Genomic DNA, 288,358 nt, shown 5'->3' on the forward strand with positions numbered 1-288,358 from the left:
ACATTTGTCTATATCTGGGAATTGAAAGCCAATCTAATGTAACTTTGGAATATTCTATGAATATTCAGATTCCGTTTATAATGATCTGCCTGATCATGTTTCTTTAACTATCAGCTAATACAGTGGGGAAAATAAGTATTTGACACACTGCCGATTTTGCAAGTTTTCCCACCTATAAAGAATGGAGAGGTCTGTAGTTTTTATCGTTGGTACACTTCACCTGTAAGAGACAGAATCTAAAAAAAAAAATCCAGAAAATCACATTGTATGATTTTTACATAATTAATTTGCATTTTATTGCATGAAATAAGTATCTGATACAATATAAAAACATAACTTAATATTTGGTACAGAAACCTTTGTTTGCAATTACAGAGGTCAGATGTTTCCTGTAGTTCTTGACCAAGTTTGCACACACTGCTGCAGGGATTTTGGCCCACTCCTCCATACATGTCTTGTCCAGATCTTTCAAGCTGTCGCTGGGCAATATTGAGTTTCAGCTCCCTCCAAAGATTTTCTATTGGGTTCAGGTCTGGAGACCGGCTAGGCCACACCAGGACCTTGAAATGCTTCTTATGGAGCCACTCTTTAGTTGCCCTGGCTGTATGTTTTGGGTCATTGTCATGCTGGAAGACCCAGCCGCGACCCATCTGCAATGCTCTTACTGAGGGAAGGTTGTTGTCCAAAATCTTACGATTCATCCTACCTTCAATACTGTGCAGTCCCCTTTGCAGAAAAGCACCTCCATGATCTTACATGGAGCCCCAGACTGAGGAAGATTGACTGTCATCTTGTGTTTCTTCCATTTTCTAATAATTGTGCCAGCAGTTGTTGCCTTCTCACCAAGTTGCTTGCCTATTGTCCTGTAGCTTATCCCAGCCTTGTGCAGGTCTACAATTTTGTCCCTGGTGTCCTTAGATAGCTCTTTGGTCTTGGCCATGGTGGAGAGATTGGAGTGTGATTGATTGAGTGTGTGGACAGGTGTCTTTTATACAGGTAATGAGTGCAGAGTAGGAGGGCTTCTTAAAGAAAAACTAACAGGTCTGTGAGAGACAGAATTCTTGATGGTTGGTAGGTGATCAAATACCTATTTCATGCAATAAAAGGCAATTTAATTCTTTAAAAATCATACTATGTGATTTTCTGTTTTTTTATTTTTAGATTCTGTCTCTCACCGCTGAAGTGTACCCAAGATAAAAAAAAATACAGAACTCTCCTTTCTTTGTAGGTGGGAAAACTTGCAAAATCGGCAGTGTATCAAATACTTATTTTCCCCACTGTAGGTTTGTTTTATTAACATTATGTATAGAAAGGTAATGTTCAGCAGCATTTCCTCAAGATCTGGAAATGTGTTCACGTTGGCTTTGGTTAGGTAAAGTATGCGTATGTTCATTCATTATTTACTTGGTCTCACTATTCAAACACAATATATTTATTTTTATATTGGGTTTCATTCCTACTTGCATTAATTATGTTCTGGTGCAATGTACACCATACGCGTTTCCAATTAAGATCTAAACATAATAGTGACTCACTCAATAATTTATTGTCATGCCAAAATCCATGTGAGATCAAGCATATCTTCAAGGAAATGACAATTGAAATAACAAACCTGTGGCAAGTGGGTAAAGCAACACCCAAATGTTAACTAGGGTTTCACACTCATATAAATTCTTTAGCAGAATTTGCTCACATGTTTTGTCTGTTTAAAAAGAAAATAATATTAATACTAATAAATGGAACTGCTATGGGGTCTTTGCCAGCACCAGGCTAAAAAGTACTGTCAATTCAGCATACTGCTATATGCCTTATGTTTTGCATCCATTTGTAAAATGCCACCTGAAATGTATTGTAAGATGATAGAACATGTTTGCTTTGTAACTGTAACTTTACTATGATCAGTATTCTGTAGGCCTCTGCATTTAGTTTCAGCTCTACATGTAAGACACGACAGACGCCACTGAGTAACCTGTAGTTAGGAAGAAACTTTCCTATTAAACATTGACGAACACTGCTCAAGAAATCTGCAGACCGTATATGGAATGTTATACTCAATGTGACATGTTTAGGAAGAGTGGAAGCATAACAATAATAGTATATGCCTAAGGACCACAAGGAGGAGAGAGAAAAGCTCACGCAATTGGCAGCACACCAACTTTAAATGCCTGGTGTAGAAAAAAAGAAGTATTGTAATTATACCTTCAGCTCAAAATGGGTTTCCACAGTCAAACTTGGCACACGACTTTCTGTTTGGCAGCATCTTAGGAATTCTCAGGTATGCATTCTTGATCACATAAACTGGGATTTGGACACTTTGTAGCTGGGGCTCCTAAGGTGTTTTTGCAGACTAGTGGGGCAGATTGAGAGGGGTAACCAAACAAATCAGGCGCAAAGACAGAAAAACACTGGATCGGGACAGAACGTGAACCACAAGGCAAGGTGAGAGAAAACTCAGGTCAGTATCCAGGAGAGACAGAAATTGTATTCAGGAAAATGAAGGATGAACAGGCCGAGATCAGTACAAGAGTAGACAAATATAGAAAAGTAGTCTGTGAAAGAATATTTAAAAACCAGAGAATATATACTAGGTGGTACACAAATTCTGATGCCCAAGCTGGATTCTGTAAGGGTAGAGTGCCCCATGATCACACTGTAAACCTGAAATGGATCATGGAAAAGACAAAGGAGTATCAGAAAGAGCTCTACCTGTGCTTCAATAATTATACCAAGGCTTTTACTGTGTTGAACATGAAAACTTTTGAAAAGCACTGAATAAGGTAGTAGTAGACCAAAATTATGACTTCCACCAACGAGAAAGTCCATAGAAATATCAACAATGAAGAAATAGAAGTGCTCGACAGCTTAGGTGTTCTTGGGCCCCTCATTAATCACAGTGGCAGTGATCAAGTGTTGAATAGCACTGGGGCATGTATCCATGCTGAGCATGGACCAAATATGGAATTGCTGATATACAGCTCTGCCTTAATGGAAAGGAGCTTAAAGAGGTGGTCCACTATATTGTATAATGCCCCCATCAATTTTAAGCTTGTAAATAAGTCTTTTTGTAAATACCATCTGCTGCCATATGCGCATGTGAGTGGCGCTATTACTGACCGCTCAGTCCTCATCACATGACCCCAGCTGCAGCCACTGCTGACATTCACTATTTCATGCCAACTTTTGGATTTACGAATTTCCTAGATTCTCCCAGGCGTGACCCAGTCGCCCACACTCCCTCTGATTAACTGGGGTGTGGGTGGCATTTAACCGTACGTCACAGCCCAGTATCCAGCGCACGCTTGCGGCCCATGAAAGCAGTGGAGAGAGGGAAAGCGCACGCTGGTCACTGGGCTGTGACATGCAGTGAAACGCCACCCACAGCCCAGACAAATGGGGGGGGCCATGCGTGCGACTGGTGACTCGGTCACGCCTGGACGAATTCGGGAAATCCGGAAGTTGACGTGCTCCCGCTGAGATCTGCCGGCCAGTAACCGGCAACAGCAGATCATTTTTTCTATTGGTTCCTTTTGATCACTGTGATAGACCCTATCACAGTAATCAAAAGCCAGTAAATAGTTAATCACATCCACCTTTGTCATACCCATAATCATATAAAAAGTATAAAATAAAAAATATATATTTTTTCATTCTTTGGAGTTAGGGTTGGGGTTAGGGTTGTGTTAGGGTTAGGCTTAGAGTTGTGTTAGGGTTAGGCTTAGGGTTGTGTTAGGGTTAGGGTAGCGTTAGGGTTGTGTTGGTGTTACTGTTGGGGTTAGGGTTGTGTTAGGCTTAGGGGTAAGGTTAGGGGTTGGTGTTAGGGTTGTGCTAGAGTTACTGTTGGGGTTAGGGTTGTGCTAGGCTTAGGGGTAGGATTAGGGTTGTGTTAGGGTTAGGCTTAGGCATAGGGTTGCGGTTAGGATTGTTTTTTTTTCAAAAGTTTAAAAAAAATGATGACGATATGGCGACTAGTGTTGCGTTCAAGTGCTCACTACTCACATTTGCATTGGGTGCTCAGGTATCGTGGGTGCTTGAGTGAGATGCTCGATTCCCTGCCCTGCATGTTTTGCGGCTGTTAGACACAAATAATAAAACATACGGGGATTGCCTGCCATAGACGGGAAATCCCCGCATGTTTTTTTTGGGGTATCTAACAGCCACGAAACATGCATGTCACTCGAACACCTGCGATACTCGGTGCATACCTGAGCACCTGATGAAAACTAGAGGAGCGAGCACTTGCACTCAACACTAATGACAAAATATTCAATATGATGACCTAATGTTATCAAACGTGTAGTACCTTTGGGTTCAAAATTCTCATTATACCCATGGATAAAATCCTTGAGGAGTGTAGTTTCCAGAATGGGTTCAGTTGTGGGGGGTTTCTGCTGTTTAGGCAACTTAGGGGCCCTGCAAATGGGACATTGTGCCCGCTGTCTCTTTCGACCAAGTTTGTGTTCCAAAATTCAAATATTGCTACTTCCACTCCGAGCCTGGCCGTTTGTCCAAACAGAACTTTTGACTACATGTGAGGTATCGCTGCGTTCGTAAGAAAGTGGGTATCAAACTGTGGGGTCCACTTTTTGGTGTTACCTCTTGCAAAAGTGAGAAATTTGGGGCTAAAGTAAAATTTTTCTGAAAATAATGAAGTTTTTCAATATGATGACCTAATGTTATCAAATTCTGTGTTGTTCCTGTGGGTTAAAAATGCTCACTATACCCCTGGATAAAATCCTTGAGGGGCTTAGTTTCCAAAATGGTGTCACTTGTGGGGGTTTCCACTGTTTAGGCACATCCGGGGCTCTAAAACGTAGAGCCAATTTTGCGTTCAAACAGTCAAACAGTGCTCCTTACCTTCCAAGCCCTACTCTGCACACAAACAATGGTTTTTCGCCCACATATGGGGTATCGGCATGCTCAGGAAAAATTACACAACAAATTTTGGGGTCTATTTTCTCCCATTACCCTTGTGAAAAAAATTATTTGGGTCTAAAGTACAATTTTTTTCCTTCCACATTACTTCAGTTCCAGGAGGGGGCTGGAGACAGGCACAGCTAGTGGGAAGGCCCCCATGACCTGGATTGGCCGGGTGGTTTCCCTTTTTAAAGTTACGTTTGCGGGGATTGGATAATGGGAAGTTTGAGGGGGCGGGCAGTTGGGAGAGGCTGATATATAGTAAAAAGTGCGGGAAAACCGCCATTCCTGGTGGAGCAGCATCAAGATTGTACCTTAACATGGAGTCCGTGGAATCCCTGGTGGTCCGGCTTAGAGACATCGCCCGGTCACACAGCGGTTGATGGCTCGAGGCCCAGCTGTCAGCTCTGCTGGGAGCATCTGGGAACCAGGTTGTGCCATTAGGAGCGGGGAGAAGAAGCAGGAGGACCCGGCCCCCAGAGAGATTGTCACCGGAGGTAACTACTCCAGAATCCCTCCGGGAACCCTTTGGGAGGCGAGAGTGATAGTGCGGTCCCTTCCCGCCGTGCTCGCCCCGGCAGGAATCCATCCAGCCGGCCTGGGGGCGCAGCACAGCGGGGATCACGGCCCGCGCCGGAAGACAGGCCCACGCCGGAAGTGAGGGCCGCACCGCATATGCGGCCTGCAGGAGCAGCGCTGCCGGTGCCGGAGGTCCGGGCCCCGACCGACCGGCGTATGTGCACTGCAGCTGGGCCGTGCAGGCCAGCTGTTACTTGCGGTGGGAGCCATAATAGCAGACGAGGGACCAGGAGGACGGAGGGAGAAGCACCCCATGCGGCAGGCACCACTGGTGATGCTCTTGTCGGGGTGCCTGCTGGGAGGAGCACCAGGGGAACAGCACAGCAAGCTTCTGTGGGCAGGCAGCAGTCCAGGGAACCCCTGCTGCCTGGCTCATTTGGACGACGCGGAGCCAATGTAGAGGCGGGCAGCGACACTGCGTTGCCCGGCAGCTTTCGTCCCGTCTGCACGGATCAGGCCCGTGCGTCTGGGTCTGGTAGTCAGAAAAGGTTCAGAGCTGCATCTAGGAGCGCTAGGATCCTCTGTGAGAAGCCCATCTGCATCATCCGGGATGGTTCAGGTCCCCCCTGGTGATGTGGAGGCCAGGGACGCGGGCCTTGAGCAGCGACTGGATTCAGAGGGATCTGATTCCAGCAGCGACCGTGACGGAGGAAGAGATGGTCAGGACTCACGATTTCCAGCTGGAGGGGACACAGCACCTGTGCAGCTGCGTGAGTATGATTCTATGTCTGGTTTGTCGCCCGCAGGGGCTGTATTGCTAGGGGGAGGTAGTGGTCAGTTTGCAGGGTCAGGGGGGAGGAATTTTGGCGGTCCCAGTGGCGCAGAGGTATCGGGGATTAGGGATATCTTGCACAGTATGTCACAGATTTTGCTTACAATGGAGGGCGGGGCAGCGAGCGGGTCAAGGGCATCCCCCGTAGGAGCCTGGTTGCCAGGACAGGATGTTATGTCACAGTCTAGTTACGGTGTGGTTGGGTCTGCGGCGGGCACAGAGGTAGCATGTACGGGTGTTTCAGTGTCGGTTCAGACGGAAAAGACAAAGGAGATACGGTGAGGCTGGATGACAGGGCAAAGGGTGAGGTGTATGTGTGCTTCGAGGGGCCACTGGGGGCACATTTAAAGAAAGAGGTGAAAGAGAAAATTTGGCGCGATGAATATGTCGAAATTTTCTCCCTCCTTCCTTTGGAGTAGTTTAACCTAGACAAAGGGAAAAAGGAAGATAGCAAAAAGGAGGAGGAGGAGAAGCGCAGGTGGCGTTTGATCCCTCAGATATTTGTAAATTGGCTTCAAGCTTTTGCTATATTGTCCGGTGTCATTGGGGAGAAGTTTACCGAGAATTGCTTGGGTTTATTCTGTTATTTAGATTCTATTGGGGAAGCGCATCGTACTTACGGGGGTCAGACATGGCTGAAGTATGACGAGCAATTCAGGCAGAGGAAGGCGGTGTGGCCTGAGATTAAGTGGAATCAGAAAGATATTGGTCTTTGGTTGAAAGTGATGGCCCCGGCTAGGTACGAGCAATCCTTTCATGGGAGCGGCGGGAGCGGGAGTCAACCGTCAGGACAGGGGGGGGTAGTCAGGGAGCACAGGGAGGAAAAGAGAAGTCTGGAACGTGCTGGCAATTTAATGATGGCCAGTGCAAATACGGGAACAGCTGTAAGTTCAAACATGTTTGTTCCCATTGCAATAGGAGCTCCCATGGGGCCTCAAGATGCTTCAAAAAAGGAAAAGGAAAGCTGTCTGTGGGTACCGGTCAAGGGGGTGACTCCAGTGAATCTGCTAGGAATGGCCCCCTTTCAAAGTAGATATCCTGATCAATTGAAGGCTACAATTATTCGTAATGTTTTTTTGGAAGGTTTCAGGATCCCGCCACCTGATAATAAAGTTCCTATCTCTGTTAAGAATTTGAGGTCTGCTTTGTTGCATCCAGAGGTGGTCAGTGTTAAGTTGTCAAAGGAAGTGGAGTTAGGTCGTATGGCGGGGCCATTTTAGAGTCTGCCGGCTGAAGGGGTGATCATTTCTCCTTTGGGGGTAGTTCCTAAGAAGAAGCCGAATAAATTTCGCTTGATTCAGCATTTGTCGTATCCGAAAGGTTTTTGGGTCAATGACGGTATCGCACTAGAATTATGTTCCGTAGAATACACATCATTTGATGCGGCGGTGTCATGGGTGCGCAGGTACGGGCCTGTGTCATTGTTAGCAAAAACCGACATTAAAATCAGCTTTTAGGTTACTTCCAGTTCACCCGGCTAGCATTCCATTATTGGGTTGTTTTTGGAACAAAGGTTATTATCTAGATAGGTGTTTGCCTATGGGTTGCTCAATTTCATGTTCGTTGTTTAAGACTTTCAGTACTTTTCTGGAGTGGGTGGTTAGGGATGTTGCAGGCGTGCAGTCTGTTATTCATTACCTGGATGACTTTTTGTTCATAGGTCCTCCAGATTCGTTGGTTTGTGGTCATTTGTTAGCAGCCATGGTGTGGGTTGCAGAACGTTTTGGTGTTCCTTTGGCGAAAGAGAAAACTGAAGGTCCTTGTACCGTATTGAGTTTTTTGGGAATTCTGATTGATTAAAAAAAAATGGAATGTCGATTGCCCGAGGATAAATTGTCATTGCTCAGGCAGGAGGTTGAGCGAATCGGTAAATTGCGCAAGGTGACACTGAAGGAGCTGCAGTCACTGTTGCAAAATTTAACTTTGCGTGTAGGATTATGCCTATGGGCAGAATATTTTGTCGCAGGCTGTCAAGGGCAACAGCAGGTGTGCGGGCATCGCATAATTTTATTCGTTTGAATAGAGAGCACAGAGAGGATTTGTTGGTGTGGAAGCGTTTTTTGGTCAATTACAACGGCAGGTCATTGATTCAGCAGGAGTTTTTGAACAGCTTTGATTGCGAGATTTACACGGATGCTGCAGGCGGTGCTGGCTATGGGGCCTTTTGTAAGGCAAAGTGCAGCGTTGGTAAGTGGCCTGATTCGTGGAAGGAGAGGGGTCTTACAAAGAATCTTGCTCTGTTGGAATTATTCCCAATCGTAGTCACGGTATCAATTTGGGGTGAATTCTTCTTGAATCGGAGAGTCAGGTTCCACTGCGATAATATGGGTGTGGTGGCGGTGATTAACAGCTTGTCGGCCTCGTCTCCTCCGGTTATTAAGCTGGTCAGGGAACTGGTACTCCGGTGTTTGGAGTTGAATGCATGGATTTCGGCGGTACATGTGCCAGGTGTGCAAAATTCTATAGTGGATGCTTTGTCTTGTTTCCAGTTGGAGCGTTTTCGGGCACTGGCACCAGAGGCAGAAGTCGCAGGAGTGGAATGCCCTTCGCAGTTGTGGCAGCTGATTACGAACGAGCTGGAAGATTGATCCAGGAGTCAGTTGCGAGTTCAACCTGGGCTTCATACGAGGCATCGTGGTGAGTATGGCAAATCTGGGGGTCCCATTGGGGGGTGGTAGAGAGTGACGAGGATAGAACACTGGCGGTTTTGTTTTTAGTTGGTAAGGCTGCAGAGTTAGGGTGGTCGCCATCTAGAATCAGTAAATTTGTTGCCGGGCTTGCATTCGGTTTCAAATTGCAGGGAGTCTCTGATGTCACAAAATCCTTTTTAGTCAAGCAGGCACTTAGAGGTTTTAGAAAAGGAAGCAGGATTTTGGATAAGCATAGGCCAGTCACGTTTAGTATGTTGGAAAGGTTAGGTGTTGAATTGGAAAGGATTTGTTGTTCTACTTTCGAGGCGGCTCTATTTAAGTTAGCTTTTTCCTTAGCCTTTTTCGGGGCGATGAGAGTAGGTGAATTGGTTGCCCCCAGCAGGAATAGGGCGGGGGGGTTATTAGCCGAAGACATGAGTTGCTGGGCTGGTGGCATCGATTTTTGGATCAGGCGTGCAAAGACAGATCAGTTGCGTAGAGGTAATCGTGTTGTGTTAGGTAGAGTGGACAGAGCGTTGATATGTCCAAGAAGGTGCTTGGAGGGATATTGGCAAGTGTGGTTAGGGAGATCCGGCCCACTTTTATGTCACTGCGACGGGGCATTTCTGTCCCGATTTCAGTTTATAGCGGTCCTAAAAAAGGGGGTGCAGGAGTTGGGCCTTAGCTCAGATGTGTATGGTTCACATTCTTTTAGGATTGGCTCTGCGTCGGAGGCTGATAGGCAGGGTTTGGGGGCCGAGGTGATAAAGCGGATTGGCAGGTGGAGTTCTGACCGTTATTTGACGTATGTTCGGCGTTAAATACCACAGGAATTTTTATTATTTGCGAGTTGTTGAATATGCTTGTTATTATTCTTTTAGGTGGCGTTCCCTTGTTAGCCTGGATTTTTGGACATTCGTATGTGCATTGGGGGGCGCTGCATGCTGACGTAAGGCGTGACGGTAGGCAATTGGGTTTTCCGAGGGAACAAGTTGTTATCCGTTGGCTAGGTTTTAGGGGTATGGTATGGAGCCGGGTTATGTCGGAGTTTCACAAAGCGGCTACACCTGATATTCTGGTTGTACATATGGGAGGGAACGATTTTGGGGCTAGGCCCGTGAGAGAGTTAATTCGGGATATCTGTTTTGATTTTTTGAGGTTGTGGACTTCGTTTCCCGGGGTTCTGACGCTTTGGTCAGATATAGTGCCTAGGAAGAAATGACGGGCGGCCAGATCGGTAAAAGGGATAAATAGGGCAAGAGTGAAATTAAATAGGGCCATATCCAGCTTTGTGCCAAGGAATGGTGGCATAAGCGTTAGGCACTTTGAGTTGGAATCTGGTGTTGATAATTTCTGGTTAGAGGACGGTGTTCATCTTAACACAATCGGTATTGATCTTTGGGCCCTGGCAATACAGGAGGGGATTGAAAGGGCATTGGTGGTTTTGGGGCACTCACAAGCCTAAGGTTTCAGGGCTGTTTGTGGTTGGCGGGGGGCGGGGTTCTTGCAGTTGGTACCAAATTGTTGGTGGAAGGAATTGGGAAAATTCCAGGTTGTTTAAATTGAGTGGGGGGTGATCTGGCAGTCGGTTCTGGGCTCTGGACGGGGTTTTACCCCGGGAGCTTTTAGTTGGTTAGTCTTTCACGGACTGTGGAAGTTTGGTGCCCTTGAGCTGCTGGTGCACGGCTGAGGGTAACATGGCGGTTGAGTTCTTATAGTTTATTTCAAACCCAGATCTATTAGCTCCAAGAACCCTCCCTCCATATATATTTATTTCATTGATAATTTTGATTGTTATTGTTGTTTGTTAATAAAATGGCCGCTGTGGCCAAAAATTTATCCAACGAACAACAGGTTGTAGCGTTTTATTTTGGGGACGGGATCCTCGGGTAAGGCGGGGGGAAGGTAAGCCATCAGGTTAGAAACCATATTGGCCGTACCAGGTCATGTGAAGCACCTGAACGGTTAATAAACTTCTTGAATGTAGTTTTGAGCACCTTGAGGGGTGCAGTTTTTAGAATGGTGTCACTTTTGGGTATTTTCTGTCATATAGGCCCCTCAAAGTCACTTCAAATGTGATGTGGTTCCTAAAAAAATGGTTTTGTAAATTTTGTTGGAAAAATTAGAAATCGCTGGTCAACTTTAAACCCTTATATCTTCCTAACAAAATTTTTTTTTTAAATTGTGCTGATGTAAAGTATACATGTGAGAAATGTTACTTATTAACTATTTTGTGTGACATAACTCTGGTTTAAGAGCATAACAATGAAAAGTTTGAAAATTGCAAAATTTTCCAAATTTTCACCAACTTATATCGAACAAAATTTACCACTATAATGAAGTACAATATGTCACGAAAAAACAATCTCCGAATCAGTGGGATCCATTGAAGTGTTCCAGAGTTATTATCAGATAAAGTGACACAGGTCAGAATTGTAAAATTTGGCCTGGCCATTAAGGTAAAAATTGGCTTGGTCACTAAGAGGTTAAACAAATTCCAGACAGCGAGAAATGAGGAAATGGGTAGGCAGTCACTTTAAAGTGAAAATCATTTGGTTGATGCGGAAAACAAGACTATGGTTTTTGTTTTAATTAACAAGGCCTAATATCTTCCCATTTTTTCATACGCATTTTCTATGCAAATATTTCTTTATTTTTACGGTAAAGGTATTACACAATGTACCTGATTTTTCCCAGTTCAGAATGTGGTTGTGTTGTCCCTACAAAGTATATTGCGAACTTTGCTAAATCTCTCATTCCACGAGTGTTCTGTATTCTACCTTGTCTTCTTTAAAGCTATACGTGCACATAAATTTCTGCTACCAGTTTATTTTGATACAAGGAGCGGCAACAATAAAGATAAAGGAAAGCTTCCCTTTCCTCCCACGATACAGACATACCGAATTGTAGTAGGTGTGAGGATTAGGAAAGTTATTGCAGCGACCTTTGTATCTAAATGCCTACAGCATAAAACACACCAAACACCATCAACTTCTTGTTTATGCAGTTTTCCAATACATTTCTATCACACCTCAAAAATATTTCCATTTAAATGCTTCCTTTCAGTAAATAAAAAGGTTATATATTTAGTATGCTCTAAAACTTGGATTTTTATAAATACTCCACACATTAAAATATATCTTGATATGGAAACGGTGTAATGATCATTTCAGGGGAACTTACAGCAGAATGTCCCTGTCTACCTGTAACTCCTCCCTCCTTCTCTCCCTGCCCTCCTCCGTAGAATCGTATGAGTAGCAACTGTCATCTCCTATCTCAGTAATGGGAAAATCTGTGTTCACTGAATACAGATTTTAAAGATATTATCCAGAAATTGAAAATGAAAGATCAGTCCAGGAGGAAACAAAAGCAGATTTCTCTGATAAAGAAATATTACAAAGATGATCATTTTCATGTGTTTTATTGATTTATGAATTAAAAATTAAAACAATGGTTACTTTTTAAATACATTTAGGTTGCATTTATATTGGCTGGTTCATGTAGACCTGATCCAAGTTTGGGAATGTCTTGTTGTTAAGTGAAACAGCAACATAAAATAATAATAATAATAATTATTATTATTATTATCATCATCATCATCTTAATTAACGCATTAATGACTGGCCTATTTTTTTTCCTTTTTTTTGTCTCTCTTATTTTCATGAGCCATCATTTTTTTTATTCTTTCAATGACATGGCATTTGTGAGGCTCAGTTTTATGTGGAACAAATGCTATTATTTTTAGCACTGTTTTGGAGTACAGATAAATTACTGTATAATTTATATAGTTTTTTGTGAAGAAACTATACAAAATGCAATTTCTTTTTTCTTTGTTTATATTTTTTTACTTTCAGCTTTTCACAAAAAATGATCTGTTGATTGAATTCTACAGGATATTATAGTCTTCTAGTTACCGATATGTGTAAGCTTTTTTTGCTGTTATACATATATAGTTGTTTTTTTTATTGTTGGAGAGCCAGGTAGCCTAGAGATAAATCCTAGCACTAAAGGTTCTGATTAGGTGCACCTGGATAGCTATACTAGAACCAGGTCATGTGTTCACTGGTCAGTCAACTGGGAAATCTGAGCAGAGTGGGTGGTGTTTTGGAGAGAGACAAGCCAGAATCTCTCTGAGAAGAGACGGCACAGACTGTGCACCAAACTGCAAGCATCACTGGTTGCTATGGACGATAGCTGTATTGTGTGACCAAACTGAGACTATCTCAGCTGTGTCTGAATAGCCACCATCTATATTGTTTATGTTTAGTTAATGCCTGGACAAGGCTAGGGATTTTATGTTTATGGTTTTGTTTTGGTATGGTGCAACCAGTGGAAATGAATACTTTTCTGTGTATGCTATAAAAATCCTGTGGCTTTGTGTTCCAAGCGGCTACCTGAGAGAGTGAACCTCTACAATTGGTGTTTGAATACGGGTCATAAGTACAAAAGAGCACAAGTGATTATAGTTTAAAGACTGAGTGTCCAGGGTAAAGGCAGCTACAGCATTGCAAGCAAAGTCTGCAAGCATGGAGGAGCCTCATGGAAAGATACTAGGCTGTGGAGAACTCCCTGAGAAATCAAGGGAGCCTGAGGTCACTTTTTTGGGATATGAAAAAAAAGGGGCCCAAGACCACATCTGAGTGCCACCCAAAGACCCAGGAGGGCTCAGAGCCATGTTCAAGGGGTACATCTCGTACCATTGTCTATTGGAGGTGTCGTGCCCTGGGACATATATCAGCCTATTGTTCCTTGGTCTCAGAACCAATTGACATTTCTGTAGGCCAACAGGTCTCATTTTTGCACATCCTTCATGCAGAGCCGTACCTCACCCTAGTGAGGGTCCTCTGCTGCACCCGGTGACTATGAATGGTGTGACTGTGACTGGACTGGTAAGGGCCACACTTCCGCATGTGCTAGTCCCTGGGAAAAGGTGGAGGTAAGGTGTATCCATGGAGACGCCAAGAACTATCCCATGGCACAAGTCAACATACGCACAGACTGTGGTTCTGTGTCCCACTAAGTAGGAATTGTTGAGGACTTATTCCATGCTATAATTGCAGGACGTGACTTTTCGTTGTTCTGGGACTTGTGGGCTAAAGCTGTTAGCACCTAGTAGTCCAGTATATTGCCAGGAGTCAGCTATTGTAACAAGGTCACATGATGAGTTTCCTTTCACTGTACTGGCTAGAAAGTAGGATTAGGAAGCATCTCCTGAAGCCAATATCTCTGACTTGGAGAACTCCCAGGACAACTGAAAAATGTAAGTGTGTTAAATTGTGTTCTCAAGGAGTTGGGAGTCGATCGTTTTCCACAATTGGCCAGACATAATGATCTGTTGTGTCACGAGACCAAAGTGAGGGGCCAGGTAAAAGAGTGCCTCCTCAATGCCCAAGAGGCAAAATCCAGGGGGTATAATTGGTTGACTCAAATGAAGCAATTTAGGTCTGTGGATCGGATACTTGTGTTATTGCCCACAGTGGAGAGCCAATTCCTTACCAGGTGGCAGGGACCCTGTGAGGTGGTGGAAAAGGCAGAAGAGGTCAACTAGTAAGTTCACTTACCAGGGAAAAGGAAGCATTTCCCAATACATTATGTCAACCTACTAAAACCTTGGAAGGATAGGAACCCGCTCAAAACCCCTTGCTCGTTGACCCAATCAGAAGTCAATATTGGTGTTGCCACAGGGGCAAAAACAGCATGACCGGAGTTATTAGGTTACCAAAAAGAGCCAGCTCTTTTGGAACCTAAATGCATCCCTATTAAATATACGTTCACTAGTAGGGGTAATAATAATATTAGCAAATACCTCCAATTAGAAATGTAGTATAGTTCTTCAGATTTGCTATGCCTTTTTCCTCATGTGCAGGTATTGTAGGACCTTTTATATCCATGGTTATGACCACTAGCAACTAGCTAACTAACTGCCACTATATCAGTGGTCGTAACCATGGATACCTTAGGTCCTGCAATGCCTACACATGAGCAAAGAGACATAGAAAATCAGAAAAACTAATGTGATCACATTATTTCTTGGCCTGACTTTACCTGGTGGCATTTTCCCATATATGTTATCTCTTAACGATTACTATTAACCAATTTTTTTATGTTTAACTGAACACACAATGTAAAAGGAGCTGCAGAGAAGGATAAAACATTTTTTATTATTATTTTTCCTCTCTGTTGTGGAGATTTTAGCAATTAAAGTATTTGGCATTTAAACAGTTATTTTGTTTTAAACCCTTAAGGACCGGGCGATTTTTCGTTTTTGTGCTTTCATTTTTTCCCTTCCCTTATTTCAAGAGCCATACCTTTTTTATTGTTCTGTCTACATAGACATAAAAAGGCTTGTTTTTGCTCGATCAGTTGTAATTTTATCATGTGATGTACTGGAAAGTGGGTAAAAAAAATTCCAAATATCATGAAATAGCAAAAAACGTGCAATTACGCAATTGCTTTCTGAAGTTTTTTATTTATAGCGTTCATTTTACAGTAAAAATGACCTGGCAATATAATTCTCCAGGACAGTATGATTACACAGATAGCAAACAAGAATAGTTTTTGTTTTATTTAAGTGGTGGAAAAAAATTCAGAAATTTGTAAAAAAAAAAAAACAAATTTTTGCTTGTGACGCCATATTCCGAGAGCCGGAGTGTTTTCAACTTTCGTGATATGGAGCTGTCTTAGGGCTTATTTTTTGTACCCCAAGCCAATGTATTAGTATGTATTAAAGCACGTTTTGTCTTGCTTCCTAAGGGGGCGTGTCAGGGAGGGGGATGCCGTACCATTAAATATATTAGGGTGGCCAGTGATATAACAGGCATATATACATGTGATGCATAAGAAAATTGTATTGCCTGCTGCTATGATACACTGAGTGAGTAAGGCTTTTGATGCCTCCAGTCCACCCCAACATGTGACTTCCGGTTTCCAGTCAGTGACCCGCAAACAGGCAGCATCATCAGGGCAACACCCTGTAGAGACAGCGGTGTGTATCAGCCGACACAAGTGACGTGAGCTGCAGAAGTCCAGGGAGGGGGGTATGAAGAAGGCACATGCACACCACCAGCGAGGCAGGATAATTTGCGCAACGCAAGTAACTAGTATTTCAGCATAACTTGCATATTGAATTCTATAGTAGGATAGATGCAATAGGATGTCCTAGACAGGGTAAGTATTCTCAGTATAAGGGACAGAGAGGGTAAATGCAGTGGCTTGAGAAAGTATTCACCCCCCTTGGCATTTTTTGTGTTTTGCTACCTCACAACCCTTTCCCTGTTTTCTTTTAGGGTTTGAATCAGCTTGTGTAAGGAACATACCTACAACTGTGGACATTTGGTTTTCTTTTTATTGTGAACAATTAGGACAAAATAACTGAAAACTTCAGTGTGCATAACTATTCACTCCCCTAAAGTCAGTACTTTGTATAGCCTCCTTTTGCGGAAATTACAGCTGCAAGTTGCTTTGGATAAGTCTCCATGAGCTTTCCTCATCTTGCCACTGGGATATTTGTTTATTCCTCAAGGCAAAACTGCTCCATCTCCTTCAAGTTAGATGTTGTCCTCTGGTGAACAGCAATCTTCAAATCTGACCACATATTCTCAATGCGAATAAGGATTGGGCTTTGACTTGGCCACTCCAAAACATTTACACGTTTCCCCTTAAACCACTCGAATGTTGCTTTAGCAGTATGCTTTGGGTCATTGTCTTGTTGGAAGGTAAACGTTATGCTCAAGAATATCCCTGTATTTTGCATCATCCATCTTTCCCTCAACTCGGATCATATTCCCTGTCCCTGCTGCCGAAAAACAGTATTCTTGGGGTGATGAGCTGTGTTGGTTTGGTGCCAGACATAGTGTTTACCTTGGTGGCCAAAAAGTTCAATTTTGGTCTCATCTGACCACAGCACCTTCCTCCATACATTTGGAGAGTCTCCCACAAGTCTATTGGCAAACTCAAAACGAGCCTTACAATTTTCGTGTGTAAGTAAAGGCTTTTTTCTGCCCACTCTTCCATAAAGGCCATCTCTATGGAGTGTATGGCTTAATGTGGTCTTATGGACAGATACTCCAGTCTCTGCTTGGGAATTCTGCAGCTCCTTCTGGGTTACATGTGGTCTCTGTGCTGCCTTTCTGAATAATGGCTTCCTTGCCCGGGCTGAGAGTTTTGGTGGGCGGCCCTCTCTTGGCAGGTTTGTTGCGGTACCATGTTCGGCCCTCTCTTGGCAGGTTTGTTGTGGTACCATGTTCTTTCCTTTTGAGGATAATGGATTTGATGGTGCTCCGGGGCGATTCTCAAAGATTGGGATATTTTTTTTATAACCCAACACTGACTTGTACTTCTCAACAACGTTGTCCCTGACTTGTTTGGAGATCTCCTTGGTCTTCATGGTGTTGTTTGGTTAGTGGTGCCTCTTGCTTAATGGTGTTGCAGCCTCCGTGGTCTTTCAGAGAGGGTGTGTATATACTGACAGACCATGTGACATAGATTGTATACAGGTGGACTTCCTTTCACTAAGCATGTGACGTAAGAAGGTAATAGCTTGCACCAGAAATTTTTAGGGGCTTCATCGCAAAAGGGGTGAATAAACTGAATACATACGCACATGTAAATTTTTAGTTATTTCCTCCCATAAATTTAATTTATGCCTATATTTTTCTCACTTCACCAACTTAGACTATTTAGTGCTGATGCATCACACACAAATCGGATTACAAAAATATTTAAACACAGGTTGTAATGTAACAAAATAGGTAAAAAGCCAAGGGGGTGAATACTTTTGCAAGCCACTGTAGGTAAACTTATTTGGTCATGAAGAGTATTTCAAGTATTACCAATGATCTTATAGATATTTATGTTTGTCATGATCATTCATGTCATAAAAAGGCCGTCTTACATCTGGAGCATTCTAACAATTAGTAGAGCATTGCAGATCCTAGAAGGATACATTGATTTCTGGGCTATGTCACATTTATTTGCTTGGTAACTATGAGTAAGCTGATAAAACATACTGTAACTTATCACAAGAACTCGGCTATGTCCATATTGTGCAGGGTGACGTCAATGCTACAAAAAATTGAAGTCTGTGCCTTTAATTCTAGGAGATAATGTGTTATCCTGCTGAAAGTTTCAGGAAACATAGTTCAAAATAGCCGGGAAGAACAACATACCAGAGACGTGTTATGGGAATAGACAGGACATCAAGTCCATCCAGATTGTTCAACTATGTAGAGCTATACAGTAATCCAAGTATTGCATATAAACCTTTACATTAGAGTTCAGAGTCATCCTAATGTCAAAGCTATTTATGGTCTGATTTATCTTGTTAATATTATCCCCATAATTAATAATAATATTAATATTTATTACCATAAATATGAGAAAATTACTTAAATAGAACTACATATGTATACTGTATTTCTGATATTTTATTCTTAAAATATCACACAACATGCGGCATTCTTCTCGAATTAATATGCAGTGTAACAGCGAAATATCACAAATGAATGCATTGAAGAGATTTTGGCACCCCCTAGTGGCTTTAGTGAGTACCGTTTCAAAGTGGATATAGTTCAAATTAAAAAAAAGTTTTGGTGCCGTGTTAGCCAGTTGAAAAACGATTGATTGTTATTAGTGGGGGAAACAAAATAATAATCTTGTAGTTATGATGAATTTTAATGGCTAACAAAAATAAAATAAGCGATGTTACAAAGCAAGCTTCTGAGATTACTTAGGGCTCTTCATCAGGCATGGTATAACAAATTATCTGAAGAAGCACAAATATAATACAAAAAGAGCAGAGACATGGCATAATAAATGGACATTTAAACAAACAAACAAACAAACTGAGCTCAAAGAATGAATCCTTCATTGGCTTACATAAGTGATGTGAAAGTTTTATTGTCCTATACCTGATGCCCTCACTGTTTCTGGAGCAGATGCAGGTTCCTCAGTTTTTGTAGAAAGTCATAAACCCTTGTGATAGATTTAGTCCTGTGTGGAAGGTATCAAAGACTTCCATTCATTTTTGTTCACAGACCGTTCCGTGTTTTTGTGATTTAAAGTTGCCTTTTAATCTAAAATATTAAAATTTGAGAGTCCTCAGTGGTTGGTACCTTTTTTATGGCTAATTGAAAAGGTGGTAACAAAAAGCAAGCTTTGTAGACTACGCAGGTCTCTTCATCAGGCTATCCATTTTCTATCCACTGGCTAACACAGTACTAAGATATATATTTTGCCTTTTAATATAACAACTTTTATATTGTTTCTGTTGAGTCCTGGACCACAGAAATGTTTAGCCACAGGTTGATGGGTTCTTTCGTCTGTAATCATGTTGCGATCTTATCAAAGCTAAGCTACAGTAAATTTCCAAAACAAAGCAGTATTATCTAAAACATGACATACCAAAAGGGAACAAAAACCGCAGCATAAAACTGGATGTAAAAAATGCTATGAAAAATGGTAAGTAACCTAATTTTCCTAACAGGTGCAGAAATGCTACAGAAAATCTGCAACATCAAAAATGCATCAAATACTCACCGTGGGAATGTAGCCTTAAAATACTGAAAACTAAGTTTAGTTTGGTTTATTTTATTTCAGGTAATTTACTTTAGGCCTAAAGTCACAAACATATGGATCAGTCTATCTTTGGGTGATTGGATCATTTATGCTGACATGAAAGTCATTACTGTCTGCAGCATATTAAAATGTAGAAACAGAAGATGTGCTGCTTACAACATGCCACTGTGTGGGGACAGAGTGATTGTGATTGTATCAATCATTTTTGCACAAACTGTTTTTGTCAGCATGTGTGAATGGCCGAATAAACAAGTGCCGAGTGACTTGTATAAAGATGATCAACTGGCTGAACACTCGGACCATCTACATTGGTCTTTATTCACATTACAATATTTTGGTCTGTATTAAGCTTTACTATTTGTAGGCCGAAACCATAAGTGAAACCAAATAACAGACACTCATGGTTTTGGTTTACAAATACTGATGCAACATACTATCCAATATACTTTCTCATGATTGAAGCAATGTATTGCTGTCTAAAAATATGATGAAGCCCCTGATGCACACTCTGTGCAAAACGCGCCTTGGGCTGGCCAGGTGCTGTGAATTCCCCCTTGGTATCATGCATGTGATTGTAGGGGGCCAGCCCTTATTGGACATTGAATGACACTGTGGCTTTAAAGTACCATGCTCCCCTCTGGGTTTTGTTGTTGGACTAGTCGCCTCCTCCTCCAGTTGTTTTTGGTTTTTCTGCTGAGGGAGATGAACCAAGAAGCAGAGGGACCTGTGTGTCTGAGGGTCCTGCTGGTTCCCTGATAAGGAGAGGCTATATAAAGAAGCTGTTAATCTATGGAAAGATAAGAGTACTGACTTTAGCAAGATTTTTTAAAAGGATTGTGTCAAAGAGTAGAGGAATTCATCCCTTTTTGAAGAACAGTTACCCTGAAGACTGGTAACCTGAGGCAACAGACAGCACAGAGTGTCAGCCATTCCTCAACAGTAACAATATTTGCCTGCTTGCATAGGAAAGAGATTCGACATACAGGAGAAAGGACTCAAGTGAATTGATTCAGCACAGTTACATCAGGAACAAGCGGCGGCCGCCATCTGCTTCTGATCTGCGCAATTGTGAGTGACTCACTGGTGTTGAACTGTGTTAGGGTTAAGCGTAGTTTTCTTTAGTTAGGACGCTGTAGTAGCGTGGCCCGAATAGCGGAAAGCCAGATAGAGAATTAGCTTAGAGTAGTTTGTGAAAACTTTATGTGTACTGTTTATATTGAACTTTCATTGCCATAGCTGGAGCATAGCTTTGTGACTCACTTCAGCTATATCTTCCTATGTTCATGTTATTAATATTGTCATTGTAAATACTGATATTCTCATCTCCCAGCATATAATTCCTTTGTACATAATAAAGCCAGAGTTTTCTTTCAGCTTTCTCGTCTGCTGTGCCATACTTGAATCCTGCTTTGCGGTGTTCTTTGGACACCGCTACATGATCATGTTGCATTTAGATTTTTTGCTTTACTTTTGGTGTGTCTCTCTGCTGTGATTGACACCAGCTAGCACTTACATTTATTCTCATTGTCAGCACTTTTTCTATTCCAACTTAAAATTGTTTTCCAATCTAAAGCTACAAGTCTGCTCGCTGTGAGGATTCTCCTGTGTCAGTGGCGGGAATAGTGGGCTTACGACCGCCAGTATGCTATATGCTTACTCCGGTCACATTCTGACACTGGAGAATCCTCACAGCGTGCAGGATCTAAGTCTCCAGTCACATCGAGTGACTGCAGACATGTAGTTTTAGACTGGAAAAGAACTTTAATGCTTTGGATTTTTGGCTGATATTTTGCACGTTATTTTACATATTGTCATATTTGCTGGTGTCACTCACTGATGATCTTCACTGGTTAGTTTCTCATTTATTTTCACTTGCATTGTACTATACTTTGGGGTCCTCAGGTTGCCCAGCCCCTTGTTTTTCTTTTTTTCTGTTTCTTTACATTGCTTGGATCCTCCATATTCTATTTTAACATGTTTTTATTGCTAAATGTCTAATAAAGTGAATGATTTTTTCAACATATTGAATGGTTGTAGTCAAGCTTTTCATTGAGAGGTTATCTATGTTAGTTTGCATGTGACCTATACACCCCTTGGACTTTATTGGTGTCATCTACACCGCGTGCAGAATTATTAGGCAAATGCGTATTTTGATCACTTCGATACTTTTTATGCATGTTGTCCTACTCCAAGCTGCATAGGCTTGAGAGCCACCTACCAATTAAGTAAATCTGGTGATGTGCATCTCTGTAATGAGGAGGGGTGTTGTCTAATGGCATCAACACTCTATATAAGGTGTGCTTAATTATTAGGCAACTTCCTTTCCTTTGGCAAAATGGGTCAGAAGAGAGATTTGACGGGCTCTGAAAAGTCCAAAATTGTGAGATGTCTTGCAGAGGGATGCAGCAGTCTTGAAATTTCTAAACTTTTGAAGCGTGATCACCGAACAATCAAGCGTTTCATGGCAAATAGCCAACAGGGTCGCAAGAAGTGTGTGGGACCAAAAAAGGTGCAAAATAACTGCCCATGAATTGAGGAAAATCAAGCGTGAAGCTGCCAAGATGCCATTCGCCACCAGTTTTGCCATATTTCAGAGCTGCAACATTACTGGAGTATCAAAAAGCACAAGGTGTGCGATACTCAGGGACATGGCCAAGGTAAGGAAGGCTGAAAAACGACCACCTTTGAACAAGAAACATAAGATAAAACGTCAAGAATGGGCCAAGAAATATCTTAAGACTGATTTTTCAAAGGTTTTATGGACTGATGAAATGAGAGTGGCTCTTGATGGGCCAGATGGATGGGCCAGAGGCTGGATCAATAAAGGGCAGAGAGCTCCACTCCGACTCAGACGCCAGCAAGGTGGAGGTGGGGTACTGGTATGGGCTGGTATCATCAAAGATGAACTTGTGTGACCTTTTTGGGTTGAGGATGGAGTGAAGCTCAACTCCCAGACCTACTGCCAGTTTCTGGAAGACAACTTCTTCAAGCAGTGGTACAGGAAGAAGTCAGTATCGTTCAAGAAAAACATGATTTTCATGCAGGACAATGCTCCATCACATGCATCCAACTACTCCACAGCGTGGCTGGCCAGTAAAGGTCTAAAAGAAGAAAAAATAATGACATGGCCCCCTTGTTCACCTGATCTGAACCCCATAGAGAACCTGTGGTCCATCATAAAATGTGAGATCTACAGGGAGGGAAAACAGTACACCTCTCGGAACAGTGTCTGGGAGGCTGTGGTGGCTGCTGCACACAATGGTGATCGAAAACAGATCAAGCAACTGACAGAATCTATGGATGAAAGGCTGTTGAGTGTGATCATAAAGAAAGGTGGCTATACTGATCACTAATTTTTTTGGTTTTTGTTTTTGCATCTCAGAAATGTTTACTTCTAAATTTTGTGCACTGATATTGGTTTACCTGGTGAAAATAAACAAATGAGATGGGATTATATTTGGTTTTTATTAAGTTGCCTAATAATTCTGCACAGTAATAGTTACCTGCACAAACAGATATCCTCCTAAGATAGCCAAATCTAAAAAAAAACCACTCCAACTTCCAAAAATATTACGCTTGGATATTTATGAGTCTTTTGGGTTGATTGAGAACATAGTTGTTGATCAATAATAAAAATAATCCTCTAAAATACAACTTGCCTAATAATTCTGCACACAGTGTATATAAAGCTACTAATAAAGTAAAATATATTGAATGTGTCTAGTGGGGTGAAAAACTGTTGCAACTGGGACAGAATGAAAAGTTCCATGTTATTTGCCTTGTCTATTTTCGTTATAAAATCCAGCAACTCTCCCAACTTTTGCTGTACTTACAGCTATGTACTTACTGTGGCACTAGTTGTAGACTTGGGTCCCCGTGAACTATTGAGTCTTGATAGATAGATGTTCTTTATGTGCGTGTTTCCAAGTAAATCGGCATTATTTTACCTCTCCCATCCAGAAAAATATATATTTAATTTTAAAATTTCACATACAAAAGGTCCTGTGAAATCAAAGAGTCAGATTTGTAAATCTTGTATTGTAATGTGTAGCAACTGGCAGCTACTAATCTACTTATATGAATTACAAAAAAAAAAAACTGAAGGTCTGAACTGAAACGTAAATTGATGTGCATTTCTTGTCTTTGGTTTCTCTCTTATATGAATTACAATATAATTGAATTCATTGGTACAATACATTTCCATTTTTAATGAGTACGTCCAAGCTCGCCTCCCACTGTTTGATGCGAGCTCCGGTGCTGAGCCCGCATCTTTTCCAGCACATGACAGCTGATCTGATCAGCTGTCAGGTGCCCCTAACAACCGGGGGTAGAATCGTGATCCACCCACGTCTGTTAACATGGTAAACGCCTCTGTCAATCTCCTCCAGCGGTATTTAACATGGCTGCGCCAAAAGCGCGTCATAAGATCCGTCCATCAGCGTGCCCGTCACATGATCGTGGGTCGCCGATGGGATGGCATGACAACCAGGGGTCTGCAGGAGACCCCTGTGGTTGTCATAGTCGATCTGCTATGACCGCCGCACAGTGGTCGGCGTTCATAGCAGATGACCACTTTTGTTACACAGGCGATCAGATGATCGCAGCTTCTAGTCTCCCATGGAGACTATTGAAGCCAGTGAAAAGTGAACAAAAAATGTTTTTAAAAATATTAAAAAATTTGAAAAAATATAAAAATTCCAATCGCCCCATTCAAAATAAAACAATTAAAAAAATAAATAAATACATACACATATTTGGTATCACCATGTTCAGAATCGCCCAATCTATCAATATATAAATAGAATTAATCAGATTAGTAAATAGCGTAAGGAGAAAAAAATCAAAACATTTAGTGAACACGGTAAAAAAAAAAAAAACAACTATTGTGGAATTGCACTTTTTTGCAATTTCACCACACTTGCAATTTTTTTTACAATTTTCACGTACACGATATGGTAAAACCAATGGTGTCGTTCAAAAGTACAACTCATCCTGCAAAAAGCAAGCCCTTATATGGTGATATTAACAGAAAAATAAAAAAAGTTATGGCTCTGGGAAGAAGAGGAGCAAAAAACTAAAATGCAAAAAAAGGAAAAACCCCAGGTGGTAAAGAGGTTAAAGGCAATCTGTCACCAGGTTTTTGCCACCCTTTCAGGAAGCAGCATGATGTAGTGATAATCTCTCTAGTGATGATCGCTTGAATGATAAAACTGTGATTTTCTCAAAACTACAGCAAGCAGCCCAGTCCACTGGAATAAGGGTCTCTGTCTCCACATTAGACTGCTCTCAGATTAGGTGGCATAAACCTGGTGACAGATTCCCATTAACCCCTTAACGACCACCGTAACTCATTTTCCTGGCGGCAGTTCGTCGCTGAGGAATAAAGCTGTAGTGCCCCCAGAGTCGGAAATTCTCCGGATAATATGATCAGGGCCAGTTTTTACGGTCCCCTGTCACAAAAAAAAAGTGGGCCCGCGGTTTACAATCATTTCTCTCTCCTCTGACATGATATACATGTCAGAGGAGAGAGAAATGAAGCCCCCCGAGCCACCAGTACCTCCGCCATCCTCTGATTACCTCCCGGATCTTCCTCAGCTCTCAGGCATCTTGCCGCAGAAAAAAAATGGCAGGCGCATGCACAGTGCGCCCGCCGAGATCTGCCGGCCGATGCCCGGCAACAACAGGGAATTTTCCCTATTGGTTAATTTTGATCACTGTGATAAACCCTATCACAGTGATAAAAATAAAAAAATAATAAAACAAATCCCGTTTGTCCCCCCCTTCGGTAAATAAAAATTATAAAATAAAAAAATATATATTTTTGGTTAGGGTTAGCCCAGGGTTAGGGTTAATATTAGGGTTAGCCCAGGGTTTGGGTTAGCCCAGGGTTTGGGTTAAGGTTATTCTAGGGTTTGGGTCAGGGTTAGCCCAGGGTTAGGGTTAGTTCAGGGTTAGGGTTAGCCCAGGGTTAGGGTTATGGTTGTGTTAGAGTTACGGTTAGGATTAGGGCTAGGGTTTTGTTACGGTTGTGTGTTGTGGTTGGGATTTTTTCAACAGTAAAGAAAAAAAATGATGACGTGACATGATCTGGTGACTAGCGTTGAGTGCAAGTGCTCGCTACTTGAGTTTGCATCGGGTACTTGGATATGCACCGAGTATCGCGGGTGCTTGAGTGACATGCTCAAGTCCTCGCCCCAGATGTTTTGCTGTTGTTATACAGCAAAAAAAAACACGCGGGGATTGCCTGCCATACACAAATGATCCCCATATGTTTTTTTTTGGGTGCCTAACAACTGTGAAACATGCGGAGTGGGAACTCGAGCATGTCACTCGAGCACCCATGATAAATGGTGCATACCTGAGTACCCGATGCAAACTCAAGTAGCGAGCACTTGCGCTTAAGACTAATGACAACTTATTCAATATAATGACCTAATGTTATCAAATTCTGTGTCGTACCTCTGGGTTCAAAATGTTCACTATACCCTTTGATAAAATCCTTGAGGGGTGTAGTTTCCAAAATGGGTTCACTTGTGGGGGATTTCCACTGTTTAGGCACATCAGGGGCTCTCCAAACGCGACATGGCGTCCACTAATTATTCAAGCAAATTTTACATTCAAAAAGTCAAATGGTGCTCCTTTCCTTACGAGCCGTGCCGTGTGCCCAAACAGTGGTTTTCCCCCACATATGGGATGTCGGCATGCTCAGGAGAAATTGCACAACACATTTTGTGGCCCATTTTCCCTTGTTACCCTTGAGAAAATTAAAAATTTGGGGTCTGAAGTAAAATTTGTGTGAAAAAAAGTTAAATGTTCATTTTTTCCTTCCACGTTGCTTCAGTTCCTATGAAGCACCTGAAGGGTTAATAAACTTCTTGAATGTGGTTTTGAGCACCTTTAGGGGTGTAGTTTTTAGAATGGTGTCACTTTTGGGTATATTCTGTCATGTAGACCCCTCAAAGTCACTTCAAATAAGATGTGGTCCCTAAAAAAAATGGTTTTGTAAATTTTGTTGGAAAAATGAGAAATCGCTGGTCAACTTTTAACTAGAGATGAGCGTTGTTCGACTCGAACTGTTCGCCAATCTCAAATTCGAGCTGTTTTGGGCGGTGTTCGAGCCGTTCGGCGAACACGAACGATTTGAGAAAAATTCGGCTGTTCGAGGTTATGTTCGATAACTGTTCGTGCACCAAAATCATAACTGGATTTTTTCTCAGTAATGATGAAAATTAATGTTAATACGCAGTTTGAGTGTACAGCGGGGCGGGGGGAGGGGCAGGGGATGGATCTCTGCAGGAATAATGAAGATCTCCATTTTTTTTTTCTCTTTCCCGCATTTACAGTGGGGAGGTGCAATCTGTCAGCCTATCAGCAGCGCACACACGGAGCGAAGTGCTTTTTTTCACACAAGCAAGGGCATGTGTCATTGGCAGTGTATGTCACATGTCCTTGCCCTATAAGACCCAGCCATTTTCCCCGTCGCCACCATTTTCTCACTGCTGCAGCTGCGTGTTAGACGGCACCGCTGTTGCTGTGTGCGCTATACCTTGTTAATTTCAAGCCAATTTTCGCACAAATCTACAGATAGCTTGGGAGTAGGGAATAGTTGTGATTGCAGTCCTTTTAAGGACTAGGTTACAGCATTTCCTACGACTTTTATCAGGCAGGTCTGTGCTCTTAAATAGATAGGTTGTGGGAGTAAAGACTAATTGTAATTGCAGTCCTTTTGAGGGCTAGGTTACATCAGTTCCTATCAGTTTTTGCCAGGCAGGTCTGTGCCAGTGCTGTGCAAGTTTTTTTCAAAGCATTTGGCTAAATCTAGCAAAGCTAATCCTTTTTGGCCTATTGCAGAGTGTGTTAGTCAGTGGAGTAGCCTATCTGTGTTGCAAGATACACCACCTGTGTATAGAATACCAATTTTTTTACTGCACCTAGTGAAGTAAAACCTTTTGGGCAAAAGGTTGCAAATTGAATATAATTTTTTTCTGCATCTAGCTCTGAAAAAATATTTGTCCTTCTAGCAGTGTGTGGGACTTGTTCTACTAGTTCATCTATACTGACCTCCATCAGGTTGCAAATTCAAAATAATTTTTTGTCTACATCTAGCTCTGAAAAAATATTTGGCCTTCTAGCAGTGTGTGGGACTTGTTCTATTAGTCCATCTATACTGACCTCCATCAGGTTGCAAATTAAAAATATTTTTTTGTCTGCATCTAGCTCTGAAAAAATTTTTGTCCTTCTAGCATTGTGTGGGACTTGTTCTACTAGTTCATCTATACTGACCTCCATCAGGTTGCAAATTCAAAATAATTTTTTGTCTACATCTAGCTCTGAAAAAATATTTGGCCTTATAGCAGTGTGTGGGACTTGTTCTATTAGTCCATCTATACTGACCTCCATCAGGTTGCAAATTAAAAATAATTTTTATCTGCATCTAGCTCTGAAAAAATATTTGGCCTTCTAGCAGTGTGTGGGACTTGTTCTATTAGTCCATCTATACTGACCTCCATCAGGTTGCAAATTGAATATAATTTTTTTCTGCATCTAGCTCTGAAAAAATATTTGTCCTTCTAGCAGTGTGTGGGACTTGTTCTACTAGTCCATCTATACTGACCTCCATCAGGTTGCAAATTCAAAATAATTTTTTGTCTGCATCTAGCTCTGAAAAAATATTTGGCCTTCTAGCAGTGTGTGGGACTTGTTCTATTAGTCCATCTATGCTGACCTCCATCAGGTTGCAAACTGAATATAATTTTTTTCTGCATCTACCTCTGAAAAAATATTTGGGCTTCTAGCAGTGTGTGGGACTTGTTTTATTAGTCCATCTATACTGACCTCCATCAGGTTGCAAACTGAATATAATTTTTTTCTGCATCTACCTCTGAAAAAATATTTGGGCTTCTAGCAGTGTGTGGGACTTGTTTTATTAGTCCATCTATACTGACCTCCATCAGGTTGCAAATTAAAAATAATTTTTATCTGCATCTAGCTCTGAAAAAATATTTGGCCTTCTAGCAGTGTGTGGGACTTGTTCTATTAGTCCATCTATACTGACCTCCATCAGGTTGCAAATTCAAAATAATTTTTTGTCTGCATCTAGCTCTGAAAAATTATTTGGCCTTCTAGCAGTGTGTGGGACTTGTTCTATTAGTCCATCTATACTGACCTCCATCAGGTTGCAAACTGAATATAATTTTTTTCTGCATCTACCTCTGAAAAAATATTTGGGCTTCTAGCTGTGTGTGGGACTTGTTCTATTAGTCCATCTATACTGACCTCCATCAGGTTGCAAATTAAAAATATTTTTTTGTTTGCATCTAGCTCTGAAAAAATATTTGGCCTTCTAGCAGTGTGTGGGACTTGGTCTATTAGTCCATCTATACTGACCTCCATCAGGTTGCAAATTGAATATAATTTTTTTCTGCATCTAGCTCTGAAAAAATATTTGTCCTTCTAGCAGTGTGTGGGACTTGTTCTACTAGTCCATCTATACTGACCTCCATCAGTTTGCAAATTCAAAATAATTTTTTGTCTGCATCTAGCTCTGAAAAAATATTTGGCCTTCTAGCAGTGTGTGGGACTTGTTCTATTAGTCCATCTATACTGACCTCCATCAGGTTGCAAACTGAATATAATTTTTTTCTGCATCTACCTCTGAAAAAGTATTTGGGCTTCTAGCTGTGTGTGGGACTTGTTCTGTTAGTCCATCTATACTGACCTCCATCAGGTTGCAAATTGAATATAATTTTTTTCTGCATCTACCTCTGAAAAAATATTTGGGCTTCTAGCAGTGTGTGGGACTTGGTCTATTAGTCCATCTATACTGACCTCCATCAGGTTGTAAATTGAATATAATATTTTTCTGCATCTAGCTCTGAAAAAATATTTGGCCTTCTAGCAGTGTGTGGGACTTGTTCTATTAGTCCATCTATACTGACCTCCATCAGGTTGCAAACTGAATATAATTTTTTTCTGCATCTACCTCTGAAAAAATATTTGGGCTTCTAGCTGTGTGTGGGACTTGTTCTATTAGTCCATCTATACTGACCTCCATCAGGTTGCAAATTGAATATAATTTTTTTCTGCATCTAACCCAGCCAATAGTTTTGGCCTAATACCACAGTTTGGCCACTCAGCTCTGCTCGGTTCCCATCCATTGTTTTTTTGTGCAAACAACTCCAGAGTTGTGAATTAGTTAACCACCAAAATGAGTGGAAAAAGGCCTGCTGCTGGTGGAACGGGGAATAGGCGTGTTGGGAAGGGGAAAAAAGGTTGTGTCCGTGGGGTAGGTGTTAAAGCAACAGTAACATCTGCAGAAGAAAGACCATCTTCCAGCCAAACTAAAATGTCTACTTCTTTTAGCGGAAAATGTGATAAGATCCCTTTCTTACAGCCACGCCAATTGCTACAAATTCCAGATGAGGCACAAAAACAGCAGGTGCTTCAACGGATATCAAGTGTTCCTTTAAGTGGGCTCTCCTCCACATCAACTTCAACATCACAAATACTCCAGTCCTCAAAGGTGTCACCCCAATCGCACTTGCTTCCTCACAGCTCCCAAATCTCCAGCTGCCCGTCTGAGTATGAGGTAGAACAGATGGTTGAGTCTGCAGAGCTGTTTACTCATACTATAGCCTGGGAATCAGAGGTCGGCTCCAGCGCTTCTGTGAATCCAGACGAGGAAATGATCTGCACTGATGCCCAGAATCTTTATGAGTCGGATCCAGGACCAGACGCTGAAGGTTCTGACCATAATGTAGACCCTCATTCCCAAACTGTAACTCCTGTTGGTGGAGACAATGAGGAAGACGATGATGAGACTCAAATACCTGATTGGAGCGACAACTTTAGTTTTTTGTCAGGGCAGGAACAGGTTGGCTCTGAGGACGACGGGTGTGATAACGCACAGGGTGATGATGATGAGGTTGGAGATCCCACTTACTGTCAACCCACAGTCAGCCAAGAGATGAGGTCAGCAGAGGAGGTGGAGGAGAATGCTAGTGACGATGAGGTCAGGTTGCGCCTTCCTGGACAGAGACGTAGTACTGGAAGCACGTCAACAACTGCATCCTCAAACACAACTCTGCCTCTCACCACAAGTCGTGGTGGCTCTTCAAGTCGCATGGGTGCTAAGCCTTGCATAGCCTGGGCATTTTTTCAGATCGATAAAGATGACCCAACTCGTGTTATCTGTAACATTTGTCAGCAAAAGCTAAGTAGAGGCCAAAAAATACATAGTTTGAGTACTTCATGCATGAACCGGCACATGGACATGAAGCATAAGTTGCAGTGGGAAGCTCACTGTGCTACAATGTGGCCTAGCCGGCCGGGCCAACCACCGTCTGCCATATCTTGTGCATCCGCAGCCTCTTCATCCTCTGTGACCGGGGGGACAGCAGTCACACCTGTTTTGGGGCGCAGACCTGCCACCTCTTTACCCGCAACAGCCGGCGTGATTGGCAGGTCATCATTTTCTTTGGAGGTGGTAACACCAGCTGGTGTTGAGCGCTGTCCGACATCGATAGCACCACCTTTGGATCAAGGCAACCTAACATGTCCGCCTGCATCTTCCTTACAGACCGTCAGTTTGCCGGGGACACCCTTATCAACCCCGTCTAAGCACAATAGCCAGCCCTCGGTCCCTCAGATGTGGACAAGTAAAAGACCATTTCCTCCTAGCCATGAGAAAGCTAAGAGGTTGAATTTCACCATCTGCAAGCTCTTGGCTACAGAAATGCTGCCTTTCCGCCTGGTGGACACAGAGGATTTTCGAGACCTTATGTCCGTCGCAGTGCCTCAGTACCAGATGCCCAGTCGGCACTACTTCTCAAAGAAAGGTGTGCCTGCTCTCCACCAGCATGTCGCACACAACATCACCGCTTCTTTGAGAAACTCTGTGTGTGACAGGGTGCATTTCACCACAGACACTTGGACGAGTAGGCATGGACAGGGGCGTTACATGTCGCTGACTGGGCACTGGGTAACTATGGTGACAGCAGGACAAGGGGCTGCTGTCCAAGTCTTGCCGTCCCCACGAGTTGTGCGTTAATCCTCTTTATCTCAAAGTTCCTCCACTGCTTCTGCCTCCTCAACCTCCTCTCGGTCCTCCACCTGCACCCAAAACCTGTCTGGTCATGCCACAAGCTTTCTAAGTGCGCAGAAGGGATCCTGCACACCTCCTTACTATGCTGGCAGTAGGGCTCAACGTCATCAGGCGGTTTTTACTTTGAAATGTCTGGGAAATGTGAGTCACACAGCTGAGGAGTTGTGGTCAGCTCTGGAGAACAAATTTCATGAATGGTTGTCTCCACTGGACCTGAAACCAGGGAAGGCCGTGTGCGACAATGCTGCAAATCTGGGTGCGGCCCTTCGCCAGGGCAATGTCACACACGTGCCTTGTATGGCTCACGTGTTGAACCTGGTTGTCCAGCAATTTTTAGCCCACTATCCCGGACTAGATGGCCTTCTGCAGAGGGCACGGTCGCTGTGTGCTCACTTCCGCCGTTCGCATCCCGCAGCTCAGCGACTTACATCTCTACAGAAGTCGTTGGGCCTGCCACTTCACCGGCTAAAATGCGATGTGCCTACCCGGTGGAATTCAACTCTGCACATGTTGCAGCGACTGTGGCAGCACCGACAAGCCCTGGTGCAATACGTTCTGACGTATAGCCTGGGTCAACGAGATCCAGAGGTGGGGCAAATCACGCTGGAGGAGTGGTCTCAGATCAGGGACCTATGCACCCTTCTGCACAGTTTTGAAATGGCGACGAAGATGTTTAGTGCTGACGATGCCATTATCAGCATGACTATTCCGGTGATTTACATGCTGGAGCACATGTTAAACAGAATTCGGAGTCAGGTGGTGGCACAAGAGGAGGTGGAGGATGTAGAGGAGGAGGAGTTGTATGCGGAAGGGCTAACATTTGCAAGGTCCAGACGGTCGGCAGCCCCAAGGCGGCAGGCATGTGAGGGTGGGGGAGATGGTTTTACCAGGGCGCATGGTAGCAGCCAAACTAGTGAGGAAGGTGCAGGAGCCCAGGAAGAAGTGGAGGACGAACTGATGGAAGACTCATCAGATGAGGGAGACCTTGATCACATTTCTGTTGTGCGAGGTTGGGGGGAGAGGACAGAGGAAGGAAGCATGATTGTTACCTCGCCACCAACACAACAGGGACTTGGTGCTCCTGGATGCGCAACACACATGAGTGTCTTCTTGCTGCACTACCTGCAACATGACCCTCGAATTGTGAGAATTAGAAATAATCCTGACTACTGGGTTGTCACACTGTTAGATCCCCAGTACAAAAGTAAATTTGCAGAAATTATTCCTGCCATAGAAAGGGATGCACGCATGCTGGAGTATCAGCAGAGACTGTTGCAGAATCTTACATGTGCTTTTCCACAAAACACCAGTGGTGCACATACTGAATCTCACAGTTCCAACTTGCCAACCGTGGGACCGTCGAGTGTTCAGCACTCAAACCGTAACAGAAACACAGTATCTGCTGGTAACATCAATTTTGCGGAATCATTTCACCACTTTTTTAGCCCATCCTTTGCAAGGCCACAGGAGACAAGAAGTCTGACACATAGTCAACGATGGTTCAGGAGTATCTCCAAGTAAACATTGAAGCCATGACTGTGTCACTGGACCCTTGCTCTTTTTGGGCTTCCAATCTGGATAAATGGCCGGAGCTAGCCACTTACGCCTTGGAGATCTTGTCATGCCCCACAGCCAGCGTTCTGTCTGAACGTGTGTTCAGCGCTGCTGGTGGTGTGCTGACAGATAAGCGCACGCGGCTCTCCACTGATAATGTAGACAGACTCACGTTTATAAAGATGAACAAATCATGGATCCGAAACGACTTTTCTACCCCTGTGTCATCCTGGGGAGAGTAAAAGCTTGATGATTGGTTAAAATCACCTCACCAACCATTTTAAGCTTGCAAATTACTAATCATGTTTATCTGTATCTTGGCTGGAAAATTATTTGGGCTTTGTAGCAGTGTGCAGTACTGATTCTATTAGGCCATCTATACTAAGCTCCACCAGATTTAAAATTACTAATCATGTTTATCTGTATCTTAGCTGGAAAATAATTTGGGCTTTGTAGCAGTGTGCAGTACTGATTCTATTAGGCTATCTATACTAAGCTCCACCAGAATTAAAATTAATAATAATTTTTAGCTGCATCTAGCCCGGAAAATAATTTTGGGGCTCCGAGATGCGCAAGACACATAAGTGCCTTCTTGCTGCACTACCTGCAACATGACCCTCAGATTGTCAGAATTCGAAGTAATCCTGACTACTGGGTTGCCACACTCTTAGATCCCCCACACTCTTCGATCAACCTTTTCATTTTAATAAAGACCAAAAAAATGGTCATTTTTGAAATTATAAGCATTAGCAGGTTATTAGAAACTGAAATCAAACAGTTTTCAACTCAAAACTTTATTCTAGGTGATGTTACATTTGCACATAGGACCCCTTGTTCGAAAGGAGCTTCTGAACTCTCTCGTCCATTGAATTTGTCAGGTTTTGGATGGTTTCTGCTTCAATTGTTTTGCATGAGGACAGAATACCCTCCAAGAGCTGTTGCTTAGATGTGAACTGCCTCCCGCCATCATAGACACTCCTTTTGATGATGCTCTAGAGGTTCTGAATGGGGTAGAGGTCAGGGGAGCATGGGGGTCACACCATAAGTTTGTCCCCTTTTATGCCCATATCAGCCAGAGATGCAGATGTGTTATGTGCAGCATGAGACGGTGCATTATCATGCATAAAAATGATCTTGTTGTGGAATACACGGTTCTTCTTCTTGAACCATGGCAGGAAGTGCTGTTTGAGAAACTCCACATACATTATGGAGTTCATCTTTACCCCTTCAGGGATCCTAAAGGGGCCGACAATCTCTCTCCCCATGATTCCAGCCCAAAACATTACTCCACCTCCTCCTTGTTGGCGCTGTAGCCGTGTTTGCGTGGGGTGTCCATCAACCAGCCATCATCCACTCCATCCATCTTGACCATCGAGCGTTGCACGTCACTCATCCGTGAACAAAACAGTTTTGAAATCAGTCTTCATGTAATGTTTGGCCCACTGGAGCCGTTTCTGCTTGTGTGAAGTGGATAGAGGAGGTCGACAGGATGGCGTATGCACAGCTGCAAACCTCTGAAGGACCCTGCATCTTGTTGTTCGGGGGATGTTGGAGGCAACAGCAGCTTCAAAAACTTGTCTGCTGCTATGACAAGGCTTTTTTGCCGCTGCTCTTTTAACCTGACGTAATTGCCTGTAGGAAAGAGTCCTCAATTTGCCCTTATCAGCACGCACACGTGTGTACTGTGAATCAGCTACATACTTCTTGATTGCCAAGACACTTCATCCTGATCATCGCACAATGTTGATAGTAGTCATGCCTTGACCTAAACACTCCACAATTTGTTGCTTCTCAGCAGCCGACACATCCTTTTTCTTTCCCATTTTGGCAGAAAATGTAGGCTGCTTAATAATGTGGGACAGCCTTCTTAAGTAGTCTTGCCTTTCATTGGACACACCTGCCAAACTAATTAGCACAGGTGTCTGCAATTGCTTACAGTGATATAAAGAGCCCTGACACACATCACCATCAATGAGTTTAACTGACAAACAAACAAATTCTTCCCTTATCACTCCTAAACACTTTTTGCATAATAATTTGGAACACAGTGTACATGTGCTTTTCCACAAAACACCAGTGGTTCACGTAGTGAATCTTACAGTTCTAACTTGCCAACCGTGGTCTGTATGGAGTTGTTCAATAAAGGGCCCAAAATTAAGATAACATAGATGGGAGAGGTCTCTATGAATAGGAATTCCTAAGTATTTGATACCCTGTGAGGGCCAGGCAAAGGGAAAGTTGGACTGGATGGAATCCTGTATGGATTTGGGGAGGGAGACATCGAGGGCCTCAGACTTCGCTGCATTGATTTTAAAATTTGACCATGTAACAAAGTGATCTATTTCAGCCATAACAGCAGGGATGGATATATGTGATTGAGTGATATATACTAGGACATCATCAGCAAATAGAGAGCACTTGTACTCGGTGCCTCCCACCTCAATCCACCTAATATTGGGGTTATGGCGAATTGGTGAGAGCAGGTGCTCCGTCACTAGGATGTATAAGAGAGGGGACAGAGGATATCTCTGCCTTGTCCCATTGGTGATTATGAAAGGTGATGAAAATGTTCTGACGCGCCCCCTGGGCCTTGGGACACCCGGAGCCGGACCCTTTTTGGTGGATGCTGGTGGTTGTAGTCTCCGTGGCGTCGACCCGGTTCCGTGGCTCAGGGCGGTCAAACCAGTGGCGGAACTATTTATGTGGTTTTGATGTTTAAATGTCCGACTACGCCACCCGTGGATTGCGGTCAGAGTGAGCCGCCGCTGCAGGGCAGACCGCTGAGGCTGGTGTTGTGGGTGCAGCAGAGCGTAGCATAACTCCCCACGGGAGGAGTATAGCCTCAGGGCAGTGTATGCGGAGGATGGGGGTGATGGTGCAGGGCACTAGCAGTAACGACACGGAGTCAGTGATGCAGTCCAGGGCCTTTACTCACAGTTCTTATTATCCAGACCACATCTGCAGGTAACGGCTGCCCACGTCGTACTGTGCTCACCAGGTGAGGGGCTCAGACAACTCACAGATAACTTTGGAGCGCTTCACAGGACCCCCTTTGTGTGTCCTTTGTCTGGCCTTTCTTACCAACCCTTCTGTCCGGCTGCCTCGGGCCTCCTCTTGGTAAACTTGGCGCCAGTTTCCCTGACCCTATGTGGTGCCTTCCTAGCGGGTGTAGCGAGGGGCTGCGCCACATAAAATGTCACAGCCTCCGGTTTCTAGCTGAGGGTCGTTTCCCGCCTCCACTAGTTTCGGGGACCGGTCTCCCCCTTTGGCCTGACCCCTCCACACAGGTGGATTCGGGCGTGCGGTGGCGACTCGCCCGTCCACACCCCTGGGATCCCTTCGTTCCTCGTTCCTGGAGCCTTCTCCGCTCCTCTTCCTTCCTTCTCCCTCTTCCAGGCCTGGGCCTCTGTTACTAGACCCGCCTCCGGAGCAGAGCTCATGCAGAGCCCCTGCTCCCTGTCACTTCTGCTCAGACTTCTCTGCACTGAACTAAGATGTTGCCCACCTTTTATACTCCCTTCTCAATACACCCAGGACCTGCTTCCTCCCTGCTCCTGCACTACAGGGTTCCCCTTCCTCAGTGTTCCCTCCCCCCACTCGAGCCAGGGACAGGGACTGTCGTGCCCATCTCAGGGGCATATTGGTCGCCCTGCCCCACGGCAATGTGGTGTAATGCATGCAGGTGTCGGGTCCTGATCCACACTCCATCCTTACCTGAGGTTGAGATATCACACCTCTGGGTGAGGTGCAATACCTCTGTAGCAACCGAGCCCTCAGGGTGCTACAGTTCCATTTATCTTCAGCCTAGGTGACTTATTGCGATACAGGGCCGTGATTTTGGCTATAAAAGGGTCCCCTAAACCCCTACCCCAAACTTTTTAAGAGAATAATATATGGCGTGCCAGGAGACTCTATGGAATGCTTTCTCAGCATCCAACGAGAGTATCTAATTACAAATTTTTAACTGCATCTAGCCCAGGAAATACTTTGTGCCTAGTAGCAGTGTCTGCTAGTCAGCGGATTATCCCGGCTGTTAAGCAAGCTACACCACCTGTAGTTTGGACACTTAATTTTTTCAAAGGAAATGCTTCGGGACCACGGGATACTCAGTGAAGAGCATCAGGAGGCACCCCAAGGCATAGGGGCTGGGACTGGCAGTAGGATGCCTTGCGGTGGACAGCCGAGCTCGATCCTTATAAAAGCTTTTTAACTGCAGCAGCTTTAGTGGACGCTACTGGAGCTGGAATTACGCGGCTGCTGGCATGAGACTTGCCCTCCAATAGATCCTTGTAAATGGATTTAAAGTGTATTCATTCAAATTAGAGAGACAATATAAATTAAAAAGCTTAGAGCTGCCTCCACCACAGGGGGGCTCGCTCGACCCACCAGCGGACAGGCACCAGTATTGGGAGAGGGGGGCTGGCCGTCAGGGTTCACCGCGGCTCTGGCACAAACCCGGCGACACGGATGGTGGCACGGGCAGGAGCGGACTGGCCGTGTCGGCTTCTCACTTTTTGGATTTTAGAAGGGCATGACATGCCTATATCTGTGTCTCCCCCTCTTTTTACTCCTCCACCTCTTTTCTTTTCGCATGACTATATGTACTTGTCACTTTTCCATGTGTTAGTTATGTCTTCTGAGCAGTTTGTCAGCTTTTGGACACCTTTGAAGGTGTTTTCTATGTGTTTATATGTGTTTTTGTTTGCCTGCCATTGGTTTTAACGGTGTTAGAAGGTGTTCGACGAACAGTTCGGCGAACACACTACGGGGGTGGCTCAACACTACTTTTAACCCTTATAACTTCCTAACAAAAAAAATTTTGGTTCCAAAATTGTGCTGATGTAAAGTAGACATGTGGGAAATGTTATTTATTAACTATTTTGTGTGACTTAGCTTTCTGATTTAAGGGCATAAAAATTCAAAGTTTGAAAATTGCAAAATTTTCTAAATTTTCATCATATTTCCATATTTTTCACAAATAAACGCAAGTCATATCGAAGACATTTTACCACTATCATGAAGTACAATATTTCACGAAAAAGCAGTCTCAGAATCAGGGGGATCCGTTGAAGCATTCCAGAGTTATTACCTCATAAAGTGACAGTGGTCAGAATTGTAAAATTTGGCTTGGTCATTAAGTGCATAATATGCTCCGTCCTTAAGGGGTTAAAGGCAAAATATGCTAAGGCTGGGTTCACATTGCCTTGTGCCCTCACGCCATTGACTGTAATGATGCCGATAGAGTCACTGGGTTCGACATCATTTTTAGCCATATTTAACCCCTTTCTGACATTAGATTTATCCACACGTCCCTGTGGTCTGGTATTTATTGATCAGGGACGTATGGATATGTCCAGGCGATTTTGCACACAGGCTGTGCGCTCGCGATTGTCACCGGGTGTCAGCTGATTCTGACAGTTGACACCCGGCACTCAGTGCCATGAGCAGTGCCAGCACCGCTCCCGGCACTTTAACCCCCTAAATGCTGCGATCACAGCATTTAACAAGTGAGCAGAGGGACAGAAGCCTCTCTGCTCTTGGATCAGAGACCCCAAAATGTCATCATGGGTCCCGATAGTTGCCATGATGACCCGATCTCGTCATGACAACATCTGGGTCACCAGGCACTAGCAAGTTAGTTAGATCATGTGCAACTAACTTGAGTCTGCAGCTCTGATAGATTATAAGGTATAGCAGTGATCTTGCACTGCTATACCTTATAACTGAGAGCAGATTGCAGAAAGTGAAAGTCCCATAGAGGGACAAAGTAAAAAAGTCAAAAAAAGTTGTAAAAATATTTTTTTTAAAAATCACAAAAATAATAATAATAAAAAAAAAATATATATATATATATATATATATATATTGTACCCATAAATAAATATTATTATGGAAAAAAATGCACAATAAAAGCACACATATTCGGTATCACCGCATCCGAACGACCCAATCTATAAAACTGTCCCACTAGTGAACACCGTAAAAAAAAGAGGGAAAAAACTATGCTTTATCATGATACCGCTGAACAAAAAGTGGAATAAAATGCAATCAAAAAGACGAATATAAATAAAAATGTTATCACTACAAGCATCATCTTGTCATGCGAAAAACAAGCCACCATAGAGCTCCATCAGACAAAAATTCAAAAAGTTATAACTCTCACAATAAATCAATGCAAAAATAATTATTTTTTCTACAAAATAGTTTTTATTGTGTAAAAGTGCAAAAAAAGGATATAGATGTGGTTTCGATGTAATCGTACCGACCAGAAGAATAAAGCTGCCTTATCAATTTTACCACACGCAGAACGACAAAACAAAAAAAAAATCCTGAATTTTTGTTTTTTGTTTATTCTGCCTCCCAAAAATCAGAAAATAAAGTAATCAAAAAATGTCATCTGCCCAAAAATGTCACCAATGAAAACGTCAACCCGTCCTGCAAAAAATAAGACCTCACATGATTCTGTTGGCAGAAATATGGAAGAATTATAGCTCTCAAAATATAGTGATGCAAAAAACAGTTTTTGCAAAAAAAAGCGTCTTTCAGTGTGTGCCAGCTGCCAAACATAAAAACCTGATATAAATCTGGTATCGCTGTAATCACACCGACCCAAAGAATAAAGTTGTTTAATCACTTATACTGCATGAGGAACAGCGTAAAAAATAAATAAAACCAATTCTTCACCTGCTGTTGATTTGTTCATTCTGCCTCCCAAAGTTTGCAGTAAGGCTCGGCTTACATTTATCCTGCACTCTGCGTTGAGCGCTTACATTGGGGTTTCCATATAAATCTCTGAAATACATGATTCAGACACAACCCCAGGCAGAAGATTCCCTATAACAAGGCAGATGGAGGCACTGTGGACGCCATCTGGCATATGATCCAATGGTGTCTGTCTTTTTAGGCGTACCTAAAAGCGCCGTTGGCCACAGTTTTGTGCACCTCTGAAAAAAAGGACACTGCTGAACAGAAGCCAGACGGAGTCCAGAGTAATTCTGCTGCCCCATTATAGTGAATGGATCCCTCGGGGGTTTCATCTGAATTATGTCACTCAGAGATTTAAATAGAAACCCCGATATGGAAGGTGCAAGAAGGTATGCCTACCTGTTACCATTGACGGTCAGGATGTGGAGATGGTGGACAGTTTCAAATATTTGGGGGTTTACCTGGATAGCAAGCTAGACTGGAAGTGCCACATGGAGAAGGTCTACAAGAAGGGGATGAGTAGATTGTACTTCCTAAGGAAGTTAAGGTCTTTTAATGTGTGTGGCAAAATGCTTGAGGTGTTCTACCAATCCATTGTGGCTAGTGCCACCTTTGCGGCAATAATTTGCTGGGGTAACAGTGTGCGTGTTGCTGACTCCAACAAGCTCAACAAACTTATAAAGAAGGCTAGCGCGACGGTGGGCCTACAGCTTGGGACTTTTGAAGAGGTGGTAGAGGATAGGATTAAGAAGAAGTGCAGAGCTATAATGGGCAACAACACACACCCGCTTTATGAACTATTTGCGAAACAGAAGAGCACATTCAGCAATCGCCTAATACAACTAAGGTGTAAAAAGGAAAAATACAGAAGATCGTTTGTTCCAACAGCTATGGGGGTGTTTAACAAATGTCTGAAAAGCAATGTCTAAAGCATTCCAAATGTTATGTTATCATATGTGTCATGTTCGAGATCTGTGTTCTGCTGCTGTGATACCGCAATTTCCTCCGGGATAAATAAAGTATATCTTATCTTATCTTATCTTATATCAGTGCTCAGCGTAGAGCACAGGATAAATGGGAACATTTTACATAACATTTTGGATCACAATAAAAGCTTCAACTCGATCCACAAAAAAAGCAAGTCCCCACTCAGGTCCATCATCTATTAACGGAAATATAGGGGGCTTCCACATTACTGGTAGCACAAAGGTTCAGGAAAACGCAAAATGGTCCTTTCCCCCCCAAAAGAAATTCAGTGAATTCTGTGCTCCCAAATCCAAATTTACAGGTGAGTGTCTCCAGAAGCATGAGCTGGGCATAATGTACTGGTCATTACAACATACAGGTCACAACAACGGCAGTTTGCAATTTTCACTCAGCAACATCTACTGCTGTTTGTTTCTGGAAAACACCCATGTAGTTAAAAATCCTCACCACACCTGTAGATAAATTCCCAAAGGGGTATAATTTCCAAAGTGGGCTCACTTGAGGGGGAATTCTTCTAGCATATAAGGTCTCTGTATATGGAGTACGCAAACTATCAAACTATTCTAGGAAAATCTGCACTCCAGGAGGCAAATAGCACTCATTCCCTCCAGAGTCTCGCCGCGTGGCTAAGCAGTACTTCACAGCCACATATGGGGTATTTCTACATTCACCAGAAATTGTGGGACAAATTTTAGTGCCATTTTTACCCATTTCCCAGTTTGAAAATGTAAAATCTGGGGCTAAAACAAAACTTTGGTGGTAAAAATGTAATTATTCTATCTTCACCACCCAATGGTGTAAAATTCTTTGAGGCACATGTGGTGTCAACATGCTCACTGCACCCCTAAATTAATTCATTGAGAGGTGTAGTTTGTAAAATAGGGTCTCTTATGGGGGGATTCTGCTGTTCTGGCACCTTCGGGGCTCTACCAATGTGACATGGCACCATCAAACCAGTCCAGCAAAATATGAACTCTAATATGGTGCTCCTTCCCTTCTGAACTTTCCCATGTGCCTCAAAAGTAGTTTTCAACCACTTATGGGGTATCGGCATACACCGGAGAAATTGCATAACAAATTTTGGGGTCCATTTTCTCCTATCTTTGTGAAAATGAAAAATTGGGGGCTAAAACAACATATTTATGGGAAAAATATATATTTTTTTATTTTCACAGATCAATGTTGTAAAATTCTGTGAAACACCTGTGGGTTCAAGGTGCTGACCACACATCTAGATAAGTTCCCTCAAGGGTCTAGTTTCCAAAATGGTGTCACTTGTAGTCTGCTTTCCAAACCGCCACTCCTTCTTTTCTGAGCACTGCCGTGTGCCCAAACAGTAGTTTACCCCTACATATGGGGTATCTACGTACTCAGAAGAAATTGCACAACAAATTTTGTTTTCCATTTTCTCCTCTTACCCTTGTGAAAATAAAAAAATTGGTGCTAAAATAAAATTTTTGGGCGAAAAATATGAAATGTTTATTTTCATGGCTCAATGTTATAAACTTCTGTGAAGCACCTGGGGGTTCAAGGTGCTCACCACACATTTTGATAAGTTCCCTGAGGGGTATAGTTTCCAAAATGGTGTCACTTGTGGGCGGTTTCCACTGTTTAGGCATATCAGGGGTTCTCCAAACACAACATGGCGTCCACTAATTATTCAAGCAAATTTTGCATTCAAAAAGTCAAATGGTGCTCTTTTTCCTTCCGAGCCCTGCTATGCGCACAAACTTCTCCATATTTTGGGTATTGGCGTACTCAGGAGAAATTGCACAACAAATTGTATGGTGCAACTCCTCCTGTTACCCTTATGAAAATGCAAAATTTGGAACTAAAAAACATTTTTGTGGGAAATATGTGAAATTTTTATTTTCACAGATCAATGTTATAAACTTCTGTCAAGCACCTGAGGGTTCAAGGTGCTCACCACACATCTATATAACTTCCCTGAGGGGTCTAGTTTCCAAAATGGTATCACTTGTGGGGGTCTCCACTGTTTAGGCTCTTCAGGGGCTCTCCAACTGCAACATGGCGTCCCCTAATTATTACCAGCAAATTTTGCATTCAAAAAGTCAAATGGCACTCCTTCCCTTCCGAGCCCTGCCTTGCACCTAAACAGTGTATTTTGCCCACATATGTGGAATTGGCATGCTCAGGAGAAATTGCACAACAAATTTTGGAGTTCATTTTTCCTGGCACCCTTGTGAAAATAAAAAAATTTGGGTCTAAAGTAAAAATTTTGCGAAAAAAAAGTTAGATGTTCATTTTTTTCTTCCACATTCCAAAAATTCCTGTGAAGCACCTGAAGGGTTAATAAACTGCTTGAATGTCGTTTTGAGCACCTTGAGGGGTACAGTTATTAGGGGTATTTCTGTCATCTAGACCTCAAAGTCACTTCAAATGTGATGTGGTCCCTAAAAAAATGGTTTTGTAAATATTGGTGGAAAAATGAGAAATCGTTGGTCAACTTTTAACTCTTATAACTTGCTAAGAGTTATTACCTCATAAAGTGACAGTGGTAAGAATTGTAAAAATTGGTCTGGTCATTAAGATGCAAACAGCCTTCAAGGATATAGGGATTAAAGCAGATACCAAGACATACTCGACTGCCTTTTGGTTCCCATCTCAAATACAGCCAAAAATGATGTCCGACAGACCACACAGTGACTCTATCTGCAACATTACAGTCACTGACCCTCCTAGTGCAGACTCCCAAATTCCGTTTTCCAGGGCTTCAGGTGTAAGCCCTGACACTGTCACTAACGGTAAAACACAATGTTAACAGCAGACCTGCTGAGTTTTCCATGCAAAGTCGCCAGCTGTGCTTTTTTTTTTTTTTTTAAACGTCTTTGCCGGCGTCTTATCTTTACATACTTTCATGTATATCGAGTAGGTGGCTTCCAAATGAAGCCACCTAATGAATGAGCATTTTACTTCTTTTAACCACTTCAGGATTTGGTTTAAAAAAAAGTGACATATAGTGGGATATGTGCACAGCAATATCATTTGGCATTGCTGTGCACTATGTTTATTTTTGGCGGCTCATTTGCGGCGCTTTTTCAGACTGATTTCAAGCCTGTGTGCACATACCCAAATGCCATTAATAAGCAGAGTCCAATTATTCTTGGTTCGACCTGTTCTTATTATAGCTATATTTAGTGTCACATGTTATACTAATGGTATAAATTGCAGCACAATAATAATAAGCTGACTGCATGATTTATCCACAATACAAAATAGCAGCTTCTCAATTAATCTACACTGCTCAGCATTGAAATTGCTACACCAAGAAGGAAAAGTTGTGGAATTATAGAAATCACAGATTCGATAGTCAATGATATTTAAATGATGAAAAAATGGAAAATATTTTTCAAAACATCTTCATTTATTCAGTATGGAGTATGATCGCCACACGTAAAAATAACCTCATTGACAGCATACAAACCATGGCATGCTGTCAATGAGGTTATTAATGGTTGTCTGGGGAATGTTCTGCCACACTGAATGCACTTGGTCAAATCATCAAGATCCACTTCTCACAGCTCCCTTTGCAATTGCCGACCAATGACATGTTCAAGATGTGCACGATGGGAGATAAGTCTGAAGATGCTGCAGGTCATGGTAGCATGTTTAGATCATAATAAATAATATGCAACCTGACGTCTTGTTGAAAAACGGCTCCTGGGACACTTTCACATTTCCTTATGAAGGCCTAATCATGGTGATGCCCTTGTGGTCTCCAGACCAATCTCTGGCTATTATTGCATCCAAGACAAAAGCAGGACTCATTGCTGAAGAGTATAGACCACCATTCCAGCCTCTATTGCTATCTTGCTCTGCATAGTATAGAGAGAGTGGTGGTGTGAGATCAATTGGAATACCTGTAGCTGGACATCTGGCTCGTAGCCCAATGTTATGTAAATGCCTTTCTGTTGGTCTGTGTAGACAATGTTTGATGTCTTATGCTGAGTATGTGATGTCTAATTTAACTTTCAGTATAGCATGGATCACTATGCGTCATACTTCGATTCTGAGGAGAGCATGTTAGCAACGCCATGGAGAGGCTTTCATGAGGGATCATCACTTTGGTTCTACTTTTGGCATTATATTGTGGGAAGGCATGATCTACGGTAGCCAAACCACTCTAGTCTTTATTCCAGGGACACTAACATCTTGTCACTACATTGATTTGAACTTAACAAAAGTGAACTCATTAGGTGCCAAATACTTTGATTGCTACAATCTCCGCAATGGAGAGGCTAAATTTAAAAAAAAATATTCCGCTGTGTTCAGTTCAACATGAAAAAATTTGGTGAAGGTTCATCTTTAAGAATATGACTATTATCCTTCAGGGGCGCTATATTAAAAAAAAAAAAAATACAACTTTTGAAAACGAGTTTAGACAAAACGCATTTCAAAACTCAAATTTTCACAACCAAAAGAAACACCCTTTTTTCAGGTTGACACGATTCTCATATAAGCCTGGGGTGCAAATCATTGTTAATTGCCACCCAAGACCGTTCTATTAACCCCTTCACTCCCGGGCGATATTTCATTTTTGCGCTTTCCTTTTTTCCACCCCCTCTTCCAAGAGCCATAACTTTTTTGTTTTTCTGTCGATATAGTAGTGTTCAAAATAATAGCAGTCCAATATGACTAACCAGATTAATCACTGTTTTTGGTATAAATTATATTACCACATGTCAAACAATTTACAAGTTGGTGCAGTAGATGCTAAGAAAACGAACAGACTCAGCATTCATGATCTGCATGTTTTTGAGTCTGTGTATTTGAATAATTAATGGAATAATTAATAGCAGTGTGGAGTTCAATTAGTGAGGTCAATCATTCTGTGAAGAAACAGGTGTGAATCAGGTGCTCCTTATTTAACCCCTTTCTGATGTGGAGCGTAATAGTACGCCCCACGTCAGATCCCCCTGTTCGGTGCGAGCTCCGGCGCTGAGCTCGCACCTTTCCGGGCACTTGTCAGCTGATCTTTACAGCTGACATGTGCCTGCAACTGCCGTGGGTGGAATCACAATCCACCCGCGGCTGTTAACCAGTTAAATGCCACTGTCAGTCTCTAACAGCATTTAACTCACACTTCCAGGAAGTCCATTTTTGGCCCCGCCCATCGACAACCCCGTCACATGGTCGCGAGTCGCCGATGGGTTGGCATGAAAACCCGGCGTCTGTAGGAGACCCCTGTGGTTGTCATTGCCAGATCGCTATGAGCGCCGCCCAGTGGTCGGCGCTCTTAGCAAGTGAGCAAATCTGCTATACACAGGCGATCTGATCATCGCCTGTGTGTAGTACAGGTGATCAGGTAAGTGCAGCTTCTAGTTTCTCATGAAGACTATTGGACCATGCAAAAAGTATAAAAAAATGTTTTTAAAAATATAAAAAACAAAAAATAAATAAAAGTTTAAATCATCCCCCTTTCGTCCCATTAAAAATAAAACAATAAAAAAAACAAAAACGTACACATATTTGATATCGCCGCATTCCGAATCGCCCGATCTATCAATATAAAAAAATATTTATTCCAATAAATAAACGGCGTAATGCGAAAAAAATTCATAACGCCAGAATTATGTTTTTTTGGTCGCCACAACATTGCAATAAAATGCAATAACGGGCGATCAAAACATCAGATCTACCCTAAAATGGTATCAATAAAAACATCAGCTCGGTGCGCAAAAAATAAGCCATCACCCAGCCCCAGATCCCGAAAAATGGAGGCGCTACTGGTCTGGGAAAACTTTTTAGCAGACTTTGGATTTTTTTTTCACTACTTAAATAAAAAAGAACATATACATGTTTGGTATCTACAAACTTGGATTTAGTAAAGCTGTCTCTCAGCTTCTAGGGGAGAAAATGGAAAAAGGAACGGCGCAGATCTAAGTGCAGTATATTTTAGGATTTGTAAATAAGGGTGAGGTAACTAAAAACTGCTCACCTTTAAGTAATCTTGAGGTTTAACGTTTAGTAGTGGTGGACTCTTGTGGCTTGCAGCACGCTTTACCGGAAGGATCAGGTCCTCATGTTGGAAGATCCTGTTTGCTCAGTAGATCGGTTCGATAAATTCCGGTTTGTATATCGCGGCGCTTCCAAATAGGGCCCAGTGGATATTTACATTCGGGATTTATTGATTAGAATATAAAATAGCAATGTACAACGCATTTCTACTCATTACAGAGTCTTCATCAGGTACAATTTCGTAGTCATGCTTATGGAAAGTCTCTTCGTTATATAAAGCACTGATCAGGTTCATCAGGGTCATGGACCGCCCAGTTAATTAATCATGTTAATTGAGTTGATTTATGCATGTGATTAGTTATGCAATCTAAGGTTGTCTCTACTAGAGTAAAATCAAATAAAAATACAACAACAACTACAATAAAAATGCAACAACAACAACAAAAAAAAAAAAAAAAACACACAAAATACTTTCTTAAATAATTAGGAAGAAATAAAAACCTGTTTTTGGTTAAAATGTTTAAAAGAATGTTTTTCTCCCCTGCATGTAGATCCAGTAACACTATCTACAAACTTGTAAAGACCTGGAGAATCATAATGGCAGATCAGTTTTAGCATTCAGTGAAAGTGGAAAAAAATTTTAAAAAAACAACAACTGTGGAATTGCACTTTTTGTGCAATTTTACCGCACTTGGGAATTTTTTCCCATTTTCCAGTACACTATATGGTAAAACCAGTGATGTCGTTCAAAAGTACAACTTGTCCTGCAAAAAATAAGCCATCACACGGCCATATTGACCAAAAACTAAAGCAGTTATGGCTCTGAGAAAAAGGAGAGCAAAGAACTAAAACGCAAAAACGGAAAATGCTCCGGTCATGAAGGGGTTAAGGGTGAAGCTAGCACATAATGTACATGCATTTCTCCATGAAAGCCTGAGAAATATGGGTCATTTGAGACATTGCTCATAAGAACAGCGTGCTTTGATTAAATAGTTTATTAGAGAGGGTAAAACTTATAAAGTGAAGACAAAGATAGGCTGTTCAGCTAAAATGATCTCCAATGCTTTAAAATGGAAAGAAAAACCAGAGAGACGTGGAAGAAAACGGAAGACTAACATTCGAATGGATCGAAGAATAGTCAGAATGGCAAATGCTCAACCAATGATCAGCTCCAGGATGATCAAAGACAGTCTCAAGTTACCTGTGAGTACTGTGACAGTTAGAAGACGCCTGTGTGAAGCTAATCTCTTAGCAAGAAGTCCCTGCAAAGTCCCACTGTTAAAAAAAAGACATGTACAAAAGTGGATACAATTTGCCAAAGAACAAATCAGCTGGTTTAACCACTTCGCGCCAGAGCCTGTTTTCGCCTTCGTGACCAGGCCAATTTTTTCAATTCTGACCACTGTCACTTTATGAAGTAATTACTCTGGAACGCTTCAACGGATTCCCCAGATTCTGAGATTGTTTTTTCGTGACATATTGTGCTTCAAGATAGTGGTAAAATTTCTTCAATATCACTTGCGTTTATTTGTGAAAAAATCAGAAATTTGGTGAAAATTTTGAAAATTTTGCAATTTTCAAACTTTGAATTTTCACGCCCTTAAATCAGAGAGATATGTCACACAAAATAGTTAATAAATAACATTTCCCACATATCTACTTTACATCAGCACCATTTTGGAACCAACTTTTTTTTTTGCTAGAAAGTTCTAAGAGTTAAAAGTTGACCAGCGATTTCTCATTTTTCCAACAAAATTTACAAAAACATTTTTTTTAGGGACCACATCTTATTTGAAGTGACTTTGAGGGGCCTTTATGACAGAAAATACACCAAAGTGAAACCATTCTAAAAACTGCACCCCTCAAGGTGCTCAAAACCACATTCAAGAAGTTTATTAACCCTTCAGGTGCTTCACAGGAATTTTTGGAATGTGGAAGAAAACAATGAACATTTAACTTTTTTTCACAAAATTGTTACTTTACACCCAATTTTTTTATTTTCACAAGGGTAACAGGAAAAAATGGACTACACAACTTGTAGTGAAATTTCTCCTGAGCACGCTGATACCCCATATGTGAAAACCACTGTTTGGGCGCACGGCAGGATTCGGAAGGGAAAGAGCGCCATTAGACTTTTTGAATGTAAAATTTGTTTGAATAATTAGCGGATGCCATGTTGCATTTGGAGAGCTCCTGATGTGCCTAAACAGTGGAAACCCCCCACAAGTGACACCATTTTGGAAGCTAGACCCCTTAGGGAACTTATCTAGATGTGTGTTGAGCACCTTGCACCCCCACATGCTTCAGAGAAGTTTGTAATATTGAGGCTTAAAAATAACATTTTCACATTTTCCAACAAAAATGTTTTTCATCCCCTAATTTTGCATTATCATAAGGGTAACAGGAGAAATTGCACCGTGAAATTTGTTGTGCAAATTCTCCTGAGTATGCCGATACCCCATATGTGGGGGAAAACCACTGCTTGGGCGTACTGCAGGGTTTGGAAGGGAAGGAGCGCCATTTGACTTTTGAATGTAAAATTTGTTTGAACAATTAGCGGACGCCATGTTGCGTTTGGAGAGCTCCTGATGTGCCTAAACAGTGGAAACCCCCCACAAGTGACACCATTTTGGAAACTAGACCCCTTAGGGAACTTATCTAGATGTGTGGTAAGCACCTTGCACCCCCAGGTGCTTCACAGAAGTTTATATATTGAGCCGTAAAAATAAAATTTTCACATTTTTCCCACAAAAAATGTTTTTCATCCCCTAATTTTGCATTATCATAATATCAGGAAAAATTGCACCATGAAATTTGTTGTGCAATTTCTCCTGAGTGCGCCGATACCCCATATGTGGGGGAAAACCACTGCTTTCGTGTATGGCAGGGTTCGGAAGAGAAAGGAGCGCTATGTTGGCTGGGATAGGTTGCAGACACCATGTCTCATTTGAAGAGTCGCTGACATGCCGAAACAGCAGAAACCCCCACAAGTGACCCCATTTTGTAAACTACACCTCTCAAGGAATTCATCTGGGGAAGCAGTGAGTATTTTTTAATTTTTAAATTTATACCATTGGGCATTGAAGAAAACATAATTATATTTTTACCACAAAAAAATGTTTTACGGTCAAATTTTACATTTTCACACAGGGCAATGGGTAAAAATGGTGCCAAAATATGTCACACAATTTCTTCTAAACGTGGCAATACCCCATATGTGGCTGTACCGTACCGTTTAGCCATATGGCGAGATCCGGGAGGGACGGAGCGCTATTTGACAATTGGATAACAAATTATTGTAGAATAGTTTGCAGACTTCATATACACAGCCCTTGAGTGCTAGAAGAGCAGAATCCCCCCTCAAGTGACCCCATTTTGGAAATTATACCCCTTTGGGAATTTACCTACAGGTGTAGTGACGATTTTGACTCCATGGGTCTTTTCCAGAAACAAGCAGCAGTGGATGTTGCTGAGTGAAAATTTCGAACTGCCGTTGAAGTGACTAGTACGCTGTAGTGGCTAGTATGTTGTGCCCAGCTTGTGCTTCTGGAGACATGCACCTGTAAATTAGAAATGCTCTCAATGCTACAGGAATGCCCAAAAATGTGTACCCTAAATGTAGTTTAGGCACATTGTGGGGCTCAGAAGGGAGGGAGGCATTTGGATTTGGGGGCACAAAATTTTCTGAATTTGTTTTGGGGGGCAAGGGCCATTTCGCTTTTCCAGAGCCTTTCTGCTACCAGTAACTTGGAAGTCCCTTATATTTTTAACAGATAATGGACCTGAGTGGGGACTAGCTTTTTTTGAGGACTGAGTTGAAGCTTTTATTGGGAACATTTTACATAACATTTATCTGGCGCTCTAGGCTGAGCACTTACATCGGGGTTTCCATCTAAATTTCCAAGTGATGTAATTCAGATGAAACCCCTGCGGGATCCATTCACTATAATGAGGCAGCAGAGTTACTCTGGACTCCGTCTGGCCTCTGTTTAGCGGTGTCCTTTTTTTCAGAAGTGCACAAAATTGTGGCCAACCGCACTTTATGCACGCCTAAAAAAAACTGACACCGTGGGATCACAGGCCAGACGGCATCCACAGTGCCTATATCAGTCTCATTACAAGGAATCTTCCGTCATGGGTTCCGTCTGAATCACGTATTTCAGAGATTTACACGGAAACTCTGGTCCAAGTGCTCAGCGCAGGGCGCAGGATAAATGTGAGCAGAGCCTTACTGCGATCTTTGTGAGACATAATAAATAAATCAGTAGCAGGTGAAGAATTGGTTTTATTTATTTTTACGCCGTTCCTCGTGTGGTATAACTGATTAGACGACTTTATTCTTCGGGTCGGTGCGATTATAGCGATACCAGATTTATATCGGGTTTTTATGACTGACAGCTGTCACACACTAAAAGACGCTTTTATGCAAAATCTAGATTTTGCATCGCCATATTTTGAGAGCTATAATTTTTCCATATTTCGGCCAACAGAGTCATGTGAGGGCTTGTTTTTCGCGGGACGAGTTGAAATTTTTATTGGTACCATTTTTGGGTACGTGACATTTTTTGATCGCTTTCTATTCTATTTTATGGGAGGTAAAATGAACAAAAAACAACAATTCAGGAATTGTTTTTTGAGTTTTTTTTTTATGCCGTTCTGCGTGTGGTAAAAGTGATAAGGCAGCGTTATTCTTCGGGTTAGTATGTTTACAGTGATACTACACTTACCGTATATTTTTTTTAATGTTTTGGCGCTTTTACACAATAAAACAATTTTATAGAAAAAATATTTTTTTTTACATCGCTTTATTCTGAGAGCTATAACTTTTTTATTTTTTGGCTGATGGAGCTGTATGGCAGCTTTTTTTTTGTGGAACAAGATGACGTTTTCAGCCGCACCATTTTTATTTCCATTTTGCTTTTTGATTGCATTTTATTCCACTTTTTGTTTGGCAATATGATGAAAAAGCAGTTTTTTCCTCCGTTTTTTATTTATTTTTTTTACGGTGTGCACAGAAGAAGTTAATTAGTGTGACAGTTTTATAGATCGGGTTGTTTCGGACGCGGCGATACCAAATATGTGTACTTTTTTTGTTTTTTGCATAAATATACGGATTTATTGGTTTAAAATTTTATTTATTTATTTTTATTTATTTTGTGATTTTTTTTAACAGTTTGAAAACATTTTTTAGACTTTTTTTTACATTTTTACTTACTCCCTGTATGGGACATTAATTTTTATTTTTCTAATCACTGTTCTCATGCAATGCAATAGACATGTATTGCATTGCATGAGTGCTCTGCTGACAGTTTTACACTGTCAGTGTCTCCTGCTAGACTTCAGCTGCAGGCTGAGTCTGGCAGGACACCGTACATGGCAGACCCGGAGGCGTGTGACCTCCGGCTGCCATGACAACGCCAGGTCCTCTCAGACATCAGGGGGCCGTCGGAGAGGTAAGTGGATGACCCCCTCTCTCTCACTATCTTCTAAATGCTGCGATCGCTATAGATTGTGGAATCTAGAAGATAGCAAAGGGTTAACATCATTGGGAGCTATCGCTCTGCACCGCACCCGCAGCACTTGCAGGACCCTGGGGGTCCTGAGCTCTGCAGGACCACCGACCGTTTCTAAACGTCAGCGCTGCACAGAGCCCAGGCAGCGCCGACGTTTATGTACAGTGGGCGGTCTGGAAGCGGTTAAAGAGACATGGAGAAACATTTTGTGGACTGATGAAAGTAAAATTGTTATTTTTAGTTCCAAGGGCTGCAGACAGTTTGTCAGTCGATCGCCAAGCTCTGCATTCCAGCCACAGTACACTCTGAAGATAGTGAAGCTTGGTGGTGCAAGAATCATGATATGGGCATGTTTCTCTTGCTATGATGCCGAACCTTTTTATCGCATACCAGGAATCATGGACCAGGTTGCATATTTTAAAATACTTGAAGAGGTCAAGTTGCCTTACACTGAAGAGGATATGCCCTTGAAATGGGTGTTTTAACAGGACAACAACCCTAAACTCACCAGTAAACAAGCAAAATCCTGATTCCAGTCCTACAAAATTGAGGTTATAGAGTGGCCAGCCCAATCCTGGACCTTAATCCGATAAAACACTTGCGTGGTGACATAAAAAAATGCCGTTTCTGAGGCAAAGCTAACAAATGCCCAAAATAGTGGGATGTAGTCGAAGTATTCTGGGCTGGAATAACAGTTGACAGGTGCCAGAAGTTGGTTGACTCTATGCAACATAGATATGAAGCTGTTCTTAAAAAAACTGTCGGTATACAACGAAATATTAGGTTAATAATTTACAGGAATGCCAAATCCTCAAAAAAGAGTATATATTGTGAGTTTGTAAAGACAAATGCAGACACTGCTATTTCTTAGAACAGCCCAATGTTAATTTTTTGTTATTTTCTGTAAAGTTAAAAATTATATACATTTCTCTTCATGTTTTGAAAACAGTGTGCAATGTTCCCAATTCATGGAAATAAAAACTAGTATAAAGATTTTGTGCTTAACTCATATTTTTGAACACACTGCTATTATTTTGAACACTACTGTAGATGTTTGGGGGTTTGTTTTCTTGTAGGATGAGTTGCACTTTTTCCGAGAGCCATAACATTTTCAATTTTCAGTCAATGGAGTTGTGTGAGGGCCTGTTTTTTCTGCTCTAAACTGATGTTTTTATTGATACTATTATGGTGTAGAGTAGACACAATGTTTTCTTGCAGAGGCCAAAAAAATGCAATTCTAGCACTTAGATTATTTTTGTATGACAGCATTTACTGATTGGGTTAATTAATTTTAAATTTAGATATATCAGTCTTTTTCAGACATGGGGATACCACATACAGGTGCATCTCACTAAATTAGAATATGATCAAAGAGTGTATTTATTTCAGTTCTTCAATACAAAAAGAGAAACTCATATATTATATAGAGTCATTACAAACAGAGTGATCTATTTCTAGTGTTTTGTTTCTGTTAATGTTAATTATTATGGCTTACAGCCAATGAAAACACACAAGTCATTATCTCAGTATATTGGAATAATTAACAAAAAACACCTACAGAGGCTTCCTAAGCATTTAAAAAGGTCACTTAGTCTGTTTCAGTAGGCTCCACAATCATGGGAAAGACTGCTGACCTGACAGATGTCCAGAAGGCAGTCATTAACGCTAAGTAAATGCAAAGTAAATTTTGCATTTCATTTGGAAATCAAGGTCCCAGAGTATGGAGGAAGAGTGGATAGGCACGCAATCCAAGCTGCTTGAGGTCTAGTGTGAAGTTTCCACAATCAGTGATGGTTTGGGGAGCCATGTCATCTGCTGTTGTAGGTCCACTGTGTTTTATCAAGACCAAAGTCAGCGCAGCCATCTACCAGGAAATTTTAGAGCACTTCATGCTTCCCTCTGCCGACAAGCTTTTTGGAGATGGAAATTTCATTCTCCAGCAGGACTTGGCACCTGTCCACACTGCCAAAAGTACCAATACCTGGTTTAAAAACAACAGTATCACTGTGATTGATTGGCTAGCAAACTCGCCTGACCTTAACCCCATAGAGAATCTATGGGGTATTGTCAAGAGGAAGATGAGAGACACCAGACCCAACAATGCAGATGAGCTGAAGGCTGCTATCAAAGCAACCTGGGCTTCCATAACACCTCAGCAGTGTCACAGGCTGATCGCCTCCATGCCACGCCGCATTGATGCAGTAATTGATGCAAAAGGAGCCCCGACCAAGTATTGAGTGCATTTACTCAACATACATTTCAGTAGGCCAACATTTAGGATTTTAAAATCATTTTTCAAGCTGTTGTTATAAAGTATTCTAATTTACTGAGATATTGACTCTTGTGTTTTCATTGGCTGTAAGCCATAATCATCAACATTAACAGAAATAAACACTTGAAATAGATCACTCTGTTTGTAATGACTCTACGGTATATAATATATACTGCTCAAAAAAATAAAGGGAACACTTAAACAACAGCTTGTAACTCCAAGTAAATCAAACTTCTGTAAAATCAAACTGTCCACTTTGGAAGCAACACTGATTAACAATCAATTTCACATGCTGTTGTGCAAATGGAATAGACAATAGATGGAAATTATGGGCAATTATCAAGACACCCTCAATGAAGGAGTGGTTCTGCAGGTGGGGACCACATACCACATCTCAGTACTAATGCTTTCTGGCTGGTGTTTTGGTCACTTTTGAATGTTGGTTGTGCTTTCACACTCGTGATAGCATGAGACGGACTCTACAACCCACAGAAGTTGCTCAGGTAGTGCAGCTCATCCAGGGTGGCACATTAATGCGAGCTGTGGCAAGAAGGTTTGCTGTGTCTGTCAGCGTAGTGTCCAGAGGCTGGAGGCGCTACCAGGAGACAGGCCAGTACACCAGGAGACGTGGAAGGGGCCGTAGGAGGGCAACAACCTAGCAGCTGGACTGCTACCTCTGCCTTTGTGCAAGGAAGAACAGGAGGAGCACTGCCAGAGCCCTTCAAAATGACCTCCAGCAGGCCACAAATGTGCATGTGTCTGCACAAACGGTTAGAAACCGACTCAATGAGGGTGGTATGAGGGCCCGACGTCCACAGATGGGGGTTGTGCTCACAGCCCAACACCGTGCAGGACGCTTGGCATTTGCCACAGAACACCAGGATTGGCAAAGTCGCCACTGGCGCCCTGTGCTCTTCACAGATGAAAGCAGGTTCACCCTGAGCACATGTGACAGACGTGACAGAGTCTCGAGATGCCGTGGAGAGCGATCTGCTGCCTGCAACATCCTTCAGCATGACCGGTTTGGCAGTGGGTCAGTAATGGTGTGGAGTGGCATTTCTTTGGAGGGCCGCACAACCCTCCATGTGCTTGCCAGAGGTAGCCTGACTGCCATTAGGTACCGAGATGAGATCCTCAGACCCCTTGTGAGACCATATGCTGGTGCGGTTGGCCCTGGGTTCCTCCTAATGCAGGACAATGCCAGACCTCATGTGGCTGGAGTGTGTCAGCAGTTCCTGCAAGATGAAGGCATTGAAGCTATGGACTGGCCCGCCCGTTCCCCAGACCTGAATCCGATTGAGCATATCTGGGACATCATGTCTCGCTCCATCCACCAACGTCACGTTGCACCACAGACTGACCAGGAGTTGGCGGATGCTTTAGTCCAGATCTGGGAGGGGATCCCACAGGAGACCATCTGCAGCCTCATCAGGAGCATGCCCAGGCATTGTAGGCAGGTCATACAGGCATGTGGAGGCCACACACAATACTGAGCCTCATTTTGACTTGTTTTAAGGACATTACATCAAAGTTGGATCAGCCTGTAGTGTGTTTTTCCACTTTAATTTTGGGGGTGACTCCAAATCCAGGCCTCCATTGGTTAATAAATTTGATTTCCATTGATGATTTTTGAGTGATTTTGTTGTCAGCACATTCAACTTTGTACAGAACAAAGTATTCAATGAGAATATTTCATTCATTCAGATCTAGGATGTGTTATTTGAGTGTTCCCTATATTTTTTTGAGCAGTGTATGAGTTTCACTTTTTGCATTGAAGAACTGAAATAAACTAACTTTTTGATGATATTCTAATTCAGTAAGATGCACCTGTATGTGTATGTTTTAGATTTTTTTTATTTTTAATGGGAGAAAATGGGGGATAATTAGAACTTCTATTTGTTTTCATTTATTTAATATTTTTAAAATTTTAACATTTTTTAGTTCACCCTCAAATGAATTGTCCTTAGGGGGCAGTGATACAAGCCTTGCACAGTGGCGTAACTAGAGGCGATGAGCCCCGGTGCAAAATTTGGACCTTGCTTTCCCCTCTTGCATGTTGGTCGGATGTATGGGCCCCTGTAGTGTTTTAATTCCTATAAGGACATACGACTTGTCCCCCTCCCTCTCCCATTATGTAGTAATGTCATCCTGGGCCCCTTACAGGTATATAGAATCATAGAATGGTAGAATTGGAAGGGACCTCCTGGGTCATCTGGTCCAACCCCCTGCTCAAAGCAGGATTCACTAAATCATCTCAGACAGATGTCTGTCCAGCCTCTGTTTGAAGACGTCCATTGAAGGGGAACTCACCACCTCTCGTGGCAGCCTGTTCCACTCATTAATCACCCTAACTGTCAAAAAGTTTTTTCTAATATCTAATCTGTGTCTCCTCCCATTTAGTTTCATCCCATTGCTTCTAGTCTTTCCTTGTGCAAATGAGAATAAAGATGATCCTTCTACAATGTAACAGCCCTTGACATATTTGTAGACAGCTATTAAGTCTCCTCTCAGACTTCTTTTTTGCAAGCTAAACATTCCCAAATCCTGCAACCGTTCCTCATAGGACATGGTTTGCAGACCAGTCACCATTCTGGTCGCTCTTCTCTGAACTTGTTCCAGTTTGTCTATGTCTTTTTTAAAATGTGGTGCCCAAAACTGTACACAGTATTCCAGATGAGGTCTGACCAAAGAGGAGTAAAGACCGATAATGACTTCACGTGATCTAGACTGTATGCTTCTGTTAATACATCCCAGAATTGTATTTGCCTTTTTTGCTGCTGCATCACACTGTTGACTCATGTTCAGTCTATGATCTATTAGTATACCTAAGTCTTTTTCACATGTACTGTTGCTTAACTCTATTCCTCCCATTCTGTATATGCTTTTTTCATTTTTATTGCCCAGATATAGTACTTTGCATTTTTCCCTGTTAAAAAACATTCTGTTGGTTGCAGCCCACTGCTCCAGTTTATTTAGGTCTTTTTGAATCCCCTCTCTCTCTTCTCTAGTATTAGCTATCCCTCCTAGCTTTGTGTCATCAGCAAATGTAATCAGTTTACCCTCAATTCCTTCATCTAAATCATTGATGAAGATGTTGAACAATACAGGTCCCAGGACAGAGCCCTGTGGTACCCCACTTGAGACATTCATCCAGCTGGATGTGAAGCCATTTACAACCACCCTTTGAGTCCGATCACTAAGCCAGTTATGAATCCACCTAACAGTTGCCTGGTCCATTGCATACTTGGTCATTTTTTCAATAAGGATGGTGTGAGATACTTTGTCAAATGCTTTGCTGAAGTCAAGATATACTATATCTACAGCATTTCCCTGATCCACCCAGTCAGTGATTCTGTCATAGAAGGAAATTAAGTTAGTCTGACATGACTTGTTAGTTACAAACCCATGCTGACTCTGGTTAATCACTTCATTCTTATCCATGTACTTACATACATGTTGTTTAATAATTTGTTCAAAGATCTTTCCTGGTATAGAAGTCAGACTCCCCGGCCTATAGTTCCCTGGGTCCACCTTCTTCCCCTTTTTGAAGATAGGAACAACATTTGCTCTTCTCCAGTCTTCTGGGACTTCTCCTGTTCTCCAAGAATTTTCAAAGATTATGGAGAGTGGTTCTAAAATTTCTTCTACGATCTCCTTCAGTGCTCTGGGGTGTAATTCATCTGGACCTGGAGACTTGAACTCATTTATGTTAGCTAAATATTCCCTCACAATCTTTCTGTTTACAGATAACTTGGATTCTTCTATTCCTTTAAAAGGACAGTGAAGATCAGTTGATGTTACATTTTCTTTCTGAGAGAAAACAGATGCAAAATAGGAATTAAAAAGTTCGGCCTTCTCAACATCCTCTCTTACCATTTCTCCATTTTCATCCTGTAAAAATCCTATAGCATCTTTGACTTTTCTTTTACTTTTGACATACCCCCAAAATCCTTTTTTATTGCTTTTGACATCTCTTGCAAGCCTTAATTCATTGTCAGCTTTAGCTAACCTGATACATGCCCTGCAGGATCTGCAGACAGCATTATAATCTTCTTTAGATATGCCTTCCTCTTTCCATTTAATAAACATTTCTTTCTTTCTTTTTAGCATGTGTTTAAGTTCTGTGTTCATCCATCCTGGTTTCCTTAAATGCTTCCCATTCTTCCTACTTTTCGGGATTGTTAACGATTGTGCTTTGAGAATCTCATTTTTAAAAATTTCCCATCCTTCCTGGACATTTTTGTCCTTAAGGACATCCAGCCATTGGATCCCTCCTATTCTCTTTCTGAGTCTCTTAAAATCTGCCTTTCTAAAATCTAACCTTGAAGTTTGAGTCTTCACATGTCTTCCTCCTCTAGTTATCCAAAATTCTATAATAGCATGATCGCTGCCTCCTAGGGTCCCAGCCACCTTTACCTCCTCAACCATTTCCTCCCTGTTTATAAGGATTAGATCCAAAGTAGCAGATCCCCTTGTTTTCTCCCCTACCTTTTGGAAGATAAAGTTGTCAGCAAGAGAGGATAAGAATTTGCTTGACCTGTTAGTTTTACTTGAGAGAGATTCCCAACAAATGTCTGGATAGTTGAAATCTCCCATGACCACTACGTCATATTTTTTGGAGAACTTGGTCATTTGATACATAAAGAGTTCATCCATATCTTCAGCTTGCCCAGGTGGCCTGTAGTAAATGCCTACAATGGTGTCCTTTCCGTTGTTCTCTCCTTGTATTCTTACCCAAACAGTTTCCACAGAACTCCCAGTCTCTGAAGCTTCAATCTCTGTGCAGATATACGCTTTTCTAACATACAATGCGACACCTCCTCCTCGTTTATCAAGTCTGTTTCTTGCAAATAAGTTGTATCCTTTTAGCCTTTTATTCCAATCATGTGTATCGTCCCACCAAGTTTCAGTGATTCCAATGACATCATATTTCTTTTCCTGCATTAGTATTTCCAATTCTCCTTGTTTGTTGCCCATGCTTTGTGCATTTGTATAAAAACATTTTAGTTTGTGATTGGTTTCTCTTCCTCCCATATTTTTATTTAGATTTTTTTGTCTTTGTTCTTTCTTTCCACTTCCAGTAGCAGAGATCTCAATAGTATTTGTCAGCTGTATGGCTTTTTCTGGCCTTTTGCTTCCCTTCCCACATTGTTCTAGTTTAAAGCTCTCCTGATGAGTGTAGCAAGGCGACTTCCAAATACATGTTTTCCAGTCTTCGTAAGGTGCACCCCATCTCTAGCAAGTAGTCCATCGTATAGGTAATTCATTCCGTGATCCAGAAATCCAAATCCTTGTTGACGGCACCATCGACGTAGCCAGTTGTTCACCTGTAGAATCTTATTCCACCTCATTGTTCCATGGTCATCCACTGGGAGGATGGATGAGAAGACCACCTGCGCTCCCAATTCTTTCACTTTCTTGCCTAAGTCTTCAAAGTCACTGCAGATGGTTTCCAGGTCCTTTCTTGCGGTGTCATTTGTCCCCACATGTATTAGCAGAAATGGGTAGTGATCTGTAGGTCTGAAGAGTCTTGATATCCTGTCAGACACATCTTTAATTTTTGCTCCAGGAAGACAGCACATTTCTCTTGAGGTTATGTCTGGTCTGCAGATAGCGGCCTCTGTTCCTCTTAACAGGGAATCCCCCATGACCACCACTCTCCGTTTTTTCTTCACAACATTCTTCTTTCTCCATCCAGGAGGATTCTGAGGGCTTACAAGGTTATTCATTGCTGGCAAAGTCTTATCTTGCTGTATTTCTTCATGGTTCTCCTGCGTGAGAGCCTGGTACTGGTTCCTGAGCAGTATAGGTGCTGACTGCCTCTCTATCCTCCTGCTTCTCTGGGTCACATGCTTCCATTCCTCTGTTTCATCAGGAGCAGTTCGAATTTCTTCTCTTTCTGAATCATGAAGAGATAATTCTGCTCTGTCTAAGAACTCTTCACCTTCCTTAATGATTTTCAAGGTAGTTAAACTCTCTTCTAGATTTCGCAACTTTTCCTCCAACAGGGACACAAGCTTGCATTTCTGGCATGTGAAGTTTGGCTTTTCCACTGGCAAGTCTGTGAACATGTAGCAGGATATGCAGCTCACCAAATGGCTCCTGGACTCTTCCATGTTCTTACTGTTAATGTTCTGAAAACAGTGAAAAATGCTTCAAAATGCGGCGAGCGTATATGCCCCCTACCTTGTCCCCCATCCTGGTATATGTTTCCCATCCTGGTATATGTCCCTCATTCTGGGTTCTATTCTGGTATACAGTGGGTACCGAAAGTATTCAGACCCCTTAAAGTTTTTCACTCTTTGTTTCATTGCAGCCATTTGGTAAATTCTAAAAAGTTCATTTTGTTTTCTCATTAAAGTACACTCTGCCCCCATCTTGACTGAAAAAAAACAGAAATGCAGAAATTTTTGCAAATTTATTAAAAAAGAATAATTGAAATATCACATGGTCATAAGTATTCAGACCCTTTGCTCAGTATTGAGTAGAAGCACCCTTTGAGCTAGTACAGCCATGAGTCTTCTTGGGAATGATGCAACAAGTTTTTCACACCTGGATTTGGGAATCCTCTGCCATTCCTCCTTGCAGATCCTCTCCACTTCCATCAGGTTGGATGGTGAACGTTGGTGGACAGCTATTTTCAGGTCTCTCCAGAGATGCTCAATTGGGTTTATGTCAGGGCTCTGGCTGGGCCAGCCAAGAATAGTCACAGAGTTGTTCTGAAGCCACTCCTTTGTTATTTTAGCTGTGTGCTTAGGGTCATTGTCTTGTTGGAAGGTGAACCTTCAGCCAAGTCTGAGGTCCAAAGCACTCTTGAAGAGGTTTTCAGCCAGGATATCTCTGTACTTGGTCGCATTCATGTTTCCTTCAATTGCAACCAGTCGTCCTGTCCCTGCAGCTGAAAAACACCCCCATAGCATGATGCTGCCACCACCATGTTTCACTGTTGGGATTGTATTGGGCAGGTGATGAGCAGTGCTTGGTTTTATCCACACATACCGCTTAGAATTATCACCAAAAATTTCTTTCTTCATCTCATCAGACCAGAGAATCTTATTTCTCATAGTCTGGGAGTCCTTCAGGTGTTTTTGAGCAAACTCTATGCGGGCTTTCATATGTCTTGCACTGAGGAGAGGCTTCTGTCGGGCTACTCTGCCATAAAGGTCTGACTGGTGGAGGGTTGCAGTGATAGTTGACTTTGTGGAACTTTCTCCCATCTCCCTACTGCAACTCTGGAGCTCAGCCACAGTGATCATGGGGTTCTTCTTTACCTCTCTCACCAAGGCTCTTCTCCCACGATTGCTCAATTTGGCTGGACAGCCAGGTCTAGGAAGACTTCTGGTGGTCCCAAACTTCTTCCATTTAAGGATTATGAAGGTCACTGTGCTCTTAGGAACCTAGGAACCTTGAGTAATGCAGAAATTCTTTTGTAACCTTGGCCAGATCTGTGCCTTGCCACAAGCTGTGAGGTCTTATATAGACAGGTGTGTGCCTTTCCAAATCAAGTCCTATCAGTTTAATTAACACAGCTGGACTCCAATGAAGGAGTAGAACCATCTCAAGGAGGATCACAAGGAAATGGACAGCATGTGACTTAAATATGAGTGTCTGTGCAAAGGATCTGAATACTTATGGCCATGTGATATTTCAGTTTTTCTTTTTTAATAAATTTGCAAACATTTCTACAGTTCTGTTTTTTTCAGTCAAGATGGGGTGCAGAGTGTACTTTAATGAGAAAAAAAATTAACTTTTTAGAATTTACTAAAAGGCTACAATGAAACAAAGAGTGAAAAATTTAAAGGGGTCTGAATACTTTCCGTACCCACTGTATGTCCCTCATCCTGGGCCCCAACCTGGTATATGTCCCTCATTCTGCCGATGCTGCTCTTCTTTAATGCAAGGAAAAAAACTAAACAATGAACGTTGCTACTCACCTTCCCCCCGTTCCCCCGATGTGCGGCGCCGTCTTCTGAAGCCGGCAGCTGACTTCAGCGTCTAAGCGGCAGGAGCGCATGATGTCACTGTCATGTGCCCCCAGTCACGTGCATGTCAACGTCAGCTGCTGGCATCTGACTGGTCGGTAGCATGTATTGCAGAACATGGACTCGGTGAGTTTGTGCGCTGCAATACACTTGAGCTGGATGTGCATCCAAGGACGCACATCTAGCTGAAGGAAGTTGGGGCTGGAGTCGGCAGGCCCTTCACCCTCTCGGGCCTGGTTGCGGGGGAGACTGCTGCAACCGCGGTCGTTACGCCACTGGCTGTGTAAGTTACTCTCACACTGTTTCTATCTCTGCCCCCTGACAACATCTTGTTTCACAGTTAGAAGCTGCGGTAGCGGGAACGGAAGTAGAATGTCGGCACTGCACTCACCTCTCTCACAGTTTCTCACAGCACCATGGGACCAGAACATCTTTAGAGGGCGATGATTAAGGAAACTGTAAGTAACTGCAGCGCTGCACTCTGATGATGTCCTGTACCTGGAGAGGTGAAAGACACTGCAGGGAGGTGAGTGCAGCCCCAGCCTCCTGTGATGTTACGTTTAAGACTCCTCTGAAACAAAACATCACAGGAAATGAAGAGAAAAAAACACATTTAGAGATAAGCTGTACAGAAAGAAGTGTAGAGTATTGTGCAATAAAGCTAATTTCAAAAAGTTATTAAAGTGTAAAGGTAGATATCTAGAAAGGAAATTTTACGTATTGGACCACCCCTTTAAGACCTCATTTCGATGTCTGTTTTTTTTCTCATACATGAAAAACAAAACTGACTAATTTTCATCATTGTCTGGTCAGTCTCTCCTTTTTTACCATCAATGATTTTCTCATATGCCAAAAAAAAAGTAAATTGCAAAACGTCTCCTACCTATTAGAATGGTAAAAATGGACAGCATGAAGATTGCCAATGTTTGCTGTCCGTGATTCCCACTCTCCTTTTGACTTGTATGGGCGATTTGGATCTCTTACACGGATCAAAAATGGACATGATTTTTTTTTTTTTTTTTTTGTGGGGATATGCTATTCGCAAAAAAAATGGGACATGTGAACAGGCCCAAAAACGATGATGAAAACTCGGATGGATCACGTACATGAAAAATGGACATCTGAATGAGGCTAAACTAATCAGATACAGAAGCTGCATTCTCTCAGGATATAAAATATAGGCGCTTGCAACAGCCACAGCTGATAAGTTTATTTTCACCACCAGATGGCAGCACCTACACATAATACAAATATACCATATCACCTTGATGGGCTGCAACTCGGCTCCTCAGACAGTATATCTATAAAAATATGCTTCACCTTGAGGTGTCCTGCCATATCACATTGAAATATATGCAGTATGTGCCTTGTCAGGATATTGATTGTAGATTTAAAACAACCTTGTTTAACACATCAGATACGTTACCATTATAAATCATGTTGAATAGATCAATAAATTGTATCTCTAACCTTGTCTGACCCTGATATATTCTCCTATTATAAAGATAAGGGGCTGACGTGTGAGTGTGGAGCTAGATAGACTGTTTTGTACAATTGCAGTCAATTTAATGCACATTCAGAAGTAGGTTTTGTTTGCACTATGGCCTGTGCCCGAATCCAAAATATGTGGTCATATATTAGTAAGTCAGGGGGTGAAGCAATAGCAAAAGCTTTTTAAATGGATTGTCCAGTCTTTGAATAAAAGTCTGCAGTCACACAATATGACTGCAGACTTCTGAATCCGTACATGGTGTGCACCGCACACTGTCAGGATTCTCCGCTGTTGCCGACAAGAGCAGGTGGTCACGTGATCACAACTATGCAATCTGTATCCATATGGTCATGTGCTGATTAGACATTATCAGTCTCACTCAATACAAGTGAACCGAGCAAGGTCGGGCATGTGTAGTCTGAATGTGGCCAGAAGTTTGCAAATTACATACATGAATCTCATTATATCAAAACTGAAAGTAAAGATTACACAAGAACCACAGGACGGATTTCATCAACCAAGGTATCATGTTAATCAGTGTAATGTCGCCCACCTCAGTAGTTTACTGAGCACAATCCTGCTGACAGGTGCGCTTTAAGGTCCATATCAAACCAGATCAGATTTCATATGGATCTAGCTAGATGGATTCCACATCACAGCCTGCATAAAATCCAATGATGATCACATGCTACAAGAAATAATCACAAAGATTTCTGTTAGGCTATGTGCCCACGTTGCGGACCTGAAGCATATTTTTTACGCTTCTCCCTGGCGGGAAAATCGCATGCGGATATTACATGCGGTTTTCCCGCCAGGTAGAAGCGTTTGTGAGGCGTCTTTGCATGCATTTCCGCATGCGGGTTATCAAGCACTTCTCCAAGCATCACTTGGAAAAGTGCTTGACAACTTGTTCAGAATGGTAAAAAATAAAAAAATAAACTTTATACTCACCTTCTGATGCATTCTCTGCCCCGTCCGGAGTCTTGAGCGGCTCACGCTGTTGTGTGCAGGACCTGCGGTGACGTCATTGAGTCATGTGGTGGGTCACATGACTCAATGACGTGGCAGGTCCTTCAGACAACAGCGCGACGGAGGGAAAACATCAGAAGATAAGTATAAACTTTATTTTTTCTTTTTTTTACAGGTTCTTTGGTACCCAGGTCTGGATGAGAGTCTCCTCTCATCCAGACTTGGGTACCATCCGCACATTGATTCCGCTGCGCTTCCGCAAAATTAATAAACATGCTGCGGATTTTTGACCGCAGCATATACGCTGCGGAAAAATCCGCAGCATGGGCATTGACATTGCAGAATGCCATTGGGGACCATGGGGTGCGGATATACATGCGTTTTTCAAGCGTTTACGCTGCGGAAATTTCGCAGCATATACGCTTGAAAAACGCTACGTGGGCACACAGCCTCAACATTGCAATGATGTACAATAAAAAATTATTATATTGTGGTACCATGTTAGCCAGAAAAACTGATCTAAATTATTTTATGCCTAAAAAGACAAAAGTGTTCTAGGAGTCTTTATTGGATAACCAGAAAAATCTGCAAGCTTTAAAAGCACAGAGGCTCCTTCTTCAGGCTGATTTACAAAAGACTACTTTTGTCTTTTTGGGCATAAAAGTATTTACATCGCTGTTCACACTGCTGCACACAAACAGCACAAATCAGCGTCCACCTCAGATTTCTGCCACACGTCATTCAGCAACTAGAGTGCGTGTTGGATTTTCAAAATGGAAATCAGATCCCTGCAAACCCTCACTAACAAAGGAGCAGATTTCAGCATGTTAGTAGATGTTTTAATGGCATACAACAAAACAGAGCCTTTAAAAAGGCCGTTTGCTACTAGAGTTGACTTTCTGTTTGGGAAAAAAATGAGAAACACCAGTGTGAATAAGTCCTGTATATGTTGTGTATCCAGACAAGGTATTTCATCAAAAAGGTGATGGATGTTGTTCGTTTTAAAACATTAAAATCTGAAAATATGGAGGTTGGCGGCCTGTGATTTATATAAAACATTTTTCACTCCATATCATTCTTATTGAAATTTTGATGTAAATACTTTTATGCCCAAAAAAGGCAAAAGTATTCTCGGAGTGATACCTTTATTGGTTAAGCAGAAAAATGATATTTGCAAGCTTTCAGGGCACAGGGGCTCCTTCTTTAGGCAACTTTACAAATGAATTACTGAGTTAAGAGAAGAACATTAAGGCTATGTGCCCACGTTGCGGACCTGAAGCATATTTTTTACGCTTCTCCCTGGCGGGAAAATCGCATGCGGATATTACATGCGGTTTTCCCGCCAGGTAGAAGCGTTTGTGAGGCGTCTTTGCATGCATTTCCGCATGCGGGTTATCAAGCACTTCTCCAAGCATCACTTGGAAAAGTGCTTGACAACTTGTTCAGAATGGTAAAAAATAAAAAAATAAACTTTATACTCACCTTCTGATGCATTCTCTGCCCCGTCCAGAGGCTTGAGCGGCTCACGCAGGACCTGCGGTGACGTCATTGAGTCATGTGGTGGGTCACATGACTCAATGACGTGGCAGGTCCTTCAGACAACAGCGCGACGGAGGGAAAACATCAGAAGATAAGTATAAACTTTATTTTATTCTTTTTTTTACAGGTTCTTTGGTACCCAGGTCTGGATGAGAGTCTCCTCTCCTCCAGACCTGGGTACCATCCGCACATTGATTCCGCTGCGCTTCCGCAAAATTAATGAACATGCTGCGGATTTTTGACTGCAGCATATACGCTGCGGAAAAATCCGCAGCATGGGCATTGACATTGCGGAATGCCATTGGGGACCATGGGGTGCGGATATACATGCGTTTTACAAGCGTTTACGCTGTGGAAATTCCGCAGCATATACGCTTGAAAAACGCTACATGGGCACACAGCCTAAGGCTATGTGCCCACGATGCAGAAATGCTCCGGATTTTTTCCTGAGCGTTTCTGCATCTCCCTGGCAGAAAAAACGCATGCGGATTGTACATGCGGATTGTACATGCTGATTGTACATGCGGATTGTACATGCGTTTTCCTGCCAGGGACATGTGGATATGAAGCGTTCTTCACATGCATTTTCGCATGCGGGTTGTCAAGCGATTTTAGCATCACTTGGAAAGTGCTTGACAACTTGGTCACACTATATACATCCATGCAAAAGGCAAAAGGCGTGGATTTATATAGTGTGACCTTAAAGAATGTTTAAAAATAAAAAAATAAATCTATACTTGCCTTCTGACGGCCCCTGGAGTCTTGCTTCCCTCCGTCCTGGCTTGCCAGCAGCTCGCGGTACACTACACTGAAGGACTATGACGTCAGCGCAGGTCCTTCAGTCCACCGCAATCTGCCGGCATGGGAGGACGAGCGCAGCAGGGGCCATCAGAAGGTAAATATAATATTTATTTTTTATTTTATTCTTTTTTTCACAGGTTCTATGGTACCCGGGTCTGGAGGAGAGTCTCCTCTTCTCCAGACCCGGGTACCATCCACACATTCAAACGTTTGGATTCCGCATGTACAGATGCAGTGATGCGGATTACATGCGTTCCAATGAAAGTCAATGGCGGCGAAAACACAGTGCTTCTGCAAAATAATTGGTAGTGCTGCGTTTTTTTCCGCAATGATAATCCGCAGCGGAAATTTCCGCAGCATGTGCAGTGCACATTCGGATTATCATTGGGGAACATGGCAGGCTTTCTACCAAGCGTTTTTTAAGCATTTTTAAGCATTTCTGCAGCGTTTTTGCAGCTGCGGAAACGCTTAAAAAACGCATCGTGGGCACACAGCCTTAAGAGATGTTACAACATGACATTTGTTCATGGGGTGATGCCTCCTAAATATGAGATCAAATCAGGACTATAAGAACATGGATTTCTTGTCATGATACAATGTACAAGTTGCCACCTGGAAGTACCTATATTGGGGAAACTAAGCAAAAACTCCAAACAAGAAAGAATCTACATAGACACACTATAAGGGCAGGTGCAGACAGCCGTAGATTCTGTCATCCGAGAGAATCGGGCCGATTATGGAAATGACACTCTGATCAGAGTATTATCATAGTGTGATCCAATTCTCTCAGATGTATAGAAGATGGAAAAAAATATCCATTCTGTGAGACTGCAGAAATCAGACTGCACTCAGATGTCATACGAGTTCAGTCCGATGTTTCCACAAACTCTTTACCTTGCATGGCTGAGTGCAATCCGAATATCAGATCACTCTGGCATGCAGTGATTTTTTTTCCTTGGACAGACACAGTCGGAGGACAAAAATTGGACATGTGTACGGCTCCATAGCATGAATACGTTTGTCTGCTCCTGCCCTAAGGATCATTTGGGACACGCCTGTAGAAAATATTTCTCTGGACCCAGACACAGTATGACAGATTTGAAAGTATTAATACTGAAAGGTAATTTAAAGGGAACCTGTCATGTCTTATCTACTATGTACACTGCCCCCATAGCGTTGTGCATCACTAACACGCTTTTTTCATTAAGATTAGTGGTAATATAATGAGGATATAACATGTTATGTACTTATAATCATACCTGCTCGTTCTGTCATAGGGGTGTGATTCTCACATTCAGTCAGTGCTGGCGCCGCCCACATATTTGAATTTTGCTCCCGGCGAGCACTGAAGTTGTGGGGCGCTTGCGCAATATCATGGACAGGCAGTAAAGCTTCCAGCGCTGGGGGCTGCGCATGCGCTATGACGAGCTGCTCCCGGCGCATGCGCAGTGAAGTTTGGAAAGTAAACAGCCTCACTACGCAGGCGCGGGGAGCCGCTCATCATAGCGCATGCGCAGCTCCCAGCGCAAGCGCCCCACAACTTCAGCGCTCGCCGGGAGCAAAATTCAAATATGTGGGCGGCGCCAGCACTGACTGAATGTGAGAATCACACCCCTATGACAGAACGAGCAGGTATGATTATAAGTACATAACATGTTATATCCTCATTATATTACCACTAATCTTAATGAAAAAAGCGTGTTAGTGATGCACAACGCTATGATTATAAGTACATAATATGTTATATCCTCATTATATTACCACTAATTTTAATGAAAAAAGCGTGTTAGTGATGCACATTGCATCACTAACAACGCTATGGGGGCAGTTTATATAGTAGATAAGACATGACAGGTTTTTACATGCATGGATGCACCGACATACACCTACAGCATATGGTATGGACAAAAAATAAAAATCTCCTCCCTCTCCATTAGCCTATTAGAGGCACAATGCCACTGCTGACTACATGGAGGATAAATGATGATAGGCTTTATCTTATACCCAACCCCCTTGTACCATTATATATATTCAGCTTGCACACTGCCTCAGTACCTCCCCCGAGGAAGCAAACACGCAAAATGCACGTAGGGGTGCTGGGCAGTGTGGGGCTATCACTGTGGCATATGGTCTGTATTTTGGTGTTTAACTATATACTATCTAAGTTGACAGATTCCTGGTCTTGGAAATGTATCTATTGTATGTACTTATGAGATGGCATACTGATATTGACTTGCATGCAATAATGTGTATTTATACAATGGTATCTATACTTACCTATATGTCATAAGGCTATTTCTAGACCACACTGCCCATTGTTTTTATTGGGTCTTTTAGGGGCAGAATAATAATTTTAAAAAGTTTTTTGGCTTGCCGTGTTGAATAAAGTATCAGATATAATTAACTACTATATGACTACCTCATGTGATTTTCATAATATAACAAAAAGAGGAATTGTTGCGGTTTCTGACTTGATTGGGTTACTCCTTATGTATAGCTAATGGATCTATATATCCGTTTTGTGCTAATTACTTCTGGCAATGTTGTCTTGGATTAAATAATAAGGTCTCTTTTCCTTGCAGAAACATTAGACATCTATTTAATTGCTTTAACTTAAAGGGGTATTCCCATCTCCAAGATCTTATCCCAACATGTAGTAGGTGTAATAATAATAATATTAGCAAATACCTACAATTAGAAATGTAGTATAGTATTTTTGATTCACTATGCCACTTACCTCATGTGCAGGCAATACAGGACCTTAGGTATCCACGGTTACGACCACTAGCAGCTAACTGTCACTTTATCAGTGGACGTAACCATGGATACCTAAGGTCCTGCAATGCCTGCACATGAGGAAAGAGACATAGCGAATCAGAAAAACTATACTACATTTCTAATTGTAGGTATTTGCTATTATTATTATTATTACACCTACTACATATTGGGATAGGCTCTTGGAGATGGGAATACCCCTTTAACTGCTATTGCAGTTCACACTCAACTTTGCTTGAGAAGCACCCTTTTTCTTATCCAGGGCAATCAATTTAATCCAACAATTGTTATTGGTGGTAATTACATAGTGGAAAGCTTTAAACACCATTAAGACCCCCACCACACACAAAAATCAGTGGAACAATTTGATGTCAGCGGGGCCAGCCAACCATATGTTGTCAGAAGGCCCCCACATTAGACTAATGTCGGCTGAACCCACGATATTGAGCGGTTCGGCCAACTGTTTAATGCACATGTGCAGCTGACTGATTGTCCAGAGTGATGTTGAGCGCGGATGTTCAATTTCAGACAGCCAGTCGCATTGTTCTTCTGGACATAAGCTGTAAGCTCCCAGCCGATATATTAGTTGGCGACTTTCTCATGGAAAAGAAACACTCTAGTGTATGGCAGAGTCGGTTGAGATGGCTTAAGCCGTATAAAGTATATTGCCAGCTTACGCAGACCTCCCAACTTTCCACTGACAGATGTTGGTGGAGAGAAATTTTGTTCTCAAGGGAAATAAGCCATCAGCAGAGAGGACAGGTGGAGGCGCTCTTCACCCTTCTTACTGAAAACACACGAGCGTTCATCCTTCTAGTCGCAGGTGTATGGTAAGGTTGCCAAATTGACTTTTTTTTTTTGGACAGCTTATCAAAAAATTGCAGACTGTTCTTTTTTACAGATATATTGGAAAACCATATTATTCCTTTAAGATTATAAGGGATACATATATACAGCCCATAGTTCAGATATGAAGAAATCAGCTGCATTCACTGTAAAAAAAAAATAACGGATGCCTTAAATTATTTTTACGAACAGGACAAAAAAATTTCTACGGGGCTATCTTAGAATTTCTGGACGGTTGGCGACCCTGGTGTGTTGTTACCTTTAGAAGAAATGAATCTGTACGTGCAACACAGACGTCTGAATGAGGCCTTACAGTATTAGCAATAGCCTGTGCTTTATTTCCTGATTGATTCTTTTATCCTTTACCGCCCTTTATTAGTTGATATAGCTGCTCTATATCAGGTTTTGTTTTTTGTTTTTTAAATTGCTATATTTCTCCAAGATTTTTTTTGACAGCCTGGTTTGTGTTTTTAAAATGAAAGGGATATTCCAGTCTTCAACAGCAATCACTTATCCACGATGATCCTGGTTACTCCGCTCAATGACTATTGATGTGATGAGGATGATGGCCCCAAGCATTTTGTATTGTATTTCATAACTCTATTGACTTGCGTCTAACATCTGGCCACACAAAATGCACTTGAGAATGGTTATGCCACATTCCCACGTATTTGGTGAGTGTTTGATGTTGCAGATTTTCTTCTGCATTTCTGCACCCGTTAGATAAATTAGGTCACTTGCATATTTTTTACAAGTGCTTTTAGTGTTTTTGTCTCTTTTTGGTATGTTTTAAAATAAAGCTGCTTTGTTTGTGATACTTCCTGCTATTTTGCTTTCACAAAACTTTATTGATACAGTCTTGTGCAGACTATGTGTTTTAGTGCGTTTACGCAGTGGGAACGCACATGTATTTTTTTTTTTTTTACCTGTAGATTTTCAGCATCTAATGTTATTCTATAGAGAAAATCTGTACATAAAACTTGAAAAGTTGCGGATTTCAAACACGCACCGCACGCCAGTTTACGCAGCGTAAAAAAGGAGTTGGGCATGAGATTTCTATAAAACCTAAACACATTGTTGGAAATGCAAGACGCTGCATTTTTATTGCTCAGCAAAAATACGCATCTTGAAAAACTCATCATGGGAATGTAGCCTTAGGGAATCTGCGGCAAAATTCTGCCTTTTTCCTAAAAATATTATGTGAAGCCATTGTAAGGGTATGTGCACATGGCGTCTTTTAGACACTGGTGTATCCATCGATTGTCCCAAGGTTAAGACACTTAAGAAAAACACCAATGGCATTTTCCTCAAGTGTCTTCATTGGCGTTTTTTCCTTTTGTAATTTAAAACTTCATATAGCGAGCGGTTTTTTCAAGCCATTAAAAGAAATGACAAAAGAAGAAACATGTGCACAACAAGTATTTACACTACATTCCAGGAGGAATCCGCCTGTATGTGTGTGCATACCCTAAGGTTAAGCTCCTACAATGAGTTTTTGGTGAGCTTAAGATGCTATGTATTTTCACTGCCGAAGAAATGCAGCGGCTTATGGTTCCAACAAAGTAGATGAGATTTATAGAAATCTCAAAGCCACTGTACTATATTTTTAAGCAGTGTAAATTGACCTATGGTGTATTGTTGAAATCTGGAACATGTCAATTTCTCATTCAAGCACGCTGAATTTTATGTGCACATTTTCCCTATAGACTTGCATTAGATGCAGAAAATCCACAGGATAAAAATGCATGCAATCCACACATGTTGATCAATAAAGTTTTCTCAAAGCCAAATACCAGGAAGTGTGAAATACAAAGCAGATTTATATAACATGAAACCAACAAGAGACAAAAAACCTGAAGCGTTAAAACAATAAAAATGCATGAAAAAAAGGCAAAAATTCCATGGAAAAAATGCAAGTAACCAATTTAGCTAATAGAAGCAGAGAATATGTAAAATTAAAAACCTCAAAAATTGTGGGAACACAGGATTTTCCTTGACATTGCTAATGGCCAATACTTAGGAGAGGCCTTCACTAGAAGATCGATATGGGTCTGACTCCCAGTACCCATACTGATCAGCTTATTAAAAGGGACACCACATCCTCTTCACTGCTTACCAGGTATGGCATCATACTTTTTGTGGTGGCTGTACCCAGTCTTGCAGCTAGGTCTTATTTACTTGCATAGGACTCAACTGCAATACGATCAAAAGCACAGAGCTGGGCTCAGTAAACAATTAGCAGGGACCCCCACTGATCTCATATCCCATAGGCTATTAATATTGTAGTCTTGGAATACCTCTTTAATCATAATCAAGATTGGGTCCTAAAGACAAGAGTTCGTAGAATAACAAAACCCTAAGCTCTATGATTACAAGGCCGATCTGGAATATATTTTATTACTTTGTAAAGACAAAACCAGGAAAAGTGTAAATGGATGGCAAGGTTGTAACTTTACTTCTGGTTTAGATCTACTGGATTCTGGTTAAAGCACCACTCCAGCATTTTTTTTATTTCAGTGCTGGAGTGGTGCCAATACTCTAAGTCTGGAGAAAGGCAAATCCATCGATGACCTCATCCAGGCACAAAAATGAATGTACTTTTAATGCCCATGCTTTCTAATTTATTGGTTCAATAGCCTCACTGAGATCTTGGGACCCAACTCCTGCTTAGTAATAGTGTAGAAATGTCTTCCATCTGTTCATGGGTTTTCTTTAGAGTTTTATACTTTTTTAGTATTATACTTACCAGATGCTGTCTTCTGCTCTTCCTGGCGCAGCTCCTGTCCCTATCCACCAACTTGTGAAAGCAATTTCTGACTGACTGGAAGTCAGAGTTAATGGTCACAAGCTCTCAATGTAAGTCTAGGACCTCTTTCTGCTCTCATTCTGGCTCTCTTGGACTTACATCGAGTTGTGACTTCTGGCTCGCCCAGCAAACACTGGAATGATCCAGTAGAAGACCGACTGTAGCGGCGCCGATAACAGATGAAGACGGCGGCTGGTAAGTATAATACTAGAGGCAGGAAACTTACATTAGTGACACCACTCCAACACTGAAATAAAATAAAAAAAAAACGCTGGAGTGGGGCTTTAAGAGAATAAAGACAAAAAACTACACTGTGTGAATTCTATTCTTCTGATGAACTCAAATGCTGGGAGAATAAGTGACAAAACTTGCTAACACATTAAATTCGAGAAACTTTTTTCATTTTGTTAAAAGTCCTTTAATAGGTACTATTAAAAAAAATACCATTTCATTGAACATGAAAAGAGAAGCACAAGAGGAAAGTGACATCAGGAGTAACAGATTTTACAACAAGGTAATCTAAAAATCAACAGAAATGAAGTATTATTTACAGCACAGTAGTGTCTACACCAAGGAGCTCAACCTTCAACACTTGAGCTATTTACGCGAGTGCTGGGAGCTGCCTCCAGAGCAGCAGATGTGCAGATAGTCGCTTTCTATTGATTTATGGCCATTACGCACCTGTGGGTGCCAAATTACTTTCACATATTGATTCTTGTAACACATTTGTCAAATACATTTTTTATAAAATGCTCAAAAATTCATATTTCAATTAGAATATTTACAAAATAACAGAAGTTTTAAGACATCAACCTGTACAAAACAATTTCCTTCATCTTCATGCCGAACGGCATCTAGAGCGCTGGCAGACTTGAAACTTATAGCTATAACTTTTGTTATATTGTACTAAAATATGTATTACAACACAGTTGTGGCATTTTTTGTTTGTTTTTAAGCTTTATTTTATAGTCTGTAAAAATAGATCCAAATTAGGCGGTTATGCCATCATCTCTAGAAAACTTATAGACAGAAGGAGATTCATAAAGGCTCTCCCCGTCAGTGCTCAGGTCGTCGTCATCATCCAGGTCATTCAACAACTTGCTTGGTGAACATCTGCGTCTGCTACAAGAACAAATACATTGGATAAGAGAATAAATAATCAGAAAATATACTGCAATGCTCCATTTACTGCTTTTAGGGCATACTGATCATTTTAAAGTATTTTACCAGAAAATATATTTATTTGATACTGGAAAAATAAATTAAATCATAGTATTCATGATGGCTGAATAATCCCAAATCTTCCTAAATTTTTTAAGCTAAAATGCAAGAAGTTGTTTTTGTAAATGTAGTAGTTTTAAACACAGTAAATTATTATTAATAGGCATCCTCAGTGTCTCACACTCCAAATGCTCCCTAAGCCTTTCTCAAAGTCTCATAAATGCTATTTCTGTATGTACTGACAATTTTTTTTACTTATAAAAATATAAAGTGAATAGTTAAAAAAAAAAAAAAAAAAAAAGTATCCAGCTAATTAGGTATATGTTAGAAATGTAGAGTGATTTGAAAGACAAAAAAAAGGTGGCATATATTTTAAAGAAGACCCATTACCAGGTCAAAAATCACTAGCCAGCAGAGGATTGCAAGCTAGAGCATCAGATCACCAACCTCAGCTCCTTCTTTGCTGCATTCAGCTGGGCTTGTAGCTGTTCATTGAAGTCAACTTGTTCCTCCAAATCTCTTTGAAGTTTCTTTTTGGCACCTTCTAACCTATCTATTTCTTCTTCTGCTTCTTCAACTTGCCGCTTCATTGATTTTAATCGCAGACTTAGCTAGAAAAATAATGTTTAGATTATATTAAGTTTTGCTATATGCACATAAGTGTATATACATATGTCTAAGGCTCCGTTCACTATGGTCCATCTAGGTTCATATATCTTCATGGCAAAACTATGCTTATTCTTGTCATTACAAATACAAAAATACTAGAAGAATACAAAACCATTTAATATAAACCAAGTCTAAGAGAAGAATATGTTTCTGGCATTGCTGGCTGACATCCATACCACTACAATATTAGCAATGTTATTTTTTAAACTACAAAAAGGCTGATGCTAGCATGCAGGGAGGCATGGACATATCAGTATCAGGTGAACAATCTGGCACCATCAGAGCAAAATTAAAAGGAATTCTAAAAAAAGTTACGCAGCACAAAGAAATCATATATTAAGTAAAAACTATATTGCATCAAAAAGAGCAATCTATAGTAAAACTAGTGATTGAATTTTTAAAGGGAACCTGTCGCTTCAAAAATGCTATTAACCTGCACATATGGGGTTAATCTGCAGGTTAAAAGCGTTCTAAATTTGTATGGCCGCCACACTGAAAGTCTGGCTGCTGGGAGGAAATTAACTTTATTCCTCCCGGTAGGCTCTGGCTTTCAGTCATAGAAGTGCAGCCAGCAGCGGTAACCATGGCCTGGCAGTGACTGACAGCCGGCTCCGCACTGATGCACTGCAGAGCCGTCTGTCAGTCAGTGCCAGGGCATTGTTACAGCAGCCACTCACTATGTACTGAGCGGTAACTGAAGCCGCCATTTGTGTGCTGCACGTGTTTTTCACAGACCCATAAACCCGTATTGGGTCTTTTCATCTATGCTACTTAAAAAAAAAAAAATGGACAAGTCTCTGTGAGTTTTGCACAGACACACGGTACGTTAAAAAACAGGGATATGTGAACAGCACTATACACTAGGGTGTGTTGTCTTCATGAAAAGCACAAATAGAACATTCACATGCAACACGAACGTCTGAATGAGGTCTAAGATTGCAGCAGAAGAAAAACACACTACTACACTGCTCAAAAAAAAATAAAGGGAACACTTAAACAACAGAATATAACTCCAAGTAAATCAAACGTCTGTGAAATCAAACTATCCACTTAGGAAGCAACACTGATTGACAATCAGTTTCACATGCTGTTGTGCAAATGGAATAGACAATAGATGGAAATTATTGGCAATTATCAAGACACCCTCAATAAAGGAGTGGTTCTGCAGCTGAGGACCACAGACCACATCTAAGTACCAATGCTTTCTGGCTGATATTTTGGTCACTTTTGAATGTTGGTTGTGCTTTCACACTCATGGTAGCATGAGACGGACTCTACAACCCACAGAAGTTGCTCAGCTAGTGCAGCTCATCCAGGATGGCACATCAATGCGAGCTGTGGCAAGAAGGTTTGCTGTGTCTGTCAGCGTAGTGTCCAGAGGCTGGAGGCGCTACCAGGAGACCGGCCAGTACACCAGAAGACGTGGAGGGGGCCGAAGGAGGGGAACAACCCAGCAGCAGGACCGCTACCTCTGCCTTTGGAGGAGCACTGCCAGAGCCCTGCAAAATGACCTCCAGCAGGCCACAAATGTGCATATGTCTGCACAAACGGTTAGAAACCAACTCCATGAGGGTGGTATGAGGGCCTGACATCCACAGATGGGGGTTGTGCTCACTGCCCAACACCGTGCAGGAACACCAGGATTGGCAAAGTCGCCACTGGCGCCCTGTGCTCTTCACAGATGAAAGCAGGTTCACACTGAGCACATGTGACAGACGTGACAGAGTCTGGAGACGCCGTGGAGAGCGATCTGCTGCCTGCAACATCCTTCAGCATGACCGGTTTGGCAGTGGGTCAGTAATGGTGTGGGGTGGCATTTCTTTGGAGGGCCACACAGCCCTCCATGTGCTCGCCAGAGGTAGCCTGACTGCCATTAGGTACAGAGATGAGATCCTCAGACCCCTTGTCAGACCTTATGCTGGTGCGGTTGGCGCTGGGTTCCTCCTAATGCAGGACAATGCCAGACCTCATGTGGCTGGAGTGTGTCAGCAGTTCCTGCAAGATGAAGGGATTGAAGCTATGAACTGGCCCGCCCGTTCCCCAGACCTGAATCCGATTGAGCACTTCTCGGACATCATGTCTCGCTACATCCACCAACGTCACGTTGCACCACAGACTGTCCAGGAGTTGGCGGATGCTTTAGTCTAGGTGTGGGAGGAGATCCCACAGGAGACCATCCGCAACCTCATCAGGAGCATGCCCAGGCGTTGTAGGGAGGTCATACAGTCACATGGAGGCCACACACAATACTGAGCCTCATTTTGACTTGTTTTAAAGGACATTACATCAAAGTTGGATCAGCCTATAGTGTGTTTTTCCACTTTAATTTTGGGGGCGACTCCAAATCTAGGCCTCCATCGGTTAATAAATTTGATTTCCATTGATGATTTTTGTGTGATTTTGTTGTCAGCACATTCAACTTTGTACAGAACAAAGTATTCAATGAGAATATTTCACTCATTCAGATCTAGGATGTGTTATTTGAGTGTTCCCTTTATTTTTTTGAGCAGTGTATATTCACCCTCCACAGGTCGGTCTAGTGATTCCTCTACAACGCTGCTCCGATTTCGGTTGACTCATCTGAGCAGTGCAGGGGCATCTCGACTACAGCACAACTGACCACTGCAGCCAATAACTGCACTCATCAGTTCATGCAGTCTACATTGGCTGAATCACTGAGCCCAGTGAGTGACTGCAGCAGTCACATGCGCTCTAGTTTTGACAACAGTATTGCAGCCTATCAACAAAAACCACAGCAGTAGCGGAGAGACATCGATGTTCCTCAGGAGGGCAAGTAAAGCTGTGTTTGCTACTATCTATAGCTGCAATCCTATGGACAAAAGATATTAATCTTGAATAACCCCTTTAAATTTTGAAGCTCTACCGATCCACTCCTAATCATGAATCTATTGCAATTCCCAGGTTGGAAGCAGTAATAGACACAGAAAATGGCCAAGTGTCTGTGACCCCTTTATTTGGTCCTATTGGTAAGACCCCCACCTATAAAAGGGTAATTCCATCTCCAAGATCCTATCCCAATATGTAGTTGGTGAAATAATATTAGCAAATACCTCCAGTTAGAAATGTAATACGAGTTGTTTTGATTTCCTATGTCACTTACCCAATGTGCAGGGCATTGCAATAGCTTAGGTATCCAAGGTTACAACCACTCATATAGTGACAGTTAGTGGTCATAACCATGGATATCTAAGCTACTGCAATACCCTGCACAAGGGATAAGTGACATAGCAAATCAAAAGAACTATACTACATTTCTAATTGGAGATCATGCTAATATTATTATTATTATACACCTACTACATTTTGGGATAGGATATCGGAGATGGGAATACCCTTTTAAGAATTTACAGCATTTCTCTAAGACTAATCAGACTTTAAACTGGCTTGAAAAGTGCTTCAAATGAGCACCTAAAACTGAAAAATTGGAATATACAGCAAATGAAATCTTTTTTGCAAAGATAATAATCAGAGAATATGTTGTCTATCTGATGTCATTCGTATGTTGCTTTAGAAAATCTGATGCTTTGTTAAAATTTTAGCAACTGGTCATGTCGTAATGCCACAACCAACAGGCGACCACGCTTGCGGTACAGCTTCAGCCTAAAATTCACTTACTGTTGTTCGCAAAACAGATGGATACTGGTGGCATGTTTGCAAAAAAAGATGTAGTTACTTACCGGTAACAGAATTTCTCTGAGTTCATGACAGCACCACTGAGAGGGGGGATCCGCCCTTCAAAAACAGGAAACCTCCATATAAAAAGGGAGGTACCTCTCCAGGCATCAGTTGTTTACAGAGCATGAGAGGACCTCCAGGTTATTGCAACGAAAAAACATCATCACTGTCATGCTCATCAGAAACACCCTGTGACTAAAACAAAATTGTCAAATAAGTGTGCTCACCACATGTGCAGGGAGGGAATATACGGGTGCTGTCATGGGCTCAGAGAAATCCCGTTACCGGTAAGTAACTACGTCTTTCTCCCTCCCCCATGACAGCACCACGGAGAGAATTACAGAGAATTGTACAATTGTACACTAGGGAGGGACCATCGCTTCCAGAACCTTTCTCCCAAAGGGGAGATCAGAGGAAGAGGCTAGGTCCAACCGATAATGTTTGAAGAAAGTAGAGGGGGATGACCATGTTGCAGATTTACATATCTGCTCTATGCAGACGCCCGCTTTTTCCGCCTAGGAGGTTGCCACTGCCCTTGTCGAGTGAGCTTTTAATCCCTCCAGAACAGCTTCGCCGCTTGATGAGTAGGGAAATGGCGTCTCTTATCCACTTCACCAGCATGCCTTTCAAGGACCCTGAAAACATACAAAAAGAGACCTACCCTTCCTACACGGTTGTGTGGCTCCCAGATATTGGATCAGACATCTCCTCACGTCTAACGTATGGAGGTCCTTTTCCCCTTTGTTTTAGGGATTGGAGCAAAAGGAAGGAAGGGTGACCTCTTGGGATCTATGAAATCGAAAAGCCACATTGGGTAAATATGCTGGGTCAGGTTTGAGAATTACTCTATCTTCCAGGATCTGTGTAAATGGCAGCCCTGCAGACAGGGCCTGGATATCACAAACTCTGTGGGCGGATGTCAATGCCACCAAAAGTGATGTCTTGAGAGATAGAATTTTTAGCGACGCGCAGTCTGAGGGTTCAAAGGGGGGTCTTGGTTAAAGCCATAAGAACTATAATATAAGCCCCAAGGTGGTAATTTTTGACTAGCGATGAGCCTGGATCTGGCCGAAACTTTGATGAACCTGGCTATCCATCGGTTCCCGGCTAAGGCTGTGTGCTCACAATGCGTTTTTAATGCGTTTCTGCAGCTGCGGAAACGCATTAAAAACGCATGGTAGAAGGGCAGCAATGTTCCCCAATGATAATCCGCATGTGCTGTGCATCATGCTGCGGAAATTTCCGCTGCGGATTATCATAGCGGAAAAAAACGCAGCACTACCAATTATTTTGCGGAAATGCTGCGTTTTCGCCGCCATTGACTTGCATTAGAACGCGCCAATACCGCAAGACTGCATCTGTACTTGCGTAATTGGCGTGTTCTAATGTGCGGATGGTACCCGGGTGTAGAGGAGAGGAGAGTCTCCTCCACACCCAGGTACCATTAAAAAATCTGTAAAAAAAGAATAAAATAAAAAATAAATGTATACTTACCTTCCGGCAGCCCGCGCTGCGCTCCTACTTGCTTCCCGGCACTTCACAGTGGATTGAAGGACCTGCGCTGACGTCAGAGTCATGTGACGGGTCACGTGACGCTGACGTCGGCAGGTCTTTCAATTCACCGCTGCTGGCAGCCGGGACTGAGCGAAACAAGACAGCGCGGGCCAGCGGAGGGTAAGTATAAATTTATTTTTTTATTTTTAACCACTCTCTCGGTCACAGTATATAAATCCATGCCGTTTGCATGGATTTATATAGTGTGACCTAGTTGTCACAAGCACTTTCCAAGTGATGCTAATCGCTTGGAAAGCGCTGGTCAATCCGCATGCGGAAATGTCAGTGAATAACGCTCCATTTCCGCATGTCCCTGGCAGGAAAACGCATGTACAATCCGCATGCGTTTTTTTCTGCCAGGGAGATGCAGAAACGCTCAGGAAAAAATCCTGAGCATTTCTGCATCGTGGGCACATAGCCTAAATCACAATTATACAGTGCCCCCAATGCTGTGACTTGGAACTTCAGGGTACTAGTAGCTAAACCTTGCTCTAACCCTTTCTGTAGGAATTCTAGGATGGTTGGTTCTGGAGTGTTTTCCACTACACTGGACCCTGAAAAGGACAGAAACTTCCTCAAAGTTTTCCCATAGAGCTTGGTTGTAACCAGTTTCCTACTCTGGAGTATTGTGGAAATTAGATTCGGGGAAAAACCTCTATCTTTTAAGAGAGTCCTTTCAAATTCCAAGCAAATTTGAGGATGACACACCAACCCCTGGGATAGAAGGCCCGGGATTTCTGGAAGCACCCAAGGGTCGGTGACGGACATCCTCCTTAGCCAGGAAAACCAAGTCCTCTTTGGCCAAAAGGGGCTATCAGTATTACCCTTGCCCTGTTCTCCCTGATCTTTCTCAGAACCGCAGGTATCAAGACCATTGGGGGAAAGGCATGAGCTAGATTCTGATCCCATGGGATCATGAAGGCATCCAGCGTGAGGGGATTCCCTTCTGGGTCTATTGAGCAGAATGTTTCTACCTTCTTGTTCCGGTTGTTGGCGAACAAATCTATGATAGGAAGGCCCCACATTTGTACAATTTGATTGAAAATGGACTGCTTCAGCTCCCATTTGCCCTGCCTTAACTGGGTTCGGCTCAGAAAATCTGCTTTGCGATTTTCTATCCCTCTTATGTGTAGTGCTAACAAGGAAATAAGATTGATTTCGGCTATCTGAAAGAGGAGGTTTGTCACTTCCGTCAACGGGCGGGAAAGGGTTCCTCCCTGGTGGTTCAAATAAGCCACCTCTATTGTCCGCGAATACTCTCACATGATGACCTTGGAGAGATTCTAAGAACTCTATCAGGGCAAATTTTACTGCTAATAGTTTCTTCATATTTGAGGACACCAACTTTAGCTCTTTTGTCCAGGTTCCCTGAGCAACTTTGTCTTTCAGATGTGCCCCCCAGCCACTGGGACTCGCGTCTGTGGTCAATACCTGAGTGACCCTGCCCACACAGGGAATACCACTGGCTAACTTGTCTATCTTTGTCCACCATCCCAGGGAAAGAATGACCTTTGGAGACCGAGTTAGCTGACCTTCTAAATGCCCTCCTACAGAAATTTTGGCTTCTAAAATTTCCCACTGTAGATCCCTGGTGTGGATTTGGACCCGCTGAACTGCTGCAATGCAGGAGTTCATGGACCCTAGAAGGGACATAGCCTTCCACAGAGTCAGAGGTGTGATCTATTGTCTGAGACATCTGCCCCATAATCTGTTGTATCTCCTCTTCGGGCAGTCGACACTCTTGTCTCTGAGTCCAGAATAAGACCCAGAAATTCCTGTACCTGTTTCGGTTCGGTCTTTGATTTTTTTTTTAAGTTTAAAAGCCAACCTAAGTTTGTTGTTAAGGAACTCATGACCTTCCTCAGCTGATTTTTGCAGTGGTGAATGGAGTTGCCTACCACTAGGAAGTCATCCAGGTGTGGAACAATTAAGATATCTTGCTCCCTCAGGTGTGACATTGCTTCCGCAATTAACTTGGTAAACACACCGGAGGAGCAATAGCGAGACTGAACAGGAGAGCGGTGTATTGATAATGTCTGATCTTTCCCTCTATAGAGACCGCCACTCGGAGGAATTTCTGGAAGTCTTTGTGAAAGGGAACATGATAGTAAGCTTCCTTTAAGCCCAGAACAGTCATGAAACAACCCGGAAACAGAATTCTCACAGCCATTTTTATTGTTTCCATTTTGAATACTTGAATCTTTAGAGATCTGTTCAGTCTCTTCAAGTTTATGATAGTCCTGAAGGATCTGTCTGGTTTCTTCACTAGAAACAACGGGGAGTAATAGCCTTCCCCTCTTTCCTGTAGGACAGCTTTTGCTACTAGGCCTAAAACCTCCTGCTCTAGGACTATTTGCTCTATGCTTGAGAACCGCAGGGGAGTCACTATGTAGTTTGGATCTAGGATGGAAATGAACTGTAATCTTAAACCTGCTCTTATCAGATTTACTATCCACGCACTGTTGGAAATCTTTTCCCAGGCCGGTAGAAACAGGGATAGTCTTCCCCCCACCTGGGGAAAACCTTCATTGTGAAGGCTTCCTGTTGTCATGGGAAGGGTTACTAAATATGAAACCCCTGTTCCTCTTTTTCTCTTCCCACTTATCCTTTTTTTTGGGGGGCTTCCTCTGAATGAATTTTTTACTCAGAAAAGATCTTTTATATGAAGGGATAGTGGGGATGGGGGAATCGCTTTTTATTATCCCCCGCCTTTATCCAGTATATCGTCTAGGGTTGGCCCAAACAAAAACTCACCCTTACGGGGAATAGAAAAGAGAGTCTAGATTTTGTCTGAAGGTCTCCTGGCCAACATTTAAGCCAAAGGGCTAGACGCGCCGCATTGTAGAAAGCTGCAGACTTGGCCACCAATCTAACTGAATCGGCGGATGCATCATCCAAAAACGCAGCAGCCCCCAGCATTAAGGGAATGGTGTCTAGTATTTTTTCCCTAGATACTCCATTCCGAAGTTGAGATTCCAACTGACTCAACCATGCCATCATAGACCTAGCAGTGCAAGTTGCGGCTACCGCGGGTTATAGACCCCTCCAGCAGCTTCCCAAGACCCTTTTAAGAAAGTGTCAGCTTTTTTATCTAAAGGGTCTTTTAATACTCCCATATCCACAAAGGGAAGGGCAAATTTTTTAGATGCCTTGGCAATAGCTACGTCTAGTTTTGGGGTTTTCTCCCAGAATGAACAGACTGGATCATCAAAGGGATATTTTCTTTTTGGAATAGAGACACTTTTCCTCTCAGGTCTTTTCCATTCCCTCTTAATTAGAGACTGAATTTTGTCATTAAGAGGAAAAGACCTACGCTTTATCTGATCCAGCCCGCCAAACATTATGTCCTGAACTGTTTTTTCTGGCCTGGGGTCTATTAACCCCATAGTAGATCTAACTGCCTTAACCAGGCTATACGCTTCTTCTATGGGGAAACAATTACAACCTCTCTCATCTCCGTGAGATGAGGAGGGAGATGAATCTGAGGAATCCGCATCTGATCGCTCCCCTTCTGAACTGCTAAACCCAGATTCAGGGGATAAATCTCTAGACCTTTTAGGTTTCTTAGCGCCCCCCCGTCGGGACCTAAAGGTATTTTCCGCCTCTGACTTAATTATTGATTGCAGTTCAGAGGCAAATATAGGGGTTTTCTCCCAAACTGTCTGCATGAATTGCAGAGCCTCTTCACCCACGTAACGGGTAAATCTTCACTGCAGAGCACACAGCTTTTATGCTTGGTCTGGCTAGAACTTTTCCCTGGTCTAAAAAAAAAAATGAGAGGAAAAGAGGGGGGCTAATTATAAAATGAACTTTCATGGAGATCACTTACCAATCTGATGCACTCAGGGATACCGGTTTTGGAGGAGGAACCACATCTGCTGCAGGCTTTCCTCTGCTGGTTGGAGACTTGACCACGTTGGAATCTTTGCCGTGCTTGGTGGATTTTGCAGAGCGCCCACTTCCATTGCAGCCACAACCACGATGAAGGGAGACGTCATGCTGCCTTGCATCCTGCTGCCTCCACTTCTGCCATTGCTGCTGCTGCGGTGGATCCGGGCTCTGCTCCTCAAGCGGGCTCAACCGCTCCTTGAACAGCTCCCTGGTAGTCTCCATTTCAATACAGAGAGGACCGCTGGACAACTGCTCAGAGCCATACTTTTGCCTCTTTTTATATGAAGCAGTCTCCGGCATCCACCCAGCACTTTCCAGCTTCCTGTACCAGGTTACTTCCGGTCACGTGACCGCTTCATGTGCATCATTAGGAAGCAACTCCGGCGCATCCCCAAACATGCGCAGACCAGACGCCTGGAAGCTCAGCACCACAGCGTGGTGCGGAGGCTGCGCTCATAGCCCCACTCATGAAGGCCCTCCGGACCCAGCAGTGGTGCTTCAGAGCACTGCGCCAGCCGAGGCAGGGGACTCCCGCTGCCTGAACCGGACAGGCCAGGCCTGGATACAGTGTTCTATCTTCAGGTACCGCTCCAAACTGAAGGTTCCTCATCAAGGACAGGAAACCAACTGATGTGGAGAGAGGTACAGCCCTTTTTATCTGTAGGTTTACTGTCCTTGAAGGGCGGATCCCCTCTCTCCTTGGTGCAGTCATGGGGGAGGGAGAAAAAGCCATGCTTTGCTCACATTTTTTTTTCTTGCTAAACATAACGGCGACATGGGCAATAACGAAACTTCAGATTTACTGATATAGCCATTTTTTAAGATACTCTTCAATATCCAACATCTAGTTTATAGCTACATTGGACAGAACACACATTTGTAGTCTACCTGATCTTTCTGATCTGTTAAAGTGAGATGTTCATCATCGACCTGCATCATTAACTCTTTCACCTTCCTCTCCAGCCTGCGGTTGTTCAGCTGGAGATTTGCCCGGTCCCTGAGGGAAAGGAAAGCGCATTGTTTTGAAATTGAATCAGGAAATGGTGCCAGATCCTGCTCTACTTTCCCTCAGAATGCTGATGAAACATACATTGCTGTTAATATTCTGCAGATTTACTGCTTGCAGCAGAGAAAGTTTCATGTCCTTTCTGTTGTCATTCAAAAAAGCGATAACATTATTGTCTCCTGCACCGAAATGTCAATAATGTAATATTTTGTAAACTTATTCTCAAGAGGAAGCATACAGAGGGCACGAACAAACTGTGATCCAGGTCACCAGCACAAAAAAATAAGCCAGTCATAGCCAAGTATTCAATGCGTGGCATTCTGGTACAGTATTAGGTTGCTGGTGAGGTGATGCTGACATTAGTGGAATACTAATGCTAAGCTTTCACTTATAATACAATATACCCGTCTAGTAAGAAAATCCTGCTCGGTGTGTTATTGTAATATTGGGACATTTCTTTATTGTGCCATGCCTTAGTAGGCAAACATGAACAAGATGCCTTTTCATGACCTGTCTAATATGTGGATATTCTCCATGTGCAGATTAAGTTGACTGTACCTCAAACAGATATGCACAGGTTATGAATAGCAAAGAACTAAGCTTTCCTTGTGATCACAGGGGTCAGTTCAGGACGACTTAGTCTAAAAAAAACAACCCGATCAGCTGTAGTATTTGAGTGTATAGTTCTAGTGTCCCTAGGATTTACAGACCAAAATGAGGCAAGAAAAATAAATATTCTAATTGTAAAAAATGTAATGTAATCAGGATTCATCTGATTAAAAATAACCCAAAGTGAACATTTTTTATCAGGTTTAGAATAAAATTATAAAAAAGTGTATGTGCCAAAAATAATATCCTAAAGGGATCCGGTCAGCATTAAACTTCGGTTTTAGTAAAACACCACATTGTTTGGGTCTGCCAAGTATACTTTTGGAGACCACAGGAAGAGAATCAGGTAGCAGGGGTGCTCTCCGGGGTAAAACCTTCTACCCGCCCCATTTAAAATTTTCTCCAGTTATCAAACAGTTACAATGTCAAGGCTGTAGCACATGGTGTATATGTATGTAAATTAACTCTGGTCACAAAGGGTTCAACGGCTCATATTTGAAAACAGAGACAAGCTAAGTATTTTAGCATCATTAGGAATGAAGAGGTTAAAACACAATCACACCCCAAGTTCAACTCCACATACAAGTTCCTCTACCTTTCTTCATTTTCCAGGCGTTCTTCCAGCTCTGCTATTCTTCCTTCCATCTGAGCAACAAGCCCTTCTTTATTGGATCGATGTGAAGTTTCAAGATGAGCTATTCTGCTCTTCAGATCTTTGTTCTAGTTTTTAAAAAAAAAAAAGGTGCCGTGGGTCAAACAATATCCACCACTAAACATTACACAAGTTGTAAAAACAAAGCCGAATGTTTAAACAATGGCTACTGAATATTGGAGGAACAATTGTTTTATTCTCTGTCTTTTAAAGTCCTGCACTATTACACAATCTGTTTACGTCAAAGCGAAATAAAGCAGCATTCAATATTTAAGGTGTTACTGTCATTTTAGGAGAACTTGTAGCAGAAGTTGTGTCTGCCTCTAGCTCTTCCCTCCCTCTCCATAGACTTTTACGAGCAGCAACTGCCATCTCTTATCTCAATTCACAAGTAAAATCAGTCTTTAGGGAATACAGATTTTCAAATCACTGAAGCAGATTTCTTTGATAATTTATATTACAAAGTTGCTTATTTTCATGTGTACTATTGATATATAAAATAAAAATGACATTTAGGGACAAGTCTAATTATAGGTTTATTATGGCATATAAATGTCATAGGGATGAGAGGATGTAAACTTGGGAATGTTAGAGTCAGAAGAGACCTCCAGGATCATCTGGTCCAACCCCCTGCTCAATGCCAGATGTCTGTCCAGCCTTTGCTTGAAAACTTCCATTGAAGGAGAACTCACCACCTCTCTTGGCAGCCTGTTCCACTCATTGATCACCCTCATTGTCAAAAAGTTTTTTCTAATATCTAATCTGTATCTTCTCCCTTTCAGTTTCAATCCATTGTTTCTTGTGTTTCCATGTGCAAATGAGAATAGGTATGATCCCTCTACACTGTGACATCTCTTCAGATATTTGTAGACAGCTATTAAGTCTCTGCTTAGCCTTCTTTTATGCAAGCTAAACATTCCCAGATCCTCTAACCGTTCCTCGTAGGACATAGTTTGCAGTCTGCTCATCATCCTGGTCACTCTTCTCTGAACTTGCTCCAGTTTTTCGATGTCTTTTTTAAAATGTGGTGCCCAGGACTAGACACAATATTCCAGATGAGGTCTGGGATCCCTCTCTATTAGCAGGAGAGCTGCAAACGCCTCACATCCATGTGCACACTTCCTGCACGATGGCACACAGCATAACAATAGTTCCATCATTCCAAAACCAGAGGCACCATATTCTCCCCTATAAGCATTGCCTCAAGTAATATAACATTTTCTTGTCCCATTGATTCAACAAGAAAGTGAGACACCTTAGTAGATTATAGGCCTACAGTAATTTACTGTGTTACAGCTTCATAACACAGTACTATAAATAGGTGGATGACAATGAAATTTAATTTGTGCCATACACTACTATATTTCCCCTCCAGTGTTCTAAAAGCCTTGGAAGCTAGATCTTGCCCTGACGGTATCAACCAATTGCCAGGGCTTCCAAAAGTTGGGTCTGATCACCATAGTTGCTTTGATTTAAAATCACTTAACATTGTAAAATTAAAGGAGTTGTGGATTTCTAAAAAAATTTTTTTTTTACAGAGACCGTTTCCTGGCTAAGCAAATCACCAGAGATGTGTGTGAATAGGGCTGGTTGACTCATTTTAATAGCCAAGCTATTTGCCTTTTGCATGACCGCTGATGTATGGACAGAGTAAGGGACTACATTACCTACTGAGCTGAGCCAGGCAGCCAAGAGTATTCATACACAACACTGACCACATGACAACATGGCAAGTGCCCTCCTGGGCCGCAAAGTGAGTTCTTGAAACCTATGCTGAAATCAGGCTATTGGAGCACCTTTCTTAATGTATGGAAGTAGTAAATCTTGCTATTATACATACATTAAGATATTTAAACTGGAAAACACTTAATTATATAAATCAAATTTTACTTAAATATTAAATGTCAAAGTTTACTCCAAATGGCTTCCAATCAGACTGATGCAAAATACTATTCAAAGCTACAAAAGGTCAATTACACATGAATGTCAATGTCTGAACGATCAGTATTTAACAAGACACATATTTATGAAGATTATGGTGGTTCTAATTGGACATTTTTACTTTGGGTAGAACCCCTACAATAGGAGGTCACCTATTTATTACCTGTCTCTCCAAAGACATCTTATCGCACTCCAGATCTTGCCTTACAGCACGTTCTTGAAGTAGTTCGCCCCTCATTTGTTCGATCTGTCATAAAAATATAGATGAATAAGTATTTTCTTACAGCTAGAAAACATTTTATTCAATGTATCTTCATTAAAAAAGTAATACTGCAATAATCAATATTATATATCCATTAGTAACGATGTTAGTTGACCTGGTTTCATTTAATGTTTGTAAGGATCCTAATAATATATAGTATTGATATCATCTGTATTTTGCCATTTGTCATGTTCAGAGAAGCAGTAAAGCGATCCGTGTGAGCTCCCAAAGGGTGTGTGTATTAATGCAGCTCAGGCCCATAGACCTCAATGGAGGGCCTGGCAGAATGCAGCTCTAAGGGCTGCTTGGGTTTAATCCGTAATCTGTGCAACAGGATCATCCAAAAAATAACAGTCAACCAGGTTACGAGGTATACCTAAATTGCAAAATATATGTTAAGGGAATGCAATTATATTAAATAGTATTTACAATAAGATCACTGTATACATTATAAAAGTAAAAGATCATTGGGTGAATGCACAGTTTATATATAACAACCTTCAGGAATTACTGCCACCTTCCTAATGACTTCATAAACAGGAAAAGAAAAAAGTGGCCTCTCATTCCATAGAAATGAGGTCACACTAGACTGCGCGGACTCACATGGGTTTACTTCTATTGAGAGCAAATGACTATTGAAATCCTTCTAATTGCACTGTACTACACTGCCGCAGGTGTCATACGCACTTCTGTTCAAGTCCTAGTAAGATCACCTTGGGAAGAACAATTCAAGGCCTTGTTCTCACAACACAGTTTTTTCTGGCCAATACCAGAACTAGATGCAAGAAAAAAGTGGTAAAGGGAGAGCAGAATTCAAGTCAGTATGGGTTTTTTTCATCCAGAAGAGCCATTGCTGTCATTTGGTTGTGTCATCTGGTATGGCAGTTTGGTGCCATTAAATGTTATCACCAGAGGAAGCGGCAGCCAGTCGTTTCCTCTACACAACTTGTCCAATCCTTCATGTATTGGGGTCTTTAGATTTAAAGACGTCCAGACTTGCAGACATAGATCAACCATTGAATATGTATGGGGGCCTCAGTTGATGTTGGAGAAGATGAGAGTCAAGGAGTCTGAATTAAATGCGGAACCCTTCTGTTCTCCAGTAGATGAGCTATTGCCAGAGCTCCACTCAATAAAAACAAAAGACGGATTTTGGTAAGACCTTACCTGTAAAATCCTTTTCAGCGAGGGAAGGAAGGGAGACACAGTCATTACTAGTGGGTAGGCGGAGCCCACATAGGATAGAACACCTCAGATTAAAAAAGAGTGTTGTCCGGCCCCTCCAGCTTGGGCTCCTCCTACTCCAGCTCTCCAGTCCGTACACAAGCTAAGGAAGAGCAAATATCACCAGCGGAGCAACATAACCCCTTCTGAAGAACTTCAGAGAAAAAACAAGAGACAGGTTATGCATATAACAGAAAAACCACACAGTCCCAGGTACTACTCACTGGACCTGACCACTGCGATGAGCTGGCAATGCTGGAACAGAGCCTTAGCGCGCCGACCTCAGCCCAGATAATCGCTATCAGAGAAGGGTCACGCTGCATCTGAAAACACAACAACACACTTCTGCCATGGGAGGGAGCTGTGTCTCCCTTCCTTCCCTCGCTGAAAAGGATTTTACAGGTAAGGTCTTACCAAAATCCGTCTTTCAGCAGCAGATGGAAGGAAGGGAGACACAGTCATTACTAGTGGGACGTCCCAAAGCAGTCCAAAAATTAAGGGTGGGAAAAAACCAACAGAGGCAGAATCCCAACAACCTAGAAAAATGCGCAACTAGCGCTAAATACAAGTTAACGATAATTAAACTACAGCCGCCTGCAGGACCCTACGTCCTAAGGCTGCATCAGCGGAAGCACTGACGTCCACCTTATAAAACTTTGCAAAAGTGTGGACGGAGCGCCAGGTAGCCGCCCGGCAGAGTTGAGCTGCCGAGGCCCCTTGATGAAAAGCCCACGATGAACCCACAGCTCTCGTGGAGTGAGCTCGAATCTTAATTGGACAAGATTCGCCCTTGAGTTGGTAAGCCTCTAAAATGGCCGACCGAATCCATCGAGCTATAGTGTCCTTGGAAGCTCGTTGACCACGCCGACGACCTGCTGGAATCACAAACAGAGAGTCCGATTTCCGAAAACCTTGAGTAATAGACAAATAGAACTTCAAAGCCCGCACTAAATCCAATGAGTGCAAGGCCCGTTCCTTCGCATTCCTCGGTTCCGGACAGAGCGAGGGGAACACAATATCCTGGTTAACATGAAATTGTGACACCACCTTAGGTAGAAAGTCGCCCCGTGTGCGAAGCACCACGCGATCCGGGAGAAACTCCAGAAAAAGGAGGCGAGCAAGAAAGACCCGCCAGTTCAGAAACCCTTCTCAAGGTGACTGCCACTAAAAAGGCAACCTTCCAAGAAAGCAAAGAAAGGCTAACGGAGTCCATAGGCTCAAAAGGCCCATGTTGAAGAGCCTCTAAGACCAGATTGAGCCGCCAAGGGGACACAAGCGCCTTCCGCGGCGGAAACTGACGGGTTACCCCGCGAAAAAAGGAACGAATGTCCCTACGCGAGGCGATAGCCTTCCGAAACAGCAAGGACAAAGCAGAAACCTGACCCCTCAGAGTGCTAACTGCCAAACCCTTGTCCAGGCCATACTGCAAAAAGGCCAACAATTTGGGAATGGAAAAAATCCTCGGGTTCCTTGAAGAACCCGAACACCATGAAAAGAAGGCCTCCCAAGTCTTGTGATAGATCCTAGTAGTGGCAGGACCCCTGGCAGCTCGCAGAGTGGCAATGACTTCGGCTGAAAAACCTTGACGAGTCAAGATTTCGGTCTCAAGAGCCACGCCGTCAAACGCAGAGACTTCAGGTCCGAATGACGAACGGGCCCTTGGGTTAACAGGTCCGGGCGAAGAGGGAGAGGAAGTGGAGGCGCAGCCAGAAGCGACACCAGCGTCGAGAACCACGTCCTCCTTGGCCAGTCTGGGGCTACTAACATAGCCGGGACTCTTTCCAGTCTGATCCGACGCAACACCAGAGGAAGTAAGGATATCGGCGGGAACACATAGATTAGCTCGAATTGGTCCCACGGAGCCACCAGAGCATCCACCGCCACAGCCTTCGGGTCCTTGTACCTGGACATGAACGTCGGTAACTTGGTGTTGAACCTTGATGCCATCAAATCCACTTGAGGAGTTCCCCAACGGGAGCACAGCTGTGCAAAAATTTCTGGGTGAAGACTCCATTCTCCGGGATCCACCTTCTCGCGACTGAGGAAGTCCGCCGTGATATTCTGAACTCCCGGAATGTGAATCGCAGAGATAGCTGGCACCTTGGCCTCGGCCCATACCAGGATCCGAGACACTTCCATCATGAGCCTGGAGCTCCTTGTTCCACCTTGATGGTTGATATACGCGACTGCCGTCGCGTTGTCTGTCTGCACTCGGACTGGCAGACCGTTTAAAGGGACCCGACCATACTCCCTGAATCCAGAGATCGTTCCAGACACCCCCCCAGCCTGACAGGCTGGCATCGGTGGTTATGACCGACCACCTCGGAAGGAGGAAGGACTTCCCCAGGGATAACGCTTCCGGACGTAACCACCATTCTAGAGACTCTCGCACCCTGTGGGAGATGATGATACTGCGATCCAGCGAAGCCTGTGATCGATCCCAACGGTTCAGAATGAGCATTTGGAGAGTCCTGGAATGAAATTGGGCAAACGGAAGTGCCTCCATTGACGCCACCATCAAACCCAAAAGGCGCATACACCTTCGAAGGGACATTGCTATCGAAGACATCATAACCTGTACATGTCGAAGAAGACTTGCTTGCTTGTCTGGAGGCAGGGACACCACTGCTCGTACCGTGTCGAAATGCATCCCCAAAAAGAGGTTTGACTGCGACGGTTCCAGAGACGACTTCTTCCAATTGACCAGCCACCCGAAGTCCTCCAGGAGCTGAAGGGATAGATTGCGAGCCGTCACCGCCTCCTCCTTTGAGGACGCCACAATCAAAAGGTCGTCCAGGTAGGGAAGAACCGTAACCCCCTGTCTTCGAAGGATCGCCATGAGAGGTGCCAGAATTTTTGTAAAAACTCTGGGCGCCGAGGCCAACCCGAATGGTAGGGCCACAAACTGGAAAAGGTCCTGACCTATGGCAAAACGAAGGAAGCGTTGGTGGGCCCTTCCGACGAGAACATGCAAATAAGCGTCGCGAATGTCGATTGACACCAAAAAGTCGTTCTGCGACAGGGCCGCCACAACCGAGCGAAGCGACTCCATGCGGAATTTCCGGGTGCGGACATGCCGATTCAATCTTTTGAGATCCAGAATGGGGCGAAATTTGTCCTCCTTTTTGGGGACCACAAAGAGGTTTGAATAAAACCCTCTTCCCCGGTCCTCCGGCGGAACCGGTACCACCACACCCTTCTGTAGAAGGGAATCGACCTCCTGCCGTAGAGCGGCAACTAGCTCGGGCTCTGACGGAATGCGAGATCGGCAAAACCTGTCCGGGGGTCGAGAAAGAAACTCTATGAAGTAGCCTGCTGACACAACCCGCGTCACCCAGGCGTCCGAAACGCGGGACGCCCAAGTCGATTCGAATTGGAGCAGGCGAACCCCCACTCGAGAGCCCTCGAGTGAAAACCTGGCGTCAGTCCGCCTTAGCGGGCTTTTTGTCAGCTTCCCGCTTGTCTTGACGGAAGCTCTGTTTCCAGGGAGTGCGGGATTTCTGAGAAGCCTTTTTTCCTGAAAAAGAGGGACGACCCGATCCCCAAGAGGGCTCCCCGGACTGAAAGGGCCGCCGACTACTACCGGCACTAGGCCTGCCCGACGCAGAAGCCACAGTTCTTCGCTGTGGTAAGGCCGCTTCTTTTGCCTTTGCCTTGACAATCAGCTCCGTGAGGTCAGATCCAAATAACTGACCACCCTTGTAAGCTAAAGATAGCAAACCTTGCTTGGAAACCGCGTCCCCGGTCCACTGTCTGAGCCACAGTGCTCTTCTGACTGTGACCGCCGAGGATTGCGCCCTGGACAGCAGTGACGCGGTATCCAAACCTGCATCACTGCCATATCGGGCCGCATCCTCCAACAACTTGAAAAGCCCATCTATGCCACGCCGTCCGTAGACGGTCCAACCAGCTTAGGGAAGCTTTACAAGCACACATGGATCCTAGCACAGCTCTGAATCCATGACCCGCGGCCTCGTAGATGGATTTCGCCGCCATCTCCGTTTTTCTGTCCAGCAGATCCTACAGACTCGCCTTCCCTTTAACAGGCAGTAATGAGGATTTGCTAAGCTGGGATAAAGGGACATCCACTTCAGGAGAAGGAATCCAATCATCAATCAACTCCGTGGAATACGGATACAGTGCCTCAAAAAAGCCGTGTCCCCTGAAAACGTTTATCTGGACACAGGCGTTCCTTCTCCACTGCCCCATTAAGCTCATCCAGAGATGGTAATGCCAAGCGCGACCTATGCGACTCCTGAAACATCCGGGCCGACTTACCAGGACGTCTAGTTACCTCCTCCGGAAACTGTAACGCCTCCCTCATGGCTCCTCTGCACGGCCCAAAAAAGAGGCAGAGTGCCCCTGCCGATCCTCCTTATCCGAATCGGACATCTCCCCATCTGAGCTTGAAGGGGAACCCTCCATAACAGAGATCTCCAAGTCGCTGTGCGGGGAGGGCAGTACCGGCCTGTGGCGCTTCCTGCCATGAGAGGATCTAGCTGACACCCAATAACCTAGAAGGTCAGACAGGCCATCAATAGAACGAGTGAGGGCCTCCATTTTGACCACTGCCCCATCACCGAAACCCCCGACCGCTGCGCTTGACGCCGTCGAGGACTCCTGCGTGTCAGACACGCGAGACTGATCCTGTAGCGGACCTGGGAGACGGTCCGCACCTCCTGGACCCTGATCTGACATGCCCTCACACAGTATATGGCAGGTTAAACCTGTCAGTAAGTAGGACAGTGTGGTTTCTTAAAAGAAAGCTGAAGGGTTAAAGCTCTTAAAGAGAGAGCTACCCCAGCTGACCCCCAATTAAGGGATAACCGCCTAATAAGGGGTTAATGTCGCAGACTCCCCACAACCTCTGTGAAATGAAAAGGATGTGCGAGCCCCAGACAAAAAAAGGAACCTCTATATGAGGTAATAGCTGCAGGACAGCACAGTCTGCCACCTTATTGTGCCTCAGAAAGGTGCCCTGCGCTGAGGGGGTGAGGGGTTAAGCTTCTGCCCTGACAGGCAGAAGCGACTCACCCAGCTGGCCGCGGTGCAGTGTTCCTTCGGTCTGTCGGGAGGAGAGGAGAGTGAGGAGCCCGATGGAAGCCGTTCAGTAATGGCCGCCGCGCTGTGAGGAGAGAGAAGCCGGAAGAGGAGGGGCAGGAGAAAACGCGCGCTCAGAGCACTTCCTGCCCACGAAAGACCGGGAAGGCGCGAAGCCACGCCCCCCGCCGGCTTCAAAAAAGCACGCGCGACTCCTCCGCTCTCCGCTCCTGCCCCGCTTCCATGTCCTGCAGGCATCCACCTGCGGACAAAAAAACACAAGTCACCACCTGAATACATGTAGCAGCGGCTGCCGCAGCAGCCGCTGAAGCACTCAAAACACATTAACATGCTGAGTACTCACCCAGCTGAGCGCCACAGGGACCCCCAGGGATTTGTGGCGCTGTGCCCAAGCTTCCCCCCAGGGCGGAGAACGCAGTGACCCCAGATGCGCGGTTTGCGTCCCCGCCAGGGAAGCATCCCTCATCCCCCGGGGCCGGCAGGGTTCTGCAGGGACCTCTCTCAAAGGGTAATGCAGATCCGCCAAGGGAGGGGTGGGGGTCCAGCAGCGCTGAGACCCCTGAGACCTCAAGACCACGGGGGTCCAAGTCTCTGTCCGATAAAAATAAAAAAATTTTCTGAGGAGCTGCTTCCAGCAGCGACCATCCTCTGTGACCTCAAATTTTAGACTGGAGAGCTGGAGTAGGAGGAGCCCAAGCTGGAGGGGCCGGACAACACTCTTTTTTAATCTGAGGTGTTCTATCCTATGTGGGCTCCGCCTACCCACTAGTAATGACTGTGTCTCCCTTCCTTCCATCTGCTGCTGAAAGAACATTTGCGTGTACGAGTTGGGAAAGATAGCCATCATATGACAGCTTTTGAACGTGTATGGCCAGCTTAAGGCAGACAATGGGAATGGCAAAACTTGATTGTAGTGTTGAGCGAGCACTAAAATGCTCGGGTGCTCGACCCGAGCAACGAGCCCAATGTTAGTCTATGGGAGACCCGAGCATATTTGCGGCGGCACCCTCGGCAGTCTGTAGAAAGCCTAAAAAGTGCCCAAAACGATAGTGACAGTGCTCAAAAGACATGGGGACAGCATGGGCATCGCCCCAGGAAGAATTTCTGACCCCCAGGTCACTAATGTCAACAACGTGGTCAGAGGTATTAATCCACTTTTACAGGGTCACAAGAAAACGTTCAAAAACGAAACTGAAAGTGCTTTCCTGTGAAATATGTTAAGGAATTGCCTTTCCAGGGTAAAGACTTGTGTATAAGGTAAAATAAATAACTAAAAACAAAAATACTCCTCCACGCCTTGGGCTATGTTCACAAGTAGCATTTTTTAGTTGTTTTTGCACTTCTGTATTGCTTTCAACCGTGACAAATGCATTCACCGGGAAATGTCATTTTAACATTTTACAACCTTATCTGGCCATGTGCTGTGTGACACATGCATACAGTGCTGAAAAGACATGGGAACAGCATGGGGAAGACCCCTGGAAGCATCTCTGACACCCAGGTCACTGCCTAAAAGTGTGCCCATCAGAAGTGATCCTTGCCGCATCAGAAGATGCAGACTTGCAACTATCCCCGTGCAAGTCCTTGTCCCAGGGCAGTGTTCAATTGTACCTCCCCCATACCTTGCAATGCAAGCGCAAGTATGCAGCCTGCCACCAACCCACCCCCAGGCTGCAATAGCATACTGCTAGCTTGCTTAGGCATGTGGAGGCAGACGCCGGCCACCATGTCATGGCTGCGTTGGCGGCCGGGTGTCCACACTCGGTCCCCAGCCGCCAGGGGGCGGCCGGGTGTCCATACTCGGTCCCCAGCCGCCAGGGGGCGGCCGGGTGTCCATAAACGGTCCCCAGCCGCCCCTATTTCTCCGGTCAACTTACCCCCACACACTTTTCTTAGCCCGGCCTGCTTTAGGGCAGCATTAGACGAGCCCACCAGAGAACCAGACTCCTCCAGTGGGCTCTGGCTTCTCCATCAGGGGAGTTGAGAGTGCCAAGGTGAGGAGCATGATGATGATAGAAGTTAGCATCTGCTTTGTTTTCTTGGAATGCAAGTAACTGTGCAGCCTGCCACCCACCCACCCCCAGGCTGCAATACCATACTGCTAGCTTGCTTGCACTTCAAATTGGGCCTTTTAGGCATGTGGAGGCGGAATCTGGCCACCACGTCATGGCTGCGTCGGCGGCCTGGTATACATTCTCAGTCCCCAGCCGCCCGGCGGCCGGGTGTCCACGCTCGGTCCCCAGCCGCCTGGGGGCGGCCGGGTGTCCATAAACGGTCCCCAGCAGCCCCTATTTGAAGGACAGCCTAACTACAAACACGTGGACAGGTGAATGTGGCCAGGGATGGTCCATCTCACACCTTCACACTAGGTTAATATTGTGGAAGTCGGGACACAGTTGGACACTGGGATGCAACACGTCCTCCAGACATAGAGGCTTGCGGGTCCTGGGTCAATCAGGCTTCAACACAAAGTTCAGAAGGTAGACAGTAGCAGTGGTCGGCCTCCTACACAAAGAGTAAATTATTCATGATCATGAGGCCATCCATCTCCTTAGCTTTCTGTTCCTTGGAATGCAAGCGCATGTATGTAGTAGCGGCTAGGCCTGAGGTGGTCAGCGTTTTGGCACATATCCTACCTCCTCCGAGGATTGCTGGATGTTTTCCTGCTACTATCCCACTTCTATGACTCCCGTTAAAACAAAGCTTCAGGTGATGAATGATGGATGAGGTGGTGGCAAAGGAGAAAGAGCAGGAGGAACAGGAACCATTCACATCAATATCAGGCCAGTCAACCACACATGTCTTGTAGGATATGTTTCTGTACCAAAAGGAGCAGTTCGGCTACACAGTTATAGGGCATACAGTGAGTGCAATGCCTACCAAAAATTTCGAGGCACTCCAATGCCCCTTGGAAGTGACATGGTGGTCAGAGGGTCTTAACTAAACCGTTTTTTCCATTTATAGCAACTGGGTCTCCTGTGCACTGTTGGCCTAAGCAGTGAATGGAAGGCTTTCCAAAAATTATGAGGAACTGCAATGGCCCTTGAAACGGACGTGGATTACAGCATACTAAAAACCTTCTACCCATTATTGGGGAGTGGGTCTCCCTTAGTGTTCGCCTCTGCATTGAAAAGCAAAAGCTGACTAAAATTAGGAGGAAATGCAATGCCCGTTGGAAGAGTCATTGAGGTTAGAGTTAATTAAAAACATTTCAATGCCCCTTGGAAGAGCTGTGGAGTTCAGAATGGCTTAACAAGACGGTTTTAATGCCGCTTGGAAGAGACGTGGAGGTCCCAGTAGCTTAACAAGACTCTTTTAATGCCGCTTGGAAGAGACGTGGAGCTCCCAGTAGCTTAACAAGACGGTTTTAATGCCCCTCGGAAGAGACGTGGAAGTCACAGTAGCTTAACAAGACGGTTTTAATGCCCCTTGGAAGAGTGGTGGAGGTCCCAGTGGAATAAAAAGACAATATCAATGCCCCTTGAAAGAGACGTGGAGGTCACAGTAGCTTAACAATATGGTTTTAATGCCCCCTACAAGAGCCATACAGTATAGCATCTTAAAAACATTATTCCCATTATTGGGGAGTGGGTCTCCCATAGTCTTGGCTTATGCCTTCCAAGCGAAAGCTGCCAAAAATTAGGACGGAGGAACTTGAAATGCCCCATACAAAAGCCATGCAGTACAGCATATTACAAACATTATTCCCATTATTGGGGAGTGGGTCTCCCACAGTCTTTGCTTATGCCTTCCAAGCAAAAGCTGACAAAAAACAGGATGGAGGAACTTTCAATAATGGCAACACGGACCACGGTCACCCTGGTGGTATAGTGGTGGTGGAGGCTGAGGATAAGGAGAACAACATAAAACAGCCGAAATGAGGAAGCGTATACCCATGTGTGGGTGTGAAGCGGTGCATGTGAATACACCTCCCGAAATAACACAGTGGATTTGACTTTATGTTACTCTGCTGTCATTTGGTGGTGATGAGAAGTCTGGCCCAATCCAGCCCTTGTTCATTTTGATAAGGGTCAGCTTGTCAGCATTGTCAGCTGACAGGCGAGTGCACTTATCAGTTATAATTCCCCCAGCGGCACTAAAAACACGCTCCGATAACACGCTAGCGGCAGGGCAGGCCAGGACCTCCAAGGCGTACAGAGCGAGTTCATTCCAAGTGTCCAGCTTGGATACCCAATAATTAAAAGGCACAGAGGAATCACGGAGGACGCTGGTACGGTCGACAAGGTACTCCCTCACCATCTTTTGAAACTTTCCACTCCTTGTGAGAGTACCCCGCGCCTCAGGGTCTGTCCGAAGGGAGGGTCTGAGAAAACTGTCCCAGAACGTTGACAGTGTTCCCCTGCCTCTGCTGGATTGGAGTTGCGTCTCTCTCGCATGTACGCCTTGGTTGGGCAACGAACTGTGACCTCTGCCGCTAGCGTGTTCAGATGGGAATTTTTTTTTAACAGTTCTGCAGCAAGGGCCTTCTGGTACTGCCCCATTTTTGTAGACCTCTCCACCTCAGGAATAAGAGAGAAAGTTCTCCTTGTAGCGGGGGTCTAAAAGTGTCACCAACCAGTAATGACTGTCACCCAACATTTTGACAACGTGAGGGTCACGGTTAAGGCAGCGTAACAAAGTCAGCCATGCGTGCCAGACTGGTAACGGGCAAGACTTCCGTGTCCTCACCAAGATGACGACTGACCATGCTCTCCTCCTCCTCCTCCCTGTCCTCAGGCCACCCAAGCTGAACCGACAGTATGACAGTTGTACAGGTACTACCGTCTACATCGCATGATACAAGCTCCTGTTCCTCCTCCTCTCCCTCATTGTCCCCCAATGCACGTTGGGATGAGATGAGGCTGGGCTGTGTGTATTCGACCGCTACGGCTTCTTGATCCATCTCATCATACTCTGGCAGCAATGCCTCCTCTTTAATTCTCTGCAGAGAGCGTTGCAAAAGACAGACAAGTGGAATGCGGACACTAATGATGGCGTCATCGCCACTCACCATCTTGGTGGACTCCTCTAAGTTTGTCAAGATGGTACATATGTCAGACATCCAGGTCCACTCCTGAGGTCTTATGTGCAGCTGGTACTCCACAACTGCTCTCTTCTGCTCACAAATCCTTTGCAACATGTGGAGGGTAGAGTTCCAACGTGTGGGGACATCACACACCAGTCGGTGTGACGGAAGCTGCAAACGCTGCTGCAACACAGCAAGGGCGGCGGAAGCTGTAGCCGACTTGCGAAAATGAGCTGACAGGCGGCGTACTTTGACGAGCAGATCTGGCAACTCGCGGTATGATTTAAGAAACCACTGAACCACGAGGTTAAGCACATGAGCCAGTCATGGTACGTATGTGATCTCGCCTCGCCTCAGAGTCGCCACGAGGTTACGGCCATTGTCACACACGACCATGCCTGGATGTAGGTTCAGCGGTCTCAACCACAGATCTGCCTGCTCTTTCACAGCTGTCCACAACTCACAAGCAGTGTGAGGTTTCTCACCTAAGCTTATGAGTTTCAGCACAGCCTGTTGCCGCTTGGCGGAGGCAGTACTGCAGTGCTTCCAGCTTGTAACTGATGTGATATCTAAGATGGAGGCTGAACATGAGAAGGAGGAGGAGGAGGAGGAGGAGGATGATGCGCAGGAGCTGTACACTGCAGGGGCAACTCTGACTGACATAGGGCCCGCAATCCTCGGTGTGGGGAGGATGTGTTCCGTCCCAAGGTCCGACTGGGTCCCGGCTTCCACTATGTTTACCCAGAGTGCTGTCAGGGAGATGTACCGTCCCTGGCCACAAGCACTTGTCCACGTGTCCTTTATCAGGTGGACTCTCCCAGTAACTGCGTTGTTGAGGGCACGGCAGATGTTTTGGGACATGTGCTTGTGTAGTGCAGGGATGGCTCACCGGGCAAAATAGTGTCGGCTAGGGACCGAGTACCGAGGGACGGCCACCGCCATAAGGTTGCGGAAGGATTCCGTCTCCACCAGCCTAAAAGGCAGCATTTCCAACGCAAGCAGTCGTGAAATGTGCGAATTTAGGACTGTGGCCTGTGGGGCATTAGCTGTGAATTTCCGCTTTCGTTCAAAGGTCTGGGATATGGACAACTGAACGCAGCGGTGGGATGTGGACGTTGATGCGGTTTCTTAAGAAACTGCCATAACAAGTGAAGACTGAGAGAAGGGGGGCATCTTTGCATGCAGTATGGACAGGGGATTGCCTTGCACACACAACAGGGGGTTCTATTGCACGCACAACAGTGGAAGAAGCAGTGGTGACACCCGCTGACACTGGTCGTGGACCATGGGGTTCGCCCCACAAAGTCGGGTGCTTTGCTGCCATGTGCCTGATCATGCTGGTGGTGGTCAGGCTGGTAGTTTTGTCACCCCTGCTGATGCTGGCATGGCAGGTGGTACAAATGGCCTTTTTGGGGTTATCAGCAGAGTCTTTAAAAAAATTCCAGACTCTGGAAGACCTACAGGTTGTACTGGCAACGTCCCTTGTGTTGGTGTTACGGGGAACGGTTGCCTGCCTTCTGTGTGCGGCCACCACACTGCTTCTTCCTGCCTGTTGGGCTACTCTGCCTCCCTCACACTGTGTGCTGCTGGCCTCGCTCTGCATGTCCTCCAGCCACGTTGGGTCAGTTACTAGATCATCCACCACCTCCTCCTCTTCCATTTGCGCACCACGATCCTCCTCCTCACTTCCTGGCAATTCTGTCTCGTCATCGTCCACCTCTTGTGACAAATTTCCAGCGTCGACTTCCTGTGGCTGTGGCTGTTCAAATATTTGGGCATCGCTACATGGGATCTCCTCTTCCACCACTTCAAGCGGAGCAGGCGAGGGGCACAAATCTGGAAATGGACCAGTGAACAGCTCTTCAGAGTATCCAAGTGTGGGATCAGTTGCTGTCTGACGACACTCGGCATGGTGGGAGGAAGGAGCATCAGGGTGAGGAGAAGTATGTGGTCGAGACTCACAGCTACTAAGATTTGACCGTGTGGAAGACAGACCGGAGGTGGTGGTGCCCAGGTAACTGGAAGTATTATCTGCTATCCAATTAATAACCTGTTCACACTGATCAGTTCTCAATACTGGTGTTGTTCTGTGCTTCCCTAGTAATTCGGTCAAGAAGTGGGAGCGAGAAGATGTGGCTGTTGGTTGTGGCACATTTTCACCTTGGCCACGGCCCCGTCCTCTGCACGCACCATCACCAGAACGTCCAGTTCCACGTCCCTTGCCACGCGCCTTTCCCATTGTAAAGGAAGTAAAATAGCTTACACTCGCACTATCAATGGAAAAAGGGTAATAAAAAGTAGATTAGAACCATGGAAGAGGAAAACCACAGTTCTATTTCTCTGGCCTACACCCGACTCTTTTAAACAATCTGAACAATCAGGGAGAAACTATTACGGTTTTTCTTTAAGGAAAAAATACCAAAAGCTGGATAATAGAGATTTTTTACTGTGGGATGGCAAAACCAGAGTTATAATTTACTGGTGTATACCAGACTTTTTTAAATATATATATTTGCGGCTGAACAGTGAGCGACACACTCACTTTGGGCCATTTTTTTGATACAAATGGCCCAAAAGTGGATAATACAGAGGTTTGAACCGTGGAACTGCAAAACCACACTTCTGTTTCTCTGGCCTACACAAGACTATTTTCAACAGATATATTTGTGTCTGAACAATCAGGAGACACTATTTATTTATTATGGCAAAAAATGGCAAAAGCAGGATAAGAGATTTTTTACCGTGGAACAGCAAAACCACAGTTATAATTTACTGGTGTATACCAGACTTTTTTAAATATATATATTTGTGGCTGAACAGTGAGCGACACACTCAAACTGTTTTTTTTTTTCTAGGGGCACATTTATAAGATTATCTCAGCACAGGAACATTTTATTTAAACACACCCAATTGTGGGAGTTATTATTATTCCAAGATCTATTGATGAAAATCAACTTTCATTCATGGGAAAACCCCTTTAAGTGTTACATGTATCTACAGTACATCTCCATTTTTATACATTCAGGAAAAATCAGTAAATATTCTTACAGAGCATAAAAAGTATCGACTGCTACCTGCACCTTGCGTCTTAATGCTTTAATGGAGTGGTCATTGGTGAAGAATGTTTTTAAATGAAAAACAAAGAAAAATAATCATCCATTATAAAAACTAAGAGGCAACACTACAAGTGGTCATTCTGTTTACCGAATCTCCTAAATGCTGTACATTTAATGTAACCATCTGAACACTACTTGGCGTTGCATTTCTATAATATTGGATGTGCAGGATTGTATCTGGCAGATTTTCAACTGTTTAAAAACAACAAATTTGCAAAAACTTTTTTAAATAAATAAAGAAGCGATTAAAATGAGCGAAAAAAATAAAACCGTTTAGACACTGGTGCTGTTATTTAAGTCTCCTACGTTTGCTTAAAACATTGTATTTTTTACGATGAGGGAAGTTTAATGCTGGTGCTAATTGGGGCTAGCGGAGTAGCAGGTTCCTTTTCATTTTTAATGCATCATTTTCATCCTCAGCGGAACAACAAACATGGCACGTCTCGGCAGAAGTTATCACAGCTGGGTTTAGTGAGTACTGAAAACAAAGTATTTTCTATGAGCCATAATACCCCTCTGAGGAGCGGCATGGATTTAATAAACAGAACCCATGTTTATGCGAGACGTGGTATTACGAACAGCTGGTTATCATCGTCTTGTTAATGAAACTGCACAATTTCATTTCTTCTCAATTATTGATATCAGGGAACCGGGAACCATCGCTTCATGTCGTTTTACGCCAGTTTGTAATCTGCGCTCTCATAAATAGTGTGTGTCATGTAAGCCTGCGCGGAGGGGGAGAGCAAGCAGTTACAGTAATGAGGTGCATATTCTATTTCTCCAGACTCCAAGGAAGAGGTGAAAAGGAGCAAAACGTCAGACACTTCATTCACGGGAAGAGAGGACTCCTTTCTACAGTCTGAATGACTAGCTTCATACACCTGGAGCACAGAGCAGAACAGGTGTTGGGAAACCATGCGGGAATGCTGCTCAGAAAAGGAAAACAAAAATTGACTAGCAAAGCCACTGTAACCTTACCCTGCCATATTTACAGTGAAACCATAGAAACGCTGCGCTCTCCCACGGTTCCAGGGATGAAATCCACAGCCAGAAGGTTCTCATTTATATCTCTCCACCCCCTTCACTTTGGAGACATTTTACAATTAACTTCTTTCCTGTTAGTGGGGTCCCTATAGCCCCACTTTGGAGCATGCCGACATCCCAGTTCTGAGCTGAGGACAAGGCTTAGAATTGAAACACTAAACGTTGGTTTTTGAAAACCTAAATTCTATACTTCTACTTTTTATCTAAGCAAGCATTAAGTGCAAACTACAACATATCATCATCAGCGTTGCCAACTTGACTTTTGAATGTTTTTATGGACGGCTTATCAAAAATTCAGGGACAGACAATATTTTTTTTACAAACACTTTGGAACCCATAATAAATCATTATGAATTTAAGTGAACCATGTCTATAGCCCATAATTCTGATACAAAGACATCAGCTGCATTCATTGTAAACTGTTAAATGATAATGCATAAGCTTTTCAGGTTCAGTAAAATCAAGAAAGCCTTAATTTTTTTTATGGACAGGGCAAAAAAAGTGACCAATTTTTACAGACGGTCTTGGAAGTTATGAACGGTTGACAACTCTGATTGTCAAAACCTAAAACTCAAAACTTCAAATAGACTATCACATTTTTAGATCTATTCTTAGCATGATACAAACTAAACTATCAGCCTACAGAAGACAATTGTGCAGCCAAATTAGTCTAGAATAGGGATGAGCGGACCCGTGGAAGTTAGAGTTTGACGGGTTTGGCCGAACTTGAGTCCAAAGTTCGATTTGGCTATTCGAACTTGACCCAGGATCGAAACCCCATACAAGTCATTGAGGGCCTTAACTTTGGTGCTGTAAAATAGTTGTAGTAAGGGCTAGGTAGCTGCAGAAAAACAGCAAATGGTGGTAAGAGCTGGGCAATTGCCCTGCAAACAAATGTGGATTGGAAAATGATTTAAAATAACATAGAATAAAAAAAAAATTAAAATAATCTTGAACCAGAAGGTGGAGGTCCAAGAGGAGGAGTGGAGCAGTGCCTTGCACACCAGGGCAAATCGGGAAGGGCCGAGGCTAAGTGCCAGAATTGGCAAAATAAGACCAGCTCACACCTGCCTGCTTTTCCTTGGCTGGTTATAAAAATATAAGGGGGAAAATGCACGTCGTTTTTTAAAATCATTTACTTATTTTACACTGTCAGGCCGGGTCACATGGTGCGCTGGTCAATCACAGCCATGCCACTATCTGGCATGGGTGTGATGGGGCCAGAAGTGCCCACAGCCTTAAATCTTGTTGATTACCTGCACTGCAGCCTTTCAACAAGCTTTATTAGGCTGCAGAACCCGAACAGTAACACAAACGTACACTAAGAAGTTCGGTGTCCAGTACGAACCTCGAACTTTACAGTTCGGCTTTGCTCATCCCTAGTCTACAAAAGGTAAAGGAGGAGCAATGCTATATTACAAAATGGTAAAATGCAATATATACTTGGCTACAAAATACAACAATGTCATCCATTCTTCCTCGAGCCAAGGTAACAATAACAGAATAGTTTTCAAGTGAATCCCAATAAATCAGGCAAAATAGAGCCACTATGCTTCTTAAAAAGGTTGTCCACTACTATGATTGGTGGGGGACCAATTCGTGGTTCCGACAGCGGTGGAAAAATCCCTGCTTCTCAAATCTCAGACTGAATACACTTTGATTCATGAGCTCTCTCACTCTTTAGTTGGACTCATATGTTCATCTTAATATCAGGATGATACAGCCATCCTGACAAGATACTGAAGGTAAATGCACCAGTCTCATCAGGTCTAGGAGATTTTTAACGTATACAATATGTATTGTGAAATCTGGTCACAGATCTGCTATAAAGGGAAACTACATTGTATTTACAGTCTACAGAAAACAAACCTGTTCTCTGCATCGAGAAATTCTTTCCAGTAACAGGTCTGAATTGTTCTTCTCTTCGTCGAGTTCCAAGTCTAACTGGGATATCTTGTCCTAAAAAAACAAAGCAGATCTGTATATTGAGCTCTACATCATTAATCCAATAAAGAATGAACAGAATCATTAACAAAAATGGTTGGTAAAGCGTTGAGTGACTTGATGATCTATGATGTCATCTGCTATGTCAAAGAATACAAATTTCGCATTTGATCTGATGGGTCCTGACCTGCAGGTGGGACCAAAGGCACAATCGAGAGTTTGTCTTATTTTTAAGCCAGGTTTTAAGTATGAATGAAAGATTGACAGAACTAGTTTCTATTAAGGTTTTGGCTTCACTTTATATACTACAATCAACAAAGTAAATATCTACAGTGCACTGATCTGAAGACAGCATTACTTGTTATTGAACTTCCATAGATGGTATACTGTATGAGGTTTACTAATATAATGTATATTTGAGAAGAGTGATTTGTGAAGAAACCTTTTTTTGCGCTAGTGAACCTTAAGTTGGATATTTACTTTAGAAATAAAATTGACAGAACCCTGGTTTGACCGATTGACATCTATCCCCACCTCCCCATATCCATGTACGCTCAGCTATGTCGAGTGTGCATGTGTTCACAATGGAGCGAGCGGTGTAAGCTTGTCTTCTCTGAAAACATGATCTGAAGATTGAGCACTGTGAAAGCAAACATTTTCTCCTCCTAAACCTGCTATCTGGCAAGAGTCAGGAGGTCCTTATAATCATTTGCGGATCATCCACTCCTGCTGAAAGCTGCAAGTTTGAATCATATTATTCTAATGTGTATGGTCAGCAATACTGTAGTCCTGGTAAACACCTTTAATAATAACTAAAGTAGAAAAAAAAACTTTGCCACACTAATAGTTGCAAGTGAAGAAAGTAGCTTTATTCAATTAATCCGACCCATTTGAACACGGATTAAGCCAATGTTTCAGCCAAACAGGGCCTTTCTCAAGGTATGTCTGTGCAGGAAGTGGTCTGAGGGTCCTGAGCTGTACGGATCTAGTCGCATCATGGCCACGGCCCAAGATAGCAGATTATCAGATACAACTCAGACACCGTAGAGAGAAAACTGAAGAGGTCTGTTTCCCAAACTGTCTTCCCTTTTCCAGCATATAAAGAATTTATAAAGTGAAAGTAGTGCCCACTGCACACACAATAGTGCTGGTCTCGGCAGACCCCAACCAGTTGAGCTTGTAACTAATGACACAATAGAGGACGGTTTCCTTCTGATCCTATAAATACTCCAAGGGAAAACTGTACAGCAAAATACATTTTAAATGTCCCCAGTGGTCTTTTAAATAGGGAACACATGCAGATAATTATATTAAAACCACGACAAAATGTAAAAAAAAACACAAAAAAAACAAAATAAGAATATTAAGGCTATTCAAGGAAAATAAAAAATAAATTAAAATAAATTCTGTTTGGCAGCATTTTAGCATCTATATTAAAGCTACAGATCCTACCCTTCCAATGTTATTAAAATCTAAATGTGCTCATACTGAATAGATTATTGCCCAAACCTGCCAAATTAGGCGGGTCCAGCAGAACAACTAATGTGTATGGGGGCATCCCCACTCTCCTCCTGTTGGCAGATGTCAGAGAGAGAAGACTTGGCCATGTTCTCATGAGGTTACACTGCCAACATTAGTTTTCAGTAGGAGCTTATTCCCCTCATCACATTGTGATCACATGCACAATAAGTTCAACTTAAGGGGGGCAGAGAAAAAGTGTCTGCACGACCGCTATTAACGGTGAATGACCACCCTAACAGATACAGTATGGCTGCAGGGGATTCGGGTGTTGGAGCCATAGTAAGCAAGGATGGTAGAATGTGGGTGTATTGCGTATTAATCCGATTTTGCAGATCCAAAAAGTTAACAGATCACTTCACTATTCATCTTAGCAAAATCTTCTTTTGTTGTAGTACTTTTCCCATTTTTTGGCTGCATGCAACCGGTGTGCGCTTTTTGTATTATACCTCCAAAGACTTCACTTGTTTTGACCGTTCATCCTTCATATGGTTTCTGGCATCTAATTCATATTGAAGATCTTTTATAGTCTGCTGTAGAAGATGATTCTTTGTCAGAGACTCATCTTGAGCTCTCTGGTGGTCTTGTAAATTTTCTTCTAAATGTCTGATCTAAGTGAAGTATAAAAGTATAGATAGTGATTTATAACACTTCTCCTGTTCCAAAGATAATATACTATTAGTTACATTACATTCATGCATTAACTGCATTACAAGGATATTCCCACCTCGTACATCCTGAATTTGCCAATTGTACAACAGATGCACATCCCAACAACGGGACCATCAACTATCTTGAGAAAGGGGCCTATTGCAAGCTGCTGTCAGTGGAAAGGCGGTCACAATTCCCATACATTTACATGATAATTCAGACCTTTCCACATAGAGTGACACGTCTGCAATCCTGAGATAAACGCTGGTCACATTGGTGGGATGGTGGTACCTGCAAACCATATACGTTCATGACATGCTTTGGATATTGTCTGGATGTACAAGATGGGAATACCCCTTGAAGTGTTAAATGACATACTAAACGTTAAACAAAACTGTATAATAATTTGATAAGGGTAAAAATCTCATGACAAAATGTCCCCTTAGGTTTTCAGGTGCAGTGTTGTCATGAAGATCTTGTTCAGAGTAAAATCAGCATCCAAAGCCAGAATTTCAATGTTTTCTTGACATCATCCCAAAAAAATTAAAAGGGGGACATGTCAACATAATCTCTGTAGAGCAACATTTTGTTTCAAGTCTGTAAGGAAATGATTCACCATAGATCTTTTCTACTTTTCTTCTGATAAACTTTCTTTTGAAAGATTTTTGAAGGAATACAAGTTATTAGACAACTAAAATAAGGAGAATATTGTGCAAAATCAGAAACTGTACCACTGCTACAGCTGGGCAAAGAGGACCCAAGCATAGTGTCACAGTCAGTGTATCATAGGTGCTCTTCTTACCTCGTCTTGCAGTTTTCTGATAGTCTGGTTGCATCTTTCTACCTCCAGGATTTTATCTTTAAGCTGTCTTTGCATTTCACTATTCTCCTTACGATTTTTCTCTTTATGTTCATCAAACTGCTTCTGAAGCTCAACTGTGGACATCCGGGAAAACTGAACATGTTCTGACACCTAGAAATAAAATCAAATTTTTTATTCCTTTAGCGCATATAATATATATTATATACACACACACACACACACACACACACACACACACACACACTACCGTTAAAAAGTTTGGGGTCATTTAGAAATGTCATTATTTTTGAAAGAATAGCACATTTTTTTTCAATGGAGCTAACATTAAATGAATCAGAAATACACTCTATACATTGTTAATGTGGTAAATGACTATTCTAGCTGCAAACGTCTTGTTTTTATTGCAATATCTACATAGGTGTATAGAGGCCCATTTTCATCAACCACCACTCCAGTGTTTTAATGGTACATTGTGTTCGAAGGCTAATGGATGTTTAGAAAACCCTAGAAAACCCTTGCACAAGTATGTTAGCCCAGCTGAAAACGGTTTGGCTGATTTGAGAAGCTATAAAATTGACCTTCCTTTGAGCTAGTTGAGAATCTGGAGCATTACATTTGTTTGTTCTATGAAACTCTCAAAATGGACAGAAAAAGAGAACTTTCATGTGAAACTCGACAGTCTATTCTTGTTCTTAGAAATGAAGGCTATTCCATGTGAGAAGTTGCCAAGAAACTGAAGATTTCCTACAACGGTGTGTACTACTCCCTTCAGAGGAGAGCACAAACAGGCTCTAACCAGAGTAGAAAGAGAAGTGGGAGGCCCCGCTGCACAACTGAGCAACAAGACAAGTACATTAGAATCTCTAGTTTGAGAAATCGACCCCTCACAGCTCCTCAACTGGCAGCTTCATTAAATAGTACACGCAAAACGCCAGTGTCAATGCCTACAGTGAAGAGGCGACTCCGGGATGCTGGCCTTCAGGGCAAAGTGGCAAAGAAAAAGCCATATCCGAGACTGGCTAATAAAAGGAAAAGATTAATATGGGCAAAAGAGTAGTGTTGAGCGAATATGTTCTATTAATTCTTTCATCGAGTATGCTCGGGCCGAGCTCTGAGTATTTATAGCTGCTTTGTGATATGGTTGAATAGCTCCCGTGTGCATGATTTGCAACTGTTTGACAGTTTTATTACATGAGAGGAATGTCTATTTCTTACACATTCCTCATACTCGCTCAACACTACAAAAGAACAGACATTGGACAGAGGAAGATTGGGAAAAAGTTTTATGGACAGATGAATCAAAGTTTGAGGTGTTTGGATCACACAGAAGAACATTTGTGAGAAGCAGAACAACTGAAAAGATGCTGGAAGAGTGCCTGACACCACCTGTCAAGCATGGAGGAGGTAATGTGATGGTCTAGGGTGGCTTTGGTGCTGGTAAAGTGAGAGATTTGTACAAGGTAAATGGGATTTTGAATAAGGAAGGCTATCACTCCATTTTGCAATGCCATGCCATACCCTGTGGACAGCGCTTGATTGGAGCCAGTTTCATCCTACAACAGGACAATGACCCAAAGCACACCTCCAAATTATGCATGAACTATTTAGGGAAGAAGCAGGCAGCTGGTTTTCTATCAGTAATGGAGTGGCCAGCGCAGTCACCAGATCTCAACCCCATTGAGCTGTTGTGGGAGCAGCTTGACCGTATGGTACACAAAAAGTGCCCATCAAGCCAATCCAACTTGTGGGAGGGGCTTCAGGAAGCATGGGGTGAAATTTCTCAAGATTACCTCAGCAAATTAACAGCTAGAATGCCAAAGGTCTGCAATGCTGTAATTGCTGCAAAGGGAGCATTCTTTGACGAAAGCAAAGTTTGAAGGGGAAAATTATTATTTCTAATAAAAATCATTATTTCTAACCTTGTCAATGTCGGGACAATATTTTCTAATCATTTTGCAACTCATTTGATAAATAAAAGTATGAGTTTTCATGGAAAACACAAAATTGTCTGGGTGACCCCAAACTTTTGAACGGTAGTGTACATATATGTATGTATACACACACATACACACATATACATATGTATACACACACAAATTCCCTATCAAAAACTCTTTGGAGTGTGGTAACAAACCCAAAAATTATCACAACTCAGATGTTGCCCTTGGTGGGATTTGAACCCAGGACCCCAGCACTACAAGACTACAGTGCTGGACACCACCATAACTTGTGGACTCGGAAATAGTGTTAAGAAGTATATTAAATCAGTGGATTAAATTGTTTGCACTCTCCACTTATTGTCCGGAACATTTCTTTTATCTTTAATCGGATATCTTCATCCCTCCACACTCTTTTCAACATAAACGAATAATACTTCCTTCCTTCCTAATCCAACTTGGCACCTACTGTAGAAGGATATATCACTTCTATAGAGGATACTTTGGCTCTAAAGGGGTCAGCGCTCACAGATGCAATGGTCGGTCTCCAAAGCACTGTTACAGCCCAACAATGAGACCATACTGAGCATAGGGAAGAGAGAAAGAAATACCAGCCCATCAAGTAGAACATCAATTGCACTTAATATGTGACATAGGGTAAAGAAAGACTGATGAGGCGACACCGGTTGGGTTACGTGAATTGATGTTTTATTTGATGAGCTGGTTTTAAGTATATATACTGTAAGGATAACGTGTGGAAAAGTAACTTTTAATCAGGATCTATGCAGCATATTTCTTTCTGCCTTCCTTGTGCTCACTATGGCCTTCTTATAATCCACGGCAATTCAGAAAAAGGCTGCAATAATACTCTGGAGAAGAACCATTGTAGTTGTGAAAGCCTACCTTTTTTGAACCAAAGGAGCCTCCTTAGAAGTGAACTGGCCACAAGCATGTATCCATCTGATGGTGCAGTATTGGACTAGCAAGGAAGGGTTATTTGCAGTCTAAGGCGATGTTCACATGTCCAGTAGTGATCCGTTAGAACGGATCCAGCAGCAATCCATTGGCAAAAAATTTGTGCAGACAACTTTTTAGCTAGTTTTTAAATAACTGATCTCTGCTGGGTCCGTTTTTTGCTTACTGGATCCAGTAAGCAAAAAGATGGATCAGTTTCAAATGTTTTATGTTGTTTTTTTTTACAAGACTGCACTGCAAACCACAGTAACATTTAAATGTGATCTCATTCAATAGAAGCCTGTATCCATGATGGAGTTATGGATTTTACATGACCCACAGTGGATTTGTTGGATCTCATATGATGGAGTTTAGTCCATCTATATGGGGCAGCAGAAACCTCATATGATAAAAACAAACTCTGTAAGAATAGAAAAAAAAAAAAAAACATTGTAAGCATGAGATGAGATTGCATGTGATTTTTTTGACTTACCGACCAGACTTATGCCAAATAGTATATATTGACCAGTATGCATCAGCATACAATTTGATCAACTCAGTGAACGCTGTATAGCATATGGAACAATTTTTTATTATGGCATGCAGTGGTATATAATATTATAATATATGTACCTAGATTTACACAACAGTGCATGGGCCCATTGTTCATTCCGCAACTTCAAAAATAAAATTTTGTAATTTTTTTTGCAATGTTTGTATTTCACTTTACTAAAAATAGGAGTACTTCACAACAGAGGAACAAAGCAAAACATTTTCCAAAGAAAAAAAAAAAGATTTTACCTTTTTTTCATCAGCGGTCCACTAATTTTAGCCCCCCAAAAAAACAAGAGAATATGGTCTATAAATGTGGCTTTGTAAACAAGCCCTAATTACATACATAAACATGAATTTAGGGGTGTCTAGCCCTTTAATGGACTCTCATTGCTAATGACCTTGATAAAAGGAAAGTGAATTCTGCAACTAGTTAGGAGGTCTGTGATCCAAATAACTTTAAACAGAGCTCATGACCAACTAGACAATGTCAAAACAGGCATGGGGACTGCACGCTGAACTCAGACATAATGATTAACAACCCGGCTGGATTTCTGCATGATATCAGTACACACATTTCAAAGGACATTCCAGTAAAGCTCTGCACTCCAGCGGCTACAGACCAGTTCATGCTGGAATTAAATGGAACCTGTGCATTACTTAATAAGTAATGATGGAAAAATATGTCTGCAGGAAAGGGAAATGGATAATTATGCAACTTCTTCTGTTTTAAAATGTTTAATTACAAAGAAAACAATATTTCCTTGGCTATGTAAGAGTGTAAAATGTTGCAAGGGACATATTTACCAGCTAACAGAATTTAGGCAAAAAAATGGGTAGACAGAAGGAACAATGAGCGGCGTTGTGAGAAATAAGGAATTCCAATGCCGTGTCCCCCAATGCTGCCTCATTAGTTTGCCGCCTAGACTGCAAACAAAAGTGTGGAGCTTCTGAAATTCCCAACAACGATAATTATTGAAATGTTTGTTATGAAGTTTTACTGTGATTGCGAGTACAGGCTGCTAATACTGGTATGATTCTATATTGCACGATCACATAGCGGTTTGCACTGTTGCCTTGTAGTGCCGAGGTCCTGGGTTCCAAGAAAGGATCAAATCTGCAGCAGGTTTGTATTTCATTGGGGTCCCTTTTATGGTGTATTCGGACATGCAGATTTCAACTCATAAAATGTATGCCATTTATAAGAGATGATTGGTGCTCATTGACAGAATGATCACTAATAAGATCATTCTGCCCCTACACAGTATCATCTTATCAGCAACACATTCCCTGTTTACATTGGGCGATGTGCTGCGGATAACAATGATTTTTTTTCGCTGACATCAATGATCTGATCACCTGATAAGTAAGCATTTTGCTTGATTGTTGGGTGGTGGCACTCATGTTTTTATAGGCGGATAATAGCAAACGAGTATTCGTGCAAGTGCTTGCTCACCATTTATTTACTCACTCGAATGCACCATCACACTAAACACACTGATAGTCAGGTAGGCTAGTGAGTGTGTGTGCACCTATCTCAGGGAAACTAAATTTTAAGCCCAATTTGGGACATGGACTGATGTGAAAGGTAATCTTGGAACAGCGCTGCTGAATAAGTTGAATAAGGGAGAAGCCAATAATGATAAAAGTACAGGACAGGAAAAATTTATCAAAGTAATAAATCCCTTTTATTGCAAAAAGGAATTAAAGACAATAAAGTTCATAATGCTAGTTGTCCCAACATAGAGGACACAATTAACACATGTTGGTAGGTGAACCAAAGGGAAAAGGACCCCTGTAAGTAATAATCCAAGTAGAATGGATAAAACAATCAATTCATACAGACATGTGCACAATGGAAATAAGAGTTGCATGTGGGGGAAATTGTATTGAAGTAAAAAGTCAAATAATGTGAGGATATAATAATATAATTCCTGGCAGCCGAGATAAAATGGGCTCACCCACTAAACACACCCGACGTGCGTTTCGCGAATGCTTAGTCAGGGGTGAATAAATTGCTACTGAATAAGTAAAAGTAAAATGGTGCACACCATTTATTTATATGACCATGGTTTAAAAAAAAAATGTATGCCTGATCTAATGTTATTTTCCTGTTAGAAATTCTATGGACAGATTCTGTTTACGCAATTACTATAAATGTAAAAAAAGATTTGAAAAAAAAAGCTTCATAAAAGAACAAACACGGCCGTGAGAAGGTCATGCTCTGGGTAGTACTGAATAACGTAAAATGAAGAGTGCCAATATGTTCCCCCTTTTCTTCTGCTGAGAAACAGTTGAGAATGAGGACGATTCTTCTGAAGGTTAGAAGTACATGTCCAAGTTACCACTTTGTTAATATTTTATTGGAGAAGTTTTCTGCAGCTGCATACAAAGCACCATTTAACTGACCACATTTTCTAAATGCTGCCGGTCTGCATCTCATTGTGACATCCTAATGTTTATCCAAGTACACCACTCAGTATAATTCACCTAAGCTCTTTTGAAGACACCTCCTAGTAAAGTGGCATTACTGTATAATAAGCACATAAGAGAAATACAAGGCACTTTGGTTTAATTTGCGTTCACAGTGACAAAAAAATAAGACAATTGTTACAGGAGTTGCACAGAGATCATAGAATGCAAAGTGCTCAGTTCAAGCCATTCACAGTAATTTGGGAACAACCCAAATTGTTAATGTATAACCAAAAGAAAACTCATCTTCATGAACAGCTCAAAAACAGAGCAGTGAAGCAGCTGCTCAATGTAGATTCACAATTAGGTTGCAGAATTGCTCTTTGAAGCTAAAGCTTATAAGTAAATTCCTTGAACTAAAAAGGAGAAGTAGAAAAATACTACAATAAAAAAGTGGGCTGTTCATTCCTAGATCTTAGGGTGTGTTCACACTGAGTCTTTCTGTTTTTTTTTCACGAGTTTTGAGTTTTTGAAGAGGATTTTTTCTGCTCCAAAAAAAAAAAAATCAGTGTGGACACTTAACAGAATAAGCTCCTTATAAACATTTTGCGGATATCCTTTTAACATTCTTAGTTTATGTGTTTGCTATATAATTTTCAATAAGTTGAACAAATAATGTATACTATGTATGTCATTTTCATAAATGTGAGAAAGCTGAAAACTTAATTTTTAGAAATCTTATAGAATTTGCAGAATATATTCATACACATATTAGAACAAGCTATTGCCTTGTATACTATGCGCTAAAATCTACTTAATATAGTAGAAGGCTATGATACGGAAATCCAATTATCAGTCAACAGAATTTAGAATGCAGCGAGTCAAAAAATACCTCATCTGTTGGCAAAACATTCTCCAATCCAAAAGGTTTATGGTGGAGAGTGCACATGGAGTCATAAGAATAGCCAATCAGAGTGGCCATGGGAGAAACTTAATGGTGCTTTTTGTAGCATTAATGATTAACATGTCATAGTACTAAGCATAAAATGTACATCATCTCTTAAAATCAGTTTACAATCATATACATTCCAACTTGGAATCAGACAAGTTTATGAGGTTGTTTTCTAACGTAAAAAATGCAAAAAGAATTACTACCAATTTTTTCTTTAATCGGAGGTGCCATCTAGTTGTTTATCTGTATAATATGGAGATGTAGACAGCACTTCATATAAGTAGCAAGTCTTTATTCACTTATGGAACATTTCAGAGAAGCCTAAATGCTGCATAGGTGAATAAAGCCTTACTGTACATTTGAAGTGCTGTCTCCATCTCCATACTATATGTACTACTGATAGCTTTAGCTCAACGCCAGCAAGGAGGACACCATCTACCACTATGTGTAAGCCAGTGTTGCTGAATATTATATTGTGGTTTATCCTTGTTTAGCCTTCCGCCTTTGGTCTTGCGAGTGGATTAAGTACTATACTACAGAATTGCATGATTGCATGATGTCAGGATAAAAGAATTGCACTGTATATTTCGTGCAGCTTGTGTGTTCTCTATACAAAGCAAAAACTTTTTTCTAAAAAAAAAAAAAAAAAAACCCCAATGTTGAGCAGATACCTCTTTCTGTAATCTATCAATAGTCTTGTCCAGCTGCCATCGCTCATTCTCCATTTCATTTTTCAGGTTTCTTAGTTGTTCTTTCTGGTTAGATTCATCTTTTAGCCTTTCAGATAGCTGCTGATGTTCATGGCTGATCCTAGTAAGGCTTCTCTGAAATTCACAAACAGAAAACTCAGAGTTAGGGCAGGAGCAGACGACCATTTCCTTCACAGCCGAGAAAATCGGTCTGATTACTCTGATCAGAGGAAGATCTGTACACCATAGTCTCTTCAATTTGCATATTTTTTCACTTGTATAGAAGGGACCAGATTACTGCCATAGTGAGAGCTTAGCCTGGCAATGGACTCCAATGTTCTCACTGCAGCTGTAGCGCGCTGAACGCCAGCCAAGGGAGGGCGCGCGCTTACCGCCAGCCAAGGGAGGGCGCGCGCTCACCGCCAGCCAAGGGAGGGCGCGCGCTCACCGCCAGCCAAGGGAGGGCGCGCGCTCACCGCCAGCCAAGGGAGGGCGCGCGCTCACCGCCAGCCAAGGGAGGGCACGCGCTCACCGCCACCACCGTTTAGACTCCCTTTGCCCTCTGTACTCAAAGACAAGAAATATGATAAGAAGTATGGATCCTCCCTAACAATACACAGTTTGGACAGCACTTCCACATCAATTTTCTTCCCAAAAAATTTTTTAAATTGGGTAATGAAACCTGTCACAGTATTTCTGTAAATTACATGTGCTGCATAAAAAATGTACTCTATTTATTATGTATTTTTTGAACATAAGTGTATTATGATTTAGACAATATACGTGCAATTCTCAAGTGTTTATGGAGTCGAGGCTTCATTAGAAGTTTTTAGGTATATGCCTTTTTCAAAGAAGAAATTTAAAGGGAAGCCATGTAAAGTGACCCACAGGTTTTTGTGTTATGGGATTTTTTTTAAATAATTTTGCCAATGTTTTTCTTTGTTTCATAGAAAAACAAAAATAAGTAATCTTGCAATTTTTACACACTGGCTACTCGGGTTTTTGTAGACTCACATCAGGTAGCACATCAATACACAGCTGATCACACAGGACGTACAATTCACAATAGGCGCTGTCACAGCTGACCCCGATCCCCCTCCCTTCACGAAGACCTTTTTACACGCTCATTAGATGCTTTACTACAAAAGAGAAGGTCAAAGTCTGCTCATTGCTGCTAATCTGTTGTTTCCTGGAACAGGAAGTTAAAGTCTAAAACAAATAAACGTGGCCAGTGTGAAAATTGAAAGATTAATTATTAATCCCCTAATAATAATAAAAAATGAAACACAAAAACCTAATTTAACAATAAGTTATTTTCTGATGATGGCTTCCCCTTAATAGGAGCTGTCAGCAATAGACAACACCTGTCTGTGTGCCATAATGGGACATAGAGATGACTCTTTTCTATGAGCCAAAACATTGATTTGCTCGGTAAGAGCACTCGCTTTCTTTCGCTGGATTGACTGCAACGTTTTCTGCCAAACTTTTGGCATTGACGATATATGTTACCATGTGACTCAAACACCTTCTCTGTGTTTTTACAGAACAGTGTTTATACGTCTATCTATATATTATTAACCTTTGTGTCATCAAGTTGGTTTTCCAGCCCTCTAGACACTTCTAGAGCTTCTCGCTCTTGTTCTTTGGCTTCATCCAAAGCTTCAGCCAGTTGTTGCTTTTCTTTCTGTAATAAACATCAGAAAATATTAGTAAATTATTATGTACAATACTTACACATATTACACAGTAGAAGTAAGCACATTTCTTACATGAGAGAAAATCATAATCATGATCAGTGGGGAAAGGACCTCTACTGTTTACAGACATCTCTGGAAGGTGCATAAAATTGCAACTCCCTTCATAATGCTTTTACATGATTTTTATCCAATGGTATGGTAATTGCAAATTCCATCAAGAACTTATTAGCGTTTTCCAAATTGTGGAAAAAGTGGACAAGGTAGAAAGAAAATGGAATAGAAACTAATTTTTTTTAAAAAATATGTCCCCGCTGTGTCAGCGCTGTTGCTCCAGTGCACCTTGTTCGTCATTGTGTACTTGGCGGCAGTAATGACAAACCAGTTGACGCGTGGTATATACAGACAATCCGTGACTTTAGTGTAAATGATTGGCTGCTGCGGTCATGTATGAAATATGGCTAATCATCTATGCAGTGAAGTACACAAAAGAGCAGTAAGGAGCAGCAGCGCTGAATAAAGAAGCGTTGGGGATACAGCATGTAGCTAATGTTTATCTTATTACATTTCAATCTCCTTGCCATATTTCTTTTTCCCTCACAGCTCAAAAACGGTACTAAGAAATGTTCTAGTACTCACATGTCAAGGTCAAAAATATAAGGGGGAATTCATTAAGCCAGAAAACTTGGGAAGAAAGGTCAAAGTGTATGTGTAATGTAAAGTTGCAAAAAAAATGATGGCCCCGATTCATCACTTGCGTTTTTTTATGCAATATTACTTTTGGGTTTTGTATTGTTGCCGTTTGAGCCAAATTCTTCATAATGGCGCAAGCAGGTTTATAAATTTTGTGTTTTTTTGCCTTTAGCTTTACCTATTTTGAACTATTTTGGAGCAAAATGTGGTATGATTCTTTAAAATAACGTTAGCCTTCAATTGCGCAAAAATAAAATTTTAAATATTTTGTAATCCTCTAAGGTACTGGAGTACAACTGCGGAAAAATGTTACACAACATTTATAAAAAAGTCACAAATTATGAATTAGTTTAACATGCCCACAAAAAAGGACTAAACCAAGTAAAGTTTATTTATAAAAAGGCAAATAAATAATGAATAAGGCACAAACATAAAAGTGTCACTATTTGCGACTTTTTTTCTGGAGTAAAAACGGTTCATGGTCTGCACAAACTACATCTCCAGGCCAGGGAAGGAATCAAGAGTATACAGACAGGACAGCACGGAATGGCAGATGCTGCTTTCTCAGAGGTGAAATACTTCCCTGCCTATTTAAAAACATGTTTTACCTCACAAAGAATTGCCTGTGATCCCACGCTGTAATGTTTGTATACTCTCTTTTGCTTCCTCACCTGCCCAGGAGATGTGGTATGATCAGACCACACAGTCATTATACAGTACACAGCAGGGGCACATTTATAAGATTATCTCAGCACACGAACAATTTTTTTTTAACACATCCAGTTGTGGAAATTATTATTATTCAAAGATCTATTCAAATAAAATGTACCCTGCTCATGGGAAAACCCCTTTAAAGAAGAAAACAGAGTTGGAATCTGATAGGTAGATTGGAGTAACTTGCCCATTTTGCACCAGTATGATAGACATTACCAAATGTTATCTTATTTTCAAAGTTACAAAAATATCTAATTAATTAAAGAAGCCCTCCCATGACATTAAATTTTAAGTGTGTGTTAATATACTCACCAACCGCCGCCTTCTCGGAGAGTCTGAAGAGCGGTGATGTCAAACACATATACAAAGATTTAGTAAAAAAAAAAAAAAAAAAAAAACACTATGGTAGTGCTTCTTTAAAAGGAAACAAGTCCCATTATTAAAGCACTAAAATCCACTTGGACTGTGGGTTCTATTATCCGAAGTTATCATATCAATCATCAATTTAAATGAATTTTCCTCTTCAGTCTGCTTGTACTATATTGCCAGGATTGACACATTGTTCTCACTGACCCAATATATCGTTACTCACTTCGGTTTTCTTGAGCCTCTCTTTAATTCTGTCATTGTCTTCATGGAGTTCATTGATTTTCTGGTGAAGATCGGTTATTCTGAACTCTAGCTTTTGTATCTTCTGTTTCAGTTCTTCATTTTCTTGCAACAAACTTTTTGCTCGGCTTTCAAACGCCATTTTCACTTCATCGGCTTCATTTTTCCGGCTGGAAATTTCATATGTATTCTTTAGGATTTAAGTCAAGTTAAAAAAAAAAAATTATATTAAATTTCATATTACAAAATAAAAAACACTCAATTTTTTAGCATTCATTGAATTCAGTTAGAAATTTGTAATTCAGCTTCAGCAGCTGTAACCGTAAGCTGTAAGATAAATTGTCGGTAATGAGCGCAAATTGCAGATAAGATTTGGCCAGTCAACTGGCCCTGCTTTACGAACATTTAAATGTTGCAATTATCGTGAATATTTCCATACAAATGATTTTTCAGGAGATGATCTGTCCTCCTTTCCTGCAATACAAGCTTATATAATGGTCAGCATCACATTCCCTATATACTGGAGGGGATATACTGCTGACCAACAATAATTTTTTGGGCGATACTAAAAGATGCGATCAGCTGACAACCATGCACATTATCATTTGTCGTTTCACCAATTGACATTTACACTGGGCACAAATTGGGAATAGACATTTGTACGGTTAATGTCTGGAGTAAAAGGTCATTTGCTCTTATGTACAGACCAAATCTTGTCACAAAGTAAAATTATCACATATTAAATAATAATGTTAACATGAAAAAATCATCCTTATAATCTCCTTATAACACTTTTCCTTTGGAAAATTACGTAGTTAGAGTCAAGTAGGTGGAGCCATTCACGTAAAGAGTCAGTGTTTGCTCCATACCATTCTGGTTTGATTGACGTCACTGAAGCCAGTATACACCACATGTCCATTCCAAATCCTGTCTTCTAATGCCCAGGCACATGCAGAATACCTGGGAGAACTGGTATCAGGAATTCTACCGCTGACAGGCTAAAAAATTGCAGCTTTACAGCACATGCCGGGAAATTAGACAACAGCAGCACAGGATTTAGAACAGGCTTATGATACTATAGATCGCCTCTGTAAATAGTTAGGGAGAGGACACCTATTCTTTAGGAAAGCGCCTACACTTCCATCATACCAATGTGATAATTTGCATACAGCAAATGTGATGTTCAAGGCTGGCCTTTTACATAATGCAGCAGCAAACGATATTCACTTTCCTAACCATGTCCTTAAATATAAACTAGAGAAGAAAATAATGATATTTTACAAGCAAAATGGCTTCTGACAAATTGATTTACTCTTTTCTGCAAACTCTTAGTTTTATTATACTTTATTTTAAGCACACTGCAAAATGGAAGATAAAAAGACACTTTATAGCATAGAGAGTAGGGCAGCATAGTGGCTCAGTGGTCAGCACGGCAGCCTTGCAGCTCTGGGGTCCTGGGTTCAAATCCCCCCATAGACAACATCTGCAAGGAGTTTGTATGTTCTCCCCGTGTTTTTGTGTGTTTCCTCCGGATTCTCCGGTTTCCTCCCACACTCTAAAGACATACTGATAGCGAATTTAGATTATGAGCACCAATGGGGACAGTGCCAATAATGTCTGTAAAGTGTTGTAGAATTAATGGTGCTATATAAGTGAGTAAAATAAAGTAACTACTACAGTAAAATAGCTTTCAATTTCAACAAATACAGATGTTTGAGTAACCAACCGTAAACTATCCAATATTTACTTGTTTCTAGGTGGTGTACTCATTTACAAGAAAACAAACTATTATATATGTTAAAAAATGATAGTAGCGGGAATTTCCTTGTATTATATTAAAAAAGTAGTCCAATTCAAAAACATACTACACCAAATTTCTTACTTTTTCCCTCCTCGCTGTTTAATAAGACCACAAAAATCACAGCTCAAATGCTCCTTAGAGGTGCTGTGTCAGCAGAAAATAAGAATAATGGGCTAAACAAATAAGGAAACAATGGAAATGTTTCCTTTAATGCTTGACCTGCTCCAAACATGTTCAGGAGGAGCAATAGAGAAAGAATAGGAAGGGCCAAGACAGGGCCATTAGGAGGTACAAGAGAGTGCTTATAGTGAGATCTTGTTTGTCAGCATTGCTGGCTGGTATGGGAATTACAGGATTGCATACAAATAAACTTACATGGGCCCCAGAAAGGCCTTTAGGGTATGTTGCTAATATAAATGCTTGCAATGATAAAAGATTGTAAAGATGTATTAACGGAAATTCAAATGTAAACCATAGAAAACCACTTGATAGCTAAGATCAGTTATATTGGTAGAAAATGCATAGATGTAATTAAAAGATTAGAGATTTGCATCACTATTCATACGACAAAAAAGACAAAGTAGTCTGTTGTGGAATTTATCTTTTAACTTAAAAAAAAAAAAAAAAAAAAAAAAAAAGATGGGCACACCCTATTGGGATTTGGCCCAGGATAAGCAAAGTTCACAGGATGTAAGACCTGGGTGTGGAATGAACAACAACAACTACTTTGGAAACACTATTATTGGAAGGTGCTGATTGACCAGATCAAGCTGGTGTAAGGAGTCTGGATCTCTAGGAAAGTTATGCAAAATAGCTCCTTTCCATGAGGCGGAACACTGCTTCTCTAGTGCCGGCTACTGGTACCCTGTAAGTTATTGTCTGATTATTATAAAGCCTTGATACTATGGAATAATATTTTAAAACTAATAAAAGCAATACATTAATTTAATTTTTGGCATTACACATGGGTTTACATTAAGAGTATCCACAGGTTACCATACTGGAGTAACTGATCAGCCAGAACAAAAAACACGCTGAAAGGTTTATTACACAGTAAAAATAAATAGGCATGTGTGGTCAAACATAACCAGAATACCTGAATTTAAGGAAGTATGTGAGTAATGTAAACCAGCCGGTATACTAATCCTTAAAGCAGGTCACTTGACTGCTTCTCTGCTCCAAGCAAGTATGTCTAGAATGCAGACAGCAATAAAGCAGAGATATACAGTAGAGTGGAAATGCTGAACATCTCAGAGGAAACGTGCACTAACCCAGCACCTTAACCCGGCCACCCACAACTAAGCCAAGTGTCTGCTCACTTTCTCCATGGACAAGTCAAATTTCAGGCATTCCCTATTTATATACAGTAGTTTTCAAAATAATAGCAGTGTGTTCAAAAACACGTTTATACAAGTTTTTATTTCCATGCATTGGGAACATTGCACACTGTTTTTGAATTCAAAACATGAAGAGAAATGTATATAATTTTTAACTACTTTACAGAAAATAACAAAAAAAAATTATCACTGGGCTGTGCTAAAAAAAATAGCAAGGTCGGCATTTGTCTTTACAAACTCACAATATGTACTTTTTGAGGATTTAGCATTCCTGTGAATCACTAACCTAATATTTAGTTGCATAACCACAGATTTTTTTAGAACTGCTTCACATCTATATTGCATAGAGTCAACCAACTTCTAGCACCTGTCAACTGTTGTTCCAGCCCAGGATGCTTTGACTACATCCTACAATTTTTTGCCATTGGTTGGCTTTGCCTCAGAAACAGCATTTTTGATGTCACTCCACAAGTGTTCTATCGGATTAAGGTCCAGGGATTGGGCTGGTCACTCCATAACATCAATTTTTTTTGGACTGGAACAAAGATTTTGCTCGTTTACTGGTGTGTTTCGGGTCATTGTCTTGTTGAAATACCCATTTCAAGGGCATATCCTCCTCAGCGTATGGCAACATGACCTCTTCAAGTATTTTAATATATGCAAACTGGTCCATGATCCCTGGTATGCGATAAATAGGTCTGGCACCATAGAAAGAGAATCAGGTCCACATCATGATGCTTGCACCACCATGCTTCACTGTCTTCAGAGTGTACTGTGGCTTGAATGCAAAGTTTGGGGGTTGTCTGACAAACTGTCTGCGGCTCTTGGACCCAAAACCAAAAATTTTACTTTCATCAGGCCACAAAATGTTTCTCCATTTCTCTTTAGGCCAGTTCATGTGTTCTTTGGCAAATTGTATCCGCTTTAGTACGTCTTTTTTTTTTTTTTTTTTTAACAGTAGGACTTTGCGGGGACTTCTTGCTAAGAGATTAGCTTCACACAGGCGTCTTCTAACTGTCACAGTACTCACAGGTAAGTGGAGACTGTCTTTGATCATCCTGGAGCTGATCATTGGCTGAGCCTTTGCCATTCTTCAATCCATTTGAATGGTAGTCTTCAGTTTTCTTCAACATCTCTCTATTTGGCTTTGCATTTTAAAGCATTGGAGATCATTTTATCTGAACAGCCTATCATTGTCTGCACTTCTTTATAAGTTTTACCCTCTCCAATCAACTTTTTAATCAAAGTACGCTGTTATTCTGAGCAATGTCTTAAACGACCCATGTTTCTCTGGCTTTCAAGAAGAAATGCATGTACACCATGTGCTGGCTTCACCCTTAAATAAGGGCCGCCTGATTCACAACTGTTTCTTCACAGAATGATTGACCTCACTAAATGAACGCCACACTGCTATTTTTAACACACCGCCATTCAATTAATTATTCAAATACACAGACGCAAAAACATGCAGATCACGAATGCAGAGTCTGTTGGTTTTCTTAGAATCTACTGCACCAACTGATAAATTGTTTGACATGTGGTAATATAATTTATACCAAAAACAGTGATTAATCTGGTTAGTCATATTGGACTGCTATTATTTTGAACACTACTGTACATTGAATACAACTTTAAAGGAGTGTTCTCGTCCATCTTCAGAAGTGCACCACTCCTCTGCCTCCCCGGTTGCTTGAGTGTGATGCGCTTCTGAAGAATGACAGTTCAGACAAGCGGTGTAATTGCACCACTTGTCCAAAATGTGCGCTCTCCTATGCGGATAGCCGAGGCAGCCTTGCACCCGCAATATGGGAGATGCGCAGAGGGACTGGATCTGCCCGGATCCAGCTTTCTCACCAGCTTCAGAGCTGTATTTGCAGGCTCAAATACATAAGGCTTGCAAGTAATCAGCCACTCTGCATGGTAGAAAGCAACCTAGAAATGAGCTGTACACAATAGAATTAAAAATCCCTCTGTTCTTGTGCATGTCCGAAAAAGACAAATACCGCAAGAACAGAGGCCAGGTAGTTTTCATAGTGACTCGATCAGCTTCATTGAAGTGAATGGCTTCATGAGGGGTTGGAATAGTTTTTTGAGGATTCCAAGAAATCCTGATGTACAGCTTTGTGGAAAGCGCTGTATTAATGTGAAACTAGCGGTTTGTTATACACAACTACTTTCGTAGCTGATATGGCATGGACAAGTCTTACAAATCAACATTTCTGAAACTTTCCAACTCGTTAACCGATTAGTATCTTCTTTATTAATTTAGGCATGGAAAGTCAGGTTTGAGATTATTCTTAAAGCTTTTACAAACAGTACAAGAGCGTCAAAATCACAAACCACAATGATTGCATTCTAAGTTTTGAAATTTTTCTGCAGGACTTTCTTAGGAAGCAGATGGAACCAGGATAATATCTAGAAAAAATGCCAAGTCTTGATACTACATAAAGCGGATTTCCACTCCAAACATTGGAACAAAAACACTGTTGTAAAAAGTAAACTACTGTCTAGACTAAGAAACAGGAAAACTTCCATGCTGCAAGGTGACAGTGTAAACAAGAACTAAACGTTTCTTTCCTGAAAAAAATAATGAAAAGTAGTCAGTGTAGTGAGAAATGTAGCTAATGTACAGTAAGCAGACATTGCTTGGAAGCCAGTGCAGCATTTAAGTTATTATATATACCCCACATATAACATAATGTAAGGATTGCAAGTTATAAAGATTGTAAGTTTGACCAATTGGACCAATCCTGAGAATGAAGGACCCTCATCAGTTCTTCAGCACTATGCCCCTTCTTCTAAGTTTTCCTACACAATGACACTCCCGGCCAGAGCAGCATTTACAACGCACACTGCTCTAAGCACTTAGCCCTAAGGGAATAGTCAGATGGGGATCGCAAAGCAATACTCGGACTGGCCGACAGCTCTCCAAACCAGAGCATGATGGGATGTATTTCTATACAGCTGCCATGCTCTGGCTGGGAGAGCCAACAGCGGGTCCGAGCATTGCATTGTGATCCACGTCCGAGTTTTACGGCCATCTGACTTTTTCCTAAAGCTGTGTTCACATGCAATGGATATGCTATATCCAAAGTAGTTGAAAACTGCAGCCTCCCTAAAGATCTCCATATACATTAGATAAAAGTTGACTGAACCAGACCAATTTTGTTGGGACAGGTAGACCATTTATTGTGAATGGAGGCCACCCAACTCTCCCCATACAGACAGTGTCAAAGGCTGTTGGAATTTCAATGCTCATTCCTTCTGTTTTCTCCCATCTCCTGTTGGAAACACATGAATATTCTGCAGAGCATTCTTGTGTATACAGGAGTTGGGGGAGATAGCTGAACCTTCGCGCACAACTAACAGTTATTTCATGTTCATGGCTAGCTTAAAGGGAGTAGTCATCCGATTTGTGGGGAGCATGAATCAAAGTTTGGCTGCTTTATTACAGTAGTGTATGTCTTTCTGAAATGGTGCCGTGTTTCAGAGGAAACATACCTTGAAAAGCCGGCTAGAGATTAAGCATTTCTGATGACTAGTATGAAGCAAGTCCCTTAAAGGTCACCAGAAATAATGCTATTAACCTGAAGATATGCGGTTAATTTGCATGTTAATAGCGTTATTATGCTGCACGATGCCTGCATGCAGTTGAATGCAGTTGGGAGAAAATTAACTTTATTCTACCCACCAGCATTCGGTTTCAGTCATGACTTTGAGAATACAGATTGGCCGTATAACCGCGCCACTGGCGCTAACTGACAGCTGAGAGATGCAGAGCAAGCGTCATGGACACAGTTACAGTGGTGTTTGTTGTGTTTGTAATGATACCAGGTTCAACTCTGCTCTACTGTGTGGGTTATAATCAGACACAGCTCAGCAGCAGAGCTGACAGCACTACAAGAGGACAACTGTAGATGCGAATGTGTTTGTAATGAGGCAAAGTTAAATTCTGCTGTACTGTGTTACCTCTAATCTCACAGAGCAAAGTGTCCGTCATTACATATCTCACATTGGTAATGCCCCCATTTATTTAAAATAAGCCCTGGAGGCAGATTCTCAGGGAGATCAGTGTCGGCCCATATGTCTTAACAGCTCAGTTACATATAAGAAAAACATGGATTTCTCTGAAATAAGATATCGGATCACAGATATGTAGGTATCATTTTATTCAACTTTCTATGACATGCAAGCCCATGCATATGGCTTAAGATGGTAGGTCCTACTGAGAGATGAAAATATGGTTATCAAAGGGCATCTAAGAAACATAATTTGAACAGTAAATATGCTATGATATCTAGTTCTTCTAACATGGCAGGAAATAGAAAAAAACGACGTATTTTATAATTTGTATTTTCTAGTATGTACAATACAACACCATGTCTGAAACGTGAAAGAAGCCTAGCCAAAATAACAGTTCTCTGCAAAAATGTGCCAAATTAAACTAAACTGTTCACAGCTCATCTATTGGGTCTCATTTATGGGAGACAAGTATATCAAAAGCCATTCATTTGTACGTAGAGTCAGTAAGACTATTGTTCATCTTCACTAAGCAGAAACATAAAATGACTTGTGTTAAATATGCTAATGATTAAGGCAAGACAATTATTGAGCAATTAAGGCTTCAATGTACAATTAATGCAGTCTTCTCAAGCCCCCACCAAAATGCAAGGTGGAGGCAAGATGAAGAATGTTAACATGGCAGAGCCCTCCCTGCCTGGGTCAGTGCTTACAGGAAAAGTAGAGAATCTGCCGCAGAATGACTGCCTCATTTGTTTTAGAGTCAGACAATGTAAAATACATGACAGATATGTAATCAGCTGATTCCGCTTTTCTTTGACATTACAATTAAATGTTACTAATTAGTAGGCCCTCCACTGGTGTCTGCTCTTTGTTTGCTGGGGACAAGCGTCTGTAGGACGAGGGAGGTCAGGAGAGAGCATTATTTTTTGTTCTGATTCTCAGCTAAACTTTCACACACACAACTGGGAAACTGCAGCACTGGTGGAAATATTTGTGCCATTATACAACGGAATTAAAAGAAAACCTGCAATTTAGCTACTTTTTCAGATATACAAAACATTACTAGATATATTTAATGCAGTGTTTTAACATTAGTCTGTTATGGTCTTTTGGAATGGATTACTATTTAGCTAAAGGAAAAAATATAATTAAAAAGAAATATATATTAAAATTCACCAGAGATTACAAAAGGAACATAACCACAGTATAAGAAAATGCTGGCAGAGTTGGAATTATTCTTAAAGGGTTATTCTCATCTCTGGTTTTCATGGCAGAGAAGGGTATAACTGCTTTTAGATCCCAGCCAACAAAGGCAAAGCTACGTAATCAGCTGAGCGCAGCAGAGCTAACCCGTTTGCGCAACTCCTATAGAAATGAATGGAAGTCACTGTAACAGCATAGGAAGCAAGCTACAGTTTCTACAACGCGGGAGTCATGGCAATAGCATAGCTCACTTTGCTACACTACACAACTCCCAAAGAAATAAAAGGAAGGTACAAAAAAAAACAGCTCAGTGTAGCCGCTTCAGCTGAGACCTAGAAGCAGCGATTCCCATCTAGACCACAAAAGACAGAGATAAGAATAACCCCTTCAAGTGGAATCTGTAACCAGATTTCACAATATAGACTGCATACATTAATGAATCAAATTTCTTAGTCCCGATGAAGCTGGTGTACTTACATTTGACAATCTGTGACAGAATGGCTATCTAATCTCTTTGAAAGTTTTCTTGACTGATATTAAAATAAGCATTTTGTCATCTTCCAGCTGTTTTGAGGTTAAGGAGTTTGCCATCCTTTAATGAGTCTAAGGCCACGGTCCCACTATCAGTATTTAGTCAGTATTTTTTCTCAGGAGTGAGAACCAAAACCAGGTGAGTAACAATCAGAGAAAAGGTATAATAGAAACAAGTCACCAATTCTGCATTTATCACCCACTCCTGGTTTTGGCTCCCACTCCTGAGAAAAAAAATACTGACCGAATACTGATAGTGGGGCCGTGGCCTTAAGGTACAATTAGACAGGACAATTCCAGCCCAGTAAAGAGCACAATCACTTATATACAAGTAGATGAGCACTTGTTTACTGACCTGTTTACACCGGCTGTCGAAAACTGATGTGAACAGAACGATTGTTAATAGGATTGTGCTGTCCTTATATGGCAACATGTTGTCGGCAGCACATCCTCCATTTACATGGGGCAATGTGCTGGTGAAGACTATGATTTTTTTGCTGACATAAAATATATGATTACCCAATGAAAAAGCGTTCTGCTCGTTCATGGGGCGATTGCTGACATGTTTACCCAGGCCATTAGTCAAGAATGAGCGTTCTTACGAAAGTTCATTCACAGATCATCAGCCTGCCTAAATTCACCTTAAGGGGTAAAGCTGCTAGAGGGCACTGACTACTCTTGTTTATTACTGGTCAGCAATAAATTATAAACCAATCTGATAAAAGCTTCCTTTGCATGACGACAGATGACTAGCCCAAATTATGTATCCTAAGTGGGCTGCAGAGGGGTTCAATCTGCATAAAGAATTTCACGAGCAGTCATTTAAATCAAGAAATGGATGAGTTTTTAGAGACACATTGGAAGTTATTGAAATAAAATAACTCTTGTAGTGGAAAATATGATAGTATTAAATGATAAGTAATTATAAAGCCAGCGGCACTTCAATGACAGAGGCTCTTTACGCCACTGCTGACAGTCAATACAGCCACTGCTCAATACAAACTTCCTGGAACTGTGCATGGGGTCAAGGTGAAGTTACATCACAAACACAGCCTGATATTTTTTACAAAAAGTACATTACAAAGTTGTTTAACATTTTAAAAAGTAAATTTATGATGGCCATTGAGGTCAATGGGAAACCTCATTATAGCACTAATTATCTAGTATTTTAAAACTGGTAATTATGCAACTTAAACAGATAAACCTATTTGATCGCTGAATGACTCAAACCCTCCTACAATGATGGAGCCATTGAGTTGTTAAAATGTAAAGATATTCGCTGTTTGGGCATTTGGTGACTTCTTTATAATTCAGGACTTGTCACTGGCAGTAGTTTCTGTCTAAAGTTATTGCAGCCTTAAGCAGTAAAATTGACATTTGCCATTCCTGAATGCATACATCACTATTCCATAGTGTAACTCTGTCTCTTTTTTGCTGACACAGCCAAAATGAAATAATTATGCTTAATTAGCATCCATCAGGGGCACTACTAATCCTTTAAGAGATACAATAAGCCAATAGTGAAGGCCAGAGCGAAGAATGAAATGCAATCAAAGCCCCTTTCTCAAGCAGAAACTGGGTTGCTGACATGGTTCCATTTCTTAGAAAGTTTAGAATGTGGTCTCATTCCTGGGAATTATCAGGTCAAGACCAGAAAGCCTTGAACAGAGGGCTGAAAAGATTAGTTCATTAGACTTCAGAGTAACACAATGTTCTTTTCACAAAGTCTAAGGGCAACATTTAGATTAAAGTCACTACAATCAAAAGAGACTAACTGGGATAATTGGAGAATGGTAAAGTCAACAGCGTAAAACTTCATTCAACAAATGTAAAAATAAAAAAAAGCTATGAATGAGGTTACATTATAAAAGTGAGAAGTGTTTATATGGGAAGGATTAGACATCCTCAGAAGTGAGATAGCACATTCGTGAGTAGTGCAATCCTTTGTGAGTTAACAATAAGGGATTTGTAGCCATCAGAAAGGTGCAGTTGTATGCGATTGTCTAAGCACCATTGTTCTGCTCTACATTTCCAGCCAGTACTTGTGGAGGAATAGCTTTTTTTTTTCCTTTAAAATGTAAAGATACCCATACACATTAGTGGCTGTCAGCAGGACAATGCTTTGGCCGAGCGTTTGGCCATCAGCAGTGGTGTAACTAGAGTCAGATGGGCCCCGATGCAAGATTTGGACCTCTCGCCCAGCTCCTACAAAGTGCTACGAGCTGGGAATGGGGACAGAATCATGGCAACCCCTGTTAATCAAATTCATGACAAACAGTGGCGCTCCTTACATCACAAACTTACTAAAATCCCGGAAGGAAGTAAGATTCGTGGCGAGGAGCAACACTACTTGTCAGACTCTCCTGATTCAGGAAGAGGTGTGCGCGTCTTAATGAATAAGGAGCGTTTGACTCCAGCCCCCCTCACCAAGACTGGCGTAAACATCGCCGCTCTTGATAAATCGGGACCATTATGCTTCATTCATCATTCCAGGAGCCATAATGTTTTTATGATGTTGCTGTATGAGGGCTTATTTTTGGGGGAATTAATTCTATTCGTCACTGACACTATTGGTATAACTAACTTTTATTAAAGCATTATTGTAAGAAATAGAAACAAACAGTAATTCTGCTAGTTTTTAAAATTTTATGCTATTTATCTGCGGAACAAGTACAGTATTAACTTTGATCTGTGGGCCAGCAAAATGATGGAAATACCAAATTTATATACTTAAATACAAGAAATACATTTTGAAAAAAAAAAATGTTTTTGTAATTAACATAGCTTGAAAGCCATAAGTTAAATGGTTGTTTTACCATGACAGCAAATCCTTAGGATAGGTTATCATGATCTAAATCGGTGGGGGTGCAACACCGGGCAACCCCGACAATCAGCTGTTCCTATTGCTGGCCAGGAGTACTCAGTTGCGTAGCCGGACAGCACAGCTCCATCAACTGTACAGTGGTCACCATTGGTTATCTCACATCCAATCCCTATTGATTCTAATAGGGGGCAAATGTGCAGTGCCCAGCCGAGACCACTATCCAGCTGACAGCTGTGCAGCTCCGCAACAGAGCTCCTACGGCTTCAGTGCGAGAGTCGGGTGTTGCACTACCACCAATCAGATATTAATGACCTATCCTAGGAATAGGTCATTAATATAAAAGTCCAGGACAACTCTTTTAAACATTTTTGGGGGGGCATCTGAGCTATACTAGGACTTTATTTTGCAACACAAGCAGTAATTTTCACTTTTTGTTTGGATACGCATTCATTTTTTTTTTTACTTTTTATTTCATTTTTTAGTAGGAGGAATTAAAAAGAAAAAAAAATTCTGGCATTGTTTTTTGGATGTTATTTTTACGTTCACAGAGGCAAGGAAAATAAATCTACAGTTTTACAGTACGATTACAGTAATACCCGATTAATGATTTTTACTGCTTTTACAACAGAAAAGTACTTACATTTTTTGTTTGCATCATATTTTGAGAGCCATTTTTCATTTTTTTCTGAGTACAGAGCTATTGTAAATTGCTCATATTTTTTGCTGCAATTTCTATTTTGGGGTCCATATTGCTTTTTAATCATTTTGATTTAAATTTTATTTTTTTTAGGTGGGGTGAACTGTTTTACTATGCTGGTCATTACAGATGACATGGCATATATGAGTATTTTTTCTACATTTGTCTTTCATTATATTCAATGACTTTTTATTTAAAAAATCTGTTTTTTTTTCACTTTTTTTTAAGCACCTAAAAACATTTTTCATTTTAGTTACCAACCATTGGCTCCCCACAATCAAGCTGCAGAAAGTTGATGGAGTAGCAGAGGGAATATTTTTTCAGTCAAACACCTTACATGCTGTTGTTGCTTTTGACCACAGCATGTAAGCAGTTAACAGAGCACAGCACACACGGATACTGCTTACTCCTCAATGCTTTGTCTGTGGTAGCCCCGATGAATAAGCAGGCTCAGTCAGGGAGCTCTGGATTCACAATCCTAGGGTGAACATGGACTGACTTTTCACGTTACAATGGAAAGTGGAATGTCCATTAAGACACGAAAAGTCAATACTGGGTAAACAGGGTTATGATTTTAATTTTATTTTTGACAGCAAGAAATGAAGTTATTTGATTAATAAAGTAAGAGTGCTGCTTGATACTATGACTCTGGAAATGTGTTTTCCAATGGAAAAGTCTTTTTACGCTGAACGCCATAGAAGGGTTTTTTTTTGTTTTTGTTTTAACAGAATGGGAATTTCACCAAAACAGAACTTATACCGAGTACTTTTGGAATATATAAATTCAGTGAAGACATCTATATACCAGATTCCTCATCTTAGACCTGTCACTCTTTGGGCTCTTTCACACGTCAGTATCTCCGGTACTTGTGGTGACAGTTTCCATACGTACCGGAGACACTGACATACGCAGACCCATTCAAATCTATGGGTCTGAACACGTCTGTGTGTTTCCATGGACAGTGTGTCCGTGTTCTCCACATGCTGACATGTTAATATTTGGAAGACAGCACGGATCACACGGACCCATTCAAGTCAATGGGTCTTTGTAAACACGTGCCGCACACTGATGCTATCCATGTGACACGTACTGGGTGCTGAACGCTGCCCTCATCATAGTCCCTTGTCAACGCTGCGATCAGCACCAGCAGGGACAATGATGAGAGTAGTAGTAGAATGAGACGCTGCAGCGAGCGGGCCCGGAGCTGCACTCCGTGAGCAACAGGATACCGCTCCTGAGCTCAGCAGAGGTCTAGGCCCGCTCTCTGCAGCAGCTCATTCTCCCCGGGTCCTCTGCTGGTCGGTCGCATGGATTACAGCGGGGGACACTTAGGACAGGTGAGTATAAGGAATTTTTATTTTATTCTTATTTTCACAGGTGGACTCTGCGGCAGCAGACACTACTACTCTCATCATTGTCCCTGCTGGTGCTGATCGCAGCGCCGGCAGGGAACCATGATGAGGGCAGCGTTCAGCACCCGGTGCTTGGGAACAGTGCTAAATGCATACTGATTCCCAAGCGCCAGGCAAATGACCTTCGACAAATTAATAAAAGGTGACACTATCAAAAGTTTGATAATTTTTCCTCCAGCAGTAATAACCAGTAGAACAAAAGTTCTGGACTTTAATACTGGCTCTGGATTAGAAGAAGATAGGCAAGACTCATAGCAACATCGATAAATGTATAGATAATGAAAAACTGTCCTATAATCCTTTTTAACAGCTTAATGCAGCATTTTTTGGGGGTCTGAATGGGATTGTCCCATGACAAACAATTATGGCATGTCCACAGCATATGTCATAAATGTATGTTAGATATCTTAGGCATTCCACAAGTTGCCTAATAATTAAGCACACCTTATATAGGGTGTTGATGTCATTAGACAACACCCCTCCTCATTAGAGAGATGCACATCACCAGATTTACTTAATTGGTAGTTGGCTCTCAAGCCTATGCAGCTTGGAGTAGGACAACATGTATAAAAAGTATCATGTGATCAAAATACTCATTTGCCTAATAATTCTGCACACAGTGTATTTCCAAAATAGATGGGCCCCCAATCTGCCGTTCTAACTGGTATTGCAGCTGGAGTGAAAGGAGACGTGGCTGTGCCTATGCGGCTCTCGCTATTCCCTGCTTGGCTGTATTCAAAACTCCCACAACAAAGAATGGAAAAGAGAAAAAAGATTTCTAAACAGAAAACACATTTTCCTTTATATTTGCCTACTAAAACAGATCTGAAACATTTCATAATACAAACTGCATATACTAAACAGATCTTAGACCTGATGAGACTGGTGTACTTGAAAACTCAAAGTAGAATGGAGGTAAAATCCTGATGTTAAAGATATGCCTTCTATGAGACCAGCTAGAGCTCATATTGGACAGGTACATTTTCAAAAAGGATTATACAACCATTTCTACATCGATTTTCAAAGAAAGTATAAGAGCCTCACCAGGTCTAGAATACATACTTTAATCTGCTTTAAGCATTCTATTCTCTTCTGTTTTCTAAATGTGAAGATAAGCTGATGCCTTTTCACAATTATATGTTCTGCCTGTTCAGATCATTTATAATTTGCACCCTCACAGAAACATGTGTAAGTTTCTCATAAATAATAATTCTTAGGGCTTTCAGCACCGTCAAACATTTAGGGAATATTCTCACGTAGGTGGTTTGCGGCAGATTTCCACACAGCACATGTGAAGCTTATCTGCAGCTAAATTCACATATGTTCCATGCAGATATTGCTGTAGTTTTTGTTGTGCCGCAGATTCAACCATTTGCATTTCAAAAGGTGAAATCCGCAAGTAATTCCATACAAAGAAATTACATACTGTTTATTTTTTAGCAGAAATTTTGTAGATAACTTGTAGATAAGATTTGCTGTAATCTCACCTACTTAGCTGGTACAGGATTACACTGCAGATTTTCCACACTCAAATCTACAAGGACAATCCTCAGCAAATAATCAATGTGTAATGTGTAAAACTGCAGCAAAAAAGCTAGCAATAACATATTAAAAGGAAAATACATAATACAAAGGATATTCTGGACACTCCTGATGTACGACTGCAACCCTAAATATGATTGCATATCTAAAACACACAAAAAATGACTGACTAATGATTAACCAAATATCCCAGTGTTTATGCCTACAAACCAGTCTATTTTTAACTAAACCCCAAATGGTATTTCATTCACACATAAATCATACAACAAAATAAAAACAATTCCATTATGTAATTTCGTAATAAAGGGAGTCAATCAGCACAAAAGTGACAGGGGCCTTTGAGGAGTTTGAGAGCGGGATCCCACCTGAGGAAGGGTCTAACAGGCTACCTGAGGAGTTTAGAGACAAGGATCCCACCTGAGGCAGGATCTAATAGGCTACCTGAGGAGTTTAGGGACAGGGATCCCACCTGAGGCAGGATCTAACAGGCTACCTCAGGAGTCTGAGAGGGATCCCACCATATATATATTCCTTTAACTAAAACCATAAAGATATGGTTCCTGGATCATGACAAAGAAAAAAAATGAATTTTTTTTTTAGAATTTTTTTCACCATCTGCCCCAAATCCTTTTTTATTTACGGTAAATATATTATTGTGGTTCTTGGTAAACCCTTGGTATGGCAGAGCAGTTAAAAGAACCTTCCCATCCATTTGTTATATATGTATCTCTGCCTCCCCTCGTTTGACAGCGCTGACTTTACAGAAGGATGGAAATACATGTATAACAAGCAGATGGGAAAGTGTACTGAACCAATCAGTAAGGCCAAGAAAGCACCGAGCACCTCATAAGCATGTATGAATATTGAAAATATTAAAGATAGAAGATGTCGTGCTTGGTTTTGATACTCATTTTGTGCTGATAGACTGAATTTAAATCCACGAGAAAAGCAGATAAAAGTGGCATAGCCCAACGTGTGCCTCCCTACTATAATAGGCAAGTTGGCTTCAGTACAACAGAATATTAGAAGACTCACCCAGTTATTGCACAATGTTTTTATAGAACTTCAAACTACTGTACATACCCAGCATACCTAGGTACACAAGATAAGACTTTATAAAGTGTATCTAACATTTGAATAAGTACACCCTTGCAAGTTATGCCAAGGAGCTTAAAAAGGTAAAATATTAAAAAAATGTAAATGATTATATTTAGGCCTAAGGGAGGAGATGTCAATAAATGGAGGTTATATATGGGTAATACCAAGATACTAAATACATTCTATGTACAATCTTAGAAAAACGAACTTTTCAAAGACAATTCATTTTCAAAATTGCAATATTTTCCCATTGCAGACTGTGCTGACCTGGCTCATCCAGTAGCAGGCATTCGTCTTGTCCTGGTTGTGCATGCGCAGACGTTTTCTCTGTAATAAATGGACTGTGTGCACGGAGACTGAGAGGAACTACATAGAACAACGCTGTCTCCCTCATATAAATGCTCTGATTTCTCGCTCAGCACTGCACCTCAGTCCCCAAACACAGAACCATTTACTACAAAAAAAAAAAACATCCCTGGGTATGTACGACCAGAGAAGGAGAAGCCTAGTACCGGATAAGCTATATTATCAACAGCCTGTAATAAGAAAATAATGCAATCATGAAAATGTTTATTTGAAAAGTTTATTTATTTTTCAAAGACCTTTTACACAGAATGCATTTACTATCATGGGAAGATCCCTTTAATTAAAAAAAATATATACAATTATCTTTATTAGAATACATAAAAGATGGCTAAATGTCCAGCTATCCAAATAAAAAACCTCAGAGATTGCTGAAATAGGGTAATGTGTATGTTGCAATCATTTTTCTATACATCAGTATTTCATTTGACTATCTTCTATAAAGTCTTCTTTCTTTCTATACGTTTTCTACAAAGATGTGTACATTCCTAGGATAGGAGGTGTGCTGCTGTAGTGCAGGCTCAGCTCCTGAGCCTACTCCATACACCTGCACTCGAATAGCATCATACATGCACGGCAAATGTTGGGAAGGTGTTAAAAAGAAATCAGAATTATAAAGGAACGTCTCATACTTCTTCCTGCTGGATTCGCTGCTTACTTCAGCTTAAAAAACCCAAACTGCATTGCAACCGATGGAGAATGCAACAATATTATTCTCGCTAGACTTGGTGCCCCATAGAAGTCTATGCATGTCTTTTAATGGCTGTGTAGAACTTGGATGTTACACATACTTAAAAAGAGTAATGTAATCTTGTAATTTACCTTGACTGCCTCTTCGAGGCTCTCTCGCATCTTCTTCAGCTCCTTTTCATATTGCTCTTTCAGCTGATCAATCTCCTGATCGTGGCTGGATACCTCTTCTTTCAAGGCTCCTTTTAAGGCAGTAAGTTCGCGCTCTCGCTTTTTTAAGAGGTCTTCTTGTTCTTCCCTGACTATCAGCAGTTCTTCAACGACTTGTTTCATTTGCATAAGATCCTACCAGAAGTGATAATATACACAAATTCAAAAAGAAACTTTTTACAAAACAGTCAAACAATATGGGTAAATGCTATATAATTCATACAATACAGTAAGGTATATAAAATAAGGAGCTGAACTGACAAAAATAGGTATTATGCCAGTGTTCCCTATCAGAGTGGATAACCGGGATTTTAGTAAGGAGAGGGATATAAGTCACTGTCAGACACTTCTGGCAACACTAATCTCCAAAATAAACCAGCAATGAGGCCAAAATGATCAATTCCTCTCTACTACAGGGGAGTCGTCAGGCTGTCCTATGCACATTGGATTGTCAAATACGAAGCACGTCTTAATACTATCCTTGTTTTAGATTTACACAAGACAAACATATAATATAGTATAAACTTTATTTTTTATTATTTTGCCATTGCTCTATGACAATACACAAGTTGAAAGCACATAGCAGCATTATCCTAATCATGGACGTCATTTCTTATAACCAACCTGTATCAAAGCCTCTCTCTCCCCATCATCAACAACAGATCGCTTGGCATTATCCAGTTCATCATGCATTTCTGACAGCTGCTCCTGTAGGTCCCGGATCTCAGTCTGATACTGCTCCTGCTCCATCTTCAGCTCAAATAACCTGTTAGAGGAAAATGAAGCAATCATCAAGTTAATAAACATTTGCCACCATCAAGTCCAGCCAGAAAATTGTTTAGCGTGTTGGATTGAGAACCTTGGATGATACTTTACTGCGATTACGAATGTACTGTATGATTTTATTACAGAATCCCCCTGACGGATAGACACTTGTGAGGGTGATTTTGTAATGAAATCATACTTTGGGGATAACTTCTGAATTAGTAGTTTGGTCTGATCAGTGGCATTATACCGGGTTCACACTGCGCTTTTGCCACACGTCAGTGACTCAGTCTGGGCTTCTGTTTGTCCTAAAAAATGGGATATGAGTGGAAAACACGCTAGAGCCATTAAGTTTAATGAAGCAGACGGAGTCACTATGCGCAGTGTCCTTTTTTCGGCAGTGTCTGCTTTTTGAAGGTGGCCACAAAAACAGTCAACTGCGCTTCTGTGCCCACCTCAAAAAGGAGGACTCTGATAAAACAGAGGACAGAAAGAGCAGAAAGTGACTCTGTATGCCTCACTAAAGTGAATGGCTCCATCGCAGGTTGTCCCTAAATCACAGTTTTTAGGTCTTCATTTTGAATTCCCAAAGGAAATACTGACGTGTTGCAAAGCGCAATATGAACATCACCTCTAAGAACAAGAGACCGAACATTCGGTCACCTTAACTAAAATAAGATATTACATTCTCTAATTATTCTGGGTCCAATGAAAAGATGTATTATGAAAAGTGACCCCACTATATTTATCCAAAGTAGTTTTCTCAAAATCAGTCTCCCCCTTCTGGCCTTCAGGGGCCACGGATCATGCTACAGTATTGAAGATAAGGCTCTGTACACATCTAGGTGATGGCTTCCATTACAGAATGAAACCATGATGCAATTACACCAAAGACAAGGGAAGCTCCCAAGAAACCCGACTTATAACAGGGTCCAACGGACTCTAGTTGTGATGTCTGTCATTTTGTCATGGAAATTAAGACTGCACGCAGTACTATACCTCCCGTCAGAAGCTAAAGATTCAAAGTCCAAAAAATGTGTACATAGCCTGATGCTCTGCTGGATTAAAGGGTGATCCTGGACTATGATATTGATGATCTATCCTTAGAACAGGTCACCAATATCAGCTAGGCAGGGGTCCAACACCTGACACCCTCACCGGTCAGCAGGTGGACAGGAGTATAGAGCTGGAACACCACACCTCTGCATCCCATGTAGGGGCTGATCTTGAGGACTTCAGCTCAGTGGCCAAATCTGGAGTGTGCAGGCTCTGTACATGGTTTACTTAAGGCTGCCGCATGACCCCCAAGACATGGCATCCTTTGGATCAGTCATCAATATCCTGGACAACCTCTTTAAATAAAACAGTAGTGAAAAATCTGTCATCTTAACCAATACTGTTATATTGTAGCTGTAAGAGTGGAGATGGTAAACATTTACCCCTGTTCACCTTACAGCAAAGTAACAACAGGGGTAAGAAGAGTGTAAAGATATTAGTTCTATCCTCTAGTACAAGAAATAACCTTCCAGCTTGTTTTCAGGAACACTTAAAATGACCATCATTGTGACATGTACTGTAACATTAAGGGCCAAATTCATCAACACCGTCATTGTCCACTCTGGTCTTGAGGAGATCTAGTGGAGTCAGACGTTCCTAATTCATGAAAAGGCATTTGCCTATTCAGCAATTAGAAGCAGTGGATGAGTAGCGTGCACCTCTGTGTGCGCCTCGCCAGAAATACTACTCCAGTCCTTGCTGGAGTAAGCTTTGTGGCGTAATGAAGGCCATCGCTCATCATGAATTTGAAGAACAATAGTCGCCACGCCCTCGCTCTGCCCAGTTTGTCGGAGCTGGCAAAAATGGTATGAGAATGCCAAAAGTTGCAAAGTTTTAAAACAGCCTCGAGTTGCGACAAAATTTAGTGACTTTTCAAAGCCTTATACACCAGAATAGTGGTGCAAAAGCTTTGATGAATCGAGCCATAAATATTTTCTGTGTCTTGCAATAGTCCGACATTTCTTACCGATCTGCAACAAAAATGACATAAGGCTCTCAGCAAAATACCATTTTACTAAACAGACTGAGGTGAAACTCACACTGCAGGATAGATCTGCTGTAAGTGCGCGTGATACATCGCGTTGGAGAAGTGTCCGTGTATTTAAGCTTGTATGTAATGGGTGCAACAATAACTGTTGGCCAAGACACCAGGTGTATGACCAGCTTTAGTTACTCATCACAGTGTGGCCCTAGCCACACAATAAACTGTTCCTTATATATACCAGTGTGTATCCTAGCCTTTCTTAACGTGTCAATCATCAGAAATATCACAGGAAACACACAAAGATACATGCAAACATGTTACTAAATGGTACAATAAAAAAAACAATGGAAACTACATTTTTATAGCATTTAGTTGGCATAAGAATTATTATGAATGTATGGGGTATACAGTAAGAAATCAGGAATGTGGTTCAACAGTGGAGGATTAACCTAAACATACTCTTCTAGATGTTTTCTTAATTCTTTCTCGCTCTCCCCTAGCTTCCCACGAAGAACTAAATTTTCATCCATGCAGCGTTCAAGTTGATCTTCAATGTCTTTAAGATTTGCCTTTGTTTTACTCTTCTCTTCTTTGTTGCTCTCCCGATTCTTGGTTCATTAGAAGATAAATACATTAGTAGAATACAACTATAGACTTTAATACAGGCACAAAAATAAGTAGAATAAGCCACAAATAATCCCAGAGGTACAACAGATTGCCACTTTAGTAACTGTGCTGTATATTGCTGAGAATAGTCTCAAGCCTTGGAGTGACCAAAAACTAGAAACTTATATCTGTTAGGTCAGATCAAATCTTAATTGTAGTCGTTCAAGATGCAACTACATCATAAGAATACAAACAAGCAGAACATGCAACTTTTTGTTCTTAAAGCAACCATCCAATCCAAACTCCAAAGTTTGTCTACACATTGGACATATACAGCCTGACGGGGTGTCAGGTGTGATTCCTTCGTGGTATTCAGCATCACAAAATAGTTGCCGGCGACCCAGACTTTGCTCTGAAGTGCACTGTAAGGAAATACGAGACATGACCCTACCTTTTTAACTCAACTGGACAAGGAGGAGAAATGGCCACAGAAAACGTATAGCAGACATACCTGGTACCCATGTCCCATGCATAGTCAAACTTTGAGATCTGACATGAGTTCCAATTAATCACTCAAGCAAAAGGAATAAGATATGGCTTTTGTGCTTTTGTGTTAGATTGGTACTGGAGCCCTACAAACAATGGATGCTATCACTTTTCACAATAAGGAGTGGTACTGCAGAACCTTGATAGGCAACTTTCCAATTAGAAAAAAAGGTCCAGAAATTGTTCCTCAATGGAGCATGTTGCCATTAAAAGGGAATCTGTTGCCAGGTTTTTGACACCTTATCGGGCAGCAGCATGATATAGGGGCAGAGAACCTGATTCCAGTGATGTGTCATTTACTGGGCTTCTTGCTGTTGGTTTTATAACATGACAGTTATATCAACAGGAAATTATCACTAAACCTGCTGCCATGTAATCCTCCAGAGTCATGAGTTCTGTATAACCCCACCCCCACCACTGACTGGCATCGTTCTGCTTATGCACAGTGTCCACAGAAAGCTGCCAATCAGTGGTAAGGGTAGGGTTACACAGAGCTCAGCATTCAGAGAGCTAGTAGATCTGCAGCAGAGAAAACAGTTTTTATAACAAATACAACACGCAGTCCAGTAAGTGACACATCGCTGGAACGAAGGTCTGTGCCCTAAATCATCCTGCTCTCAAGATTCCATAGCAAAAACCTGCTGACAGATTCCCTTTAAAGGACCACTCTGACATGATGTCCTAAGACCAGCAGCGATTACACTACATCGATTACAGTAGAGTAGTAGAACTGTCTGGGAAGTGAGGGTTACAATTCATCTTTTAAGTGGGATGCGTCCCTATTGTTGTCCAATCAGTGGGGATGGTGTAAAATTGAGTAGGGACACATCATACCAATAAGGGTAAGGGTAAAGCCAGATGGAGCAGCTAGGTCACAGCCATGATGCAGCCACAAATCAAAGTCACTTAAGTCCTATTTGGTGAATGTTTAACAATAACGATTTTCTAGGGATAACAGCTGACACCTGCAAAATTAGATTGTATTTGCCATGTGGTATTCCAAATGAATCAGCGACTTCCCTACAAAATCAAGTGATTGCTCCATTTGGCCTTACCCTAATGTCCAGCTGTTAATTTATTCATGGATAGCAAGAAGTATAATTGTAATCATAGGAGAACAGCTTACAATATATAATGTACGGCAGTATATAGAAGGGACAAACGGATTAGTACCTTAACCTGCACATCAAGTTGTGTCTGGAGGGTCGCGACCTTCTTTTCAAGCTCATTTTTCTGATCAGACAAAAGCTTTATTTCTGTTGTTGGATCTGGAGTCTAAAAAGGTCCAAAATATTTATGTACATAAATGTAAGTGTAAATATATTTCCCTTACAACAGACTTGCATAGCCGACACGCAAAAAGGTATTACCGTAATAAAACTAATGTTTTAGAGAGATTTAAATTTTATCATTAAACAAAGGAAAAAAATGTAAGAATGACGTTTAGCAAAAACAAAAAACTGCAGAAAAAGAACATTTCCGTCCATAACGATATTACAGGGTGTATGCTCATTTTGTGTTTTTCTTGGATTTTGTCTCTGAAATGGCCATAGTGTGAACTTGCTCCTACACATTGCGCATATACCAACTTATGCTCCGGCTCATTTCTTTGGTTTAGCTGTAGTTTCTTGAACTTTGTACAAACAATGCCCTGGGTCCTGCTCTGTCCTTATTCACACTGAGGTCAGCCGACACAAGGTAAGGTTTTAATACTAGAAATAGGACCATCCAGATTGAGTACACCTTGTTGCGGTGGGTGGCTTTTATGCTTTTTTTTATCAAAATAGTGTTAACTTAGTACCCATGTTATTTACATGTACTATTACTATTTACTTACTACAGGGTATCATGTTCATTTTGTTGTTTTTTCTCTTGGGTTTAAACACCAAGACTAGTATGAGCTTCCATGTAGACATTTAAGATTTTTTTTTAGATCTTTCATACTGATCAAATTAATTTTTCCATTAATATCCAAATCTGAGGATAAGGGGTAAGAGGTACCCCAATAAATATGGGGTAGACATATAGACATTGCTGTATGTTCGCTGACACATAGTTTTAATATATGTGACATACGCAGATAAAGAACACACAAGAAGGAACAATGATAGAGTTACACATTCACAGATCACTTATTAATTACAAGGGTTCCTGGTATATTTTAGCCAAATCATCACATGGCTCTGACCAGATTCCTTTGACTTCATGTTCTAAGGAGTCTTTAAATGCAGAATTTAATCTCGTAGGCAGTCATGAGATTTGGATTAAAAAAAAAGTTAAAAAATGAGTGCGGACATACTTAAAGAACTCAAACATTTGTTTTCCCACTTTGATTAACAATTTTAATTACAGACTCCGCTGGTCAGAGCTGTACTCGAGCCAGGATTCTTAAGAAAGCTAAAAAGAAAGAAAAAGCAAACACACACCCCATGAAATATTTGCAAAATCAACATTGATTCAAACAAACCAATGACCCCGTAATTGAGAACTAAGGCTACCAATATAGTAGAATATGATATAGGGGCTTATCCATACTCCTTTAATGCTATTGTTTTGCAGCACTAAAATATGAATTGTAAGATAAATTGTAAGTACTGTAGGTTAATAGTGAACATCTATTGTAAAAGTAAAAGCACTGCAACTACAATATGAACAGTAGGAAATCTAATAGGAATAAAAATGTCATTAGAGAAGAAATATAAAACAGCTCATATCTCAAGGTCTCCGAAATGCAAACACTAAGTGATAGCAGTGGGAATATTTACCTGTCCTGTGCTTGATGCTCGAGACTTTAAGGTCTGAATTTTTTCAAAAACCAAATTGACCTTTCTTTTTGTTGCATCATCATTATCACGGCTCCTATAAAACAAAATAGTGATGATAATAAAATAAAAAAAATAAATAAATCACACACACATTGGGGAGCTTTAGAAGCAGATGTGCAAATAAACCCTTTAACCAAAGGGGTGGTAACAGATTTTTCTCTGTGCATTTACTTTTTCCCCTGTGTGACTTTATCCAATCATAACAATGCAGAACAGGAAAAAAGAGAAAACAGCTCAGGCTTTTGCAGTGTAATCTGGTGAGACTAGATGTGCGGAAACCTGATCACACTGAGAGCTCCTCATTCCCTTTGCATACTAACATTACACCGCTGGGAGAGCAAAAGAGCTGTGCTGTACACTGTCATTATATACAATGCTCTGAATGTATCCCAGGCCTACTGGCCAATCAATTAAGGACTAATGCCCCGGAATCTGGAACATTACCAGAGCATTTTATGTGATAAAACCACTTCTCATAGTAAACTTCATCACTTCTCCCCACTGTATTACAGAGCTGGGAGAGGAGACGAGAAGAGCTGAATTGCAATGACATTACAGAGCCGGGATAGTCGCAGCAGGGAGCAGTAACAAAGATAATCGTGCTAGCGGGGTTTGTTATATACAATGCTCTGGGTTAACCTGAGATATTGGGCCAATATTACCCAATTCCTGGGACAGATTCAGTGTTATACTGAATGTAATGACATAACAGCACTCTTCTCCTTTCCGGGGGATGTAAAGGCAGTAAACGAAGGGAGTGTGATCAGGATTAGACAAATCAGTTTTACCAGCTCTCACTGAAAAAAACGCTTCTGACCTTCTCTCAGTCCCTCATTCAGTATGATGGTCCCCACACCTACTGACATTTACAAAAGAAAACCACAGGCTGCTCCGGTCTGTTCAGTGTGAGTACTGAGGCTCTGCACTGCAGGCACAATGTACGGACATCATCACACCTGCAGTACAGAGTCTCAGACTCACAGGTGCAAGCTAAATGGAGTCCTTGGCTCCCTGATCCACCATTCTATTCAGTGGTATCTGCAATCTGAGGATGTGGATACTGCTGAAATTGTGATGACGGGTGATGTGGGCTCCATAGCAGCCACGTGATCGGCCACTAAGGTTGGTGGTTGGTAAGCCCCTGGCCAGGAATGTATAAATGTGAGCTGTCCCAATTGCCCAACAGTATAATTACACATGTATTATTCAGTAGATCAACGTGCATTTACGAACCCTTCTTTTAAGTAGTTGAATAGTATTTGTTTTGCGGTTTCCTCATTAGTCTGCTGTGCAAGTTGCTGCTGCCCCTTCAAAAGGTCTGGTGTTGCCTGAAAACAAAGAAATAAAACATTAAATCAAATGTATTCAATATATAAATGTATCTAAAGCCTAAATTCTGCAGGATGTAAAAATACTATAGAGCTAGAATCACAATATATAAAGTACATGCAAAAAAGGAAAAGAACAGAAAATAGAAATCTGTGTAATCATTACTAGTATACAAGCAACATTCAATCAAATTGTTCCATCTGGCTCAGTATCTCCTCCTTAGAAACGATGGGAAAAGCGACCCACAGAAAGGAGCCCATTATATCCGATAAGATTGTAGTGGGTGTTAAAAAATAGCATTGACTATATGCCAGTTTTGTCCATTCACAGACTGAGCTAGTTCCACACCTATGTTCTTAGAGCTAAAAATGGCTGGCACATTGTGTTTTGTATTACAATATAGCTGAATCCTAGGGATACAGATGTTTCCCTTTGGAATGGGAGAGGGAGTTGCACAAAAATATTGGAAAATGCTTTTAAAGAAAATCTGTCGGCAGGTTTTTGCCATTTAATCAGAGGAGCAAGAGGCAGGGGCTGAGACACTGATACCAGCTGATGTCACCTATTAGGCTGTGTGTTGTAGTTTTAATACACGAGTGTTTTATTAGCAGAAGATTATCACTGCAGGACTAAGTGTCCGGGGCACCCCAGTCCAGCTAATCTGAATAACCCCGCCCCAACCATTAATTAGCAGCTTGCTGACAATGTGCACTGGAAGCTGCCAATCAGTGGTGTGGATGGGTTATACAGGCCTCAGCTTTCTGACCACTACTTCATCTACAACAGAGAAAACAGGGATTCTATCAAAACCGCACCAAGCAGCCCAGAGAGTGACATCACTGGAATCAGGCTTTCAGACCCTACATCATGTAGCTCTCAGATTCCATAGCAAAAACCTGCTGAGATATTTCCTTTAAACACATTATTTAAAACTTTTGATGTTATGCAGTGCAGTTTCTTCCTAACTTTCGTATGTCTGAATACAAAGTTGTCTAAGCATTTAATGTGTTTTAAGGGAGAAGACTTTCCGTTCCCCAACAGCAGACAATGGGTAAAAGAATTGGGCATGCTGAATTTCAGAAGTGTCTTGTTCTCAATCTGAGCGTGCATGCTTATGGGGGGAGCTCAGTCTGCCTTTCTATTTACAAATGCACTCCCATATTTTTTATTCATTAATATGTACATGTAATGTGGTGTGTGTTAATATACTCACCTACCGCTGTTTTTTCCAATGTCCAGCGCCATTCTCCTCCGTGATGTCAGATGACAGACTGTCATGTGGCGCTCTGCGTGACCCGGTGACTCTGCAACAGGTTTTGCTGCGTTTTTGCACTACCCATTGGGTAAAAAAAAAGCAGCAAAAACGCAGCTGTTTGACAAAACAGTCAGGTAAAAAAAAATAAAATAAAGGTGTGTGCATGAGGTTTCTAAAATCTCAAACTTTGCTAGTTCAGTAAAACGCAGCTGAAAATTTGCATAAAAAAAAAATTCAAAAATGCAACGTGTGAACATAGCCTAAGTGTGTGGAGCGTCAGGCCGAGACTACATAGGCTTTCATTGTTAAAGAGACTTCTGACTCATAGAATGAGCCGGATAGTCGCAAGGGTGGTGATGTCACTGAGAGGTAGAGAAGAACGGCTCTGGACTCCAGAGAAAGCAGCGATAGAGGAGTATATTAATACACTCACACCCCATTACATGAATTAAAAACTTAATGGGAGTTCTTCTTTAAAAGGGAAGGGCCAGACAGTGCAGGTCAATTCCTGCGTGATTACATCTCACAATCATGTGGCTTTTGCTAGAGCTTTGTCCAGAAGCACACCGCACCATCTGGATGTACCAAAGCTTTGTATGTATGTATGTATGTATGTATGTATGTATGTATGTATGTATGTATGTATGTATGTATGTATGTATGTATGTATGTATGTATTCATCAACTTTTTGCTCCTTAAATAATTGGCAACAGGCAAGATTAATAGTAGTAGGGGGACCATATATTTCCTTAATAATGATAATATAATTAGTGTCACACATTTTTTCCAAAATCAATAAACATTTAGAGAAAGCAAAGTTTGTGCAGAAGACCAAAATTTACGCCAGGCGCAGGTGAGGGCATGAAAAAGCTTCCAATCTTCATCGAGGCGAAAAAAAAAAGACTATTTTCATCCGTATACCATCAATATTTATTTATTTTTTTGCTTTTTTTTTTTCATCCATATGTCATCCATTAAAAATTGCAAGGCATCCATAAAGTTTATCGGTGTGTAAAAATATCGGATCCTAAATGGATCACCTGTACTGCATCCGAATTTAATAGGAGAGAGTCTCATAGGAAATATGGAAGAGACTAGTATGTCCTGTGATTTTTTTTTTCCCATGGACACCATCATCTAAACAGCCCTATATAATATCATTCGTTAGTGTGCAATCTGACTTTAATACAGACAGTACATAAGTATTAGAGATGAGTGAATCGATTTGTGGGACTCCAGTTCAGGGTCCAGGTCAGTGGTACCTGGAGGTAAGACGCCCAAATAACTCTTATCTTAGGTCGTCCTCGGCATGGCTTTTGATTAGCCAGGTCTGGCGCGACGTCATCCGTGCATCACATCAGGGACACCAGAGGGTAAGAGATTAGTGGGCCTCCCGTCTAGCTGCCAGGTTCCACTGACCTGAACCCACTAATCGATCCATTCATCTTTCAATATATTGGAGAGATACAGTTGAAACCAGAAGTTTACATACACTACATAAAAAGACACATATGCATGTTTTTCCTCAATATCTGACATGAAATGAGAATAAACCTTTCACGTTTGAGGTCAATTAGGATTACCATAGTTTTTAATATTTGGCAAATGTCAAAATAAATAAATAAATATTATATATATATATAATAAAAATGAGAAAGAGAAAATGTTTTAAGGCATTTTTATTGCTTGCTGCAAAGTCAAAAGTTTACATACACTTAATTACTATGCCTTTAAACAATTCTGGACTGCCCATATGATGATGTCATTTGTTTGGAACTTTCAGATTTTTGGGCAACATCTGAGTTAATTAGAGACACACCTGTGGATGTATTTTAATGCACACCTGAAACACACTGCTTCTTTGTGTAGCATCATGGGAAAGTCTAAAGAAATCCGCCAAGATACCAGTAAAAGAATTGTGGACTTGCACAAGTCTGGCTCATCCTTGGTTACAATTTCAAGATATCAGAAGGTGCCTCGTTCTACGCAAGTACAAACAAGATGGGAATGTCCAGCAATCATAAGAAAGAGACTGGTTCTGTTTCCCAGAGATGAAAGTCCTTTGGTCCAACATGTGCATATCAACCCAAGGACAAAAGCAAAAGACCTTGTGAAGATGATGGTAGAAGCTGGTAAGACTGTCAATAGCCACAGTGAAACAAGTACTGTATCAACATGGACTAAAAGGCCACTCTGCCAAGAGGAAGCCATTACTTCAATAGAAACATAAAAAAGCCAGATTGTTCCTGTGTGCATTTGCGAATATTAAAAGACCTTCATTTTTGGAGACGTGCTGTGGTCTGATGAAACTAAAATTGAACTTTTTGGGCATAAAGACCATCGTTACGTTTGGAGGAAAAAGGGAGAAGCTTGGAAGCCTAAGAACACCATCTCAACTGTGAAACACGGGGGTGGCAGCATCATGTTGTTTTGCTGCAGGAGGGACTGGTGCACTTCACAAAATAGATGGCATCATGAGAAAAGAAGATTGTGTGGCAATACTGAAGCAAAATCTCAAGACATCAGCCAGGAAGTTAAAGCTTGGGCGGAAATGGGTCTTCTAAATGGACAATGACCCAAAGCATACTGCCAAAATGGTAACAAAGTGGCTTAAGGATAACAAAGTCAATGTTTGGGAGTGTCCATCACAAAGCCCGGATCTCAATCCGATTGAAAATTTATGGACAAAGCTGAAAAGGCAGGTGAGAGCAAGGCGACCTACAAACCTGGATCAGTTACACCAGTTTTGTCAGGAGGAATGGGCCCAAATTCTGACCAACTATTGTGAGAAGCTTGTGGAAGGATATCCCAAACGTTTGACCCAAGTCATTCAGTTTAAGGGCAATGGTGCCAAATACTAATGAAATGTATGTAAACTTTTGACTTTGCAGTAAGTAATGGAAATTCCTTAAAACATTCTCTCTCTCTCTCTCTCTCTCATTATTCTGGCATTTGGCAAATATTAAAAATTACAGTAATCCTAACTGACCTAAAACGGGAAAGGTTTATTCTGATTTCATGCCAGATATTGAGAAAAACATGCATGTGTGTCTTTTTATATAGTGCATGTAAACTTCTGGTTTCAACTGTACATGAACTCCTGCATCTCAGCAATTATTACAGGCCTGTTTTCATTAGTTCTGCTCTCCTGGCTTCACAACAGGAATAAAATCTAATAGTTCTGGCTTTATCATTGCAGTAATACTTCTACATCAAAGTATTAAAAGAAACCCACGGTACAGCTAAATGTGTCCAAGACAGTGTGAATTATTTCTAAAGGGAGGAACAGAGGTCTCAGGAAAACCCTTCAGATCCCATGGACGTTCTCCACCTTACCGTGTATACATGTATTCAGCAGATATATAAAATGGGTGGAGTAGGGATTGGTAATACTGCCCGAGAAGACCAGAATTTGTCATTCATGCCTTATCAGCATCAATAACCCAAACCATAACAGATTTGTGACCACAGGCAACATAAAAGTGCTTATCCTCATTTTTCTGCTCAAGACACAACTTATTTGCATTGAAGAATTTAACCCTGACGGCACAAAACTTTATGCAAGTAGGGTAAGATTATTCATAGTGACATCAACAACTCAATGGATATAATGTGCAACTGAGCTATTATATCCCTGGCTGAACTGCACAGACATTGTATTCCATTTTTCCAGAGAAAATTAATAACCGGTTGCTACAATCGTATTACTGCTTGTAACTAGCCTGTAGTGCACGCTCTGCCCTATAACAGTATGCAAATTGTCTCTTCAGAGAGGAAGAGGACTAGGAGCTCTATAGTGCCACCTGTTGGAAGCAGCAATCCTACAAGTCACTATCGACCCTTTAACAAGCCTTGCAATATGACTTCGGATAAAAGCCAAATCAGAATCTTAGTTTGCAGACACGGTGTTTCGGGGTATTGCTCCTCGTCAGTGCAAAGTACGAGATCTGATTTGGCTAGCTGAGGCGCTCTGGACAGAAATCTAAGGGGTAAGGTTTCTCCTCGTGCAGAGTGACATACCGGCCCTGAATTGCCAATGTAAGGAGGCTTATCCATCGTGCAATGCACCTCTGGAACCGTGTCTACAAATTGAGATTCTGATTTGGCTTTTATCCCAAGTCATATTGCAAGTCTAATTAAAGGGTCGATAGTGACTTGCAGGATCGCTGCTTCCACAGGTGGTGCTATAGTTCTAGTCATTTTCCTCTCTAAAGAGGAAATCTGTATATTTAATTTCCCAGAGGAGCATTGTATGGCAAATAAGCCTCCTTACATTGGCATGCCAGGGCTGGTTTGTCACTTCCCCACAAGGAAAAACCTTACTCCTTAATAAAAGAGTCTGAAAACATTTTGGCTACAGTCACTTCTTATCAGTAGTGTGGCCCATAGTCACCACTGAAAAGGAAGTCCTGGATTTTGATATTTATTTTTCTTCTGCATCATGCCATCAGTGGGCAAAATTATCAATGCAGAAAAGCGTTAGCCTTTTATTTGTATCTTGCCTTCATGTTCCACTCCCATTTTTTGAGAACCTGGAATAAAACAGCTCTAAAGAACTGTCTTGGTAACGTACAACATATTTTTCACCCAAGACATTTATGTTCTCCAATTCACTCAAGGATATTCGTCACTCACATTAATGGGTTTACACAGCGTCAGAATTTGCTCCAGTGTCAGTATTGATGTCATACAGGTGTGACAGGTTAAAAGAATGTTTCAAACCAAAACATTTCTGCACTCTGTTCTCCAGGTGACTTTAGGGGCCATTTAGACCTCTTCAGAAGTCAACCATAGATAAATTCTAAAAGACTTCAGTAATAAGTTTCCAAAGAAGTAAAAGGGGTTTTCTCCTAAACTAAAACAATTTTCAAAATTAAAGCCACCACAGTTCCAGCTTCCAAACATCCTCCCGTCCTTCTCAGCAAACAAATGAGTTTTCCAGGGGACGTTGGTGTGAGAATGGCAATCCGGGTAGCACAGACTTGTCGGGTCCACAAGGGCAAGAGCTGCCGTTTGGTAGTGGCTCTCCACTTTGGCTTGTAGAGGTAGATCGATCTGCATATTGCATAAAGACAGGCATAGTTCTTATGAGAAAGTTCTAGACTCGCTGGCTACAGGGTCTGACAGCTGATGATTTAAAAATATCCTTAGGAAAATATAAATTTTACAGTACTATAACTACAGTTAACATTTTTTATACTAATAGTGTCTCAATTAGTTGACAAGATCTTGGTTCGCAGGCACTGAACAAAAATGTTATTTGTTTACTACCACGGGAGAAAAATCTGTTTTCGGTTATGCGATATCAAATCATAAACTAAAAAAAAAGACCCACCTACTATATACAACATTTTATTTAAACTTTAGTAAAAAGGAGGGGCTTCACAGAAAAATTAGGGTCACAGAGAAGGGGAAATACTGGGCCTTGCCCTACCGTGGTCTCCTATATTATCCCGGCCTTCCAGCGGCAGCCAGAAATATCCGTTTGTTTGATCACTCTTAAAAAAGATTGGTCCACATTCAGAATATCTGTTCAATTGGTGTAGTGTAATATCCAATCTCTAGTTGGTGGATTATGAATTCTAATAATAATAATAATAATAATAATAATAATAATCTTAGAACACTCCATTCAATGTGGTATGGTATCTAGTGTCTGATCAATAGACCAAAAATGAAATCACTAAATGAGTTCTTATATAATCAACCAACAATACAGTGAAGGAAATAATTATTTGATCCCTTGCTGTTTTTGTAACTTTGCCCACTGACAAAGACATGTCTACAATTTTATATTTAGGCTATGTGCCCACGATGCAGAAATGAAGCAGAACATTTCTCTTCATTTCTGCATGTACTTGCCCGGTAAAACGAGTGCGGAATTTGACAAGCGCTTTTCGCGCATTTTTGACATGCGGAATTGCCTTGCGTTTTTTTAATGCATTGAGAAAGCAATTCCGCATGCGTAAACGCACAAATAATGGACATGCTGCGGATTTTTCCCGCACATCAAAAATGCTGCGGAAAATTCCGCAGCATGGGCATTGAAAGTGCGGATTGTCATTGGGGACCATGGGGGACGGATTACCAAGCGTTTTACAAGCGTTTACGCTTCGCAAATTCCGTAGCAAAAACGCTTGAAAGACGCATCGTGGGCACGCAGCCTTACATCGATCTGGGGCACCATGCAAAATATCACCTCATGGGGTATCCTTGATCATGAGGAAGGTGAAAGATCAGCCTAAAACTACACAAGGGGAACTTGTTAATGATCTCAAGGTTGCTGGGACCCCAGTCACCAAGAAAACCATTGGTAACACATTACGCCTTAAAGGTTTAAAATCCTGCAGTGCCCACAAGGTCCCCCTGCTCAAGAAGGCACATGTGCAGGCCCTTCTGAAGTTTGCCAATGAACACCTTGATGATTCTGTGAGTTATTGGGAGAAGGTGCTGTGGTCAGATGAGACAAAAATTGAGCTCTTTGGCATTAACTCAACTCGCCGTGTTTGGAGGAAGAGAAATGCTGCCTATGACCCAAAGAACACCATCCCCACTGTCAAGCATGGAGGTGGAAACATTATGTTTTGGGGGTGTTTCGCTGCTAAGGGCACAGGGCTACTTCACCGCATCAATGGGAGAATGGATGGAGCCATGTTGAGTGACAACCCCCTTCCCTCTGCCAGGACATTAAAAATAAGTTGTGGCTGGGTCTTCCAGCAAGACAACGACCCAAAACATACAGCCAAGGCAACAAAGGAGTGGCTCAAAAAGAAGCACATTAAGGTCATGGAGTGGCCTAGCCAGTCTCCAAACCTTAATCCCATAGAAAACTTATGGAGGGAGTTGAAGCTCCGAGTTGCCAAGCGACTGCCTCAAAATCTGAATGATTTAGAGATGATCTGCAAATAGGAATGGACCAAAATTCCTCCTGACATGTGCGCAACCCCCATCATCAAATACAAAAAACGTCTGACTGCTGTGCTTGCCAACAAAGGTTTTGCCACCAAGTATTAAGTGTTGTTTGCCAGAGGAATCAAATACTTATTTCTCATTGCAAAATGCAAATAAATTTATCTAAATTTATACAATGTGATTTTCTTGATTTTTTTGGGGGATATTTTCTCTCTCAATGTTAAAATTATCTTACCCTTAAAATTAAAGACTATCCATGTCTTTGTCAGTGAGCAAACTTACAAAAACAGCAAGGGATCAAATAATTATTTCCTTCACTGTATATAGATAGTTGACAAATAGACATTCCTGGATCATCAAGTTTAAACAGAAACTCCCATTCAGGGACTACTGGAAAGTATGTATATTCATGAAGGGTTAAATCCTGCCCTATTCAGATTATCAGATATGTTTTTGCCCAGAGAAAACAATATTAATAAATTGGTGGAAATAAACAGTTTTTGTTACTTATCGTTTATTTCTGGCTGATGCTCAAAGTCATCCTTTGGGTGGTCTTCATCTTTTTTGCGACATGATTTTATATTAGTATTGTTCACACTATTATTGTCCTGTCACTTCATTTCACGCACTTTTTGTTTATGTTGTATATAGGGTGGCCCAAAGTAGGTGGACAGAAAGTGTAAGAAGGTTATGAAGGGGCAGATTTATCAAACATGGTGTAAAGTGAAACTGGCTCAGTTGCCCTTAGCAACCAATCAGATTCCACTTTTCATTCCTCACAGACTCTTTGGAAAATGAAAGGTGGAATCTGATTGGTTGCTAAGGGCAACTGAGCCAGTTTCACAGATCTAGTTTCACAGATCGATCTCCCCCAAATCTGTTTTCTACAGATAGGAGAGGATGGAAATTTTCTTTTTCTGCTGAAACTGATGAAAATCACTGATTAAATTCGGGCTGCTTTTCTAGAATGCAAAAAAAAAAACAAAAAAACAAACATATGTGAATGAACCATTACCAGAATTTTCTGTGGTACGGTACTGTTCATGTTACAATCACATGGTCTTGGTTTTCATTCATTGGAACAATGAAGGTTTCCATTAAATGACCACAATGACAGATTTTGTAAACAAAGGATTAAAAACATACAAATTGTATTTACTATCCTAACTATATGAATACGAGATTCATATTTTAAAAAGTGAAGTGGATAAGCATTCTAAAACTAAGGTGATGCTGTTAAACATTTGTATGAAAATGATCTTTTACCATTGCTATGAATGCTGTACAAACAACATTACCAACTAGAGTAATGTTATAGCATCAAACGACAATCCTAAATATTTATCCCACTTCTAAAGAAAGTAGCTAGAAAAGCTCTTGTTCCGCCTAGCTGGCATATTGCCCTCTAGTAGCTGTCATTGGGTACACTGGCTATAACAAAGTGATTAATGAGATTGACAAGGCCTTTATTAAAATGATTGGGTTCACAGCTGTAGCTCAAGATTTCTATAACAGCCAAGTTTATCAAAGTTCACTGTGAAAGGGCACTAGGAAGCTCATGTTATTGCCTGTTAGGTGGCCGTGCTTCAACTGCTGGAAAGGAGCCATCCTAGCGATCTGTTCTCTCCCACCAAGCCAGAAACGCTTTCCTAATGTACTTCAGGCTGGGATAGTGGCTCTTTGTAAAATACAAGTGCAAAACTAAAAAAAGGAGAAAATGCCCCACGTGACAGTATCCAACGAAGGGAAGGTTTAGAATACGTTTTCAGTTAGATTAGTAGACAGCCATATTGAATCTTATAGCTGACAGATCACAAACTAGTATAACTGTAGAGATAAAACAAATGGTAAAATAATCTAGACTAGAAGATCAGCCTGGTCATTGTGATTGCTTCTTGCACATTTAGTAGCCCGGTGCCACCAACCCATTCCAACTCCATGTAGCAGAGTGCTCTCACCAGTGGCATCAAGCTTCATGTTCTACCTACAAAGCAGTCACAGACTGCCCCGCACAGAATACAGAAAGCACATTTTTGCTGTCACAGAACACGGTGTGATCATCTTAAATAGGGCTCTGTTATATGTAGCACCCTGTAGTGCTCTTTCTTAAAGTATTGGCAGCTGTATATTTGTAGCTTTGGGCCTAGAACAGCACCGTGCAGGAGCATGAGTCCCCGCTGCTACTACAGGGATGGGAAAGTAAGGGAACAGGGAAAGTAAGGGTCCAAGACGCCTAAAGTAATGGCTCTGCACTGACAAAAAAAGGACACAAAAAGATGAATTGGAGGGAACAGCAGTAAAAATCAGGGTGAACTATTTTAATTACTTCAAAAGAGTAAGTATGAGGGATAAAATCTAAAGTGAAAGGCGAGGCTTCCTCATCTCCAGTGGTAGGACTTTGTTAGTTTCAAAAGGACCAAGAATGCTGGTACTGGCTTCCAAATTTTAGAGCTGGCTTATAGCTGCCATTAAGGTTTTTCCAAGACTGCACTTGGCAATACAGAAATTAATGTATTTTTGGTGGAGATACTTTTTAAAGTTAAAGGGAATCTGTCAGGTCAGATAACACTTATTAAAATGCAGATATAGGGTTAATCTTCAGGTTATCTTGTAGTTATGATACCCTTTAATGGCTAACAAAAATAAAATAAATGACATGGTATAACAAAGTTTCTGAAGAAACACATAAGCACACAAAAAAAGCAGAGGCATAGCATAATAAACGGGCATTTAGATAATAAGTTTAATAACGTTATCAAGGTGCCGAGCCAATGTACTGAAAGTGCAGCACCCGGGAGAAAATGAACTTTATTCCTCCCGGCAGCCACCAGCTTTCAGTCATACAGGCGTGCCGGCGTGGCTACAGTCATCGCTCACGGTACTGTGGGTGGTGGCAGCAAGCATGCCTCTGCAGTTTGACAGCCAGCTCTGCACTTTTGAGCAGCCTGTCAATCTAAGTGCTGGGGCATGCTTACAGACGTGACTCGCTGTCTACTGGGCAATGAGTGTGACGGCGCCAACACGCCTGCATGACAGAAAGCCGGCAGCTCCTGGGAGAAATAAAAATGATTTTGACTGTACTATCTGGAACAAATTTCTGACGTATATCACGCTGGGTTTTCCCTTCACATACATTTTTCAAGCTTAACTCCAAATACCCTAAATACATTATCCATTAAATGTAAATATTAGAACTAACCTGTGCACTTTGACCTGAATTGTGAGCATTCACCTTTCTGCTTTTTTCCTCATCCGACAGGACAGCAATTCTGTTCTGTAACTTTAGTGTGGATGTCATTGATGTAATATCTCCATTGCTTCTACTTTGTCTTGGTAATGAGGCTGAATCTGTTTTATCCAAGGAGGCTACTCTGTTATTCTTTGTGTCCTTTTGATATGGTAGAGAACTGTAGCTTTGTCTATGGACACTTTTAGATGGTACAGTTTGGCTGGCAAGGCTTCCAGTGGTGTTTTGTCTTTTGAAAGGTAGTTTATAATTTTGTGTGTGTGATTTCTGTTGACAAACCTGTGATGGTCTCAACAAGTGTTCATTTGATTTTCCCAAATTTTTACTGAACTCATTTAGGTAAGTTGTATTGCCTTGAAGACCAAAAGGTAAGGCGCTATCAACACTTCTTGCCCTTTTTCTGTCCTCTGGATTAATCCTATTCCGCTTGGCTGATCTGCCTCTTCTTTGAACAGGAATATTTGAATCAAATTTTTCAATTAACTCGTCAACTCCAGGAATACACCCAGTGTCAATATCACGACCTGTTCCAGGTATAAAAGGAATATACCTCCGGTTTTCATGCCGGTTAACATTATCAGCATAGATGGCATCTTCTTGCTCTTCAATCCAGAATTTTTGAAAAGAATTAGAAGAGTTTGCAGTCGCTGAGGAACAGGAAGACCTACGTGATCGAGATCCCTCAAGAACAGGGCCGGCAGAATCTTGTCTTCTGAATTGAAGAACATCAGGTCTGGTCTTTCTTGATTCAGTAATGGTTGTAGAATTTGTACTATATGGTGATCCGTTACTGGAAGTAAAAGACTCAGAAGTACAAATATCACTAGTACTACTTAAAATGCTTGTATTCTCGATTGGAGATTTCTTGTGGTTTTCTTGGTTATCAGACAGGTCTTTACCATCCACCATGTGTGCGGATATATTTTTTACAGATGAATCTTTATGTAGAGGCGTAAAAGGCATATCATTTTTCTTCTTTTCCTTTTCTGTTGGAGATAATGTTATTGTAGTTGTAGAATTCTTATGATTGTCTATGCTCATTGAATGTCCATTTGGATCATATGGTTTTAAAAGCTCAGGATGTCTTTGAAAATTTAAAAGGTTTGTTTTTAGGGGTCCATCCTTAAATTCCGAAGTGCTATTTCCAGAAAGGCCAGAGTTCACTTTATTTGACGTATTAATAACTGGCTTGTATGGATTTTCTGGGAAATCCTCATTAACGTTCTTTATGGAATTTTTACTGTTCTTAGAATTCAGTACTGATCTGCTTTGAGCAAGATAATCTGTTTCAGGCACAGACACATTATGCGATGCATGTCCTTCCTTATTATTTAGAACAATAAATGGATGGCCATCAATTCCTTGGACTCTGATGCTTACCCCATAGGAACTTTCTGTTACATTTTTGGAATTTCTTATTTTGCTTCTATTGTCTTCTTTATGTTGGTTTAGAACACCAGAATCTTGTGGACGATATTTAGAATCAAAACGGGAATCCATTATTGTGCGTTGTTACCACCTGTAAAAGAAAAATAAATTAAATGTTGGGATTTTACATACATCTAGATGAGATTATTCATGTTTTAAAGGATATATGAACTACTATAAAATTAATAAGTAATCAATATTAGATGGGTGGGGGTCTGACACTCAACAGCCCCACTGATCCACTGTTACCAGCTCCAACAGCAGCCAGATGTACACACCACGCGGTGGAACACCACAGCTCAATGACACTTGTGGCTACTAAAGACCAGGTCTGATTCATTTGGCAGTCCCAGGTGTCGAACTCCCACCGATCAGATATCGATGACCAATCCTGAGGAAGTTCATCAATATAGCAGTGGAAAACCTCTTTAGCAACCCTATCGCCTAAATTTTAACTAACTGTATAGGAATTTTGTGTGTATCCAAATACAGTGGGTGAAATGAGTGAGAACACAGGAGGCTATGTGGGGGTTCATACTGTATATAGACAGGCTATGTGTGGGCTCATATTGTATATACGGGGCTGTGTATTGGCTCTTGCGGTATATATGGGGCTGTGAGTTGGCTCATACAGTATATAGGGGATGCCAGCACACTTAATTCTGCTCAATATTAAGTGACACAATGAACATTGCTATAACATAATAATATGTTAATATTAATATAATTAATTTCAGCCCTCCACAACAGTCACGGTCTCTCATGTGGCCCCTCCAGAAAATGAATTGCCCACCCCTACTCTAGGATATACCATTTCTGGAGCACCTTTTCCTAGAACTTGGGAGTTGTACCATTGCGCTTTTATTCCTCTCCTACCATTAGTCAGTGGTTGTTCTTTTTATTTAACCGTGGGCAAGAAACAGACTGATTATGCTTCTAAATAACACATGACCAGAAATGCTGACAAGTGTTACTAATGGCTCCTAAAGGATCTGACTTTCTGTAAAACTCAAGTCCAAACATTGGGCTTGTGGGATCCAGATATGGAGAGCGGGATCCCACAACCCTCCGCAACCAGTGATGCTACAGACACAGCTTCCAGAATGTACACTCATCTTTGATAGGAGTATTTATTAATTTTAATGAATTCTTAAAATTACTGGGAGGATCAATAGCACATCCCAGAGTAAGGCCTTATTCACAAATCAGTAAAAACCAAAGGCGGCTCCAAATTACAGAACAGGGTTGAATCTCTTAATTGTACTTTCTGGCCCAATTCATTAAGACCCGAGTTGTTTACGGCAGTGTTGATGAGGGGGCATGGTGGAGACAGACACCAGATTTATTAAGAAGAGCACGTTTCTTAATGAATTAGGCATGTCTTAAAAGACTGGAGTAAGCTTTCTACAGTAAGGTAGGCCACTGGATGTCGTGCATTAGAAGAGCAGATGTCGCAACACAACGTCCCAGCTCTGCCCACACGCACATTTGCTGCCATAAACACTTTGATGAATTGGGCCCTTTGTCTCTATAGGCCCACACCTGATTTTGGCATACAAATACTGATGAAACACCAACTATTCTAAGTGTGAACATCCCCTTATAAGTAAAGAAGTTGCAGAATTATTTCTTAGAGAATATTTACAAAACAGTTTAGGGACATAAGACTCTACAAGTGATAGCAAATCCAAACTATCTAGCGTGGACAATACCTACATGGCAACCATAGGAGTCATAAAAATACACAAGCTTTATTACTACATCACTAAAAAATACTAGACAAATTAAAAAGGTCAATTTACAAGGGAATTCAGATGTGAGGGGAAAATATTTTTAAAAGTCAATATTCAATTAACATCTGTTCAAATTATGGAAATAGATCCATATACACTAAGAACATAATATGGGGTTTAACAAGTTGCAATAACTAACTGAGTAACAGCCATACACTGCATCATACGTTGTCCATTTGGGGAATTACAGCAATACATATGCTCCGTGCTAAGGCACACTGGAAAAGTCAGTGTGCCCACATCTCATTCCTTACACGTGTTTCACATATGCTTCTTCAGGGGGATTGCAGTTAATTCCTGCTCCTATGGGGAAAAATGTATCAAAATGAGTGCAAAGGATAAGTGGGGTAGTTATCCTTGGCAACCAATCAGGGCTCTTTTATTTTTAAAAAGTGCTCTGAATGAGATGTAGAATTTGATTGGTTGCCAATTCTTTTTCTGTGCACCAGTTCTGATATATCCTCCAATGTGTCTTAGTATGCCTGACTTTGAAAAATGAAGTAAGAATGTTGTGCTCAGAGCCTCCTTACTCCTTCTCCAACACAGAAGTGAATTCCTTTTTCACCTTCTAGCCTGGAGTCAATCTAAGACTGAAGTATGCACATGGCAGAGTCTACACGTACCAGTGTCACACACAAAATCATTTACCTAACCGGTTTGTAGAACTCGCCATACTAGAAACCAGCTGCAGACTGTTGTGTAAATGCTATATAGGATAGAATGTGTAGGTGTGTCCACATGCTTTTATCAAGATCATCTGTTCACGCAATCATCTAGGAGATGGGCAAAAGAATTTATTTGGGAGTCAAATTGTGGCTTACTCTTGGCAAGCAGCTTTCCACTGCAGTGAGGGAGTAGCCCGTGGACAGCACCTCCTTCGTAAGATTTGATAACTCAGCAAATGTTTCCAGTTGCTAAGTACTATTGATGTAACATCAATTTATCAGCTCCCTTCCACTGTCCGTGGGAGAATAGCCCCTGTAAGCTCTGCAGCAATGAAAGCCATTAACACAGAGAACAATGTTAAACTAGTACTATTCGATATGTACAGCTGTTCATGTATTTAATATATATGCAAGAGATATGCTAAAATATTACTGTAGTTTGGAAGGGCTGTGCAACTGGGACATGTGCCATACATGGCCCATTAACTCCACCAGTGGATAGATGGCATCTTGCTAATTTGTACATGTTATAGTGTCTACAATGTATCAGTGGGGTCTGGATACTGAGAACACTGTCGATCGTTCATAAGCCGCGACTTCAGACTTAACAGTACGTCTATGGGTTTTTATAGCCCGACAGATCCATATAGTCATGAGCTGACTGCAGGAACTGTGCACTTCACAGCAGTGTTTTGATCAATCTGTCGGGGTCTCAGAACCCAGACCCCACTGATCAGAAGCACATAGCAGCCACTATAAACATATAAAAAATAGTTTCAGTCCTTCAAGCTCCATGACATATATATCACATAGAGCAAGTCAAAGGTGTGGAGCGGCTTCTGCCTCTAACAGCAGTGACCAAAGCTTGCTCTGATCTCTGCTGTTCAATCATTTTAAATGCAACATTTAAATGACTGACAAAACTGTGGGATGCCAAGGGATATCATGGCACCTCAAGGCCTTCTGCAGGTCCTCATTCTTGCCGTCTTGCAGGGGCGGATTTCCCATAATGCCAAACTAGGCAATGGCCTAGGGCGCAGCAGTCAGGGGGTGTATATACATAAGAAATAACCAAATATTTACACATTTTCAATATGATTTTGAAAATACCATATAAAACTTTTTCTCACATGTTTTTCAAAACCTGGAGTGGAATAAAAATACTCAAAAGAATGAACAAAAAGTGGTTTTATTAAAGAAATTAATATAAAGAGTCTTTCAAGCTTTTTTTTTTTTTTTTTTTTTTTTTAAAACGATTTTTCAGGCGTCTTTTTAAGTGAACTAGCTACAAAAGACTCCTCCAAATACTCCGTGTGCACATATCCTTATTGATCAAGTGATTGCAGGTTCAAATTTACTATGGGGACTAAAAAAAAGTGTAATGTAAAAAAAGGTTTATACATATTTCAATTTAAAAAAATAAATAAATAAGCGTATTTGGTACTGCCTAGTACATAAAAGTCTGATCTATGAAAATGTTATATTATTTAACACACACGGTAAAAGTCGTTAAACTTCCACATTTTGGTTGCCACCCCCCCCCCCAAAAAACGCAACAATTTGCAATTAAAATGTCAAATGTACCCCAAACCAAAATTATACAATTAAAGACTATAGCTTGTTTTTTTGTGTGACAAGTCCTCATATAGCTCCATTAACAGAAAAGTAAAAGTTACGGGTCTTGGAAAATGGTGACAAACTTTTTTTTTTTCCCCCAAAGTTAAATTTTTTTTAAGCCATTAAAAAAAAAAATACACCTGTTCGACATCGCTGTAATCGTACTGACACGGAGAGTCATTTCGGCAAGTAATTTTTACCACATAGTGAATGCCATAAAAACAAACCCAAAACACTATGGTGGAATTTTTCATTATTTCACTTTTTTTTTTTTAACTATCTTCATATATATTTTATGGCAAAGTAAAAGGTGGTCTCATTGAAAACTACAACTTCCACAAAAATACAAGCCCTCACGAGGCAACGGAAACAGAAAAATAAAAAAGTTACGGCTCTTGGAAGAAGATGAAGAAAATGCAAAAATAAAATGGACTGCGTCCTTACGGGTTTCAAGGGAATCTGTCAGCAGTTTTGATACATAATCTGAGAGCAGTAAGATGTAGGGGCAGAAAACTTCATTCCAACAACGTGTCACTTACTGGTCTGCATACTGTCTTTTTTTATACAAATCACAGTTTTCTCTGCTACAGTCCTAGCAGTTCTCTGAATGTTGAACCCAGTATAACCCCACCCACAACACTGATTAGCAGTTTTTTGTCAATCCGTGGCGGAGGCATGGTTACACAGAGCAGTGGACTAGTAGGCACTAGACACTTAGTCCTGTAGCAATAATCTCCTGCTGATAAAACACTGATTTTATTGGCACACCAACCTTCAGCCTATTACGTGACACATTGCTAGAATCAAGGTCTCTGCCCCTACATTATGCTGTTCTCAGATTAAACAGAAAAAACTCGGTGACAGATTCCCCTTAAATTTTAATAGTGTCCCTTTAAAGGAAAAGAATGCCTAACAAGCCTGACAGCTACTGTAATTACATTTATTTTATTTCTTATTATGTCAATAAAAGTTTTGAGTAAACTAGCAGAAACTCCTTTATCAAAATGCTAATGTTCACACAGTTTTCTTCAGACCCCTTTATAGATCACCTTAAAGTTATGGTGGATTTACCCATCAAAGGTCATGCACACAGTATCACAGTATTGTAAAGGATAAAAGAAAAAAAGAAAAGGGAAATATAAAAAAGGATAATAGATCAATGGATCACTCATACAACAAGTTTAAATGGCTATCAATGGCAAACACTACAGAAGATAACTAGCAAGTAGAAATCTGAGGACATAGAAAGACCAAGTATTTATTGCAAGTTCGGCCATGCTGCCATCAGGTTTATAGTTGTTTAGCATATTCATTTGACATGGACAGTAAAAATGTACAGAACATTATACTAATTTTACCTTATGTGTATAGGCATGTTTTTCATAATTTAACCCTACTGAATATCTGCAATTAAACCCAGTTTCTGAATAAGCTTTTCTGATAGTCGGGAAGTAGTTAAGATATGGTTTTAGTGCCATTTTTAGTATGCAAGGTGCTATTTTTTTTGTGGGAATTCCAGCGGAAATGCTGACAATTTGTCCATCTAAGTTGGTATCAAGAGAGTAAATTTGATACCGATTTACAATGGTAAACTTTGTTAATGGTAATGTTTGGTTCAAATATTTTACAGCACAGATATTTAATTTTAAAATAATCTAGAAATAGGTCAACTCAATATCAATTCAGTTTGTGCCAGCTTCCAACAGCTTAAAGGGGTTGTCCAGGCTTGAGAGAAAAGTGTGCAATCCCTTTGCGACTGCCAAATCGACAGGCAAGTGAGTGGTCATGTGACTGCATGTAACCGATTTGCATACTTGTAGTCACATGCCAACTAGAAGTGTCTGGTCAACTCACTACCCGCAAATATGCAAAAATTGCAGACATTAGGTTAAGTGACCTGTCGCTTGCACTGGGAATACCGGGAATCGTGACAGCGGACGCATTGCACACTCACAATTCGGCAGTGACCGTAGACTTTTGTTACAGGCTTGGACATCCCTTTTAATGGCTGACAATAGCTGATAATATTCCCATGTTTCTAACGTTTTAAAAACTCTGGGCAATTTTTGGACAGCAAAAACATTAGACTCCTGCAGCAAACCACAGTGGTTCAGGTCCAGCTACGAAAAGTTATTTTTCATAATCAGATGCTTTGCCTAATATAGATTTGCAGCAGCAGACCTATATATGAGAAAATAGCTTTAGCAAAAACAGTTTAGGATCCCTGAAACCAGTAATGTATGTGCTTGCCCAAGTAAATTCAACAAGCAATTTCCAACTAGCAGAAAGCTTTTCTCTTGGCTATTTTATTCTTTTCTCCCCAATGTTTAAACCTTCTGCCTCTTTATTTCATCATCCTACACAATAAGGTCACATACTTTGCATAACTTGACCTGTCAATCATTTTTAATGCAGAAAGAAAGGTTACGTTATATAGCGTCATGAAACAGCCAGTACTTTCTTAATATAGCAAAATTAAGCACATCTCAAAACTGTGGATGTTTTTTTTATTTTGTTTACCCACAAAAGTGACACAGATTCTCATGTATGATTGATGTGAGAATGATCGGTAAATTACGGGACAGACAAAGCATACAAATAAAATTCTGAATGACTACAAGATAGAAAAATAATAATTAATAAACTGCAATAAAAAGAGAAAACAATGACTGATTCCTTGCCAGGAATGTGAAGAATCAACCCCCTATGTGTGATTATAGCTGATTTACAGCAAAAATATTTACCATTATTAGCATATAAACCAGGCCACGTCAGCTTCATATTATAAGCAATTATATAAGTAACTCAAGGTAAACCGGTAACACATACATACCAAGTAGGTGACTCAGTAAATATACAAATGTATACATAATAATGGCATCTGACTTACATAGGACTACATGTTATACTTTTTAATCATCATCAATAAATCTACGAAAAATAGCGTATGTCATAAACAAGAAGTATATGCTACTGACAGTGCAAAATGCGGTTTAGATGAAGGCCGATTCATCATTCTTTTAAGATCTTTTTCTTTTTTCACAGTCTTGTGGCATTTGTTGATGTTTTTTGAGTCAAAGTTCTTCAAAATGGTCCACGTGGTTCATTAATTTTGCAAAAAAGCAAAAATGCTCTTTATTTTTGTCTTTAAACTGTTTCTGTCCCTCTTTTTAGGAGCAAAAAGTTGCATGTTCCATTGAGATTATGCAAAAATTCAGAAAACATTTCAGGGGACTCTGGAATATTGTAGCGCAAAAATTCTGCAATTTTTTAAAAAGTCGCAATTGATGAATCAACCGCAAACATCAGGTAAACAAAAGCAAGCCCATCTTGGCGAATATAAGTAAAAAAAAGATGCAAATGAAATGAAGAATTTTGTGAAAATTATAAACAAGTTGCAAAATCTAGATAAAAAGGCGTAAATACAATAATGAATTGGGTCCCAAGTGTCTACTCGCATTAGAACCTGTTTTCAAAATTTGTTATTGTCCAATTCCTGTATCTCAGGTAAGTGAATGCACAGACATCAGCCCATTAGAGATTGGAATGAGCCCTTTAATAACAGTGAACAGAAATATTAGTGCTAAAGCTTATAACAAAATACTACAGAAATGTTTACTTTAACATGACAGTCAACAGCCCGGGGAAGGCACTTTCCTGTGTAGTATAACAATGCTCCATCTACAATATACGAGAAGTCTGTAGACCCGGTTTGTCTAATCTGAACTGAACTCAACACAAGAGAACAATTTGGAGATTAATAAAATCAAATAGGGGTAAGGTCTTTTACTTAAATTCGGTGTCTGACCTCAGACATGGCCAAATCTATCTCATCTATAAGGGAAGAAAGCACTAACCTACAGGAAAAGGTCAGCCAGAATGCAGTATTAGATCATGGAAATATACAAAAAAAAGCAAAGTCCAGCCATAAGTGTAAGATTTTTTTTTTTTATCTCACCACCTATGTGCTAAAGGGAATGTATTATCAGAAAATGACCTATGGTTGAAAATCAGGTCTTTGCGCTACATGTATTTAATTTAAAAATAATATTGCCAATTTTTTTTTTTGTTCTTCATATTATGAATGATCTTTACTAAAAATCAAAATGAGTAATCTTGCAATTTTCACAGTGACCACTGGGGGCTTTTTAGTGTTACTTGTCCTTTCAGGAAGAGTTTTCAGCAGGCTTGTTATCAGCAAAGGCAAGCTTGCAATGACAGGTAACCGCTCTAAACACAGCTGATAACAGAGTGCAGGTTATGTCACAGCTTCCCATGCAATCGGTGTATATTTGTACATAGTGTAGTGTAGTGTGTGTGAATATACTCGCCTACCACCTCCTTCTCCATAATTCATCTGAGTGACTTCACCACTCTTCAGAACCTCCAGCTCACTCTATGCATGAGCCAGTGTATTTTTCACAATTTAAGCCAATGGGCTCCATAGGATTACATTGTTAAAGCCACTTCCGGGTTCGCAGAGCACAATGTTTATCCCGGAGATTCTGATGAGCGGTGACGTCACTGAGAAGAGGAGCGGAACGGAGCTGGATCCTGGAGAAGGCAGCGGTGAGTATATTAGCACAAACACAGAAACACTAGATTACATACATATATACACAGATTTTGTAGTTAAAAAAACAATCCACTTCACGGAAGTGCTTCTTTAACCCCTTAAGCCCCGCGGGTGGTTTGCACGTTAATGACCGGGCCAATTTTTACAATTCTGACCACTGTCACTTTATGAGGTAATTACTCTCGAACGCTTCAACGGATCCCCCTGATTCTGAGACTGTTTTTTCGTGACATATTGTACTTCATGATTGTGGAAAAATTTCTTCGATATCACTTGCGTTTATTTGTGAAAAAAACGGAAATTTGGCGAAAATTTTGAAAATTTTGCAATTTTCAAAATTTGAATTTTTAAGCCCTGAAATCAGAGCGATATGTCACACAAAAGAGTTAATAAATAACATTTCCCACATGTCTACTTTACATCAGCACAATTTTGGAACCAAAATTTTTTTTGTTAGGGAGCTATAAGGGTTAAAAGTTGACCAGCGATTTCTCATTTTTCCAACAAAATTTACAAAACCATTTTTTTAGGGACCACATCACATTTGAAGTCACTTTGAGAGGTCTTTATGACAGAAAATACCCAAAAGTGACACCATTCTAAAAACTGCACCCCTCAAGGTGCTCAAAACCACATTCAAGAACTTTATTAACCCTTCAGGTGCTTCACAGGAATTTTTTGAATGTGGAAGAAAAAAATGAACATTTAACTTTTTTCACAAAAATGTTAATTTAGACCCAATTTTTTTTATTTTCACAGGGGTAACAAGAAAAAATGGACCCCAAAATTTGTTGTGCAATTTCCCCTGGGCACGCAGATACCCAATATTTGGGGAAAAAATACTGTTTGGGCGCACGGCAGGGCTCGGAAGGGAAGGAGCGCTATTTGACTTTTTGATTGTAAAATTTGCTTGAATAATTAGCGGACGCCATGTTGTGTTTGGAGAGCCCATGTGTGCCCAAACTTTGGAGCTCCCCCACAAGTGACCCCATTTTGGAAACTAGACCCCCCAAGGCACCTTTCTAGATGCATAGTGAGCACTTGGAACCCCCAGGTGCTTCACAAATTGATTCGTAACAATGAAAAAGTGAAAAAAAAAAACACTTTTTCATTTTTATGAATCAATTTGTGAAGCACCTGAGTGTTCCAAGTGCTCACAATGCATCTAGATAGGTGCCTTGGGGGGTCTAGTTTCCAAAATGGGGTCACTTGTGGGGGAGCTCCAATGTTTGGGCACACAGCGGCTCTCCAAACGCAACATGGTGTCGCTAACAATTTGAGCCGATTTTCCGTTAAATTTGTTAGAGGACACCATGTTGCATTTAGAGAGTCCCTGTGTGCCCAAACATTGGAGCTCCCCCACAAGTGACCCCATTTTGGAAACTAGACCCCCCAAGGCACCTATCTAGATGCATAGTGAGCACTTGGAACCCCCAGGTGCTTCACAAATTGATTCGTAACAATGAAAAAGTGAAAAAAAAAACACTTTTTCATTTGTATGAATCAATTTGTGAAGCACCTGAGGGTTCCAAGTGCTCACTATGCATCTAGATAGGTGCCTTGGGGGGTCTAGTTTCCAAAATGGGGTCACTTGTGGGGGAGCTCCAAACGCAATGTGGTGTCCGCTAACAATTTGAGCCGATTTTCCATTTAATTTGTTAGCGGATACCATGTTGCATTTAGAGAGTCCCTGTGTGCCCAAACATTGGAGCTCCCCCACAAGTGACCCCATTTTGGAAACTAGACCCCCCAAGGCACCTATCTAGATTCATAGTGAGCACTTGGAACCCCAGGTGCTTCACAAATTGATTCATAAAAATGAAAAAGTGTTTTTTTTTTCACTTTTTCATTTTTACGAATCAATTTGTGAAGCACCTGGGGGTTCCAAGTGCTCACTATGCATCTAGAAAGGTGCCTTGGGGGGTCTAGTTTCCAAAATGGGGTCACTTGTGGGGGAGCTCCAAAGTTTGGGCACAGAGGGGCTCTCCAAACGCAATGTGGTGTCCGCTAACAATTTGAGCCGATTTTCCATTCAATTTGTTAGCGGACACCATGTCGCGTTTGGAGAGCCCGTGATGTGCCTAAACAGTGGAGCTCCCCCACAAGTGTCCCCATTTTGGAAACTATACCCCTCAAAGATTTTATTAAGGTGTATAGTGAACATTTTGAACCCAGAGGTACGGCACATTATTTGTTTACATTAGGTCATCATATTGAATAAGTTTTCATTATTCTTGAGCGCAAGTGCTCGCTACTTGAGTTTGCATCAGGTACTCAGGTATGCACCATGTACAGCGTGTGCTCGAGTGACATGCTCGAGTCCCTGCTCCGCATGTTTCACGGTTATTAGACACCCAAAAAAAAACATGCGGGGATCGCTCGTGCATGGCAGGCAATCCCCGTAAAGTTTTTTGGCCGCGAAGCATATGGGGCAGAGACTCGAGCATGTCACTCAAATACCCACGATACTAAATGCATACCAGAGCACCCGATGCAAACTCAAGTAGCGAGCACTTGCTCTCAACACTAGTCGCCATATCGTCATCTTTTTTTCTTACTTTTGAAAAAAATCCCAACCCCAGCCCTAACCCTAGCACAACCCTAGCCCCAGCACAACCCTAGCCCCAGCACAACCCTAGCCCCAGCACAACCCTAGCCCCAGCACAACCCTAGCCCCAAACCCAGCCCTAACCCTAGCCCAATCCTAACTCAAGAGTTTATTTTTGACGCCGTTCCTTGTGCGGTATAAGTGATTAGACGACTTTATTCTTCGGGTCGGTGTGATTACAGCAATGCCAGAATCATATGGGGTTTTTATGACTGACAGCTGTCACACACTAAAAGACGCATTTTTTGTAAAATCTAGTTTTTGCATCGCCATATTTTGAGAGCTATAATTTTTCCAAATTTTGGCAGACAGTCATGTGACGGCTCGTTTTTTGCGGGATGACTTGACGTTGTTATTGGTGCCATTTTCAGGCACGTGACATTTTTTGATCGCTTTCTATTCCGATTTTTGGGAGGCAGAATAAACAAAAACCAACAATTCAGGAATTGTTTTTTTTTTTTTTTTTTTTATTCTGTTCCGCGTGTGGTAAAATTGATGAGGCAGCTTTACTCTTCGGGTCAGTACGTTTACAGCGGTACCACATTTGTATAATTTTTCTATGTTTTGGCGCTTATACACAATAAAAGCTATTTTATAGAAAAAAATATTTTTTTGTATCGCTTTATTCTGAGAGCTATAACTTTTTTATTTTTCGGCTGATGGAGCTATATGGCGGCTTGTTTTTTGCGGGACGAGATGACGTTTTCAGCGGTATCATTTTTATTTATATTCGTCTTTTTGATCGCGTGTTATTCCACTTTTTGTTTGGCGGTATGGTGATAAAGCATTGTTTTTTGCTTGTTTTTTTTTTTTTTTTTTTTTTACCGTGTTCACTGAAGGGGTTAACTAGTGGGACAGTTTTATAGGTCAGGTTGTTCCGGACGCGGCGATACCAAATATGTGTACTTTTATTGTTTTTTTTTTATTTTTTTTATAATAATATTTATTGATGGGTACATTATATTTTTATTTTTGGTGTATTATTTTTTTTATTTTTTTATAATATTTTTGCACAGTTTTTTTTTTTTTTTTTTTTTCACTTTCACACAGTTTATACACTTTATTACTTTGTCCCACTCTGGGACTTTCACTTTTTTTTTTCTGATCGCCTGCATGGCACAGGAATGGAGCACCATCCCTATGCCATGAAGGCTGTCAGAAGTGCACAGTGTGAAGATTGCTTGGAGATGCACTGCGCATGTCCAAGCAATCTTCCTGCTCTCTGGTGACCCGGATGTTGTCATGACGACATCGGGTCGTCATGGCAACACCCGGGAAGCCTTTGCAGACTGCGCTGGAAGCCGGAAGAGGAGGTGAGTATCGCCGATCACCTCCCCTTGCCCCCGCAATGCCGCGATCGACTTCGATCGACTTCGATCGCAGCATCGCGGGGGTTAATGTGCTGGGAGCGGTGCGTGACCGCTCCCTGCACATAGTACCGGGTGTCAGCTATGACAATCAGCTGACACCCGGCGGCGATCGCGCCCGCACAGCCTGTGTGCGCGCGCGATCGCCATGACGTACTAATACGGGTCTGGCTCTTAAGTCCCAGGGCACAGACGCGTATTAGTACGTCAGATGTTATTAAGGGGTTAAAAACGATCTTCAGCATAACGAACAAGGAGTCCTAGAAGTGATATGACTCCCAAGGAGCCTTGGTCCCAACATAGAGTCAGTCTGGGTTTACATGGAGGGAGAAGGATTTACACAAGCGTACATCCACAGAAGATCTGTGGCTAGTGTGGCGCCCCTGAGGGTTCGACCGCCACAGGGATGCTGCACTTCTCTAATGGAGTGTAGTGTTCCTCCTCTGAGGTAAGAACAGTGCGATTGTCAGGACCCTTCCTTCACATCCAACACCACACTTCTCCCACTAGAGGGGGCTAGAATGCACTAGGTGCTGCCCTCCTGGTTACAGGGAGACTGGGGAACCAAGAGTTAGGGGAACCATTTAGTGGGTGAGGGTGGAAGACTCACATTTTAGTGACACTTAATAATTAATATTTAATAAACAGCCATCTTGGTCTTTTGTCCCTTGGTCCTTTTGATGTAATGTGATGGATCTTTGACTGAACTACTGTGATCTCCTACCCTGGACGCGGATCCTGTGTGGGCCTGCAACGGATGGAGACACAGCCCTCGTACCTTGGCCTTGGGTCGAAGGGCAGGCTGCAGATAATGTATGTCTCAGCCCGGTCAAGGACCATGACCAAGAAGGCCCGGAGCTTAAGAGCGGAGCTCCATAGCAAATGGATCCCAGGGAGGATACAGACGGAGCGGTAGACGCCACCTGTCCTCGCCCACCTGATATATTCAGAGGGAGTCCGGCTGCAAGAGTGGTACCGGCCCCCGACACCCGACCTTGCTACTCCACGTCCCGGTCGCGAAAGCCCGGTAGGCCCTGAGGATCCCACCGGGTAACGGAAAGAGCAGAGTTGCCACCCGTGCCTTGTTTCTGAGAGGAGCTCAGAGGGAGACCCAGCCTATCCACACACACGCAGACAGGAAAGGACCCGGTCTGAAGTCTAGGAACACTCTGGTGCAGGGTCCTGATCTAACGCTGGACTTATTCGGAGGTTTTCGGACCCCCGTCCCTGGTGACCGCAGAACTTCTCGAGGAGCAGGGAGTCACCTTCCTTCTGCCATCTCTTATGTGAGTAAAGCCTTGAAAGTTCACCCCTATGGCCTCCGGACTTTCTTTAATCGGCGCTACCACGCACGACACAGACTTTCTAGACTACTACCCCCTCCGTCCTGTCCCTCTGCCCTGAGGCCCTGCTCTGCCTGTGGGAAGTAGTAACAATGCCAGCTGCCCTAACACCAGGCCTCAGCGGACTGCGGCAGCGCTGGTGGCCTTCACCAGGTGCCACAGGTGGCGTAGTTGTAATCAGCCACTCAACCCGGATAAGCCCATACCATCATTCTTTTTAAATTGTGACAGCCCTGAGCACGGAGCGGGTCCGGGCCACGGCTGCACCCCAACTCTCCATCACAGGACCCAACTCCGAGTCCCCCATCTCCCAGGGTAAATAAAAGGGCTTCCGAGAAGAGGCGTCACATTAGCTCTCCAAGATGTTTGCAACAAATTTCCTGAAAAGTTCCTCCAAAACCTGTGTACAAGCGTACCCAGAAAAATTGATGTTTATTTGAAAGTAAAGGGTGGTCACACCAAGTTTAGGTTTGATTTCTGTTTTGTTCATTCATAAACAATTAAGGCTTTATTCACATAGCGCTTTAGCCTATTATCAGTGGCCTCGTCAGGGATTACATTTGAAGCCATGAAAAACAAACTCAGATGGGGTCATTGACTTAAATGATGCAGACAGAGTCAGATTGTTCACTGACGAAAACGAAGTCCAACAGACTACATAGTGACTCTGTTTTCATCATTACAGTCAATGTCCCCATCAGCGCAAATGTTTCCAGGGCTAACATCGGGTTACTAGGGGCACACGCGCACTTAGTAACCCGATGTTTATCATGGATACGACTCTGCTAAGGTGAACGGTAACCTCCCGCGCACCGTAGCAGAGTGGTATCCATGGTAAACAGCGGGTTACTAAGTGCGTATGTGCCCCTAGTAACCCGATGTTTACCATGGATACCAGCCTGATCGTTGGTCCCGCTGGTCACACACAGCGATGTGTGCCGGCCAGCAGGAGGCCAACGACCAAAAAATGGTCCAGGACACTTTGCAGCGATCTCACAGCAGGGGCCTGATCGCTGCAAAGTGTCACACATAGCGACATCGCTGGTGAGGTCGCTGTTGCGTCACCAAAACCGTGACACAGCAGCGATCTCGCTAGCGATCTCGCTATGTGAGACGGGGACTTTACTTTGCAGCATTTTCTTCTCAGTACTGTACATATTTACTTACAGCTGTGATTTATATCAGTAAATGCATTAGTAAACACATTAATGAACTGCTGTAAAGCAATGATTTGCCAAACATCAGTAATTGACCACAAACCACAAGTTCGGCTTCTCAAACCACAGTCTAAACAAAACAAGTCAGAGCAAGAGAAACTACCCGGTGTCCTAATGAGAGTAATGTACCGCATGTGATTAAAACTAGCAAGGATTAATATTTTAGCACTTTCATGCTAGTCCAGTATAATCTAACAATGATGGGTACATAATTAGAAAATGTCTAAATGCCTTAGGAAGTGTATTCATAACAGATATGTCTCCATGATGTTTTTACACATACGCTCCATAAAGAAACAAGAACTTGTGAATAGCACCATAGACTTTAATGGGTACATGTTCTATCCATGATTCACAGATGTCTTAATGAGGTCATCAGATTGGTGACAAGCATTTTTTTTTTTTTTTTTAACGGGCTTGTCCACTACTAGGACAACCTCTTCTCATCCCCATGTTTGGCTCTTTTAACATAAAAAAAAGCTTATACTCGCCTCCGGTGCCTTTCCAGGGGCTCTCATGAGGTTGTTATCACACATGAGTCCTGCGCCCAATCAGCGCTGGCGTCACTGTCCCCGGCTACAGATGTATAAGTAATTAACAGGAAGTGAGAAGCAGCCGCAGATCCCATTTCCTGTTACTTACATAAACAGTCATGGCCAAAAGTATTGAGAATGAGACAAATAGTAATTTTTCCAAAGTTTACTGCTTCATTTTTTGTAATGGCAATTTGCATATACTCCTGAATGTCAAAGAGTGATCAGCTTAACAGCAATTACTGTACTTGCAAAGTCAATATTTGCCCAGAAAATGAACTTTAACCCCCAAAACACATTTCAACATCATTGCAGTCCTGCCTTAAAAGGAGCAGCTAACATCGTTTTAGTGATTGATCCATTAACACAGGTGTGGGTGTTGATGAGGACAGAGCTGGCGATCAATCAGTCATGATTAAGTAAGAATGACATCACTGGACACTTTAAAAAGGAGGCTGGTTCTTGGTATCATTGTTTCTCTTCAGTTAACCATGGTTATCTCTAAAGAAACACGTGCAGCCATCATTGCACTGCACAAAAATGGCCTAACAGGGAAGAGTATCGCAGCTACAAAGATTGCACCTCAGTCAACAATCTATCGCATCATCAAGAACTTCAAGGAGAGAGCTTCCATTGTTGTCAAAAAGGCTCCAGGGCGCCCAAGAAAGACCAGCAAGCGCCAGGACCGTATCTTAAAACAGTTTCAGCTGCGGGATCGGACTACCAGCAGTGCCGAGCTTGCTCAGGAATGGCAGCAGGCTGGTGTGAGTGCTTCTGCACGCACTGTGAGGCGGAGACTCTTTGAGCAAGGGCTGGTTTCAAGGAGGGCAGCAAAGAAGCCACTTCTCTCCAGAAAAAACATCAGGGACCGACTGATAGTCTGCAAAAGGTACAGGGAGTGGACTGCTGAGGACTGGGGCAAAGTCATTTTCTCTGATGAATCCCCTTTTCGATTGTTTGGGACATCTGGAAAACAGCTTATTCGGAGAAGAAGAGGTGAGCGCTACCACCAGTCTTGTCTCATGCCAACTGTAAAGCATCCTGAAACCATTCATGTGTGGGGTTGCTTCTCAGCCAAGGGAATCGGCTTACTCACAGTCTTGCCTAAAAACACAGCCATGAATAAAGAATGGTACCAGAATGTCCTCCAAGAGCAACTTCTCCCAACCGTCCAAGAGCAGTTTGGCGCCCAACAATGCCTTTTCCAGCATGATGGAGCACCTTGCCATAAAGCAAAGGTGATAACAAAATGGCTCATGGAACAAAACAGAGATTTTGCGTCCATGGCCTGGAAACTCCCCAGATCTTAATCCTATTGAGAACTTGTGGTCAATCATCAAGAGACGGGTGGACAAACAAAAACCAACAAATTCTGGCAAAATGCAAGCATTGATTATGCAAGAATGGACTGCTATCAGTCAGGATTTGGTCCAAAAGTTGATTGAGAGCATGACAGGGAGAATTACAGAGGTCTTGAAGAAGAAGAGGCAACACTGCAAATATTGACTTGCTGCATTAACTCATTCTAACTGTCAATATAACCTATTGGTACTCCTAATATGATTGCAATTATATTTCTGTATGTGATATAAACATCAAACACTAATAAAAACCAGAGGCCAGCAGATCATGTGAAAATATAATTTTGGTGTCATTCTCAAAACTTTTGGCCATGACTGTACATCTAAAGGCGAGGACAGTGACGCCAGCACTGACTGGGCGCAGGGCTCACGTGACAACAACCTCACAAGAGCCCCGGGAATGCGAGTGCTGCCACTGCGGGAACGGCACCGGCACGGGAGGAGAGCATAAGTGTTTATATTTAATCAAGGCCAAACACTCAGATTGAGAAAGGGTTGTCCTAGTAGTGGTCAACCCCTTAAGGCAGAAGTATAAATTCAATTCAGGGGTTTTCCTGGACTATTTTATTTTTTTTACTATGGACCTAAAAACTAACAGGCTGGTAATTGCTAACAAAGGAAACAACCTGTCTGTTCTACGTGGCGTCGGCTCAGACAGTTAGCAACCAGTTCTGTCGATGGGGTGTGACTGCCGACCTCATGCTTATTGACAGCTGGCTCCCAGTCTTCCACAGTCACACCACATCAACAGAGCAGAGCGGATGAGAAGCCTCTGAATCACTGGCAGGAGCGGTCGGTGAATGCTCTGTGCCGGCAGAGATTGGTGCTGGGCATAATAGGCAGGTAGCAACTACATGCCTGTTAGTTCTTAGGCGTGAGGTAAAAAAAAGTAAATAGTCCTGGATAACCGCTTTAAGCCTGTCAATGCAATTCACTCAACATAAATTTCAAGAAATAACCAAAAGTAATCACGATCAAGGGCAAAGACGAATAGACAGCTAAGCAAACTAAAAAACATAAATATAGAGATCATTTTTTAATATCTATAAAAGATCCCTTTGGTGGTCCCAAAAAAAAAGTAAAGTTGTGTCCTGAAATGATGCCACTTGCTTCTAAAATCTGCAATATTTTATCCAACTCTGATATGTAGCTCTACATGGGAGGTAAAGTGTTCCATTTTTACTTTATTTAATTTAAAAACCTTCGTTTGGCCAGTACAAACGTCTTCTCTGGATATAATAGTATTGTATCCTTTTCTGCAGACCTGTGCTCTTCAGTCTTTGCATCGCCCTTCAGCACTTGTGTGCTCAGTTTCCAGCCTTGCCAAGCACCAAGATGCCGCGATAATTCAGATCCACAATGCTACAGAGTGAATATCTCACAAGTGAAGTAAGTATGTGCTACATACACAGCAAATGATTCAGGAAGCTTATGTACGACTTTTTGTTATTTTCTATCGCAGAACCTCATTATTATTTTATCAATGTAAAACATTCCTTCCAGGTTGTATACTCGTAATCACATGAACACCTCTGGAGCCAAATCCTAACAGTGTGCACATTGCACACAGTTATGATTCAGCAAGCTGCAGTACTGGCTGAAGATTTGCTCACCACTGTAAAGCAGAATAATGAATTGGGTGTATCTTTCTCCAGTGCACAAACACCAGTCTTAATGAATCAGAACCTTTGTTTTCTATTCAGGAGCAAAGATAGAATGGTGGAATTGCTCCCAACAGCTCCAGTTGCATGTCTCCCCAGTGTGCGCTGTGTCTCAGACTTTAGGTTGAGGTCATAGACTTTCCTGCCCAGATGAAGAGGATGTGGAAGGCTGGGATATGAGCAATCTGCTTCCTGTTCCTGATTGGCAACAGTTGTAAAACTCGTTCTAGTTTAATTCTGCTCACCGAAACCACAGAAGACAATTAATCTCTTCAGTGCAGGAGGAATTACTCATTTCAGAGCCAAATGGGAATGTAAATAGCGAGTTCCTCTATATTCATATACTGTTGGCAAAGTTCACAAAAAGCAGAACATTCTCTACACGTGACAATGGCAGTCATTCAAGGCACAATATGCCATGCAAGAGAGGTTCAGAAGGTGTACAGTGGGGCAAGGAGAATAATTTGTACTACACACTTGTATAGGAATACGTGTGCCACTGGACGGACAGTAGCTGCATGTATGAGAGCTCACGAAGACGAGCGTACGGATATATCGGAGAGCACACTGAGCCATGTTATTCAATAGTGCTGTTCAGATTCATTTTATTTTTCCTCAGTCTGAGGGTCCAAGAGAAAAAAAAAAAATCACAGCAGGCGCTACTTTCATCTGAGTCTCGGATGAGACTCACATTAAAGTCAATGGGTGCGAGGAAAAATAAACAAAAAACTGAGTGATTATGTACTGTACATATCTTATTGTAGTTGCATGTAAATACTTTTATGCCCAAACATGACAAGAGTATTCTCGGAGTGATACCTTTATTGGCTATTTATTTTGAGGTGCACTGTGTGCGCATCTATTCCCCCTCCAACCTCCAACTGGCCGTCGTTTACCGACCCCCAGGGCAAGCCACCACCTTCTTAGACCATTTCACTACCTGGCTGCTTCACTTCCTTTCCACTGACATCCCCACTATCATAATGGGTGACTTCAACATCCCCATTGACACTCCCCACTCGTCTGTCTCTAAGCTCCTATCCCTCACTTCCTCCTTTGGACTCACTCAATGGTCTTCCACACCCACCCACAAAGATGGCCACACACTGGACCTCATCTTCACCCGCCTCTGTTCCCTATCTAACCTCTCTAACTCACCACTCCCTCTCTCTGACCATAACCTCCTCACATTCTCTACCCTCTCCTCTCCGGGTGCACAATCCCCACTCCACAAACTCACACACCCTCGCAGAAATCTCAAACACCTTGACCTACACTCTCTCTCTGAATCCCTCCTTCCTCTCACAGACATAAATTCCTTGCACGATGCAGACGTTGCTGCTGCTTCATATAACACCACAATAGCTGCAGCTCTAGACTCGATCGCCCCTCTCACACACACCACACCTCGCACATTCAACAGGCAACCCTGGCACACTAAACTTACCAAAGAACTGCGCCGGGCCTCCAGGGTTGCGGAGCGGAGATGGAAAAGGTCTCACTCCATCGAGCACTTCATCGCATTCAAGCAATCCCTCACTAATTTCAAGTCCGCACTCACTACAGCAAAACAAACCTACTTCTCATCTCTCATATCCTCCCTATCTCACAACCCTAAACAGCTATTTAACACTTTCAACTCTCTCCTTCGTCCCCCAGCACCTCCTCCCTCTTCTCTCATCTCAGCCGACGACTTTGCCTCATTCTTCAAACAGAAGATTGACACCATCAGACAAAACTTTGGCCTAAAGTCCACACAACCCCTCCTCATATCTACTCAACCCTCCTCCTCCAAACCCCACTTCTCCACCATTACAGAAGGTCAAGTCTCCTCTTTACTCTCCAAATCACACCTCACCACCTGCGAACTTGACCCAATCCCATCCCACCTCATCACTAACCTCACCTCAGTCTTCATCCCAACCCTAACCCACCTCTTCAATCTATCACTAACAACCGGAGTCTTCCCCTCATGTTTCAAACATGCCACAATCACACCCATCCTCAAAAAGCCCTCCCTTGACCCTTCCTCTCTGACCAGCTACCGCCCCATATCACTCTTCCCCTTTGCCTCAAAACTTCTAGAACAACATGTCCACCTTGAACTGTCCTCCCACCTCTCCTCCTGCTCCCTCTTCGACCGTCTACAATCTGGCTTCCGACCGCATCACTCGACTGAAACTGCCCTGACCAAAGTCACCAACGACCTACTAAATGCCAAATCCAAGCGACACTACTCCATCCTCCTCCTTCTGGACCTGTCATCTGCCTTTGACACAGTGGACCATTCCCTCTTACTCCAGATTCTCTCATCTCTTGGCATCACGGACTTGGCTCTATCTTGGATCTCCTCATACTTAACAGACAGGACATTCAGCGTCTCCCACTCACGCACCACCTCCTCATCTCGCCCCCTATCTGTCGGTGTCCCCCAAGGTTCAGTTCTAGGACCTCTGCTCTTCTCCATCTACACCTTCGGCCTGGGACAGCTCATAGAGTCTCACGGCTTTCAGTATCACCTCTATGCTGACGACACACAGATCTACCTCTCTGGACCCGATATCTCCTCCCTACTAACCAGAATCCCACAATGTCTGTCCGCCATCTCATCCTTCTTCTCCGACAGGTTTCTAAAACTCAACATGGATAAAACAGAGTTCATCATCTTTCCACCCTCTCATTCACATCCCCCATCCGACCTATCCATCAACGTCAATGGCTGTTCACTCTCCCCAGTCCCACAAGCTCGCTGCCTTGGGGTAACCCTGGACTCTGATCTCTCCTTCAAGCCACATATTCAAGCCCTTTCCACCTCCTGCCGACTCCAACTCAAAAACATCTCCCGGATCCGTGCATTCCTCAGCAAAGACTCTGCAAAAACACTAGTGCATGCCCTCATCATATCCCGCCTCGACTACTGCAACCTCCTGCTCCGTGGCATCCCTTCCAACACTCTTGCACCTCTCCAATCTATCCTAAACTCTGCTGCTCGACTAATCCACCTGTCCCCCCGCTATTCCCCGGCCTCTCCTCTCTGTCAATCCCTTCACTGGCTCCCTATTGCCCAGAGAATTCAGTTCAAAACTCTAACCATGGCATACAAAGCCATCCACAACCTGTCTCCCCCATACATCTGTGACCTAGTCTCCCGGTACTTACCTGCACGCAACCTCCGATCCTCACAAGATCTCCTGCTCTACTCCCCTCTTATCTCCTCCTCCCACAATCGTATACAAGATTTCTCCCGTGCTTCCCCCCTACTCTGGAACTCTCTACCCCAACATATCAGACTCTCGCCGACCGTGGAAACCTTCAAAAGGAACCTGAAGACCCACCTCTTCCGACAAGCCTACAACCTGCAGTAAACACCACTGCACGACCAGCTCTACCCCCACCTACTGTATCCTCACCCATCCCTTGTAGACTGTGAGCCCTCGCGGGCAGGGTCCTCGCTCCTCCTGTACCAGTCGCTGACTCGTTTTGTTAAGATTATGTAAATGCTTTTGTTATGTATATCCCTATCACATGTAAAGCGCCATGGAATAAATGGCGCTATAATATTAAATAATAATAATAATAATTGGCTAACCAAAAAATATAATATATATATTATATATACACACACACAAGCTTTCAGAGCACAGAGGCTCCTTCTTCAGGCATATTACAAATGAATTCATTTGTAATATGCCTGAAGAAGGAGCCTCTGTGCTCTGAAAACTTGCATATATACCATTTTTTTTTTTTTCTGGTTAGCCAATAAAGGTATCACTCCAAGAATACTTTTGTCATTTTTCGGCATAAAAGTATTTACATCGAATTTTCTGGCTAACACTGTACCACAATATAACTTTGTATTGTACATCAATGTAGTTGCATGAAAACAGATCGTACACAGATGTCACATGGAAGGCACATAGATAAAAATAAAAAAAAAAAAATCTCCTGAGTTTTCTGGATTAACAATGGACGATTTTTTCATACGCTCTTCTGCAGGCACCGTAAAGCACAAACGCATTGAACAGCTCCACCATACAGTTTTGTGCTTGAGGAATAAGGCTATACTTTCATATTTAGATTTCCCTTTTATTCCTACAAAGAAAATGCAACTGACACAACTATGAAGAGGCTGATTCATTAAGGTGCTTAGAAATCTGGCGTAAACACCTTAATATTGCACAACTTGGCAGTTGTGCAAAAATATGGCAACTTTTGGCATTTATATACCAGTCCTGGCCAGCTACACTAATATAGGTGCAGTATGGGTGGGGAGCGATCACACCCACCCATCAAAATTATCATAAGTTATACCACTATAGTGGCGTAACCTATTATAATTATTATTCTTAATATTATTATTAATAATAATACTCCAGAAATGTACACCAGCAAACGGTGACAGCGGACATTGGGTATCTGATGTGCCCGATTCATTAAGTGGCGCATGCTGTTTAATAAATCAAATCAGTGTTCTTCAGCGAGCGCTTCATTAAATGGGGTTTTCCCCAAGAATGAGACAAAATGGCATTCCTAATATAATTAAAACTGCAGCCCATCCTAGTCACGTATTAGTGCGAGCTGCAGACAGAAGATATACAGCTCCCGAGACCTGAGGCTCAACTGACCGAAGCAGTATCACACATACCTCAGTCGATGGCCAGGAGCACAGCTGTAATGTGTAAAGAAATATGTATTAACCCACGTTGTTCTAGGTGAGATGTCCAGTCAGTCTGACAGCTTTATAGCAGTGCACGGAGACTGACTGCCCCAACTGGAAAACAAAAACATTGGAGGAGGATGAAGCTGGAGATAACCCCCTTTGTGCTCATTGAGGAATAGATATGCGCCCAGCTGCCGACTGAGGTATGTGTAATACAGCTCTTATTAGTTGAGACGCAGGTCTCGGGAGCTGTAAGGGTACATGCCCACGATCTGTAATAGCAGCATTTTGGACGCAGCTCACCTGCTACTCAAAAAGGCTGCGTTGTACAGTAGCACAGTGGATGGGATTTATAGAAATCCCACGCCGCGTAAAATCACCCGCAGTGCAGCTTTATGAGTCACAACATGTCAATTTATTTTCCGGGGACGCTAATCTGTGCAACAGAAATTTCCACAATAGAATGTATTGGATGCGGTAACTCTGCATTTGTTCAATGAACACATGCGGATTTGCCTGCATGATCGAACACAGCGCTTTGGATGCAGCAAAAATACGCTGCGTCCAAAGCGCTTCTATAGCCTGATCGTGGGCACATAGCCCAAGTCTTCAGTCTGCTTCCCGTGCTGATGCACGATTAGGAAAGGATGCAGTTTGAATTATATCAGGGACATCATTTTATCTCATTCTCGGAGAACCACTTTAATACTGGCATGCACCAGGCAAGCCTTAATAAATCCCCCTAAGTCTAAATATATATTAAGATCTCATGGATGCTGTAGATCAGGGTTCCCCAACTCCAGTCCTCATGGCCCACCAACAGGCCAGGTTTTCAGGATTTCCTTAGAATTATCACCTGCGCAATACTATCACCTGTGTAATAGGAAATCCAGAAAACATGACCTGCTGGTGGGCCTTGAGGACTGGAGTTGGGCAACCCTGCTGTAGATAACATGCACAGCGCCTGTAGAACTGTGCCTTCTTACAGCACCCTATTACACAGGTATAGCAGCAACTGTTGCACATCAGAGAAGTCAGAGGAGAGAATAAACATTAAAAAAAATCATACAAGTAACACTGGACAGATACTTTACATAACAATCCCCACATTGGCATTCACAACCATAGAATAACTAACAATTAAAGTATAATTTAGATATCTTAATTCAGGAACCTTAAAGGGAATCTGTCATCTGGTTTTTCCCATCTAATCTGATAGCAGAAAGATGTAGAGATAGAGACCTTAATTCCAGCGATGTGTCACTTACTGGGCTGCTTGCTGTAGTCTTGAAAATCTCCTGATAAAAGTGAATTTATCACTAGAGGACTAGTAAACCTGTTGCCATGTAGTCCTCCATATTCATGAGCTCTATATAACTCTGCCCCACCACTGATTGGCAGCTTGCTGCCTCTGAACAGTGTGCAAAGAAAGCTGTCAATCAGTGGTATTGGAGGGGTTATACAGAGCTCAGCATTCAGAGAAATGGCAGATGTCCTGCGAATAAAGCAGTGAGCTTATCAAAACTGATGCCAGCAGCCCAGTAAATGACACATCACTGGAATCATAGTCTCTGTCCCTACATTATGCTGCTCTCAGTTGTAGTAGCACAAATCTGGTGATAGATATCCAGAAGTCATGCTAGCCCCTCTAATCAAAGTAGATGCCAGCTTTTACCTTCTACCATATCATGTAGATACCTATGCATTAATATATTCTCCACAATGACCTGAGTATCTTGCTAAGAAGCTGTAAACACACATTTCATAGTCAGGGAAAGAAAAGAAACTGATTTACTAAAGGTTCTGGGGTCCTGGCCTCTTTTCTTCTCAATGAATGAATGTCTCTGTGTGTAAATTCACTGACTGGGAACAATGACACTGACTTTGACCTGGGAAGCCTGACCGAGCGCTAAGTGGTCCCCAGCGAGTGTAGACTAAGGATCCCACTGAAAAAATGGTTGTATAAACCTGATCAGTTCGGTGTGATACTGATGGAAACATGCCCTGGCATCCAGACTGCAGTACCGAGGATATCTGGAGAGCGTACTTGGCTTACCAAGGTGCCCACAGATGTATTTCTACTGACATGTAATCTATGTCGTGAGTCTTAATTATGGGTTCACTTACTTTTACTGACTGAACATTCAACAGATGCAATGATAATTCACAGCAAGGTACTGTGAATATATCTTTACTACTGAGCCAATATATTATAATCATAGAAAAACTAAGCCGACTCCTGAAGTTGTCTAATTGGCTATAGAATTTTAAATATTGTATCCATGTATTATTGGATAGATCAGTGTCACAATAGTTTTCTTTTCCAAACAGTTTTTACTGTATAAAAATAAGGACCAAAGCAAAAAAAAAAACACACAATGACCCTCTGGAAAGTAATGCTGGCTTGCAGTGCGGACCAAGAGCAACATTTGAGTGGAGTATATTCTCCCTAAGTGACACTCCGAAGGGCACACTGGTGGGTTCATTTATAATTAAAGAGGTTGTCCACTACATTTACATTGCTGGCCTAGCCTTAGGATAGGTCATCAATGTCTGTTTGGTCAGGGTCAGACACCCAGCATCGCCGCCAACCAGCTGTGCATGGTGTCGGCGGCCTCTGGCCGGAGCAGCTGGATTGCGGAGCTGCTCCATCTTCTGATCGTGGCCGAGGCAGGGTACTAAACTTTTTTGGTATTTTCATAGTGTTTACTTTTGAAAGAGAACAACCTAGACTTTAGTGTGAAGTAAACCTTCCAAATGACACTTTTGACATATGTATTCAGACCCCTTTAAAGTTTTCACTTTGTTTCATTGCAGCCATTTGGTAAATTCTAAAAAGTTCATTTTTTTCTCATTAAAGTACACTCTGCAACCCATCTTGACTGAAAAAAAACAGAAATGTAGAATTTTTTTGAAATTTATTAAAAAAGAAAAACTGAAATTTCACATGGTCATAAGTATTCAGTTGATAACTGAATGACATGTGAAGCAGAGGAAAACCAACCGGCTTGTTCTTTCAAATCCTACCAGAACTAAACTGCTTTCAGTATCGCAAAGCAAGTATTCTCCATTACATAACACATTTTTTCCATATACTAATAATCACACCCATCCTCCTCCCCAGGAATCAACTAATTCATGACACAGGAGGGGGGAATTCAGAAGGTGCCCAAAGTTCAGGAATGCAAAGTATGTTATTGGGAAGCTCAGTACCATCCCCAACCCTGTTGAAAATGGGTATTGTCCAAGGATGCCACTTTAGCTATGTAGCTGCATACTTGGAGCACAGATGCAGCAATCATAAGGGGAAAATCTATTCAGATTGCTGACAGCTTTCGCATTTAATTGGGAGTTTAGCTAATGACAGCTTTTCATGTTCTGCGCTGTACTGGTGAGCGCTTACTATCCCACAAACTGTACCAGCGATGCTAATGACCTACTGTGATAATCAGTGGGAGGGATGGGTGCTGACCCTAAAAATAAAAGGTTCTTACAAAAAGAGAAACAAAACAAATATACAACACAAATGGTAACAGATAAGCAAAAAAGAAATAACTGAGCAGAGCTTTATTTTGGAATATGTAGCACATACTACAGAATACTTTTTTTGGGAGTTATGTAAAAATGGTATAAACTTTTGGTCCTTCCACCACCATTTGCCTGTTACTGAAGAAAACAAAATAAGGATCAGAGCAGAGTTTGCGCTGGGAATGGAATTATTGGATGTACATGAATGTAATTGGGCAGACTTGGCATTGTGCCCAGTGGAATGGGACCATCCCTAAATACTTGTGTCTCTGTTTACCAAACAGTGCAACGGACTAATTACTCATAATGAATAATTACAATGGGAAACCTTTCTTTGACTGAAGTCTCCCTTTAAATTAGTTAATAATATCCTCAAATTTTTATGCATTTTCAACAGAAATTTAGTCAGGAGGAGTAGATCTCAGAGGGGCATATACAGCACATCCACAACACAGAGCTCTAGTCAGGGGTGTAACTACAATAGGTGCAGGGGTTGCAATCCCGGGCCCTGAAGCCTATGGGGGCCCAAAAGTCAGTTTTACCTGTATAAAAAGATTAATACTGTTAAAGACTTGCAATAATTGGGGGCCCCGTTGGAGCTTTTGCATTGGGGCCCATGAGCTATAAGTTACGCCACCCTCTCTAATATATATAAATATTCTGTTACCAGCCCCAGGAGTAGACAGATGTAGACCGTGTGCGGAGCAGAACACCACCATTCCACCACACTGACTAGTGGCTGCTCCCGGGTACTGCAGACCAGCTAGTGACAGCTGATCAGTGGTGGTGCCACAAACATCCGATTGTGATTATCTTTCTCAAAGATAGGTCATCAGTATCATTGTAACAGAAAAGCACTTATGGAAAACTGTCCGATTTCTATTCAGAAAATAAAGGGATAATTTTCATCAGTATTGTGATCCGTTTACATAGCAACATTTAAAAAAAAAGTTACATGCTCAAATACAGCTTCCTATGTTAAAATTTGCAATATGGAAGTAAAAAAATTGGACGCGATAAGTGTGACCGGTATAGGATCCTCTTTTTGGGGGCACCCATAGACTTGAGTAGGCAAGTGTCATCCAAAATATGGAAAAGACCAGTATGCTGTGAGATATAGAAATAGATTTTTTCTTTTTTTAGAGATACAGCCTGTGAGCTGATTGGCCGAGGGTCTCCCAACCCACACTTTACTGCCTAATACACATGTATGAGGCTGTTGAGTTCGGGTCGGGTGATTCAGGGTCAGGCAGTACATGGACGTTGTTTCACAGACTTCTAAATTCAGCCCAATAATGAAAATGACCAGCAACTCTGCTGCCCTAAAGATCACCCTTCTACAATACAAATATTACTTAAAGCGGATCTGTCACATGGTTTCGCAATACAAGCGGCATGTTATATACATCTCTTAAGGCCCCGTCACACTTAGCGACGCTGCAACGATCCCGACAACGATACGACCTGTCAGGGATCGTTGCTGCGTCGCTATGTGGTCGCTGGTGAGCTGTCAAACAGGCAGGCTCACCAACGATCAGGGGAGCAGCGACATCGTGGAAAGAATCTTTCCACGATGTCCTGCTCCTGGTTACGAGCCTGCTGAAGCAGGAGCAGGCTGGTAACTATGGTAAACATCGGGTTACTAGGGGCACACGCGCACCTAGTAACCCGTTGTTTATCATGGTTACCACTCTGCTACAGTGAGCGGGAGGTTAGCAGGCTCGTAACCATGATAAACATCGGGTTACTAGGTGCGCATGTGCCCCTAGTAACCCGATATTTATCATGGTTACCAGCCTGATCGCTGCTCCCGCTGGTCACACACAGCGATGTGTGCTGACCAGCGGGAGGGCAACGACCAAAAAATGGTCCAGAACACTTTGCAGCCATCAGCGACCTCACAGCAGGGGCCTGATCGCTGCAAAGTGTCACACATAGCGACATCGCTGGTGAGGTCGCTGTTGTGTCACCAAAACCGTGACACAGCAGCAATCTCGCTATGTGAGACGGGGGCTTTAGACCTCATGAGATTGGTTGTACAACCCTGAAAAAAAAAAAAAAAAAAAGCAATTTAGGAATTCAGAAAGGGAGGGAACTTTCCAAAAGGAATTATACAGCCGTTTTGGCATGCAGTTTCAAAGTAAATACAGCAACATCATCAGGTCTAAGATATTTAAAAATAATCTGCCACCAGGACAAAAAAAAAAAAGTGGACAGTTTTTCCGCTTATATTATTCTTGATGCTAATGAGTATTCCATTTTTATTTATTTTTTAATTTGCCTTACGGTTCCAGAGATATTGGCCTTGCTATTTAGTGCACCCAATTTGCTAGTTTCCACTCTCTTTGCTAAGGGGGCACAGCTCACAGTATTCTCAGGGGTGGATGGGAGGGGGTGTCCTTAGGCTGCTTTCAGAATTACCTTGTGAGCAATTCCCAGAGAGGGCAAGAGGAGAGAATCAGAGACAGGGGGAAGACCCAGAGTACAGTCCGGTCCATGTGCACCAAATCTAATTAACAGACGACATCAAATGGCGATTAATGAAGAACCACAAAACAGATTTCTCCACCAAATGCATCAATGTAATCAGTATTACAGCGCAATCACAGCCATGTTTTCACTGTACAAAATCGTGCGGACAGGTTCTCTTTAATCCACCATATTCATTACTTGTAAAATGTAAACTAATTTTGTGTTTTGAAATTGTGACTATTAGGAGCATGGAGCTGTAGCCGTCATATGCTGCCCTTGCAATGAGTTGAGGCACCTTAGTACAGAGAACCTTCAAGGGCAAAATACCTACAACAGGAGATCAGGAGTCAGCAATCTGGTGTGAAACTAAAACTCCCAACATTCCCTAACAGATTTAGTTCTGCAGCAACTGGAGTGATGCAGGATTGTGATCTGACTTACTGTGCATCGAATCAATCATGAGATGATTTTTTTTTTTTTTTTGCCAGAAAGTTTTTAGTCACATGGGGGGTTTTTTAACGGTAAAATGCAAAAATGGCCACACTCAAGTGATTGGCACATTATAAAATTCAAGCCTTGTGTTGTCAGAACGGCATTTATAAAGCCACTATGCCAATTTTTCCAACGCATAAAACTGTGACACTTCTCCAACTAGACCTGGCATTGCTTTATGGCTTTTCCCCCCTTCATATGTTCATCAATAAGACATGCGCCCTTTGATGAATCTGGTGCACACAATCAACCCTCTTGACATGGCTTCCTTCTAGGCCAATAAGACAACTACTATCAGAATAGGTCAGCATCGCCATGTGTTTCCTGTTTATGGAGTGTTTGAGGGGGAACAATCACAACACCATGAAATAAAAAAAGATTTGTGCTAATGTGGACATTTTTTCTAAAAGTCCTCCATACACATTAGACATTGTGCCAGTCACGAGAGATAGCAGTCGGACGAATGAGTGTGATGGGCACTAACAACAAAAATGTGCCCTGCCACTAAATCCACAAGGAGATCTGCTGCACCCCCCAGCTGAAATAGGAGGGTCAGCCTGAGGTTTCTGCCAAGGAAATATACATCAAATTTTAATGCCAATGTGTGAACAGAACCTAAAAAGAACACATACAGACAGTAAAATATATGATCTTCCAGCCTAAGCTCTACGAGGTTTCTCAGGAAAAGAAAATCTCAAAAGATCAATTGTCTATTTGACAGACAATTTCAATGTTAAAGGAGACAATGACTGTACTCAGACAGCAGTGGACACGTAAAAGGGACACAGAGGCCGGGACAACGCGGCAGTGGACACGTAAAAGGGACACAGAGTCCGGCACGATGCACCAGTGGACACGTAAAAGGGACGACGCGGCAGTGGACACGTAAAAGGGACACAGAGGCCGGGACGACGCGGCAGTGGACACGTAAAAGGGACACAGAGGCCGGGACGACGCGGCAGTGGACACGTAAAAGGGACGACGCGGCAGTGGACACGTAAAAGGGACGACGCGGCAGTGGACACGTAAAAGGGACACAGAGGCCGGGACGACGCGGCAGTGGACACGTAAAAGGGACACAGAGGCCGGGACGACGCGGCAGTGGACACATGAAAGAGGCTGCAAGGTCAGGAAATTGCAGCAGTGGACACGTGAAAGAGGCAGAAAGATCAGGACGTCGGGGAGGTGGACACGTGAAAAGGGTAGAGAGGCCAGAACGTCACAGCAGTGGACACGTGAAAGGGGTAGAGAGGCCAGAACGTCGCAGCAGTGGACACGTGAAAGGGGTAGAGAGGCCAGAACGTCGCAGCAGTGGACACGTGAAAGGGGTAGAGAGGCCAGAACGTCGCAGCAGTGGACACGTGAAAGGGATAGAGAGGCCAGAACGTCGCAGCAGTGGACACGTGAAAGGCACAGAGAGGCCAGAACGTCGCAGCAGTGGACACGTGAAAGGCACAGAGAGGCCAGGACGTCGCAGCAGTGGACACGTGAAAGGGATAGAGAGGCCAGGACGTCGCAGCAGTGGACACGTGAAAGGGATAGAGAGGCCAGGACGTCGCAGCAGTGGACACGTGAAAGGGATAGAGAGGCCAGGACGTCGCAGCAGTGGACACGTGAAAGGGATAGAGAGGCCAGGACGTCGCAGCAGTGGACACGTGAAAGGGATAGAGAGGCCAGGACGTCGCAGCAGTGGACACGTGAAAGGGATAGAGAGGCCAGGACGTCGCAGCAGTGGACACGTGAAAGGGATAGAGAGGCCAGGACGTCGCAGCAGTGGACACGTGAAAGGGATAGAGAGGCCAGGACGTCGCAGCAGTGGACACGTGAAAGGGATAGAGAGGCCAGGACGTCGCAGCAGTGGACACGTGAAAGGGATAGAGAGGCCAGGACGTCGCAGCAGTGGACACGTGAAAGGGATAGAGAGGCCAGGACGTCGCAGCAGTGGACACGTGAAAGGGATAGAGAGGCCAGGACGTCGCAGCAGTGGACACGTGAAAGGGATAGAGAGGCCAGGACGTCGCAGCAGTGGACACGTGAAAGGGATAGAGAGGCCAGGACGTCGCAGCAGTGGACACGTGAAAGGGATAGAGAGGCCAGGACGTCGCAGCAGTGGACACGTGAAAGGGATAGAGAGGCCAGGACGTCGCAGCAGTGGACACGTGAAAGGGATAGAGAGGCCAGGACGTCGCAGCAGTGGACACGTGAAAGGGATAGAGAGGCCAGGACGTCGCAGCAGTGGACACGTGAAAGGGATAGAGAGGCCAGGACGTCGCAGCAGTGGACACGTGAAAGGGATAGAGAGGCCAGGACGTCGCAGCAGTGGACACGTGAAAGGGATAGAGAGGCCAGGACGTCGCAGCAGTGGACACGTGAAAGGGATAGAGAGGCCAGGACGTCGCAGCAGTGGACACGTGAAAGGGATAGAGAGGCCAGGACGTCGCAGCAGTGGACACGTGAAAGGGATAGAGAGGCCAGGACGTCGCAGCAGTGGACACGTGAAAGGGATAGAGAGGCCAGGACGTCGCAGCAGTGGACACGTGAAAGGGATAGAGAGGCCAGGAAGTCGCAGCAGTGGACACGTGAAAGGGATAGAGAGGCCAGAACGTTGCAGCAGTGGACACGTGAAAGGGATAGAGAGGCCAGGAAGTCGCAGCAGTGGACACGTGAAAGGGATAGAGAGGCCAGAACGTTGCAGCAGTGGACACGTGAAAGGGATAGAGAGGCCAGGAGTCAGACGTCGCAGCAGTGGACATGCATAAGAGGCAGAGAGACCAGAATGACACAACAGTAGACAATTAGAAGAAGATAGGCCAGGATGAGGCAGACTCCTATGCATTTCTATCAGAGACATCTAAAGCAACATAACACGACCAAAATGTAATTAGCCGATTTTTTTTCCGACTTAGTTGTATCTATGCGTTATAGTTTTCTCAATTTCCTAATTTAATAAAATTCTGCTACCATGTTAAAGGCAACTTCAACATGGTTTGTTGAACAGTTTGCTTCCGTCAATAATAATGAATAACTTCTCCACAAAACATTGCAATGTTTCCAGGCCGGGCATACATACTAGATAAAAGATGGACAAATAGGCCGCATGCTCCACGTATGGCACCTTGCCTGACATATGGGGTACAGTGTGGTGTATGGGTGATCCATAATAGTGCCTGGAATAGTGTGCTAATGACCTTGATCACAAGTACAGTCATTGGTCAGTAAAAATTAAAGGGGTAATTTGGACAACCCATCCTTAAAGTGAAGCTGCCCTGGCAAACAGCCAGTCACCATGTTTGTTTTTATTCAATCAGCTATAATTGCCAAGGCAGCATGTACAGTAGCATTACAGAGCTTCTTACAAAAGGTGTTAAAGTGGTTGTCTACCTCTGGTGACAATGCTTGTTTGTTTTTTACTTAAATGTATGCATTTGGGGGGAAAAAAATCATTTACTTCTGGGTGTCATTAACAATTTAGCACTGTTTGCCTTCTATAGTCTCTTTGTTGCACTGTTTATTGCGGGTTGTGGAATGATTCAACTGAGAATCTATCAGTGAGTTCATTCTGACAGTAGGGGTTTTAGCTGTTTTAATCAGTCTTTCCTGAACTCCTCTACAGATTTATGACCACAGTCCATTATCAAAGTTGAATGTGCAACAAAACAGGGAGCCTGGACAAAAAAAAAAAAAAAATCTACTGCTGCAAATTTTTAACAAAATTCAATGGGAAAAAAATATATATATATTTTAAAGACCAAAATACCAACATTTAAGTAATTTAAAAAAAAAAGTGAAAAAGTTCTGCGGAACAGAAGCTGCTCTTTCTAGTGGCTCCCCAGCCTGACTCAGACGTGTCTACTGACGGTAAAACCCCCCTTCTGTAATGTCCAAACAGAAAAATCCTTATCACAATATCTGGTGACATTTCCCAAAGAGCTCACGTGACATAATATCACCCGTGAGGTTTACGCTGCCGTACACAGGTCAATCTGTCCACAATCTAACCGCGGATTGGTATCTTTCTCGGGCTACGCAAAAAGTATAATCACTTAAATAACGACCGAGGTGTATTTATAATATATGATTTATTATTATTTTACTTAAAACAAATCTCCTACAACGACCAATGAACCACATTTCTGTGGATCAGGATTGGGGATGTTAGTAATAAGGATATGATCACACAAGACAGAATCGTTGCGTTAATTGCAGTGCTGTGTGAGGCCAAGTTCACACAACTATTTTTGGTCCAAATGCGGAAAAACTGACCGACCGACCTCGGACCAATGTTATTCAGTTTTGTTGTTCAGATGAGCGCAAATCGGTGCGTGAAAGAAATATTGGAGCATGCGCTGGTTTCTTCCATATGTCAGACGAGACTCATCTATTCAAGTCTATGAGCACGCAAAAGAAATGGAGACGAAAATCATCCATTATTGGATAAAAAAAATTCCATGCTCATTAGCCTGAATAATGGGATAGTTTCTGTGCATACATTTCTGCAAGCTCCATTCACACATATGGGACAGACGTAATAACAAATCTGCTGTGTGTGAACATAACATATGGGTTCTTTTACAGATAACTCACCCGCAACAAGCGGCGATCACCGACATAGGAAGTCGCCCGTTACTTATCGTCACATGTAACTACACTTGGGAGGGGGCTTGTACGATTTATTGGGTACGGCGCTCATTGTACCCGTAACATAATACTGCTGGACCATCAGCCATAATATTATTATTCCTCCTATACGACTTCCTTAAAAGTTTCACATACTAGAACAACTCATCATCACCTGTCCCTCAGCTACAACTCCCATCTGGTACACTGACTGGGAGTCGTAGTCCCACAGCTCTGGGGATAAGCAAACTACTCACTTCAGGTCATTAAGCACACAGCCAGGGATCCAGCAGGCAAGGTCATTACATGGAGAGCAGCCCTGCAGAGGACAAGCAGTGAGCCCGCACAGGTGAGACCCCCTCCCGGGCTGCACAGCTGTGCTGGGGGCGTCCTGCCACCAAGTGTACCAGGCTTCTCTACATGACAGGGGCATGGTGGCTCACTCACCTTCCTCCGTCAGTCCCTCTGCTGTGAAGTTACTCCAGACTTATCCCAAGCTCTGCACTGCTCTCCGGCCGCCCTCCCTCCACCAAGGTGACCACCCCTTCCTCCTCTTGTGAGAGGACTCCGAAATCTGGCTGCACGCCACACTGCCACCTGCTGTGCAGCAACAGCTCTGCACTCAGATTCAGGCAGCGCCAGGTCTGTCCGAAGGGTGAGAGCCCCTGTGCCCCTGTGCCCATGTGGCACATTACTGCACAAACAGTATATGTATATATACAGTACAGACCAAAAGTTTGGACACACCCTCTCATTTAAAGATTTTCATGAATTTTCATGACTATGAAAATTGTACATTCACACTGAAGGCATCAAAACTATGAATTAACACATGTGGAATTATATACTTAACAAAAAAGTGTGAAACAACTGAAAATATGTCTTATATTCTAGGTTCTTCAAAGTAGCCACCTTTTGCTTTGCTGGCTGCTTTGCACACTCTTGGCATTCTCTTGATGAGCTTCAAGAGGTAGTCACCGGAAATGGTTTTCACTTCACAGGTGTGCCCTGTCAGGTTTAATAAGTGGGATTTCTTGCCTTATAAATGGGGTTGGGACCATCAGTTGTGTTGTGAAGAAGTCTGGTGGATACACAGCTGATAGTCCTACTGAATAGACTGTTAGAATTTGTATTATGGCAAGAAAAAAGCAGCAAGTGAAGAAAAACGAGTGGCCATCATTACTTTAAGAAATGAAGGTCAGTCAGTCCGAAAAATTGGGAAAACTTTGAAAGTGTCCCCAAGTGCAGTTGCAAAAACCATCAAGCGCTACAAAGAAACTGGCTCACATAAGGACCGCCCCAGGAAAGGAAGACCAAGAGTCACCTCTGCTTCTGAGGATAAGTTTATCCGAGTCACCAGCCTCAGAAATCGCATATTAACAGCAGCTCAGATTAGAGACCAGGTCAATGCCACACAGAGTTCTAGCAGCAGACACATCTCTACAACAACTGTTAAGAGGAGACTTTGTGTAGCAGGCCTTCATGGTAAAATAGCTGCTAGGAAACCACTGCTAAGGACAGGCAACAAGCAGAAGAGACTTGTTTGGGCTAAAGAACACAAGGAATGGACATTAGACCAGTGGAAATCTGTGCTTTGGTCTGATGAGTCCAAATTTGAGATCTTTGGTTCCAACCACCATGTCTTTGTGCGACGCAGAAAAGGTGAATGGATGGACTCTACATGCCTGGTTCCCACCGTGAAGCATGGAGGAGGAACTGTGATGGTGTGGGGGTGCTTTGCTGGTGACACTGTTGGGGATTTATTCAAAATTGAAGGCATACTGAACCAGCATGGCTACCACAGCATCTTACAGCGGCATGCTATTCCATCCAGTTTGCGTTTAGTTGGACCATCATTTATTTTTCAACAGGACAATGACCCCAAACACACCTCCAGGCTGTGTAAGGGCTATTTGACCAAGAAGGAGAGTGATGGGGTGCTACGCCAGATGACCTGGCCTCCACAGTCACCAGACCTGAACCCAATCGAGATGGTTTGGGGTGAGCTGGACCGCAGAGTGAATGCAAAAGGGCCAACAAGTGCTAAGCATCTCTGGGAACTCCTTCAAGATTGTTGGAAGACCATTTCCGGTGACTACCTCTTGAAGCTCATCAAGAGAATGCCAAGAGTGTGCAAAGCAGTCATCAAAGCAAAAGGTGGCTACTTTGAAGAACCTAGAATATAAGACATATTTTCAGTTGTTTCACACTTTTTTGTTAAGTATATAATTCCACATGTGTTAATTCATAGTTTTGATGCCTTCAGTGTGAATGTACAATTTTCATAGTCATGAAAATACAGAAAAAATCTTGAAATGAGGTGTGTCCAAACTTTTGGTCTGCACTGTATATATATATATATATATATATATATATATAATTTTTACTTCTATAGCGCCAACATATTCCTCAGCACTTTACATTTCAGAGGGGACTTGTGCAGACAATAAAATCATAGAGTAACACATAATTCAGTAGGTTCAGAGAGGGTCTTGCTTGCAAGTTTATAATCTGTGAGGAAATAGGAGGTACACAATAGATAAAAAGTTCTTGTATTGTATAGTCCACAATCAATATAATAAATAGGGTATTCACATAATGGATGCTCCATTTCTGGGGCAGCTGAGTGCTCCTGTCCAATATTCATGGCTCCTTCCTAGGCTTATAATATCAATCCCCAGATGTCTGCATAGCCTTCGCTAGCTGTTAAAATAGGGGGACCCCACGTCATTTTTGGGGGGGTTCCCCCATTTTAATAGCCAGTAAAGGCTAAGTATTCAGCTGAGAGCTGATATTAATAGCCTGGGAAGCTCCATGGGTATTACCCCCTTCCCAGGCTAAAAACATCCGCCCCAGCTGTCCGCTTTACCTCTGCTAGAGTATAAAATTACGGGGGACCTCACGCCAATTTTATTTTTAATAAATTCTTTAATTTAACAATAAATGTCAAGTACAGTAAGCTACACTGTCACTGTACTAATTATATATGTGATTGACATCTTTCTGTCTATCTATTCTATGTGTGTAGATCTATTCTTTCTATTCTAAATTGTTGGGTACCGCTGTGTTGTAACTGTATGGAGCTGATGAATTGCTGGCTTTTAAAGAGACGGGTGCGTGAAAATCGCGTAGTACTCGCTTGACACTCTGCCGTTTTTTCGGTCCAGAATTCGGAACGTTTTTGTTTTCACACATATGGGTATGAGCCCTAATGACCATAGTGGCTAAGTAGCTCTCCTAAGGGGAAAAAGGACACCGAACCGCAGGTTAAACTACAGGACGCTGACGTACTGACTGTTGTATCATTATTGGGGAAAGGGAAGTTCCTGAAGTATTGTGCTGGGTTGTAGTGAAGACAGAGGACTAAGCAAGGCAGAACTGAGTCATTCTGGGAAGAATGGAGAGAATGTGTATAAAGATGTTCCATGTACTAAAAGAAACACTCATAAAGTTATGCACCCGCTATCTGCTGTATATTATTCCCACCAAGTTATTGTTCAGTAAAAGTTTATTCTTAAGTGGTGGTCTCCCTCACTGAGCTTTGCAAGACCTGGTCCTGGCCAGTCAAAGTCACCGGCAGCATGCGGCCTGCTAGAGTGTATTGCTTCTATAGCTAAGGTCCACACAATCAGCCAGGATCTCCATTTTGATGTAGCATGCCTGGGCGTGAAACACGAGTACCTCACCCATGGCTACTGCCCTGCGCCACATTACACAGACACAGAGAGCTTTTACGTGCATGGAGGGTGTGTAAACAGATGCTACGAGGGTCCTGATTTGGAAGAAAATGTTGTAAGGGCAAAACTGGAATAGCTATATAAGTGAGTTGAGGCGATAGGTCAGTCTAAAGAAATGTGTTTTTGAAACACGCTTAAAACTGTGGGTATAAGCAATTAATCAAATTGTCCTGGATAGAAGAGAGTTATCTGAGAGATAGCAGATTAGATGGGAGTGGACCAAATGTTCCAGAAGTTTAGAGATGAAGGGCAGGTTAGAGACGGGTCTGTAATTAGCAGCGTAGTTATGGTCGAGGGATTTTTTTTAGGTAATGGGTGTTTTAAGGAGGAGGGAAAGATACCACATGAGAGAAATTAAATATTTTAGTTAGGTGAGTGGTGACAGCCAGGGAAAGGGACTGAAGGATATGTAAGGGAATAGGGTCACCGGTGTCGGTAGAAGGGCAAGAAGATGTGAGGAGCCTGGTAACATCTTCTTCCGTGACCGGTTCAAAACAGAAACACAGGAGCTCTGTATATAGTGTCAGTGTACAGGTAAGACAGCGATCACCAGTGACATTATACACAGGAGCTCTCTACATAGTATACAGTGTATTGCGTCAGTGTATAGATAACTTACTGACTCACCGTTGAAGTCTCTAGTTGAAGTCCTTCATCTTTGCTTTTCTTCTTTATCCAGCACAGACCACCATCACTTCTTCTAGCCAGGACTCGTCTCTGCATAAAATAAAACTGTTATCTAGAGAAAAAAAAGCGACATAGTGCCTCTCTGCACAGTAACAGGACCTCTCTCCTCCCACTGAAAAAAGTATCCTCAAAAATAAAATACATCACAGCAGTAATCATATCCTTTATTGAGCCCCTACAGTAATAATGTCGCACATCCTGCTCACATGTCTCCATCCTACCCCATGTCTACATCCTGCCCCCAATGACTCCATTCTGCCCCCATTGTCTCCATCCTGCCCTCATTGTCTCCATTCTACCCACATTGTCTCCATTCTGCCCCCTGTGACCGAGTCACTGGTCTGATATACGAGGGGAGGTATGTGTCACTCAGGATGCTCTCCTGTGTGAACTGAAACCTAATGAATTTCTGCCAGCATGTTATATGCTGGGGGGTTAACTCTCTTAAAAGGGTGTGGTTTTATGGGAATGGCAAAGAGGGTGGGAGGCCATTCCCCTACCTCCTCTCAGGGTGTGACTGAGCAGGGTTAAATACTCAGTCAGCTTTGTTTCTCTGAAGTGTGTGGTCTGGAGAATGAAGTCTCTAAGCTGTGTTTGGGTGAAACCAGAGAGCAACACCGGAGGACTGGTGTTGCTGAAAACGTCACTGTGTTACCTGCAGCGGGCAGAGCCTCGCTTACTATTGTCATACCTTATCTTCTTTTTTTTTTTGTTAACACCAAGAGGGTCTGTTTATTTTATTAGGCAGGTTATTGATTACTTGTGGACATGGTCTTTCTGTATGGTTTCTGTTTTTAATTGGTTTTAGCATGTTTGTGTCAGTGCACATTAATAAATTTTGGAATTTTTTGATTTAACACTATTGACTCATAGGTGTGCATTTCCATATTACATTGTCTCTTTCTTCTTTTTTTGCTTCATATTATCTTGTCAATGTAGGTATCTTGCACCCGGTCATTTTTTGCCCTATGATTGGCACTGGTGCACCCCCCTCTACATACAGTGCTGGCCAAAAGTATTGGCACCCCTGCAATTCTGTCAGATAATACTCAGTTTCTTCCTGAAAATGATTGCAATCACAAATTCTTTGGTATTATTCTCTTTATTTAATTTGTCTTCAATGAAAAAACACAAAAAGAATTGCCCTAAAGCCAAAATTGACGAGAGATTTCAACGCAAGATTGTGCGGATGGTGGATAAAGAACCTCGACTAACATCCAAACAAGTTCAAGCTGCCCTGCAGTCCGAGGGTACAACAGTGTCAACCCGTACTATCTGTCGGCGTCTGAATGAAAAGGGACTGTATGGTAGGATACCCAGGAAGACCCCACTTCTTACCCTGAGACATAAAAAAGCCAGGCTGGAGTTTGCCAAAACTTACCTGAGAAAGACTAAAACGTTTTGGAAGAATGTTTTCTGGTCAGATGAGACAAAAGTAGGGCTTTTTGGGAAAAAGCATCAACATAGAGTGTACAGGAAAAAAAAAGAGGCATTCAAAGAAAAGAACACGGTCCCTACAGTCAAACATGGCGGAGGTTCCCTGATGTTTTGGGGTTGCTTTGCTGCCTCTGGCACTGGACTGCTTGACCGTGTGCATGGCATTATGAAGTCTGAAGACTACCAACAAATTTTGCAGCATAATGTAGGGCCCAGTGTGAGAAAGCTGGGTCTCCCTCAGAGGTCATGGGTCTTCCAGCAGGACAATGACCCAAAACACACTTCCAAAAGCACTATAAAATGGTTTGAGAGAAAGCACTGGAGACTTCTAAGGTGGCCAGCAATGAGTCCAGACCTGAATCCCTTAGAACACCTGTGGAGAGATCTAAAATGGCAGTTTGGAGAAGGTACCCTTCAAATATCAGGGACCTGGAGCAGTTTGCCAAAGAAGAATGGTCTACAATTCCAGCAGAGCATTGTAAGAAACTCATTGATGGTTACCGGAAGCGGTTGTTCACAGTTATTTTGGCTAAAGGATGTACAACCAAGTATTAGGCTGAGGTTGCCAATACTTTTGTCCGGCCCTTTTTTGGAGTTTTGTGTGAAATGATCAATGATTTAATTTTTGCTTCATTCTCTTTTGTGCTTTTTCCTTGCAAGCAAATTAAATGAAGAGAATAATACCAAAGAATTTGTGATTGCAATCATTTTCAGGAAGAAACTAAGTATTATCTGACAGAATTGCAGGGGTGCCAATACTTTTGGCCAGCACTGTATATCTATCATTGTTTATTTTATTGGGACACTGCTGGAGTTTATGCCACAGAATAAACCAGCAGGAAGTTAACGCAAACCGTGTGTCCTGTGTCAGCCTCTGGAGAGCCGAGCAAGTCGCTTTACCACACCCCATTGTCTCCATAATTAGCCCCTACAGTAATAATGTCCCACATCCTGGCCCCATGTCTCCATGCTGCCCCCAATGTCTCCATCCTGACCCCATTGTCTCCATCCTGCCTCCATTGTCTCCATCCTGCCCCAATGTCTCCATCCTGCCCCCATTTGTCTCCATCCTGCCCCCAATGTCTCCATTCTGCCCCATGTCTCCATTCTGCCCCAATGTCTCCATTCTGCCCCCAATGTCTCTCCATCCTGCCCCCATGTCTCTCCATTCTGCCCCCATGTCTCTCCATTCTGCCCCAATGTTTTCATTCTGCCCCCAATATCCATTCTGCCCCCCATGTCTCTCCATCCTGCGCCCATAGTGCAGCTTTACAAAAAAAAGTTAAAAAAGTTTCTCCTTACCTTGCTTCTCCCATCACCCGAAGCACAGTCGCCGGCGCATGACAGTGACGTCATACGCCAGCAACATCCGCTCTGATGTCAGCTGCCGGCCTGTGATTGGCTGGCGGCTGTTAACTATTTCTTTTCGGGAAGCTTCCCGCATGGCAATAGATTTCAAGTGAACGTGTGTCCGAGGACGCACGTTCAGTAACTGAATGTCACGGGTGTGTCAGAAGTGACCGAAAGTCGGCCTGCAGTTGGTTGCAGGAGATCTCTACATTTGGCATTACAGACACCTTCTTAGAGGCTGTCTCTAGGACCCAGCGGCTACCTTCCTCTGGCTAATTAACACCCTGGCCTGGGTGTATAAATACCTGCTGTGTGTCAGAGGGAGGTGCCGGCAATATTCATTACTCCTTTTGAAGGCTTGAGCAAGAGCAGTACGTTTTCCTCTCTGGTGCTAGAGGACGTGCGCGCATTTGTCTGGAGTCGTCTAAAGCTAAGCAATTTCCCCTTGTTTGTCCTCCCTTGTTGTATTTAGTGTTCAGTGGGGATCGACTAGCGCTCATCCTCTTCCTTTCCTAGCCAGGGCCAAATGCCATGGAAAGACAGGTCTAGGTATGCGTACAGTGATTGGTGAAAAACCAATATAGGGACGTTAGGGGAGACAGGGTGATATTGTATCAGCCTATGAGGTCTCCACTCCCCCCTTTCCCTAGAGTCTGGGCTTCCTTCCCTCTTCCTTTTGTGTTGCACTAAGTCTTTCCCACACCTTGCGTGACAATGAAACGGCAGAATCCTGCCTCTGGGGCCCAGTGAGCAGAAGAACGGGTGCACCCTCTGCTCACCGGGCCCCATACCCTGGTAAAGGCAGTAATGCCCTGATGGCGGCCCTGGATGTACCATGTACTGATCATGGTTGGGTGATACATGGCTATCTTAATAAATTATTGTGCCGTCTGACAAGTTAAGGGTTACTCTGCTTTTATTTATGTTTGGAGCATTAAAGGGGTTGTCCAAGTTTGTGATGAGTTTGCAGTCATTCTATGTGACTGCAGACTTCTGAATTCTCACAGTGCGCACTGCTGTTGGGATTCTCTGGTGCCAGCAGTGAGAGTGGGAGGTCACAAAACCGCAAGTGTGCGATTTGCATACACGCGGTCACATGCTGTCTAGGCATGCGTGGCCTGACTCAATGAAAATTAATTGAGCGAGACTGGACACGTCTAGTTGGAATGTGGCCAGAAGTATACAAATCGCATACTTGTGCTGACATGACCGTCCACTCTTGCCACTGGCAAGGGAGAATCCTAAAAGTGTGCAGTGCATGTGTTGCGAGAATTCGGAAGCCTGCAGTCACAGAGTGACTGCAGACTTTCATCTCAAACCTGGACAAGCCCTTTAAATATAAAATGAAGTGCTAACATGGCAGTCACCCTGCAAACTCACTCCATAAAACTGTGCCCGACGTGACACACATGAATATCGGGAACACAAGAGTTGTCTGGAAGCGCAGAAATCATCACCACTGTGCTAATAAAAGTAAAGACAGACAGCATAGCCAGAACAATAGACAGAATTTTTAGAAAACAGCAAAAGGAGGGGCGACTGCTTAGCACTAAAACTGCACACAGATGAAACTTGCAGTAGAGTGCAATTCACACACTCACGGCACCGTGCCTAGCCAGCATCCTATTAAACGCCCTTACTATTCGACTAGGCGGGATGCCCGGCACCCTATCCGTGCATCGCAAAGTTGTGAAGCCCCCACTCACAAGGTCACCATTACTGGGCCTGGCCGTGCCCTGGCAGATAAAAAAAGTGCAAAAAATATCATATGAGGTATTAGTTGATATTTTGGCCAAAATACGTAAGCTCGCAACCCATCGTCAAGGGTCCTCACGGTTTTGCGAGTCCCTACTCTAATATTAAAAACAGACAGCATAGCCAGAACAATAGACAGAATTTTTAGAAAACAGCAAAAGGCAATGGTACTCACCAGCCAAGTTTTAGTGCTAAGCAGTCGCCCCTCCAGTGAGAGTGGGTGAGGGCGATTGTTCATCAGCATTCTGCACCTGTGTTACCTCCTTCTAACAAAAGGGGGCCGGCCGTGTCCTGGTGTGCATTTTTTCTTGAAACCTTGGCTGGTGAGTACCATTGCCTTTTGCTGTTTAATAAAAGTAAAGCACTTACTAAATAGTTTCATTAGCAAAAATACTTTAATCACACAAACATAGATGCAATCACATAAAAGCTGTAACGTGTCCTCACTAGAGATGAGCGTTGTTCTACTCGAACTGTTCGCCAATCTCAAATTCGAGCTGTTTTGGGCGGTGTTCGAGCCGTTCGGCGAACACGAACAATTTGAGAAAAATTCGGCTGTTCGAGGTTATGTTCGATAACTGTTCGTGCACCAAAATCATAACTGGATTTTTTCTCAGTAATGATGAAAATTAATGTTAATACGCAGTTTGAGTGTACAGCGGGGTGGGGGGAGGGGCAGGGGATGGATCTCTGCAGGAACAATGAAGATCTCCATTTTTTTTTCTCTTTCCCGCATTTACAGTGGGGAGGTGCAATCTGTCAGCCTATCAGCAGCGCACACACGGAGCGAAGTGCTTTTTTTCACACAAGCAAGGGCATGTGTCATTGGCAGTGTATGTCACATGTCCTTGCCCTATAAGACCAAGCCATTTTCCCCGTCGCCACCATTTTCTCACTGCTGCAGCTGCGTGTTAGACGGCACCGCTGTTGCTGTGTGCGCTATACCTTGTTAATTTCAAGCCAATTTTCGCACAAATATACAGATAGCTTGGGAGTAGGGAATAGTTGTGATTGCAGTCCTTTTAAGGACTAGGTTACAGCATTTCCTACGACTTTTATCAGGGAGGTCTGTGCTCTTAAATAGATAGATTGTGGGAGTAAAGACTAATTGTAATTGGAGTCCTTTTCAGGACTAGGTTACATCAGTTCCTATCAGTTTTTGCCAGGCAGGTCTGTGCCAGTGCTGTGCAATTTTTTTCACAGCATTTGGCTGAATCTAGCAAAGCTAATCCTTTTTGGCCTATTGCAGAGTGTGTTAGTCAGTGGAGTAGCCTATCTGTGTTGCAAGATATACCACCTGTGTATAGAATACCAATTTTTTTACTGCACCTAGTGAAGTAAAATCTTTTGGGCATAGCATCATTCTATTAGTCCATCTATACTGACCTCCATCAGGTTGCAAATTCAAAATAATTTTTATCTGCATCTACAGTACCTCTGAAAAAATATTTGGGCTTCTAGCTGTGTGTGGGACTTGTTGTATTAGTCCATCTATACTGACCTCCATCAGGTTGCAAACTGAATATATTTTTTTCTGCATCTACCTCTGAAAAAATAATGGGCTTCTAGCTGTGTGTGGGACTTGTTGTATTAGTCCATCTATACTGACCTCCATCAGGTTGCAAACTGAATATATTTTTTTCTGCATCTACCTCTGAAAAAATATTGGGCTTCTAGCTGTGTGTGGGACTTGTTGTATTAGTCCATCTATACTGACCTCCATCAGGTTGCAAACTGAATATATTTTTTTCTGCATCTACCTCTGAAAAAATATTGGGCTTCTAGCTGTGTGTGGGACTTGTTGTATTAGTCCATCTATACTGACCTCCATCAGGTTGCAAACTGAATATATTTTTTTCTGCATCTACCTCTGAAAAAATATTGGGCTTCTAGCTGTGTGTGGGACTTGTTGTATTAGTCCATCTATACTGACCTCCATCAGGTTGCAAACTGAATATAATTTTTTTCTGCATCTAGCTCTGAAAAAATATTTGGCCTTCTAGTAGTGTGTCGGACTTTCTCTATTAGTCCATCTATACTGACCTCCATCAGGTTGCAAATTAAAACTAATTTTTATCTGCATCTACAGTACCTCTGAAAAAATATTTGGGCTTCTAGCTGTGTGTGGGACTTGTTGTATTAGTCCATCTATACTGACCTCCATCAGGTTGCAAATTCAAAATAATTTTTTTCTGCATCTAACCCAGCCAATAGTTTTGGCCTAATACCACAGTTTGGCCACTCAGCTCTGCTCGGTTACCATCCATTGTTTTTTTGTGCAAACAACTCCAGAGTTGTGAATTAGTTAACCACCAAAATGAGTGGAAAAAGGCCTGCTGCTGGTGGAAAGGGGAATAGGCGTGTTGGGAAGGGGAAAAAAGGTTGTGTCCGTGGGGTAGGTGTTAAAGCAACAGTAACATCTGCAGAAGAAAGACCATCTTCCAGCCAAACTAAAATGTCTACTTCTTTTAGCGGACAATGTGATAAGATCCCTTTCTTATGGCCACGCCAATCGCTACAAATTCCAGATGAGGCACAAAAACAGCAGGTGCTTCAACGGATATCAAGTGCTCCTTTAAGTGGGCTCTCCTCCACATCAACTTCAACATCACAAATACTCCAGTCCTCAAAGGTGTCACCCAAATCGCACTTGCTTCCTCACAGCTCCCAAATCTCCAGCTGCCCGTCTGAGTATGAGGTAGAACAGATGGTTGAGTCTGCAGAGCTGTTTACTCATACTATAGCCTGGGAATCAGAGGTCGACTCCAGCGCTTCTGTGAATCCAGACGAGGAAATGATCTGCACTGATGCCCAGAATCTTTATGAGTCGGATCCAGGACCAGACGCAGAAGGTTCTGACCATAATGTAGACCCTCATTCCCAAACTGTAACTCCTGTTGGTGGAGACAATGAGGAAGACGATGATAAGACTCAAATACCTGATTGGAGCGACAACTTTAGTTTTTTGTCAGGGCAGGAACAGGTTGGCTCTGAGGACGACGGGTGTGATAACACACAGGGTGATGATGATGAGGTTGGAGATCCCACTTACTGTCAACCCACAGTCAGCCAAGAGATGAGGTCAGCAGAGGAGGTGGAGGAAGATGCTAGTGACGACGAGGTCAGGTTGCGCCTTCCTGGACAGAGACGTAGTACTGGAAGCACGTCAACAACTGCATCCTCAAACACAACTCTGCCTCTCACCACAAGTCGTGGTGGCTCTTCAGGTCGCATGGGTGCTAAGCCTTGCATAGCCTGGGCATTTTTTCAGATCGATAAAGATGACCCAACTCGTGTTATCTGTAACATTTGTCAGCAAAAGCTAAGTAAAGGCCAAAAAATACATAGTTTGAGTACTTCATGCATGAACCGGCACATGGACATGAAGCATAAGTTGCAGTGGGAAGCTCAGTGTGCTACAATGCGGCCTAGCCGGCCGGGCCAACCACCGTCTGCCATATCTTGTGCATCCGCGGCCTCTTCATCCTCTGTGACTGGGGGGACAGCAGTCACACCTGTTTTGGGGCGCAGACCTGCCACCTCTTTACCCGCAACAGCCAGCGTGATTGGCAGGTCATCATTTTCTTTGGAGGTGGTAACACCAGCTGGTGTTGAGCGCTGTCCGACATCGATAGCACCACCTTTGGATCAAGGCAACCTAACATGTCCGCCTGCATCTTCCTCACAGACCGGCAGTTTGCCGGGGACACCCTTATCAACCCCGTCTAAGCACAATAGCCAGCCCTCGGTCCCTCAGATGTGGACAAGTAAAAGACCATTTCCTCCTAGCCATGAGAAAGCTAAGAGGTTGAATTTCACCATCTGCAAGCTCTTGGCTACAGAAATGCTGCCTTTCCGCCTGGTGGACACAGAGGATTTTCGAGACCTTATGTCCGTCGCAGTGCCCCAGTACCAGATGCCCAGTCGGCACTACTTCTCAAAGAAAGGTGTGCCTGCGCTCCACCAGCATGTCGCACACAACATCACCGCTTCTTTGAGAAACTCTGTGTGTGACAGGGTGCATTTCACCACAGACACTTGGACGAGTAGGCATGGACAGGGGCGTTACATGTCGCTGACTGGGCACTGGGTAACTATGGTGACAGCAGGACAAGGGGCTGCTGTCCAAGTCTTGCCGTCCCCACGAGTTGTGCGTCAATCCTCTTTATGTCAAAGTTCCTCCACTGCTTCTGCCTCCTCAACCTCCTCTCGGTCTTCCACCTGCACCCAAAGCCTGTCTGGTCATGCCACAAGCTTTCTAACTGCACACCTCCTTATTATGCTGGCAGTAGGGCTCAACGTCATCAGGCGGTTTTTACTTTGAAATGTCTGGGAAATGTGAGTCACACAGCTGAGGAGTTGTGGTCAGCTCTGGAGAACCAATTTCATGAATGGTTGTCTCCACTGGACCTGAAACCAGGGAAGGCCGTGTGCGACAATGCTGCAAACCTGGGTGCGACCCTTCGCCGGGGCAATGTCACACACGTGCCTTGTATGGCTCACGTGTTGAACCTGGTTGTCCAGCAATTTTTAGCCCACTATCCCAGACTAGATGGCCTTCTGCAGAGGGCACGGTCGCTGTGTGCTCACTTCCACCGTTCGCATCCCGCAGCTCAGCGACTTACATCTCTACAGAAGTCGTTGGGCCTGCCACTTCACCGGCTAAAATGCGATGTGCCTACCCGGTGGAATTCAACTCTGCACATGTTGCAGCGACTGTGGCAGCACCGACAAGCCCTGGTGCAATACCTTCTGACGTATAGCCTGGGCCAACGAGATTCAGAGGTGGGGAAAATCACGCTGGAGGAGAGGTCTCAGATCAGGGACCTATGCACCCTTCTGCACAGTTTTGAAATGGCGACGAAGATGTTTAGTGCTGACGATGCCATTATCAGCATGACTATTCCGGTGATTTACATGCTGGAGCACATGTTAAACAGAATTCGGAGTCAGGTGGTGGCACAAGAGGAGGTGGAGGAAGTAGAGGAGGAGGAGTTGTATGCGGAAGGGCTAACATCTGCAAGGTCCAGACGGTCGGCAGCACCAAGGCGGCAGGCATGTGAGGGTGGGGGAGATGGTTTTACCAGGGCGCATGGTAGCAGCCAAACTAGTGAGGAAGGTGCAGGAGCCCAGGATGAAGTGGAGGACGAACTGATGGAAGACTCATCAGATGAGGGAGACCTTGATCACATTTCTGTTGTGCGAGGTTGGGGGGAGAGGACAGAGGAAGGAAGCATGATTGTTACCTCGCCACCAACACAACAGGGACTTGGTGCTCCTGGATGCGCAACACACATGAGTGCCTTCTTGCTGCACTACCTGCAACATGACCCTCGAATTGTGAGAATTAGAAATAATCCTGACTACTGGGTTACCACACTGTTAGATCCCCGGTACAAAAGTAAATTTGCAGAAATTATTCCTGCCATAGAAAGGGATGCACGCATGCAGGAGTATCAGCAGAGACTGTTGCAGAATCTTACATGTGCTTTTCCACAAAATACCAGTGGTGCACGTAGTGAATCTCACAGTTCCAACTTGCCAACCGTGTGACCGTCAAGTGTTCAGCACTCAAACCGTAACAGAACCACAGTATCTGCTGGTAACATCAATTTTGCGGAATCATTTCACCACTTTTTTAGCCCATCCTTTGCAAGGCCACAGGAGACAAGAAGTCTGACACATAGTCAACGCCTAGAGACGATGGTACAGGAGTATCTCCAAGTAAACATTGAAGACACGACTGTGTCACTGGACCCTTGCTCTTTTTGGGCTTCCAATCTGGATAAATGGCCGGAGTTAGCCACTTACGCCTTGGAGATCTTGTCATGCCCCGCAGCCAGCGTTCTGTCTGAACGTGTGTTCAGCGCTGCTGGTGGTGTGCTGACAGATAAGCGCACGCGGCTCTCCACTGATAATGTAGACAGACTCACGTTCATAAAGATGAACAAATCATGGATCCAAAACGACTTTTCTACCCCTGTGTCATCCTGGGGAGAGTAAAAGCTTGATGATTGGTTAAAATCACCCTACCAACCGTTTTAAGCTTTCAAATTACTAATCATGTTTATCTGTATCTTGACTGGAAAATAATTTGGGCTTTGTAGCAGTGTGCAGCACTGATCCTATTAGGCCATCTATAATAAGCTCCACCAGATTTAAAATTAAAAATAATTTTTAGCTGCATCTAGCCCGGAAAATAATTTTGGGGCTCCGAGATGCGCAAGACACATAAGTGCCTTCTTGCTGCACTACCTGCAGCATGACCCTCATATTGTCAGAATTCGAAGTAATCATGACTACTGGGTTGCCACACTCTTAGATCCCCCAAACTTTTCGATCAACCTTTTCATTTTAATAAAGACCAAAAAAATGGTCATTTTTGAAATTATAAGCATTAGCAGGTTGTTAGAAACTGAAATCAAACAGTTTTCAACTCAAAACTTTATTGTAGGTGATGTTACATTTTCACATAGGACCCCTTGTTCGAAAGGAGCATCTGAACTCTCTCGTCCATTGAATTTGTCAGGTTTTGGATGGTTTCTGCTTCAATTGTTTTGCATGAGGACAGAATACCCTCCCAGAGCTGTTGCTTAGATGTGAACTGCCTCCCGCCATCATAGACACTCCTTTTAATGATGCTCCAAAGGTTCTGAATGGGGTAGAGGTCAGGGGAGCATGGGGGTCACACCATAAGTTTGTCCCCTTTTATGCCCATATCAGCCAGAGATGCAGATGTTTTATGTGCAGCATGAGATGGTGCATTATCATGCAGAAAAATGATCTTGCTGTGAAATACACGGTTCTTCTTCTTGAACCATGGCAGGAAGTGCTGTTTGAGAAAATCCACATACATTATGGAGTTCATCTTTAGCGCCTTCAGGGATCCTAAAGGGGCCGACAATCTCTCTCCCCATGATTCCAGCCCAAAACATTACTCCACCTCCTCCTTGTTGGCGCTGTAGCCGTGTTTGCGTGGGGTGTCCATCAACCAGCCATCCTCCACTCCATCCATCTGGACCATCGAGCGCTGCACGGCACTCATCCGTGAACAAAACAGTTTTGAAATCAGTCTTCATGTAATGTTTGGCCCACTGGAGCCGTTTCTGCTTGTGTGAAGTGGATAGAGGAGGTCGACAGGATGGCGTATGCACAGCTGCAAACCTCTGAAGGACCCTGCATCTTGTTGTTCGGGGGACGTTGGAGGCACCAGCAGCTTCAAAAACTTGTCTGCTGCTATGACAAGGCTTTCTTGCCGCTGCTCTATTAACCTGACGTAATTGCCTGTAGGAAAGAGTCCTCAATTTGCCCTTATCAGCACGCACACGTGTGTACTGTGAATCAGCTACATACTTCTTGATTGCCAAGACACTTCATCCTGATCATCGCACAATGTTGATTGTAGTCATGCCTTGACCTAAACACTCCACAATTTGTTGCTTCTCAGCAGCCGACACATCCTTTTTCTTTCCCATTTTGGCAGAAAATGTAGGCTGCTTAATAATGTGAGAGAGCCTTCTTAAGTAGTCTTGCCTTTCATTGGACACACCTGCCAAACTAATTAGCACAGGTGTCTGCAATTGCTTACAGTGATATAAAGAGCCCTGACACACATCACCATCAATGAGTTTAACTGACAAACAAACAAATTCTTCCCTTATCACTCCTAAACACTTTTTGCATAATAATTTGGAACGCAGTGTACATGTGCTTTTCCACAAAACACCAGTGGTTCACGTAGTGAATCTTACAGTTCTAACTTGCCAACCGTGGTCTGTATGGAATTGTTCAATAAAGGGCCCAAAATTAAGATAACATAGATGGGAGAGGTCTCTATGAATAGGAATTCCTAAGTATTTGATACCCTGTGAGGGCCAGGCAAAGGGAAAGTTGGACTGGATGGAATCCTATATGGATTTGGGGAGGGAGACATCGAGGGCCTCAGACTTCGCTGCATTGATTTTAAAATTTTACCATGTAACAAAGTGATCTATTTCAGCCTTAACAGCATGGATGGATATATGTGATTGAGTGATATATACTAGGACATCATCAGCAAATAGAGAGCACTTGTACTCGGTGCCTCCCACCTCAATCCACCTAATATTGGGGTTATGGCGAATTGATGAGAGCAGGTGCTCCGTCACTAGGATGTATAAGAGAGGGGACAGAGGACATCCCTGCCTTGTCCCATTGGTGATTGTGAAAGGTGATGAAAATGTTCTGACGCACCCCCTGGGCCTTGGGACACCCGGAGCCGGACCCTTTTTGGTGGATGCTGGTGGTTGTAGTCTTCGTGGCGGCGACCCGGTTCCGTGGCTCAGGGCGGTCAAACCAGTGGCGGAACTATTTATGTGGTTTTGATGTTTAAATGTCCGACTACGCCACCCGTGGATTGCGGTCAGAGTGAACCGCCGCTACAGGGCAGACCACTGAGGCTGGTGTTGTGGGTGCAGCAGAGCGTAGCATAACTCCCCACGGGAGGAGTATAGCCTCAGGGCAGTGTATGCGGAGGATGGGGGTGATGGTGCAGGGCAGCAGCAGTAACGACACGGAGTCAGTGATGCAGTCCAGGGCCTTTACTCACAGTTCTTATTATCCAGACCACGTCTGCAGGTAACGGCTGCCCACGTCGTACTGTGCTCACCAGGTGAGGGGCTCAGACAACTCCCAGATAACTTTGGAGCACTTCACAGGACCCCCTTTGTGTGTCCTTTGTCTGGACTTTCTTACCAACACTTCTGTCCGGCTGCCTCGGGCCTCCTCTTGGTAAACTTGGCACCAGTTTCCCTGACCCTATGTGGTGCCTTCCTAGCGGGTGTAGCGAGGGGCTGCGCCACATAAAATGTCAGAGCCTCCGGTTTCTAGCTGAGGGTCGTTTCCTGCCTCCACTAGTTCGGGGACCGGTCTCCCCCTTTGGCCTGACCCCTCCACGCAGGTGGATTCGGGCAAGCGGTGGCGACTCGCCCGTCCGCACCCCTGGGATCCCTTCATTCCTCGTTCCTGGAGCCTTCTCCGCTCCTCTTCCTTCCTTCTCCCTCTTCCAGGCCTGGGCCTCTGTTACTAGGCCCGCCTCCGGAGCAGAGCTCATGCAGAGCCCCTGCTCCCTGCCACTTCTGCTCAGACTTCTCTGCACTGAACTAAGATGGTGCCCACCTTTTATACTCCCTTCTCAATGCACCCAGGAACTGCTTCCTCCCTGCTCCTGCACTACAGGGTTCCCCTTCCTCAGTGTTCCCTCCCCCCACTCCAGCCAGGGACAGGGACTGTCGTGCCCATCTCAGGGGCATATTGGTCGCCCTGCCCCACGGCAATGTGGTGTAATGCATGCAGGTGTCGGGTCCTGATCCACACTCCATCCTTACCTGAGAGTGAGATATCACACCTCTGGGTGAGGTGCAATACGTCTGTAGCAACCGAGCCCTCAGGGTGCTACAGTTCCATTTATCTTCAGCCTAGGTGACGTATTGCGATACAGGGCCGTGATTTTGGCTATAAAAGGGTCCCCTAGACCCCTACCCCAAGCTTTTTAAGAGAATCATATATGGCGTGCCAGGAGACTCTATGGAATGCTTTCTCAGCATCCAACGAGAGTATCTAATTACAAATTTTTAACTGCATCTAGCCCAGGAAATACTTTGTGCCAAGTAGCAGTGTCTGCTAGTCAGCGGATTATCCCGGCTGTTAAGCAAGCTACACCACCTGTAGTTTAGACACTTAATTTTTTCAAAGGAAATGCTTCGGGACCATGGGATACTTAGTGAAGAGCATCAGGAGGCACCCCAAGGCATAGGGGCTGGGACTGGCAGTAGGATGCCTTGCGGTGGACAGCCGAGCTCGATCCTTATAAAAGCTTTTTAACTGCAGCAGCTTTAGTGGACGCTACTGGAGCTGGAATTACCGCGGCTGCTGGCATGAGACTTGCCCTCCAATAGATCCTTGTAAATGGATTTAAAGTGTATTCATTCAAATTAGAGAGACAATTTAAATTAAAAAGCTTAGAGCTGCCTCCACCACAGGGGGGCTCGCTCAACCCACCAGCGGACAGGCACCAGTATTGGGAGAGGGGGGCTGGCCGTCATGGTTCACCGCGGCTCTGGCACAAACCCGGCGACACGGAGGTGGCACGGGCAGGAGCGGACTGTCCGTGTCGGCTTCTCACTTTTTGGATTTTAGAAGGGCATGACATGCCTATATCTGTGTCTCCCCCTCCTTTTACTCCTCCACCTCTTTTATTTTTGCATGACTATATGTACTTGTCACTTTTCCATGTGTTAGTTATGTCTTCTGAGCAGTTTGTCAGCTTTTGGACACCTTTGAAGGTGTTTTCTATGTGTTTCTATGTGTTTTTGTTTGCCTGCCATTGGTTTTAACGGTGTTCGAAGGTGTTCGACGAACAGTTCGACGAACAGTTCGGCGAACACACGGGTGTTCGACGAACCGAACCGAACTCGAACACTACGGGGGTGGCTCAACACTAGTCCTCACATCCCCACATAGAGCTGCCTCTCCCTCTCCTATGTGTCACTGGTCCCGTGATCGTCCACTTTTCTCTCCAGTTCTGTTTTAATGCCTCTCCCACTTGCTACTGTGACTGCTGTGCCTAATAGGTTATCTGTCCCTGATTTGAGAAAACCGTGTAATGCTGCACTCACATGCCTTGGCAAAAATGCACTGCAGCTGCAATATATTGAATCAGCTCTTCAAAAAAATGTTTTTATGTGTATGTTTAATTTTCATCTCACCAGAGTGAGCAAAAAGACCAGAGTAGTATGGATGATACAGTGATTGTGCAGAGTGACAGAAGAAAGTGCTGCTGAGGAAAGGGTCAGCAGGCTGCCACAAACATCACAGATTGTTGTACATGTTAGCAAATTGTTCAAGTGTAAAACAATGCTTACAATTGTCAACTATCTCCCTCCGTTCAAGTCAACAGTTGCCTCATGTAAGACTATTGAAACCATCAAGCTAGCTGCATCATGGAAGACTCAGTACCACCAAGTTTGTTGCCTTATTTTGAGTAAATTCTTAATGTCTCAAATGAACATGCTTTTCCCATCCCTAAGTGGGGACCACCAAGGGCCAATACTGCCTTTTATACTAGGGGCATAAGGATATAAGGGTTATTCAATATCTCTTATTATAAAGGGTTTCCACCCCATTCTTTACAAGTGCCTCAACATATAGAAATGTATGCTAAGCATTGTCTCCTATTAACTCCCATTGTAAAAATATTTATACTTTGTGGTACACATTTTATTTGCAGGATCCCTCAGTATCATTTATATTCAACTACACTTTTCACTGCAATAAGGAATAAAGGTATGCTAAGACATACCAGATGAAACAGAAACAGAATAAACAGCATGTGCAGCAATAAAGGCACCCCTAATTAATACTTTGTTGCACACCCTTTGGCATTGCTGACAGCCTCCAAATGTTTCTTGTAGCCTTCTATAAGCTTCTTGCACTTCTCAATTTAAATTTTCTCCCACTTTTCCTTTGCAGTTTGTTGAAGCTCTTGAATGTTTGCAGGGTTCTTTATCCCAATGGCAGATTTCAGCTCACCCCAAAGATTTTCAATGGGATTGAGGTCAGGACTCATTGCTGGGCATTTTAAAACCGTCCATTTTTTTATTTTTCAACCATTCCTGTGTACTTTTGAATGTGTGCTTTGGGTAATTGTCTTGCTGGAGGACCCATGATCTTCGACTCAAACCAAGTTTTCATACACTGGGTAGGACATTTCACTCTAAAATCTCTTGATAATTCTCTGATTTCATAATCCCTCTGATACGGTCAAAGCCTCCAGTACCAAACACAGCAAATCAACCCCACAGCATTATGGATCCTCCACCATGCTTAACTGTTGGTAAGGTGTTCCTTTCCTTATAAGCTTCATTGCTCCATCTGAAAACAAACTGCTGCTTTGCATTGCCAAAAAGCTCTATTTTTGTTTCATCTGTCCATAGAACATTTTCCCAGAAGGATTGTGGTTTGTCAAGGCACTCTTTGGCAAAGATCAGTAGTTCTTTTTTATGCCTTTTCTTCCTTGGACTTCGCCCATAAAGCTCTGCTTGGTTTAGTGTGCGGCATATGGTACTTTTTGAAACCATGACCCCAGACTGTTCCAGGTTGGCCCTCAGGTCTGTGGATGTTTGACATGGTGTTTTTTTCCACCATTCGCACCAATCTTCAAAGACATCTCTTGTCAATTTTCCTCTTTCTTCCATGACTTCTTAATAACATTGCGTACTGTTGAAACTGGGATACGAAAGTCTTTGGAAATGGACTTATACCCTTTGGAAGTCTTGTATTTGCTAATAATTGCAGTTCTGATGTCCTCAGACAGCTTCTTTGTCTTCACCATTGTGAAAAAGGAACAGGGCCTACCATGTGGCTTTTCAAAACACTGAAGTCATCATTCATTGGCTAATTCATGTCACATGGTCACCGGCAATTAAAGGGGATTTCCCATGAACGAAAGTTCATTTTTATCAATAGATCTTGGAATAATAATAACTTCCACAATTGGATGTGTTTAAATAAAATGTTCCTGTGCTGAGATAATCTTATAAATGTTCCACTGTGTAATGGCTGTGTCTCACCGTGTACGAAACATGGTCTGATCTTACCACATCTCCTGGGCAGGGGATGAAGGGAAAGAGTATACAGACATTACAGCAGGGGATCACAGCTGATTCTTTTTGTGAGGTAAAACATTTCCCTGCCTGTTTTTAAACAATGTTTTACATGAAGGAAAGATTGAGCTGTGATCCCCTGCTATAATGTCTGTATACTCTTCTCCTTCCTCTCCTGCCCAGGAGCTGTGGTATGATCAGACTATGTTCCTGCACGGTCAGACACAGCCATTACACAGTACACAGCAGGGGCACATTTATAAGATTATCTCAGCACAGGAACATTTTATTTAAATGCATTCAATTGTGGAAAATATTATTAATCCAAGATCTGTTGAATAAAATGAACTTTTCTTCATGGGAAAACCCCTTTAATCACAGGTGAATCTCTTTTGTGATTTACCACAGGTGAGTCAAAATGTGTTTCCATACTAAATTAATGTAAAGGGTGCCAATACCAGTGTCACAACAAGCTTTAGGTTTTACTATTTTTCCCTCCCATTGTTTTTTGTTTTAAGTTATTGTTTATCATTTGTTACTTTGTATTTAACACGAGTGCTCTATACAAAAAAACTGTTTCACTTGATTCATTTTTTTCAGGAGATGTTCCACATTATGTACTTAAACGTCATGGGTGCCAATAATGATGAGCAAGACTGTAAATGTGACGCGCCCCCTGGGACATATTCCTTTTTGAGGGGAATACCCGGCACCGGATCAGATGGGGGGGGGGTTTGTAGTCTCCGGGCGGCTGTGACCCGGCCCGTGCCCAGGGCGTCAAGCTCAGTGTTATGTGGCAGTCCTACAGATGTTATTAAGAGTTCTTTTGTGTCGACTACGCCACCCGTTGTGATGCGGTCACTGTGGCCGCCGCTGCAGCAGGGTCCGCTGAGGCTGATGGTGGGTGCGCAGCTTGGTGGGATAACCCCCAACGGGAGGGGTATAGCCTCAGAGGGGACAGGCGCAGAGGATGGGGGTTGTGGTGGTGTAGTGCAGACGGCAGTGAAGACAGAGTCGGGTTGTGCAGTTAAGGGTGTTTACTTACTGCAGATGTTGTACTGGTCACTCCAGCTGCTAGTGACCACCCGAGCCGTGCTGCGTCCACCAGGTCCTGGATCCAGCCAACCCCCAAACAAGTCCGTAGCGTGGCCCTGAGCTCTCTTTCTGTCCCGTTCTCTGGCCGTCCCCACCAGTAATCCACCTAGGTCCAGCTCCCTCGGGCCTTCTGTTGGGACACCCTTGGCCCTGGGTTCCCTGACCCTTCCTGTGGTGTGCCTTCGGGGTGGATGTGATGGGTGACCGTGGCAGACGCTGCCCACGGTCTCCGGTCTCTGGCTGGGGAATGTTTTTACCCCCACCAGCTTGGGTTCCGGTACCCTGATGCCGACTCTTCACCCGGTGCTTTTAGTTGGGATCTCGGAGTCCTTCTCTTCTGTGCTCTGGGTCTCTCTCTTTTCTCCTCTCTCACTCTGGGTCTTTGTCTTTCTTCTCTCCTCTGCTCCTGACTTGTTCTCTGCAGCTGACTGACTCTCTGCATCTGATCCTCTGCATCTGACCCTGATCTTAGTTGGTGCCCACCTTATATACACCCTCTATGTGTGAGCTCAGGTGACCAGCACCCAATGAGCTCCTATCTTTACCCAGGCTGCTCCCCCTATCTGCCCCTACACTACTTGGGATGTACCACCCCCCTCCCACTCCAGCCAGGAACAGACTCGGTAGTACCTGCACATTTCTAAGTGGGAGTACCGTCGGCCTGTTCCCCGGAAATGGGATGTGTGTAGTGCATGCAGCCTACCGAGCTCAGTTCCACACTCCATCCTTACCCGGGAGTGGAATATCACACCTCTGGGTTGAGGTGCAATACTCCTGTAGCAGCCGAATCCTCAGGGTGCTACATTCCCCCCTGGTAAATCACAGCACGTCCTCGGGCTGTAAGACATAAATAACACCAAAACATACAATTTTTTTTTTTTTCATATAAACATAATAAAACATATAAAACATTATATATATAAAACTTTTCATATAAACATTCTCGTCGTCTCTTGTTTCAGGTTCCTCCTCCGGACACTGTGCAACGTGTGTCCGGGAAAAGTGCGACAGTCTCTTAGAAAAACTGGTTTTCCTATAAAACCGGTAGGGGGCGCTTTAGGAAGCGCAACTATATACAGGGGAAGTTGGCCGCTCTCAGTCCTCGGCCAGGTAGAGGGAAGGGAATGGCTGCTCACAGTCCTCAGCCTGTGGGATTAAGGGGTTAACGGGTAAACAGTTCACTCAGCTGGTCCCAATGGGGACTATATATATATATATCAACAGTTTCTTTGGTACCCGGTCGGGTAACTATTTACATCACTTGCTCTGCCGCACTCAACGGCGTCTTCCTCCTGCTCTTTGCTTACAGCTGGTTGTTACTTCAGACCCGTCCGGGTCCTCTTGCTCCTCCTCCTCGCACCGCAACTCCTCCTCCGTCAGGCGGTGTACGTGGAGGGCGTAAGGTCCTTTGGCACACTTGTGCCGGGTGAAGGTGACCTCGTCTCCGATGTAGAGGTCACGACCTCTGTGCCCCTCCGGCAGATGGGACTCCACGTCTCTGCGCGTGACAAAGACGTCGCCGGGGGTGTTGTTGTCTCTAATGAAGCCCCACCCATGCTGCTGGTTGAACTTGATTACAGTCCCGGTGGTACGGGGACTGTGCGCTGCACGGGGGTCCCTCCTGGTCCGGCTCTTTTGCTCGGCGCTCCTTATTTGGGCCTGTTGTTCCCGGACCCGCCTCTCTCTCCGCTCCCTCGCAAACTCCTCGAGCTGTTGGCGGCAGCACTCCGCACGCTCTGCTGCAGCTGCCCTAGTTTCCTGAGTGAACCCCATTAGATCTTCTCCGGTGGGGTCCCACTCAAACTGTGCTTCCGCTAGCGGGGGCGAGATCCTTATTACGGGCTTCGGAGCCGGAATCAGGGGTGCACACATGGCCCCAACCCTCCTCTGGTGCTCCAGTTCGTAATACTTCTGGGGCCAGATGAAAGGCTGCCCGTCCGGCCACGTGTGCTGGGCAAACAAGTCCTCTCCCAGACGCGGCACCCTTGGTTTTACGGGTGCGGGCGCGGTGGTGGTGGCGCCCGGGTTGCCCAGGCCTTGCGGCCAGGCCTGGGGCACCTGGAAGGTGAAGGGCACCGTTAGGACGGCGGCGCCCTGGGCTACCTGGCCTTGCGGCCAGGCCGGAGGCTCCGCGGAGGTAGGGGGCGCTGTTGGTGATTCGGCGCCCGGGGGTACTAGGCCTTGCGACCAGGCTGGTGGTATTTCCTGCTTTGTCACGCCCCGGGTCGAGGCGCGTGACGTCACAGGGGTCGCGGCGGCGGCTTCCGGTTGGGGCCTAGTCTGCGTCGGTGACATGGCGTTTTCGGGCACAGCAGGGGGACTTTCGGGCTCTGCGACGGGGAGCTGGGGCAGGTAAGCGGTGTCACGGCTTGGGGTATAGGCGTCCCCTTTACCTGCCTCCATGCGTTCGGCTCCCTTCTCGGCGCCGTCTCCGGCCTTGGGTCCTCCCGCGCCATCCTCAGAGGCGGTCTCCTTCCTCATCTCGGCTGGCATGCTCCGGGTCTTGGTTTCAGCTTGCGTCTTGGTTTCAGCTTGCTGGGCCATCTCCCGGCTCCATTCCGCCAATATCTCGCGCTGTACCCGGGCCATCCTCCGTGCGAGGCCCTCCAGGGCAGTCTGCGCACACTCCCGGTCTCGGGGGAGCTGTGCAAGGACCTCCACTAGGCCTAGTGGGGTCGTGGTGTCCAGCAGGCTCCTGACCAACGGGTCGGTGCTGCTCTGCTCTTCTTCCAGCAGGCTCCTGGCCAGCGGGCCGGTGCTGCTCTGCTCTCTGGACATCTCCGGGTGAGCTTTTCTGCTGCTCCTCTCCAGGCTTCCTGCCTCCGGGTGCGCTCGCTCCAGACTGCTCCAGGCGGCACCCATCTTTGTTCTTTTCTTTCGTCTCCTCCCACTTCGAGGGCGGTCCCGGGGCAACTCGGTGACTGTCAGCTCCAGGGGTAGTTCTTTCACGCTGACAGACACCTCCAGCATCACAGTCTCTGTTGGTGGGGGCGGTTTCCACTTTTGGCGCCATTTTCTGTCCCGGCCCACGATGGGAGGTGGCCTCTTGCCCTCCTTTGGCACGCCCATAATGGCGTCTGCTGCTCTTCCAAGGCGGGAAATCTGCGGTTTTGGCGGGAAGCGTCGCCCAGTGGCGGGAAACTCTGCAGATGGCGGGAACAAGTTGGAAATGGCGGACAATCGGCGGGAAACGACTTGTGATGGGGTCCGATGGCGTGGACCCTCCGGAACCGGCGGGAGACTTCTTTCTGAGGTAAACTTGCACTTTTCTTCAGGCACGCAGTACCCGGGTGTTGCGGGCACGTAATCCTGCCGACTACGCCAAAGTTGACGCGCCCCCTGGGACATATTCCTTTTTGAGGGGAATACCCGGCACCGGATCAGATGGGGGGTTGTAGTCTCCGAGCGGCTGTGACCCGGCCCCGTGCCCAGGGCGTCAAGCTCAGTGTTATGTGGCAGTCCTACAGATGTTATTAAGAGTTCTTTTGTGTCGACTACGCCACCCGTTGTGATGCGGTCACTGTGGCCGCCGCTGCAGCAGGGTCCGCTGAGGCTGATGGTGGGTGCGCAGCTTGGTGGGATAACCCCCAACGGGAGGGGTATAGCCTCAGAGGGGACAGGCGCAGAGGATGGGGGTTGTGGTGGTGTAGTGCAGACGGCAGTGAAGACAGAGTCGGGTTGTGCAGTTAAGGGTGTTTACTTACTGCAGATGTTGTACTGGTCACTCCAGCTGCTAGTGACCACCCGAGCCGTGCTGCGTCCACCAGGTCCTGGATCCAGCCAACCCCCAAACAAGTCCGGAGCGTGGCCCTGAGCTCTCTTTCTGTCCCGTTCTCTGGCCGTCCCCACCAGTAATCCACCTAGGTCCAGCTCCCTCGGGCCTTCTGTTGGGACACCCTTGGCCCTGGGTTCCCTGACCCTTCCTGTGGTGTGCCTTCGGGGTGGATGTGATGGGTGACCGTGGCAGACGCTGCCCACGGTCTCCGGTCTCTGGCTGGGGAATGTTTTTACCCCCACCAGCTTGGGTTCCGGTACCCTGATGCCGACTCTTCACCCGGTGCTTTTAGTTGGGATCTCGGAGTCCTTCTCTTCTGTGCTCTGGGTCTCTCTCTTTTCTCCTCTCTCACTCTGGGTCTTTGTCTTTCTTCTCTCCTCTGCTCCTGACTTGTTCTCTGCAGCTGACTGACTCTCTGCATCTGATCCTCTGCATCTGACCCTGATCTTAGTTGGTGCCCACCTTATATACACCCTCTATGTGTGAGCTCAGGTGACCAGCACCCAATGAGCTCCTATCTTTACCCAGGCTGCTCCCCCTATCTGCCCCTACACTACTTGGGATGTACCACCCCCCTCCCACTCCAGCCAGGAACAGACTCGGTAGTACCTGCACATTTCTAAGTGGGAGTACCGTCGGCCTGTTCCCCGGAAATGGGATGTGTGTAGTGCATGCAGCCTACCGAGCTCAGTTCCACACTCCATCCTTACCCGGGAGTGGAATATCACACCTCTGGGTTGAGGTGCAATACTCCTGTAGCAGCCGAATCCTCAGGGTGCTACAAATGCAGCTGAGATCAGAGCCTAGCTCTGATCACTGCTGTTACATGCTGGCATTTGCTTGTTCTTGATCCTGCTCTCTTCACATGCTGCATGATGCATTAGTACACCATCTGGTGGAAAGGGATCATAGATCATTGATAGTTGGGGATCCTGAAGATTTTACATTGGGGCCCATGAGCTTCAAGTTACTCCACTCAGGGTCGGACTGGCCTGGTGGGGTACCGGTGAAATGCCCAATGGGCCCCAGGGAGAGAAGGAAAAGGGAGAAAAAAAGTTTTTGGGGCATGGGCCCTTTAAAAGTGCAGGAGGCACGCAGACCTGAACCGCGGCAACGAACATGGCCGGCGTCACCACCCGGCGCACCCAGGCAAGTGCTGGAGCCAGGGGTGGGGGACACCGGCACACTATGGGGCCCGTTCTGGCACCGGGCCCCCTCTCACTCAAATACTTACCTCTCCTCATTCCCCGCAGCTCCAGTGTCTTCAGCGTCTTCTCACTCTGTGACATCTCAGGGCAGAGGGTGCAATGACGTCACTACAGCGTGTCTCTGTCCTGAGCACTACATAGTCAGAAGACACGCTGAGTATACCAGACCTGCGGGCAACGGGAGAGGTGAGGATTTGATTTTGTTTATGTATGCAGAATTATATCTGGCCATTATACTGTATGGAGCAATAGATGGGGTCCATTATATACTCTATATAGCAATATATGGGGGCCATTATATACTGTATGGAGCATTATATGGGGCCGTTATACGGTATGGAGCATTATATGGGGGCCATTATATACTGTATGGATCAATATATGGGGCCATCACACTGTATGAACCATTATATGGGGGCCATTATATACTGTATAGAGCAATATATGGGCCCATTATACTGTATGGAGCAATATATGGAGCCATTATATTGTATGGTGCAATATATGGGGCCCATTATACTGCATTATACTGTATGGTACAATATATGGGGCCCATTATATACTGTATGGAGCATTATATGGGGCCCATTATATACTATATGGAGCAATATTTGGGGCCATTAAATACTGAATGGAGCATTATATGGGGGCCATTATATACCGTATGGAGCAATATATGGGCCCATAATACTGTATGGTGTAATATATGGGGCCCATTATACTGTATTGAGCATTATATGGGGCCCATTATACTGTATGGTGCATTATATGGAGCCATTATATTGTATGGTGCAATATATGGGGCCCATAATACTGCATTATACTGTATGGTACAATATATGGGGCCCATTATATACTGTATGGAGCATTATATGGGGCCCATTATATACTGTACGGAGCAATATTTGGGGCCATTATATACTATATGGAGCATTATATGGGGCCCATTATATACTGTATGGAGCAATATATTGGGCCATTATACTGTATGAAGCTTTATATGGGGGCCATTATATACCGTATGGCGCAATATATGGGCCCATAATACTGTATGGAGCAATATATGGGGCCATTATACTGTATGGTGTAATATATGGGTCCCATTATACTGTATGGTGCATTATATGGGGCCCATTATACTGTATGGAGCATTATATGGGGCCCATTATACTGCATGGTGTGTTATGGTGTGGAGCAATATATGGGGCTATTATACTGTATGGTGCAATATATGGGGCACATTATACTGCATGGAGCAATATAAGGAGCCCATTATATTGTATGGACTGTTATATGGGGTCCATTATACTGTATGGTGCATTCTATGGGGCCCATTATACTGCATGGAATAATATATGGGGCCCTTTATACAGTATGGAGCATTATATGGGGCACATTATACTGTATGGAGTAATATAAGGGGCCCATTATACTGTATGAAGCATTATATGGGGCCCATTATACTGTATTGTGCATTATATGGGGTCCATTATACTGCATGGAACAATATATTGGGCACATTATACTACATGGAGCAATTTATGGAGCCATTATTCTTTATGGAGCAATATATGGGGACACTATACTATATGGAGCACTGTGTGGGACCATTATACTGTATGGAGCACTATGTGGGGCCCATTATACTGCATGAAGTAATATATGGGGCCCATTATACTGTATGGAGCAATATATGGGGCCCATAATACTGTATGGAGGAATATATGGGGCCCATTATACTGTATGAAGGTCTATGTGGTGCTCAGAATTCTGTATGGAGGACTATGTGGGGCAATTACACTGCATGGAGCACTATGTGGGGCCATTATACTGTATGGAGCATTATGTGGGACCCGTTATACTGTATGGAGCAATATATGGGGTCCATTATATTGTATGGACCTTTATATGGGGCCCATTATACTGTATGGTGCATTCTATGGCTCCCATTATACTGCATGAAATAATATATGGGGCCCTTTATACAGTATGGAGCATTATATGTGGCACATTATACTGTATGGAGTAATATAAGGGGCCCATTATACTGTATGGAGCATTATATGGGGCCCATTATACTGTATTGTGCATTATATGGGGTCCATTATACAGCATGGAACAATATATTGGACCCATTATACTACATGGAGCAATTTATGGAGCCATTATTCTTTATGGAGCAATATATGGGGCCACTATACTATATGGAGCACTGTGTGGGACCATTATACTGTATGGAACACTATGTGGGGCCCATTATACTGTATGGAGTTTAAGGGGCCCATTATACTGCATGAAGTAATATATGGGGCCCATTATACTGTATGGAGCAATATATGGGGCCCATTATACTGTATGGAGCAGTATGTGGTGTCCATTATACTGTATGGAGCAATATATGGGGCCCATTATACTGTATGGAGGACTATGTGGTGCTCATAATTCTGTATGAAGGTCTATGTGGTGCCCATAATTCTGTATGGAGGACTATGTGGTGCTCATAATTCTGTATGGAGGACTATGTGGGGCAATTACTATGCATGGAGCATTATGTTGGGCCATTATACTGTATGGAGCACTATGTGGGGCCCATTATACTGTATGGAGCAATATATGGGGCCCATTATACTGTATGGAGAAATATATTGGGCCCATAATACTGTATGAAGCAATATATGTATGGGGCCCATAATACTGTATGGAGCACTATGTGGTGCCCATAATACTGTATGGAGGGCTATGTGGTGCCCATAATTCTGTATGGAGGTCTATGTGATGCCCATTTCTGTATGGAGGACTATGTGGTGTCCATAATTCTGTATGGAGCACTATGTAGGGCCCTTATACTGTATGGAGCACTATGTGAGGCCCATTATACAGTATGGAGGACTACGTGGGGCCATTATACTGTATGGAGGACTATGTGGTGCCCATAATACTGTATGGAGGACTATGTGGTGCTCATAAAACTGTCTAGTGGACTATGTGGTGCCCATAATACTGTATGGAGGCTTCTATACTGCCTAAAATGATAAGTCTGCAGTCACTCCGTGTGCACTGCGATGCAAGGATTCACTGGTTTCTGAGCTATTGTAGAATTGAGTAAGTAAAATATACCATGAAACACGAAATAAAGGATTAAGTACGTATTGTTAGAATATATGCCGCCTACTTCCTAAAAAGAAACAGAAGATAGGTGCAGGATAAAGAGCAAAAACAGCCGAGAGATAAAACCCTAGCTGGTCTTTCACTGACTGCCTTAAACTACAGCAGTATGGTTGGACATTCTAATGAGACTATCACCAGCAGGAAATACCAGCAGAGGGAAAGTATATAAAGTCGCACCCAAAAGGTGATAAAGCAGGCAAATGAGTAACTGAAAACACCTATTACCCTAAAAAGAGAAAAAGTGTATCTGCTGTGGCTCAGCGGACAGAGAAGCTGACCATAAAGCACAGGCTCAAGGGTTCGAACCCAGACACATGACAGCTACATTGAACATCCCTTACAGAAACATGCACATAATATCCCTTTCTGTGTAGAAATGCACCTATTGTCCCCCATACAATACATATGGCTTATATAGAGGCTAGTCTATATAGAAATGTACAGACCCTTTAGAGAATGATACATATGCCAAACTGTATATAAGCTGATACAGTACCAGACAGACTAGATGAAAATGAATCTAGAGAACCATGGGTCCAACATGCTAACTATTTGGGGTTCTTTGTTTTCCCTTCTTCTCCTTCCAGCTCAGGCTATTATAATGACTTCTCCTGACTACTGCAGAATTTGCTACCCAAATGTTTGGCAAGGAGGAACTGGAGGTACGGAGCTGTGTTAAAGGTAGAGATTTCAGAAAGGATTCACGGCAATTCCAGTTTCCCTGTTCACCATCTTTGTTGGTGTGTGTGTTGACATGCTTTCTTTTCTGTGTCTGCAATTAGAGCAGCAGAGAAGCAAAACCTGCCCAAAGAAAAGAATGGAGAAAAGGTGACTTTCCAGTAAAATACTGAAAAACAGTAATGTTAAGAACAATCATCTGCAATCTAGCTGAAATTAGCGAGAAGCACTATCTAGCAGAGCGAAAAACAACAATCATCAGACATGCAGTTATGTTACAACTGGCCATATCACCCACCAGAATCTTTAAAAAATGTAATGTAAAAAAGATGTAAAGAAATAACTTTATTCAGATATAAACCAAGGCACCACAATTTCTTTTTTGCTATCAGTGATATACAGTATATTTTAGTATTTTAGCAAAAGCCACAATTAGTTTAAATTGTAGCAGCAAAGAAAGCATAAGAGACGGTATAGAGCCCAAGCAGCTCTCATTTAATCTATTAGAGACTGATATTTGCTAAAAGTTACTTGGTTTGGGGTCTTGTTTGGTGATGGAGGTTGCAAGGCACATGCCTTGGTTAACCCCCCTCTGATTCTGCCCTGCCTTGGGCCTCTTTCACATGTCCTGATATTTCTGGTACTGGAAAAAAACAGTACCGGAGATATCCATGTCCGTATGTCCGTGTGTACCTGTGTGGCATACGTGTGGCAACCGTGTGCCACCCATGTGCTGCATTATTATTACACGTACTGGTGCCTGGGAATCAGTGGTACAGTCAGCACTGTTCCCAGGCGCCGGGTGATGAAGGCATATCTCATCATTGTCCCCTGCTTGATCTGCCATCAGTGCGAGCAAGGGACAATGTTGAGAGTTGTATTCTGTCCCCCCTGTCTACATAGAGTGTAACATTAAGAATAAAATAAAAAAACTTACCTTTATACCTAATTCCCTGAAGCCATTTTACCCTGTAAACAAACCCAAAAACCAAAAAAAAACCACAATATCCCCCACCTGTCCGAATTTGAAATAATGCAGTGGATTAATCTAGTCATTCTCCCCTCCTCTTCAGCGCGAGCAGTCGCCTCAAGGCCCCGCTTATGCTGATGAAGAAATGTCGCACAGATGGAATACGGTGTGGGATACCGGATTATTTAAACTTCGGACAGGTGAGGGTTATTGCGTTTTTTTATTTTTGGTTTGTTTATATTATTATTATTATTATTTATTTATATAGCACCATGGATTCCATGGTGCTGTACATGAGAATGAGACATGGGATGTGGGCGTCAAGGAATTAGGTGTAAAGGTGAGTATAATGTGTTTTTTATTTTATTCTTAATTTTACAATCGATGTAGACAGCAGGCGCTGAATACAACTCTCAACTTTGTCCTTTGCTCGCGCTGATCGCAGTGGACAATGATGAGAGATGCCTCCAGCACCCGGCACTGGGGAACAGCGCAAACTGTACCGCTTTTTCCCAGGTTCCAGTACTTGTCACACTGATGACACACGGATGTCGTCTGTGTGTCATCAGTGTGCACGTGTGTTGGACGGTCTGCGGAAACACACTGACATGTGCGCAAACCCATTCATTTGAATGGGTCTATATGTGTAAGAGTCTCTGGTACATGTGGAAACTGTCAACCACACGTACCAGAGACACTGACGCGTGAAAGAGGCCTTAAAGGGGTTCTCCCATCTTGTAAAGTGCTGACATACCTCAGGGATATGCAATCACTTTATGAATGATGGGGGTCTGTCCAGAGGGACACTTACCAATCCTGAGATTGGGCCAAAACACATGTTTTCCCAGCTAAATACTACTAAGGCAGTTTTTAAACTGACAGAAACAGCTGCAAATAAAAGTATGGTGATATGCAAGACCAAGTAGTGTACACAATAAAGAGGATGCCGCGCTTGAAGTAGCATAACAGCCCTTTAAATAGGCGATTGGCTGAAGTGCTGGGAATTTGACCCCTGCCAATCTAACATTGACATACTATGTAAAATCCATCAAATATAATGACCATAATGACCTGCATATTACAGGTCACTGCAACACTGGGCTTCAACCATTTGTGTGGGTTCCAATCACCTAACTGATGGTAAAACTACCAGGTTTCCATGTTTACAGTCAGGATACACCTGCACAGGGACTTTATAGATGTAGTCATGTAACTGTTTTTTGTTTAATCATCATGATTAAGAGCTAAGGTTAAAAGCAGTGGGGTAACTACGATAGGTGCAGAGGTTGCAATTGTTCCCGGGACCTGGAGCCTAAGGGGACTTTGGCCTATATGAAAAAGACTAATACTATTAAAGACTTGCAATAATTTGGGTCCACAATCAAGCTCTCTCATTTCAGTCCTTGAGCTTCAAGTTATGGCACTGGTTAAAGGTAGAGTTGGTACGAATCTATTTGCACGTCCCATTCCACCAGCTATTGCGCGGAGCACCACCAATTACCTGCTGACATCTGTGGCTCGTCTCTTGATTAGCTGGCCTTTCGCGATGTCATTGTTACGGTGAGAAGTATGTTGTGCCTGGCCAGCTAATCTAACAGATGCCAGCAGGTAAGAGGCGGTGCTCCCTTTCCTGTGCCAGTGTCATGGCTGATGGAACTGGACATGTGAATCGATTCATACCAACTCTAGTTAAAAGGGATAACTCCTGGGAATTGAGCAGTGTCAATCAGAAGTGGAGAAAGGCCCCCAATATGCATTTGAGTAGGTGTAATGGTGCACCCAACTCTTGGCCACGCCAAACGTGCACCAAAGCCTCCTCATTTGCATGGGAATTAAAAGTTATTTTCTCAGGCACTATACCAGCAAGAGATTAAAATGATGGTATATTGTACCTGACTGTATGCTGCCGGCTTGTGTGCAGCTGCGTGTGGACGCAGTGGCCGGATGCATTCCCCTCCCCGCCTCCTTTCTTGTGACATTAGAATAAAGGAGACAGGGAAGAGAATGCGCATGACCGCTCCGCACACATACTGGCAGAATTCAGACAGTGCTCGCTCTGGGTAGTGACCACTGTCACTCAGAATCGGAGGAATTGCCTCAATATGTAAATGAGCAGGCGTAATGGTGCCCCAAACTCTTGGCTACACCAAGGGTGCATCAAAACCTCCTCATTTACATATTAAGTGATTTTCTCAGGCACTGTACCCGTAACGTGTATGGTTATTATAGGGTCTGAGTCTCCTACAACACTCTATGGCCCATTTAAAATGCATTTTGGCAGTGGCGGAATGCTTAGCGACACCTATGTATGTACATTTATCCCCTAGCTGCGTGTGTCATGTCAGGCTCCATTTATGAAAGCTCGGGCGTGCGCAGATCGTCATTGTCCTCGTTTATGCACAATGTTCATGTTCTTCTATGAGCACTGGCTTCAACTTCATGCTGAGCAGGCGCTGATCAGCCATGCAGAAGGAGGTTGAAGCTAGTACCCATACAAAGGAAGAACACTGCGCAAAAGCGAGGACAATGGCGATCTGCGCATGCCCGAGCTTTCAGAAATGGAGCCTGGCATGACACATGCAGACAGGCGATGAATTTACATAAATAGGTGTTCCTAAGCATTAGGCCACGGCCCTGTGGCGCCCCTGCTGCTCATGAGTGCCACAGATCCTAGAGGGGTGCATGAACGGATTCCTCCACAAGAGGCCCCCACAGCACACACACACCTCCACCTTCCACCTCAGACCACCAGAGGAAGCCCGATAGGGACATATATAGGGAGGGTGGAGTTAGGCAGTTCAGTTCCTAGCCTGCTAGAGTACAGAGCAGCTAGTGAGTTCCTGCTCAGACACAGAAGGAGTCAGTGCAGTCGAGCCAGAGCCTAGCAGTTCCTGCAGAAAGAGTTCCGTACAGTCTGTAGAGTGAGTCCAGACTAGAACTCACAGAGCTCAGGATAGAGAGCTAGGAGTGTGTCGACACTCTGAGAGCGGCGAAGAAGAGCAGCGTCCCGGCTGCAGTGTGTGTAGCCTAGTGAGGGCCCGAGCGGGGCCGAAGGCAAGTGGAAGAAAGTAGCATTGGGGGCAGAGGAGCTTTACAAGCTCACCCCAGAAGCATACACCGGACACCAGGTCCGAGTCTACGTGGATCTTCATGACCAGTAGAAAACAACCGGAACCCCTGGCGAACTACATGTCCCAGGATCACCAAAAGCTGATACGTACCAGGGTCAGGAATCATGGAGACAACAAAGAATAGGGAGAGTGATCTCCAACAGAAGGCCCTATCACCAAGTCAGCAGGTGCAGAACAGAAACCAAGTTATGCCTAGCTCCAGGCAGGTCAGAAACTTACTACAGAGAGGCAAGAAACAGGAGGCCCTACACCCGCTCATTGGGGAGAATCCGGACCTGCACCCCTCACCCTACAGTGCTCCGGGGTGTTCCTGAAGTAAACACCAGTAAAGGTACAGAAGTGACTTTCGTGTGTGCTCCTATTCTTGCTCTGACCCGGCTGGGTCCCCTCTGTCCTGCATCCCCCCTCCTCCTACGCTGCCCTGAGGCCCTGCTCCACCTGTGGGGAGCGATACCATCTAAGCTGCCACAACACCGGCCTCAGTGGGCTGCTGCAGCGCTGGTGATCCTCACCAGACACCACAGGTGGCATCACGAACTTTGACATTTCTATTCCCCTTTTTCCTATTCCCTATCCATCTAACTACCCCCCTTTTAGTTGAACGCCCTGGGCCACGGGCTGGGCCAGCCACCGTGATACTCCCCGAGCTTCTGAAGGCCTGGTGCCGAGTACCCCACGGCCCCGGGGGCGCGACAGCCCCACTATTAGTATTTGGTCAGTATTTTTTCTTAAGAGTGGGAGCCAAAACCAGGTGAGGAACAATCAGAGAAAAAGTATAATAGAAACAAGTCACCAATTCTGCATTTATCACCCACTCCTGGTTTTGGCTCCCACTTCTGAGAAAAAATACTGACCAAATACTGATAGTGGGACCGTGGCCTTAAAATGAGGATTTATCTGCAAAAGGTCATCTTTTCAGCTTCCTATGACCTATATGCCCATTTTGACGGAATAAGAGGGTTGATCCTACTGACAGATTCCTTTTAACTAAACTGTACATTTTTCACATAGAAAGTATAAAAGTAAGTCAAACATGTTATGGCCCTAAAATGACAAAATAAATACATGTTTATTATGCTTTCTGTACCTTTCTGATTCATAACCTTTCCCATGCAGTCTGGCTCATACCAATTAACAGCCATCTTTTCTCATTATGACTTAACTAAATTCACCACCATTTATTTCCTGTCAGTACATGTTTTAAAAAGGCTGAAAAAGACACACCAAGACCATCATGATAAATCAGTAGAGAATAGAGATCAACAAACTTAAAACCTTTCCATTGTAAAAATTCCATCAGAAAGTCCATTGATTAAAGGGAACCTGTCATGTCTTATCTATTATGTAAACTGCCCCCATTGAGTTGTTAGTGATGCAATGTGCATCACTAACACACTTTTTTCATTAAAATTGGCTTTACTATAATGTGTAAAACCCACGTTGGGCATGCGCTGTGACGAGCGGCTCCAGCAGCACACAGTGAAGCTGGGAACTACACAGCTTCACTGCGCACGCGCTCGTCACAGCACATGCAATGTCAATGACAGATACTGCGCAAGCGCCCCATACCTATATCAGCGCAAGTACGAAGAATTCAACTGCGTGGGCGGCGCCAACAATGTCTAAAAGTGAGGATCACACCCTATGATTAAATGAGCTGGTAGGATATAAATATGTTAAGTGGGTTTATTAAAGCCGATTTTAATGAAAAAAGCGTGTTAGTTGTGCACACTGCATCACTAACAATGCAATGGGGGCAGTTTAGATAGTAGCTAGGACGTGACAGGTTCCCTTTAAATACACAATAGCAAATAAGAATAACAAATAAGACAGGGATTTGGTATCTTTATTAGTGTTGAGCAAACATGCTCGACACTGCTCGGTACTCGCCCGAGCATCACGCTACTCGGGATGTTCGGCGAGCACCGAGCATTTCCGGGTTACTCGGGCAGGAGCTCGGGTCTCTGCCCTGCATGTTTGGCGCTCTTTACAGAGCCAATGAACATGCAGGGATTGCCAGCCAGTCACTGTAATGCTGCAGCAATGTTGGTTGTGGGCATTACAGTGATTGGCTGGCTGCACAGCGTCACCTCGAGTATTTAAAACTGGGCGCCGCCATCTTGGACACAGTCGCTCCGGATTAGACAGTGTAGGGACAGCGCTGCTGATTTAGGGAGAGATATAAACTGCGAAATAGTTAGTGTAGGGTCTGTAAAGGCTGCCAGAACAAACAAACAGTCCTTTTCAGGACTAATATCCATCCCAGATACCAGGCAGGCAGGCTGTATAGGAGACACAGTGGTTATACCAGCAAACGCTGCATTACAGTCCTGTGTGCTCCTGTTGCTGAAATTGCTGGACTTAGCACCAGGTGTCGGAGGCCAGGAAAAATCCTTTTATTTTCATCTAAATCCTCCTTTTTTTTTCCTCCTTCACACTGTACAAATACCCGTCTTATTAACCTTTTGGTGTGTCCCCCCCCCCCAAAAAAAAAAGCGTGTCTCTGATTTTTCAGACACAAATATAACTGTTGAAAATAGTCTGGTGTAGGCTAGAGAAACAGAAGTGTTGTTTTGCACTTCCACGGCTCAAACCTCTGTATTATCCATTTTGGGCCATTTGTATCTAAAAAAAAACAGTTTGAGTGTGTCGCTCACTGTTCAGCCGCAAATATCTCTATTTAAAAAAGTGTGGTATACCCCAGTAAACAATAACTGTGGTTTTCCTCTTCCACGGTTCTAATCTACTCTTTATTACCCTTTTTCCATTGATAGTGCAAGTGTAAGCTATTTTACTTAATTTACAATGGGCAAGGCGCGTGGCAAGGGACGTGGAAGTGGACGTTCTGGTGATGGTTCGTGCAGAGGACGGGGCCGTAGCCAAGGTGAAAATGTGCCATAACCAACAGCCACATCTTCTCGCTCCCACTTCTTGACCGAATTACTAGGGAAGCACAGAACAACACCAGTATTGAGAACTGATCAGTGTGAACAGGTTATTAATTGGATAGCAGATAATACTTCCAGTTACCTGGGCACCACCACCTCCGGTCTATCTTCCACACGGTCAACTCTTAGTAGCCGTGAGTCTCGATCACATACTCCTCCTCACCCTGATGCTCCTTCCTCCCACCATGCCGAGTGTCGTCAGACAGCAAGTGATCCCACACTTGGACACTCTCAAGAGCTGTTCACTGGTCCATTTCCATATTTGGGCCCCTCGCCTGATACGCTTGAAGTGGTGGAAGAGGAGATCCCATGTTGCGATGCCCAAATATTTGAACAGCCACGGCCACAGGAAGTCGACATTGGCAATCTGTCACAAGAGGTGGAGGATGACGAGACACAATTGCCAGGAAGTGAGGAGGAGGATCGTGGTGCGCAAGTGGAAGAGGAGGAGGTGGTGGATGATCTAGTAACTGACCCAACGTGGAAGGAGGACATGCAGAATGAGGCCAGCAGCACACAGGGGGAGGGAGGCAGAGTACCCCAACAGGCAGGAAGAAGCAGTGTGGTGGCCGCACACAGAAGGCAGGCAACCGTTCCCCGTAACACCAACACGAGGGACGTTGCCAGTACAAGCGGTAGGTCTTCCCGAGTCTGGAATTTTTTTAAAGACTCTGCTGATAGCCCCAAAAAGGCCATATGTTCCACCTACCATGCCAGCATCAGCAGGGGTGACAAAACTACCAGCCTGACCACCACCAGCATGATCAGGCACATGGCAGCAAAGCACCCGACTTTGTGGGGTGAACCCCAGGGTCCACGACCAGTGTCAGCGGGTGTCACCACTGCTTCTTCCACTGTTGTGCGTGCAATAGAACCCCCTGTTGTGTGTGCAAGGCAATCCCCTGTCCATACTGCATGTAAAGATGCCCCCTCCTCTCAGTCTTCACTTGTTATGGCAGTTTCTCAAGAAACAGCATCAACGTCTACGTCCACATCCCACCGCAGCGTTCAATTGTCCATATCCCAGACCTTTGAACAAAAGGGGAAATTCGCAGCTAACGCCCCACAGGCCACAGTCCTAAATTCGCACATTTCACGACTGCTTGCGTTGGAAATGCTGCCTTTTAGGCTGGTGGAGACGGAATCCTTCCGCAATCTTATAGCGGTGGCCGTCCCTTGGTACTCGGTCCCCAGCCGACACTATTTTGCCCGGTGTGCCATCCCCGCACTACGCAAGCACATGTCCCAAAGCATCTGCCGTGCCCTCAACAACGCAGTTACTGGGAGAGTCCACCTGACAACGGACTCGTGGACAAGTGCTTGTGGCCAGGGACGGTACATCTCTCTGACGGCACACTGGGTAAACATAGTGGAAGCCGGGACCCAGTCGGACCTTGGGACGGAACACATCCTCCCCAAACCGAGGATTGCGGGCCCTATGTCAGTCAGAGTTGCCCCCACAGTGTACAGCTCCTGCGCATCCTCCTCCTCCTTCTCCTCATGTTCAGCCTCCATCTCAGATATCACCACATCAGTTACAAGCTGGAAGCATTGCAGTACTGCCTCCGCCAAGTGGCAACAGGCTGTGCTGAAACTCATAAGCTTAGGTGATAAACCTCACACTGCTTGTGAGTTGTGGACAGCTGTGAAAGAGCAGGCAGATCTGTGGCTGAGACCGCTGAACCTACATCCCGGCATGGTCGTGTGTGACAATGGCCGTAATCTGGTGGCGGCTCTGAGGCGAGGTGAGATCACACACGTACCATGCCTGGCTCATGTGCTTAACCTCGTGGTTCAGCGGTTTCTTAAATCGTACCCCGAGTTGCCAGATTTGCTCGTGAAAGTACGCCACCTGTCAGCTCATTTTCGCAAGTCGACTACAGCTTCCGCCGCCCTTGCTGTGTTGCAGCAGCGTTTGCAGCTTCCGGCACACCGACTGGTGTGTGATGTCCCCACACGTTGGAACTCTACCCTCCACATGTTGCAAAGGATTTGTGAGCAGAATAGAGCAGTTGTGGAGTACCAGCTGCAACAAGGCCGTCGATATTCAGGTCAGACTCCACACATAAGACCTCAGGAGTGGACCTGGATGTCTGACATATGTACCATCCTGACAAACTTTGAGGAGGCCACCAAGATGGTGAGTGGCGATGACGCCATCATTCGTGTCAGCATCCCACTTGTCTGTCTTTTGCAACGCTCTCTGCAGAGAATTAAAGATGAGGCATTGCAGCCAGAGTATGATGAGATGGATCAAGAAGCCATAGCGGGCGATTACACACAGCCCAGCCTCATCTCATCCCAACGTGCATTGGGGGACAATGAGGGAGAGGAGGAGGAGGAGGAGGAAGAACAGGAGCTGCTATCATGCGTTGTAGACGGTAGTACCTGTACAAGTGTCATACCGTCGGTTCAGCGTGGGTGTCCTGAGGACAGGGGGGAGGAGGAAGAGGAGGAGGAGGAGGAGAGCATGGTCAGTCGTCATCTTGGTGAGGACACGGAAATCTTGCCCGTTACCAGTCTGGCACGCATGGCTGACTTTATGTTACGCTGCCTTAACCGTGACCCTCGCGTTGTCAAAATGTTGGGTGACAGTCATTGCTGGTTGGTGACACTTGTAGACCCCCGCTACAAGGAGAACTTTCACTCTCTTATTCCTAAGGTGGAGAGGTCTACAAAAATGGGGCAGTACCAGAAGGCCCTTGCTGCAGAACTCTTAAAAAAATTCCCATCTGAACACGCTAGCGGCAGAGGTCACAGTTCATTGCCCAACCAAGACGTACAGGCGAGAGAGATGCAACTCCAATCCAGCAGAGGCAGGGGAACACTGTCAACGTTCTGGGACAGTTTTCTGACTCCCGCCCAGCTTTCAGGCCCTGAGGCGCGGGGTACTCTCACAAGGAGTGGAAAGTTTCAAAAGATGGTGAGGGAGTACCTTGCCGACCGTACCAGCGTCCTCCGTGATTCCTCTGTGCCTTTTAGTTATTGGGTATCCAAGCTGGACACTTGGAATGAACTCGCTCTGTACGCCTTGGAGGTCCTGGCCTGCTCTGCCGCTAGCGTGTTATCGGAGCGTGTTTTTAGTGCCGCTGGGGGAATTATAACTGATAAGCGCACTCGCCTGTCAGCTGACAATGCTGACAAGCTGACCCTTATCAAAATGAACAAGGGCTGGATTGGGCCAGACTTCTCATCACCACCAAATGACAGCAGAGTAACGTAAAGTCAAATCCACTGTGTTATTTCGGGAGGTGTATTCACATGCACCGCTTCACACCCACACATGGGTATACGCTTCCTCGTTTCGGCTGTTTTATCTTCTTCTCCTTATCCTCAGCCTCCACCACCACTATACCACCAGGGTGCCAGCATTGCAAGTTCCTCCGTCCTTATTTTTGGCAGCTTTTGCTTGCAAGGCATAAGCAAATACTATGGGACACCCACTCTCCAATAATGGGACTTATGTTTGTAATATGCTGTACTGCATGGCTCTTGTAAGGGGCATTGCAAGTTGCTCCGTCCTAATTTTTGGCAGCTTTTGCTTGCAAGGCATAAGCAAATACTATGGGAGATCCACTCCCCAATAATGGGACTTATGTTTGTAATATGCTGTACTGCATGTGACGCGCCCCCTGGGCCGTGTGTACACGTGTGTGGGATACCCGGTGCCGGGTCTCTGGGGTCTGTAGTCTCCGTGGCGGTGACCCGGTCCCGTGGCTCAGGCTGGTCAAACCAGTGGCAGTCTTTCTTAGGTTTTGAGGTTAATTGTCCGACTGCGCCACCCGTGGATTGCGGTCAGGGAGTACCACCGCTGCGAGGCAGACCGCTGAGGCTGGTGTTGTGTGCGCAGCAGAGAATGGGATAACTCCCCACGGGAGGAGTATAGCCTCAGGGCAGTGAGTGTGGATGATGGGGGTGATGGTGCACGAGCGCAGCAGGAACAACTCAGAGTCTTTGCAGTGCAGTTCAGGGTCTTTACTGATGATTATAAGGTAGACCCTCCCGGGAGTGCTGGCTAGCATAAGAGGCCTGGTCAGTCTATGAGCAAGCAGGTGTTCCCCTGGCCAGGTGGAGTTGTAGGCCTCCCCGTCTCTCTGCACTCTTCCTGGCTACCTTGCTGTAAGCGGGTAGAGGTAGCCCACCTCCCTGAGTGTACCGTGTAGTGCTCACCCGTATGGCTGGTGACTTGGGGCCTTCTGTTAGCCTCCGCTCCACGATGGCGGTGCTGGTCCCTTGCTTGTGACTGAGCCTCCGGGCTTCTATGGCCAGAGGACCTGAAATCCCCTGCCGGCTGGTTTCTGCTGCTGGATATATAAGTCCTCACAGCCTCGGACTCCTGTGTCCGGTTCCTATTGTCTTCTGCCAGGGCGAGCTCTGCTCAGCTTCCAGCCCCTGGTCTTTAGCTCCTAGCTCCTACAGAGCTCCTTGCTGTTACTTTCCCTTGCTCTCACTCTGACTCTGACTCTGACTGTTCTCTGTTCTCTGACTCACTCAACCCCGCCCCAGATCCAGTTTATAAGGGCAGAATTCTCCCCTCCCAGGACTGGGGCAGGAGGATGTTGCATGTTTAAGGGATCCTGACCAGGAAACCTCCCACTTGCTCTCTGACATAATATCTCTATTACTGTGGTGACCAGACCCCTGGGGTGCCACACATGGCTCTTGTAAGGAGCATTGCAGTTCCTCATAATTTTTGGAAAGCCTTCCATTCACTGCTTAAGCCAACAGTGCACAGGAGACCCAGTTGCTATAAATGGGAAAAAAAGGTTTAGTTAACGCCCTCTGACCTCCATGTCATTTCCAAGGGGCATTGGAGTGCCTCGAAATTTTTGGTAGGCATTGCACTCACTGTATGCCCTATAACTGTGTAGCCGAACCGATCCTTTTGTTACAGAAACATATCCTACAAGACATATCTGGTTGACTGGCCTGATATTGATGGAATGGTCCCTGTTCCTCCTGCTCTTTCTCCTTTGCCACTACCTCATCCATCATTTATCACCTGAAGCTTTGTTTTAACGGGAGTCATAGAACTTGGATAGTAGCAGGAAAACATCCAGCAATCCTCGGAGGAGGTAGGATATGCGCCAAAACGCTGACCACCTCAGGCCTAGCCGCTACTACATACATGCGCTTGCATTACAACAAAACAAAGCAGATGCTAACTTCTATCATCCTCATCATGCTCCTCACCTTGGCACTCTCAACTCCCCTGATGGAGAAGCCAGGGCCCACCGGAGGAGTCTGATAGTCCGGTGGGCTCGGCCAATGCTGCCCTAAAGCAGGCCAGGCAAAGAAAAGTGTGGGAAAGGTTACCGGGACAAATAGGGGTGGCTGGGGACCGAGTATGGACACCCGGCCACCCCCTGGAGGCTGGGGAGCAAGCGGGGACACCCGGCCACCAGGCGGCTGGGGACTGAGTATGGATACCAGGCCGCCGACACAGCCATGGCGTGGTGGCCAGATTCCGCCTCCACATGCCTAAAAGGCCCAATTTAAAGTGCAAGCAAGCAAGCAGTATGGTATTGCAGCCTGGGGGTGGGTGGGTGGCAGGCTGCATACTTGCGCTTGCATTGCAAGGAATGGGAGAGGTACAATTGAACACTGCCCTGGGTCAAGGACTTGAATGGGGATAGTTGCAAGTCTGCAACGACAGGTGCAAGGTGGGAGGCATCTTCGCATGTACCATGAACAGGGGTTTGGCATGCACACACTACAGCGGAATAGGCTCTCTTTCCCACTAAATGCACTGGGGAGGGCACAGGTAATGTTTTGGTATATGCGCTTAATCTTATGTATAAGGCACACCAGGACAAATAGGGGCGGCTGGGGACTGAGTATGGATACCTCGCTGCCGAAGCAGCCATGAGGTAGTGGCCAGCTTCGGCCTCTTCCAAACTATCGATTCACACCAACTCTAGTTAAAAGGGATAACTCCTGGGAATTGAGCAGTGTCAATCAGAAGTGGAGAAAGGCCCCCAATATGCATTTGAGTAGGTGTAATGGTGCACCCAACTCTTGGCCACGCCAAACGTGCACCAAAGCCTCCTCATTTGCATGGGAATTAAAAGTTATTTTCTCAGGCACTATACCAGCAAGAGATTAAAATGATGGTATATTGTACCTGACTGTATGCTGCCGGCTTGTGTGCAGCTGCGTGTGGACGCAGTGGCCGGATGCATTCCCCTCCCCGCCTCCTTTCTTGTGACATTAGAATAAAGGAGACAGGGAAGAGAATGCGCATGACCGCTCCGCACACATACTGGCAGAATTCAGACAGTGCTCGCTCTGGGTAGTGACCACTGTCACTCAGAATCGGAGAAATTGCCTCAATATGTAAATGAGCAGGCGTAATGGTGCCCCAAACTCTTGGCTACACCAAGGGTGCATCAAAACCTCCTCATTTACATATTAAGTGATTTTCTCAGGCACTGTACCCGTAACGTGTATGGTTATTATAGGGTCTGAGTCTCCTACAACACTCTATGGCCCATTTAAAATGCATTTTGGCAGTGGCGGAATGCTTAGCGACACCTATGTATGTACATTTATCCCCTAGCTGCGTGTGTCATGTCAGGCTCCATTTATGAAAGCTCGGGCGTGCGCAGATCGTCATTGTCCTCGTTTATGCACAATGTTCATGTTCTTCTATGAGCACTGGCTTCAACTTCATGCTGAGCAGGCGCTGATCAGCCATGCAGAAGGAGGTTGAAGCTAGTACCCATACAAAGGAAGAACACTGCGCAAAAGCGAGGACAATGGCGATCTGCGCACGCCCGAGCTTTCAGAAATGGAGCCTGGCATGACACATGCAGACAGGTGATGAATTTACATAAATAGGTGTTCCAAAGCATTAGGCCACGGCCCTGTGGCGCCCCTGCTGCTCATGAGTGCCACAGATCCTAGAGGGGTGCATGAACGGATTCCTCCACAAGAGGCCCCCACAGCACACACACACCTCCACCTTCCACCTCAGACCACCAGAGGGAGCCCGATAGGGACATATATAGGGAGGGTGGAGTTAGGCAGTTCAGTTCCTAGCCTGCTAGAGTACAGAGCAGCTAGTGAGTTCCTGCTCAGACACAGAAGGAGTCAGTGCAGTCGAGCCAGAGCCTAGCAGTTCCTGCAGAAAGAGTTCCGTACAGTCTGTAGAATGAGTCCAGACTAGAACTCACAGAGCTCAGGATAGAGAGCTAGGAGTGTGTCGACACTCTGAGAGCGGCGAAGAAGAGCAGCGTCCCGGCTGCAGTGTGTGTAGCCTAGTGAGGGCCCGAGCGGGGCCGAAGGCAAGTGGAAGAAAGTAGCATTGGGGGCAGAGGAGCTTTACAAGCTCACCCCAGAAGCATACACCGGACACCAGGTCCGAGTCTACGTGGATCTTCATGACCAGTAGAAAACAACCGGAACCCCTGGCGAACTACATGTCCCAGGATCACCAAAAGCTGATACGTACCAGGGTCAGGAATCATGGAGACAACAAAGAATAGGGAGAGTGATCTCCAACAGAAGGCCCTATCACCAAGTCAGCAGGTGCAGAACAGAAACCAAGTTATGCCTAGCTCCAGGCAGGTCAGAAACTTACTACAGAGAGGCAAGAAACAGGAGGCCCTACACCCGCTCATTGGGGAGAATCCGGACCTGCACCCCTCACCCTACAGTGCTCCGGGGTGTTCCTGAAGTAAACACCAGTAAAGGTACAGAAGTTACTTTCGTGTGTGCTCCTATTCTTGCTCTGACCCGGCTGGGTCCCCTCTGTCCTGCATCCCCCCTCCTCCTACGCTGCCCTGAGGCCCTGCTCCACCTGTGGGGAGCGATACCATCTAAGCTGCCACAACACCGGCCTCAGTGGGCTGCTGCAGCGCTGGTGATCCTCACCAGACACCACAGGTGGCATCACGAACTTTGACATTTCTATTCCCCTTTTTCCTATTCCCTATCCATCTAACTACCCCCCTTTTAGTTGAACGCCCTGGGCCACGGGCTGGGCCAGCCACCGTGATACTCCCCAAGCTTCTGAAGGCCCGGTGCCGAGTACCCCACGGCCCCGGGGGCGTGACAGCCCCACTATTAGTATTTGGTCAGTATTTTTTCTTAAGAGTGGGAGCCAAAACCAGGTGAGGAACAATCAGAGAAAAAGTATAATAGAAACAAGTCACCAATTCTGCATTTATCACCCACTCCTGGTTTTGGCTCCCACTTCTGAGAAAAAATACTGACCAAATACTGATAGTGGGGCCGTGGCCTTAAAATGAGGATTTATCTGCAAAAGGTCATCTTTTCAGCTTCCTATGACCTATATGCCCATTTTGACGGAATAAGAGGGTTGATCCTACTGACAGATTCCTTTTAACTAAACTGTACATTTTTCACATAGAAAGTATAAAAGTAAGTCAAACATGTTATGGCCCTAAAATGACAAAATAAATACATGTTTATTATGCTTTCTGTACCTTTCTGATTCATAACCTTTCCCATGCAGTCTGGCTCATACCAATTAACAGCCATCTTTTCTCATTATGACTTAACTAAATTCACCACCATTTATTTCCTGTCAGTACATGTTTTAAAAAGGCTGAAAAAGACACACCAAGACCATCATGATAAATCAGTAGAGAATAGAGATCAACAAACTTAAAACCTTTCCATTGTAAAAATTCCATCAGAAAGTCCATTGATTAAAGGGAACCTGTCATGTCTTATCTATTATGTAAACTGCCCCCATTGAGTTGTTAGTGATGCAATGTGCATCACTAACACACTTTTTTCATTAAAATTGGCTTTACTATAATGTGTAAAACCCACGTTGGGCATGCGCTTTGACGAGCGGCTCCAGCAGCACACAGTGAAGCTGGGAACTACACAGCTTCACTGCGCACGCGCTCGTCACAGCACATGCAATGTCGATGACAGATACTGCGCAAGCGCCCCATACCTATATCAGCGCAAGTACGAAGAATTCAACTGCGTGGGCGGCGCCAACAATGTCTAAAAGTGAGGATCACACCCTATGATTAAATGAGCTGGTAGGATATAAATATGTTAAGTGGGTTTATTAAAGCCGATTTTAATTATTATTATTATTATTATTATTATTATTTATTATTATAGCGCCATTTATTCCATGGCGCTTTACATGTGAAAAAGGGGGTATAATACAAGAACAATTTCAATAATCTTGAACACAATGTGACGGCGACTGGTACAGGAGGAGCGAGGAACCTGCCCGCGAGGGCTCACAATCTACAAGGGATGGGTGAGGATACAGTAGGTGAGGGTAGAGCTGGTCGTGCAGCGGTATGGTGGAGCGGTGGTTACTGCAGGTTGTAGGCTTGTCGGAAGAGGTGGGTCTTCAGGTTCCTTTTGAAGGTTTCCACGGTAGGCGAGAGTCTGATACGTTGGGGTAGAGAGTTCCAGAGTAGGGCGGAAGCACGGGAGAAATCTTGTATACGGTTGTGGGAGGAGGAGATAAGAGGGGAGTAGAGCAGGAGATCTTGTGAGGATCGGAGGTTGCGTGCAGGTATGTAACGGGAGACTAGGTCGGAGATATATGGAGGAGACAGGTTGTGAATGGCTTTGTATGTCATGGTTAGGGTTTTGAACTGGAGTCTCTGAGCAATGGGGAGCCAGTGAAGAGATTGACAGAGAGGAGAGGCCGGGGAATAGCGGGGGGACAGGTTGATTAGTCGAGCAGCAGAGTTTATGATAGATTGGAGGGGTGCGAGAGTGTTAGAGGGGAGGCCACAGAGCAGGAGGTTGCAGTAGTCAAGGCGGGAGATGATGAGGGCGTGCACTAGTGTTTTTGCAGATTCATGGTTTAGGAATGTGCGGATCCGGGAGATATTTTTAAGTTGGAGTCGGCAGGAAGTGGAAAGGGCTTGGATATGTGGTTTGAAGGAGAGTTCCGAGTCCAGGGTTACCCCGAGGCAGCGAGCTTGAGGGACTGGGGAGAGTGGGCAGCCATTGACTATGATGGATAGGTCAGTTGGGAGGGTTGAATGAGATGGCGGAAAGATGATGAATTCTGTTTTGTCCATGTTAAGTTTTAGAAATCTAGCAGAGAAGAAGGATGAAATAGCAGACAGACATTGTGGGATTTTGGTTAATACGGAGGTGATATCGGGTCCAGAGAGGTAGATCTGTGTGTCATCAGCATAGAGGTGATAATGAAAGCCATGAGACTCTATAAGCTGTCCCAGGCCTAAGGTGTAGATGGAGAAGAGCAGGGGTCCTAGAACTGAACCTTGGGGGACACCGACAGATAGGGGGCGAGATGAAGAGGTGGTGTGTGAGTGGGAGACACTGAATGTCCGGTCTGTTAGGTATGAGGAGATCCAGGATAGGGCCAAGTCTGTGATGCCGAGAGATGAGAGAGTCTGTAGTAAGAGGGAATGGTCCACTGTGTCAAAGGCAGATGACAGGTCTAGGAGGAGGAGGACAGAGTAGTGTCGCTTAGATTTGGCGGTTAGTAGGTCGTTTGTGACTTTAGTCAGTGCAGTTTCAGTAGAATGGTGCGGTCGGAAACCAGATTGTAGGCGGTCAAAGAGGGAGCAGGAGGAGAGGTGGGAGGACAGTTCAGAATGGACATGTTGTTCCAGTAGTTTTGAGGCATAGGGGAGAAGTGATATGGGGCGATAGCTAGACACAGAGGATGGGTCAAGGGAGGGCTTTTTGAGGATGGGTGTGATTGAGGCATGTTTGAAACATGAGGGGAAGACACCAGTTGTTAGTGACAGGTTGAAGAGGTGGGCTAGGGCTGGGATGAAGATAGTGGTAAGGTTTGGGATGAGGTGGGACGGGATTGGGTCAAGTTTACAGGTGGTGAGGTGTGATTTGGAGAGTAAGGAGGAAAGTTGATCTTCAGAAATGGTGGAGAATGTAGTTTTGGAGGAGGAGGGTTGAGTAGGTGTGGGGAGGGGCTGTGGGGGCTTTAGGCAAAAGCTTTGTCTGATGGTGTCAATCTTCTGCTTGAAGAATGAGGCAAAGTCTTCGGCTGAAATAAGAGGAGAGGGAGGAGGCACTGGGGGACGGAGGAGAGAATTGAAGGTGTTGAATAGTTGTTTGGGGTTGTGGGACAGGGAGGATATGAGAGATGTGAAGTATGTTTGTTTTGCTGCAGTGAGTGTGGACTTGAAGGTAGTGAGGGACTGTTTGAATGCGATGAAGTGCTCATGGGAGTGGGACCTTTTCCATCTACGTTCAGCAGCCCTGGAGGCCCGTCGCAGTTTTTTAGTTAGGCTGGTGTGCCAGGGTTGTCTGTTGATTGTGCGAGTCTTGGTATAAATGAGGGGGGCGACCGAATCGAGAGCTGCAGCTGTTGTGGTGTTGTATAAAGTGGCAGCAGCATCTGCATCATGTAAGGAACTAATGTCTGTAAGAGGGAGGAGGGAATCAGAGAGAGAGTGTAGTTCAAGGTGTTTGAGATTTCTACGAGGGTATTCAAGTTTGTGGAGTGGGGATTGTTGCCCCGGGGAGGAGAGAGAAGAGAATGTGAGTAGGTTGTGGTCAGAGAGAGGGAGAGGTGAGTTAGAGAGGTTAGATAGGGAACAGAGGCGGGTGAAGATGAGGTCCAGCGTGTGGCCGTCTTTGTGGGTGGGTGTGGAAGACCACTGGGTAAGACCAAAGGAGGAAGTGAGGGATAGAAGCTTAGAGGCAGCTGAGAGGGAAGTATCAATGGGGATGTTAAAGTCGCCCATGAGGATAGTGGGGATGTCAACAGAGAGGAAATGAAGTAGCCAGGTGGTGAAGTGGTCAAAGAAAGTGGTGGCTGATCCAAAAAAGCGTGTTAGTTGTGCACACTGCATCACTAACAATGCAATGGGGGCAGTTTAGATAGTAGCTAGGACGTGACAGGTTCCCTTTAAATACACAATAGCAAATAAGAATAACAAATAAGACAGGGATTTGGTATCTTTATTAGTGTTGAGCGAACATGCTCGACACTGCTCGGTACTCGCCCGAGCATCACGCTACTCGGGATGTTTGGCGAGCACCGAGCATTTCCGGGTTACTCGGGCAGGAGCTCGGGTCTCTGCCCTGCATGTTTGGCGCTCTTTACAGAGCCAATGAACATGCAGGGATTGCCAGCCAGTCACTGTAATGCTGCAGCAATGTTGGTTGTGGGCATTACAGTGATTGGCTGGCTGCACAGCGTCACCTCGAGTATTTAAAACCGGGCGCCGCCATCTTGGACACTGTCGCTCCGGATTAGACAGTGTAGGGACAGCGCTGCTGATTTAGGGAGAGATATAAACTGCGAAATAGTTAGTGTAGGGTCTGTAAAGGCTGCCAGAACAAACAAACAGTCCTTTTCAGGACTAATATCCATCCCAGATACCAGGCAGGCAGGCTGTATAGGAGACACAGTGGTTATACCAGCAAACGTTGCATTACAGTCCTGTGTGCTCCTGTTGCTGAAATTGCTGGACTTAGCACCAGGTGTCGGGGGCCAGGAAAAATCCTTTTATTTTCATCTAAATCCTCCTTTTTTTTTCCTCCTTCACACTGTACAAATACCCGTCTTATTAACCTTTTGGTGTGTCCCCCCTCCCCCCCCCAAAAAAAAAGTGTGTCTCTGATTTTTCAGACACAAATATAACTGTTGAAAATAGTCTGGTGTAGGCTAGAGAAACAGAAGTGTTGTTTTGCACTTCCACGGCTCAAACCTCTGTATTATCCATTTTGGGCCATTTGTATCTAAAAAAAAACAGTTTGAGTGTGTCGCTCACTGTTCAGCCGCAAATCTATATATTTAAAAAAGTCTGGTATACCCCAGTAAACAATAACTGTGGTTTTGCCATCCCACGGTAAAAAATCTCTATTATTCAGGTTTTGGTATATTTTCCGTAAAGAAAAACAGTAGTGTCTCCTGACTGTTGTGACGCAAAAATATATCTGTTGAAAATAGTCTTGTGTAGGCCCGACATCCCAGTGTGGTTTCGCAGTTCCATGGGTCAAATCGCTGTACTATCCAGTTTTGGGCCTTTGGTATCTAAAAAAAAAGCAGTTTGAGTGTGTCGCTCACTGTTCAGCCGCAAATATCTCTATTTAAAAAAGTGTGGTATACCCCAGTAAACAATAACTGTGGTTTTGCCATCCCACGGTAAAAAATCTCTATTATTCAGCTTTTGGTAGTTTTTTCCGTAAAGAAAAACAGTAGTTTCTCCTGACTGTTGTGACGCAAAAATATATCTGTTGAAAATAGTCTTGGGTAGGCCCGACATCCCAGTGTGGTTTCGCAGTTCCATGGGTCAAATCACTGTACTATCCAGTTTTGGGCCTTTGGTATCTAAAAAAAAAGCAGTTTGAGTGTGTCGCTCACTGTTCAGCCGCAAATATCTCTATTTAAAAAAGTGTGGTATACCCCAGTAAACAATAACTGTGGTTTTCCTCTTCCACGGTTCTAATCTACTCTTTATTACCCTTTTTCCATTGATAGTGCAAGTGTAAGCTATTTTACTTAATTTACAATGGGCAAGGCGCGTGGCAAGGGACGTGGAAGTGGACGTTCTGGTGATGGTTCGTGCAGAGGACGGGGCCGTAGCCAAGGTGAAAATGTGCCACAACCAACAGCCACATCTTCTCGCTCCCACTTCTTGACCGAATTACTAGGGAAGCACAGAACAACACCAGTATTGAGAACTGATCAGTGTGAACAGGTTATTAATTGGATAGCAGATATTACTTCCAGTTACCTGGGCACCACCACCTCCGGTCTATCTTCCACACGGTCAACTCTTAGTAGCCGTGAGTCTCGATCACATACTCCTCCTCACCCTGATGCTCCTTCCTCCCACCATGCCGAGTGTCGTCAGACAGCAAGTGATCCCACACTTGGACACTCTCAAGAGCTGTTCACTGGTCCATTTCCATATTTGGGCCCCTCGCCTGATACGCTTGAAGTGGTGGAAGAGGAGATCCCATGTTGCGATGCCCAAATATTTGAACAGCCACGGCCACAGGAAGTCGACGTTGGCAATCTGTCACAAGAGGTGGACGATGACGAGACACAATTGCCAGGAAGTGAGGAGGAGGATCGTGGTGCGCAAGTGGAAGAGGAGGAGGTGGTGGATGATCTAGTAACTGACCCAACGTGGAAGGAGGACATGCAGAATGAGGCCAGCAGCACACAGGGGGAGGGAGGCAGAGTACCCCAACAGGCAGGAAGAAGCAGTGTGGTGGCCGCACACAGAAGGCAGGCAACCGTTCCCCGTAACACCAACACGAGGGACGTTGCCAGTACAAGCGGTAGGTCTTCCAGAGTCTGGAATTTTTTTAAAGACTCTGCTGATAGCCCCAAAAAGGCCATATGTTCCACCTACCATGCCAGCATCAGCAGGGGTGACAAAACTACCAGCCTGACCACCACCAGCATGATCAGGCACATGGCAGCAAAGCACCCGACTTTGTGGGCTGAACCCCAGGGTCCACGACCAGTGTCAGCGGGTGTCACCACTGCTTCTTCCACTGTTGTGCGTGCAATAGAACCCCCTGTTGTGTGTGCAAGGCAATCCCCTGTCCATACTGCATGTAAAGATGCCCCCTCCTCTCAGTCTTCACTTGTTATGGCAGTTTCTCAAGAAACAGCATCAACGTCTACGTCCACATCCCACCGCAGCATTCAATTGTCCATATCCCAGACCTTTGAACAAAAGCGGAAATTCGCAGCTAACGCCCCACAGGCCACAGTCCTAAATTCGCACATTTCACGACTGCTTGCGTTGGAAATGCTGCCTTTTAGGCTGGTGGAGACGGAATCCTTCCGCAATCTTATAGCGGTGGCCGTCCCTTGGTACTCGGTCCCCAGCCGACACTATTTTGCCCGGTGTGCCATCCCCGCACTACGCAAGCACATGTCCCAAAGCATCTGCCGTGCCCTCAACAACGCAGTTACTGGGAGAGTCCACCTGACAACGGACTCGTGGACAAGTGCTTGTGGCCAGGGACGGTACATCTCTCTGACGGCACACTGGGTAAACATAGTGGAAGCCGGGACCCAGTCGGACCTTGGGACGGAACACATCCTCCCCAAACCGAGGATTGCGGGCCCTATGTCAGTCAGAGTTGCCCCCACAGTGTACAGCTCCTGCGCATCCTCCTCCTCCTTCTCCTCATGTTCAGCCTCCATCTCAGATATCACCACATCAGTTACAAGCTGGAAGCATTGCAGTACTGCCTCCGCCAAGTGGCAACAGACTGTGCTGAAACTCATAAGCTTAGGTGATAAACCTCACACTGCTTGTGAGTTGTGGACAGCTGTGAAAGAGCAGGCAGATCTGTGGCTGAGACCGCTGAACCTACATCCCGGCATGGTCGTGTGTGACAATGGCCGTAATCTGGTGGCGGCTCTGAGGCGAGGTGAGATCACACACGTACCATGCCTGGCTCATGTGCTTAACCTCGTGGTTCAGCGGTTTCTTAAATCGTACCCCGAGTTGCCAGATTTGCTCGTGAAAGTACGCCACCTGTCAGCTCATTTTCGCAAGTCGGCTACAGCTTCCGCCGCCCTTGCTGTGTTGCAGCAGCGTTTGCAGCTTCCGGCACACCGACTGGTGTGTGATGTCCCCACACGTTGGAACTCTACCCTCCACATGTTGCAAAGGATTTGTGAGCAGAATAGTGCAGTTGTGGAGTACCAGCTGCAACAAGGCCATCGATATTCAGGTCAGACTCCACACATAAGACCTCAGGAGTGGACCTGGATGTCTGACATATGTACCATCCTGACAAACTTTGAGGAGGCCACCAAGATGGTGAGTGGCGATGACGCCATCATTCGTGTCAGCATCCCACTTGTCTGTCTTTTGCAACGCTCTCTGCAGAGAATTAAAGATGAGGCATTGCAGCCAGAGTATGATGAGATGGATCAAGAAGCCATAGCGGGCGATTACACACAGCCCAGCCTCATCTCATCCCAACGTGCATTGGGGGACAATGAGGGAGAGGAGGAGGAGGAGGAGGAAGAACAGGAGCTGCTATCATGCGTTGTAGACGGTAGTACCTGTACAAGTGTCATACCGTCGGTTCAGCGTGGGTGTCCTGAGGACAGGGGGGAGGAGGAAGAGGAGGAGGAGGTGGAGGAGGAGAGCATGGTCAGTCGTCATCTTGGTGAGGACACGGAAATCTTGCCCGTTACCAGTCTGGCACGCATGGCTGACTTTATGTTACGCTGCCTTAACCGTGACCCTCGCGTTGTCAAAATGTTGGGTGACAGTCATTACTGGTTGGTGACACTTGTAGACCCCCGCTACAAGGAGAACTTTCACTCTCTTATTCCTAAGGTGGAGAGGTCTACAAAAATGGGGCAGTACCAGAAGGCCCTTGCTGCAGAACTCTTAAAAAAATTCCCATCTGAACACGCTAGCGGCAGAGGTCACAGTTCATTGCCCAACCAAGACATACAGGCGAGAGAGATGCAACTCCAATCCAGCAGAGGCAGGGGAACACTGTCAACGTTCTGGGACAGTTTTCTGACTCCCGCCCAACTTTCAGGCCCTGAGGCGCGGGGTACTCTCACAAGGAGTGGAAAGTTTCAAAAGATGGTGAGGGAGTACCTTGCAGACCGTACCAGCGTCCTCCGTGATTCCTCTGTGCCTTTTAATTATTGGGTATCCAATGTAGCATCGACGTCTCTGCCCCGTTCTAGGCAGAGACGCCGTCCCTCTCACCTCCCCGCTCCTGGCGCGGCGTCCTCCAGCGCTGCTCTCCCCGCTGCTTCCGGCGCGCGCTCCTTCCCCGGCAGTGTGCTTAGGGCGCACGCACGCGCGCTCCCCCTCTCTTAAAGGGACCGCGCGCGCCGTCCTAAGGAGTCCCCGGCCAATTGCCGGAGGACCTCCCATATAAAGGGCACCTCCTCCAAAATGGAGGTGCCCGAGCAATGTTGTTTGCACCTGTGTCTCACCTGTGCTTCAGCCCTCAGGTCCCGTTGCCAGTTACCTGCCAGATTCCTGCCAGCTTGCTGCCTTTGTCCTGCCTGATATCCAGTCACCTGCCTGCTAGCCTGAGGTCCGACGGTCTGCCTTCCAACTCCTGTCAGTCTGTCTATGGACCAGCTTGCCCGCTCACCTGGGAGCGCACACCTGTTACCTGCCTGCTAGCCTACCTGGAGGCTCCGCCGTCACTTGCTGTGACCACCTACCATTCCAGAGACTCTCGCTTGCTCACCTGGGAGCACACATCTACCATCTGCCTGCTAGCCTACCCGGAGGCTCTGCCATCACAGGTCGTACCTACCCTTTACCCAGAGACTGCCCCGGTCACTTGCCGTAACTCCCTGCCCGTTCATCCAGAGACTGCCCCGGTCACTTGCCGTAACTCCCTGCCCGTTTATCCAGAGACTGCCCCGGTCACTTTCCGTGACCTCCAGCCCGTCCACTCAGAGACTGTCCCGGTCACCTGCTGTGACTGCCTGCCCGTCATCCCTGATTGCCACCCGTTCCCTTACAAGGACCGCCCCCTTGGATAGTAGCTCAGAGGTTCCGCCTCACAGACCCGTTACATCCAAGCTGGACACTTGGAATGAACTCGCTCTGTACGCCTTGGAGGTCCTGGCCTGCTCTGCCGCTAGCGTGTTATCGGAGCGTGTTTTTAGTGCCGCTGGGGGAATTATAACTGATAAGCGCACTCGCCTGTCAGCTGACAATGCTGACAAGCTGACCCTTATCAAAATGAACAAGGGCTGGATTGGGCCAGACTTCTCATCACCACCAAATGACAGCAGAGTAACGTAAAGTCAAATCCACTGTGTTATTTCGGGAGGTGTATTCACATGCACCGCTTCACACCCACACATGGGTATACGCTTCCTCGTTTCGGCTGTTTTATCTTCTTCTCCTTATCCTCAGCCTCCACCACCACTATACCACCAGGGTGCCAGCATTGCAAGTTCCTCCGTCCTTATTTTTGGCAGCTTTTGCTTGCAAGGCATAAGCAAATACTATGGGACACCCACTCTCCAATAATGGGACTTATGTTTGTAATATGCTGTACTGCATGGCTCTTGTAAGGGGCATTGCAAGTTGCTCCGTCCTAATTTTTGGCAGCTTTTGCTTGCAAGGCATAAGCAAATACTATGGGAGATCCACTCCCCAATAATGGGACTTATGTTTGTAATATGCTGTACTGCATGTGACGCGCCCCCTGGGCCGTGTGTACACGTGTGTGGGATACCCGGTGCCGGGTCTCTGGGGTCTGTAGTCTCCGTGGCGGTGACCCGGTCCCGTGGCTCAGGCTGGTCAAACCAGTGGCAGTCTTTCTTAGGTTTTGAGGTTAATTGTCCGACTGCGCCACCCGTGGATTGCGGTCAGGGAGTACCACCGCTGCGAGGCAGACCGCTGAGGCTGGTGTTGTGTGCGCAGCAGAGAATGGGATAACTCCCCACAGGAGGAGTATAGCCTCAGGGCAGTGAGTGTGGATGATGGGGGTGATGGTGCACGAGCGCAGCAGGAACAACTCAGAGTCTTTGCAGTGCAGTTCAGGGTCTTTACTGATGATTATAAGGTAGACCCTCCCGGGAGTGCTGGCTAGCATAAGAGGCCTGGTCAGTCTGTGAGCAAGCAGGTGTTCCCCTGGCCAGGTGGAGTTGTAGGCCTCCCCGTCTGTCTGCACTCTTCCTGGCTACCTTGCTGTAAGCGGGTAGAGGTAGCCCACCTCCCTGAGTGTACCGTGTAGTGCTCACCCGTATGGCTGGTGACTTGGGGCCTTCTGTTAGCCTCCGCTCCACGACGGCGGTGCTGGTCCCTTGCTTGTGACTGAGCCTCCGGGCTTCTATGGCCAGAAGACCTGAAATCCCCTGCCGGCTGGTTTCTGCTGCTGGATATATAAGTCCTCACAGCCTCGGACTCCTGTGTCCGGTTCCTATTGTCTTCTGCCAGGGCGAGCTCTGCTCAGCTTCCAGCCCCTGGTCTTTAGCTCCTAGCTCCTACAGAGCTTCTTGCTGTTACTTTCCCTTGCTCTCACTCTGACTCTGACTGTTCTCTGTTCTCTGACTCACTCAACCCCGCCCCATATCCAGTTTATAAGGGCAGAATTCTCCCCTCCCAGGACTGGGGCAGGAGGATGTTGCATGTTTAAGGGATCCTGACCAGGAAACCTCCCACTTGCTCTCTGACATAATATCTCTATTACTGTGGTGACCAGACCCCTGGGGTGCCACACATGGCTCTTGTAAGGGGCATTGCAGTTCCTCATAATTTTTGGAAAGCCTTCCATTCACTGCTTAAGCCAACAGTGCACAGGAGACCCAGTTGCTATAAATGGAAAAAAAGGTTTAGTTAACGCCCTCTGACCTCCATGTCATTTCCAAGGGGCATTGGAGTGCCTCGAAATTTTTGGTAGGCATTGCACTCACTGTATGCCCTATAACTGTGTAGCCGAACTGATCCTTTTGTTACAGAAACATATCCTACAAGACATATCTGGTTGACTGGCCTGATATTGATGGAATGGTCCCTGTTCCTCCTGCTCTTTCTCCTTTGCCACTACCTCATCCATCATTTATCACCTGAAGCTTTGTTTTAACGGGAGTCATAGAACTTGGATAGTAGCAGGAAAACATCCAGCAATCCTCGGAGGAGGTAGGATATGCGCCAAAACGCTGACCACCTCAGGCCTAGCCGCTACTACATACATGCGCTTGCATTACAACAAAACAAAGCAGATGCTAACTTCTATCATCCTCATCATGCTCCTCACCTTGACACTCTCAACTCCCCTGATGGAGAAGCCAGGGCCCACCGGAGGAGTCTGATAGTCCGGTGGGCTCGGCCAATGCTGCCCTAAAGCAGGCCAGGCAAAGAAAAGTGCGGGAAAGGTTACCGGGACAAATAGGGGTGGCTGGGGACCGAGTATGGACACCCGGCCACCCCCTGGAGGCTGGGGAGCAAGCGGGGACACCCGGCCACCAGGCGGCTGGGGACTGAGTATGGATACCAGGCCGCCGACACAGCCATGGCGTGGTGGCCAGATTCCGCCTCCACATGCCTAAAAGGCCCAATTTAAAGTGCAAGCAAGCAAGCAGTATGGTATTGCAGCCTGGGGGTGGGTGGGTGGCAGGCTGCATACTTGCGCTTGCATTGCAAGGAATGGGAGAGGTACAATTGAACACTGCCCTGGGTCAAGGACTTGAATGGGGATAGTTGCAAGTCTGCAACGACAGGTGCAAGGTGGGAGGCATCTTCGCATGTACCATGAACAGGGGTTTGGCATGCACACACTACAGCGGAATAGGCTCTCTTTCCCACTAAATGCACTGGGGAGGGCACAGGTAATGTTTTGGTATACGCGCTTAATCTTATGTATAAGGCACACCAGGACAAATAGGGGCGGCTGGGGACTGAGTATGGATACCTCGCTGCCGAAGCAGCCATGAGGTAGTGGCCAGCTTCGGCCTCCTCCAAACTAAAAGGCCCCATTTCAAGTGCAAGCTAGCAGTATGGGATTGCAGTCTGGGGGTGGGTGGGTGGCAGGCTGCACACTTACACTTGCATTAAAAGAAAACATAGCAGATGCTAACTTCTGTCATCATCATCATGCTCCTCACCTTGGCACTCTCAACTCCACCGATGGAGAAGTCAGGGCCCACCGGAGGAGTCTGGTTCTGTAACGGGTCTGGGAGGCGGAACCTCTGGGCTACTATACAAGGGAGCGGTCCTTGTAAGGGAGCGGGTGGCGACCAGGCAGGCAGTCACAGCAGGTGACCGGGACAGTCTCTGGGTGTACGGGCAGGAGGTCACGGCAAGTGATCAGGGCAGTCTCTGGAAGAACGGGCTGGAGGTCACGGCAAGTGACCGGGGCAGTCTCTGGAAGAACGGGCTGGAGGTCACGGCAAGTGACCGGGGCAGTCTCTAGGTAAGGGGTAGGTACGACCTGTGATGGCTGAACCTCCAGGTAGGCTAGCAAGGCAGATGGAGGATGTGTGCTCCCAGGTGAGCAAGCGAGAGTCTCTGGAATAGCAGGTGGTCACAGCACGTGACGGCGGAGCCTCCAGGTAGGCAAGCAGGCAGGTAGCGGAGAAGCGCTCCCAGGTGAGCGGGCAAGAGTCTGGAATAGCTGGTGGTCACAGCACGTGACAGCGGAGCCTCCGGGCAGGCAAGCAGGCAGGTAGCGGAGAAGCGCTCCCAGGTGAGCGGGCAAGCTGGTCCATAGACAGACTGACCGGAGTTGTAAGGCAGACCGTCGGACCTCAGGCAAGCAGGCAGGTAGCTGATGTGCGCTCCCAGGTGAGCGGGCAAGTTGGTCCTTAGACAGACTGACCGGAGTTGTAAGGCAGACCGTCGGACCTCAGGCAGGCAGGCAGGTAACAGGAAATCAGGCAGGATTAGGACAGCAAGCTGGCAGGAATCTGGCAGGTAACTGGCAGGTAACTGGCAACGGGACCTGAGGGCTGAAGCAGAGTAGAACGGTGCAACAACATTGCTCGGGCACCTCCATTTTGGAGGAGGTGCCTTATATATGGTAAAGTCCTCCGGCCATTGGCCGGGGACTCCTTAGGACGGCGCGTGCGGCCCCTTTAAGAGGGAGGGAGGGCGCGCGCGCGCCCTAAGCACAGTGGCCGGGAAGGAGCGCGCGCTGCCAGCAGAGCGGGAGAGGGACGCCGGGCACGGAGCAGAGCGGTGAGGGGAACAGCGTCCCTGCCTAGCAGAGGGCAGGGACGCCGGCACTACAGTACCCCCCCCTTTAGGCCCCCCCTTTTTTAGGCCAGATAGAAATTTAGCTAGGATGAGAGGGGCATGGATGTTCTCCCGGGGCTCCCACGTTCTCTCCTCAGGACCAAACCCCTTCCAATCTACCAGAAAAAAGGTCTTTCCTCTTACCCTTTTGGTGGCAAGAATGTTCTCTACCTCAAACTCGTCCTCAGCAGAAACCGGAGCAGGAGGCGTACCTGTAGACTTGGAAAAAGAGTTAAGCACCACGGGTTTGAGGAGAGATACATGGAAGGAGTTAGGGATCCGTAAGTTGGCCGGGAGTTTCAATTTATAGGCCACCGGGTTGATCTGACTGATGACCTCCAGAGGACCGATGAACCGAGGCCCTAACTTGTAAGAAGGTATCTTGAGTCGAACATATTTAGATGAGAGCCAGACTTTATCTCCTGGACGAAATTGTGGAGGATCCAGGCGTTTTTTGTCAGCGTGTCTTTTCATACGCTCGGATGACAGAAGGAGTGCGGACCGGGTACTCTCCCATATGGAGGAAACTTTGCTAACGAGAGATTCCGCAGCCGGGTTGTCCACAGAGGTGGAGACAGGAAAAGGAATCCGAGGATGCTGACCAAAGACTACAAAAAACGGGGATTTGGAGGAGGATTCGCTCTCGTGATTATTATAAGAGAACTCGGCCCATGGTAGGAGATCCACCCAGTCAGAATGGTGGGCATTAACGAAGTGCCGGAGGTAACTGGTCAGGTTCTGATTGATCCGCTCCACTTGACCATTGGACTGTGGGTGGTAAGCGGAAGAGAAGTCCAGGGTGACGTCTAGTAGTTTACAAGTGGCTCTCCAGAAACGTGAGGTGAACTGTACCCCACGATCCGACACGATGTGGAGGGGCAGGCCATGAAGACGGAAGATGTGGCGGATAAAGTCTTTAGCCAGCTCGGGTGCAGACGGAAGGCCTGGCAGGGGAATAAAGTGAGCCATCTTGGAAAAGCGGTCAGCGACCACCCAAATGACCGTACAACCGGCAGAGACGGGGAGATCAGTTATAAAGTCCATTGCTATATGCTGCCAGGGGGCAGCAGGTACAGGAAGCGGAAGGAGGCGTCCGGCTGGCAGATGTCTCGGGACTTTGTTGCGGGCGCAGGACACACAGGCAGAAACAAAGTCTATTATGTCCTTGTGCAGGGTAGGCCACCAATAGTGCCGGGCAATAAGCTGGAGGGTCTTTTTCTGACCGGCGTGGCCAGCTAGTTTAGACGAATGGCCCCAGTGTAGGATCTTCTCCCGATCAGGTACTGAAACAAACGTCTTACCGGGAGGGAGACGATTTAGACTCACGGGAGCCACCTGCATTACTCTGGCGGGATCGATGATATGTTTAGGTTCTTCCTCGAGATCGGACACCAGAAAGGATCGGGACAAGGCGTCTGCTTTGACGTTTTTGTCAGCCGGGCGAAAATGAAGAACAAAATCAAAGCGAGCAAAAAACAAGGACCACCGGGCTTGGCGCGGGTTAAGTCTCTGGGCATGCTGGAGGTAAGCCAAGTTCTTGTGGTCAGTGTAAATTATTACCGGATGAAGAGCCCCCTCGAGTAGGTAACGCCACTCCTCCAACGCCAGCTTGATGGCCAATAACTCTCGGTCTCCTATGGAATAGTTGCGCTCAGAAGAGGAGAAGAGTTTGGAGAAGAAGCCACAAGTTACCATTCTCCCGGAAGATGATTTTTGAGTAAGTACCGCTCCGGCTCCAGAGGAGGAGGCGTCAACTTCCAGGAAGAACTGCTTGTTGCCGTCCGGGCGATGCAGCACCGGGGCGGAAGAGAAGGCCTGTTTTAGGGAAAGAAAGGCCTCCTCTGCTTCGGGCGGCCACTCTTTGGGATTAGTACCCTTACGGGTGAGCGCGGAAATTGGGGCAGTCCGGGAAGAGAAGTGCGGGATGAAGAGGCGGTAATAGTTGGCGAAGCCCAGGAACCGTTGAATAGCCTTCAACCCCTCTGGTCGGGGCCATTTCTCGATGGCAGACAGTTTCTCAGGATCCATTTGTAGGCCGGTCTGAGAGATAATGTAGCCCAGAAACGGAAGCGAGGTCTGCTCAAAGAGGCACTTCTCGTATTTAGCGTAGAGATGGTTCTGCCTGAGCCTGAGCAGGACCTGACGAACATCCCTCCGGTGAGTCTGGAGATCCGGAGAGAAGACCAAGATGTCGTCCAGGTACACCACTACGCAGGAGTAGAGAAGGTCCCGGAAGATGTCATTGACCAACTCTTGAAAGACGGCAGGAGCGTTACAGAGGCCAAAGGGCATTACCAGATATTCATAGTGGCCGTCCCGGGTGTTGAATGCCGTCTTCCATTCATCCCCCTGACGGATACGAACCAGGTTGTACGCCCCACGGAGGTCCAGTTTGGTGAAGATTCTAGCCCCCCTCAGACGATCAAATAACTCCGGAATGAGCGGAAGGGGGTACTTATTCTTCACCGTGATCTGGTTAAGGCCTCTATAGTCTATACAGGGACGGAGAGAGCCGTCCTTCTTTTTGACGAAAAAGAAGCCTGCTCCCGCCGGGGAGGTAGATTTCCGGATGAATCCCCTGGCCAGATTCTCCTCAATATATTCGGACATCGACCAGGTCTCAGCAGCGGATAATGGATAAATACGCCCACGGGGAGGAGAAGTACCGGGTAACAGGTCGATAGGGCAGTCGTATGGTCTATGAGGGGGTAGTGTCTCTGCCTCCTTTTTATTAAAGACATCAGCATAAGACCAATAAGGAATCGGAAGTCCAGGTAGATTAGCTGGGGTAGGAGAAGGACGGACGGGATGAACGGGAACCAGACAGGTCTTATGGCAGCCCTGTCCCCAGCAAAGGACTTCTCCGGTCTGCCAGTCAAGAACGGGTGCATGTTTCTGGAGCCAAGGTAGGCCTAGCAAGAGGGCGTGAGAGAGTCCAGGCAGAACATGGAAGGAGATACTTTCAGAATGCAGCATTCCCACCTGCAGAGTAATGGATTCGGTGATGAGTTGGATGGGGCGTGGTAAGAGCCCCCCATCCACGGCAGCAACAGACAAGGGTACAGCCAGAGGTTTGGTGGGGATGCGGTATTTCTCTACCAGGGACTGTGAAATAAGATTCCCGGCTGCTCCAGAGTCCAGTTGGGCTAGTTCGAAATAACGGTTCTCCCCGTAGACGATTGAAACTGACAACAGCAGGGATGGAGAGGATTTATTCTTGTCTAGGTGGACCTCTCTGAGCGAACCTAGACACAGGCGTTTCCCGACCTCTCCGGGCAGGCACGGATCCGGTGCTCCTTACTGCCACAGTAGAAGCAGGTCCCCTCGGCACGGCGTAAGTCCTGACGGGTCTTGACCATCTTGGTCTGGTCGACCTGCATAGGCTCAGGAGGGTGTACCTGGTTAGAGACAGAAGGAGTGACGGGTTTCTGAAAAGTAGGAGCTAGACGTGGTAACCTCCTCTCACGGGTGACCTCTCTGGCACGCTCCTGGAACCGTAGGTCAATCCGGGTGGCAAGAGTTATTAAGTCATCGAGAGTGGTAGGAATGTCCCGACCGGCAAGTTTATCTTTAATACGGCCGGACAGACCCTCCCAGAAGACGGAAACCAGAGCGTCGTTATCCCAGGCCAGCTCCGAGGCAAGGGTACGGAACCGTATGGCATATTGGCCCACGGTGAGACTTTCCTGACGGAGGCGTAGCAACGATGATGCGGATGAGGTCTTCCGTCCAGGTTCGTCGAAGACTTTCCGGAAAGCCGTGAGAAAAGCAGGCAAGTTGGACACCAGGGGGTCTCCTCTCTCCCATAGAGGATTTAGCCAGGCCAGGGCCTCCCCGGTGAGATGGGACATGATGAATGCAATTTTGGCTCGGTCGGAGTTAAACTGGTGGGACAATAGTTCAAAGTGCAGGGTGCACTGATTTATGAAGCCCCGAGCCTGGGCTGAGTCGCCTCCGAAGCGAGGAGGTGCAGAAAGCCGAGGTCCGGGGTAGGATATCATGGTGTTAGTGGACAGCGGAGCTGCCGGATTGCAAGACATGGCACTGGCGGAGGTTGTTGGTGGAACAGTCAGAGTGTCCAGGCGAGTATTGACATTCCGCAGGTGACCCAGGATGGACTCCTGTTGGGACCTTTGACGGGACAGTTCATGACACAGGTCCGAGAGCGAGGGAGCTTGGGTGCCACCGGGTTCCATGGCCCGAGCAAACTGTAACGGGTCTGGGAGGCGGAACCTCTGGGCTACTATACAAGGGAGCGGTCCTTGTAAGGGAGCGGGTGGCGACCAGGCAGGCAGTCACAGCAGGTGACCGGGACAGTCTCTGGGTGTACGGGCAGGAGGTCACGGCAAGTGATCAGGGCAGTCTCTGGAAGAACGGGCTGGAGGTCACGGCAAGTGACCGGGGCAGTCTCTGGAAGAACGGGCTGGAGGTCACGGCAAGTGACCGGGGCAGTCTCTAGGTAAGGGGTAGGTACGACCTGTGATGGCTGAACCTCCAGGTAGGCTAGCAAGGCAGATGGAGGATGTGTGCTCCCAGGTGAGCAAGCGAGAGTCTCTGGAATAGCAGGTGGTCACAGCACGTGACGGCGGAGCCTCCAGGTAGGCAAGCAGGCAGGTAGCGGAGAAGCGCTCCCAGGTGAGCGGGCAAGCTGGTCCATAGACAGACTGACCGGAGTTGTAAGGCAGACCGTCGGACCTCAGGCAAGCAGGCAGGTAGCTGATGTGCGCTCCCAGGTGAGCGGGCAAGTTGGTCCTTAGACAGACTGACCGGAGTTGTAAGGCAGACCGTCGGACCTCAGGCAGGCAGGCAGGTAACAGGAAATCAGGCAGGATTAGGACAGCAAGCTGGCAGGAATCTGGCAGGTAACTGGCAGGTAACTGGCAACGGGACCTGAGGGCTGAAGCAGAGTAGAACGGTGCAACAACATTGCTCGGGCACCTCCATTTTGGAGGAGGTGCCTTATATATGGTAAAGTCCTCCGGCCATTGGCCGGGGACTCCTTAGGACGGCGCGCGCGGCCCCTTTAAGAGGGAGGGCGCGCGCGCGCGCCCTAAGCACAGTGGCCGGGAAGGAGCGCGCGCTGCCAGCAGAGCGGGAGAGGGACGCCGGGCACGGAGCAGAGCGGTGAGGGGAACAGCGTCTCTGCCTAGCAGAGGGCAGGGACGCCGGCACTACAGGTTCTCTGGTGGGCTCGTCCAATGCTGCTTAAAGCAGGCCAGGCTAAGAAAAGTGTGTGGGGGGATGTTCCAAGGAGAAATAGGGGCGGCTGGGGACCGTTTATGGACACCCGGCTGCCCCCAGGCGGCTGGGGACCGTGTGTGGACACCCGGCCGCGGGGCAGCTGGGGACCGAGTATGGACACCCGGCCGCCGGGCGGCTGGGGACTGAGTATGGATTCCAGGCCGCCAACACAGCCATGACGTGGTGGCCAGATTCCGCCTCCACATGCCTAAAAGGCCCAATTTCAAGTTCAAGCAAGCAAGCAGTATGGTATTGCAGCCTGGGGGTGGGCGGGTGGCAGGCTGCATACTTGCGCTTGTATTGCAAGGAATGGGGGAGGTACAATTGAACACTGCCCTGGGACTAGAACTTGCATGGGGATAGTTGCAAGTCTGCATCTTCTGATGCGGCAAGGATCACTTATGATGGGCACACTTTTAGACAGTGACCTGGGAGTCAGAGATTCTTCCAGGGGTCTTCCCCATGCTGTTCCCATGTCTTTTCAGCACTTTATGCATGTGTCACACAGCACATGGCCAGATAAGGTTGTAAAATGTTAAAATGACATTTCCCGGTGAATGCATTTGTCATAGTTGAAAGCAATACAAAAGTGCAAAAACGCATAAAAAATGCTACTTGCGAACATAGCCGAAGGTGTGGAGGAGTATTTTTGTTTTTGGTCATTTATTTTAACTTATACACAAGTCTTTTCCCTGGAAAGGATGTTCCTTAACATATTTCACAGGAAAAAAGTTTCACTTTAGTTTTTGAACATTTTATTGTGAGCCCGTAAAAGTGGCTTACTACCTCTGACCATGTTGTTGACAGCAGTGACCTGGGGGTCAGAAATGCTTCCTGGGGCGATCCCCATGCTGTCCCCATGTCATTTGAGCACTGTCACTATCGTTTTGGGCACTTGTTAGGCTTTTAAAAGACTGCCGGGGGTGCCACCGCAAAAATGCTCGAGTCTCCCATAGACTAACATTGGGCTCATTGCTCGGGTCGAGCACCCGAGTATCACGGCGAGCTCGGCCCGAGCTTCGAGCACCCGAGCATTTTAGTGCTCACTCAACACTAATCTTTATTACTAACCCCTTCACACCATGGCCATTTTTCTTTTTTTTTCATTTTAGTTTTTTCCTCCCCTTATTCCAAGAGCCATAACTTTTTTATTTTTCCATCAATGTAGCCGTATGAGGGTTTGTTTTTTGCGGGACAAGTTATTCCGCATAGTGTAGTGGAAAATGCATTGAAATGGCAAAAAAAATGCAATTTCATAATGTTTTTAGTTTTTTTTTTATCCACCATGCTCACTATGTGGTAAAACTGATCTGGAAATAGCATTCTCCAGGTCAGTACAAGTACGCAGATACCAAATATGTATAGTTTTTTCTTTTTGTTTAACTGGTGAAAAAAAAATGTTGTAAGAAATTTGTTTTTGCTTTTTTCCCCAAGTCCCGTAGTGTTTTCATTTTTCGGGATATGGGGCTGTGTGAGGGCTTATCTTTTGTGCCCTGAGCTGATGTTTTTCCTCATACCATTTGAGAATAGATACAATGTTTTCATTGCCTTTTATTTGCATTTTATTTCAATGTTGTGGCTGCCAAAACATTTTTGGGGCATTTTGATTTTTTTTTTATTGGTCGGATGAATTTATTTTATATTTTGATAGATTGGACATTTCTGAATGCAACGATACCAAATATGTGTATTTTTTATTTATTTTTAACTTTTTAATTTTTAATGGGGCAAAAGGTGGGTGATTTTAACTTTTGTGTTTTGTTTTTTTTATTTTTAAAAACTTTTTTTTTCACTTTTTACTGAATTTAATAGTCTTTAGCAGTGCTATGTATATAAAAAATCACAATCTCCTATGAACGTCAGCCACGGGCTGGCTTTCACAGGAGTATCGTAATGATAGGCAGGATTATCGTAGTGACAAGCACGAGAGTCTTCACCAGACCCTCGGCTGGCATGACAACCCATCGGCGCCCTGCAATCACATCACGGGCGAGCCGATGGGAGCATGAAACGATGCGTCTGTCTGGTGGCCCGTGTTAAATTCCGCTGTCAGGGATTGACAGTGGGATTTAACAGGTTAACAGTAGATGCTGGGGTATATACATCACAGGAGACGATGGGGCAGATACTGTACATCACAGGGGACTCTAGGGGCAGATACATAACACAGGAGGCGCTGGGGGCATATACATCACAAGAGATGCTAGGGGCATGTACATCACAGGAGATGCTAGGGTCATATACATCACAGGAGATGCTGGGGACATATACATTGCATGAGATGCTGGAGCTGGGGAGTATACATCACAGGAGATGCTGGAGCTGAGGAGTATACATCACAGTAGATGTTGGGGCATACACATCACAGGAGATGCTGGGGCATATACTTCACAGTAGATTGCTGGGGCATACACATCACAGGAGATGCTGGGGCATATACATCACAGGAGATGCTGGGGCATATACATCACAGGAGATGCTGAGGCATATACATCACAGGAGATGCTGGGTGCATATACATCAAAGGAGTGGCTGGAAGCATACATCACAGGAGGGGCTGTGGACTACACATTACAGGAGGGGCTGGGGCATATATATGTGACACCCCAGGGGTCTGGTTGTCACAGTGATAGAGATATTACGTCTGAGAGCAGGTGGGAGGTCCTTTGGTCAGGGATCCTGTGCATGCCACACCTCCTGCCCAGTCTTGGGAGGGGAAGGACTTCCCCTATATAAACCTGGGGCTGAGGCAGGGTAGGGAGTTCTGAGAGGAGAAGACAGGGAGCAGAGCTGCTCTATGGGCTCTGCTCCACAGGCAGGCCCTGTCCAGGGGCCTGAGCCTGGAGTCCAGGAAGAGTAGAGACAAGAGCAGCATAGGAAGCAGCAGAGTCACAAGGAGTCAGGGGCTGGCAGCTAAAGAGCTCGCCCTGACTAAGAAGATTCTTTACCGGACCCGGAGTCCGAGGCTGTGGGGACTAACTTCTACCCAGCAGCAGAATCCGTCAGGCAGGGGATTTCAGGTCCCCTGGCCCAGAAGCCCGAAGGCCCGGTCACACGCGTGGGACCAGCACCGCCATCGTGGAGCGGAAGCCATTAGAAGGCCCCGAGTCACCGGCCATACGGGTGAGCACCACACGGTACACTCAGGGACGTGGGCTACTTACATCAGCTTCTAGCAAGGTAGCCAGAAGAGTACAGTCAGCTTGGGAGGCCTACAACTACGCCTGGCCAGGGGAGATCCCATCTGCTCAAGGACTGACCAGGCCCCGTTCGCTAGCAAGTACTCCGGGAGGGTCTATCGTTGTTACCAGTAAAGACCCTGAACGCTACCATACCGTCTCTGAGTGGTTCCTGCTACCCCCATCATCCACGTCGGCTGCCCTGAGGCCATACCCCTCCCGTTGGGGGTTATACTATCAAGCTGCACCATCCTTCCACCGGCCTCAGCGGTCTGCCCTGCAGCAGCAGCCCCCTGGCTGCATTCAACGGGTGGCGTAGTCATCAACCATTTTCTACCGCTAACAGACTGCCGTCCAGTTTGACTCCCTGGGCACGGACCGGGTCACCGCCACGAGACTACAACCCTAAACAGATCCGGCTCCGGGTAAGCTCTCGCGTGCGCAACGCAGCGCGACACAGGCCCAGGGGCGCGTCAACTTTGGCGTAGTCGGCAGGATTTCGTGCCCGCAACCACCGGGTACTGCGTGCCTGAAAAGCAAAGACTGTTCAAACTTACCAGTGGTGAAGGTTTCCCGCCATCCGGCGCCATCTTCTACCTTCTTCCCGCCATCCGCGAAGTTTTCCCGCCATCCGGCGCCATCTTCGACCTTCTTCCCGCCATCCGTGGAGTTTTCCCGCCATTGGACGCCATCTTGAGGACGCCGCGCGGGAAGAAGAGGGGCGTGGACTCCGAAAGCGCGCGAGAACTGAAGCCCCGCCTCACGTCCGGACGTTGCGTAAGGTCCTGGAAGGAGCCCAGCAGACGCCGACGTCACAGGAGCGCGACGCCAGGTCCTCTACCCCGACGATTGACTGCGGAGCCGCGGCCTACGGAAGAGGATCTCCGGAAGGTAGGCCACGGTCCACTAGGGGGGAGGAGGACACCAGGAACGGACAGCAAGATGGCGGACCGGCAGCAGACTAAGCTGCCCAGCATCGGCAGTGCCCCAGTCGTCGCCGGCCCCGACCAGCGCCGGGAGAAGACGCGTGACGCAGGAGCGGTCGCGGGAGCAGGTAAGAGGAGTCTCCCTGTCCCGGACGCTGCCAGCGTCAGCCTGCTCCCGGGCCCCCTGGTGGAGCCGCCGATTCCGGGCGCTGCAGACACCGACCTGCTCCAGCCCCCGCAACAAGCCCTGCGGCCAAGCCCTCCAGCCCTGGGCACTACCACCACCAGCCCGCGCCCAGGCCCAAAGTTGCACCCTCTGACCCCGGGCGTCATCAACGGCGACCCTCTCCACGCCTGGTCGCAAGGCCTGAACTCCCCAGGTGCAAAAGGACTGTACACCCTCCACGTTAACCAAGGAGGAGCTGCAGTACTACCAATACGAGGAAAGCCAAGAGGACCCGGATGGGTCTGAAGCCTACACACAAGAAGGAGCAGGAGGATGCCGTTACTGAAGTACGGTAAAGTGGAACTGTACATAGTTACCCGTAGGGGTACTTGTGTTGCTAATTAAAATATGGTCCCCGTTGGGACAAGTGTGAACTGTTCCCGTGTGTCCCCTATCCTTAACCAGGCTGAGGACTGTGAGCAGCCATCCCATCTCCCCACAGGCTGAGGACTGTGAGCAGCCAATCCTTATCCCCACTGGCCGAGGACTGAGAGCGGCCATATCTTGTAAATATTATGTGTTTCCAGTTATTTATAGGAGTCCTTGGTGGATTTACCGGGAATCCTTTGTACAGTTAGTGGAGCGTAACCCAGGATGGACTAAAAGACTGTTAAGGACTCGGGGTAGGACAGACCCCTACCTGGTTACGTCTCCCTGTTTTGGTGAAATGGACACCTTTGCTTTTCTTCAAAGACTGCACCCGGTTGCGGACATCCGTGACCATCTTATTGTGCTTCCTTATTGTATTTTATTGTTCTTTGATATACCTTGTTATATTTTTCTAAAAAGTGTTTAGTCCCGGAGTACTAAATTTCACTAGGGGGGAGTGTGACACCCCAGGGGTCTGGTTGTCACAGTGATAGAGATATTACGTCTGAGAGCAGGTGGGAGGTCCTTTGGTCAGGGATCCTGTGCATGCCACACCTCCTGCCCAGTCTTGGGAGGGGAAGGACTTCCCCTATATAAACCTGGGGCTGAGGCAGGGTAGGGAGTTCTGAGAGGAGAAGACAGGGAGCAGAGCTGCTCTATGGGCTCTGCTCCACAGGCAGGCCCTGTCCAGGGGCCTGAGCCTGGAGTCCAGGAAGAGTAGAGACAAGAGCAGCATAGGAAGCAGCAGAGTCACAAGGAGTCAGGGGCTGGCAGCTAAAGAGCTCGCCCTGACTAAGAAGATTCTTTACCGGACCCGGAGTCCGAGGCTGTGGGGACTAACTTCTACCCAGCAGCAGAATCCGTCAGGCAGGGGATTTCAGGTCCCCTGGCCCAGAAGCCCGAAGGCCCGGTCACACGCGTGGGACCAGCACCGCCATCGTGGAGCGGAAGCCATTAGAAGGCCCCGAGTCACCGGCCATACGGGTGAGCACCACACGGTACACTCAGGGACGTGGGCTACTTACATCAGCTTCTAGCAAGGTAGCCAGAAGAGTACAGTCAGCTTGGGAGGCCTACAACTACGCCTGGCCAGGGGAGATCCCATCTGCTCAAGGACTGACCAGGCCCCGTTCGCTAGCAAGTACTCCGGGAGGGTCTATCGTTGTTACCAGTAAAGACCCTGAACGCTACCATACCGTCTCTGAGTGGTTCCTGCTACCCCCATCATCCACGTCGGCTGCCCTGAGGCCATACCCCTCCCGTTGGGGGTTATACTATCACGCTGCACCATCCTTCCACCGGCCTCAGCGGTCTGCCCTGCAGCAGCAGCCCCCTGGCTGCATTCAACGGGTGGCGTAGTCATCAACCATTTTCTACCGCTAACAGACTGCCGTCCAGTTTGACTCCCTGGGCACGGACCGGGTCACCGCCACGAGACTACAACCCTAAACAGATCCGGCTCCGGGTAAGCTCCCGCGTGCGCAACGCAGCGCGACACAGGCCCAGGGGCGCGTCATATACATAGGAGGGGCTTGTGGCATATAGATTATAGGAGAAAAAGGGGCACATACATTACAGCAGGGCTGGGTGCTTATATATAGGAGGGACTGGAGCTGCTGCTGCTTTTGTCGGTGGGACTGGGCATGCTGACTCTGCCCACAAAGTATGTCCTGATGCAGGTCGTAATCCTTTATTCCATGTGCTGCAGTGTTTATTAGCGAATGCTGCATGCATGTGCACGCAGGCATAATTAAAGGGCCGCTGGCCTGAGCACTGCTGTCCCTGGAAATCTGCCTGGGGGAGCAGAGAAAAGGACGTCGCCAGCCATAAACGGCCCCTCGGACTAGAGGTTCCCCACCCCTCATCTAAGGTGTACGGGAAGCTTTAATATCCCTCAACACTCCACCCTTTATGAGTTCACACATTATCAGCACTGATACCTATGTGATATACAGACATGAATATAATACATGTATTCTCCATCATGAAAACAAATCGGCAAATTGATCAAATCTCACATGTCCTACTTCTGCTTTTTTGTTTGCCTTTGTGGACTTTAAACCTGAGCACAAAACATCAAACACAACATTATACAGAAAAGCTGATAACTAAAAGCTGATGTTAACTAGAAAACAAGCTAATAACATTACAGCTTAAAATTAGAAACTAAGCATGAACTAAACTATTTAGCATATACCCTTTTATTACTTGTACATCGTTTGATTAAAAAAGCACTCCAATCAAAATTTGTATCCTCTCAGTCATATCCCACTCTGCTCTGTTGACAGGGCGTGACTGTCGACATCATGTTCATTGACAGCTGGAGCCTGCTGTCTAACTGTGGGTAGCCGGCTGTCAATCAGCATGGTGTCGGCAGTCACACCCTGTCAACAGAGCAACCCGAAAGAGGAAGAGTTGCTCTGCTGACATGGAGCAGCTGAATTGCCAATAAGAATGATCACTCTGTGTCTGCGCCGAGCAGAACAGGCAGGTAGTTAACAACTACCTAGCTATTAGTTTTTAGGCTCATAGTTAAAAAAAAATAGCCCTGGATAAACCCTTTAAGTCAATTAGTCAAATTCAAAATGAGTTATATTTCATCAGAATGAGCATTGGTGTTGGGAAAAAGTTCCTGAATACCCTGTAAAATACATTGTAAATTGAGATCATACCCCTTTGAACAGTTACTATGGTAATTGGTTCCAAAACTCCAAAAATGTCAGTCAGATCTATAGGAGTTATCCAAGAGGTTTCTACAGTCATACAAAAAAGTAAATACACCCTTCCCTAAGTCTATTCTTGGTGTTTATTAGGCCTTTAAATTTATACATGGGATTTCTATGTACTCCAAAATGTACATGAAAATCTAATACCCCAGTTGTTATTTAGATTGTGATAAATAAAATATTGGAAAGGATGAAAGGATAGTGGACTTTCTTTTTTATGACTGTAACATTGATGGCTAATCAGTATGACTGTAGGCTAGTGACGCGCCCACTGGGCCGTGGGGTACCCGGTGCGGGGCCGGTAGATGCTGGGGGATGTCACAGTGGCGGTGACCCGGTCCGTGACCCAGGGCGGTCAATAAAAAGGGGTTATTGATAGGGGATTTATAGTGATTGTATAAAGTTCGTGACGCCACCTGTGGTATGCAGCTAAGGGAGCCACCGCTGCGGAGCAGGTCCTCTGGAGCTGATGTTACTGCAGCAGGGATGGTGTGGCTCTCCACAGGTAGAGCTTAGCTCAAGGGCAGTGTAGATGTTATGGGTTGCGCTGGGCGTTGTAGTGCAGGGGGTGATGCCGCAGGCAATAATCACAGAGACAGTGGGGTGCAGTCTTCTGAGTTTACTCACAGTTCTTAAGTTCCTCAGGTTACAGGTTCCGGACTACAACCTCCCACGTCGTGCTGCGCTTACTCAGGGAGCGGTTCAGTCTACCCTCAGATACCTCTGGAGTACTTAGTGGGACCCACTTCTGTGTCCTCTCTCTGGCCATCTCCCTGCACCTCATACCAAGTGTCCCAATCCGGTACCTGCGGGCCTTGTCGGGCGACGTCTGTTCCGTCCCCTGGGTCCTCTATAGCTACCTTCTTGGTGAGACTGATATGGACTGTTGGCTGCAGGACTTGAAATACTGCAGCCTCCGGTTTCTAGTTGAGTCATAAAGTCCTCTGCTAGTTGAGGGACCGGTCCCCTTTGTGTGGCCTGACCCCTCCACCTCCTGGTAGATTCGGGCGTACGGGTGGCCTCCAGCACTGCCCATACCCCTGGGGTCCCTTCTTCCGTTCCTAGAGCTCTTCCTGCTCCCTCTCCTCTTTCTTCAGTCCTGGGCCTCTCCTCAGGCCCTCTGTCTGAGCAGAGCTCCTGCAGAGCCCTGCTCCACTTCTCCCACTGTAGACTGACCATTCTCACTCTCTCCTCAGACTGACTTGGCTGAACTTCCTCCTCCTTCTAAGATGGCTTCCCATTTTTATATCTTCCTCTCATGTGCTCCCCTAAGCTACTTCCTCCACCCACACCCACCACATGGTTCCCCCCTCTCTGGGTTCCCCCCACTCCAGCCAGGAAAGGGGCTCAGCAAGTACGTGGGAGGCATCTTGCCCCTCCTGCTGGCTTGGAGTGGTGTGTGTTGGATGCAGGTGTTAGGGTCCTGAGCTGTACTCCTTCCTTACCTGAGAGTGAGATGCCACATCTCTGGCTGAGATGCAACACCTCTGTGGCGACCGAACCCTCAGGGGCGCCACACTAGTTTTGCATAAACATGAATATGCCAGTAGAATCCCAGAACAGGGTCAGCAGGAAAAAAAAAGTAAACCAGGAATAGAAGAACTGAATACTTCCTTCAGATAAATCTCACTAATCGGGTTTTGTGAGTAATTCTTTGTTAGAAACCTATAATGAGACAGTACTACTTTAAACAAGCACTTCCATCAAAATTGTTATCCTCTTAATATATTGCAGTCATCATATTATATAGCACTGTGTACTTACAATTGCTCATTTTGCCTTTTTACCCAGCTAATTCTGCAATTTTCCATTAGGGCTATGACATCACATGATTAAAAACTGACTAGCTGAATCCTTCTAAACTTTATGTAGAAACAGGAGATCAATTTTCCCTGTATGAGTCATAAGTCTCTGCAAAAGTCCCTGGCAGGGAGAGGAGTGGAGCAGATGGGTCAGGAATTCGAGAGGGGAATGATAAGTGCAGGGACAAGAGACTTCCTGTTTCTACATAAAGCAGAGAAAAGAGAAGAATTAACTGGGCAGAAAGGTAAAATGAGCAATTGTAAGTACACAGCGCCATATAATATGATGATTGCAAGATTTTAAGAAGATAAAAACTTTGATGGGAGTGCTTCTTTAACCCCTTTCTGACGTGTGTGGTAATAGTACGTCCTTGTGCCCTGGGCCTATTGGACCAGGGACGTACTATTTCGCAGAATTCAATCGCGCTCGCAAGCAAGCAGTGTCACAGCCGACACCTGGTACTATGTGCCAGAAATGGTCCCGGCACATTAACCCCTGAAATTCTGCGATCGCCAGCCAATCACAGGCCGGCAGCTGACGTCACGCACACGTTTCTGGTGTATGACGTCAGTTCCGACCTGTGACTAGCTGGTGTCCGCTCTTCACATCAGGAGGAAGGAGCGTCGTTGCTGGAGCAGCAGCAAGGTAAAGAGGAATGTTGTTTTTTTTTGGAGACATGGGGTGCAGAACTATGACGTGGGGGTGTGAGCTGAGACATGGGGGGTGAGCTGAGACATGGGGGGTGTGAGCTGAGACATGGGGGGGTGTGAGCTGAGACATGGGGGGTGCAGAGCTATGACGTCGCGGTGTGAGCTGAGACATGGGGGGGTGAGCTGAGACATGGGGGGGTGAGCTGAGACATGGGGGGGTGAGCTGAGACATGGAGGGCAGAGCTGAGACATGGAGGGCAGAGCTGAGACATGGGGTGCAGAGCGGAGACATGGGGGGTGAGCTGAGACATGGGGTGAAGAGCTGAGACATGGGGTGCAGAGCAGAGATATGGGGTGCAGAGCGGAGACATGGGGTGCAGAGCTGAGACATGGAGGGCAGAGCGGAGACATGGGGGGCAGAGCGGAGACATGGAGGGCAGAGCGGAGACATGGGGTGCAGTGCGGAGACATGGGGGGGCAGAGATGAGACATGGAAGGCAGAGCGGAGACATGGAAGGCAGAGCGGAGACATGGAGGGCAGAGCAAGACATGGGGTGCAGAGCGGAGACATGGAAGGCAGAGCTGAGACATGGGGTGCAGAGCGGAGACATGGGGTACAGAGCGGAGACATGGGGGGTGACATGAGACATGGGGTGCAGAGATGAGACATGGGGTGCAGAGCTGAGACATGGAGGGCAGAGTGGAGACATGGAGGGCAGAGTGGAGACATGGGGTGAAGAGCTGAGACATGGGGTGAAGAGCTGAGACATGGGGTGCAGAGCTGAGATATGGGGTGCAGAGCTGAGACATGGGGTGCAGAGCGGAGACATGGAGGGCAGAGCGGAGACATGGGGGGCAGAGCGGAGACATGGAGGGGCAGAGATGAGACATGGAAGGCAGAGCGGAGACATGGAGGGCAGAGCGAGACATGGGGTGCAGAGCGGAGACATGGAAGGCAGAGGGGAGACATAAGTTGCAGAGCGGAGACATGGGTTGCAGAACGGAAACATGGGGTGCAGAGCGGAGACATGGGGTGCAGAGCGGAGACATGGGGTGCAGAGCAGAGACATGACATGAGGGTAGGATGAAGTCACATGGGGGCAGGATGTGGGACATTATTACTGTAGGGGCCATTTAAGGGATATTATTACTGCTGTGATGTATTTTATTTTTGAGGATACTGTTTTCAGTGGAGGGGGGGGGGGTCCTGTTACTGTGCAGGGCGACACTGTCACTTATTTTCTTCATCTAGTGTACTGTAGAAGTTGGGGAAAAAGTGGGGAATGTACTCTGGAAACTGCTGTAGGTAACTGTGTGTTATTTTCTGCAGTGAAGTGTCCTGGATGGAAGAAGAGGTGGCGGTCTGTGTTGGATGCACAAGAAAAGAGAAGATGAAAGACTTCATTTAGAGACGTCACCGGTGAGTCAGTGTGTTACCTGTACACTGACACCATACACTACATACTATACACAGAGCTCCTGTGTATAATGTTACTGGTAATCATTGTATTACCTGTACACTGACACTATATACAGAGCACCTGTGTATAATGTTACGGTGATCATTGTATTACCTGTACACTGACACTATATACAGAGCACATGTGTATAATGTCACTGGTGATCATTGTATTACCTGTACACTGACACTATGCACTGTATATATGTGCAGAGCTCCTGCGTATAATAGCACTTATGGTAATATTATTATTGTGTTTTTTTTTATTAATGATCAGTATTGTAGTAGTCAGTCACTATGTCATGGTAATATGTATTGTGGCGGTATTTGTTCCTTGTATGTGACATTATTCAGTCACTATGTGGTGGTAATATATGGTCTGGTTATGGTGTGGCGGTATTTGTTCCTTGTATGTGGTGTTATTCGGTCACTATGTGGTGGTAATATGTGGTCTGGTCATGGTGTGGCGGTATTCCATGTATGTGGTATTATTCGGTCACTATGTGGTGGTAATATGTGGTCTGGTAATGGTGTCGCACTATTGGTCCCTTGTACGTGGTATTATTGGTCATTTTTAAAAAATGTATGTGACACATTCCCTTAAAGAAAAATATACTTAAAAAAAGTATTGGGTATTATAAGAAATGTTTAATAGGTTAGAGTAGAGTAGGGCCCTGCCAGAAGAGTCTACCTTGTCCTGGTAGCGGCTCAAGATATCTTTTGGACAAAACACAAGCTGCTGGCTATGTGTGTGATCCGGTGTTCAATGGGAACTGTTAATGTGTGATTGGTGAGGACGTGGTGCAGAAGTGGAGTTTTTCCAAGACTTGGCGTTGGGACTGTGGAAGGTTTGAGGGATGGAGGCAGAGCTGGGGTGGAGCATGGGGCGGAGTCTCAGAGGGGGCTGAAAATTTTGCCAGTATGGGGCCCTGAAATTCCTAGTGACAGCCCTGTGCACATGACACAAGCTGCACATGACACATCTGCATCTCTGGCTGCTATGGGCATAAAAGGGGACAAACTTATGGTGTGGCACCCATGCTCCCCTGACCTCAACCCCATTGAGAACCTCTGGAGCATCATCAAAAGGAGTGTCTATGATGGCGGGAGGCAGTTCACATCTAAGCAACAGCTCTGGGAGGGTATTCTGTCCTCATGCAAAACAATTAAAGCAGAAACCATGCAAAACCTGACAAATTCAATGGACGAGAGAGTTCAGAAGCTCCTTTCGAACAAGGGGTCCTATGTGCAAATGTAACATCACCTGGAATAAAGTTTTGAGTTGAAAACTGTTTGATTTCAGTTTGTAATAACCTGCTAATGCTTATGATTTCAAAAATGACCATTTTTTTGTTCTTTATTAAAATGAAACGGTTGAAAACTCTGCTGTGCATAATAATTTGGAACATGCATTTTGAGTGCAGTTTGAGTTTTTTATTTTTTTTTAAAATATACTGTTATCATAGGCAGTTTGTACAAAAGTCTTTCAATTGTACTATAATAGTTATTTGACTGGAAAATTACAATGACTGCAATTCATATAGGTAATTTGGGAAAATCTGAGAAAATATTATTTGCATAATAATTTGGAACACAGTGTATATTGGGGGGGATAAGTGACATCCTGCATGGGGCATTAAATGGGGGGGATGAGGTGACATCCTGAATGGGCCATTATATTGGGGGGGGAGTGACATCCTGCATGGAGCATTATGTGTGTGTGGGGGGGAACAGTGTGCATGGGGCATTATGTGGGGGGGCACAGCCTGCATTTGGCATTATATGGGGGCCAGTATCCTGTATGGAGCGTTATATGGGGGCCAGTATCGTGTATGGAGCATAATATGGGGGCCAGTATTCTGTATGGAGCATTATATGAGGTCCATTATTCTGTATAGAGCAATATATGGGGCTCATAATAATGTATAGAGGACTATGAGGTGCCCATAATACTGTATGGAGGACTATACTGTCCGGTCTGCACTGTGCGCTGCAAGGATTCGCCGGTTTCTGAGCTATTGTAGAATTTACTATTGATATCGCTCATGTAATGTAAGAAGTGAAATCTTTGGCATTGTACTATATATATACAGTACAGACCAAAAGTTTGGACACACCTTCTCATTTAAAGATTTTTCTGTATTTTCATGACTTTGAAAATTGTACATTCACACTGAAGGCATCAAAACTATGAATTAACACATATGGAATTATATTCTTAACAAAAAAGTGTGAAACAACTGAAAATATGTCTTATATTCTAGGTTCTTCAAAGTAGCCACCTTTTGCTTTGATGACTGTTTTGCACACTCTTGGCATTCTCTTGTTGAGCTTCAAGAGGTAGTCATCGGAAATGGTCTTCCAACAATCTTAAAGGAGTTCCCAGAGATGCTTAGCACTTGTTGGCCCTTTTGCCTTCACTCTGCGGTCCAGCAAACCATCTCGATTGGGTTCAGGTCTGGTGACTGTGGAGGCAAGGTCATCTGGCGTAGCACCCCATCACTCTTCCTCTTGGTCAAATAGCCCTTACACAGCCTGGAGGTGTGTTTGGGGTCATTGTCCTGTTGAAAAATAAATGATGGTCCAACTAAACGCAAACCGGATGGAATAGCATGCCGCTGCAAGATGCTGTGGTAGCCATGCTGGTTCAGTGTGCCTTCAATTTTGAATAAATCCCCAACAGTGTCACCAGAAAAGCACCGCCACACCATCACACCTCCTCCTCCATGCTTCACAGTGGGAACCAGGCATGTAGAGTCCATCCGTTCACCTTTTCTGCGTCGCACAAAGACACGGTGGTTGGAACCAAAGATCTCAAATTTGGACTCATCAGACCAAAGCACAGATTTCCACTGGTCTAATGTCCATTCCTTGCGTTCTTTAGCCCAAACAAGTCTCTTCTGCATGTTACCTGTCCTTAGCAGTGGTTTCCTAGCAGCTATTTTACCATGAAGGCCTGCTGCACAAAGTCTCCTCTTAACAGCTGTTGAAGAGATGTGTCTGCTGCTAGAACTCTGTGTGGCATTGACCTGGTCTCTAATCTGAGCTGCTGATAACCTGCGATTTCTGAGGCTGGTGACTCGGATAAACTTATCCTCAGAAGCAGAGGTGACTCTTGGTCTTCCTTTCCTGGGGCGGTCCTCATGTGAGCCAGTTTCTTTGTAGCGCTTGATGGTTTTTGCAACTGCCCTTGGGGACACTTTCAAAGTTTTCCCAATTTTTCGCACTGACTGACCTTCATTTCTTAAAGTAATGATGGCCACTCGTTTTTCTTTACTTAGCTGCTTTTTTCATGCCATAATACAATTCTAACAGTCTATTCAGTAGGACTATCAGCTGTGTTTCCACCAGACTTTTGCACAACACAACTGATGGTCCCAACCCCATTTATAAGGCAAGAAATCCCACTTATTAAACCTGACAGGGCACACCTGTGAAGTGAAAACCATTTCCGGTGACTAGCTCTTGAAGCTCATCAAGAGAATGCCAAGAGTGTGCAAAGCAGTCATCAAAGCAAAAGGTGGCTACTTTGAGGAACCTAGAATATAAGACATATTTTCAGTTGTTTCACACTTTTTTGTTAAGTTTATAATTCCACATGTGTTAATTCATAGTTTTGATGCCTTCAGTGTGAATGTACAATTTTCAAAGTCATGAAAATACAGAAACATCTTTAAATGAGAAGGTGTGTCCAAACTTTTGGTCTGTACTATATATATATATATATATATATATATATATACAGTACAGACCAAAAGTTTGGACACACCCTCTCATTTAAAGATTTTTCTGTATTTTCATGACTATGAAAATTGTACATTCACACTGAAGGCATCAAAACTATGAATTAACACATGTGGAATTATAAACTTAACAAAAAAGTGTGAAACAACTGAAAATATGTCTTATATTCTAGGTTCCTCAAAGTAGCCACCTTTTGCATTGATGACTGCTTTGCACACTCTTGGCATTCTCTTGATGAGCTTCAAGAGGTAGTCACCGGAAATGGTTTTCACTTCACAGGTGTGCCCTGTCAGGTTTAATAAGTGGGATTTCTTGCCTTAAAAATGGGGTTGGGACCATCAGTTGTGTTGTGCAGAAGTCTGGTGGATACACAGCTGATAGTCCTACTGAATAGACTGTTAGAATTTGTATTAGGGCAAGAAAAAAGCAGCTAAGTAAAGAAAAACGAGTGGCCATCATTACTTTAAGAAATGAAGGTCAGTCAGTCCGAAAAATTGGGAAAACTTTGAAAGTGTCCCCAAGTGCAGTTGCAAAAACCATCAAGCGCTACAAAGAAACTGGCTCACATGAGGACCGCCCCAGGAAAGGAAGACCAAAAGTCAGCTCTGCTTCTGAGGATAAGTTTATCCGAGTCACCAGCCTCAGAAATCGCAGGTTAACAGCAGCTCAGATTAGAGACCAGGTCAATGCCACAAAGAGTTCTAGCAGCAGACACATCTCTACAAGAACTGTTAAGAGGAGACTTTGTGCAGCAGGCCTTCATGGTAAAATAGCTGCTAGGAAACCACTGCTAAGGACAGGCAACAAGCAGAAGAGACTTGTTTTGGCTAAAGAACACAAGGAATGGACATTAGTGGAAATCTGTGCTTTGGTCTGATGAGTCCAAATTTGAAATCTTTGGTTCCAACCACCGTGTCTTTGTGCGACGCAGAAAAGGTGAACGGATGGACTCTACATGCCTGGTTCCCACCGTGAAGCATGAAGGAGGAACTGTGATGGTGTGGGGGTGCTTTGCTGGTGACATTGTTGGGGATTTATTCAAAATTGAAGGCATTTTGAACCAGCATGGCTACCACAGCATCTTGCAGAGGCATGCTATTCCATCCGGTTTGCCAGTCACCAGACCTGAACCCAATCAAGATGGTTTGGGGTGAGCTGGACCGCAGAGTGAAGGCAAAAGGGCCAACAAGTGCTAAGCATCTCTGGGAACTCCTTCAAGATTGTTGGAAGACCATTTCCGGTGACTACCTCTTGAAGCTCATCAAGAGAATGCCAAGAGTGTGCAAAGCAGTCATCAAAGCAAAAGGTGACTACTTTGAAGAACCTAGAATATAAGACATATTTTCAGTTGTTTCACACTTTTTTGTTAAGTATATAATTCCACATGTGTTAATTCATAGTTTTGATGCCTTCAGTGTGAATGTACAATTTTCATAGTCATGAAAATACAGAAAAATCTTTAAATGAGAAGGTGTGTCCAAACTTTTGGTCTGTACTGTGTATATTTCTGCGGTGTCTGTGCATCATGAATCGTGGTAAGTGTTAAAGGGGCCCACTGAGACTCTTTCGCCGATGGCCCACAAAAACCTGGAGCCGGCCCTGGTTCATCCCCTGGTAAATGGCGTCCATGCACCTTCTTTTCTAAAAAATTGTCTTCGGCTGAGAGAAATTATGACGTGGGTAATAGGGAACTTTTGGCGATCAAATTGGCGTTCGAGGAATGGCGACACTGGTTGGAGGGGGCTGTCCATCCTATTACTGTTATTACTGACCATAAGAACCTGTCATATCTCCAGTCAGCTAAAAGTCTCAACCCTAGCCAAGCCAGATGGTCCCTCTTTTTTACTAGGTTCAATTTTGTTGTCACTTTTTGTCCAGGGGTCCAAAATGTCAAGGCTAATGCTTTGTCCCGGAGCTTTCCTGGTGGTGGTGACCATGAGAACCCTGCCCTGATATTACAAAAAGGGGAAGTCATTTCGTCTCTTTATTCTGAACTGGAGGGTGAGGTGTTGGAGGCTCAGGAGGACGCCCCTGCCATCTCGCCCTTCAGGAAAGTTATTTGTACCATCTGATCTGCGCCGCAAAGTAATCAAGGAACATCATAACTCTGTGCTTGCTGGGCATCCAGGTGGTAAAGCAACTGCGGACCTCCTCTCTCATCGTTTTTGGTGGCCAGGGTTGCATCGGGATGTAATTGAACATGTAGCTGCTTGTACTATTTGCACGTTCTAATGTTTCGCATACCCATCCGTCTGGTACTCTTCTTCCACTACCTATCCCTAGTAGGCCATGGACCCACTTGTCCATGGATTTTATTACTGAGCTACCGGTTTCTGCAGACAAAACAGTGGTTTTTGTGGTAGTAGATAGGTTCAGTAAAATGGTTCACTTAGTCGCATTACCTGCACTTCCCAATGCCAAGACACTTGCTCAGGTGTTCATAAATGAGATTGTGAAGCTTCACGGGGTTCCCTCCAATGTGGTGTGTGATCGGGGGGACCCAGTTTGTTTCCAAGTTCTGGAAGGCATTCTGTTGTCGACTGGGTATGCAGCTGTCCTTTTCCTCTGCCTTCCACCCTCAGTCGAATGGTCAGACCAAGTTTGTCAATCAGAACTTGGAGAGATACCTCAGGTGTTTCGTCTCTGAAAATCAGGAGGAATGGCCATCCTACTTACCGCTGGCAAAATTTGCCATCAATAATCATCGTCAAGAATCCACTAGCTGGTCACCGTTCTTCGGTGCATACAGTTATCATCCACAGTTTGTTACCTTCAGTGGGGAAAGAGCATCAGGAGCTCCTGAGGAGGAATGGTTTGCTTTGTCGCTCTCCTTGGTATGGCAAGGTGTTCTTTGTAATTTAAAGACCATGGGAGACAGGTATAAATGTATGGCTGACAGAAAATGCTTGCCAGGTCCGGACCTGAATGTGAATGACTTTGTGTGGTTGTCTACCAGCAATATAAGATTGAAAGTTCCTTCTTGGAAGCTGGAACCTAGGTTTATTGGTCCCTATAAAATAACTGCTGTCATTCACCCAGCTGCGTTTTGTCTTGAACTTCCTCAGGTGCTTAAGGTCCACAATGTGTTCCACAGGTCCTTACTCAAAAGGTATGTGGAACCTCTTGAGCCCTCACCTCTACCACTGCCCCCAGTAATGGTTGATGGCAATCTGGAGTTCCAGATTTCAAGGATTGTAGATTCTCATCTCCAACATCGTTCTCTACAATAATTGGTGCACTGGAAAGGCTATGGTCCAGGGGAGAGGATGTGGGTTTCAGCGTCAGAGGTGAACGCTCCCAGATTGGTTCGCTCATACCACACCTCTTTTCCTGAGAAACCCGGTCCTGAATGTCTGGAGGCCACTCGTAGCGGGGGGGGGGGTACTGTCACGGGTGTGTCCGAAGTGACAGTCGCCCTGCAGTGGGTTGCAGGAGATCGCCACGTTTGGCATTGCAGACAGCTGCTTAGATAGGAAGCTGCGCTTAGGACTGAGCGACTAACTCTCTCTTGCTAATTTGCTCTCTGGCCTTGCTGTATATATACCTGGTGTGTCTGAAAGGGCGTTGGTTATATTCATTTCTGCTTGTGAAGCTTAGTAGGAGCTGTACCTCGTCCTATCTGGAGCTTGAGGCCGTGTGCACATTTGGAGTTCATCTAAAGCTAAGCCATTTTCCCTTGTTTTGTCTATCCTTGTTGTCTTTAGAGTTTTAGTGGAGGTTGACTAGTGCTCAACTCCTTCCATCCCTAGCCATAGCCTTACACCAGGGAAAGTAGGCACGAGATCAGCGATAGCTGAGGAGGCTATATAGGGACATTAGTTGAGACAGGGTGATGCTAGACCAGACTAGGAGGTCTCCACTTCCCCCTTTCCCTAGTGTCTGGGCTCCCTCTCCCTTTTCCCTCTGTGTTGCACTTATATCTGGCATACCACTAGTGTTGAGTGCAAGTGCTCACTACTAGAGTTTGCATTGGGTGCTCGGGTATGCACGGAGTATCGCAGGTGCTCGAGTGACATGCTCGAGTCTCCGCCCAACATGCTTCGCGGCCAAAAGCCCTCGCGGGGATTTCCTGCCATGCACAAGTGATCCCCACATGTTTTTTTTGTGTGTCTAACAACTGTGAAACATGCGGGGCGAGGACTTGAGCATGTCACTCGAGCACCTGCGATACATGGGGCATATCTGAGCACCCGATGCGAACTCAAGTAGCGAGCACTTGCGCTCAAGACTAATGACAACTTATTTAATATGATGACTAGTGTTGAGCCACCCCCGTAGTGTTCGAGTTCGGTTCGGTTCGTCGAACACCCGTGTGTTCGCCGAACTGTTCGTCGAACTGTTCGTCGAACACCTTCGAACACCGTTAAAACCAATGGCAGGCAAACAAAAACACATAGAAACACATAGAAAACACCTTCAAAGGTGTCCAAAAGCTGACAAACTGCTCAGAAGACACAACTAACACATGGAAAAGTGACAAGTACATATAGTCATGCGAAAAGAAAAGAGGTGGAGGAGTAAAAGGAGGGGGAGACACAGATATAGGCATGTCATGCCCTTCTAAAATCCAAAAAGTGAGAAGCCGAGACGGCCAGTCCGCTCCTGCCCGTGCCACCTCCGTGTCGCCGGGTTTGTGCCAGAGCCCCGGTGAACCCTGACGGCCAGCCCCCCTCTCCCAATACTGGTGCCTGTCCGCTGGTGGGTCGAGAGAGCCCCCCTGTGGTGGAGGCAGCTCTAAGCTTTTTAATTTAAATTGTCCCTCTAATTTGAATGAATACACTTTAAATCCATTTACAAGGATCTATTGGAGGGCAAGTCTCATGCCAGCAGCCGCGTAATTCCAGCTCCAGTAGCGTCCACTAAAGCTGCTGCAGTTAAAAAGCTTTTATAAGGATCGAGCTCGGCTGTCCACCGCAAGGCATCCTAGTGCCAGTCCCAGCCCCTATGCCTTGGGGTGCCTCCTGATGCTCTTCACTAAGTATCCCGTGGTCCCGAAGCATTTCCTTTGAAAAAATTAAGTGTCCAAACTACAGGTGGTGTAGCTTGCTTAACAGCCGGGATAATCCGCTGACTAGCAGACACTGCTACTAGGCACAAAGTATTTCCTGGGCTAGATGCAGTTAAAAATTTGTAAGTAGATACTCTCGTTGGATGCTGAGAAAGCATTCCATAGAGTCTCCTGGCACGCCATATATGATTCTCTTAAAAAGCTTGGGGTAGGGGTCTAGGGGACCCTTTTATAGCCAAAATCACGGCCCTGTATCACAATACGTCACCTAGGCTGAAGATAAATGGAACTGTAGCACCGAGGGCTCGGTTGCTACAGACGTATTGCACCTCACCCAGAGGTGTGATATCTCACTCTCAGATAAGGATGGAGTGTGGATCAGGACCCGACACCTGCATGCATTACACCACATTGCCGTGGGGCAGGGCGACCAATATGCCCCTGAGATGGGCACGACAGTCCCTGTCCCTGGCTGGAGTGGGGGGAGGGAACACTGAGGAAGGGGAACCCTGCAGTGCAGGAGCAGGGAGGAAGCAGTTCCTGGGTGCATTGAGAAGGGAGTATAAAAGGTGGGCACCATCTTAGTTCAGTGCAGAGAAGTCTGAGCAGAAGTGGCAGGGAGCAGGGGCTCTGCATGAGCTCTGCTCCGGAGGCGGGCCTAGTAACAGAGGCCCAGGCCTGCAAGAGGGAGAAGGAAGGAAGAGGAGCGGAGAAGGCTCCAGGAACGAGGAATGAAGGGATCCCAGGGGTGCGGACGGGCGAGTCGCCACCGCACGCCCGAATCCACCTGCGTGGAGGGGTCAGGCCAAAGGGGGAGACCGGTCCCCGAATTAGTGGAGGCAGGAAACGACCCTCAGCTAGAAACCGGAGGCTCTGACATTTTATGTGGCGCAGCCCCTTGCTCCACCCGCTAGGAAGGCACCACATAGGGTCAGGGAAACTGGCGCCAAGTTTACCAAGAGGAGGCCCGAGGCAGCCGGACAGAAGTGTTGGTAAGAAAGGCCAGACAAAGGACACACAAAGGGGGTCCTGTGAAGCGCTCCAAAGTTATCTGGGAGTTGTCTGAGCCCCTCACCTGGTGAGCACAGTACGACGTGGGCAGCCGTTACCTGCAGACGTGGTCTGGATAATAAGAACTGTGAGTAAAGGCCCTGAGCTGCATCACTGACTCCGTGTCGTTACTGCTGCTGCCCTGCACCATCACCCCCATCCTCCGCATACACTGCCCTGAGGCTATACTCCTCCCGTGGGGAGTTATGCTACGCTCTGCTGCACCCACAACACCAGCCTTAGCGGTCTGCCCTGTAGCGGCGGTTCACTCTGACCGCAATCCACGGGTGGCGTAGTCGGACATTTAAACATCAAAACCACATAAATAGTTCCGCCACTGGTTTGACCGCCCTGAGCCACGGAACCGGATCGCCGCCACGAAGACTACAACCACCAGCATCCACCAAAAAGGGTCCGGCTCCGGGTGTCCCAAGGCCCAGGGGGTGCGTCAGAACATTTTCATCACCTTTCACAATCACCAATGGGACAAGGCAGGGATGTCCTCTGTCCCCTCTCTTATACATCCTAGTGACGGAGCACCTGCTCTCATCAATTCGCCATAACCCCAATATTAGGTGGATTGAGGTGGGAGGCACCGAGTACAAGTGCTCTCTATTTGCTGATGATGTCCTAGTATATATCACTCAAACACATATATCCATCCCTGCTGTTATGGCTGAAATAGATCACTTTGTTACATGGTAAAATTTTAAAATCAATACAGCGAAGTCTGAGGCCCTCGATGTCTCCCTCCCTAAATCCATATAGGATTCCATCCAGTCCAACTTTCCCTTTGCCTGGCACCTCACAGGGTATCAAATACTTAGGAATTCCTATTCATAGAGACCTCTCCCATCTATGTTATCTTAATTTTGGGCCCTTTATTGAACAATTCCATACAGACCACGGTTGGCAAGTTAGAACTGTAAGATTCACTACGTGAACCACTGATGTTTTGTGGAAAAGCACATGTACACCGCGTTCCAAATTATTATGCAAAAAGTGTTTAGGAGTGATAAGGGAAGAATTTGTTTGTTTGTCAGTTAAACTCATTGATGGTGATGTGTGTCAGGGCTCTTTATATCACTGTAAGCAATTGCAGACACCTGTGCTAATTAGTTTGGCAGGTGTGTCCAATGAAAGGCAAGACTACTTAAGAAGGCTCTCTCACATTATTAAGCAGCCTACATTTTCTGCCAAAATGGGAAAGAAAAGGATGTGTCGGCTGCTGAGAAGCAACAAATTGTGGAGTGTTTAGGTCAAGGCATGACTACAATCAACATTGTGCGATGATCAGGATGAAGTGTCTTGGCAATCAAGAAGTATGTAGCTGATTCACAGTACACACGTGTGCGTGCTGATAAGGGCAAATTGAGGACTCTTTCCTACAGGCAATTACGTCAGGTTGAAACAGCAGCGGCAAAAAAGCCTTGTCATAGCAGCAGACAAGTTTTTGAAGCTGCTTGTGCCTCCAACGTCCCCCGAACAACAAGATGCAGGGTCCTTCAGAGGTTTGCAGCTGTGCATATGCCATCCTGTCGACCTCCTCTATCCACTTCACACAAGCAGAAACGGCTCCAGTGGGCCAAACATTACATGAAGACTGATTTCAAAACTGTTTTGTTCACGGATGAGTGCCGTGCAGCGCTCGATGGTCCAGATGAATGGAGTGGAGGATGGCTGGTTGATGGACACCCCACGCAAACACGGCTACAGCGCCAACAAGGAGGAGGTGGAGTAATGTTTTGGGCTGGAATCATGGGGAGAGAGATTGTCGGCCCCTTTAGGATCCCTGAAGGCGCTAAAGATGAACTCCATAATGTATGTGGATTTTCTCAAACAGCACTTCCTGCCATGGTTCAAGAAGAAGAACCGTGTATTTCACAGCAAGATCATTTTTCTGCATGATAATGCACCATCTCATGCTGCACATAAAACATCTGCATCTCTGGCTGATATGGGCATAAAAGGGGACAAACTTATGGTGTGACCCCCATGCTCCCCTGACCTCTACCCCATTCAGAACCTTTGGAGCATCATTAAAAGGAGTGTCTATGATGGCGGGAGGCAGTTCACATCTAAGCAACAGCTCTGGGAGGGTATTCTGTCCTCATGCAAAACAATTGAAGCAGAAACCATCCAAAACCTGACAAATTCAATGGACGAGAGAGTTCAGAAGCTCCTTTCGAACAAGGGGTCCTATGTGAAAATGTAACATCACCTAGAATAAAGTTTTGAGTTGAAAACTGTTTGATTTCAGTTTCTAACAACCTGCTAATGCTTATAATTTCAAAAATGACCATTTTTTTGGTCTTTATTAAAATGAAAAGGTTGATCGAAAAGTTTGGGGGATCTAAGAGTGTGGCAGCCCAGTAGTCATGATTACTTCGAATTCTGACAATATGAGGGTCATGCTGCAGGTAGTGCAGCAAGAAGGCACTTATGTGTCTTGCGCATCTCGGAGCCCCAAAATTATTTTCCGGGCTAGATGCAGCTAAAAATTATTTTTAATTTTAAATCTGGTGAAGCTTATTATAGATGGCCTAATAGGATCAGTGCTGCACACTGCTACAAAGCCCCCAGTCAAGATACAGATAAACATGATTAGTAATTTGAAAGCTTAAAACGGTTGGTAGGGTGATTTTAACCAATCATCAAGCTTTTACTCTCCCCAGGATGACACAGGGGTAGAAAAGTCGTTTCGGATCCATGATTTGTTCATCTTTATGAACGTGAGTCTGTCTACATTATCAGTGGAGAGCCGCGTGCGCTTATCTGTCAGCACACCACCAGCAGCGCTGAACACACGTTCAGACAGAACGCTGGCTGCGGGGCATGACAAGATCTCCAAGGCGTAAGTGGCTAGCTCCGGCCATTTATCCAGATTGGAAGCCCAAAAAGAGCAAGGGTCCAGTGACACAGTCGTGGCTTCAATGTTTACTTGGAGATACTCCTGTACCATCGTCTCTAGGCGTTGACTATGTGTCAGACTTCTTGTCTCCTGTGGCCTTGCAAAGGATGGGCTAAAAAAGTGGTGAAATGATTCCGCAAAATTGATGTTACCAGCAGATACTGTGGTTCTGTTACGGTTTGAGTGCTGAACACTTGACGGTCCCACGGTTGGCAAGTTGGAACTGTGAGATTCACTACGTGCACCACTGGTATTTTGTGGAAAAGCACATGTAAGATTCTGCAACAGTCTCTGCTGATACTCCTGCATGCGTGCATCCCTTTCTATGGCAGGAATAATTTCTGCAAATTTACTTTTGTACCGGGGATCTAACAGTGTGGCAACCCAGTAGTCAGGATTATTTCTAATTCTCACAATTCGAGGGTCATGTTGCAGGTAGTGCAGCAAGAAGGCACTCATGTGTGTTGCGCATCCAGGAGCACCAAGTCCCTGTTGTGTTGGTGGCGAGGTAGCAATCATGCTTCCTTCCTCTGTCCTCTCCCCCCAACCTCGCACAACAGAAATGTGATCAAGGTCTCCCTCATCTGATGAGTCTTCCATCAGTTCGTCCTCCACTTCTTCCTGGGCTCCTGCACCTTCCTCACTAGTTTGGCTGCTACCATGCGCCCTGGTAAAATCATCTCCCCCACCCTCACATGCCTGCCGCCTTGGTGCTGCCGACCGTCTGGACCTTGCAGATGTTAGCCCTTCCGCATACAACTCCTCCTCCTCTACTTCCTCCACCTCCTCTTGTGCCACCACCTGACTCCGAATTCTGTTTAACATGTGCTCCAGCATGTAAATCACCGGAATAGTCATGCTGATAATGGCATCGTCAGCACTAAACATCTTCGTCGCCATTTCAAAACTGTGCAGAAGGGTGCATAGGTCCCTGATCTGAGACCACTCCTCCAGCGTGATTTGCCCCACCTCTGAATCTCGTTGGCCCAGGCTATACGTCAGAACGTATTGCACCAGGGCTTGTCGGTGCTGCCACAGTCGCTGCAACATGTGCAGAGTTGAATTCCACCGGGTAGGCACATCGCATTTTAGCCGGTGAAGTGGCAGGCCCAACGACTTCTGTAGAGATGTAAGTCGCTGCGCTGCGGGATGCGAACGGCGGAAGTGAGCACACAGCGACCGTGCCCTCTGCAGAAGGCCATCTAGTCTGGGATAGTGGGCTAAAAATTGCTGGACAACCAGGTTCAACACGTGAGCCATACAAGGCACGTGTGTGACATTGCCCCGGCGAAGGGCCGCACCCAGGTTTGCAGCATTGTCGCACACGGCCTTCCCTGGTTTCAGGTCCAGTGGAGACAACCATTCATGAAATTGGTTCTCCAGAGCTGACCACAACTCCTCAGCTGTGTGACTCACATTTCCCAGACATTTCAATGTAAAAACCGCCTGATGACGTTGAGCCCTACTGCCAGCATAGTAAGGAGGTGTGCAGGATCCCTTCTGCGCAGTTAGAAAGCTTGTGGCATGACCAGACAGGCTTTGGGTGCAGGTGGAAGACCGAGAGGAGGTTGAGGAGGCAGAAGCAGTGGAGGAAAAATGACATAAAGAGGATTGACGCACAACTCGTGGGGACGGCAAGACTTGGACAGCAGCCCCTTGTCCTGCTGTCACCATAGTTACCCAGTGCCCAGTCAGCGACATGTAACGCCCCTGTCCATGCCTACTCGTCCAAGTGTCTGTGGTGAAATGCACCCTGTCACACACAGAGTTTCTCAAAGAAGCGGTGATGTTGTGTGCGACATGCTGGTGGAGCGCAGGCACACCTTTCTTTGAGAAGTAGTGCCGACTGGGCATCTGGTACTGGGGCACTGCGACGGACATAAGGTCTCGAAAATCCTCTGTGTCCACCAGGCGGAAAGGCAGCATTTCTGTAGCCAAGAGCTTGCAGATGGTGAAATTCAACCTCTTAGCTTTCTCATGGCTAGGAGGAAATGGACTTTTACTTGTCCACATCTGAGGGACCGAGGGCTGGCTATTGTGCTTAGACGGGGTTGATAAGGGTGTCCCCGGCAAACTGCCGGTCTGTGAGGAAGATGCAGGCGGACATGTTAGGTTGCCTTGATCCAAAGGTGGTGCTATCGATGTCGGACAGCGCTCAAGACCAGCTGGTGTTACCACCTCCAAAGAAAATGATGACCTGCCAATCACGCTGGCTGTTGCGGGTAAAGAGGTGGCAGGTCTGCGCCCCAAAACAGGTGTGACTGCTGTCCCCCCAGTCACAGAGGATGAAGAGGCCGCGGATGCACAAGATATGGCAGACAGTGGTTGGCCCGGCCGGCTAGACCGCATTGTAGCACACTGAGCTTCCCACTGCAACTTATGCTTCATGTCCATGTGCCGGTTCATGCATGAAGTACTCAAACTATGTATTTTTTGGCCTCTACTTAGCTTTTGCTGACAAATGTTACAGATAACACGAGTTGGGTCATCTTTATCGATCTGAAAAAATGCCCAGGCTATGCAAGGCTTAGCACCCATGCGACCTGAAGAGCCACCACGACTTGTGGTGAGAGGCAGAGTTGTGTTTGAGGATGCAGTTGTTGACGTGCTTCCAGTACTACGTCTCTGTCCAGGAAGGCGCAACCTGACCTCGTCGTCACTAGCATCTTCCTCCACCTCCTCTGCTGACCTCATCTCTTGGCTGACTGTGGGTTGACAGTAAGTGGGATCTCCAACCTCATCATCATCACCCTGTGCGTTATCACACCCGTCGTCCTCAGAGCCAACCTGTTCCTGCCCTGACAAAAAACTAAAGTTGTCGCTCCAATCAGGTATTTGAGTCTTATCATCGTCTTCCTCATTGTCTCCACCAACAGGAGTTACAGTTTGGGAATGAGGGTCTACATTATGGTCAGAACCTTCTGCGTCTGGTCCTGGATCCGACTCATAAAGATTCTGGGCATCAGTGCAGATCATTTCCTCGTCTGGATTCACAGAAGCGCTGGAGTCGACCTCTGATTCCCAGGCTATAGTATGAGTAAACAGCTCTGCAGACTCAACCATCTGTTCTACCTCATACTCAGACGGGCAGCTGGAGATTTGGGAGCTGTGAGGAAGCAAGTGCGATTTGGGTGACACCTTTGAGGACTGGAGTATTTGTGATGTTGAAGTTGATGTGGAGGAGAGCCCACTTAAAGGAGCACTTGATATCCGTTGAAGCACCTGCTGTTTTTGTGCCTCATCTGGAATTTGTAGCGATTGGCGTGGCCGTAAGAAAGGGATCTTATCACATTGTCCGCTAAAAGAAGTAGACATTTTAGTTTGGCTGGAAGATGGTCTTTCTTCTGCACCTACCCCACGGACACAACCTTTTTTCCCCTTCCCAACACGCCTATTCCCCTTTCCACCAGCAGCAGGCCTTTTTCCACTCATTTTGGTGGTTAACTAATTCACAACTCTGGAGTTGTTTGCACAAAAAAACAATGGATGGTAACCGAGCAGAGCTGAGTGGCCAAACTGTGGTATTAGGCCAAAACTATTGGCTGGGTTAGATGCAGAAAAAAATTATTTTTAATTTGCAACCTGATGGAGGTCAGTATAGATGGACTAATAGACCAAGTCCCACACACCGCTAGAAGCCCAAATATTTTTTCAGAGCTAGATGCAGAAAAAAATTATATTCAATTTGCAACCTGCTGGACGTCAGTATAGAAGGACTAATAGAATAAGTCCCACACACTGCTAGAAGCCCAAATATTTTTTCAGAGCTAAATGAAGAAAAAAATTATTTTTAATTTGCAACCTGATGGAGGTCAGTATAGATGGACTAATAGACCAAGTCCCACACACTGCTAGAAGCCCAAATATTTTTTCAGAGCTAGATGCAGAAAAAAAATATTTTTAATTTGCAACCTGATGGAGGTCAGTATAGATGGACTAATAGACCAAGTCCCACACACCGCTAGAAGCCCAAATATTTTTTCAGAGCTAGATGCAGAAATTTTTTTTATTCAATTTGCAACCTGATGGAGGTCAGTATAGATGGACTAATAGACCAAGTCCCACACACTGCTAGAAGCCCAAATATTTTTTCAGAGCTAGATGCAGAAAAAAATTATATTCAGTTTGCAACCTGATGGAGGTCAGTATAGATGGACTAATAGAATGATGCTATGCCCAAAAGATTTTACTTCACTAGGTGCAGTAAAAAAATTGGTATTCTATACACAGGTGGTATATCTTGCAACACAGATAGGCTACTCCACTGACTAACACACTCTGCAATAGGCCAAAAAGGATTAGCTTTGCTAGATTCAGCCAAATGCTGTGAAAAAAACTTGCACAGCACTGGCACAGACCTGCCTGGCAAAAACTGATAGGAACTGATGTAACCTAGTCCTGAAAAGGACTCCAATTACAATTAGTCTTTACTCCCACAATCTATCTATTTAAGAGCACAGACCTGCCTGATAAAAGTCGTAGGAAATGCTGTAACCTAGTCCTTAAAAGGACTGCAATCACAACTATTCCCTACTCCCAAGCTATCTGTATATTTGTGCGAAAATTGGCTTGAAATTAACAAGGTATAGCGCACACAGCAACAGCGGTGCCGTCTAACACGCAGCTGCAGCAGTGAGAAAATGGTGGCGACGGGGAAAATGGCTTGGTCTTATAGGGCAAGGACATGTGACATACACTGCCAATCACACATGCCCTTG

At 44.3% G+C, this 288,358-nt stretch overlaps 1 protein-coding gene across 2 annotated transcripts; it reads right to left on the reverse strand.

The window, feature by feature from the left end:
* Positions 1-74,390: 74,390 nt before the first annotated feature.
* Positions 74,391-194,679, reverse strand: CGNL1 (cingulin like 1). 2 transcript variants are annotated; one of them, XM_073652984.1, is made up of 19 exons: positions 194,361-194,480; positions 158,118-159,684; positions 146,655-146,749; positions 145,362-145,455; positions 143,770-143,871; positions 141,904-142,052; positions 139,263-139,404; positions 138,561-138,773; positions 120,891-121,097; positions 118,777-118,881; positions 117,180-117,332; positions 109,681-109,851; positions 108,677-108,838; positions 106,635-106,724; positions 89,196-89,279; positions 87,035-87,159; positions 85,713-85,821; positions 75,462-75,625; positions 74,391-74,915 (listed from the first exon to the last, which is right to left on the reverse strand). In XM_073652984.1, the coding sequence occupies exons 2-19, from the start codon at positions 159,663-159,665 to the stop codon at positions 74,783-74,785; spliced, it is 3,846 nt and encodes a 1,281-aa protein (XP_073509085.1). In that variant the 5' UTR covers positions 159,666-159,684; positions 194,361-194,480; the 3' UTR covers positions 74,391-74,782. The 2 variants fall into 2 exon arrangements, with proteins under 2 accessions (XP_073509085.1, XP_073509084.1); XM_073652983.1 differs by lacking the exon at positions 194,361-194,480 and adding an exon at positions 194,551-194,679 and having other exon boundaries at positions 74,392-74,915.
* Between the last annotated feature and the right edge of the window lie 93,679 nt (positions 194,680-288,358).

This window comes from Phyllobates terribilis, unplaced genomic scaffold (genome assembly GCF_046119375.1).
Source record: "Phyllobates terribilis strain yellow unplaced genomic scaffold, ASM4611937v1 Scaffold_11__3_contigs__length_659146591, whole genome shotgun sequence".
Classification (NCBI taxonomy): domain Eukaryota; kingdom Metazoa; phylum Chordata; class Amphibia; order Anura; family Dendrobatidae; genus Phyllobates; species Phyllobates terribilis.

Bases quoted from the DNA above. Each gene is read 5' to 3' on its own strand.
- CGNL1 (XM_073652984.1), bottom strand. From the start codon at position 159,665: ATGGATTCCCGTTTTGATTCTAAATATCGTCCACAAGATTCTGGTGTT. The intron at 143,872-145,361 runs GTAAATATTCCC...GGACCTTTTTAG, and splicing joins GAGCATCAAGCACAGGACAG to ACTCCAGATCCAACAACAGA. The intron at 138,774-139,262 runs GTTGGTTATAAG...CACTTCTGGTAG, and splicing joins AGAGAGAGGCTTTGATACAG to GATCTTATGCAAATGAAACA.